Source organism: Rana temporaria, chromosome 12 (genome assembly GCF_905171775.1).
Source record: "Rana temporaria chromosome 12, aRanTem1.1, whole genome shotgun sequence".
Lineage (NCBI taxonomy): Eukaryota > Metazoa > Chordata > Amphibia > Anura > Ranidae > Rana > Rana temporaria.
In genome coordinates, this window is record NC_053500.1 from 64,259,775 (window position 1) to 64,519,052 (window position 259,278).

The window sequence follows — 259,278 nt, forward strand, 5'->3', positions numbered from 1 at the left end:
TAAAACCAGTAAAAAAAATAAACCAGTAAAAAAATAATAAAACTAATAATAATAATAAAAAAAATAAACCAGTAAAAAAATGATAAAACCAGTAAAAAATATAAAACCAGTAAAAAAAATATAAAACCAGTAAAAAAAAATATAAAACCAGTAAAAAAAATCAAACCAATAAAAAAAAAATCAAACCAGTAAAAAAATAAACCAGTAAAAAAAATTTAAAAACCAGCTAAAAAAATAATAAAACCAGTAAAAAATAAACCAGTAAAAAATAATAAAACCAGTAAAAAAAATATAAAACCAGTAAAAAAATGTAACCAATAAAAAAATATAAAACCAGTAAAAAAATCAAACCAGTAAAAAAAAATCAAACCAGTAACAAAAATAATAAAACCAAATAAAATTATAAAACCAGTAAAAAAAATAAACCAGTAGAAAAATTATAAAACCAGTAAAAAAATGATAAAACCAGTAAAAAAAAATAAACCAGTAAAAAATGATAAAACTAGTAAAAAAAATAAACCAGTAAAAAAAATTATAAAACCAGCAAAATAATAATAAAACCAGTAAAAAAATAATAAAACCAGTAAACAAATAATAAAACCAGTAAAACAAATATAAAACCAGTAAAAATAATATAAAACCAGTAAAAAATATATAAAACCAGTAAAAAAATCAAACCAGTAAAAAAAATCAAACCAGTAAAAAATAATCAAACCAGTAACAAAATGATAAAACCAGTAAAAAAATGTAAAAACCAGTAAAAAAATGTAAAAACCAGTAAAAAAATAATAAAACCAGTAAAAAAATAATAAAACCAGTAAAAAAAATTATAAAACCAGTAAAAATAATAATAATAAATTCTGACTCGCAAGACAAGCAGAATTTAAGCTAAATAGGCCTGCAGTATCTCATTTGGCCTGAGGTACGGGGGAGCAGAAGCAGAGCAGAGCCAAAAATAGGCCTGCAGCCTCATTTGGCCTGAGGTAGGGGGGTGCAGGAGCCAAGAAAATCCGAACATTGGCCTGCAGTACCTCATTTGGCCTGAGCTACTGGGGTGCAGGAAACAAGACAGTGTCCTCGGGCCTTTTCGGACGTTTTTGGCGATCTCTGGCGCCCCACCTCTGGCCGCATTCAGTATTGCATACCATTGAAGTCAATGTGGAACAAATTATTTCCATTTCCATTGACTTCAACGGGGAAACTTGCTTTGATATGCGAGTAATTTGGATTACGAGCATACTACTGGAATGGATTATGCTCGAAATCCGAGGTTCAACTTTATTTGCTAAACATTTTTTTAATCTAATAGGCAGTTTATGATGAAAAAACACTAGTCAACCCACGCTGTAAAACTTTTGTATGTAATGCCACCTATGCATTTTTTTATAAGCATTGCCGGTAACTGGATATCTGCAAAAAAAATAATAAATACATTGTATTATAAGCAACAACTATGGAAGAGCTCTGGGGCCATTCAAACAGAATAATAGAAAAATAATAATAACATTTTTTTTTTTAAAACTCAGAATTCTCGAAAAAAAAAGATTTATGATGGCCCCAGGGCTTTTCCATAAAAATCAGCCAGCCAGAATTATTTTATTAATCTAACTTAAAAAGGTAAAATATTGATTGTTATTAGGGTTGAGCGAACCCGAACTGTAAAGTTCGGGTTCGTACCGGACTTTTGGGTTTTTGGTACCCGAACAATTTGCTGTAAGTTCGGGTTCGGTGTTCGGCAATGTAATGGCGCGCTGCAGGGCAGCCAATCACCATTTGTTTTAATTGTGTGACCTAGAAGCTGTGATGGCATGGCTGTGATTGGCCAGTGCAGCATGTGACCCAGCCTCTATATAAGCTAGAGGCACATAGCACAGCACGTCACTCTGCTTTAGTTTGGGTAGGGAAAGGCTGCTGCTGCTTGTTGGCGAGAGAAATATTTAGGAGTCAGACTGTCCTGCTTCAGAAATCAAATTACACCAGCGCTGCATATGTTCCTGTGAGATACTCTGCATTAGATACTTTAGGGAAAGGTTCCTGGTTGTGCTTATAGGGACAGAAATATATAGGAGTCAGTCCTGCTTCAGAAATCATATTACACCCGCACTGCATATGTTACTGTGAGATACACCTTTAGATACTTTTCTTCTATTGTGCTATTCAAAAAACATCCATTTAGGGAAAAAAAATAAAAAATTTGCAGTGTTTCCTCCAGTGTTTGCAGTTTTTCCTCCATATCTGTACGTGTGAGATACACACTTTAGATACTGTTTTTCTATGGTGCTATTCAAAAAACACCTATTTAGGGCAAGATCCTACATTTGAGAAATATAAGGAAAACGTCAAATAAGGGACGTGGCCGTGGTGCTGCTGGTGGAGCTCCTGTTACAGGGAGAGGACGTGGTCGATCTGTGCCAGCTACACGCACAAGTGAAACACTTTTCTCAGGTGCGAGTAGGCGACAGAGCCTGCAGCGGTATTTGGTCGGGCCTAATCCAGCTCTACGAATGTTGAGGCCAGGAGCAGAACAGGCGGTAGTAGAATGGGTTGCTGACAGTGCCTCCAGTTCCTTCACATGGTCTCCCAACCAGTCTTGTGCTGAAAGATCAGAGTTGGCACCTGCAGCCGATGTCCACCATCAGTTTTTCACCTCACCCCTTGCAAATCAGCCAAGCAGTCTGAGCCCCAAAGCATGCAGCAGTCTCTTCTTCTTTTTGATGACTCTGTTAGCATGGTTTCCCAGGGCCATCCACCTAGCCCAGCCCCAGAAGTGGAAGAGATTGAGTGCACCGATGCCCAACCACTTATATTTTAAGATGAGTATATGGGGGGACCATCACAGCACGTCTCGGATGATGATGAAACACAGTTGCCAACTGCTGCTTTTGCAATTGTGCAGACCGACAAGGAGGGCAGTGGTGAAGACTGGGTGGAAGATGATGTGGTGGATGATGAGGTCCTCGACCCCACATGGAATCAACGTCATGCAGGTGACCTGTGTAGTTCGGAGGAAGAGGCGGTGGTCGCACAGAGCCACCAGCACAGCAGAAGAGGGAGCAGGGTGCAAAAGCGGAGCGTCCGTCTCCTAGACAGTACGCCTGCTCCTGCCCAACGCAGCAAGGGACCGAGCACACCAAAGCCAGGTCCAAGGAGTTCCCTAGCGTGGCAGTTCTTCACACAATGTGCTGATGACAAGACACGCGTGGTTTGCACGTTGTGCAATCAGAGCCTGAAGCAAGGCATAAACGTTCTCAACCTGAGCACAACCTGCATGACCAGGCATCTAAGTGCAAAGCACGAGCTGCAGTGGAGTAGACACCCTTAAAAACCAAGAAAGGTCTCTGGCTCCTCCTGCTTCCTCTTCTGCTTCAGTCTCGGCCTCTTCATCCACCTCTGTAGTGACAGTGCCACCTGCCACCCCGCAATCAGAGGACCGGCAAGCAACACTACCACCTGGGTCACCAAACATCTCCACAATGTCCCATGGAAGCGTTCAGCTCTCTATCTCCCAAACACTGGAGCGAAAGAGGAAGTACCCCTGTACCCACCCGCGATCCCTGGCCCTGAATGCCAGCATTTCAAAATTCCTGGCCTTTGAAATACTGTCATTCCGTCTGGTGGAGACGCAGAGTTTTAAAAACCTGATGGCATTGGCTGTCCCACAGTACGTCGTGCCCAGCCGCCACTACTTTTCCAGGCGAGCCATCCCTTCCCTGCACAACCAAGTGGGGGACAAAATCAGGTGTGCACTGCGCAACGCCATCTGTGGCAAGGTCCACCTAACTACAGATACGTGGACCAGTAAGCACGGTCAGGGACGTTATATCTCCCTAACAGCACACTGGGTAAATGCAGTGGCGGCTGGGCCTGAGGCGGATAGCAGTTTGGCGCATGTCCTTCCACCACCGAGGATTGCAGGGCGCTTCAGTTTGCCTCCTGTTGCTAACTCCTCCTACTCCGCTTCCTCATCATCAACCGCCTCCTCATCCAGTCAGCGTAACACTTTCACCACCAACTTCAGCCATGGGTAAACGACAGCAGGCAGTTTTAAAACTTTCCTGTTTGGGGGAAAAACCCCACACCGCGCAGGAGTTGTGGAGGGACATGGAACAACAGACCGATGAGTGGTTGGCGTCAGTGAGCCTCAAGCCGGGCCTGGTGGTGTGCGATAATGGGCAAAATCTCGTAGCAGCTCTGGGCCTAGCCGGTTTGACGCACATCCCTTGCCTGGCGCATGTGTTGAATTTGGTGGTGCAGAGGTTCCTTAAAACTTACCCAAATATGCCACAGCTGCTGCAGAAAGTGCGGGCCGTCTGTGCGCACTTTCGGCGTTCTCACCCTGCTGCTGAAGCGCTGCAGCGTAACTTCGGCCTTCCCGCTCACCGCCTCATATGTGACATGCAGTAAAAAATGATAAAACCAGTAAAAAAATGATAAAACCAGTAAAAAAATCAAACCAGTAAAAAAAATCAAACCAGTAAAAAAAATCAAACCAGTAAAAAATGATAAAACCAGTAAAAAAAATAAACCAGTAAAAAAATGATAAAAATATATAAAACCAGTAAAAAAAATCAAACCAGTAAAAAATGATAAAACCAGTAAAAAAATAATGAAACCAGTAAAAAAAAATCAAACTAGAAAAAATCAAACCAGTAAAAAATGATCAAACCAGTAAAAAATGATAAAACCAGTAAAAAAATGATAAAACCAGTAAAAAAAATAATAAAACCAGTAAAAAATGATAAAACCAGTAAAAAAAATAAACCAGTAAAAAAATGATAAAAATATATAAAACCAGTAAAAAAAATCAAACCAGTAAAAAATGATAAAACCAGTAAAAAAATAATGAAACCAGTAAAAAAAATCAAACTAGAAAAAATCAAACCAGTAAAAAATGATCAAACCAGTAAAAAATGATAAAACCAGTAAAAAAATGATAAAACCAGTAAAAAAAATAATAAAACCAGTAAAAAATGATAAAACCAGTAAAAAATTATAAAACCAGTAAAGAAATAATAAAACCAGTAAAAAAATGATAAAACTAGTAAAAAAAATCAAACCAGTAAAAAAATGATAAAATATATAAAACCAGTAAAAAAAATCAAACCAGTAAAAAAAATAAACCCGTAAAAAAATGATACAACCAGTAAAAAAAATCAAACCAGTAAAAAATTATAAAACCAGTAAAAAATGATAAAACCAGTAAAAAATAAACCAGTAAACAAATGATAAAACCAGTAAAAAATAAACCAGTAAAAAAATGATAAAACCAGTAAAAAAAATGATAAAACCAGTAAAAAATGATAAAACCAGTAAAAAAAATAAACCAGTAAAAAATGATAAAACCAGTAAAAAAATGATAAAACCAGTAAAAAAATGATAAAACCAGTCAAAAAAATCAAACCAGTAAAAAATGATAAAACCAGTAAAAAAAAAGATAAAACCAGTAAAAAAAAATGATAAAACCAGTAAAAAAATAATCAAACCAGTAAAAAAAATCAAACCAGTAAAAAATGATAAAACCAGTAAAAAAATGATAAAACCAGTAAAAAAAAATCAAACCAGTAAAAAAATGATAAAACCAGTAAAAAAATTATAAAACCAGTAAAAAAAAATGATAAAACCAGTAAAAAAATAATCAAACCAGTAAAAAATATCAAACCAGTAAAAAATGATAAAACCAGTAAAAAAATGATAAAACCAGTAAAAAAAATCAAACCAGTAAAAAATGATAAAACCAGTAAAAAATGATAAAACCAGTAAAAAATAAACCAGTAAACAAATGATAAAACCAGTAAAAAATAAACCAGTAAAAAAATGATAAAACCAGTAAAAAAAATGATAAAACCAGTAAAAAATGATAAAACCAGTAAAAAAAATAAACCAGTAAAAAAATTATAAAACCAGTCAAAAAAATCAAACCAGTAAAAAAATTATAAAACCAGTCAAAAAAATCAAACCAGTAAAAAAAAATCAAACCAGTAAAAAAATGATAAAACCAGTAAAAAAATCAAACCAGTAAAAAAATCAAACCAGTAAAAAAAAATCAAACCAGTAAAAAAATGATAAAACCAGTAAAAAAAAATAAACCAGTAAAAAAATGATAAAAATATATAAAACCAGTAAAAAAAATCAAACCAGTAAAAAATGATAAAACCAGTAAAAAAATAATGAAACTAATAATAATAATAAAAAAAATAAACCAGTAAAAAAATGATAAAACCAGTAAAAAATATAAACCAGTAAAAAAAAATCAAACCAGTAACAAAAATAATAAAACCAAATAAAATTATAAAACCAGTAAAAAAAATAAACCAGTAGAAAAATTATAAAACCAGTAAAAAAAATGATAAAACCAGTAAAAAAAATAAACCAGTAAAAAATGATAAAACTAGTAAAAAAAATAAACCAGTAAAAAAAATTATAAAACCAGCAAAATAATAATAAAACCAGTAAAAAATAATAAAACCAGTAAACAAATAATAAAACCAGTAAAACAAATATAAAACCAGTAAAAATAATATAAAACCAGTAAAAAATATATAAAACCAGTAAAAAAATCAAACCAGTAAAAAAAATCAAACCAGTAAAAAATAATCAAACCAGTAACAAAATGATAAAACCAGTAAAAAAATGTAAAAACCAGTAAAAAAATGTAAAAACCAGTAAAACAAATAATAAAACCAGTAAAAAAATAATAAAACCAGTAAAAAAATTATAAAACCAGTAAAAATAATAATAATAAATTCTGACTCGCAAGACAAGCAGAATTTAAGCTAAATAGGCCTGCAGTATCTCATTTGGCCTGAGGTACGGGGGAGCAGAAGCAGAGCAGAGCCAAAAATAGGCCTGCAGCCTCATTTGGCCTGAGGTAGGGGGGTGCAGGAGCCAAGAAAATCCGAACATTGGCCTGCAGTACCTCATTTGGCCTGAGGTACTGGGGCGCAGGAAACAAGACAGTGTCCTCGGGCCTTTTCGGACGTTTTTGGCGATCTCTGGCGCCCCACCTCTGGCCGCATTCAGTATTGCATACCATTGAAGTCAATGTGGAACAAATTATTTCCATTTCCATTGACTTCAACGGGGAAACTTGCTTTGATATGCGAGTAATTTGGATTACGAGCATACTACTGGAATGGATTATGCTCGAAATCCGAGGTTCAACTTTATTTGCTAAACATTTTTTTAATCTAATAGGCAGTTTATGATGAAAAAACACTAGTCAACCCACGCTGTAAAACTTTTGTATGTAATGCCACCTATGCATTTTTTTATAAGCATTGCCGGTAACTGGATATCTGCAAAAAAAATAATAAATACATTGTATTATAAGCAACAACTATGGAAGAGCTCTGGGGCCATTCAAACAGAATAATAGAAAAATAAACCAGTAAAAAATGATAAAACCAGTAAAAAAATTATAAAACCAGTAAAAAAATTATAAAACCAGTCAAAAAAATCAAACCAGTAAAAAATGATAAAACCAGTAAAAAAATGATAAAACCAGTAAAAAAATCAAACCAGTAAAAAAATCAAACCAGTAAAAAAAATCAAACCAGTAAAAAAATGATAAAACCAGTAAAAAAAAATAAACCAGTAAAAAAATGATAAAAATATATAAAACCAGTAAAAAAAATCAAACCAGTAAAAAATGATAAAACCAGTAAAAAAATAATTAAACCAGTAAAAAAAATCAAACTAGAAAAAATCAAACCAGTAAAAAATGATAAAACCAGTAAAAAATTATAAAACCAGTAAAAAAATAATAAAACCAGTAAAAAAAATCAAACCAGTAAAAAATGATAAAACCAGTAAAAAAATGATAAAACCAGTAAAAAAAATAATAAAACCAGTAAAGAAATAATAAAACCAGTAAAAAAATGATAAAACCAGTAAAAAAAATCAAACCAGTAAAAAAAATCAAACCAGTAAAAAATGATAAAACCAGTAAAAAAAATAATAAAACCAGTAAAAAAAATAATAAAACCAGTAAAAAAATAATGAAACCAGTAAAAAAAAATCAAACCAGTAAAAAATATATAAAACCAGTAAAAAAAATCAAACCAGTAAAAAAAATCAAACCAGTAAAAAAAAATCAAACCAGTAAAAAATGATAAAACCAGTCAAAAAAATCAAACCAGTAAAAAAAATAAACCAGTAAAAAAAATGATAAAACCAGTAAAAAAATTAAAAAATAGTAAAAAAAATAAACCAGTAAAAAAAAAACTGTAAAAAAATAAACCAGTAAAAAAATAATAAAACCAGTAAAACAATAATAAAACCAGTAAAAAAAATCAAATGCAGGGTTCATGAGTGCGTTATGCTCAGAATGCAGGGATCAGGAGTGCATTACACTCAAAATGCAGGGATCAGGAGTGCGTTGCGCTCAGAATGCAGGGATCAAGGAGTGTGTTGCTGGGATCAGGAATGCATTACACTTAGGATGCAGGGTTCATGAGTATGTTACTCTCAGAATGTAGGGATCAGGAGTGTGTTGCACTCAGAATGCTGGGATCAGGAATGCATTACACTTAGGATGCAGGGTTCATGAGTATGTTACGCTCAGAATGTAGGGATCAGGAGTGTGTTGCGCTCAGAAATAAACCAGTAAAAAATGATAAAACCAGTAAAAAAAATAAACCAGTAAAAAAATAATAAAACTAATAATAATAATAAAAAAAATAAACCAGTAAAAAAATGATAAAACCAGTAAAAAATATAAAACCAGTAAAAAAAATATAAAACCAGTAAAAAAAAATATAAAACCAGTAAAAAAAATCAAACCAATAAAAAAAAATCAAACCAGTAAAAAAATAAACCAGTAAAAAAAATGTAAAAACCAGCTAAAAAAATAATAAAACCAGTAAAAAATAAACCAGTAAAAAATAATAAAACCAGTAAAAAAAATATAAAACCAGTAAAAAAATGTAACCAATAAAAAAATATAAAACCAGTAAAAAAATCAAACCAGTAAAAAAAAATCAAACCAGTAACAAAAATAATAAAACCAAATAAAATTATAAAACCAGTAAAAAAAATAAACCAGTAGAAAAATTATAAAACCAGTAAAAAAATGATAAAACCAGTAAAAAAAATAAACCAGTAAAAAATGATAAAACTAGTAAAAAAAATAAACCAGTAAAAAAAATTATAAAACCAGCAAAATAATAATAAAACCAGTAAAAAAATAATAAAACCAGTAAACAAATAATAAAACCAGTAAAACAAATATAAAACCAGTAAAAATAATATAAAACCAGTAAAAAATATATAAAACCAGTAAAAAAATCAAACCAGTAAAAAAAATCAAACCAGTAAAAAATAATCAAACCAGTAACAAAATGATAAAACCAGTAAAAAAATGTAAAAACCAGTAAAAAAATGTAAAAACCAGTAACAAAAATAATAAAACCAGTAAAAAAATAATAAAACCAGTAAAAAAATAATAAAACCAGTAAAAAAATTATAAAACCAGTAAAAATAATAATAATAAATTCTGACTCGCAAGACAAGCAGAATTTAAGCTAAATAGGCCTGCAGTATCTCATTTGGCCTGAGGTACGGGGGAGCAGAAGCAGAGCAGAGCCAAAAATAGGCCTGCAGCCTCATTTGGCCTGAGGTAGGGGGGTGCAGGAGCCAAGAAAATCCGAACATTGGCCTGCAGTACCTCATTTGGCCTGAGGTACTGGGGCGCAGGAAACAAGACAGTGTCCTCGGGCCTTTTCGGACGTTTTTGGCGATCTCTGGCGCCCCACCTCTGGCCGCATTCAGTATTGCATACCATTGAAGTCAATGTGGAACAAATTATTTCCATTTCCATTGACTTCAACGGGGAAACTTGCTTTGATATGCGAGTAATTTGGATTACGAGCATACTACTGGAATGGATTATGCTCGAAAGCCGAGGTTCAACTTTATTTGCTAAACATTTTTTTAATCTAATAGGCAGTTTATGATGAAAAAACACTAGTCAACCCACGCTGTAAAACTTTTGTATGTAATGCCACCTATGCATTTTTTTATAAGCATTGCCGGTAACTGGATATCTGCAAAAAAAATATGGAACAACTATGGAAGAGCTCTGGGGCCATTCAAACAGAATAATAGAAAAATAATAATAACATTTTTTTTTTTAAAACTCAGAATTCTCGAAAAAAAAAGATTTATGATGGCCCCAGGGCTTTTCCATAAAAATCAGCCAGCCAGAATTATTTTATTAATCTAACTTAAAAAGGTAAAATATTGATTGTTATTAGGGTTGAGCGAACCCGAACTGTAAAGTTCGGGTTCGTACCGGATTTTTGGGTTTTTGGTACCCGAACAATTTGCTGTAAGTTCGGGTTCGGTGTTCGGCAATGTAATGGCGCGCTGCAGGGCAGCCAATCACCATTTGTTTTAATTGTGTGACCTAGAAGCTGTGATGGCATGGCTGTGATTGGCCAGTGCAGCATGTGACCCAGCCTCTATATAAGCTAGAGGCACATAGCACAGCACGTCACTCTGCTTTAGTTTGGGTAGGGAAAGGCTGCTGCTGCTTGTTGGCGAGAGAAATATTTAGGAGTCAGACTGTCCTGCTTCAGAAATCAAATTACACCAGCGCTGCATATGTTCCTGTGAGATACTCTGCATTAGATACTTTAGGGAAAGGTTCCTGGTTGTGCTTATAGGGACAGAAATATATAGGAGTCAGTCCTGCTTCAGAAATCATATTACACCCGCACTGCATATGTTACTGTGAGATACACCTTTAGATACTTTTCTTCTATTGTGCTATTCAAAAAACATCCATTTAGGGAAAAAAAATAAAAAATTTGCAGTGTTTCCTCCAGTGTTTGCAGTTTTTCCTCCATATCTGTACGTGTGAGATACACACTTTAGATACTGTTTTTCTATAGTGCTATTCAAAAAACACCTATTTAGGGCAAGATCCTACATTTGAGAAATATGAGGAAAACGTCAAATAAGGGACGTGGCCGTGGTGCTGCTGGTGGAGCTCCTGTTACAGGGAGAGGACGTGGTCGATCTGTGCCAGCTACACGCACAAGTGAAACACTTTTCTCAGGTGCGAGTAGGCGACAGAGCCTGCAGCGGTATTTGGTCGGGCCTAATCCAGCTCTACGAATGTTGAGGCCAGGAGCAGAACAGGCGGTAGTAGAATGGGTTGCTGACAGTGCCTCCAGTTCCTTCACATGGTCTCCCAACCAGTCTTGTGCTGAAAGATCAGAGTTGGCACCTGCAGCCGATGTCCACCATCAGTTTTTCACCTCACCCCCTTGCAAATCAGCCAAGCAGTCTGAGCCCCAAAGCATGCAGCAGTCTCTTCTTCTTTTTGATGACTCTGTTAGCATGGTTTCCCAGGGCCATCCACCTAGCCCAGCCCCAGAAGTGGAAGAGATTGAGTGCACCGATGCCCAACCACTTATATTTTAAGATGAGTATATGGGGGGACCATCACAGCACGTCTCGGATGATGATGAAACACAGTTGCCAACTGCTGCTTTTGCAATTGTGCAGACCGACAAGGAGGGCAGTGGTGAAGACTGGGTGGAAGATGATGTGGTGGATGATGAGGTCCTCGACCCCACATGGAATCAACGTCATGCAGGTGACCTGTGTAGTTCGGAGGAAGAGGCGGTGGTCGCACAGAGCCACCAGCACAGCAGAAGAGGGAGCAGGGTGCAAAAGCGGAGCGTCCGTCTCCTAGACAGTACGCCTGCTCCTGCCCAACGCAGCAAGGGACCGAGCACACCGAAGCCAGGTCCAAGGAGTTCCCTAGCGTGGCAGTTCTCCACACAATGTGCTGATGACAAGACACGCGTGGTTTGCACGTTGTGCAATCAGAGCCTGAAGCAAGGCATAAACGTTCTCAACCTGAGCACAACCTGCATGACCAGGCATCTAAGTGCAAAGCACGAGCTGCAGTGGAGTAGACACCCTTAAAAACCAAGAAAGGTCTCTGGCTCCTCCTGCTTCCTCTTCTGCTTCAGTCTCGGCCTCTTCATCCACCTCTGTAGTGACAGTGCCACCTGCCACCCCGCAATCAGAGGACCGGCAAGCAACACTACCACCTGGGTCACCAAACATCTCCACAATGTCCCATGGAAGCGTTCAGCTCTCTATCTCCCAAACACTGGAGCGAAAGAGGAAGTACCCCTGTACCCACCCGCGATCCCTGGCCCTGAATGCCAGCATTTCAAAATTCCTGGCCTTTGAAATACTGTCATTCCGTCTGGTGGAGACGCAGAGTTTTAAAAACCTGATGGCATTGGCTGTCCCACAGTACGTCGTGCCCAGCCGCCACTACTTTTCCAGGCGAGCCATCCCTTCCCTGCACAACCAAGTGGGGGACAAAATCAGGTGTGCACTGCGCAACGCCATCTGTGGCAAGGTCCACCTAACTACAGATACGTGGACCAGTAAGCACGGTCAGGGACATTAGATCTCCCGAACAGCACACTGGGTAAATGCAGTGGCGGCTGGGCCTGAGGCGGATAGCATTTTGGGGCATGTCCTTCCACCACCGAGGATTGCAGGGCGCTTCAGTTTGCCTCCTGTTGCTAACTCCTCCTACTCCGCTTCCTCATCATCAACCGCCTCCTCATCCAGTCAGCGTAACACTTTCACCACCAACTTCAGCACAGCCATGGGTAAACGACAGCAGGCAGTTTTAAAACTTTCCTGTTTGGGGGAAAAACCCCACACCGCGCAGGAGTTGTGGAGGGACATGGAACAACAGACCGATGAGTGGTTGGCGTCAGTGAGCCTCAAGCCGGGCCTGGTGGTGTGCGATAATGGGCAAAATCTCGTAGCAGCTCTGGGCCTAGCCGGTTTGACACCCATCCCTTGCCTGGCGCATGTGTTGAATTTGGTGGTGCAGAGGTTCCTTAAAACTTACCTAAATATGCCACAGCTGCTGCAGAAAGTGCGGGCCGTCTGTGCGCACTTTCGGTGTTCTCACCCTGCTGCTGAAGCGCTGCAGCGTAACTTCAGCCTTCCCGCTCACCGCCTCATATGTGACGTGCCCACTAGGTGGAACTCCACCTTGCACATGCTGGCCAGACTGTGCGAGCAGCAGCAGGCGATAGTGGAGTATCAGCTGCAGCACTCACGCGTGAGTCGCTCTGCGGAACAGAACCACTTCACCACCGATAACTGGGCCTCCATGCGAGACCTGTGTGCCTTGTTGCGCTGTTTCGAGTACTCCACCAACATGGCCAGTGCCGATGACGCCGTTCTCAATGTTACTTTCCCAGTTCTATGCCTCCTTGAAAAAACGCTTCGGGCGATGATGGAAGAGGATGAGGAGGAATATGGATCATTTCCAAGGCTTTCAGGGCAGTCATTCACAAGTGGCACCCAGACCAGCTCATGGCCATCACTGGGGCATGGCTGGGGGGATACAGAGGACACAGATGATACACCTCCCACAGAGGACAGCTTTTCGTTGCCTCTGGGCAGCCTGGCGCACATGAGCGATTACATGCTGCAGTGTCTACGCAACGACCGCCGTGTTTCCCACATTACAACAGGTGCTGGTTACTGGGTGGCCACGCTGCTGGATCCTCATTACAAGGACAATGTATCGTCCTTAATTCCCTCACTGGAGCGTGATCACAAGATGCGCGAGTACAAGCGCACGCTGGTAGACACGCTGCTGGTGGAATTCCCACCTGACAGCGGGGGCACAGTAGAAGCACAAGGCGAAGGCAGAGGAGGAGGACGAGGTCGCCAACGCAGCCGGGGCACCGCCAGCACCTCAGAAGGCAGGGTTAGCATGGCCAAAATGTGGAAAAGCTTTGTCAGCACGCCACAACAACCAGCACCACCAGCTGATATGGAACATTTTAGCAGGAGGCAGCATTTCACCAACATGGTGGAGCAGTATCTGTGCACACGCCTACACGTACTGAATGACGGGTCTGCCCCCTTAAACTTCTGGATCTCCAAATTGGGCACATGGCCTGAGCTTGCCCTTAACGCCTTGGAGGTGCTGGCCTGCCCTGCAGCCAGTGTATTGTCTGAACGTGTATTTAGCACGGCAGGGGGCGTTATCACAGACAAGCGCAGCCGCCTGTCCAGAGCCAATGTGGACAAGCTCATGTTCATTAAAATGAACCAGGCATGGATCCCAGAGGACTTGTCCGTACCTTGTGCAGAATAGACACCGGGCCGGCCTTACCCAGCCATTCTTTTATTTCTGATCTTTTTAGGGTTGCCACCTCATCCCTTTAAAACCGAAAACATATTAATTACACAGGTTCTCTGGCTGATTAAGGTGCTAATTAAACTTGGTGCTTTATCGACATTAAATTAGCCCCAGAACCTGTGTAATTACTATGTGTTCGGGTTTAAAGGGATGAGGTGGCAACCCTAGATCTTTCTCACTCTTTTGGGGTGTACCCTAATTTAAAAAATAAATCAATTAAAAACATAAACCTGCTGTGTTGGCTACCTCGTCCTCCTCCACCGCCACTTCCACCTACACCGCCACCTTTAACCTCCTACTCCATATGGACCTCGTCCTCCTAGGTCAAGATTATTATTATTATTTTTTTTATGTTATTTTAAGTTATTTCCCTATCCACATTTATTTGCAGAGTGCTTGCCATGCTCTTACCAACATTTTGCTGCCATTTTCAGCCCTCTAGCCCTTTCCATTAGTGTTTTAGGGACATTTTAGTACTGAAAAGTTTGGGTCCCCATGGACTTCAATGGGGTTCGGGGTCAAGGTCGGGTCAAGTTCGGGTCCCGAACCCAGACTTTTTTCCGAAGTGCGGCCGAACCAGTCGAACCCGAACATCCAGGTGTCCGATCAACTCTAATTGTTATGAGTCCTTGACTGCATATTATTGTTGTGGAATGCTTTATTTTACTAGTCCATTTGTATGCAGAGACACTGGCCATTTCTCTATAAAATTCTTTTGTGTGAGGAAGTCCCTCTCTGCTTCTGGTTAAGTACACTTTTGCATCACCGGGTTACCTAACTTGTGGGTTTCCTGCATCCTTGCTTGGTGTTGAGATTGCTCTGCATCAGTTCCAGGGTTTCCTCATCCACTCACTACATATTATAGATCATTTTATAGTGCTTTAGATTTACACCAAATAGTATGGTAACATCTCCTTACCGTTGTTCTGTTCCTAGAGACTATTTATTGGGAGGAGCTTGATTACACATTTTCACCTTATCTAAACCCCAAATCAAACATGCATTTGTTTTTTTACTCTTTGTAGCTACACTCACTTCTCCACTGTATCTTTGGAAGAAGCCATGGTTTCCATCCAGGCTGGACTACGTTGACTGCATTTGTTTATTTCTATTACATGCAATGCAATTAGTAGCTTACATAAGAAAGATTTTTTGTCTTCAACGCAACTCATAGGATGTGACAAGGACACTGTATTTCTTGCATGTTCAACAGGTATTTTCAGTATTGAAAAAAGAAAACAAATGCAGCCACCACATTTAAGGACTGCTAAGCTGTTGTTACATTTATTTATAATTTATATATTTGTAGCGCACCCCCTTAACCACTTCAGCCCCGGACCATTTGGCTGGCCAAAGACCAGAGCACTTTTTGCAATTCGGCACTGCGCGTGGTCGTGCGACGTGGCTCCCAAACAAAATTGAGGTCCTTTTTCCCCCCACAAATACAGCTTTCTTTTGGTGGTATTTGATCACCTCTGCGTTTTTTATTTTTTGCGCTATAAACAAAGAAAGGGGAAACAATTTTGAAAAAAAAGCAATATTTTTTGCTATAATAAATATCCCCAAAAAATATATAAAAAACGTTTTTTTTCCCTCAGTTTAGGCCGATACGTATTCTTCTACATATTTTTGGAAAAAAAATTGCAATAAGCGTTTATTGATTGGTTTGCGCAAAAGTTAGAGCGTCTACGAAATAGGGGATTGTTTTTTTTTTTACTAATAATGGCGGCGATCAGTGAAAAACAGGGGGAGGCACCAGAGATGCTGCTTGCTGAGTCATCCAGCCTCCCTGAGTCATTCAACCCTGACCCAGATTCAACCCAGGCCTGGCTCCCAGCCAAACCAAAATTTTCCTAGACTACAAACCTATTTACGTCTAGCACACTAGATTTTAAAATATAACATTTTTGGTTTAATTTTGTCTTAAAGGCTAAGTTTACCTTTTGGAATATGTTATACCCATATCTAGGGTGTAACATGTAACGTGTTCCAGCACATGTTCCCCCTTATCCCCATAAAACCGCCACTGTCACTGTGGACTCCACCAGCACAGCCATATCATTCATTCACAGAGATCTGTAAATAAATAAAATACAAGTCAGTTTTTCCATGGTCGTGGCTTGTAGTTCTCGGTGGACTGCGAGGATGATGATGAGTGTGCTCGTAGTCCATTCACAAGTCCTCTAGCTCTCCAACAGAATACCCATAGACGTACAAGCAGCAAGCTGGAGGAATCTGACATTGCACCCACGATCCACAGATTGCAAGTGCAGGGATTTGCAGGCTCCTGGGGAAAAAAATTATAAATGCACATTTTTTCCTGTAAAAAATCTGTGCATTTATTATTTTTTCCCTAAAGGTGATTTTAGCCTATGAATGGCATGCCATAGAAATTAGTGGGGATAGGGTCTCGATGTTGGAGCTCCAGGTAATAGATGATACTGATGCCCAGCGAGCAATTAATTTACATACAGAATTTTCCATATATTTTTTGTCAGAGTTTGACAAAATCTGGGCACCCGGTCGCAATTGCGACAAGAAATATCGACCTGGCGCCCGGGGAAGCTTAGGCCTGCAGAAGGGCGCAAAGCCGCTGCCTCAATTACCGGCCGGCGCGGCCCGACCCGATCGCGCAGCGGGGGAGGTGGTGGCACACGGAGACAAAGGATACCCCATCCTGTGTCTCTGTGCGCACCCACCTCCCCCTCCGCACGATCGCGGCGGGCCTGCGCCGGGCGGTAATTGAGGCTGTGGCTTTGCGGCCTTCTGCAGGCCTAAGCTTCCTTCTGTGATCTGGCGCCATCTTGGGGTGGCCATTGGCATGACAAGTAAACCAGCAATTCTAATGTGTTTTTCACTGTGTTTTCACTGCCATCTCCTTCCCTCTAATTAGAGCCCCCAAACATTATATATATTTTTTATTCTAACACCCTAGAGAATAAAATGGCAGTCGTAGCAATACTTTCTGTCACACCGTATTTGCGCACTAATGATTCAGCTATCTCATTCAGAAGGATTTTAAAGACCTCTGAATTCAGCCCATCTGGGCTTTGTGCCTTCAGTGTGCAATCATCCCAGTCACTTCCTCAAGAGAAATCAGGTTGTTTAGAAACTGAACATTATCTTGGTCAGGAAGGGGAAGGATACCCTCTGCAAGAAAGTGTACCTGCCCCTATGAACAGGAAATCAGCAGCACATAGCTGTTTGTACAATTGAGCAAAATGATTGAGCAAAAATCCACATCTGTTTTTTTCTGGACAGTTTATTTGCATCCCTGTTTGAGGCAATGTAATGTATCTGGTGTTGTCCCCTGGCTAGATTGGCCAATAAATGGCCTAATTTGTAGCCATTTTTTTGTAAAACGGTACTGTATGTCCTTATTACTCCTGGTGTGTCTGTAATTTTTCTTGACCCATAGATCACATACAGCAGTGGTCTCCATAATGTGGAGACTCCATACTCCATACTGTCTCCATACTTTCTTGTCTCTATCCGGCCCTTAAGACATTATTCCTGCCATTGATACCAATGATGGGGCATAATTCCGATCATAGATGCCAACAATGGGGCACTATTCCTTCTACTGACACCAACGATGGGGTATTATTCTTTCCACTGATAACAAAAATGGGGCACTATTTCTCCCAAGGACACCAACTATTTCTCCCCCTAATAACAATGATTGGGAATTGTTTACTCCCACTGGTCACAGTCTTGACCCCCTTAGGACAGTGAACTGCCCATTTCTTTGGAAAGTTTAGAAATGGGCCCCCCTGACCTACAGTATTCATCTTGTGTCTTGGCATAGGATTCTGTATATTGGCTTAGTAACGTTTTTTTAAAAGACGTTGAGTAGGCTAGGATCTTGTCCCTGAGAACAGCTTTTGATAGTACAGGATCATTTTTGTTTTGAGAATTATAATAATCATATTCTTGCCACCAACTATTCAACCGAGATTGAAAGTTTTCATCCTGATGTAAGTGAATCTTCAAATTGGGGGGGTTGGAGTGAAGATTATGACAATTTACACTACCACTAGAGCATGATCAAAAATGACTAATGCTGCGTACACGCCAAAAGCACATCGTAATTACATCGGAGTAAAATAGAACATGCTCTATATTTAAACTCCGATGGAATTCATTGGAATTTCCGATGGAATTTCTCTGATGGGGCATACACACGGTCGGAATTTCCAATGGAAAAAGTCAGCCAAACTTTTTCCATCGGAAATTCCGATCATGTGTATGGGGCTTAAGGACTCATTCACACCACACATGCATACAAACTGATGGAAAAACTGTGCAGATTTCACATGCAGAGACATGAGTTTTCATGCACATTTTAGTTAGCTTTAAACACGTAGCAGATTCCTACCCACTTTCTATCTTCTATCTTCGAAGAACATAAAACAAAGTTGAAATCCTTCTACCACAAGAGCAATGTACTGAGGCAGTCTTAGGGGCTTCTGTGTCATAATTTTTTTAAAGTTGCTTTTTGAGGGTGGAGATTGTGCTGGACTGACTCACTCAGTCACTGTATGTGAGTAGGTAAAGATGTGGGCAAGTAGGAAGAATTTGCTTCCAAAGATTATTGCCCGGTGTAGCACCCTCTAGTGTAGTGTGCTAGGTGTACATAGTTTGAAAGCTGTAGTATAGGTAAATGGGTTGGATCTGGGTCAGGAATGAGTGAGGGAGGCTGGATGACTCATCAGGCAGCACCTCTGGTACCTCCCCCTACTTGCTGGAACCTTGGAGAAGCTTCTAGAAGAATGGGTGGGAGGTTAGGAAGAGCTGCTTGGAGCATTGAGGAGGCCCCCAGCCAATCCCCAGCAAGTGGGCTGGCAGGGGGTGGGCACCTCTTAAATAAACTGGTTCATGCCCTGCAAGGGGCAGTCAGGTGGAAGATGGAAATGGAGTGCTGAAGAGGCTGTCAGTGGCCCTTGAGGATGCCCCCTAGTCTGGAGGGGGGGGGTAACCTCGGGCCTGGGGCTCAGGTGTCTTATATCACATGGAGGAGTCCTGTCCTGGATGCACGGGAGCAGGAGTGAGCACAGTGAGAGCAGGTCAGCACATCCAGGTGATCTACAGGTGAAGCTGACTCTGGTGGACGGGTGAATGTGCAATCTGGGAGGAGAAGTAGCCAGGTGGGCTAGTGAAAGAGGCAGCTGCAGCCAGATGGGCTCACAGTGCCTGAAGAGGTGGTGCTGGGGTCAGCGGCCCCAACTCACATGAGTTGGACAATGTATTTTGCTACACAACCCAAGGGGAACCTGCCTGTACAGAACTTTTGCCTCAAAATCTGTCTCCTTTTTGTTGGATTAACTATCAGTGTGCCAGCTATGATTTCTGCAAGCAAGTGTTCTGGAGGAAGCAGAGGAGTGTATATCGAAGAGTTGTCCCTAAAGTCATTCTATAGTCAAGTGGGCATCCCATAATATCCATATTCCTTTTACAAGTTTTATCCCCATAAAATACAAAAACAAGCACTAAACTGTTTCTTGACTCTGGGAGCCTGTATAGATTGGGTGTACCTGGCTGTGCAGGGTGGGGGATCCTAGTCCACCTATGTGGGGTGCACTACACCAGCTTGAGTGGAGGCGGTGGTGGGCCCTATCTGGGCCTGAACTGCTACCTCAGAGTACAGCCTTATGGTCAATTTCTCATATAATCTAGGAAAGTGGGTGTAGAGAAGTGCCCAGTATACAGTAAATGTGGCTTTAAAAAAAAACACTTTATTTAGGGTAGCTACAAATAAAAATCAAGCCAATGCGTTTCAGGGGGAAAGAGACTCCACCTTCTTCAAGGTTGTTCAAAAGGGTACACACAAACAAATACTGTATAGAGAAAAGTGTAAATATGCAAAAATGGAAGATTGCAGCTAAAAGTATCATTTACATAGCTGTATGCAAAAAATGTTATGAAACTCTCATAAAATAAAACCTGTGAGCACTGTATGGAAAGAATATGTACATACGTCTACATGTAATGATCAGATAGTATGAATAAGTATCTACTGTATCTAAATCTAGCTGGATACTGACCCATCTCTTCTCAGAAGGATCCATGTTGCATGAAATTACTTTGCATTGCATTTGTTCCTCTATATATAAGGTCACCACAAGATGGTGCTTCTCTAGTGACTACCCACTGCTTTTGCATCATATGGAATTCGGGAGTCTGTAGATGTGACTCTTCTGTAGACAGGAGCTGGCTAAATTGCCTGTGTTATCAGAGGACACTCTACAGCATCTGCCACAGGGAGGCTGTTCACTCTAGTGCTCAGCGTGTGATCTGCCACATCCTGAATGCAGAGTGAGTGAGAACATACAGGGGAGCAAATGATCTTGGGACATGTAGTCCAAAGAGCTCAACTCTACACTGGGGACTGATCGTTGTGGACTACAAGTTCCAGCCAGCTGGAGGGAGAGAACAGAATGCTGGGAGAGGTGATAAATAGCTTGTTTTGTGGAGGAGTCGGTCTCTTGGGACCACAGCCTTCAGCTGGGAGCAGTCAGGGAGAGAGAGCTGGTGCTGTGGCCTAGGGAGAGCCTCTGGTGGGTGAGTGTGGACGTATCCATCATTAGGAGTGTCTGGTCAGTCTGATGACAGCTGAGAGGTCACCCTTATCAGCGTACCACAGATCCAGCTGAGCTACGGCACTAAGGCCCCGTACACACGACCAAACATGTATGCTGAAAGTTTCAGCATACATGTTCGGTCGTGTGTAGGCGCGAGCGGGCCAAATTCCAGCAAACATTTGCCCGCCGGGCCTTTTCCCAGCAGACAAATATTCCTGGACGTGTTTTAAAACCGTCCGCTGGAATCCTGCCCGCTCGGACATGTACGGTCGTCAGTACAGACCTACCGTACATGTCCGAGCGCCCGCCGTCCCTCGAATGCGTCGAATGACTTCGACGCATGCGTGGAAGCCTTTAAATGGCAGGCCCGCCCACGTCGCCGCATCATCGCCGCGTCATCGTCGCGGCGACGACGCGGACATGCCCCGCGTAGTGTTTACGCGCGGACTTCTGTACGATGGTTAGTACAACCATCGTACAGAAGCCCTCTGGCAGGCATGTACGGTGAAAACGGTCCGACGGACCGCTTTCATCGTACATGTTTGCTCGTGTGTACCGGGCCTAAGGGGTGTGCAGCTGCGAACAGTTCATCAAGCAGAGCATCAGCAAGAGCCTGCTGCATGATCTTCATGCCATTCCTTTGAGCCTGGTTTTGCCCAGACTGGTGAGCAGGCAAAAGCCCACCCTCTTTACATCCAAAGACACTGCATACAGACACCTTTACTTTGCCTTTCTCACTAAAGTCCTATAAGGAGACATTTACAATCACTATTGCACTATTTGGATGTCATTAACCAAAGATTACATTGACATAAAACTGGTCATTCTCCTTCCCTTTTCTGACCTGCAGCCAAAGGCCTTAATCAGGTTAATGCTTGCTGCTCTTTATTCTACTAAGGACTATATCCATAATTTCAAGAGTTTAACAATAGCCTCATATTTGCTTAAACCACTTCCTGTTGATTCTGTTAACTATCACACTTTAAGCAAAGACTCATTTGATAACTTATTTCGCTAATGTTGAAATGCCTGAACCCAAGGTCTCAGAGGTGTCGGGAGACTTGTAAGGTCAGGGCAATCAAGTATCTTTAAGCGGCCCCTTACGGGGGTAGCGCTACACTTGGGTTAGGGCTATATCTTCCTTAACAACTTGCCACCCGTATAACTTATGCCTTGTACACACGCTCGGAATTTCCGATGAAAAAAGTCAGACTGAATATTTTCATCGGATATTCCGACCGTGTGTGTGCCCCATCAGAGTTTTTCCTTCGGAAATTCCGTCAGGAAAAAATTTCTATCACAAATTCCGTTCGTCTGTATGGAACTCCGATGGAGAAAAAAACATGCATGCTCAGAATCAAGTCGGCGCATGCTCGGAAGCATTGAACTTAATTTTTCTTGGCTCGTCATAGTGTTGTACGTCACCGTGATCTTGACGGTTGTAATTTGGAATGACAGTGTGTATGCAAGACAGCTTGAACGGAATCCGTCGGAGTTTATCCCGACGGAAACTCCGATCCTGTGTACAAGACATAACTTATACAGTGGCAAAGTGGCACTTCTCCGCCGGATCATGTACACTTCTGGGTCTGGGGCGTGCACACGCACTGCCCACGACCCATTTCCACTGTGATTATACAAAGCTGGAGCTGATCTGCGGGTACCGCAGACTCGATGTCTGTCGGCACCTGTCAATCATTCAGCACAGAGGCATAATGGCGATCTGCCTATGTAAACAAGGCAAATCACTGTTCTGTCAGTGGGGGGTCATGGATCCTTGTTCTTGCAAAGCACATACAAGGATCCATGTCTCTCCCTTGTAAAAGCACCTCCCCCACAGTACACAAACACACTAGCTAGGCACACAGTTAACCCTTTGATCGCCCCTGATGTTTAACCCCTTCCCAGACAGTGTCATTAGTACAGTGACAGTGCATATATTTAGCACCGATCACTGTATTCGTATCACTGGTCCCCATAATGTGTCAAAAGAGTTATGCCGCGTACACACGATCGGATTTCCGCTCAAGCTTGGTTTGCATACACACGGTTACACAAAAGTTCTTTGAACTTTCGTCTGTCAAGAATGCGGTGGCGTACAACACTATGACGAGCCGAGAAAATGAAGTTCAATGCAAAAGTCAGATGGAGCATACACACGGTCGGAATTTCCGTGCAAAAGCTCTTATCGGACTTTTGCTGTCAGAATTTCCGATCGTGTGTACCGGGCATTAGTGTCCGACTGTCTACCGCAATATCGCAGTCCCGCTATAAGTCACTGATCACCTCCATTGCTAGTAAACAAAAATAAATAAATGAAAATATCCCATAGTTTGTAGACGCGATAACTTTTGCGCAAACCATTCAATATACACTTATTGGGATTTTGTCACCAAACATATGTAGCAAAATACATATGGGCCTAAATTAATATTTTTGTTATTGGATGTTTTATAGCAGAAAGTAAAAAATATATCTACGATTTTTTTGTTAATAGTGCAAAAAATTAAAACTGCAGAGGTGATCAAATACTGTGGAACCTTGAATAACGAGCATAATCCATTCCAGGAGAATGCTTGTAATCTGGCCAGAGGTAGGGGATGCTGGAAAGCCTCGGAAACGGCTGGAAAGGCCTGAGGACACCTCGGCTGACCTCAGCAAACCTCGGAAAGGCCCGGAAACTAAATTTTTCTGTGCAATTCCAAACGGCGCCGATTGGCTGAGATCAGCGCCGTTTTGCTCCTCTCGGCACCATTTGGCTCTGCTCGGCTCCGGCCTGGTCATAAAGGGGGGGGGGGTAAATCTTCCAGGGCTGAAGAAGTTAAAGACATCTGTTACCCCAAGATTTCATATTCCTGATATATGCGTGTACCATGTACTTATATGAGAAACTATCCTGTTTGCTTTGTATTGCTTCCTTTGTGTGAAATCCCTGGTGTTCTTTCCAGTTCCTTTGCTTTCCTATTAAAAACTGACCACACTAAGCATGAGAACACACTTGGTATTTTTCTAGCTGTGCTGGGAACTCAGCCTGCTCTCCTCTAATGATCAGACTTGTCCTGACACACCCCCATTGCGTAGCCTTTAACTGGGAAGCTCAGTGTTCTGCTGCTTCTCCTCCCCAGCTCTTCTGCAGAAGAACAGAGGGAATGTGATCACTTTCAAAATAGTGTATATAGGAAAGTCGTCCCTAAAGTAATTCTAAAGTCAAGTGGGCATCCCATAATATTCCTGTTCCCTATCCGATTTTTATCCCCTTAATAAAAATACAAAAACAAGCACTGGACTTTTTCTTGACCCTGGGAGCCTATGAAGATTCGGTGTGCCTGGCTGTGCAGGGTGGGGGATCCCAGTTCACGAATGGCTCTTACATTGGGTGCTTTACCTGGCTTGAGAGCAGGTGATTGTAGCAAAAAGTACTGATTAAAACTTGTAAACAAAAAGTGCCAGAAAAGGCCTGGTCTTCACGTGGATAAATAATGGGGTAGAAATGGAGCCAGAATGGGGGCGCAGGCGCCGAATAGAGCCGAGCCGACCCGAGCTTCTTTCGGGAAGTCGTGACGCGATGTATGCGCCGTCGTTTAGCATGTCAATCAATTGGCATGTCAATAGGAACGCCCACTTCCGCGGGATTCCCTACCCGGAAGCCGCGGTGAATTCTAACGATAAACGTTATCTACGGCGAAAAAACAAAACAAAGGTCAGTGTAATTTTATTTGCAGAACTGGGCTGGATGTAGTGTTAGAATTTTTTTATAGGGTGAACCCCCGCTTTAAAGAGGAAGTAAACCCTTCACTATTAAAAAAAAAAAAAAAAAAACTCTGCAAGAGAAAGGCATAATGAGCTAGTATGCTGTGTCACTTACCTGCGATCGAAGCCCCCGAAGTCCTCCTCCGTCCCGTCCACTGCCGCCGCCATGTCCCCTCGCCGCTTCTTCCTGTTATCGCTGATCCGGCGCTGTGATTGGCCAGAGCGGCGATGACGGCGAGGGGACATGCGCGCGGGACCGGCATGTCCCCTCGCATGCACGGAAATATGGCATTAACCCCAATAATGCCATTAAGAAAAACGACACGCTCAGACAGCGGCGCGCATGCGCCGTAGACATCGGCGTTCGTCTCAATTGTAAATATCTCCTAAACCGTGCAGGTTTAGGAGATATTCCTTGCACCTATAGGTAAGCTTTAATCTAGGCTTACCACTAGGTGCAAGATGTGTGGTTGGGTTTACAACCACTTTAATGCAAGCTGTTTTTCCTTTTGGGATGAAGGTTTTAAGAAAATGCCCTGAAACTATTTACAAGATGGTATTATACCCCAAGTAAACTTCATACTATTTTCCCTTCGTCCCCCCCATCTTGCTTTAGGGAGTGCAATTCCTTGGGATCATTCTCCCACATCTTTTAGAATTGCGATAAGATTAACCACTTGCCGCCCGCCAATGACATATTGACGTCAGCAAAGTGGTTGTAGAATCCTGACTGGACGTCATATGACGTCCTCAGGATTCTGAGCCGCTGCGCGCCCCCGGGGGCGCGCATCGCGGCGATCGTTGTTGCAGGGTGTCAGTCTGACACCCCGCAACACCGATCAAGGTAAAGAGTCTCTCACGGAGACTCTTTACCACGTGATCAGCCGTGTCCAATCATGGCTGATCACGATGTAAATAAGAAAAGCCGGTAATCGGCTTTTCCTCACTCGCGTCTGTCAGACGCGAGTAGAGGAGAGACAATCGGCTGCTCATGTGACAGGGGGGGGGGAGTGCTGATTGATTATCAGCACAGCCCCCCCGAGGATGCCCACTGGACCACCAGGGATGCCCACTGGACCACCAGGGATGGCCATATAGACCATCAGGGATAAAAAAAAAAAGGATGCCACCCTAGACCACCAGGGATGAGGAGGACACAAAAAATGGATGCCAATCAGTGCCACAATGGATGCCAATTAGTGCCCACAATGGGCATCACTGATTGGCAGGCATTGTTTGGCACTGATTGGCATCCATTAGTACAACACATACAATAGTGCCCATCTATGCCCATCCGTGCCACCTATCAGTGCCCATCCATGCCGCCTATCAGTGCCCATCCATGCCGCCTATCAGTGCCCATCTGTGCCGCCTATCCGTGCCCGTCCGTGCCGCCTATCCATGCCCATCCGTGCCGCCTATCTGTACCACCTATTCGTGCCTATCCGTGCCGCCTATCCAAGCCCACCCATGCCGCCTATCAGTGCCCATCCGTGCCGCCCATCAGTGCCGCATATTAGTGCCCATCAATGCCACCACATCAGTGCCACCTCATCGGTGCCCATCAGTGCCGCCTTATCAGTGCCCGTCAGTGCAGTACCATCAGTGCCCATCAGTGAAGGAGAAAACGTACTTATTTACAATGTTTTATAACAGAAACAAAAAAAACTTTTTTTTTTTCTAAATTTTCGGTAATTTTTTTATTTTTTTTGCAGAAAATAAATATCCCAGAGGTGATCTAATACCACCAAAAGAAAGCTCTATTTGTGGGTACAAAATGATAAAAATTTAGTTTGGGTACAGTGTGGCATCACCGCGCAATTGTCATTTAAAGTGCAACAGCGCTGAAAGCTAAAAATTGGTCTGGGCGGGAAGGTGTATAAGTGCCCTGTATGGAAGTGATTAAATATATTTGGAAACAGTTATGCCGCGTACACACGATAATTGTTCGGGTTGTAAAAAACAAAGTTTTTTAAAAATGTAATTTAAAACGATCGTGTGTGGGCTTCGGAGCATTTTTCGGGTTCTGAAAAACAGGCCAACTTTTTTTTTCGAACATGCTCTATTTTTTCACGACGTTTTAAACGTTGTCGTTTTTCGGGTTGTAAAAAATTATCGTGTGTGGGCTTTAACGATGTGAAAAATCCGCGCATGCTCAGAAGCAAGTTATGAGACAGGAGTGCTCATTCTGGTAAAACTAGCATTCGTAATGGAGTAAGCACATTCATCACGCTGTAACAGACAGAAAAGCGCGAATCTGATTGGCTGAGAGGCAGTTCAGTGTTAGCAAAGCGGGTGCCATGCTGAGTGAACAGCAAACACCCAGCATGGCACCCGCTGTTCAACTTTTTGGGTGCCTATTAGAGCCTAATGCCGCATACACTAGATCATTTTTCGGCATGAAAAAAACATTTAAAATGATCGTGTATGGGCTTCACATCATTTTTTCGGGTTCTGAAAAACGACAATTTTTTTTTCCGAACATGCTGCATTTTTTAACAACATTTTAAACTATGTCGTTTTCGGGTTGTAAAAATGATCGTGTGTGGGCTAAAACAACGTTAAAAACCTGTGCATGCTCAGAAGCAAGTTATGAGATGGGAGCGCTCATTCTGGTAAAACTACCGTTCATAATGGAGTAAGCACATTCATCACGCTGTAACAGACAGAAAAGCGCAAATCGTCTTTTACTAACACGGAATCAGCTAAAGCAGCCGAAAGGGTGGCGTCATCCGCATGGAACTTCCCCTTTATAGTGCTGTCGAACGTGTTGTACGTCACCGCGCTTTGCTAGAGCATTTCTTAAAAACGATGGTGTGTGGGCAACGTCGTTTAATGATGAAGTTGGAAAAACTTCGTTTTTTCTACATGCCGAAAAACGTCGTTATTTTCATGCCGAAAAATGATTGTGTGTACACGGCATAAGGCTCTAATCAGGTGCTTCCAAAAAATACCCCACCGCTGTAATTCAGGTGCCCTGTGCCCGAAAAGGGGCCGGACACCTGACTAGGGGGTGTCAGCGATGACCATAGATAGATTAAAGGGTCACTAAAGGAAAAAATTTTTTTAGCTGAAATGACTGTTTACAGGGCATAGAGACATAATAGTTAACTGATTCCTTTTAAAAATGATTAAAAATAGATAAAAAAACAATCATATAATGTGCCTGCAGTGTAGTTTCGTTTTTGCTGTTGTTTGCTGGTTCTCTGATGTACAGAGAGCCACTAGAGGGCAGTCAGCCAATAGAGAGCAGTGATACTTTGTCTAAAACTCCTCAGCACCAATCCAGTTTCGTTTTACACACACCTTCTTGATTAGTGACCACCGTGAGAAATCTCCCAGTACTGTGGTTATCAGGAAACAGGCAACCAGGAAGTGTCCAAAACAGAGAGGATTTACAGCAACATCAAAGCAAAAACGAACAATGAGGACATGAAACCAGGACTGCAGCAAGGTAAAGGAAGCTATTTAGCTGAAAAAAATAATTCCTTTAGTGACCCTTTAATGCAATGCATGAATCGTTTTATGATGATAGAGCAGTGCAGTAGAGAGGGGGCAGCACCCATGTGCCCCTTATGGACGCACAGCCGCTGCCCAGGACAATGCTAGGAAAATGCAAAGTGAGACCTAATCCTTATTGCTTACCTCCACCATCACCATCTCTGATTCAAACCCCCTCACATGCTCTCTCTTCTGATGCAGAGATCTAAGCGTTTGGCCTCGTACACACGACAGAGTTTCTCGGCAGAATTCACTGAGAAACTCGGTCAAAACCCGGATTCTGCCGAGAAACTCTGTCGTCTGTACACTTTTGGCTCGATGGAGCCGCCGAGGAGCTCGTCGAGAAAATAGAGAACATGTTCTCTATTTTCTCGTTGTTCTATGGGAGAAGGCGGCCCGCCGAGCTCCTCGGCGGCTTCATCCCAGAACTCGACGAGGAACTCGACGTGCTTGGCACGTCGAGTTCCTCGGCCGTGTGTACGGGGCCTTTGAGAGCTAGCTCCTGTGATGGAAAAGGTGAGCAGTAATGACTAGGCCTCACTAAACAATGTCCTAGCAACGTCCCCTTCTGATTTTTCATGTGTGCGAAGCTTAAAGCCTTGTACACAAGAGCGGAATTTCAGACGGAAAAAGTCAGACGGAAGCTTTTCATGGGATATTCCGTCCGTGTGTATGCCCCATCTGACTTTTTCCGTCGGAAATTCAGACGGAATTGGATGTTCTCAATTTTTCCGATGGACTAAAAGCCACGCATGCTCAGAATCAAATTGACGCATGCTCGGAAGCATTGAACTTAATTTTTCTCAGCTCGGCGTAGTGTTGTACGTCACTGCGTTCTTGACGGTCAGAATTTGGTGTGACTGTATGCGCAAGACAGCTTGAACGGAATTCCGCCGGAACTCTGACAGAAAAACAGTCAGGGCCAGATTCTCAAAAGAGATACGACGGCGTATCTCCAGATACGCCGTCGTATCTCTGAGTCTGGCCGGTCGTATCTATGCGCCTGATTCATAGAATCAGTTACGCATAGATTTCTATTAGATCCGACCGTCGGATCGTAACTGCATATTTACGCTGGCCGCTAGGGGCGTGTACGCTGATTTACGCGTCAAAATATGTAAATCAGCTAGATATGCGAATTCACTAACGTACGCCCGGCCGACGCAGTACAGATACGCCGTTTACGTTAGGCTTTTCCGGGCGTAAAGTTACCCCTGCTATATGGTGGCGTAAGTGCGGCGTACCAATGTTAAGTATGGCTGTCGTTCCCACAACGGAATTTTAAAATTTTACGTCGTTTGCGTAACTCGTCCGTGAATGGGGCTGGATGTAATTTACGTTCACGTCAAAACCAATACGTCCTTGCGGCGTATTAGGAGCAATGCACACTGGGAGATTTCCACGGACGGCACTTCCGCCGTTCGTGAAAAACGTCAATCACGTCGGGTCACAGAACATTTACATAAAACACGCCACCCTGTTCCAAATTTGAGTTAGGCGGGCTTACGCCGGCCTATTTACGCTACGCCGCCGCAACTTACAGAGAAGTGCTTTAGCACTTGCCCGTCTAAGTTGCGGAGGCGTAACGTAAATAGGTTACGTTACGCCCGCACAAAGTTACGCCAAACTACGAGAATCTGGCCCTCAGAGTTTATTCCGATGGGAAAACAGGGCATTAGACTGGGATGCCATTAAAGTTCATGTAAAGGCAGGTGTCTCAATACTTTTGACAATATAGTGTTATCCCAATTTGGCTGCAAAAGCCAATACACTTTAAAGTTAAATACGGTCATCATAAAACATAAGATCATTCAAGTTATCAGTGTTAGGAATGACGTGTTCTTGTTTTCAGATGATAGAGCTGAACTTTCAGTTTTGCAATACAATTCTACTTCATCTTTTTCAGTTAGCGCAATCTTTATTGCAGGGAGTGTTTTTCTTTTCGCCATCTGCAGTGTCTACACCATTTATTTCATTACCCTCCTATTTTTAGAATTTTTTTCACATGGGCCTGGCTGCTGACTTGTGATGTGTGGTGGACTGCGCTGTCTGTGGGGGCTGGCTCATATTTAGCAGGTGATTGCCTCCTGCATGCCTGTTTGAAAAAGGAACTTGCTAAAATCTCACTTTACCACCCCACAGTCACATCCATTACATCATCCACCTCTATGGTATAAGGGGAGACTCTGCTGGGCACATGTGGCTATAAGGGGGACTCTGCTCGGCACATGTGGATATAGGGAGGGATTCTGCTGGGCACATGTGGGTATAAGGGGGGACTCTGCTGGGCACATGTGGGTATAAGGGGGGACTCTGCTGGGCACATGTGGGTATAAGGGGGGACTCTGCTGGGCACATGTGGGTATAAAGGAGGGACTCTGCTGGGCACATGTGGGTATAAGGGGGGACTCTGCTGGGCACATGTGAGTATAAGGGGGACTCTTCTGGGCACATGTGGGTATAAGGGGGGACTTTGCTGGGCACATGTAGGTATAAGGAGGGACTCTGCTGGGCACATGTGGATATAAGGAGGGACTCTGCTGGGCACATGTGGATATAAGGGGAGACTCTGCTGGGCACATGTGGGTATAAGGAGGGACTCTGCGGGACACTACTGAATGTAAGGAGGGCACACTTATGGGCACTCCTAGATCTAAAACATGTTTTTTGGTCTGCAAATACACAATGCTGCCCTTGTACTGAAATGTTTGGTGACCTCTGCTCTAGATCAAGATATGGCCAGAGCAAGGCTGCTATCATTACAAAACACGTGCAAAGAGTTGACAACTTGATGTTTACCCCTTCCCATCCCTTTAACTGGATTGGGGGTGGGCATTTTAATCATGTGACCGGTGTGATTGTCAGTCACATGATCGGAAAGCTCCCCATCGTAGGGATGCATCGGGAGCTTTCCGGTACCCACTTGTTATTTTACTGGGAATGAACAGGCAGCACGTTTCCAGCACAGTAAAATGTTTATCTAGGGCTGCATGGCCGCCCTGCATTAAAGCCCACCCACTGAGAGGCTGCATATATGCACCAGGTCGGCCGGTGTGGTTAACAATGTTTGTTATGCCCCGTACACACATGCAGGATTTCCGACGGGAAAAGTTCTCGTCGGAAATCCCGAGGGGAAAGCCGAGAACTTGCTCGGTCAGTCTTTCCTCCTACACACGGACGGTTTTCCCGTCAGGAAAACTGCAATTTTTTGGTCGGGAATCCCAGCCGTTTCCCTTAGGGAAACTGCCAAATATCGCCAGGCAAAAGTCCGCCAGTTTTCCCGACGGGAAAAAAGAGAGCTAGTTCTCTTTTTTTGTCCGGTGGTTTTTGGGCAGTTTTATCGTCGGAAAATCTGCGAGGAGCATACACACGGCCGGGATTCCCAGTCAAAGGCTCTCCTCGCAGTTTTCCCGTCGGGAAAACTGGCCGCGTGTACGAGGCTTAATTGTTTTAAATGTCTGAAATTGTTTCTTTGTATAGTTTGTAACTATTTATATATATACAGCAATAATGTTTCATTCCTGATTCTACTTTGTGGTGTTACTCAGGTTTACTGCTCCTTCTCACAGTGCAAGTCTATGGTCACACGCTCCTCCATACCCAGAAGTACAGGATGTTTTCTTCAATCCAGGCAGCAAAATAGGGAAGTGGGGAATGCAGAAAAGGTGAATACATTGTACTGGGGAGGGAATAAAAGACAAAACTATTTATTTTTTATCTATTTTTTTGGATTTGTATAGACGATCAGGTTCTTCCTTCAGGCAGTCCCAACCCCCGACAGTTAGAATCACTCCCTAGGACACACATTTAACCCCTTGATCACCCCCTAGTGTTAATTCCTTCTCGGCCAGTGACATTTATACACTAATCGTGGCAATTTATAGCTCTGGTCGCTGTATAAATTAAGTGTCAAAAGTGTCCGATCTGTCGGCCGGTGCATATACTCTGTGGGGTTTATTTACCAAAGGCAAATCCACTTTGTACTACAAGTGCACTGCAAGTGCACTTGAAAGTGCACTGAAAGTACACTTTCAAGTGCAGTCGCTGTAGATCTGAGGGGGACATGCAAGGAAAATAAAAAACAGAATTTTTGCTTGCACATCATTGAATGATAAAATCAGCAGAGCTTCGCCTTATTTCAGAGCTTCCCCTCAGATCTACAGTGATCTACAGCAACTGCACTTACAAGTGCACTTTCAAGTACACTTGCAGCGCACTTGTAGTGCAAAGTGGATTTGTCTTTTGTAAATAACCCCCTGTGCATTACTTACTCCTGAGCTCTTCACTCTGTGCATTACTTACTCCTGAGCTCCTCACTCTGTGCATTACTTACTCCTGAGCTCCTCACTCTGTGCATTACTTACTCCTGAGCTCTCCACTCTGTGCATTACTTACTCCTGAGCTCCTCACTCTGTGCATTACTTACTCCTGAGCTCCTCACTCTGTGCATTACTTACTCCTGAGCTCTTCACTCTGTGCATTACTTACTCCTGAGCTCCTCACTCTGTGCATTACTTACTCCTGAGCTCCTCACTCTGTGCATTACTTACTCCTGAGCTCCTCACTCTGTGCATTACTTACTCCTGAGCTCTCCACTCTGTGCATTACTTACTCCTGAGCTCCTCACTCTGTGCATTACTTACTCCTGAGCTCTCCACTCTGTGCATTACTTACTCCTGAGCTCTCCACTCTGTGCATTACTTACTCCTGAGCTCCTCACTCTGTGCATTACTTACTCCTGAGCTCCTCACTCTGTGCATTACTTACTCCTAAACTCCTCACTCTGTGCATTACTTACTCCTGAGCTCCTCACTCTGTGCATTACTTACTCCTGAGCTCCTCACTCTGTGCATTACTTACTCCTAAACTCCTCACTCTGTGCATTACTTACTCCTGAGCTCCTCACTCTGTGCATTACTTACTCCTGAGCTCCTCACTCTGTGCATTACTTACTCCTGAGCTCCTCACTCTGTGCATTACTTACTCCTGAGCTCCTCACTCTGTGCATTACTTACTCCTGAGCTCCTCACTCTGTGCATTACTTACTCCTGAGATCTTCACTCTGTGTGTTACTTACTCCTGAGATCTTCACTCTGTGTGTTACTTACTCCTGAGATCTTCACTCTGTGTGTTACTTACTCCTGAGACCTTCACTCTGTGTGTTACTTACTCATGAGACCTTCACTCTGTGTGTTACTTACTCCTGAGACCTTCACTCTGTGTGTTACTTACTCATGAGATCTTTACTCTGTGTGTTAATTACTCCTGAGACCTTCACTCTGTGTTACTTACTCATGAGATCTTCACTCTGTGTGTTACTTACGAAAGGCAAATCCACTTTGCACTTCAAGTGCAAACTACAAGTGCAAAGTGCACTTCAAATTGCACTTGGAAGTGCAGTCGCTGTAGATCCGAGGGAGACATGCAAGGAAAATAAAAAAACAGCATTTTAGCTTGCACATGATTGGATGATAAAATCAGCAGAGCCTCCCCCCATTTCAGATCTACCCCTCAGATTTACAGCAACTGCACTTCCAAGTGCACTTTGCACTTGTAGTTTGCATTCGTAGTGCAACATGGATTTGCCTTTTCGTAAATAACCCCCTGTGTTTCGCTTACTCCTGAGCTCTGCACCCTGCATTACTTATTCCTGAGCTTTTTGCTCTGTGCATTACTTAATCCTGACCTCCAAGCCCGAAGGGCCTGGTATGGACAGGGGGGCACCCACGCTGTTTTTTTTTTTAAATCATTTTTTATATATATTTTACCAGCATCCGGCAATTTTAAATAACATTTTTCCTTTAGAAATGTAATTTTGCTGCAGTAATTTTCTAAACATGGGAACAATTTGCTACTTTACAGGCATACTAAGTACACCCCCTAGGCACAATATTTAAAGGAATATTACATTTTTATTGTTTTACTTTAAGAAATCTTAAAAATCACTGAAAAACCATATTTTTGCATTGATACATGTCCACTTGGGCCGGACCCGGGTCCCCAAACACTTTTTATGACAATAACTTGCATACAAGCCTTTAAAACTAGCACTTTTGATTTTTCACATTCGTGTCCCATAGACTTTAACAGTGTTCGAATGTTGGCACAACCTTTTTGTCTGTTCACAAGTTCTGGTGCGAACCGAACCGGGGGGTGGGATGTTCGGCTCATCCCTAGTCAGAACAATGATCTGCCTTGTTTACATAGGTAGACCATCTTTCTGTCTCTCTGCTCAACGATTGGCGGGTTCTGGCAGACATCGAGTTCGGGTATCGGCGGATGAGCTCCTGCTGTGTATAACCACAGCGGGAGCGGGCCACCAGCGGCACGCATGCACGCCCCCTACCCAGAAGTGTCGGATCCAGGGCTTTTTTTCAGCGGGAACGCGGGGAAACGCAGTTCCGGCATCTCCTGGACTGACTGTATGTAGTGGCAAGGAGTGCTGGGGTGTGCTGCAGGGTATTGATGCTCACTGCTGGGGGATCTATTTTTGCAGGGGGGTCTATTGTTGTTGGGGAGGTCTATTGTTGCTGGTGGGAGACCTATTGTTGCTGGGGGGGTCAGTTGTTGCTGAAAGAGGTCTACTATTGGGAGAGGGGTCTATTGTTGATGGCAGTCAGAGAGTCTATTAATGCTGGTTGTGCAGAGATCTGTTGATGCTGCCTGGAGTCTATAGTTACTGGGGGGAAATTTAGTTGTGGGTGGTCCATTGCTGTTAGGTGGATATATTGTTGCTGGCTGCTGGGGTATCTCATTTACAGTTTTTCTTGATATCATAACCAAATATTATACAAATTACTTAGCACCACAAAATGATACTTGGGTCTATATTGTCTAAAAGGGGCAGTACTGGGAGGTGGGTAGGGGCGGGGAAAAGGGGTGACCTGGAAAGGGGGAGTTCCTGTACCTATTGTCTGAGAAAAAAAGCCCTGGTCGGATCCCATACTAGGTACGTGATCTGGGGCAGCAGAGCCACCTTGCCGCCGTATATACAAGTTATACAGTTGGCAAGTGGTTAGATTTTTGCCCGGAGTTCCGCTTTAAACCTCTGCGGTCTCATTCTTGAAGTTATATTTAGAACGTAATAATTTTTACATAATAAAATGGCCCGTGGCTTCTATAGGATTCCCATGGGTCGACCATCAGGGGTTAAGCCATTAAAGGGACCTTCCCCCACTATCTAAAAGCAGGCCCTGACACCTCCTACACTGGCTCACTTCCTCACAACAGATAAATTTGTGGTTTCCTCTGTGAAACTGTAAAAGATGAGAGACATCGGAGGAGAGCGGACCATGTGAGCTGCCAGTAATTTGGCTGTTGTTTTAGTATGTAATCTCTGAGGTACAAGTAGTTGGTGAGCACAGAACAAGTCAACCAGCTGAAGCACTGCAAATATTTCCATTGGCTAGAAATTCCGAGGTGTGATGAGTAATGTCATGAAGATAATGGAAAGTAGGGTGGAAAGTGAAGTCAGCAATGTACTAAGGAAGCATCTGTAAAGTGACAGGCCTGTAGGACAATTCTTAAGACACTATGGACCCTCCTGAGAAGAAAGGTGACATGCCACCTCCGGGTAATGAGGACTTTGAGGTATGTAGTCCATTTCATTTATTTATTTTTCTGTCCTCTTTGCTTACTTTTTAACTCTAAAATGATTCCAGTTCTACCTTTTCACCAACAGCGATGCTTTAGAATTGTACCATGTGTGTCCCTTTATAATCAACCAGTGGTCAGACTTAAAGTGTAGGTCCACCAAAAACGTATTTTTTCACTTTGCCACACATGGATCAAAATTTCCATCCATCTAGGGCAGGGGTCTCCAAACTTTTCAAACCAAGGGCCAGTTGATTGTCCTTCAGACTTTAGGAGGGCCGGTTTGCTGCCTGCAGGGCAGAACATTTCCTGAGCCCAGCATCAGTGAGAATAAATATGGCCTCAAGGTTGGTGGTCAGTAGGAGGAAGAGTAGTGCCCCTTATTAGTAAGAGGAATAGTATCCCATCATTGTATCAGTGGAAGAAATAGTGCCCCCTTGTTGGTGTCAGTGAGAGGAATAGTGCCCCAAGGGCCGGATAAAGGCCAGCAAAGTGCCACATCTGGCCCTCGAGCCGCAGTTTGGAGACCCCTGATCTAGGGCCACCTTAATGCCGCGTACACACGATCTGACATTCCGACAACATAACCGTGGATTTTATTCCGACGGATGTTGGCTCAAACTTGTCTTGCATACACACGGTCACACAAATGTTGTCGGAAATTCCGAACGTCAAGAACGCAGTGACGTACAACACTACGACGAGCCGAGAAAAATGAGGTTTAATGATTCCGAGTATGCGTCGAATTGATTCCGAGCATACGTAGGATTTTTGTGCGTCGGAATTGGCTACAGACGATCGGAATTGAGAACCAGCTCTCTAACATTTGTTGTCGAAAATTCCGACAGCAAATGTCCGATGGAGCATACACAAGGTCGGATTTTCCATCCATCGAGAACCAGCTCCCATCGAACATTTGTTGTCGGAAATTCCGACCATGTGTATGCAGCATTAGGCTCGGTTCACACTGCTGCGACTTGGTATCAAATTTGTGAGACTCCAAGTCACGTGACATGTGAAATCCCATTTTAGTCAATAAGAGCGGTCTTAAATACTTGACCTCTGGAAGATATACCCCCTTCCTGACCAGGTCATTTTTTACGATACGGCACTACTAAAATTCATGTCCTTTTTTTTTTTTTGAGCTTTTATTGGTGGTATTTGATCACCACTGCGTTTTCATAATTTTTTTTGCATTATAAACAAAAAAAAGAGTGACAATTTTGAAAAAAATAACTATATTTGCCATAAAACATATCCAAAATGTGTCAAAATTGTCCGAAGTGTCCGCAATAATGTCGCAGTCACGAAAAAAAATCACTGATCGCCGCCATTAGTAGTAAAAAAAAATAAATAAAACTATCCCCTATTTTGTAAACGCTATAAATTTTGCGCAAACCAATCGATAAACGCTTATTGCTATTTTTTTTTACCAAAAATAGGTAGAAGAATACATATCGGCCTAAACTGAGGGGAAAAAAAATAATTATATATGTTTTTGGGGGATATTTATTATAGCAAAAAGTAAAAAATATTATCGAAATCTGGAAGCCCTCTTTAACAAAGGGGACCCCCAGATCTCGGCCCCCGCTATGTGTATTGGTAACGGGGTACATTGTACCCCAACCATTTCACAAAGAAAGTGTAAAAATTGGAAAAAACACACAGACACAGCTGGACAAGTCCTTTATTTAAAATAAATTATTAAATAAATAAATTCCAGCGATATAATCCCGTCTCTCGATGTCCAACGATGATCCATTCTCCAGCGACCCTGCAGTCTCCACTCATTCTCCAGCGAGGAACGAAACCCCCATGACGCATAAGAGGGGGCGGGGTCACCCGTCCACGTGACTGGGTAACCCCTGGGTTTCGTTCCTTGCTGGATAATTAGTGGAGACTGCAGAGTTGCTGGAGAATGGATCATCGTTGGACATCGAGAGACGGGATTACATCACTGGAATTTTACCAATTCACATAGGGGGGTCAGGATCTGGAGTTCCCCTTTGTTAAAGGGGGCTTCCAGATTTCAATAAGCCCCCCGCCCGCAGACCACCACAACCACTGGGCAAGGGTTGTGGGGATGAGGCCCTTGTCCCCATCAACATCCTCCCCATCAACATCCTCCCCATGTTGAGGGCATGTGGCCTGGTATAGTTCAGGAGGGGGGGCGCTCTCTAGTCCCCCCCTCTTTTACTGCAGCCTGCCAGGTTGCGTGCTCGCATAAGGGTCTGGTATGGCTTTTTGGAGGACCCCCATGCCATTTTATTTTTATTTTGGTGCAGGGTTTCCTTTAATATCCATACCAGACCTGATGGGCCTGATATGGAATTTGGGGGGGACCACCACGCTTTTTTTGGTTAGTTTTGTTTTTTGGTTCGTTTTTTTTCAATGGCTTTTCTCTGTATTGCTGGGACCCGACAATTCATGAATAGCTGCTTTACAGGCATACTATACACCCCCCCCCCCCCCCCCCCTAGGTACGAAATTTAAAGGAATATTTCACTTTTATTGCTTCACTTTAAGCATTACTAAAATCAATGCTCCCCAAAAAAACTGCCATTTTTTTTTTACTTTTTTTGCATTGATACATGTCCCCTGGGGCAGGACTCAGGTCCCCAAACACTTTTTATGACAATAACTTGCATATTAACCTTTAAAATTAGCACTTTTGATTTTTCATGTTCGTGTCCCATAGACTTTAACGGTGTTCGTGTGTTCGAACACATTTTTTGCCTGTTCGCATGCTCTGATGCGAACCGGGGGGTGTTCGGCTCATCCCTAGTCTCGGTATGCTGACGCCTTAACCCTGAAAAACAACCCACAATATCAGGAGAACATCTTTCTAAACAAATGTCAAGTTTACTGTCCTTCAGATGTTAGAGCAGTGGTAGGCAACCTCGGCACTCCAGCTGTGGCAAAACTACAAATCCCATCATGCCTCTGTCTCTAGGAGTCATGCCTGTTATGGTCAGGGTTTTGCAATGTCTCATGGGACTTGTAGTTTCACCTCAGCTGGAGGGCTGAGGTTGGCTACCCCTGCGTTAGAGGGTCTGGACTGTGGCCAAGGGGGGTAGATAATACCCCAGACTTGCTGGTGAGTGGGAGTAAAAAAAATAAGCAGAAACCATGTGGTGAGGAGGAGAAGGAGTAGTGCCCCATCTTTGGTATTAGTTGGAGGAGTAGGGCCCCATTGTTAGTGTCAGTGGGAGAAATAGTGCTCCATTGTTGGTGTCAGTGGAAGGAATAGTGCTCCATTGTTGGTGTCAGTGGAAGGAATAGTGCCACATTGTTGGTGTTAGTGGAAGGAATAGTGCCACATTGTTGGTGTTAGTGGGAGAAATAGTGCCCCATTGTTGGTGTTAGTGGGAGAAATAGTGCCCCATTGTTGGTGTTAGTGGGAGAAATAGTGCCCCATTGTTGGTGTCAGAGGGAGAAATAGTGCCCCATTGTTGGTGTTAGTGGGAGGAATAGTGCCCCATCGTTGGTGTCAGTGGGAGGAATAGTGCTCCATTGTTGGTGTCAGTGGGAGGAATAGTGCCCCATCAATAATGTCATTCTTCTTCTGTGGGAGGAATAATACCCCAATTTTGGTGATAGGGGTACAAATAGTGGCAGTGGGAGCAATGGCTCCCTCTATAGATACAGTGCAGGAATGATGGAACCACCCAGGGACAGGAATTGTGTTATTTGCAGGGTAACCAGGTGAAAATAAAAGAAAATACACTTTGAAAAAAAAAAAGAAAACAAATACAGCCACCACAATGGGGACTAGTAAGCTGAAATATGGCAGAAGAACCTCTTTAAACCCAAAAGCAAACATATATTATACAGCACCTTAGCAATTCTTAGGCCTCATACACACTGGGCATTATACAGTCATTAAACCCCCCATCCTGTTATCCTATGTGTCTGTGCACACAGGCTGTGATCAGCGTTTTCTGGCTGGAAGAAAAGCTCAGAACTAGTGGGTTTGAGAGAAGTTTTTCAGCTATAAAAATACTCTGATAAAGGCTTAAAAATGCTGGAAAACGCGGCTAATTTGTGTTTATCAGCGTTTTGGAACCTTCAGCTTTTGTGGGAGTATAGTTTTGCTCCAAAACGCAACAGCTAAAAAAACGCTGAAAAAAAATGCTGCACAACTACTACAGCTTTCTACAGATAACACTATATATATAACATCCAATGTGCATGAGGCCTTAGAGGTGGTGGCTGCATTGGTTTTCTTTTTTAAGCTTTATTTCCCTTTTTTTCACCTGGTGTCTGTTGTTTTTTTAAAAGAATAAGCTGTCCTGCAGATATAGCAATTAGAGGGATGAGCCAATCCATTTACCACTGACATGGGTGCTTACAATGATCAGCTTTTACTTATTTATGTAAAACCTTTATCCCAAAAGAAAAAAAACAACAACAGTTTGCTGTAACTGCTTATAACATATTAGATGGAGTCTGGTTTTAGTTTGTTAGTACAGAGGAACCTCGGATTATGAGCATTATCCGTTCCAGGAGAATGCTTGTAATCCAAAGCACTCGCGTATCAAAGCGAATTTCCCCATAGAACTCAATGGAAACAAAGATAATTCATTCCACATTGACTTCTATGGCCAGAGGTGGGGAGTGCCGGAGAGCCTCAGAAATACTTGGGGACAGCTCGGCCGATCTCGGAAAGGTTCAGAAACACTCGGGAACTGAGTATTTCCAAACGGCTCCAAATCGTTCCGAGTGTCACCGGCGCCCCCTCACCTCTGGCCAAATGTGGTACTGCACACCCCATTAGCTTGATATCTGCTCATATTGCAAGACAACACTCGCAAACCAAGTCAGAATTATTTTAATAATACATTTTTTCTTTAATACCGCTTTAAAACTCCACCCAAAAGTTATTCCATTGTCATTGATGTTGGTGAGAAAAGCATAGGCTTACATCACTCGGTGTAATGTGACAATCCAGCTTTAGGAAGATCCCTGTATTGCACATACTGAAGCGACTTGTCCTGGGTGGAGGTTCCCCTTAAAGTCAGTATAGTGGTCACCATATTGTCACAGGCAGCAGTGAAGACACTTGACATGCAGCACTGGATTGCCCAACAAAGCTGTGTCAGTAAGTATAATGTATACACTGTACTTCAATACAGGGCACTTATACACCCTCCTGCCCAGACCAATTTTCAGCTTTCAACGCTCTCACATTTTGTAGGACAATTGCGCGGTCATGCGACGCTGTACCCAAACAACATTTTTATAGTTTTGTTCCCACATATAGAGCTTTCTTTTGGTGGTATTTGATCACCCCTGCGGTTTTTATTTTTTGAGCTACAAATAAAAAAAGAAAGAAAAAAAAAGTTTCTTTGTTTCTGTTACAGAACTTTGTAAATAAGTACAGTACATTTTCTCCTTCACTAATGAGGCTGCACTGATGAGGCAGTACTGATTGGCACTGATGAGGTGGCACTTATATACAGCACTGATAGGCAGCACGGATAAGCAGCACTAATGGGCACTGATGGACACTCATAGGTGGCACTGACGAGGCAGTACTGATTGGCACTGATGAGGTGGCACTTATATACAGCACTGATAGGCGGCACGGATAAGCAGCACTAATGGGCACTGATGGACACTCATAGGTGGCACTGACAGGCACTGATGAGGCAGTACTGATGAGGTGGCACTTATATACAGCACTCATAGGCGGCACAGATAAGCAGCACTAATGGGCACTAATAGGTGGCACTGGAGGGCATGTATAGGCAGCACTGATGGGCACTGATGAGCGGCACTGATAGATGGCACTGATAGGTAGCACTGATCAGAGGTGCTGGCAGGCATCACTGATGGGCACGGAGTGCCATCCCTAATGGGCAATGATTGCCATCCCTGGTAGGCTCCTGTCAGGAGATCCACCGATCAGCTCTCCTCTACTCGCTTCGGTTAGCACGAGTGGAGAAAAAGCCAATACATGGCTTCTCCTGTTTACACTGTGATAAGCCGTGATTGGACACAGCTAATCACATGGTAAAGAGCCTATGTCAGAGGCTCTTTACCTAGATCGGAGATGCGTGTGTCAAAGAGACACACCACACCAGCGATCGCCGCGCTGCACGCCCCTGTGGTCTCGCGATCGCGGCTTATCCTGCTGAACATCACATGATGCCCGGTCAGGATAACTAAACCAATTCCTGGCCGTCATTCTGCTATATCACGCACACACGCTGCCTGCGACACATCGGGAGCCAATCAGCAGGTCCCACTGATCAGGACCCACGATCTCTGCCTTCCCACAGTACAAGCACCCCCACACAGTTATAGTAATCACTCCTAGGGACACATGTAACCCTTTGATCGCCCCTGATGTTAACCCCTTCCCAGCCAGTGTCATTAGTACAGTGTCAGTGGATATTTTTTAGCACTGATCACTGTATTGGGGTCACTGGTCCCTGAAAAGTGTCACTTAGGGTCAGATTTGTCCGCCGCAATGTCGCAGTCCCGCTATAGGTTGCTGATCGCTACCATTACTAGTAAAAAATGTAATAAATCATAAAATTATAAAATTCCATAAAGCTATCCCATAGTTTGTGGACGATATAACTTTTGCGCAAATCAATCAATAAACGTTTATTGGGATTTTTTTTTACCAAAAATATGTTGCGGAATACAGATTTGCCTAAACTGATGAAGAAACTAGATTTATTTTTTATTTTTCTTATTGGATGTGTTTTATAGCAGAAAGTAAAAATATATATATTTTTTTCAAAAGTGTCGCTCTTTTTTTATTTATTGCGCAAAAAATAAAAACCGCAGAGGTGATCAAATACCACCAAAAAGCTCTATTTGTGGGGAAAAAAGGACTCCAATTTTATTTGGGTACAGCATTGCATGACCGCGCAATTGTCAGTTAAAATATGCAGTGCCTTATTGCTAAAAATGCCCTGGTCATGAAGGGGGTAAATCTTCCGAAGCTGAAGGGGGTAAAGAAAAAACGAATGTGATACTTTCTATTGGTCTCATCTTCCTCTTTCTTTTTTCATCTTCTATTACTTCCCCCATTTTCTATGTAGTATGGTATTGTGTCCACTTCTCATTTGCTACGGCTGTGATGCAAATTTCCCTTCAGCTCCTGTGTGTTAAACATAAATAGAGTTTGTATTAGGCCCCATACACACGAGAGGATTTATCCGCGAATACGGTCCAGCGGACCGTTTCCGCGGATAAATCCTCTCGAGGATTTGTGCGGATTTCCATGCGATGGAGTGTACACACCATCGCATTGAAATCCGAGCCGAAATCCTCTGGCGATGACGTGTCGCGCCGTCGCCGCGATTATGACGCTGTCATATAAGGAATTCCACGCATGCGTCGAATCATTACGACGCATGCGGGGATCCCTTCGGACGGATGGATCCGGTGAGTCTATACAGACCAGCGGATCCATCCATTGGGATGGATTCCAGCGGATAGATTTGTTTAGCATGTCAGCAAATATTTATCTGCTGGAAATCCATCCCAGGGGAGAAATATCCGCGGAAACAGATCCGCTGGAGTGTACACACCATAGGATCTATCCGCTGAAACCCATTCGCTGGGATTTTTCAGCGGGATGGATTCTATCGTGTGTATGGGGCCTTAGGCCGGCCATACACGGTGCAAATTTCTTTCCTGCATCCCCCGCTGGGGGAAGAATGTGATTATCGCTAGCAGCTATAACAGTCGCTAGCGCTAATTGCAAGTGAATCCGGCAAGCTGGTCGTGCCCAAGTTGATCAAACATTCAGGCTGCCCATTAACAGGTTCGAATCAGGAACCGGCCGAGATTCGAACCGTGTATGGCCAGCCTTAATGATCTATGCTGTAAAACTAAGAGGGACCCATAATTTAGATACAAGAAGATAACTGTCTTAATAAAAAAACTGCATAAGGGTGTAATTGAAGCGGTATTACCCTGAAAAATTCAACATTTATTAGATTGCAGCTTACCTATTCTGAGATGGCTGCATTCATTTTCTTCTTTAGGCTTTCTTTCTTCTATTTTTATCTGGTGATCCAGCCAGTAAGTCTGTTGTATTTCAAAAGAAGAAGCTCTCGAGCAGACGTATCAATTTACAGGGATAAGACCAATCATTTAACACAAGCAGGGTGCTTGCAATGATCAGCTTTTATTTATTTATGTAAAATCTTTATCCCAAAAGGGGGAAAAAAGTGTATTACTGTGTTTCCCTGAAAATTAAACCTACCCAGATAATAAGACCTAGCGTTATTTTCCAGGAGGGCTGCAATATAAGCCCTACCCCAAAAATAAGCCCTAGTTCAGTGCGGCGCCCCCCTCCCTGCATTGCTCAGAGCGGGGAAGACAACTTGGGTGGGCCATGGAAGTGCCAAGCATGCCTTAACTGATATCCTCTTCTCTTGGGTGTAAGCGGGGGATCTCGGCCCCCTCCCTCTGCACTAATCATAGCCGTGGAAGATGGCTCGGGCGGGCCATTGAAGCGGGTGTCAGCGGGGGATCTCGCCCCCTCCCTCTGCAGTGCTCGGAATGGTGGAAAATGGCTCGGGCGGGCCATTGAAGCGGGTGTCAGCGGGGGATCTCGCCCCCTCCCTCTGCAGTGCTCGGAATGGTGGAAAATGGCTCGGGCGGGCCATTGAAGCGGGTGTCAGCGGGGGATCTCGCCCCCTCCCTCTGCAGTGCTCGGAATGGTGGAAGACAGCTCAGGCAGGCTTTGGAAGAAGGTATTTGCACTGTTGCATTGCAGAAACACAAACCTTTTGCATTATGTGATCCTGTGATGGAGGGGATTCTGTCATTTTGTCACTGGGAAGATAGCACATTGCATGACAAGCCCTACCCCAAAAATAAGCCCTAGTATGTTTTTGGCTGACAAAATTAACATAAGACCCAGGCTTATTTTCGGGGAAACACGGTATCTGGAGCTTGACTTCAATTTGTTAATGTATCTAAATCTGCTAGTAAATCTAGGACTCCACTTCCCCCCAGACTGACACTGCTGCTGTCCAAAGGTGTTCCCTGTGCTCCTTCATCCAGAGTGTAGAGTGTAATACAGGAGGTGGCCAGATCACCAGGTGTAAACAGAAGGAGAAAACGAATAGTGTCACCACATCTAATGATTGGTAAGCTGTAATAGAGTACATTTTTGAATTTGGGTTTAATACCACTTTAAGGTCACCCAGGGGCTTCCACCAGTCCTCCTGTACAGGGTCCGGGCCAGCAGGGTGAATTGGATGTGGGCAGTGGGGGTGATTGGTACGGCAGGGGAGCAATTACTGGAACCAATCCTCTGTATGGTTCTCTCTGCAGCAGCTGAACGCTGGCTTCTTCTCCTCTCTCTCCCAGTGGCTTTCAGCTGCTGCAGAGAGAGCCATACAAAGCATTGGCTCCAGTAGTTTCCCCACCCCCCCACCGATCACCCTCCCTGTGCACCATACATTACTCCCTGCTGCCCAGGCCTCCCTTGAGTGCTCCCCTACCCCTGCAGTCCTGCCAACTTCCCTCTCCTTCCTGCCGGAAGCTGCAAGCATACAACAATATTGATTTTTACGTGCACATTTCAGGTGCACTTTTATACACTTTTATATTACTATATTTTTTCTTATTCCTATTTTTTTATTCGGATTTTATCATATATTTTTAGTTTTGTTCACCATTATTAATTATTTGCATATTGTTTGATTGCACTGGACTTTATCACATAATATTGTTTTCACTGGACTTTATCACGCATTTATTGTGTCACTTAATTTTATTTGGATGACTATAATTTGATGTTCTAGTCATTTTTTTGGATCTCATTATTTTCACAATTTTCCTTGCCTTACATCATGGCTGTTGATGGATGAGGGATTATTAAGGAAATTGGAGTGGAACACGTATTCATTGGTTACCCTGACCTTATACGTTGCTGTGCGTTTTTGGATATATTTTAATTAATTATTTGCTATTTTAATTGGTAAGCGCCATTGCACCCCCCATTATTCATATGTCTTTTGGTGCGTGAGCACTTTTTAGTAGTGGCTGCTGCTTTTATTTATTAATATTTTATCAGATTAGGTGTCCTTGGTTAGTTTGGTTTTGCGCATGAGTTCCCCCCATTATACAAGCATACAACATGATCCTTCAAAATTGAGAGTCAGGGAAGGATCTTGTAAATATGTAATTCTTACCAGCCCCTTCCTCTCCTGAATGAACACAATGAGTATTGGTGCTCACTGTGTTCATTCATAACTGAGGCATTGGCTGTATGGGGCCCCATGTCATGTTGTCTGTATGGGGCCCCATGTCAGGTTGTCTGTATGGGGCCCCATGTCAGGTTGTCTGTATGGGGCCACATGTCAGGTTGTCTATATGGGGCCCATGTCAGGTTGTCTGTATGGGGCCACATGTCAGGTTGTCTGTATGGGGCCCATGTCAGGTTGTTTGTATGGGGCCCATGTCAGGTTGTCTGTATGGGGGCCACATGTCAGGTTGTCTGTATGGGGGCCACATGTCAGGTTGTCTATATGGGGCCACATGTCAGGTTGTCTGTATGGGGCCACATGTCAGGTTGTCTGTATGGGGCCACATGTCAGGTTGTCTGTATGGGGCCCCATGTCAGGTTGTCTGTATGGGGCCCATGTCAGGTTGTCTGTATGGGGCCACATGTCAGGTTGTCTGTATGGGGCCACATGTCAGGTTGTCTGTATTGGGCCACATGTCAGGTTGTCTGTATTGGGTCCCATGTCAGATTGTCTGTATTGGGTCCCATGTCAGATTGTCTGTATGGGGCCAGATGTCAGGTTGTCTGTATGGGGCCCCATGTCAGGTTGTCTGTATGGGGCCCCATGTCAGGTTGTCTGTATTGGGTCCCATGTCAGGTTGTCTGTATTGGGTCCCATGTCAGGTTGTCTGTATTGGGTCCAATGTCAGATTGTCTGTATTGGGTCCCATGTCAGATTGTCTGTATGGGGCCAGATGTCAGATTGTCTGTATGGGGCCCCATGTCAGGTTGTCTGTATGGGGCCCCATGTCAGGTTGTCTGTATGGGGCCCCATGTCAGGTTGTCTGTATGGGGCCCCATGTCAGGTTGTCTGTATGGGGCCCATGTCAGGTTGTCTGTATGGGGCCACATGTCAGGTTGTCTGTATGGGGCCCCATGTCAGATTGTCTGTATGGGGCCACATGTCAGGTTGTTTGTATGGGGCCACATGTCAGGTTGTCTGTATGGGGCCACATGTCAGGTTGTCTGTTTGGGGCCACATGTCAGGTTGTCTGTATGGGGCCACATGTCAGGTTGTTTGTATGGATATTGTCAGATTCGGTATCGCCAATATGACTGCATTAGGGGTAACACGCTGTCAGTATGTTTTGTGGCAAACATATGGCCATTTCCTTGTGCAACGTGCATCAACCTCTAGCATAATCATTGGCAGTGTTCTAAACCAGTTTTCCCCTTAAAGGAACACTAAAGGCAAAAAAAAATTTTTTTTAAATAACAAACATGTTATACTTACCTCCACTGTGCAGCTCGTTTTGCACAGAGTGGCCCCGAATCCTGTCTTCTGTGGTCCCTCGGCGGCTGTCTCGGCTCCTCCTCGCAAAAGCTTTCTACCTTCATGCAAGCTCGCATGGTGGAAAGCTTTTACGGGCGCGCTCCCGTGATACAGCGGTGGGCATAGCCGCCGACTGTATCACTCGGCCCTGCCCCCTGGCACGCCGCGTCATCGGATGTGATTGACAGCAGCGCCAGCCAATGGCTGCGCTGCTATTAATCCGTCCAGCCTAGCCAATCAACGGCCAGGCTGGGAACCGAAGAGGATCACGAGGACGCGCATGGGACTTTCGAGGGGTGAGGTAAGTAAAACAGGGGTTCGGGGTGGGCCGGCACCGTCGGATGTTTTTTCACCTTAATGCATAGGATGCATTAAGGTGAAAAACCATGTACCTTTACAACCCCTTTAACCTCTTGCCGACCGCCCCACCTACATACTGAGGGGTGGCGGCTCCTCTGCGCAAAATCACATACAGGTACGTGATTCTGCACTTCTGGGTTTACGATGCGCACAAGCGCCACTGGCGACCCGCTGTGATTGGACATTATTTTATTATATTGGATGTTTTATAGTAGAAACTAAAATATAGTGTTTTTTTTCCCTCAAAATTGTTTATAGCACAAAAAAATTAAATCCGCAGAGGTGAAAAAATAAAAAAAATGAAATCTAAAAAACGAGGGGGGTGGGGTGATCTTTTGTTTTAAACAGATTTTTGCCTGGAACTCCGCTTTAACCCTTTGATTGCCCCACATGTTAACCCCTTCCCAGCCAGTGTCATTAGTACAGTGTCAGTGTATATTATTAGCACTGATTACTGTATTAGTGTCACTGGAGGTGGCAGTGGCAGTTAGCTAGTTCCCACAAAGTGTCAGTTAGTGACAGATTGCTCACCGTCCTGCTATAAGTCACTGATCACTGCCCTTACTAGTATAAAAAAATAAATAAAACATTTCCAGTATGTATATATACAGTGTATATATATGTATGTATGTATATATATATATATATATATATATATATACACACATACCATAGTTTGTAGACGCTATAACTCACGCAAACCAATATACACCTACTGGGATTTTTTTTTTTTTTTTTTACCAAAGACTTGTAGCAGAATACATTTTGGCCTAAATGTATTTAGACATGATTTTAAATAATTTTTTTATTGAATATGTTTTATAACAGAAAGTAGAAAATAGCACAAATAAATAATAAAAAAACACACAGTGGTGAACAAATACCACCAAAAGAAAGCTCTGTTCGTGGGGAAAAAAATTATATCAATTTGGTTTGCATACACTACAGCAGTAAAGTTAGTCTGTAAACTAAGGTCCGTGTTGTTAGGTTATTACATTGCATTTTGAAAGTTTATAAACTAGCATTAGACCGTGGCCATCTGAAGCCAGACTGTATTACTTCCTGGATTTCAGCTTTGCAGATCTCACACATGTTCAGTGCTGCACAAGCGGTGTAATAGGTTTCAGGTCAGGTTTGAACAGCAAAGGCAGTGTCAGACGAAGTTTCCGCCCCTTATGCAAACCTCCCCTGAAATAACCCATTAAAAGTTGACATGCGGGGATAGGGATTGCCGATCGCTGAAAGTAAATGACATTAAAAGTTAATGACGGGGGGGGGGGGAGTTGGAGGATGTTTGCCCGGCGATCGCAGAATATATAATATACATATATATATATAAATGATATTGCCCATTAGAAGTTGATAACCGGGGGGGGGGGGGTTTAGGTTGCCCGCCGATCGCTGAATATAAAGGACATAGCCCATTAGAAGTTGATAACCGCGGGCGAGATGACGTGGTGCACGTGAGGCACGCACGTCGAGGGAGGAGCCGCCCGCGCCGCGGACCCAGCACGATCGTGAGGGACGGACGGAGGCTTGGAGGATGCTCCGGTGGCAGCGGGCTGCGACGCAGGAATGGATGCTGCTGAGCCGCTAGCCCGACCGAGCGTCTGACACGCTCTCTCCCGCCGCCTCGAGGGAATCCCCCCCGAATCACCACCCCCCCCACCCACCCGAAGGAGGCAGCTGAAGTAGCTACGGCCAGAGTAAGGTACTGGGGTAGCAATCGTTGAAGCTGAGCGGTGAGTGCTCCTAGTTCATGCTCTTCTGTAGCTCCTGACGCCTCTCCCTGCCACCCTGGTCCCTGAAAACGGCTCTCAGGTAAACCCAGCTTTCTCCTTATACATGTGCAGCTGTCTGTAAAAAAGGTCTTAAAATCACTGTGCCCGTGGATGCGACCTGGGATCCAGAGGGCCAGGTAAGAGCTCAATTACATTTGCACTTAAAGCAGCCTCACTACCTCTCATGCCTGTATTGTCAGAAGGGACTGTATAACTTTTAAATAACACATACAATTGTATGTTTCTCCTCCCGTCTCCTCCTGCCTCTGCCCTGTGTTTGTTCTTTAATGGCGCTTATTGCTTACGGATGATAAGGGGATTCAGCTGCAACGGTTGGCGGTATCGATTTGATGGCAAAGTGGCTTTGCTAGGGGTAACATACTCGCAGACGCAAGACCTCGCGCCCCTTAGAATATGCAAGTATGGAGATACGTATATGAAGCATGAAGCATTTGCACCATTATAGAGATGATTTCTGCTGGCATTAAATCATAGTTTAACAGGGTCGATTATTGGCGGAAACACCTGACTTTACCAGAGACCATCAATACACCCTGATCCACGACATCTGCATTTGGCTGGCTCGGCTAATACAAATTGGGTATAATACATAATACATAATTGGAATGTCTAGGGCGCTTGGAGGACTGTACAGCTGAATGGAACAAGGGAGGAGAGTACACGAGGCGGAAGTGGCATCTGCTTGAGCATAACTTTCAGAGATTAGGCATGTATATGCCTTTACTAAATCACCACTAAAAATATTGGATACACCATAACCATCATAGGAGTTAGCCCAAAGTATCTTTCAGCACCTCCAATACGGTCGGGCATTAACTGGTCAAAGGGCCGAGGCTGGCGTTTAACAAGAATAAGACAGCTTGGTCGTCCGTAGTAAAGAGTCCTATTCAGTGGAAAAAAAAAAAAAAAAAAAAAGGGAGAGCTTGATTCTCTACCCAATTTATCTTGAGTGCACCCCAGAAGCCGAGGGCAACCCTTGTTACCCCAGTGGCTACATTTAGAAAGTCCCCAATAGAGCTGATAGCCTCTAAACGAATAATAAAGCGCCTAAAAAAAAAAAAAAAAAAAAAAAGGGGGGGGGGGGACTTCCCGTATCTTCAAACTGGGGAAACGTATCAGAGGGGCTAAAAAACACAATATGAACAGGTCAACAAGGGGCTCCGCCCCAAAAATCTCTAAGGATAACCCACCTACAAGCACTATAAGACACTATATGACCCCAGACGGTAGCTCTAAAAGCCCAGGCTTAACAAAAAAAAACGAAAAGGCTGGGATATCTAAAAAGGTAGCCGAGGGGGGGGTCACCCCAGCAGCTGACACGTCAACAGAAGGCGAACATGAAGTCAGCCAAATTGACGAATCTAGAACAGATACTCATCTACCCACAAAAGTAGAATTGGAGGGGATGTTAAAGAGGCTGGAAAAGGTGATAAGAGAAGAAATAGGTACGTTAAGATCAGACATAACCCACATTTTGGAGCGGGTAGAGAAAACTGAGACAATAATGGTACAACAAGAACTGGACTTAAAGCAATTAAAAGACCAATTCCACACAATGAAACAAGATCAGAGACTATTACATTACCGGTTAGAAGACCAAGAGAATCGTAATAGAAGGCAAAATTTAAGGATTCGATCTATCAAAGAGGAGAAAGGCGAAAATTTGAGAAAAATTCTTAATGATCTGTTTCTCCCCCTCTTGGACACCGGCTCAGAGGAACCCCTTAAAATAGAACGGGTGCACCGTATAGGAAGAATCAGGGAGGGGGAGGGCAAATGGCCTAGGGACATAATAGTAAGGTTCAGATATTTTGAAGATAAAGCTGAGATCTGGGCAAAATTGAGAAGGAAAGCTCCCCTCTGTTACGACGGGGTGGAGATACAGATCTTCTCTGACCTAGCATGGGAAACTCTGGTCAGAAGAAGGCACCTTAAACCTCTACTAGAACAGATGCGCTTGTCGAATATTAAATACCAATGGGGGTTCCCGGCGTGCTTGATTGGATACAAAGAAGGGGTATCAGTAAAAATGGTATTCCCAGAGGATCTACCAGGCTTCTGTGTTAAATTGGATATGCCCATCCTGGAATTGCCCGGATGGACAGAGTAGTCTTCTTGGGTGATATAGAGAGGTGGGATGGGTAGTGGACGAGGGAAGGGGGGTGGGGGGCTTAGGGGAGGGGGACGGGTCCGCAACCGCTCTCTTATAAGATCAATCCTCCAAGGGCCATCTTCTTGGGGGGAATGAGAGGGGGGGCGTTGGGAAGCTTCACCTCATGACACGAGAACCGACGGGTAGCGGGGTGTGAGGATCCCTGCGGTTCAGAGGCGATGTTTTGGCCTTGTCAGGGGAGGGGGATGGGGGGAGGGAGGGGGTGGGAGGGGAGGGTTGAAGAGAGAGAAGGACCTCTCCTCTCCCAAAATGGGGCGGGGATAGGGAACGTGGCTCCCAGTGGATCTTTCGGAAAGCGTAGTGAAATGACGTAGGGATTTGAAATGGCAGAAGTAAAATATTTATCGTATAACGTAAAGGGCTTGAACTCAATAACCAAAAGATTGAAGGTATTGGATGAGATTGAACAATACAGAGCCGATGTAGTCTTCATACAGGAATCCCATTTGACCCTAGATTCTAATGTAAAGTTGTACTCACCCAGATACCCTACCTGGTTCTATGGGGATGCTATTTCCAAACGCGCTAGGGGTGTAGCCATCGGTTTCGCGAGAGGGATCGGGTTCATCCTGGAGGCAAGGCTGACTGATCCGGAAGGCAGATTTTTATTTTTAAAAGGAAAACTGGGAAACACTCTCTATACTCTTGCAAATATTTACGCCCCGAATGTACATCCAACCCAGTATTTAAGCAGAATCCTAGGCAAATTGGAAAATTTTGCCGAGGGATATATAATTCTGATGGGAGACCTTAATTTTGTCATGAATCCGAGAGAAGATAGTACGTCCCGGGTGAAGGAGACAACGAACATGCAACTACAAAAAATAAAACACAAGATCCACGATAGTCATTTAGTGGACGCTTGGAGGGCACTTCACCCAAATATACATGATTACACGTTTTTCTCTCCTCCACACGGAACGTACACCAGAATAGATTACATACTGGTAGATCACAGACTAATGGACTTGATCACTGAGACGGACATTGGAATTATGACTATCTCAGATCATGCTCCAATTACCATGAAGATTAAAGTACCCTTACAAAAGAGTGAACGGCCGAGGTGGCTACTAAATGATAATCTGATTCGAGATGAAGAGGTGGCTAGTAGGGTGGAAGCTGATCTCAAACAATTTTTTACTATAAACGATACAGAGGGGATATCAAGCGCAACTCTTTGGGAGACACATAAAGCATACATTAGAGGGATATTAATCGCGGAGAATGCCAGGGAAAAAAAAGAGAGAAAAAGGAAGGCTGAGACCCTGACCAAAGATATAGCAATCTTAGAACGTAAACACAAAGAACAGGGACTAAAAGAGACCTATTACAACTTAATTCTAAAAAGAGACGCGCTCAAGGAGATCATGGATTTAGAGGCGAGGAAAAAACTTAATTGCATAGCTAGAGAGAGGTATGTATGGGGTAATAAACCCAGTAAGCATCTGGCCAAAATGGCCCAAAAAAAGAAAACCAGAAATTATATCGGAAAAATTAAAAGGAAAGATGGGAATCTAGTCTATACGACTAGAGAAATCGCAGATACCTTTAAAAATTATTATGAGGAATTATACACAATAAAGCAGTCAGGGTGGAAAGCAGGGGAAAAGGAGGCTAAAATGCGTGATTTCCTTGCAAAAGCGGGACTCCCTAAATTAGAGGAGGTTGATAGAATTAATATGGACTGTCCCATAACTGAAGAAGAAATCAAAAATGCTTTGAAAAATACGACAGTGGGAAAAAGCCCTGGCCCTGACGGGTTTTCTGTCTGGTACTATAAGAGATTTAGTAAGATTTTAATACCGAGGATATGTAAATACTTCAACGGCCTAGGATTAGAATACGAAACCAGCAGGGAAGCGTTAGCGGCATCGGTTGTACTAATTTTGAAAGAAGGGAAGGATTGCTCACTCTGCTCGGGATATAGACCAATATCTTTGCTAAATACAGACATCAAGCTCTTTGCTAAAGTGTTGGCTGAGCGTCTGAAAGGGGTTATGCACTATTTGGTGCACCCCGATCAGGTTGGATTTGTCCCCAACAGAGAGGGCAAAGACAATAGTATAAGAGCAATTCTCCTGCTTCAGAACATTAGGCTGAATGCGCCCCCAGGTCTATTCCTGTCGGTGGATGCCGAAAAAGCATTCGACAGGGTAGACTGGGGGCTTATGATGGAGACACTTACAACCATGGGTATAGGCAACAGGTTATCACGATGGATTAACACACTCTACCATCACCCTACCGCAAGAATCAAAATTAACGGCACGCTTTCGGAGTCCTTCGAGATGAAGAATGGGACAAGACAAGGTTGTCCTTTGTCTCCCCTGCTCTTCATCCTATCTTTAGAGCCTCTATTGTCCATGATTCGAAAGGACCCAGATATCAGCGGTGTCAGAGTCGAAGAGGAGGAACACAAATTGTCGGCCTTTGCCGACGACATTTTATTTTATTTAACCAACCCGAGTAAATCCATCCCCGAGCTGTCCAAGATATTGCAACAATATGGTAATATTTCAAACTTTAAAATTAACGTAACGAAATCTGAAATATTAAACATAAACTTAAAGAAAAGTGAGGTAGGCCGTGTTAAAGAAATCTGTGCCTTCACATGGAGTAAAGAAATAAAATACCTCGGTATCAAATTGGCTAACACGGTACAGAAGATATATAAAATAAATTATGTCCCTTTACTAAACGAGATCAAAAATGAATTAAAAAGAACGGTAAACAAATCTATATCGTGGTTTGGGCGCATCAATATGTTGAAGATGGTGGTGGTCCCTAAAATTTTATATAAATTCTTACTAATCCCTATTGCCTTGCCTCAGCAATTTTTGAGAATTCTTAATACCCTTTTAATGAATTATGTTTGGAAAAATAAAAAGCACAGAATATCACTTTCCATCCTAAAACAGGGAAAACTACTGGGCGGTCTGGCAGTGCCTGACATCAAAAGCTATCATAAAGCGGCGGTTCTATCTCGTGCGGTGGAATGGGCGCGGGACAGGAAAGGTAAAAGATGGGTGCAAATTGAAAGGGCACAAGCTAGGTCACAATTGAGTAATATTATATGGATTCCTGCACAATACAGAGCACTGAGTCACAAATCATTTGACATCACACGGGACACTTTAAGAATGTGGGATAGAACCCAGACACTAATGAACAGAGAATTCAATTCTCCACTAATGAATTTAAAAGATAATGCTTACTTTGCACCTGGGGAGAAAAAAATAGGTGGTAACTGGATCAAGAATAACACGGTACACTTAGGGGACATCACAAAAGATGGAGAGATAATGACATACGAAGAATTGAAAGTTAGAACAGAATATTGGAATCTCGATAGGTGGCACTACGCCCAGCTACATCATTTTGTGCGGCACCTCCCTCGTCCTCTACGGACGAGGGCGGAGCTGACACCACTCGAGAAGTTATGTCAATCAGAAAATTCCAAGGGCACAATCACTAAATTATATGGGATATTGGTTAAGTTAGGTGCACGGGAGGAAGCACCGTTTGTACATAAATGGGAAAGGGAGTTAGAAATCACGAGAGGGGCAAACACTTTTCAGAGGATCATGCAATTAACACATTCCTCCGCAATAGATACACGAACCGCCGAGGCAAATTATAAGTGCATTTCGGGTTGGTATATTACCCCTGACAAAGCTAACAATGTTAGATCTGACCAGCCCGCCGAGTGTTGGCGAGGATGTACGGAGAGAGGAACGATGGCACATATTTGGTGGACATGCCCGAAAATCCAAATTTATTGGGATACAATAATAAGTCAAATAAAAGAGATTACGGGTAGGGAAATAAAAAAAGACCCCTGGGTAGTACTCTTCCACGGGAGTCAAGAGGGTATAAAAAAATACAAGCAGTCTTTACTACCACACCTGTTAAATGCAGCGAAGAGAATCATACCAAAAAGGTGGCAGGAAAAGGAAAGTCCACTTTTGTGGAATTGGATAGATGCTGTGGAGGAAACCTATAGGTTGGAAGAGCTTAAGGAAAGTCTATCAGAGACAAACAACGACTTTAAGAAAAAATGGGAAAAATGGAAGGAGTACAAAAAAACAGGGAGCTATGTAGAGAGTTTAAGAGTACTCTAAGTCTTCCGATTCCGATTCTGAGATCATGGGATTTGACTGACCCCGAAACAAAGCCCGATCGTTTGCGACTGTTATTTTTGAATCTTACGCATTTTTGCAAAAATGTCATAGATATTTGAGCGATGGAAAAAGATAAGATCCCTGGGCGCCACGTGGGGGTGGGGGGGAGGAGGGGGGGGGGTTGTATTATATGGCAGTGAGGTGTAGATATCCCAGAGGGGCCGTAAAACAATACAAGAGCATGGATAAGATCCTAACCCCTTGCCGGATGTCGACACTTATACTTATTACATGTGAGCAAAAAAAAAAAAAAATTTTTCTTATGAAGCTTATTGGAAGCAACGGCTACTTTTGCCCTACTTTGGCTATGAAAAAATACCACGCATGATGCAAACCGCAAATAAGAGACGTAAGAAGCATCGATTCATGAGCTGGTCTCTAGAATTTGGTAAAAGCTGAGGTGGAAAAAAAAAAAAAAAAAAAAAGAAGTTGATAACCGGGTGGGGTTTGCAGGATGGTTGCCGCCGATCGCCGAATAAAAATAACATTGCCCATTAGAGGTTGGTAACCGGGGGGGGGGGGGGGGGTTGGAGGATGTTTGCCGCATATAAACTTAGAATTTGAAGGGTTTTTTTTTTTTGTCGCCGATCACTGAATATAAAGGACATTTCAATTTAGAAGTTGATGATAGCCGGGGGGGGGGTTTGCAGGATGGTTGCCGCTGATCGCCGAATAAAAATAACATTGCCCGTTAGAAGTTGATAACCGGGGGGGGGGGGGGGGTGTTGTTTGCCGCTAATCGCTGGATATAATGGACATTGCCCATTAGAAGTTGATAACCGGGCGGGGGAGGAGGGTGTTTGTTACCGATCACCGAATAGAAAACGACATTGCCAGTTTGAAGTTGATGTTTGCCATGATCGCCGAATAAAAATAAAATTACATTGCCCATTAGAGGTTGGTTGATAACCGGGGTGGGGGGGATTTAGTCGCCAACAATGCAAATTAGAAGTTGAAGGGGGGAGGTGGTTCCCGCCACCGATCGCCAAATAAAACACAATGACATTGCCCATTTAAATATTAGAAGCAGGGGGGGGGGTGCCGACTTTGCGAATTAGAAGTTGAAGGGGGGAGGTGGTTCCCGCCGCCCATCACCGAATAAAACACAATGACATTTTTTTCTACAATCGTTTCAGTGATTCTTATTTGAGTGAGGAGCGTCCTGCTCCATGGTAACAGGGAGGAATTGAGATGCCCCTATGCTCGGTGTCATGAGGTGATTGGCCAATAAGGAAACGGGAGGGTGTGGCTTAGCGTAATCCGTTCTTCTCAAAGTATCGGCACAGCAGGTGTGTAGCTCGGACTGCGGTCAGCTACCGCGCATGCGCGGTAAAGCACTGCGATGCTCTGGTCTGACTATCGCCTTCTGGGATTGATGACAAACATCTCCCAGGATGCATAGCAGACGGGGATGACGCGCTCAGGCCTGTGAGTTCAAAAAAAATATATATGCCAAATATGTTTAAGTGGACAAAGAAGCAGAGACTGAAGAGGACTTGAAAAAGAGGGTGGAACTCCACTTTAAAGTTGCACAGTGCCGAATAGAAAAAAAAATGGCCTGGTTTTGTTTGGGGTAAAACCTTTGTGGCTATAACCCTGAAAAAAAACATGCTCCTGTCACTTTAACCACCTCAATACTGGGCACTTACACCCCCTTCCTGCCCAGGCCATTTTTCAGCTTTCAGTGCTATCACACTTTGAATGACAATTGCGCGGTCATGCTACACTGTAACCATGTGAAAATGTTATAATTTTCTTCACACAAATAAAGCTTTCTTTTGGTGGCAATTAATCACTTCTGGGATTTTTATTAAAAAAAAGGCCGAAAATTTGGAAAACAAAAAAGGTTGTCTTAGTTTCTGTCAGTATTTTGTAAATAAGTGATTTTTCTCCTTCACTAATGGGCGCTGATGAGGCGGCACCGATGGGCACTAATAGGTTGCACTGATATGTGGCACTAATGATCACTAATAGGTGGCACTGATGAGGTTAAAGGTTAATATGGTTTAAAGGTTAATATGCAAGTTATTGTCTTAAAAAGTGTTTGGGGACCCGGGTCCTGCCCCAGGGGACATGGGTCAATGCAAATTTTTTTTTTTTAAATGGCCGTTTTTTCAGGAGCAGTGATTTAAATAATGCCCGAAGTGAAACAGTAAAAGTGAAATATTCCTTTCAATTTCTTACCTGGGGGGTGTCTATAGTATACCTGTAAAGTAGCGGATGTTTCCCGTGTTTATAACAGTCCCTGCACAAAATGTCATCTCTAAAGGAAAAAAAGTAATTTAAAACTACTCGCGGCTATAATGATTTGTCGGGTCCCGGCAATACAGATCAAAGTCATTGAAAAAAAACGGCATGAGTTCCCCCCAGTCCATTTATTAAGGGGAACACCAAACCAAAAAAAAAATGTGGGGGTTCCCCAAATTCCATATCAGGCCCTTCAGGTCTGGTATGGATATTAAGGGGAACCCTGCGCCAAATAAAAAAAAATGGCATAGGGGTCCCCCTCAAAATCCATACCAGACCCTCATCTGAGCACGCAACCTGGCAGGCTGCAGGAAAAGGGTTTCCCGTTGTGTCAGAGGGGGGCAGGGTCACCCGTACATGTCACTGGGTAACCCCGGTATTTCCCTGTTGCGTCAGAGGGGACGGGGTCACCCGCGCACTGACAGATGGCCCTGCCCTCAGCTATATATGAGCTGTCAGGCTGGAGAGCGTCATTCGTCGGGTGCCTCCCGTGGAGGCAGGATCGTGTCGGCGTCGTATCCTCGCTGTAGATCGAGAATGGATTTACATCGCTGGAGATCAAGGATGGATTTACATCACTGGAGATCGAGAATGGATTACATTGCTGGAATTATTATTTTTTTCTTTTTAATAAAGAACTTTTTTGTCAAATGGTAGGGGTACAATGTACCCCGTTACCAATTCACATAGGGGGGATGGGATTCTGATAAGCCCCCCCGCCCGCAGACCAGAACCACTGGGCAAGGGTTGTGGTGATGAGGCCCTTGTCCCCATCAACATGGGGACATACTCCCCATGTTGAGAGCATGTGGCCTGGTATGGTTCAGGGGGACGCTCTCTCGTCCCCCCTCTTTTCCTGTGGCCTGCCAGGTTGCGTGCTCGGATAAGGGTCTGGTATGGATTTTTGGGGGGAACCCAACACCATTTTTTTTTATTCTGGCGCGGGGTTCCCCTTAAAATCTGAAGGGTCTGGTATGGATTTTAAGGGGGACCCTTACACCATTTAAAAAAAGAAATTGGCACAGGGTTCCCCTTAATATTCATACCAGACCTGAAGGGACTGATATGGAATTTGGGGGGACCCCCACGCATTTTTTTTTTATTTTGGTTTGGTGTTCCCCTTAATATTCATACCAGACCCAAAGGACCTGGTAATGAGCTGGGGGGGAACCCATGCTGTTTTTTTGATGACTTTTATCTGTATTGCCGGGACCCGACAATTCATTATAGCCACGAGTACTTTTAAATGTCTTTTTTTCCTTCAAAATTGCCATTTTGTGCAGGGACAGTACTAAACAAGGGAAACTACTTTACAGGCATACTATAGACACCCCCCAGGTAGAGGAATATTTCACGTTTATTGTTTCACTTTAAGCATTTTTTTTTCCATTGATACATGTCCCCTGGGGCAGGACCCAGGTCCCCAAACATTTTTTTTTTTTTATGATAATAACTTACATATTAACCTTTAAAATTAGCACTTTTGATTTCTCCCATAGACTTTTAAAGGGTGTTCCGCGGATTTCGAATTTGCCGTGAACACCCCAAATTGTTCGCTATTCGGCCAACGGGCGAATAGTCAATGTTCAAGTCGAACTCATGGGCGACCCGAACATAAAGCTCATCCCTAATGAGGAGGCACGAGTATGCCGCACTTATGGGCACTGGTATGTGGCACTAATGAGCACTGATAGGTGGCACTGATGGGTGATACTTGTGGGCACTGATAGGTGGCACTGGTGGGCACAGATAGGCTGTACGGATAGATGGCACTTATGGGCACTGATGGGTGGCACTACTAGGCATTGATGCATGGCATTGATGGGCAGCAGTGATGCGCATTGATCGAGAGCAGTGACAGCCAGCACTGGCTGGCATTAGGGATGAGCTTCGTATTCGAGTCAAACTCATGTTCGACTCGAATCTCGTATGTTCATTAGATTTTCGAATTACGAACGTTTTGGGCCGTTCGCGCCAAATTCGAGTCGCATTTCACGACCCATAATTCACTGCGGCATCGCAGGGCATTGCTGGCTGATGATTGGCCAAGCATGCACTATGACCCGCATGCTTGGCCAATCACAGGGCCGTCAGTACAGAGAGCCATAATTGGCCAAATCCAGGGTGGCTTTGGCCAATTATGGCTCAGGGGGTTTAGTACACGCCCCAATGTGTCCCCAAATGCAGCCATGTCCCCCCACATATGCAGCCATGTCCCCCCACATATTGCAGCCATGTCCCCCTACATATTGCAGCCATGTCCCCCACATAATGCAGCCATGTCCCCCACATATTGCAGCCATGTCCCCCACATAATGCAGCCATGTTCCCCACATATTGCAGCCATGTCCCCCACATATTGCAGCCATGTCCCCCACATATTGCAGCCATGTTCCCCACATATTGCAGCCATGTCCCCCACATATTGCAGCCATGTCCTCCACATAATGCAGCAATGTCCCCCACATATTGCAGCCATGTCCCCCACATATTGCAGCCATGTCCCCCACATATTGCAGCCATGTCCCCCACATATGCAGCCATGTCCCCCCACATATTGCAGCCATGACCCCCACATATTGCAGCCATGTCCCCCACATATTGCAGCCATGTCCCCCACATAATACAGCCATGTCCCCCCACATATTGCAGCCATGTCCCCCCACATATTGCAGCCATGTCGCCCCACATATATCTAGCCATGTCCCCCATACCTAGATGATGCCGCCGCTGCCGCGTTAATCAGCGTGCGGGGAACATTACAGCTTTAGTTTGAATAGCTGTATCCCCGCCACGCCGTGTATAGACACTCCCCCTTGCTCGGGATTGGACAGATCATCCGTCCAATCCCGCGCAAGGGGGAGTGTCTATACGCGGCGCGGATACAGCTATTCAAACGAAAGCTGTAATGTTCCCCACACGCTGATTAACGCGGTACAAGTACAAGTACTCCCGCAAATACTCGGTATCGGTCCCAATACCGATACTGGTATCGGTATCGGGACAACCCTAGTGTGCACCTAAAGCTACGTGGTCTGTACTGCCTGTGTCCTCTGCAGTGTGCACCTAAAGCTACGTGGTGTGTACTGCCTGTGTCCTTTGCAGTGTGCACCTAAAGCTATGTGGTGTGTGTACTGCCTGTGTCCTCTGCAGTGTGCACCTATAGCTACGTGGTGTGTGTACTGCCCGTGTCCTGTGCAGTGTGCACCTAAAGCTACGTGGTGTGAACTGCCTGTGTCCTCTGTAGTGTGCACTTAAAGCTACGTGGTGTGTACTGCCTGTGTCCTCTGCAGTGTGCACCTAAAGCTACGTGGTGTGTACTGCCTGTGTCCTCTGCAGTGTGCACCTAAAGCTACGTGGTGTGTGTACTGTCTGTGCTATTTTTCTCAATTATTTTCATCCATATTGCAGGGATCAGACATTACATTAAAGCCGCAAGCAGTTTTAAATTACTTTTTTCTTATAGTAATCTCATTTTGTGCAGGGACAGTTCTAAAAACGTGCCACTTCACAGGCATACTATAGACACCCAGCGGGTACGATATTTAAGGGAATTTTTCATAATTTTTTTTCACTTTAAGCATCATTAAAATCACTGCTCCAGAAAAAACAACAGTTTTTAAAACTTTTTTTCCATTGATCGCAGTGCATTGCTGGCTGATGATTGGCCAAGCATGCACTATCACTCGCATGCTTTGCCAATCGCAGCTTGCAAAAAACGGAGAGCCATAATTGGCCAAAGCCAGGGTGGCCAATTATGGCTCAGGGGATTTAGTACACACCTCACACTATAAAAGGCCCCATCCAACAAGCCAAATGCAGTGACCAAACCTCACAATACAGCGTACATCCACAATGAGTCCCAAACATGAAATTATTACCAGAACCCAAGCGTGAGGGCCCCACTATCCCATACCATAGATCAAAAAGGGAGGGGGAGAGCCCAGGACCACCCCGAAGGAGAAGGGCATATAAGTAGACCTGTACATGTTAGACCGTCAGTCTCCTGGCCGCCACCCAAGCCCCCCAGATCTTATCAAACTTTTTGGGGCAGTTACGTCCTATGTATGTCAGCTTATACATGGGGAGGGTGTCGTTCACCAGCTTCCGCCAGGCAGACAAACCAGGCGGTTCAGCGGCCTTCCATTGAAGTAAGATCGCTTTTCGAACATAAAATGCTGTATAGAAGATAAAAAGCTTCTTATGTGTGGAGGTAGGGAGGTTATCCGTGATACCCAGCAGCAGGATCAAGGGATTCAGCCCAACAGCCACGCCACTAATCGAGTCTATCTCAGCCACAACCAGCCGCCAAAACTCCTGGATCTTTGGGCAGTGCCAGACCATGTGGATAAAATTCCCCACGTCCTGGCTGCATCTAGGGCATTTATGCCGCAAGCAGTTTTAAATTACTTTTTTCTTATAGTAATGTCATTTTGTGCAGGGACAGTTCTAAACACGTGCCACCTCACAGTCATACTATAGACACCCAGCAGGTACGATATTTAAAGGAATTTTTCATTTTTTTTTTCACTTTAAGCGTCATTAAAAATCGATGCTCCAGAAAAAACAACAGTTTTTAAAACTTTTTTTCCATTGATACATGTTCCCTGGGGCAAGACCCGGGTTCTCAAAGACGTTTTACGACAATAACTTGCATATTAGGCTTTAAAATGAGCACTTTTGAATTTGAAAATTCGAGTCCCATAGACGTCAATGGGGTTTTAAATGTTTGCACGAACGGTCGGTCCGTTCGAAGGTTCTGGTGCAAACCGAACGGGGGGTGTTCGGCTCATCCCTAGCTGGCATCACTAATGGCCACTGATGACTGGCAATTGTGGGCACTGATGGCTGGCAATTGTGGGCACTGGTTGGTGCTGCTTGCTGCTAGTGGTGGGCACTCACTGGTGGCACTTATTTGTAATCAGGGCACTGATGATCAGTGTCCTGATTGCATACCTAGATGCAGTCAGATAAAAGGGGGGCAGTGGAACTCGAGGGGCACATCATGCTTAAAAACACACCAAAATCGTGCATAAAATTGTGCGTAAAAACACCAGAAAAACACTCAAAGACGCTCAGGTGTGAATGCAGCTTTCGTCCTTATGGTGGCGCTTGTGTACAAATGTGGTTATATTATTTCCTGTTTTATTTTCTGTTTTCTTTTGTTTCTGACAGATGGAATCTTCACTTGGCCCTCACCGTATCACTCGCAAAGAGGTAAGACTATACAGAACAGCTTTGAGTCATATTACTGTATTGTTATATGGTGTCATTCTGTGCTGCCAATGGATTTCAAACTGGTGATATTTCCTGCCTATCTCCTAGGCTAGGTATGGAAAAAAGAGCACAATCCACACAAAACCTCCAAAGGAGAGTAATGATGGGTCAAAAGTCTCCGCTTCGGTACAGGTAAGAAGCCAAGATCAGATGATAACTTTGGAGAATGCACCTTTACAAAAAAAGTGGGCACATTAGCTGGAGGTATGAATGCATGCATCAAGATACCTACACATACCTGCAGGAGCCCACCAAACCTTCCTGACAACATGGCTAAATCTGTCATCGGGGGGGCTGTTTATTCATGGTTTTAACAGCTGCCCCCCAATGATGCGGTATCACGTGGCCACTCTTCACCTTGTAAAGCCTCGTACACACGCTCGGTTTACTCGGCAAGAACCAGCAAGAAAACTGCTGGCAGAGCTTTCTTGCGGAGCAAACCGAGCGTGTGTACGAGGCTTTCAGGTTTCTCATCAAGAAAACTGCCTAAAATCTTGACGAGAAAATTAGAGAACCTGCTCTCTATTTTCTCGTTGTGATTCTGGGCAGTGTTTTCCTACCGAGAAATCCGACAGTGTGTATACTTACCTGTCGCCGTGGAAACCCGAGCATACTCGAAATGATATTGACGAATGCGCGGTAGCTTCCTAGGCATAGGTAGGGTGCAGCAAGATGGCGGCGATGGCATCGAATTTGACGAGCTCATGCTCGTCGTACACCATGATGTCATTGCGTTCTTGCGTCTAGTGTCTGTACACTCAGGCGGCAAGAGATTCTTGCCAAGAATCTCGTCAGGAAAAACGTTTTTTTCCTGACGAGATTCTGGCCTGTGTGTACAGGGTTTAGGAAACAGTTGGCCCCCTGGTGACATTTAAAAATGAGGAGGCATGGGACCGGAGGTGCTGCATGGTTGATCCCTAGGGGACACAGCTGGTAAAGGGAGGTGGAAAAATATAGAGGGAGTTACGTTCTTCTTTACGTTCTAGATTTTAAAAACATTCCTAATATATTCAGCCTTCAGTTCAACGCACATTTTCCAGCTTAGTTCAGGGTTTCTCAACCAGGGAACTCTAGGTTTACTCCAAAAGTTAAAGGGGTTGTAAAGGTAATTATTTTTATCCTAAATAGCTTCCTTTACCTTAGTGTAGTCCTCCTTCACTTACCTCATCCTTCCATTTTGCTTTTAAATGTCCTTATTTCTTCTGAGAAATCCTCACTTCCTGTTCTTCTGCCTGTAACTACACACAGTAATGCAAGGCTTTCTCGCTGGTGTGGAGTGTCGTGCTCGCCCCCTCCCTTGGACTACAGGAGAGTCAGGCACTCTCTACATTGCAGATAGAGAAAGGAGCTGTGTGTTAGTGGGTGTCCTGACTCTCCTGTAGTCCAAAGAAGGGGGCGAGCACGACACTCCACACCAGCGAGAAAGCCTTGCATTACTGTGTGTAGTTACAGGCAGAAGAACAGGAAGTGAGGATTTCTCAGAAGAAATAAGGACATTTAAAAGCAAAATGGAAGGATGAGGTAAGTGAAGGAGGACTGCACTAAGGTAAAGGAAGCTATTTAGGATTATTTTTTTTACCTTTACAACCCCTTTAAGAGGGGTTCCTTGAGCAATGGGAAATGTATGCCTCTCTGATAACTTCTCCTTGTCACCATTGATCTTTTTAGCTGTCTGTAGGGGGGTAATTCTTCCTAATGACCACAAATGTATGGAGCATTCTTCCCACTGACCATCACACCATGTATCATGAGTTGTATATACAGTACTTTTAGGCAGGGGTTCCCTGAGACTGGAAAATGATTTTAAGGGTTCTGCATTGGGTTGAGAAATATTGGCTTACATGCTTTATCTTATGAAACATTATGCAAATATTATACATCTATGCTCCGATATAACCACTGTTTATACTCTTTTTGTTCAGCGTAATCTGCTTTATGGAGAAGCTCTCTATACCATAATACATCGAATGGGGGTTTCAGAGCCGCAACATATATCTGATTATGATCAGCTATACAACTATCTGCAGACGGTAAGACACAGCCATAGTCCATGGATAAGCAGTTTTGAATGGCAGACTTAGGGGGTTAGTTACGAAAAGCAACTCCACTTTGCATTACAAGTACACTTGGAAGTGCAGTCGCTGTAGATCCGAGGGGGACATGCAAGGAAAATAAAAAAACAGCATTATTGGATGATAAAATCAGCAGAGCTTCCCCTCATTTCCGATCTTCCCCTCAGATCTACAGCGACTGCAAAGTGCAGTTACCTTTCGTAAATCAAATCCTAAGTATACGTACAGTGCCTGGAAAAAGTATTCACACCCCTTAAAATTTTCCACACTTTGTCATGTTACAACCAAAAACATAAATGTTTTTTATTGGGATTTTATGTGATAGACCAACACAAATTGGCACATAATTGTGAAGTGAAAGGAAAATGATAAATGGTTTTCATTTTTTTTTTACAAAATAAATATGTTAAAAGTGTCACATGTATTTGTATTCAGCCCCCCTGAGTCAATACTTTGTAGAACCTCCTTTCTCTGCAATTACAGCTGCAAGTCTTTTTGGGGATGTCTCTACCAGCTTTGCACATCTAGAGAGCTCAAGCTCTGTCAGATTTAATGAAGAGCGTCTGTGATAGGGGTGCAACGGATCGTCACCGATCCGTGATCTGAACGGGTCACTCCGTTCGGATCGGCACACCCCGCGATCCGCGGAGCGCTCCGGAGCCTAGGCCTAGGAAAGTCCCCGGCTTCGGCCTAGCTCCGGAGCGGCGGGCATCTTGCTCCACCCAGTCTGCTTGCCAGAGCCCAGCGTGACACGCCTCCCCGGGGAGTGTGTGTGTGTGTGATTTTATATATATATATAATATATAATTTTTTTTTTTTTTTTGGACCAATGAAAAGGGACTTTTTTTTTTTTTTTTTTCTGATCCGAAAATGATCCGATCCGTGACTCCTGATCCGAGGATCGATCCGATCTGTGAGTTTTTTGATCCGTTGCACCCCTAGTCTGTGAACAGCAATTTTCAAGTCTTGCCACAGATTCTCAATTGGATTTAGGTCTGGACTTTGACTGGGCCATTCTAACACATGAATATGCTTTGATGTAAAACAGGGATCCTCAAACTACGTCCCTCAAGCTGTTGTGGAACTACACATCCCACGAGGCATTGTAAAACTCTGACATTCACAGACATGACTAGACATGATGGTAATTGTAGTTCCTGAACAACTGGAGGGCCGTAGTTTGAAGACCCATGATCTAAACCATTCCATAGTAGCTCTGGCTGTATGTTTAAGGTCATTGTCCTTCTGGAAGGTGAACCTCCTCCCTAGTCTCAAGTCTTTTGCAGACTCTAATGCCGCGTACACACGATTGGAAATTCTGACAAGAAAAGTTCAATGTGAGGTTTTGTGTCGGAAATTCCAACTGTGTATATTATGTATACACTGTATAGGCTCCATCTGACTTTTTCTGTCTGGTTCTCAAGTTTTCTGACAGGAAAAGTTCTTGTTGGAAATTCCGATCGTCTGTATGCAATTCCGATGCAAAAAAACACGCATGCTCAGAATCAATTTGACCAGTGGCGGTGCGTCCATATTGGGTGCAGGAGTGCCGCCCCCTCTCTCCTGCACCCATCAATCAACAATACATAGATTCATGCATTGCATGAATCTATGTATTGTCGCCGCTGCCACCCACTATTCAGGTGTCTGGCCCCCTGTTGAGCACTGGCCATCCGAATAACAGCGGTGGGTGTGTTTTGGAAGTTCCTGATTAGAGCAAGAGGCTCTAATAGGCTTCCTGATTAGAGCCTGTGGGCCAGCCAGCTTAGTCTTTGAATGGCAAAAAAAATTGGCACTGGAACAACAGAATGAAGCCAATTCTAGGATGGAATCCATTGTACAAGGTGATAGTAGTCCAGTGGAAAAGGTTATTAAACCACAAATTGTGCCTGTTAAAGATCAGACTAAAACCCCAAAAAACTTTAAGAAAGTTGGGAAAAGGCCCAAAAAGGTGAATAACCATTCACCTAATAGGACATCAGGTACCTCAAAAGGTTACCCACAGGCTAAATACTGGAGTAAACCCATATATGACCATTATGGGGTGAATTCTGATCGAAATAGTGGTTCACAAGAGTATTACCATCATTATAGAGATTCCCCAAGGAGGGAGAGGGACCTTGGAAGAAGCCATGGTGACTATTACCAATATGGTCCTCCTTTGGAACAAAGATCCTATCATGATTCCCGACACCCTGTAGAGAGATCGAGGGAGGATCTCGACTATGATAGTGATTTTGATACTAGAAATCGTTTTTATCCACTAAGAGACCGTGAGGGCCCAAGTAATAGTATGCCAGCTGATTACGAACAGGCGAGACAGGTTCAAGAATTGTATCGCCTTGGGCCATCAAGGGATTTTCCCACAGGACAATGGGAAAAGAATGCTGGGGAACATTGGGGTTTTCCCAAACCAAACAAAGGCACAAAAAGACCTGTGGAAGGAAAAGAGGGAGCAGAGGGGGGAGGAGAACACTCCCTAAAAAAAACGAGAACTTAAATAGTAATGGCATTTTTAATATCAGTTCTCATGTTTTGACTCAGCCAGAAATTTCTTTGTTAAACAAAGGATTACAATTTGCTCCCCCAAGGAAACTTAATAAATTCCAAACCTATATGGATGTTCACCAATACATTCGCAAAGTTAATATCAAGCGGTACTTTGCTGATTTACCCTTAAGAGAAGTGGTTGCCAGTCAAGCTACTGTATTACATTCAGGACTTGCTAATGCTTCTACTTGGAACCCCCCTGGTACTTTGGCTCCTTCATTGCAAGTCTTTAGGGATGTAGTGCTCAGAGACTTGAAGAAAATTAAAGTCTCGGGTCACAAGATGGACCGTGACCTAGAAACAGGTCTGGATACCTTATGTACCAATAAAGAACTGGTTATACGTCCAGCGGACAAAGGAGGTGGAATAGTGGTCATGGATCGGACAGCCTACATTGATGGAATAAAAATTATAGTCAATGATAGTGATACATATGTCCTTCTACCAGGCAATCCGATTATCCAATATAAAGACACACTGGACTTACTTATCCAGAAATGATCCAAACTGGGTATTCTTAATGAAAAAGAGCAATTGTTTTTGATCCCTAAGGCCAGGTACTCACGACCAAACATGTATGGTGAAAGCGGTCCGTCGGACCGTTTTCACCATACATGTCTGCCAGAGGGCTTCTGTACGATGGTTGTACACACCATCGTACAGAAGTCCGCGCGTAAACAATACGCGGGGCGTGTCCGCGGTGTCGCCGCGTCGATGACGCGGTGTCGCCGCGACAATGACGCAGCGACGTGGGCGGCCCGCCTTTAAAATGCTTCCACGCATGCGTCGAAGTCATTCGACGCATGCGAGGGACGGCGGGTGCCTGGACATGTACGGTAGGTCTGTACTGACGACCGTACATGTCCGAGCGGGCAGGATTCCAGCGGACTGTTTTAAAACAAGTCCAGGAATATTTGTCCGCTGGGAAAAGGCCCGGCGGGCAAATGTTTGCTGGAATTCGGCCCGCTCGCGCCCACACACGACCAAACATGTCTGCTGAATCTGGCCTGCGGACCAGTTTCAGCAGACATGTTTGGTCGTGAGTACGGGGCCTAAGGCTCCCAGGGTTCTGATTCTGTATAGCTTGCCTAAAATACATAAGAGTCTTACTTGCCCCCCTGGATGCCCAATTATCAGTGGCATAGATTCGATCACATCCAGGGTGGGCAAGTACATTGACTATTATCTCCAGCCTTTAGTTCAGAAAATGCCATCGCATCTTAAGGACTCCAAGCAGGTTATTAATCTGCTTTCCCAAATAAAGGCTGAACATGATATATGGATGGTAACAGCTGACGTCCAATCTTTGTATACCATCATCCCTCATCATTTGGGTTTGGAAGCTGTAAAATACTTCTTGGATCTCTCTTCAGATCTATTACCCTTACAGAAAGATTATATTATGGAACTATTGGAATATGCTGCGGGCCACAACTATTTCTGGTTCGACCATAATTACTACAAACAGATCCGTGGAGTTGCCATGGGTGCTAAATATGCACCCAGCCTGGCCAATCTGTTCATGGCCAAATGGGAGGAGGACGTCATCTACCTCGATTCCCATCCCCACATTAAATTGTGGGCAAGGTATATAGATGACGTCCTCCTCCTATGGACTGGCAACAAGTTACAACTGGATTCCTTTGTGGCCTCGCTCAATAACAACGAGAGAGGTATACGTCTGACCTTTGAAGCTAGTCAGACGTCTATTGATTATCTTGACCTCACCATCATGAGAGAGAATGACTCCTTTTTGACAAAAATTTTTTTTTTTAAAAAACAGATAGGAATGCTTTTATTCCAATAGGAAGTTGTCATCATGAAAATTGGCTAAACTCTGTGCCCAAAAGCCAATTCATCAGGATGAGGCGTAACTGTTCTACCCTGAAGGATTATGAGATTCAAGCTGGTATACTTAAGGGCAGATTATTGGAGAAGGGTTATGACCCTTTAACCTTAGATAACACATACAATGAAGTTGCTGCAATCGATAGGAACACACTGTTGACATCTGTTGCTAAGTCGAGTGGGGATAGACCTCTGGTACCATTTATCACTACCTATTCCAGCCAGCACTATGCCATTAAAAAATGGTTAAAAAAACATTGGCATTTGTTATCCAATGATAAGATCATTAATACCTTTTTACCAGTAAATCCTCATGTGATTTATAGAGGTGTACCCTCACTGCGGGACAAGATAGCCCCCAATGTTGTGGACCCTCCTACCAAAAAGGTTTATTTTTTCCAACGGGACATTAAGGGCTACCATCAGTGTAGAAACTGTACAGTTTGTAAGGTGAACAAGATTAAATCTAAGAAAACCCTATCCTTTGTTTCAACCAGCACTTTGAAAGAACACAAGATCGAACCTTTCATTACGTGCAGCACGACGGGTGTTGTGTACCTTCTAGAATGCCCATGTGGGTTGCAATACATTGGCAGGACCAAAAGACCGATGAATGTTAGATTGGGTGAACATATCACCAATATTAGGTCTGGATTCCTACAGCATTCAGTGTCCAGCCATTATGATCAATACCATAACCGCAACCCTGAAGGCACTCTTTTTATTGGGATCGACAAGTTCGACCCCCATTGGAGAGGTAATTCATTGGTGAGAGAACTATCCAGGCTAGAAATGGCCTGGATATATAAAATCCGTACATATGTCCCATTCGGATTAAATATAGAGACTGATGTTAATGCCTTTATAGATAATGGTTGATTCTGGTATTTATATTATTATCTCTTGTAAACCAGCTCTGAGTTTCGGTACATCTGGTCTTTTTTATACCTTATATCCTTCTTCATGGTTTCCTTTTAATTTAATTTTTTCTCCAAGATTCTATCAAGGATACAGATATTTATATAATCCAATTTTCTATTAAATGTACCTTGGTACAGGGACATTTAGATTCAAAATAATCTTTGATGAGAATAATAATATACCTTGAATGATAACTTTTTGGATCCTCCTAAATTAGAGGTTCCAATCTTTTGATTTTCCAGGGCTTAACTTATCGCTGTGGCCACAAGATGGCAGTATTCTAACTGCTCTCTATTTAGCAACAATGTTGTATATTCTGTGATGGATAATACATATAGGGTTTATTTTTATATTTTTTAGTATTTCCCTTTTACATTTTTGTGGTTTTTCTTTTTATTATAAAATAAATTTTTTACTTCATATCTCCATATTTCCTCTTGATTTTTTTGGGTTGGGTATTAAGTGAAATGTTCTAACTTTTACTTAACCTATCCCCTTTTTAATTAGCTTCTCAATTAGCTTTTTGAGCATTTAGTTGTTCAAACTATATAAAATATACGGTATTAATATACCTTATGGTTTTTTAATGTCTGCCTTTGAGTTTTCCTTTATTGCCGCGTAATAAGGGCAAGGATCCCAATTCAAATATGGCGGCTTGCGCCCGCGATCTCCGAAGCTCAGAGCTGGGCGGTCCCGGACGCTGTTATTGCTTTAAAAGAGTGGCGAGTCAGCACGCCGCTCGTACCCCTGGAAAAAGTCATTGGACGAAACGGCGTTGGGAAAAGCGGCGTGCTGACGTCACCACGATTTGCACTGTCTATCCGGAAGGACGAGCGGACAGTACAGCCGGCCGGCTAAATATATCACACGCACGATTTTAACTGCATAATTGTAAGTGCAACACTTTTTATTATTAAAAACCCTTTTTATGGTAATACACTATGTCAGCCTTCTCTCTTTTGGGTTATGCTATGGAGATTGAGTGGTCTGATTTATGAAATTGAAAACGTACCCTGGAGATCCTGGAAACCGTCTTGGTGGTTTTACTTGGCTACATGCTTGATTATTTCATTTATCTGGTAAGCAGCTAGGATATACTGGTGGAGGACACTTTCATCTGTCTTACAGATTCACGGGATACTGCCAGGATACTTTTCACCTATTTGGAGAATTTTCTGCCTTCCTTTGATTTTCTCTACGATTCATCCACTCATTGGTTTATTTCAGATTACACTAGTGGCTTGTGCATGCAGCACCTATTTATATTGACTGTCATGTTGATAATTTTTCACATTTGCAGCGCAGCTTTTTTCTAAATTATTTGCCTACAGTATATAATCATTTCCTAAAAACAGTAGGTGGTGAGTGTGTCTAAAAGTTGTGTTCAAGTTTATATCACTTCTCTGCACACCAAAGTCATCAATCGAATATCAAGACATCGACATTGTACGCAAATAAAAAGTCCTTCAAAATTTGTCAAGTCCATGAAAGCACCATTGAAAGCTCAGATGAACGATTCGGGTCCTTTCTCTTCCGAACATTCCAACGAAATTCTACAGGTGAAAAGCCTCATACACACGATCGGATTTTCCGCGGACAGCGTGTAGGACTATTATCCGAAGGGCGTTGGCCAGGAACTTGTATTGCATACAAACGGCACACAATTGTTTGCCAACAAATGCGAAACTACGTGGGTTTTCAGCTCTTTAGCGCCACCCTTTGGGCAACTTCTGCTAATGTTGTGTTATGGTGAGCATTTCTTCTGAGAATGCGTGTTTGTACTTTGGAGTTTTGTCCGATGGACTTGTGTACACACGATCGGATAATCCGACAACACACATTTGTTGGCAGACAATTTTAAAGCATGCTATCCAACATTTGTTGATGGAAAATCCGACAACAACTGTCTGATGGAGCGTACAAACAGTCAGATTTTCCGACAACAGCCTGTCATCACACAATTCCCGTCAGATAATCAGATCATGTGATCATATAAGGCTTAAGGCTCTACATTTTAGTAACATATCTAGTTTGAAATAGGCATGTTTTCGTTTGAAATTTTTGTTATTCGCTTGTACATCAGGAGGCATACCGGATAGTTTTCTCCCTCCCCACCCCCCCTTTTTTTTTGGTCCCTGAGAGGTTCTCAGTCTTTATCTTTCAATCTCGGCTACTGCATGATGATTTCTGAAATACTCTTTGTTTAGCTCATTCTTTAGGCTTTAACCATTGAGAGCCGCATGGTTTGCCATTACCCTAATAGACCGTAATAGTATCTGGACATGTGCAATTAGTTTCGTTCCAAATTAGTTTTCAAATACATTTTGACAAATTAGTAAATTCGGAAATCTGAAATAACGAAAACCTGTTTAACGAATGTTTCCAAACATTAGTAAATTAGAATTTTCGAAAATTTGTCAATTTGAATACTCTAAATTTTGTCAATTCGTAATTTCGAAAATCCGTAAATTCGGAAATCCAAAAGAAAGTCTGTGTATTAAAGTGCTAAGGTATATCAACATTAATCAAATTGATGCCTTTGTCCCATCAAAGTATTGTAGAGAAAAGGCAGGCTAAAATGGAATTTGGTGGCATCGTATGTACAACTAATAATAGAAAGTATGAAAATAAGAACAAAAATCCAAAAATTCAAAGTCGAGCTGCTCGATCTGAATGGTCCCTGCTATCTTCTGGGACCTGTGTGTCTCCCAGAAGACAGCGGGGGGGGACCGAGGAGGCATCTGATGCGGCGTAGGTCGACGCGGCGACCTATGCCCAGAAGTGGGAGCAAATAACTGTATTAGACATGTATCTGCTCCCCCCACCCCCTGAAAGGTGCCAAATGTGACACCGAAGGGGGGGAGGATTCCGAAAAGTGAAAGTTCAATTTTTGGGGGGAACTCCGCTTTAACTATTACTGACTATTAAATTATAGGTATTGGAATTTCCTTTCAAATTTGGCTGTTAGTAAATGTAACAAATATAAATTATCAACAGTTATGAATGATCCAAAATAATGAATGCTGTATCTAAATGAATGGAACATGATGAATTAATAATAATAGATAATAATAATAACAATAATAATAATAATAATAAAAACGTTTTATTATTATTTATTATTAATTAGTTCCGTTCCATTTGTTTAAATGCCACATTTGTTATTTCGGATAATTCGTAACTTTGGATAAATTCGTATTCGATACGTATACGTTGACTAACAGACAAATTTTAAAGGAAATTCCAATACCTGTAAATTATTAGTTAATTATTATTAGTTAGTTAGATAATAGTTTACATTTTCAGATTTTCATTCTTTAGAATTTTCGGTTTTTCTTCCTTATTTTGTGATTTTCTCATTTTTGAATTGATTCATTTTAGAATTTCCGGATTTATGAATTTTTTAATTTATGAATTTTTGAATTATTCGAATTTACAAATTTTCTAATTTACGAATTTTGATCATAATGAATGACCCGAAAAAGAAACAAAACATAAACAAGCAAATTTTTCGGCAGTGCACATGTCTAGTATGAAGGCACCCTCACTTGGATACCTTTTGTCTCTCTTTGTTGTTGCTGGTTATACCATGTAAGAGGCCTGTTAGTTTGTGGTATACAAGTTGTCATTCTCAAACTACTCTCAGCCACTGGACTTGGCGACTGTACTGTGAGTTTGCCTTTATTCAATCAAAATATCGTAAAAGCAAAATTTTCATTATTTGGAGATTCGGATGTATCCGAATTTACAAATCGCAAAAGTAACTACATTATAGCGAAATTAATTATCCAAATTCAAAAAAGAATTCAAATTTGAAATGGAAACATATTGCAATAAATACAGTAATGTATACAAGTGAAATAAGATGATGATTCCTATGTAGGCTGCTTTATAGAAAATAATAGAATGGAATAGAAAATAAAATAATATAATAAAATAAAATAGATTAAAACAGAATAGAATAGAATAAAAAATAAAGGAATAGAATAGAGGAAACACAATATAATAAAATACAAAAGAATAGAATAGAAAAAAAGGAAAGAATAGAATAAAAAAAAAAGTAATAGAATAGAGGAAAACAATATAATAAAATAAAATACAAAATAATAGAAAAAAAGGAAAGAATAGAATAAAAAATAAAGGAATAGAATTGAGAAAAACTGAATATAATAAAATATAAAAGAAAAGAATAGAATAAAATAATAGAATATAAAATCAAAGAATAGAATACAAATAGAGTAGAATAGAATAGAAAAAAATGAATGGAATAGAATAAAATAGAACGCATATAGCCATCTTCCAGTATTGTAATTTAAAATAAATTGAAAAATAACAAACATATACGAAACCAGTCCCAATGTTCGAAAACAAATCATTCTAAAATAACGAATATGACAAAACCAAATTATTAACAGAACAAACGATTTGGAAACAAAAATGTTCTGTCATGCACATCTCTAGTTTTCCATATACATTCCTACTACTGTCACCACAAGTGCCACCACACCATAATCTATCCAAGTAGGACTGACATCTCTTGGCTCTTATGTCTTCTTCTTCATCATGGTTTCAGCAAAACTGTCTTTCACGTGATGAAACTGACATCTCTTATCTGGATGTTCCTAAACTGTATGGTGGACATGTGACTATGGGACTCGTGTATACTTGGCATGTAAACATTGGAAAATAACAGTGTAGATTACTGACAATGATCGATGGCGATTCAGTATTAAGCCAGAATTTTACTGACTTTTTAACCACTTGAAGACCAGGCTTTAATATCACTTTTTGTTTACAAGTTTAAATCAGTATTTTTTGCTAGAAAATTACTTATAACCCCCAAACATGCTTTTTTTTTTTTACCTATAGAATAAAATGACGATCGTTGCAATTTTTTATATCACATGGTATTTGCTCAGCAGGTTTACAAATGCAATTTTTTGCGAAAAAATACACTTTAATTCATTTAAAATGAAAACACAACACAATATTCGCCCTAATTTTTTTGTAAAATATAAAAGACGATGTTACACTGAGTAAATAGGTACCTAATATTGCTTTAAAATTGCGCACTCTCGTGGAATGGGGGCAAACAACGGTACTTAAAATCTCCATGGGCGACACTTTAAACACCTTTACAGGTTACTTGTTACAGTGGAGGTCTAGCATTAGAATTGTTGCTCTCACTTTAAAGTTTGCGGCAATACCTCACATTTGTGGTGCCAATACCGTTTACATATGCGTGCGCGACTTACGTATGTGTTTGCTTCTGTACACGAGCACTGTGGGATGGAGGCGCTTTACTTTTTTTTTTTATTATTATTTATTTAACCTTTTGTTTTTTATTTTTAAACTGTCCCTTTAAGGTTTTTTAATTTTTAGCACTTTTACTGCTATTACATCCCCTGTAATATAAATAAGGATGACAGATCCTCTTTATGGAGAGATTTGGGGTAAAAAATAAATAAATAAATAATTTTGGTTGATTTTAGAACCAGATTTAAAGTGGTTGTAAACCTAAGACATGATATATGAACAACCCTCTATAGCAGCGGTCTCCAACCTTTTTGGCACTGGGGACTGGCTTTGTGGAAGAAAATTGTGCCAAGGCCCAGGGGTGGGGTCATGCGGGGGGTACGTGATTTTTCGCAGGCAAGGTGTTGGGGAAATGGCTGGTGTTGGCACTTCAATCACGACACCATGGTTAATATGGTGTCAGAATGATTGGAGTGCATTATTTCTATTATTACATTGTAATATAAAATGAAATGGTTCAACTCACCATAATGCAGAATCAGTGGGAGCCCTGGGCGTGTCACTTGCCACTGTCGCCTGCCACCAGATTTGGAATGTCACTTGCCACCGTCGCCTGCCACCAAATGCGGAATGTCACTTGCCACATAGCCTGCCACCAGATGAGGAATGTCACTTGCCATGAAGCCTGCCACCAGATGCGGAATGTCACTTGCCACGTAACCTGCCACCAGATGCGGAATGTCACTTGCCACGTAATCTGACACCAGATGCAGAATGTCACTTGCCACGTAACCTGCCACCAGATGCGGAATGTCACTTGCCACGTAACCTGCCACCAGATGCGGAATGTCACTTGCCATGTCTCTTGCCACCAGATGCGGAATGTCACTTGCCACATCGCCTACCACCAGATGCAGATTGTTACTTGCCACGTTGCCTGCCACCATATGCAGATGGTGACAGGGGAGGGATCTCCAGCTGATTGGCAGCCTTAGCTCTGTTCCTGTGTCTTGTGTGGAGGGAGATGTGTCCCTTCTCTCAAATCAGCTCTCCTCACTGAACTCTGTAGAGTGAATCTTCAGCTCTCTGCCCCTTTTTCCCTGGCAGATCAGACAAGCTTTATAAATCCTTCACTTTGAAAGGAAGTAATGAAAAGAAGACTGCAGATAAACAGATACAACTTATGTAGGATGATTTGTTTAATCTCTGTGTATCATATGAGGCCAGTCAATTGAAGTTGCACAGATATGAACGGTACCCATTGGAAATCATGGAGTACGACTTGTCATGCGACTTTGCAGTCCCAAGTCACAGGACAAGTCGCACGGGGCCTAAGTTAGACAGACCAATATAAAAGCTTACTTTATGTAAAAAAAGTATATCATTTATATTGCTGATAAAATAAGCTTATTACAATACTGATTTTAAAACAAAGGTGCAGTTGTTCTTTCAGAAGAAAAATAATGCATAGGTGGGACTTTAAAGGTGACAAAAAAAAACCCTCAGAATGAATATCACTACATATATAAAGATATTAAGTTTTTATTACAAATGCCATTCTGGGGATGATAACCCTTAAGAACATGAATTTGTTCCCACACACATATAGTTCAGACCAAAGGAGCCCCCCGGAGGTAGAGTTTCCTTGCTACGTGTATATCATGCATGACTAAAGTCATAGCAAAAATCCCAAGTTATGGTTCACATTATGTACAACACGTATCAAAACAGGAAAGGACAATTCAGCCGAACACATTTTGCCTGTGTCGGCTTCTTCAAGGGTTCAGGAGATGTGTGGTTTGAGATTTTATAAACACACACATACATACATATATATCTCTATAGAAAAATATATATCTATAAATAGATATAGATATATATATATATATATATATATATATATATATATATATATATATATATATATATATATATATATATATATGTATATATATATATATATATATATATTCATTTGAATAAATTGTTTTTTCAGAAATTAACAGAATAGTGAGAGAATAATGATAATATCAATTAGACATGTGCACTGCCGAAAAATGTGTTCGTTTTCGTTTCACTTGTTTTTTTTTTTGTTTGTTTGTTTGTTTTATTTTTGGATCGTTATGATCGCAATTTGTAAATTAAAAAATTCGTAAATTAAAAAATCCAAAAAATGAGAAAGAAAATTTGAAAGAAAGAATCCGAAAATTCTAAATAATAACTAACTAACTAACTAATAATAACGAACTATTAACTTATAGGTATTGGAATTTTTAGTGAACGCAACGCATACAAATTTATCTGAAGTTTACAAATTACCTGAAATAATGAATGCCGCTTCTAAACAAGTGGAACGGAACAAATTATTAATAAATAATAATACAAAGTTTTTATTATTAATTATTATTGTTATTTATTAATATTAATTTGTTACATTCTATTCGTTCAGATACGGCATTTGTTATTTCGGATAATTCGTAACTTCGGATAAATTTGTATTCGTTACGTTCACTAACAGCCAAATTTTAATAGTTAGTAATAGTTAAGTTATTATTAGTTAGTTATTTCAGATTTTTGAATATTCGTAAAAATGTGTTAAACGGGATATTGGGAACCCAGATGAATATCCTCCGTTGCAGACAACTCAGGTGCAGGCAATGCACTTAGCAAAGCAGGAACAAAGATTGTCTCTGGACAGCACTACAAGTCACAGCAAAATAAAAGAAAACCTGACTACTGACGCTATGACTAAGCACTAGTTTCAGTGCGAAACGTGTCAGCAGTCAGGTTTTATTTTTTTTGCTGTGACTTGTAGTGCTGTCCTTCTTTTAATAAAAGGCTACAATTTGTTCAGAGTGCGGCTGTCCAGAGACAATCTTTGTTCCTGCTTTAAACGGGATATTGCCGAATTAACAAATTTGTCGTAATTCGGTAAAAAAATGAATTTGCAACGAAAAAAATTGCACATGTATAATAATAATAATAAAAAAAGTCATCAGCAGCATTACAGAGCCCATTGCATATTTTGGTAGTTGTGGTAATACTTTGTTTCTTACAGGCCTTCAACATGGATCCAGAAGAGCATAAAGCCATCCTCAAAAGTGTTAAAGGCCTTGAGGTACCCGCAGCATAATATTGAAGGCTGTATTTGTAGCAGTACAAAGTACAGTTCATTTAGACATTACATTTGTATCTATAAAACACAATGGTGATAACACATAGGTATTTTCATTGTACAGGGTGATCCCGTCAGAAGAGTAATGTGATACACACAGTGGAAACAGTCTACCTTCTTATGCTGACCATACATGGCTCAGTTTTGTCCTTCAGCCAGCAGGCAAGGAAAAAATCTGAACCAATTCCTTCATCCACACTTTTAAGGTCGTTTGGGGCATAATCTCCACCTGACTATTGTATCCTCTGCTGTCAGATTACACAGATCAGTGCTGCAGCCGTTGGCTGCAGCTGCTGATCAAGCAACTTTTTTTAAACAGATCTGTTCAACAGAAGTCAACTGATAGATTGACTTCTGTTGACTGGCAGTGGCCACACATGGATCAAAATTTCGATCCATTTAGGGCCACCTTTAGAGTTTCAGTTTTTCAACCTGGTATAGCTTCACCAGTCCACTCCCTTTTGTCGGTAATCTGGTGATCTAAGATCTATTTGATTATTTTCCCTGCCAGAAATCAAGAAGGAATTATAAGAGGTATGCAGAAAAAACTTCAGGATGTAGACCCTTCCGCCCTACATTGCAGTACATTACACAGAACTGGAATCCCAATGACAGTCAGGAAAAAGATATGTTGTCAGTTAGACATTGTACTCGATTTACTCTCTGTACTTTTCTGCAACAGCAGGTTTTGTCCTTGTTCACATTGGAGCGACTTGTCATGTGATTTGACAAGTAAAATCACATGACAAGTCATAACCTATTGATCAGCTGGCGTGATGTCAACATGGCACATTCACAGATCATCAGAGTTAGGCCCCGTACACACGATAGAATCCATCCGCAGATAAATCCCAGCAAATGGGTTTCTGCGGATAGATCCTATGGTGTGTACACGCCAGCGGATCTGTTTTCGCGGAGAAATCTCCTCTGGGATGGATTCCAGCAGATCGGATATTTGCTGTGATGCACAACAAATCCATCTGCTGGAATCCATTCCAACGGATGGATCCGCTCGTCTGTACAGACTTACCGGATCCATTCGTCCAAAGGGATTCCCCGCACGCGTCGTAATGATTTGACGCATGCGTGGAATTCCTTATATGACAGCGTCGCGCCCGTCGCCGCGTCATAATCGCGGCGACGGCGCGACACGTCATCGCCAGAGGATTTCCGCGCGGATTTCAATGCGATGGTGTGTACACTCCATCGCATCGAAATCTGCGGAAATCTTTGAGAGGATTTATCCGTGGAAACGGTCCGCTGGACCGTATCCGCGGATAAATTCTCTCGTGTGTATGGGGCCTCAGTATCCGATGATCTGCTAAGCGCCGAAAGAGAATGCAATTGTCAGATTTTGCCTCGCTATTGCATGGCGGCATGTGGCTCAAAGGGCGGGTTTTATGTGTGTTTTAACCTGCCCTTAGACATAGCAAAAACCTGGTGTTTAACAAACTCAAGCCACCGCTCAACAGACAGAAAACACGCAATACAGCTAAAACCCGCCCTGCAACAGTAAGGCAGAATCTGACAATTTCCTTCTCTCTCGGCACTTAGCAGATCGTCAGATACCGACTCTGATGATCTGCGCATGTGCCGTATTGACGCCACGCCAGCTGATCAACATATCAGCTGGAGTGACGTTGCGTACTGCACATGCAGGAGCAGGGCAGCAGGGAAAAGTGGAAGGAGAATGTGGGCCAAACTTCTGATGTACCTCACCACGTCAGGGTCCCACGGAAGTGAGGGCAGGGTACCCACTCCCCCCCCCTGAAAAGTGCCATACGGCACTGGAGGGAGGAGGGATTAGATAAGTGTAAGTTCCACTTTGGGGTGGAACTCCGCTTTAGGTAAAGTTGACACTAAGCTAAGCTATATGAAGTTAGACTTTAATTGGTGATGATTGCATTATGATCTCTGAAATCTGTGCAGTCAGGTATACTGTGAGGCCTCGTACACACGACAGAGGAACTCGACGTGCTTGGCACGTCGAGTTCCTCGTCGAGTTTTGGGATGAAGCCGCCGAGGAGCTCGGCGGGCCGCCTTCTCCCATAGAACAACGAGAACAACGAGAAAATAGAGAACATGTTCTCTATTTTCTCGTCGAGTTCCTCGGCGGCTCCATCGAGCCAAAACTGTACAGACGACAGAGTTTCTCGGCAGAATCCGGGTTTTGACCGAGTTTCTCGGTGAATTCTGCCGAGAAACTCTGTCGTGTGTACGAGGCCTTAGAGAAAAGTCAGGTCAAGCATGTGTGGTGTAAATGAGATGATTCTGAGACTCCACACCTTTTGTTTTCAGCCACCAATTTTCTGTGTGAAAGTTACCGTCAAACAAGCAAAAGGAATTCTTGGGAAGGATGTTAGTGGTAAGAGAATATTTATATATCACTTTATACATTTGTCTGTAAATTGTGCACTGAGCAAATTAAAGTATATTGAACCCCGATCCCTAAAACCTCATATTAGCTCTACCACGTAAAAATTATTTCTACAGCATTTTTATTGTAGTTTTAAATCTGCAGCTTTCATTAAAATAAAACTTTGTGATCTTGCTATGAAGATATCTATTCAGTAACTTCCTGTTATGAGGTGACAACTAGGGATGAGGTCTCAGTTTGGGGCTATACAGGGTTCACCTCGAACTCTAGCAAACAGGGGAGCTAAATGGACTGTGTCATTCTGTATTGGCAGTATTACTGTCTTCACTAAATGATTGACGGCTTCCCACTCAGTGCTCATGGTTGCTATGATGCCGGTAGTCAGTGGTGTCCTAGCAACCTATGAAACATTCTGGTTCCATTAATTGCCGACTGAGGGATTCCTCAGCAGGCAGTTGAATGTAATAAATTGAGCCAGGGATGCTGGCTGATTTGTTTGACCAAATATGACCAGGCTGCACACATCCATGGTTGCTAGGATGCTAGCGGTCACTTGTGTCCTAACAATTAATGACCCTGTGCCCTCTCCGGTTCTTCTCCTTCTGTCCGCTGCCTCTGCCGGGTCTTCTCCGCTGTCTTCTCGCTCTTTTGCCCTGTCTTCTCTGCTGTCTTCTCCCTCTCTAATGCTGGGTGCGCGGTGTGCCACTACTTATATTGGCATGGGGCGGGGTTACCGATGACATCTGGAGCACCACTCCTTATGATGTCACATCCCAGGGCACCCAGCATTAGAGAGGGAGAGAGCATCGAGTCATGACCCCCTGCTGCTCTCTCCCGCTCTAATGCTGGGTGCGCGGTGTGCCACTACTTAGGCCCCGTACACACGTCCGAGGAACTCGACGGGTAAAACACATCGTTTTGCCCGTCGAGTTCCTTGTGAAGCCGCCGAGGATCTCGGCGAGTCGAAATTTCCCATTGAACAACGAGGAAATAGAGAACCATGTTCTCTATTTCCTCGCCGAGGTCCTCGTCGTCTTCCTCGGCCGAAAGTGTACACACGGCCGGGTTTCTCGGCAGAATTCAGCTCCGACCGAGGTTTCTGGCTGAATTCTGCCGAGAAACTCGGTCGTGTGTACGGGGCCTGATATTGGCATGGGGCGGGGTTACCGATGACATCTGGAGCACCACTCCTTATGATGTCACCGCCCAGGGCACCCAGCATTAGAGAGGGAGAGAGCATCGAGTCAACCTCGGAAGAAGAACAGAGAGAGAAGACAGCGGAGAAGACCGGGCAAAAGAGCGAGAAGACAGAGGACAGAGGGAGAAGAATCGGAGGGAGCTAGAAGACATCAGTGGGGAGGGGAAAAAAACTGACAGAGGCAGAAGAAATCAGCGGAGGAGACAGAATACCCAGAGAGGGGAGAAAAAGTCGGAAGAGATACCGGAGCTGCTTAATAAATTACTTTAAAAACCTGTGTACTGCGTTTTATTTTTGACACATTTTTTTAGGTGAATGGGTAGGGGTACAATGTACATAGGGTGGGGTGCCGTAATCTGGGGGCCCCCTTGTTAAAGGGGGCTTCCAGATTCCTATAAGCTCCCCGCCCGCAGACCCCGACAACCAATGGCCAGGGTTGTCGGGAAGAGGCCCTTGTCCTCATCAACATTGGGATAAAGTGCTTTGGGGTGGGGGGGTGCAGGGCCCCCTGCCTCAAAGCACCCACCCCCCATGTTGAGGGCATGTGGCCTGGTACAGTTCAGGAGGGGGGAGCTCGCTCGTCCAAACCCCCTTTCCTGACCTGCCTGGCTGTGTGCTCTGGTAAGGGTCTGGTATGGATTTTGGGGGGCCCCACACAGTTATTTCGGCATGGGGGTTCCCCTTAAAATCCATACCAGAACAAAGGGCCTGGTATGCTCTTGGAGGGGGAACCCATGCCCTTTTTTATTTGACTTGGAGTTCCCCTTCAAGATCATCAGAGCACAAGTCGCATGCCAAAGTCGGATCAGTTAAGACGGCGATCCGACTTCAGAGATATTCAATGGGCTGAAGTAGGATCAAAGACGGACCAAAGTAGCTAATATGAATGGTTGTCATTGGAAATCATGGGGAACGACTTGTCATGCGACTTTGCAATACGACTTGTACAAGTGTGAAAGGGGCCTTAGGCTTCAATATACTATATATTATTAATCCTTTGAATTGTTGAGGAATTTCTTTATTTTCTTTTGTTTACTCTTTGATTGATGTTATATTTTAGTGAATTTTATATCATGGATTCATTTTTAATGTTATATCGGTTCATTTTCTTGAAGGTTTTAGTGATCCCTACTGTCTTCTGGGAATTGAGAGTCGGCCAGACAATCACACCATAGATATCAGTTCAAATCCTGACAAGAAACAAAAGCAGAAAGCTGTGGTCCGGAACACCCTTCCAGAGGATCAGACACATAGGACGCAAGTCAAACTTCAGACCTTAAATCCTGTATGGGATGAAACTTTCATAATGTAGGTATATCTGTTGTATGGGGTCACTTTTTAAAAGTTTATGCCTAGTACACACGATCGTTTTTCCCGTCTGGAAAACTGCTGTGTTTTCCTTTGGCCAGGAAAACCGGACCTGTGTATGCTCCTTAGCAGTTTTCCCAACAGAAAAACTGTGGTTTAAAAAATGAGAACGTGTTCTCTTTTTTCTCGCCGCGAATCGCAGCGTTTTTCCCCCACAGTTTTCCTATGGGAGACCCTGTAAAGGAGCATACACACGGCCGGTTTTTCCGACCAAAGTTCTCCTGGCAGTTTTCCTGTCGGGAAAACCGGCCGTGTGTACAGGGGAAAAGGGACCGAGCCGGTTCCCAGTTTTCCACTCTGTTTTCCCGGCGGTCTTTTGACCGTCGGGAAAACCGATCGTGTGTACTAGGCATTAGTATTAGATGGATTTATGAATTAAAATACGATTTTTTTTATACAGCAACACTCTGCAAGGGAAAACTTGAGATGTAGAGAGCATGCAGAATCTTCCATTAAAGACAACCCTCATATAAGAAAGCAAATTTCAAAGTGATGGAGTATATTCGGATATATGAGTTTTGATCCATGATACTCCTCTTCCTCCTACAGTTGGGTTATTGCAACCCAATGTCCCAGTCAACTAACATATAACAATTGTTTGCCACACCAACTAATATTTTCAGAACTGAGAGCTGAAAAGAAAAATCACATGGCTGTAAATTACAATTGTAATTGAAAATATGATATACCCTATAGTACCAAAAGGATTGGGACGCCTGCCTTTACACGCACATGAACTTTAATGGCATCCCAGTCTAAAGCCCCGTACACACGATCCGAAAATCTTACGAAAAATTACGCTTTTGAAACGATCGTACGATAATCGGATCGTTAGTACAGAGCTTTCAAGAGCCGATCAGGACAGTTCATCAGATTTTATTCTATCAGACATGCATGGAAATTTTTTTCGTACAATGCCAGATCGTACGATTTTCGTTTTAATCAGTACAGCTGTCGTTCGAAAATGCAATACAAATGCATTACAACATATGACATCACTTCCGATTTTTTATTCTGCCGTACGAGAATTTTCGTGACTTTAGTAAGCTCATCAGATTCGACGTGAGATTAGCATTAAAAAAAAAACCAGACGATCATCTGTCCGATAATCGGATCGTGTGTACCGGGCATTGGTCCATAGCATGGGTGCTCAACCTGTGGCTCTCCAGCTGTTGCAGAACTACAAGTTCCATGAGGCATTGCAAGGCTGACAGTTACAAGCATGACTCCCAAAAGCAGAGGCATGATGGGACTTGTAGTTTTGCAACAGCTGGAGAGCCACAGGTTGAGCACCCATGGTCCATAGGGTTCAATATTGAGTTGGCCCACCCTTTACAACTATAACAGAGTCAAATTTTCAGGGATGTCTGTCCACAAGGTTTAGGAGTGTGTCTATGGAAATGTTTGACCCTTCTTCCAGAAGTCATCAGTGCCTGACCTCACAAATGTTCTTCTGGAAGAATGGTCAAACATTCTCATAGACACACTCCTAAACCTTGTGGACAGCCTTCCCAGAAGGGTTGAAGCTGTTATAGCTGCAAAGGGTGGGCCTACTCAATATTTAACCCTATAGACTAAGACTGGGATTAAAGTTCATGAGTGTGTAAAGGCAGGCGTCCCAATACTTTTGGTTATATAGTCTACGTTAAAGAAACATCATCAGCTTGCTAATGAAATCTTCTCATGCTTCAAGTTTCTATTCAAAGCCCCCCTTCTGACCAAGTTATACTTACCTTACCAGTGCTCCTCCACTGCTCCTTCCTCCACTGTGATCAATGTCAATGACCTTGGTCATGCAACAGTACTCAGGCCAAGCGTATGAGCAAAAATGGATTCGAATAGCCGCACTCCAAGAAAATTCCTTCATTGAAGACTCAATCCATACAAAACAGGATAACACTAACGCTTTTTACACCGCTCTCACTGGTGCTTAATCATAGCGATTAGAATCTAGTCTTGAGCATTGTCACAGGTCACATGCTCCCCAATGCATGCAAATGCTGTGTATTCTTGCTGGTGGTGGAAGAGTGAGGGAGCGCTAGTAAGGTAAGTATAAGGCCTCTTGCACACGGTACTGATGTTTGAGCTTTTTTTAGCATAATTTCAGGTGTTTGTTTTTCACAAATTTGCACGTATTTGCACGTAAATGCACGTTCACACATTCACATGCACAATACGGTGGAACCTCCGAGTGCGAGTAACGCGGTTTACGAGCGTTTCGCAATACAAACAATTTTTGTTTAAATCCCGAAGCCTCTGGGGTGTGCAGTACCGCATTTGGCCAGAGGTGTGGGGCGCCTGTGACGCTTGAAGACCCTCAGAGACATTCGGAAAGTGTCTTCCGAGTGTCTCTGGCGCCCCCGCACCTCTGGCCACATGCGGTACTGCATAAACAAGCAGTGGCTGTGGAATCTGGTTATCTGAGTTTCCATTATTTCCTATAGGGAAACTCGCTTTGATATACAAGTGCTTTGGATTACAAGCATTCTTCCGGAACTAATAATGCTCGTAATCAAAGGTATTACTGTACCTTCCTAGAAAAAAATAATTCATACTAGTTATGCTCAAATGCGTCTATTTGTGCACATATGCGCGTACTGGCACAAAATACTGACCAGGGCCGCAGATTTTCCGTTTTCTTTAAATGCTATACTGAGCTTTTTCGACCTGCAGTGTGCAAGAGGCTTAAGGGGACTATGGGAAAGTGTGCCAACCCTGTCACTATGCCTTACATGGCAAGGTGACAATATCTCTTTAAAGGGGAACTTTACTACCCCAGGGTTCATTTTAATGTTAACCCTAACTTACCTGGTTTGCTGGTGTGAGATGAAATACCATACCCACCCAGCAAATCCAGCATTGTCCTGATGACATCTGCCAAAAGCTGCCACATATTTAGGTCCTGCACTGGCCTCCTGAGGATGATTGACTGTACATGTGCAGTGGGATTATACACGGAAGGATGGCTGTTTCTTTCGGGTCCTAGCAGCTCGCCTCCTGACGATGGTGCCCTGCCCCTTTGCAGTGGGATTGTACACAGCCCCGAAGTCTTCTCGGATCCATGACATGGGCATCCCAGGAGGCTTCAGGCGGGGAGAGGGTCATCATGGTCTAGGCCAGAAATGTAGAAGCACTGGTTGTGAAAAAAAATCCCCACTATAAAGAAAAAATCTGCAATTTGTTGAAAGTGGGAGGAGGAGCCAGATGGGCGGAACAAAAAAAAAAGTGCATAAAGTTCTGCTATAAGTGCTGATTTGAAGGCTCACACTTCTGACAACTATGAAAAATGACATCCACTCTTGGAGGATTGTCTTTGATCTTTATAGATTCTCAGTATGAAAATTCTGCAGAACCAGACCTAGAAATATTTTAAATTTGATCTTCTGTTAAAAAATGGGGAATGCAACAATATGACTCCCTAAAATAGTGGGAAGTGAAGTCATAGACTCACAAGAATGGCTGAAACCAAATACTGTATTTTTCAATTTGAAAACTTGTCCTCTTCAATCCTTACGAGTGACAAGAGACATGATATTGTTATTAATCTGTAATTATACGGGCATAGTTACACATAATGTTATATTTTTCTTTGCTTTGTTTACTTCTTTCTATCTTATCTTATGTGGGTTTTTTTTATTATTGATTTGGTGTGTCCTGACAGGATGAATATTAGGAAAGTAAGATTTATATGTATGTAGAATAACTCAACTAAATCTGTTTCCCTATCAAAATGTGTTTTAGGGAAGTAGAAGACAATGAAAATGCAAAATTTACTATGGATATGTGGTAAGCAAAAGCGCATACATGCATTATATGCAAACGATTCTCCCCTTCCTAACCAATGGCACCACAAAGCTCCTAGTCTACTCCATGGTCATCTCTTGCCTCGACTACTGCAACTCCATCCTCATTGGATTATCTTTACATAGGCTTTCCCCCCTTCAGTCCATCATGAATGCTGCTGTCAGACCCATCCACCTTACCAACCACTCAGTGTCTGCTACCCCTCTCTGCCAATCCCTCGATTGACTTACGCTCACCCAACAAATTAAATTCAGAATACGAACAACAACTTACAAAGCCATCCACAACTCTGCCCCCAACTACAACTCTAACCTGGTCTTAAAACACCAACCTAATCGTCCTTATAAAGGGGTTGTAAAGGTAAAAGTTTTTTCACCTTAAAGCGGTTCTCCACCCTAAAGTGGAGTCCCGCTGATCGGAACCCTCCCCCCCTCCGGTGTCACATTTGACACCTTTCAGGGGGGAGGGGGGTGCAGATACCGGGCAAAAGACGGGCATTCCGTCACATCCCGTCGCCCCCCCGTTGTGTGCTTGGAACACTCGGCTCCCAGCACACAGCGGGAGCCAATCGGCGGGCGCGGCGCGACTCGCGCATGCGCCGTAGGGAACCGGGCAGTGAAGCCGCAGCGCTTCACTTCCTGGTTCCCTCAGCGTGGATGGCGGGGGGAGCAGCAGAGAGACGAGCGATCGCTCGTCCTCTGCTGCGATCGGCGCTGGACTCCAGGACAGGTAAGTGTCCTAATATTAAAAGTCAGCAGCTGCAGTATTTGTAGCTGCTGGCTTTTAATATTTTTTTCCCATGGCACATCCGCTTTAATGCATTCTATGCATTAAGGTGAAAAAACATCTGTGGATTAGCGCCCCCCCAAGCCCCCCCCCCCGTTTACTTACCTGACCCCTTGAAAGTACCACGCTGTGAACGCGCAGGCTTCTCGGCCGGCTTCTAGGCTCATTTGGTTGATTGAAAGCAGCGCAGCCATTGGCTCACGCTGCTGTCAATCACATCCAATGACGCGGCCCCCCGGGGAGCGGGGACGAGTGATACAGTGAGCGGCTATAGCCGCTGGCTGTATCACTGGAGCGCACCTGCAAGAACTAACCACCATGCAAGCTTGCATTAAGGTGGTTAGTTCTTGTGGGGAGGACCCGAGACAGCCGCTGAGGGACCCCAGAAGACCAGGTTCGGGGCCACTCTGTGCAAAACGAGCTGCACAGTGGAGGTAAGTATAACATGTTTGTTATTTAAAAAAAAAAAAAAAAATGATCTTTGGTGTCCCTTTAACTCCTCCCTAGACCTCCTGCTCTTTAGAGCCGGTTCACACTGGGGCGACTCGTCAGGCGACTCAGCCACCTGACAAGTCGCGTCCCATTCTATTCAATAGAACCGTTCTAATAGGAGCGACGCAAGTCGCTCCGACTTAGAAAAAGGTTCTTGTACGACTTCGGGGGCGACTTGCATTGACTTCTATACAGAAGTCATTTTGCAAGTCGCCTCTAAAGTCGTCTTCAGGACGCCTTGCCGAGTCGCCCCCGAAGTCGTGCCACCCCAGTGTGAACCGGCTCTTAGATGCCTTGTCGCCTCTTCACATGCTCACCTTCAGGACTTCTCCAGAGCCTCTCTCACATCCTCTGGAATTCCCTACCCCAATCCGTCTGGCTATCTCCTACTCTGTCCAGTTTTAGAAAATCACTGAAACCCTCCTCTCCAGAGAGTCCTATCCTGCCCCCCACCTCCAGAATTCTCCATCAGCTCACCCCCCACAATTATTACCCTTTGTATCTCTTGACTCTATCTTTTAGGCCTCATACACACGACGGACCGCGGACCGTTTTCATCGGACATGTCTGCTGGCTGATTTTGGTCTGATGGCTGTACACACCATCAGACCAAATTTCCCGCGGACAGCGAACGCGGTGACGTGGCCGCGACGATGACGCAGCGACGTGCGCGACCCTGGAAGGTCAATGCTTCCACGCATGCGTCGAATCACTTCGACGCATGCGAGGGCTTTCGGCCGAGCGTACATGTCCGGTGAGTCGTACAGACGACCGAACATGTCCGACGGACAGGCTTCCAGCGGACATGTTTCTTAGCATGCTAAGAAACATTTGTCCGCTGGAAACCTGTCCGATCCGCCGGAAAATTGACCGGTCGGCCGTACAGACGACCGAACATGTCCGCGGAAACTGGTCCGCGGACCAGTTTCAGCAGACACGTTCGGTCGTGTGTACGAGGCCTCAGATTGTAAGCTCTAACAAACAGGGTCCTCTGATTCCTCCTGTATTAAAGCGGTTCTCCACCCTAAAGTGGAGTCCCGCTGATCGGAACCCTCCCCCCCTCCGATGTCACATTTGACACCTTTCAGGGGGGAGGGGGGTGCAGATACCTGTCTAAAGACAGGTATTTTCACCCACTTCCGGCCACACGCTACGGAAAAAAGACGGGTATTTCTGACTTCCCGTCTGTCGCTCGTTGTGTGCTGGGAACACTCGGCTCCCAGCACACAGCGTGTGAGCCAATCGGCGGGCGCAGCGCGACTCGCGCATGCGCCGTAGGGAACCGGGCAGTGAAGCCGCAGCGCTTCACTTCCTGGTTCCCTCAGCGTGGATGGCGGGGGGAGCAGCAGAGAGAGACGAGCGATCGCTCGTGCTCTGCTGCGATCAGCGCTGGACTTCAGGACAGGTAAGTGTCCTAATATTAAAAGTCAGCAGCTGCAGTATTTGTAGCTGCTGGCTTTTAATATTTTTTCCCCATGGCACATCCGCTTTAAGTTGTATTGTAATTGTACTTTCTGTCCTTATGTTGTAAAGTGATACATGAACTGTTGGCTCTATATATATATTCTCATTTCATTATTTTGTACTTGTTTTGTGTATTAAAACAGCAGTAAGCTCAGTGTGCCCAATCCTGTTAAACACAGAGGGGTAGATTCAGGTAGGAGATACGACGGCGTATCTCCAGATACGCCGTCGTATCTCTGAGTGTGCGGCGTCGTATCTATGCGCCTGATTCATAGAATCAGTTCCGCATAGATTTGACTAAGATCCGACCGGCGTAAGTCTCTTAGTTGCAATTTTAGGCTGGCCGCTAGGTGGCCCTTCCGTATATTTACGCGTTGAATATGCTAATTAGCTAGATACGCCGATTCAGAAACGTACGTTTGCCCGGCGCATTTTTTTACGTCGTTTACGTCAGGCTTTTTCTGGCATATAGTTACCCCTGCTATATGAGGCGTATCCTATGTTAAGTATGGACGTCGTTCCCGCGTCGAATTTTGAAAATTTTACATCATTTGCGTAAGTCGTCCGTGAATGGGGATGTGCATAATTATGTTAACGTCGAAAGCATTGGCTTTTTTGCAGGTTAATTTGGAGCATGCGCACTGGGTAACTTTCACGGACGGCGCATGCGCCGTTAGTCAAAAACGTCATTTACGTGGGGTCATGTTTTATTTACATAAAACACGCCCACCTCTTCACAATTTGAATTAGGCGCGGTTACGCCGGCAGATTTACGCTACGCCGCTGTAACTTAGGGCGTAGGTTCTACAGAACCTGCCTCACTAAGTTACGGCGGCGTAGCATATCAGAGATACGCTACGCCCGCACAAATTTAAGCCATTCTACCTGATTCTACCCCAGAGTTGCACTGCAATCCACATATGTCACAGTGGCATTAGTGTCCTTACTTTTATTGTAGATGTTGTTATTATTTCTCATGATGCTGATGTAGCCAAACCTATTTGCATGCGCAAATTATGTAATCGCAATGATTACTGGGATAAAACATCTTACACGGTGCATTTCCCAAAAGTATTTACAGGAATCTACAAAGTCTTTTTTATTAAGATTTTAAATGTAAAAAAGTAGTGCTTACTACCATTTTAACCACTTGCTTGCTGGGCACATATACCCCCCTTCCTGCCCAGGCGAAATGTCAGCTTTCAGGACTGTCACGTTTGAATGACAATTGCGCAGTTGTGCGACGTGACTCCCAAACAAAATTGACGCAATTTTTTTTCCACAAATAGAGCTTTCTTTTGGTGGTATTTGATCATCTCTGCGGTTTTTATTTTTTGCGCTATAAACAAAAAAAGACTAACAATTTTGAAAAAAACACAATATTTTTAACTATAATAAAAATCCCAATTTTTTAAAAAATATATATATTTTTTTCCTCAGTTTAGGCCGATACGTATTATTCTATATTTTTGGTTAAAAAAAATCGCAATAAGCGTATAGTGATTGGTTTGCGCAAAAGTTATACCGCCTACAAAATAGGGGATAGAATTCTGAAAAAAAATTATATATATTTTTTTTACTAGTAATGGTGGTGATCAGCGATTTTTGTCAGGGCTGCGATATTACGGCGGACACATCGGACACTTTTGACAAATTTTTGGGACCATTCACATTTATACAGGGAACAGTGCTATAAATATACATTGATTACTGTATAAATGTGACTGACAGGGAAGGGGTTAACACTAGGGGGCGATCAAGGGGTTAAATGTGTGCCCTGCTAGGTGATTCTTACTGTGGGGGGAGGGGACTGACTGGGGGAGGTGATCGATGGTGTTTCCCTATGTACAAGGGACACACCATCAGTCTCCTCTCCCGGACAGGACGTGGATCTCTGTGTTTACACACAGAGATCCACGTCCCTGGCTCTGTAACTGCCGTTTGCGGGTACCTGGCGGACATCGCGGCCGGCAGGCACGTGCAGCCGGCCGGCCCCCCTCCCCCCTGAAAGGTGTCAAATGTGACAAATGTAACTCTTACCGACTGCCTAACGTACATGTAGTGCAGCAAGTCGGCTATATTGCGCAAAATCAGGTACCTATACATCATTTTGTGCAATAGCCATTAGGGGGAGTGTGCGCACCACCCAATCAGCCTGTCTGGAGGACCCGATGTCCGCCTGCACCCAGCATTCGTTCCCAAGAGAAGCAGAATGGTGCTCTCCCTATGTAAACAAGTAGGGTTGTCCCGATACCGATACTAGTATCGGTACCGATACCAAGCATTTGCCCGAGTACTTGTACTCGGGCAAATGCTCCCGATGCTTCACCCGATACTTGCACAGTCAGCGGTGATCAGTGGCAAAAGGTGGAGTTGCGCTAAACAAAAATGATGAATATGACTTGGTAGGTCATATATAAATGTGGTATAAATGAAGCAACTGTGAATAGTCCAAATAGTGACAAATAATTCTAGTGAATAAATGAGTGAACAAAAATGATGAATATGACTTGATAGGTCATATACAAATGTGGTATAAATGAAGCAACTGTGAATAGTCCAAAATAGTGACAAAAAATTCTAGCGAATAAATGAGGGTAAAGTCCAGAAATGATCAAATTCCATATGGTAACAAACTAATACACAGGTGAAGAAAGGATCTGGTTCCCAGCTCCCTGAAAATGCTGACCCTTACCGAATTCTAAGATCCTGATGGATCAAACCAAGCAAGTAGCCAAACACCTGGGCTGCACAGGGGATCGAAGACTTGATACGATCATCCCAATAGTCCACCAGCGGAACATCCAGAAAAACGGAAAAAACTAAAATAGTGTAATACTTTATGGCACATATGTACAGGACATCCCCCAGTGACTGGTAGACGAACAGTGTGACATGCAAAACCACCACCAAAGTACACACTGACCCTTACCAGAGCCCTGGATCCCTAGGGATCAGAATTGGCAGAGGGGATGTAAACAGCAGATGAATAGATCTTCCCACAAAGCGGTCCTTGGACTCACCAGGCAGTCAAATGGTCATAGAGAAGAAACTCACAATGGCATAATAACGTTTGGAGCATTTAATAAAAACAAACGTAGCACACTTACAAAGTCGAAGATAAAAAACAGAATGTAAAAGCCTGCCGGTAACAGAACGAGTTGTCCTTAATCACGGTGACGTCAGCACGTCTCCTCCCGACGTTTCGTCTAAGATAGACTTTATCACGGGGTATGAGGAGGCGTCCTGCGTCACCGCATAAATACATACAAGGGGCGGAAACAACAGTGGACTCACGTCTCAGGTGACCACCCGTCCGCCATCTTAACTCTGGGAAAGAGTAAGGGAAAAACTACATAGCATAAAAACAACATGGAATCACCCAGGGATTACTATATCAAAGGGCTGCATGATTCAAAAGTAAATTAAACATGAATCAAATGACCACCCATCCGCCATTATACCTATATAAAAAAATATAGGAAAGCTGTGAATCATCAAAACCTAGCGCGGAACCACTGGGAGATCCCAATATCAAACGACTGTGTAGTTTAATAATAAAACATTTATTTACCAAAGAACAGTCGCATAATAGCCGCCATAACTCCAGGAAGAGTAAAGGCCAGCTATGGTATGAAGCTTGTGGAGGTACAGCGCTGGAGCACTGAAAAATTAAGTCCACCACAGCGACTCTATATTATCATATTAATCAGAATAGAACAATATGACTTCAAAAATGAATAATAAGTATAAAAATGAATTGGATTAAAAAATTATAAACAAAATTGTGTATGCAAAAGGGGGGGCTAATATCGGGCACCTGAGACCTATGCCCATAGTGATCAAAGCTTATCACGAGGGGATAAATAATGCCCCAATGAAATACACAAATAAGTGCTATAAAAACACAAGAACTATTAATATCCCTCATAATACAAAAATGTTCAAAAACATATTAAACAATATAAAGAAATAAGCAATGCCCCAATATATGGCTACTGAAGCCCTACACAATGCCCCAATGTATGGCTACTGAAGCCCAAAATGATATATAAAAATTATATATAAAAACAGGGGGGGAAGAGGGGGGGCTAGAACTAAGGTGAATTCAAATGAAGAAGGCCTAAGAGTTGTCGATAAAGCAGTTCACGTCCACTTCTATATTCAAACCATATGGTTCGTAACATTTTAGTGTGTGTACCCACAACATCTCTGTTCTTGAAATGCTCCTCACCAGGTCACTGCCTCTCCAATGCGCCTGAAATTTGTCTATCCCTATAAAGATGGTACCTGTGGGATCTTTATTATGGGCCAACAAAAAATGTTTGGAGACTGAGTGGTTAGGAAAACCACTAATGATGTAAGTTAGATGTTCATTCAAGCGTATATAAGAAGAGCGCGCTTGGTCCTGCCCACATATTGAAGCCCACACGGGCATTGTAGTAAGTAGATGACTCCTGTACTAGAGCAAGTGATGAATGATTCAATAGGGAATCTCTTGGGTGAGTGTCTAGAACAAAAACTTGTTGTTCTTTTAGGAGTTGGGGTATTGACAGCACAAACCTGACACTTCCCACACTTGAAAAACCCTACAAGGCCAGACAAGAACATAGAAGGAATCCTCGGAGGATCCAGTACATTGGGTGCCAATTTATCTTTAAGGGATGTAGAACCCCTGAATACCACTCTAGGTTTATCAGGGAGAATGGCTGTCACGTACCTGGTGATGGGAGCCCGATGTGCAGGGAGCGGCCTCTCGTAAGCCTCCGACTCAGGAGCCCCTGATAGAGTGGACAGGGGATCAAGTGTACAGAGGGGCACAAGTGCCTGGTAGTAGGCTGAGTAGTTTGCTGGAAGCAGAAGCAGGATGAAGCACTGAGGTCCTGGCAGGAAGCTGGCAGCAGGCTGGAAGCAATGGAGGCACTTGTGGAGCAGGAAGCAACAGGTCAGGCAAGCCGGGTCAACACAGATGAGCAGATCAGAGCCAAAGCAAAGTCCAAAAGGGGTAGTCAAGGTTCAGGCCGGGTCGGTATAACAGGCGAGCAAAGACAGAGCCAGGGGTTAAGCAGGTGCGGAGGTCAGACGTAGCCGGGGTCAGAGGCAGGCTGCAAACTAGAGAGGTCAGAGGAAGCTGGGTCAGGTAATCAGGAACAGCAAATACACAGGTGCAGATTATCCAGGGAAACGCTGTAGACAGGACAGCAAGTTGGTGAGGGATCAGGTTGTTTATATAGGGAATCCTTGGCGCCAAACACTGTCAACGTGCGCACCCGTGCGTGCGCGCAATTGCGTTCCAATGCGCGCATGCGCGGGCAAGCGCGCACCAATGCGCGCATGCGCACCAATGCGCACGCGCCAGGAACGGATTCTCCTGACAACGGAAGGTCGTCCATGACATTGCCCCCCCTCTACGGGCAGCCTCCGGATGCCCAACTGGGCCAACTTGTTCCGGTGTGCCCGTTTAAAGGCCAGAATCAGTCTCTTGGCATGGATGTTAGTCTCTGGCTCCCAGGAATTTTCATCCGGGCCATAGTCCTTCCACTTCACCAAATATTGAATCTGGTTGCGCCTCTTCCTGCAGTCCAGGATGGACTCCACTTCATATTCCTCTTCGCCATCGACAAGTACGGGTTTTGGAGGACCGGCATTCCGGTTGGTGAAAGGGTCCGGGACTGTAGGTTTGAGTAAGGCCACGTGAAAAACTGGATGGATCCGGAAGGAGGCAGGTAATTTTAATTCATATGCAACTTCATTAATTTTCCTGAGGATCTGGTAAGGACCCACAAACTGGGGACCTAATTTTTTAGATGGGCAGGCCAGCTTCAGGTTCAAGGTAGACAGCCAGACTTGGTCCCCAGGTGATAGATCAAGCTCTCCTCTCCTCCCCCTGTCAAATACCTCTTTATTGTATTCCTGGGTTTTCTCCATTGTCTCCAGCAGCTTATTGTTGGTTGTGAAGAAATCCAGGGTTTCTTGGGCAGCCGGTACCGAACATTCCGGAATATTGTTGGAAAGGAACAATGGGTGAAAACCGTAATTGGCAAAAAATGGGGACTGTTTGGTAGCGGAATGAACAGAGTTATTGTAAGCAAATTCTGCAAGAGGCAACAGGGAGGACCAATCATTCTGAGAAAAACTTGAAAAGCAGCGCAGATACTGCTCGAGCGTCTGGTTGGTACGCTCAGTCTGACCGTTGGTCTGCGGATGATATGCAGATGAAAAGGAAAGGTCAATTTTTAGAGCTCCACATAGAGATTTCCAGAATCTTGACGTGAATTGTACCCCCCGGTCAGATACAATGTTGGCGGGTATGCCATGGAGCCTCACTATTTCCCTGACAAAGATCTTCGCTGTTTCAGGAGCAGAAGGTGTTCCAATCATTGGCAGGAAGTGGGCCATCTTAGAGAGCCTATCCACCACCACAAAGATGGTGGTATAACCTTCTGATGGAGGGAGCTCAACAATAAAGTCCATGGATATCATCCTCCATGGTTTCTCCGGGACAGGTAGTGGCTTTAGTAATCCCCATGCTCTGGCTCTGCTGCCCTTGTTTTGGATGCAGGTAGTGCAGGATTCCACATAGTTTCTGCAATCTCGGGACAACTGTGGCCACCAGAAGGTACGCTGGAGAAGTTCAGATGTTTTGTGGACCCCAAAATGGCCCGCTAATTCATGATCGTGGCAAGATCTGAGGACTGCTACCCATAGTTGCTGGGGCACAAAGATCCTGTCCTTGTTCCATAAAAAATCGTCTCTGAGCTGTAGGGTGGGAACTGGCGGTATAGAAATCTCTGAGGACGCCTGCTTGATTTGGGACAGAAGGTCCCCTTGAAGTACAAGGAAGTTGCCGGTGGTTAGAATAGTGTCAGGAGAAGAAGGAGCCTCCGGCCCATTAAACATCCGGGAGAGTGCGTCAGGTTTGGTATTCTTTGACCCGGGTCTATAGGTAATATGGAAGAGAAATCGAGAAAAAAAAAGTGCCCACCTGGCCTGGCGTGGCTTCAGCCTCTTTGCACTCTTCAGGTACTCCAAGTTCCTGTGATCGGTAAAGACCAGGATGGGGTGTGCTGCACCTTCCAGAAGGTAGCGCCACTCCTCGAGGGCGGCTTTAATCACCAAAAGTTCTCTGTCTCCGACATCATAATTTCTCTCCGCTTCTGATAACTTGCGGGAGAAAAATGCGACTGGATGCAGGAGGGCCTTGGGCCCCTGTCTCTGGGAGAGCACTGCTCCGACCGCCACTTCTGATGCGTCAACCTCCAGGATGTAGGGTAAGGTTGGATCAGGATGTTTTAAGATGGAGGCCGACGTGAACAGTCCCTTAAGAGTAGAAAAGGCAGCCTGGGCTTTGGGAGACCACTGGAACCGGGTGCCTTGCCTGGTTAAATTGGTAATGGGGGTGATGATGGAGGAGAACCCCTTAATAAACCTTCGATAAAAGTTTGCGAATCCCACGAAGCGTTGGATCGCTTTCTTGTCGGTGGGAGCGGGCCAATCCGTAATGGCGGTGACCTTCTGTGGATCCATTTCAATACCTTCTGCCGAAATGATTAGGCCCAGGAATTGAATGCTCTCTCGCTCAAACTCGCATTTCTCGGATTTGGCATATAGGTTATGTTGACGGAGCCGGGTAAGTACTTTTCGAACGTGTTCTTGATGGTCAGACAGAGAAGAGGAGAAGATCAGGATATCGTCCAGGTAGATTATGACAAACAGGTCAAGGTACTCTCTGAAAATGTCGTTTACGAAATGTTGGAAGGTTGCGGGGGCGTTGCACAGACCGAAGGGCATGACAAGGTATTTAAAATGCCCGAATCGGGTGCGGAACGCGGTCTTCCATTCGTCGCCATCTCTTATGCGGACTAGATTATAAGCCCCGCGGAGGTCGAGTTTGGTAAAAATAGTCGCAGCTCCAAGCCTCTAAAATAGTTCGGGAACCAGCGGAAGAGGGTACCTATTCTTAATTGTTATTTTATTTAAGTCCCGGTAGTCTACGCAGGGGCGTAGGGAATGGTCTTTTTTTTCTACGAAGAATATTCCCGCTCCGGCTGGAGATGTGGAAGGACGTATGAAGCCCCTTTCTAGATTTTCGTCTATATAAGATCTTAGAGCAACCAGTTCCAATTCGGTCAGAGGGAAGATCCTACCGAAAGGGATTTCTGCCCCAGGAAGGAGCTCAATAGGACAGTCGTACGACCTATGTGGTGGTAGGGTCTCAACGCCCTTTTTACTGAAGACGTCCAAAAAACTGTGGTAGGCTTCTGGGACTAGTAGACGGTTTTCGGCTTCATTTTCCAGACATAATAGGGGGGACGAGTTGACGACAGGTTCTTGAAGGCAATACTGGCGGCAATAGGAAGAAGGGAAATGGACCTTCCCAGAATTCCAATCAATCTGTGGGTTATGAGCCTTCAGCCAGGGCATGCCTAGAATGATAGGGAACATTGGGGACTCGATGATATCCAGGCAGAGTAACTCCCAGTGGTTATTGGAGATGAGAGCGTAGAGAGGCATGGTTTCCTGTGTGACAGGGCCGGATCTGATGGTAGACCCATCGGCTAGATGGACGGCAAGTTTCTGGCGTCGGGGTCGCAGCGGAATGCCATGTTGGGAGGCAAACGAAGCGTCCATGAAGCCGCTACAGGCACCGGAATCAATAATTGCGGGAACCTGGACGTTCCTTCCTGGGAGCTGCAAAGAGATGGAAACAGCCAGATGAGTGTCAATGTTACGTACTGTGGGAGAGAAAGCAGATGAGAGGGTTGAGCACTTACGAATCTTGACCGGGCAAGTCCTCACATAGTGGCCTGACTCTCCGCAATACAGGCACAGGTTGTTAATTCGCCGCCGCTGGTGCTCTTCCGGGGTCAGAGATGGGCGGAGCAGGCCTAGCTGCATTGGTTCCGAAGTATCGGAGGAGGCTGGCACATGGTTAGGAGGAGCGGAGTAAGGAAAACGGGGTACCCGTGGCATCATCCAAACTGGGCGTGCAGATGCGCTGGGATGCGTGTTGGTCATGCGTTCAGCTCGGCGTTCCCTTAATCTCCTGTTGATCTGTACGGACAACAGGATGAGAGCTTCAAGCGGGGCAGGGATGCCAACTCGGGCTAATTCGTCTTTTATGGGTTCTGATAGGCCCGTGCGGAACTGGTGACGCAGGGCGGAGTCATTCCAAGTGGTATCGGAGCTCCATTGCCTGAACTCTGCTACGTAATCTTCTACTGCCCTGCGCCCCTGTTGTAATGTACTCAATGCCGCTTCTGCGGTCGCCGCCAGCTGGGTGTCTTCATAAATGAGGTCCATTGCTTGGAAAAAGGTCATCAGTGACTCAAGGCAAACTTCCTTACGCTCCAAGAGGCGATGAGCCCAAGTCTGAGGTTCACCTGACAACAGTGAGATAACGAATTCTACTTTTGTGGACTCGAGTGAAAAGGTCCTGGGTTGTAGGGCGAAAAAGAGCTCGCAAGCATTGCGGAAGGCTCTGTACTTGGTTCGGTCCCCAGAAAATCTTTCTGGAGTGGGGACTCTGGGCTCAGGCGGTAGCATCACGACTGAGGGGCCCGAGGAGGTTCCAGATGCGGCCGGGGCTGCTGCGGACAAAGTCTGAATGCGCCCTTACAGGCGGGCATATCCTTCCTGCAGAGTTCTTACGGCAGTCGTGAGGCCATCCAGGTGACGGCATAAGTCCTCCATGGGAGACGCTCCCTGCGTGGGCTCGGACATGGCTGTCCTGTACTGTCACGTACCTGGTGATGGGAGCCCGATGTGCAGGGAGCGGCCTCTCGTAAGCCTCCGACTCAGGAGCCCCTGATAGAGTGGACAGGGGATCAAGTGTACAGAGGGGCACAAGTGCCTGGTAGTAGGCTGAGTAGTTTGCTGGAAGCAGAAGCAGGATGAAGCACTGAGGTCCTGGCAGGAAGCTGGCAGCAGGCTGGAAGCAACGGAGGCACTTGTGGAGCAGGAAGCAACAGGTCAGGCAAGCCGGGTCAACACAGATGAGCAGATCAGAGCCAAAGCAAAGTCCAAAAGGGGTAGTCAAGGTTCAGGCCGGGTCGGTATAACAGGCGAGCAAAGACAGAGCCAGGGGTTAAGCAGGTGCGGAGGTCAGACGTAGCCGGGGTCAGAGGCAGGCTGCAAACAAGAGAGGTCAGAGGAAGCCGGGTCAGGTAATCAGGAACAGCAAATACACAGGTGCAGATTATCCAGGGAAACGCTGTAGACAGGACAGCAAGTTGGTGAGGGATCAGGTTGTTTATATAGGGAATCCTTGGCGCCAAACACTGTCAACGTGCGCGCGCACCTGTGCGCGCGCATGTGCGCAAGTGCGTTCCAATGCGCGCTCCAACGCGTGCATGCCCGGGCAAGCGCGCACCAATGCGCGCATGCGCGGGCAAGTGCGCACCAATGCGCACGCGCCGGGAACGGATTCTCCTGACAACGGAAGGTCGTCCATGACAATGGCATTCAAAGTCTTGTCGCTTCTGAGGACATGCCAGTGTTTAGACACAATATGTCTGACACTGGCATGTTGACAAGAGTAGTCAGTTATAAAGGGGGCACTATAATTGGCCAGTCGGTCAACCCTTGGTTTTGACTGAAGCAAATCTACTCGTTTGGTGTTTTTGACTAACTCCAAAGTATCCACAAGGGAATTCTGACCATATCCTTTCTCAGTAAAACGCTCTGTAAGCGGTGATCAGTGCGTGGGGAAGTTACAAGCACCGATCACCGCTGTATAGATTTAAAAGTAATTTCTCCACTTCTTTCTCTCCCCCCCGCGCGGCTTTCAGCTGCTTTAAAATCAGCGGTGATCTGTGCTTGTAACTCCCCCACACACGATCACCGCTGACTGTCCCGTGTCCTCCTCCAGCCCCCCTCCATTTTGCTGCAGTCTCCCTCCCTCCATGCCCCCCTCCGTGCTGTTCTCTCTCTCAGTGTCCCCCTCCGTATTTCCGTCTCCCTTCGTGTCCCCCGCTGTGTTTCTCTCTCCCTCCGTGTCCCCCTCCGTGTTTCTCTCTCCCTCCGTGTTTCCCTCTCCCTCCGTGTCCCCCTCCGTGTTTCCGTCTCCCTCCGTGTCCCCCTTCGTGTTTCTCTCTCCCTCCGTGCTCCTCCTCCACCCCTTGGAACTGTCAGGATGGAGAGCGGCGGTAGGAGCCGGTAAATCTGGCTCCTTACTGCTCCGAATGATTACTGACTCTGTCCATTCACATAACTGAAACAACGTAAACTGTGATTTCAATGTTTCAGTTTATGAATGAAGAGAAGACGCTGTCTTCTCTCCATTCATTTTCAGGGCAGCTAAGGCTGCTGAGAAAGGGACTGGGGAATCTGTGTCCCTAGTCCCTTTCTCTGTCTCAAAGGGGAGATGTCAGAGGTCTGATAAGACCCCTGATATCTCACCAAAGCCCCCCAACAGGGCTGAAAAAAAAGAATAATAATAAAAAAGAAAATAAAAAAAAAAAACACACTGACACGGTCCACCCCCCCCCCCCCCCTAAAAAAAGAAAGCATTAAAAATGAAAAACAAATTGTAAAAAATTAAAAACATATTGTTAAAAATAAAACTGTCACATAAGATTAAAAAAAAGTATCGGTATTCGGTATCGGCGAGTACTTGAAAAAAAGCATCGGTACTTGTACTCGGTCTTAAAAAAGTGGTATCGGGACAACCCTATAAACAAGGCAGATTGCCGTTCTGACAGGGGAGAATATAGAGATCCTGTGTTTTTGCTAAGCAGGAACACAGATCTGTCTTCCCCCAGTCAGAGCAACCCCCACACAGTTAGCAAGCACTCCCTTTTAACCACTTGCTGTCTGCCTCACGTACTTATACGTTGGCAGAATGGCACAGGCAGGCAAAGCAATGTACAGGAGCTCCCTGACCCTGCACGTGGGACCCATTGACTCAATGTCCGCCGGTGTCCCACGATCGTGTCATGGAGTGACAGAATGGGGAGATACCTGTGTAAACAAGGCATTTCTCTGTTCTGCCTAGTGAAAGGAAACTGATCTACTGCTCCCTGTCATCGGGAGCGCTGATCAATGTTGTGTCCCAGCCCCCACACAGTTAGAATCCCTCCCTAGGACACACTTAACCCCTTTCTCGCCCCCTACTGGGTAACCCCTTCACTGCCAGTGTCATTTACACAGTAATCAGTGCATTTTTGTAGCACTGATCGCTGTATAAATGACTATGGTCCCAAAATAACATAAAAAGTGTCCGATGTGTCCGCCGCAATATCACAGTCACAATAAAAATCACTGATTGCCACCATTACTGGTAAAAAAAAATATTAATAAAAATTCCATAAAACTATCGACCATTTTGTAGACGCTATAACTTTTGCGCAAAAGTTACCAAAAATATGTAGAATACGTATCGGCCTAAACTGGGGAATTTTTTTATTTTTAGATTTTTTGGGGATATTTATTATAGCAAAAAGTAAAAAGTATTTTTGACCGCAGAGGTGATCAAATACCACCAAAAGAAAGCTCTATTTGTGGGAAAAAAAGGACGTACATTTTGTTTGGGTGCAACATCACACGACAATTGTCAGTTAAAGCGATGCAGTGCCGAATCACAAAAAATGGCCCGGTCACTGGGCAACCAAATCCTCCGAGGCTGAAGTGGTTAAACCGCCCCGATGTTAACTCCTTCCCTGCCAGAGTCATTAGTATAGTAACAGTGCATATTTTTAGCACTGATCAATGTAATAATGTCACTGGTCCCCAAAAAAGTGTCAGTTAGGTTTCCTGCCGCAGTCCCGCTAAAAATTGCTGTCAGCCACCATTACTAGTAAAAAAATAAAAAAATGACAAAAAAATATCCCATAGTTAGTAGACGTGATAACTTTTGCACAAACCAATTAATACACGCTTATTGGGATTTTTTCTTTACCAATATTATGTAGCAGAATACATATTGGCCTAAACTAATAAAGAAATTCGTTTTTTTTACATGTTTTGATTAGATGTGTGTTATAGCATAAAGTAAGAAATATATATATTTGTTTTTTCAAAATTGTAGCCCTTTTTTTGTGCAAAAAATAAAAACCGCAGAGGTGATCAGATACCACCAAAAGAAAGCTCTATTTGTGGGGGAAAAAAAGTACATACTTTTTTTATGTACATCGTTGCAAGACCGCGCAATTGCCAGTTAAAGTAACAAAGTACTGTATCACAAAAAAAGGCCTGGTCCTGAAGGGGATAAAACCTTCCGTGGTTAAAGCTGAACTCCAGGCACATAAAAAAAAATGAGAATTGAGGAAGAACTACCTGCAAAACTTTTGGGATAGAGTATAACGCTAGTCAGTTTTTTTTTTTGTTTTGTTTTTTTCTGTCTGCGTCCCACTGGGGAGATTTCCCTTCACTTTCTGTCCCACAGACAAAAGAGGAAGTGAGAAGAAATCCCTTGAGCCTAGGTTCACACTGCTGCGAATTAAAAATCGCGGTAAAATGCACGATTTTACCGCGATTTCGCGGCTGCGATTTTGGCCGCAATTTAATGTAAATCGCAGCCCGAAATCGCAAAAAGTAGTACAGGAACTACTTTTTGAAATCGCAGATGCGGCGTCGCACTGATTAGGACAGTGCCATTGCCGACAATTGCCGCCGATTTGAGATGCGATTTGACATGTCAAATCGCATCTCAAATCGTTCCAAATCGTACCCAGTGTGAACCAGGGCTAAAGGTAAGATAATCACTGGTTGTCACCAGGACTAGTGTCCCCATTCGAAGATTTCCCCTCTATTCCTGTTCTGGGGACAACCCAAAATTTGGTATTTTCTTTCACTTTCACTCTCGATGATAATGACAGACAGCAATGAAAACTGACAGGTGCCTTTAGTTATACTTTAATTCAGCCTTGTTATCATAAATGTCTACTAGGCATATAGATAAACAGTCTTTATCATACCAGCGATGCTGTCCCAGGAGTATTTAAGACTTAGGAAACATGTGGTGTAAGCTTAGCTGACTCCATGTGGACTGTCCAGTGAAAAAAAGATGAAAGAGTGGTCATAGGAAGTGAAGACAGTTTTCAATAACATGACAGGAAATGTACATTACCATAGAACTTGCCCATCAACAGTCCTTTGTTAAGAGTGACATCTAGTGGACAATATTTGAATTACAAGTCCAGAAGATATTACTGCATTTCCTTGTAGGCCAAAGGCATGACAACATGTATTCTTTATTATTGCAAGCAGTGCTTGACTTTTAATTAGCCTCTTGAAGTCTACTGTACAACCAATTTCAGAGAGAGAGAGAGGAGGGAAAAACAAGGTCCAATCACACATACTGCAGTGGAATAACCCTGAGGATGAAAGGAGAGAATAGAGCGACACATCGGCATTCCCTCACTTTGGAAAAAATTTCCCCTCACTTCCTGTTTTGGCTATGGGACAGGAAGTGAAAGGAAATCTCCCCAATGGGACACAGATGGCAAAAAATATATGACGGGTTATAACCTTTCCTTACTCTATCCAAAATAAAGAAACGTTTTTGCCTTTATTTACACTTCAATGTTTCAACCTCAGATGTGTGGAACATACAGAGTGGGAGCTGCTTGGCTGAAACTGATAAAATAGTAATCATTTGAATAAAATAAAGAACTAGCTTGATTTTAAACTATGCAGGAGATTGGGGTGGAGATCCTCTCAAAGAGAATAGAATGAGATTAGAAGTCTGTCTCTAATCCAGTAATCCAGAATTTAGACAAATCCTTTGGTAATATTTGGGGGGCATTATAAACGTTTTATGTTATAAAAATAAAATTTGTGATTGCAGTTAGTTAGTTGCACATAACTAACAAATAACTGTTATAACTGTTATACGTATGGTGTCATTAGCATACTACTGTCATAATATTGTTTCTATTATTCTCCTGAAGGGATTATGATGATGTCGAATCTGTTAAAACAAAACTTGGGGATCTCACAGATCTGCATGGACTAAAGAGGTAAGAATTATTCTAACTGTGATTTACACCCAGATGAAGCTATACTGTGCCAAAAAAAAAGCCATCACTAGATCAATTTCTAAAGGGTAAAAAGGGCTGATTATACAGGACTGCTTTATATGTGTGTAGCACCTTTTCCTAAATGTAAATATAGTTTTGCTAGGTGGTAACTAGCCTGGCTAATTAGTAGTCTTTGATCAACTGATTTCAGTTCTAAGTCTAAGTTCAATTTGTAGTCTCTCTCTTCTGTCAATAGGTGGCACTGTTGCTTTTGGCACTAGAATGATGGATTACAATGAATTCAGGTCATAAGTAAATAAGTTGTCTCAGCCAATTAGCAGGAGTTTCTTTTGGCTGCTTTAAATGTTGGGATAGGCTATTTATTCAGGAGGAGTCAGGTGATCAGGGTTCTTCCCATCCGGCCTGGGTGGGTGGGTGTCAAACAGCTCCTGGTTGCTAGGCCTGAAGCCTGAGGCCTATCCAGGAGTCCTACTGGCTGCTAGGTCTACGTGAGGCCTATCCAGTAATTCAAGTGTCCGCAGAGGAGGATCAGCAGAGGTTAAGCCCGAAGCTTGGAGCAGAACCACGTGTGTTAGAGGCTCAGCCTGAGGGGAGCCTGATCGTTGCTGGAGGTAAAGGAGAAGCATTTGCCGGAGGGACAACCACTCCTGTTACCAGAGGCAAGTTTGGAAGGGATGAAGTTTTGAAGGAGTACCAGAGCAGATGCTTCACTAGCCGGGGACAGTGAAGTAAGTGAGAAAGTTTCAGTGGAGGCTAATCCACGAATACAGCAGTTAGCTGTGAGTAAAGCTTGAAGGAGTATGGCGGGTATCTGTAAATAAAACTTGAAGATAAGTACAACACTTCGCTGTGGGTGAAGCTCGAGGGATCCAGCTGAGAGTCCAAGAAGTCTAATGAGAGATGGTGAGCTGAGCTTGAGTATTTACAGTGGGATACTGTGAGTTAAACTGGAAGATCTACAGTGGGATTGCTATGAGATAAGTTGTTGTTATAGAAGGCAGAAGTTGCTACAAGATACAGAATGCTGCATTCAGCTTAACCACTTAAGGACCGCCTCCTGCACATTTACGTTGGCAGAATGGCACAGCTGGGCACAGGCACGTACCTGTACGTCCCCTTTAAGTGCCCAGCCGTGGGTCACAGGCGCACGCCGGTCCGAAGCTCCGTGGCCGTGGGACCCGCGGACCCGATCGCCGCCGGTGTCCTGCGATCGGTCACAGGAGCTGAAGAACGGGGAGAGGTGTGTGTAAACACACCTTCCCCGTTCTTCACAGTGGCAGTGTCACTAATCGTCTGTTCCCTGATATAGGGAAAGGCGATCAGTGACGTCACACGTCCAGCCCCGCCCTCCTACAGTTAGAAACACATATGAGGTCACACATAACCCCTACAGCGCCCCCTAGTGGTTAACTCCTAAACTGCAATTGTCATTTTCACAGTAAACAATGCATTTTTATAGCATTTTTTGCTTTGAAAATGACAATGGTCCCAAAAATGTGTCAAAATCGCTGATCGCCACCATTAGTAGTAAAAAAAAAAAATATTAATAAAAATGCCATAAAACTATCCCCTATTTTGTAAACGCTATAAATTTTGCGCAAACCATTAGTTAAACGCTTATTGCGATTTTTTTTTTTACCAAAAATATGTAGACGAATAAGTATCGGCCTAAACTGAGAAAAAAAACGTTTTTTTTATATCTTTTTTGGGGGTATTTATTATAGCAAAAAGTTGATTTTTTTCAAAATTGTCGCTCTATTTTTGTTTATAGCGCAAAAAATAAAAACCGCGGAGGTGATCAAATACCACCAAAAGAAAGCTCTTTTTGTGGGAAAAAAAGGACGCCAATTTTGTTTGGGAGCCACATCGCACGACCGCGCAATTGTCAGTTAAAGCGACGCAGTGCCAAATCGCAAAAACTGGCCAGGTCCTTTACCTGCATAATGGCATGGGTCTTCAGTGGTTAAAGGCCCTCTTTCTGTATTGCTGTCTGCCTAGTTCTATTTTTGTCTGCAGAGTTTGCCTAATTGCTATTGCATTTGCCTAAGAGTGTCCTGTGCCCTAACCCTCTCTCCCACTGTTCCTGTTAAGAGATATAAAACTCTCTTTCTTCATTTTTACAAAAAGTGACTGGCATCCAATCTTTCCACCTGGCACCACACCCACTATGCCTAGTAACCTGCACCCTGAGGAGGAATGTCAGTTCTTCCTGGCTCTGGGGCCGCGTACACACGGTCGTTCCAAACCATTGAGAATGGTCCGACGGGCCATTTCCATCGGTTCACCGCTGAAGTGGTCTGATGTGCGTACACACCATCGTTCCAAAAACCGATCGGGTCAGAACGCGGTGACGTCAAACACACGACGTGCTGAATAAAACAAAGTTCAATGCTTCCAAGCATGCGTCGACTTGATTCTGAGCATGCGCGGGTTTTGAACCAATGCTTTCTGTACTAACCATCGGTTTGGACCGATCAGGCAGCGGTCCATCGGTTCGATTTTAAAGCATGTTTTAACATTTTGGACCAAAGGACAACAGACCGATGGGCTATACACATGGTCGGTTTGGACCGATGGAACTGAACCTCGGTCCATTCTCATCGGTTTTGTCCGACCGTGTGTACGCGGCCTGGGGGTCCTTGGAGGTCCGGGTGACAGCTACATGTGTGTTAGACCTCATACACACAAATGCATTATGGGCACACAACATAAAATTCTGTAATTTGTCTGAGTCTGGTTAGTCTAGGTGCTGTTCACAACTGCCCATAGATATGAATGACTGTGCATAGCTGCACTGGGATATACAGTGGTTGTCAGGAACTGGATCAACTGATGGTGGAACTGTGCTTCCCAGAGCGGAAGGTTGTACTTCCAGTGTCCACCAGTGGGTGTCTGCCAGCCTGATGCTGGCTGCTGGTAGGGTATTTAGTTCCTCCTCTACATTTCCTTCTCTCTCCAGTGTTTTGCTTTGCCTGCCAGCCAGATGCATTTAAAGCATTTAGCATATGGGCATATTTTCTGAACACACGCTTTCTGCATCCAGAAATACATCCATACACTATACTGACGTATACCCACAGACAGCCAAACATAGCTATTTATGCCTATGGCTGGTTGTACACACCACCTGGGCTTCCTGGGAATGGTAAAACAGTAGAGATTTAATGTGTACATACACATGAGGTCTTAGTGTAAGCTTGCCTTGTGCGTAAAAGTATTTACATATTAATAAATAGTAAAAGAGCTTCATATTAACAAGTCCTCAATGACTTTGTAACTGCATATACAGTACTGTATTTCATTCTCACAGATTACAACAGAGACCTCTGATTTTGGCTTACAAGTACCCACTGTACATTTTCATTGGAAGGCTGGCAGGCCACTAGAACTCTGTTCCCCAAAGAAATTGGGATATCAGTGCTTCTGAATCGTTTGTGAACTTGGAACATGAATTTCCCCACCATGCCTATAGCTACAGAGAGGAATGATAGCTTGTTATACTGCTTGTTCAGAATATATAAATAATTTTGTGTGCATAGTCTGGGCTCAGGTTCACTTTGAAGCTTTATGAGGATGTTTCTACTGGCTATTCTTTTAAATCAAATATTGACACCCATCTGTGATTTTCAGGATATTTAAAGATGCCCGAAAGGACAAGGGTCAAGATGACTTTCTAGGCAATGTGGTACTACGAGTTCGGGTAAGAACAGAATAATAGCTTAGGGCTAATTCTACTTACTAATATTACAAAAATGAGTAAGGACTCATTCACATATGTGAGCAGGGGAACAGCGGTATAAAAAAAAGGTGTTTTTACATCCCTGCCCCCGTACACATACTGGGGCAAAAATTGTACCCCTTGCCGGATAAGAAAGGCAGTACTGCCACAAAAACTCACCCATTCAAGTTAATAAGGCTGCAGTGCAACTGCTCTGCAACCACGTGCAATGCACATAGTTGCAGTGGTCCAGGCTTATTAGGACCTAAACAGGAAGTAAGGAAGTGACATATCGCCTCCCAGTCGCCTGTCAACCATGCTTTAAAAAGCAATCTACAGTGGATAACTTTGCAGGGTGGCTGCCTCTAATGCAAACAAGCTCTAAAGCAGGGATATTGCAATAGGGCACTTGCTGTTTGTATCTCTGTTGGACACAACTTGTACGATCTCTACACTAGTTCACCCACCCCAGAGGAATACATAGATCAAGTATGTGCTGTAGCCTTTTGTGTACACTTGATAGTGTAGCACTACCCCCACAGGAACTGCTGGTTAGTTTTGGTCTGCCGCTACCCCACTGTTCTCCGTGTTGTTTCAGAATTTAGGGTTAATCAAATTTCAAAAACACGGTTGCCAGTCACTGAGTCTTTTCCAAAGGCTTTTTATTCAAACCACAACATTGACGGAAAAACAAGTAGAATGGAGAGAGAGGGAAAGTTCAGGTACCTTTGGCCGCGTACACACTGTCAGTCCATCCGATGAGAATGGTCCGACGGACCGTTTTCAACGGTTCACCGCTGAAGCAGACCGATGGTCTGATGTGCGTACACACCATCAGTTCAAAACCCGGTCGGGTCAGAACGCGGTGACGTAAAACACACGACGTGCTGAAAAAAACGAAGTTCAATGCTTCCAAGCATGCGTCGACTTGATTCTGAGCATGCACGGGTTTTGAACCGATGCTTTTGTGTACTAACCATTGGTTTTGACCGAGGGTGAGTCGTCCATCGGTTCAATTTTAAAACAATAATTTTATCTATAATTTTTGTCAACAGACCGATGGGCCGTACACACGGTCGGTTTGGACCCATGAAACTGGACTTCAGGCCGTTTTCATCGGTTTGGACTGACCGTGTGTACATGGCATTTCTGTAGATCAATGAAACCTTGAGATCCTTGAGACAGGTACACTCACTGTCGTTGGATCTTTCTCACCTGGACAGGCCTCTGCCACAGACCTGGCAGCCGGAATGATGCACGAACAGTCAAAAGGTAAAAGTGCCACAGACCTTATAGTAACAATAGCTGCTGAACGATCCTCTGCCACAGGATCCAATAATCAGAATCTTCCTCAGTAAACTCAGTTGCACAATATGAAAAAGTCCCTTTAAGCTAGGGTGACCAGACATCCCCGGTTTCAGGGGACAGTCCCCGGATTAAGGACACTGTCCCTGGACCAAGTCTGTCCCCGGTTTTGTCCCCAAAATGGATTTGAACAGGGGCTGGGGCAATGTCAAAGACATTCAGTGCAGAATAAAAAAAAAAATTCTGAATTACACACCTTCACTCCACCGCTTCCTACTAGCTTGGGGGGGGGGGGGTATTTTTTTCCATTATCTATGCCCCTTTCTGATGATCATGTGCTGGTCGGAGAGGAGGGAATATTTCTTCAGTTTCGGATGCATGCCGATTCCACTCCACTTCTGTTCTTCTGCCTTAGCTCAAGTCCCGGCCAGCCGCCTGCCTGTTTATCTCCTTGCCTTCCCTGGCAGAGTAATCTTCCTCCGCACCCCATCCAGTAGTAGCCAGGGGCCCATAGAGTGAGACTTGACAGGCTGTGAGGCAGGCGGCGATGGGCAGAGAGTCGTTGATTGCCGCCATTGCGAAACCTCTGGCCAGCCGGCTCGAGGCAGAAGAGGAACTGTCACAATCCCCAGGTCAAGGTGACCATGAGGCGAGAGAGCGAGGAAAATGGTGTCCACCCCTTAAGTACCCTCTCCCAGCATGCCCAGCAGTAAAGAAACTCCCACTAGGTTGGTTCTAGGAAAGAGCACCCAATAAACTCTGACTGGCTGTAACTTCCTACACAGAACCAGAGGGGACACAGACACCTGTTGGTACCAGTGGGAAATACACCCAACTCAGTCAAAGCGGGAGCAAAGGCCAATTTAGCCATAAAACACAAATCTGAAATAACTACATTTCAGATATCCCACTAAATTTGAATAATAGCGCCTGGTCAACAGGAGCAGGGCACTACAATAGCAAAGTATCACTTTTTGTAAATATTATTATTATTTGATTGACTGAGTTATTCAATTAGGATACATTAAGGGTTAATAAGGGTTAAATAGGAACACATTATATTAAAACAGAAAATGTCTGGTAGCTGCTGTATTTACACAGCATATCCCTGCTGTCATTGTGACAGCTTGAAAATTCTTGCAAATTAGGGGGAAAGCGGTAGTTCAGCAGGACAGCACAACCCGTGTCCTATGATTATGTTTTTATGTTCACGTGTACCATGTCCAGTGTCCACAATTGGTTAATACAGATGTCTTTTTCTCTGCTTAGGATCTTAAATGTAAAGAGGACCGCTGGTACAATCTAGAACCTCGAACAGAGACGTATCCAGATAGAGGACGATGTCATCTACAATTTCTTTTAACACATAAGAAGGTGATGTAATATTTTTTGCTCTGGCATCCTTCCTGTCTTTAAACGTATGCAGCCTGTAGAATTTTTGACAATGCTGCTTTTGTTTTAAAAATACTGGTGTAGATTCAGGTAGGGGCGCGCAATGATACGGCGGCGCAGCGTATCATATTTACGCTACGCCGCCGTAACTTACAGGAGCAAGTGCAGTATTCACAAAGCACTTGCTTTGGCGTAGGCGTAGCGTAAACGGGGCCGGCGTAAGCGCGCGTAATTCAAATGTGGAAGGGGGGGGCGTGTTTTATGTACCGTATATGTATGATGACCTGACGTGATTGACGTTTTTTACGGACGGTGCATGCGCCGTCCGTGTACATATCCCAGTGCGCATTGCTTTCAAGTATGGCGCAACGACGTATTGGTTTCGACGTGAACGTAAATTACGTCCAGCCCTATTCTTGAACGACTTACACAAACGACGTAAAAAATTCTAATTTCGAAGCGGGAAAGACATCCATACTTAACAATGGCTGCGCCTCCTAATAGCAGGAACAACCTTACGCCGAAAAAGCCTAACGTAAACTACGTAAATACATTGCGATGGGTGTACGTACGTTTGTGAATCGGCGTATCTAGGTAATTAGCATATTCTACGGCGACAACAACGGAAGCGCCCCTAGCGGCCAGCGTAAGAATGCACCCTAAGATACGACGACGTAAGAGACTTATGCCAGTCGTATCTTAGGCAAATGTCGGCGTATCTAGCTTTCTGAATACAGAAAGTAGATACGCCAGCGTAGATTTGAATTTACGCAGCGTATCTATGGATACGCCGGCGTAAATTCTCTCTGAATCTACCCCAAGGTGTGTTTACCACTTGTTATCTTAGGCAAGTTTCTGTGTGAACTGTAGACCTACCCACAATTTGAAGATTCGAGCCTAGGTGCAGAGGCCACCCTACTGGTTGGAGATGGAGATGGCAACCAATGATTATGTAGTAGATTTTGTCATTCTAAATAAAGAAAATGGGAGCATGTCAATGGTCAGTTAGAAGAACTCAGCACTATTCTCTCCACCTTAAAGAGGAACTGCAGTCGGCTCACATAATTTGTAATAAAAACATCTTTGCCATTCTAAAGCTTCCCTCCAACCACTTTGCATATTATTTTATATATACTGTATCTCTGTACCTGCCAAATATGCTCGCTAAATTTCCCTGCCTTAAGTCTTAACGCTGCATTCATTTTAACTGTGGGCAGATGAAGCTGCTGCATGTTCACTTCCTGGATTTACACAGACACACAGAGGCACACCTCCAGCTCTTCAGCTCTCATTGTCTCTCTTATGACTCATTCCCCCTCCCTTCCTGGAAAACTCTCATGAGAGTGAGAGAGAGAGCTGTTCATGATGTCATAAGCCTAAGCTTTTTACCAGACAAGAAACAGGAAGTAGGCTGTATTTACGGGTAGAAAAAAAATGTTTTACTATCTAAAGTTAAAAAAACAGGGCAGAAGATTTAATAGATGGAAAGTTGAAAAAATTACTGAAGGTCCGATTTAAATGCCTGTGACATTATCCAGGGTTAAGCTATTTTGGGCAGGGAGGGGATCTTTGACAGTCTAACTTCAACAATCACCATAGCCTATAAGTAAAGGAGGTCTCTTTCCTCTAACTTCACATTTGTGATAAGGGGAGTTTTGATTGGAGGATTGTCTCTCTATGTATAGCCTTGCCTTCTCAGGGTACAATGATTAAGGCTCCAATCACACCAGATGCAGTGGGACTGCGCTGGGCGGTTATTCCAGCCTAGTTCCACTGTATAACAAGGCAACATGCCTTATTTCCTATGTGCCTGGCTCACACCATTACGTTGTGGTGGTGTACGGGTATGGTGCATTGAAAAATAGTAGTGCATGCAGTACTTTTTTTCGACACACACCACGCGGCAGCCATTTGAACTTTATGAAATGTCTATGTAACATTTTAATAAAGTTCATAAAAAAAAAGTAACAGTGTGGTAGAGAAAGGTGACTCCTCTGTTATAAAGCGTTGGCTGGTATGAATAAACCCTGGGAATCCTCTGTAATTTTTTAGCGTAATAATCATCATGTTATCCCTACCTTCAATCCCCGTGTTTATCACTCTAAATTCTTGGCATTCATAATGGTCTCTAATAAAGGTTCACACCCAAAGAAGCAATGCTCCAAGCAATTTTCAGACACAACCTCTTGGTTGCAGGGCTGTATCCTGGCCTAGGCTAACAAGGCCTAGGGCAGCACGTTGCAGGGGGGCAGCACGGAAAGAGTCCCCGCCGGCTTGCGCTATTAGTGTAGCACCAGTCTTATGGGGCGGACTGGGCAGAGAGGCAAGCATCCCGCAACTGAAGGGGGGGCGGAGCTTCTAATTTTGACTGTCCTATCATCCTGGACCACAAACCTTCCTCACTGTGCTACATATTTTCTGCTGTACCATTGGCATGGTTATATCTTTTTAGTCCTCTCCATAAAATTATCAGAATTTTGTGCCTAAAGTAGAACTATAGGAACACTTTTTTTTTTTTCATTTTGGATAGAGTAAGGGTAAGGGAAGGGCAGGTCTTTAACAGCAAGGGGTGTGGTCTTGACAGGAAGGGGTGGGTCATATTTAAATTAGGGGTGCACGAGTTAAGTCAGGCCTAGGGCAGCACAAAACCTAAATACATCACTGCTTGGTTGTGTCCGGTTCATAACTGAGATAAAATAACCATAATTTAATGCTGATAAAGCACAGTTTATGTGTGAAACAGATTAGCCATTGCGCCCCTGCTTGTACATGCTGTGCTCTTGATGACTTTCAAAATTTTATACGAATAAAAGTGTTTTGGATCTCAGCTTGGTGTGCAACCATCCGGACTTTTCTTTCTCTGATTGTCACATCTGCAACTGGGCAAGCACCCTCCATAGAGGAGATCATGCCGCTGGAGCCAGATCACCTGTGAGCAGCGGGAATCTTTGTGTCTTGGACCTACATTTAGGGTGACCACATTTCCAAACTACCATTCAGGGACACCCTCCCTTCCCAAAAATCAGCTTGTGCTGTAATGAATCACAACACAGTGATTGGACACAAGAGGCGGGATTTATGATTTCTCCATTTACAAGCAGGGGGTGGGATTGTGCTTCTCCAGACATTCGCGGCCAGGACAAGTACTGTCAGTGAGCAAAGCGGTGATGTGGCGCCCTTTTCTGGGGGTATCAGATTGGCCCGGGGGGTGGCTGTGCGAGTTTCATTCCGGGACACTATCTTGTCCTGGAATGAATGTGCCCGGGACAGATCTGCAAAATGCGGGACTGTCCTGAGCAATCCGGGACACGTGGCCACGCTACCTACATTGTATGTGGTGAGGTCAAGCATGCAACCACAGCCCAAAGTGCCTTAGAGGGGAGGCTGCAAGAGACCAGTTGCACGGATGGAGGGAGCCTACCAGAGCTAGGAGAAAGCTCTTTCTCTGTATATACAGTATCTGACAAAAGTGAGTACACCCCTCACATTTTTTTTATTTTTTTTTTATATCTTTTAATGAGACAACACTAAAGAAATTACAATTTGCTACAATGTAAAGTAGTGAGTGTAAAGCTTGTATAACAGTGTAAATTCACTGTCCCCCTCAAAATAACTCAATTTAATGTCTAAACTGCTGGCAACTCCTTTGGTTGACCATGGCGAGGCCTGTTCTGAGTGGAACCTGTCCTGTTAAACCGCTGTATGGTCTTGGCCACCATGCTGTAGCTCAGTTTCAGGGTCATGGCATTCTTATAGCCTACACCATCTTTATGTAAAGCAACAACTTTTTTTTTTAAGATCCTCAGAGAGTTCTTTGCCATGAGGTGCCATGTTGAACTTCCAGTGACCAGTATGAGAAAGTGAGAGCGATAACATCAAATTTAACACACCTGCTCCCCATTCACACCTGAGAGCTTGTAGCTTGTAGCAAGTCACGTGATACCGGGTAGGGAAAATTGCTAATTTGGCCCAATTTGGACATTTTCACTTAAGGGTGTACTCACTTTTGTTTGCTGCGGTTTAGACATTATTGACTGTGTGTTGAGTTATTTTGAGGGGACAGCAAATTTACACTGTTATACAAGCTGTACACTCACTACTTTACATCGCAGCAAAGTTTCATTTCTTCAGTGTTGTCACATGAAAAGATAGAATCAAATATTTACAAAAATGTGAGGGATGTACTTACTTTTGTGAGATGCTATATGCACCCCTAGACATAATGAGCATTTAATCCTTGCAGTGCAAGGGACCCCGCTGCCATAGTAGTTTGTGATATTCATAGTTCAGCTTGAAAGAACTACTAGCAGAAATACAGGAGCATTGTTTTGTTTTTTTCTGGTCTCTTGTTATCCTACTTTCTAAGTCACTAACTTGGAACAAGCATGCACAGTCAGAATACCAAATCTGTATACTAGTTCTAGGTCAGTGTCTCAGAAAGTATTAAGGCCATTACATCAGCATGACAGGCAGACAACTAGCAGTGTAGAAAGGAGAGGTCAACAAAGATATTCTGCATATTTGACTTCCATGGGGGATTTCCTGGCTCAGTGTGCTCTCCTCCAATGATCAGACTTGCAGATCAGCAAATCACTGGGAAGCTCAGTGTGCTGCGGCTTCTCCTCCCCCTGACTCTTATGCAGCTGAGAACAGAGGGAATGTGATCACTTGTAAAAAAAAAAAGTGAAAAAGGGGTGTTTATAATGTTTTTTTTATATCTATACACAATTTTTTTGCCATTTATTTTTATTTTATTTTTTCAACTTTTTTTTTCCTTTATACATTTATTTTTATTTTAAACTGAATTGTTGTACAAGGTAATCTTTTACAATCACTTTAACTTTTAGATTTTAAAAAGCTGACCTCCTTAAAATGCAAAATTCTTGGCTGTCTCAGTACTTTCTTAATAAATAGATGAAGTTCTGATGTGCCCACTTGTTCCCAGCCAGCACTTAGAACACTTAGGCCGGGTACACACGGACAAACATGTATGGTGAAAGCGGTCCGTCGGACCGTTTCCACCATACATGTCTGCCAGAGGGCTTCTGTACGATGGTTGTACACACCATCGTACAGAAGTCCGCGCGTAAACAATACGCGGGGCGTGTCCGCGGTGTCGCCGCGTCGATGACGCGGTGTCGCCGCGACAATGACGCGGCGACGTGGGCGGCCCGCCTTTAAAATGCTTCCACGCATGCGTCGAAGTCATTCGACGCATGCGAGGGACGGCGGGCGCCTGGACATGTACGGTAGGTCTGTACTGACGACCGTACATGTCCGAGCGGGCTGAATTCCAGCGGACTGTTTTAAAACAAGTCCAGGAATATTTGTCTGCTGGGAAAAGGCCCGGCGGGCAAATGTTTGCTGGAATTCGGCCCGCTCGCGCCCACACACGACCAAACATGTCTGCTGAAACTGGCCTGCGGGCCAGTTTCAGCAGACATGTTTGCTCGTGAGTATGGGGCCTAAAGGTCAGCAGCAGTGGTCTTCATACTTTCTTAGTATAGGTTTCATTTAAAAAAAATAAAAAAATGATCAGTATTTTCACCTTTTAAAGTTTATAAAAACATTTAAATATAATTATTTTTTGTTTTTATATTTTAAATAAGCATCAACGAAAAATGCATAGTCTCTTTGTTTGCTTATGCTTTTTGCCATCATTAAATTATTTGTCTGATGTTTGCATTTACAGAGAGCAACTATGCTGAGCAAAAACCCCAGCTACATCATTCACCGCCAGTTATTACAGCAGTTTGTACGTCATGAGATCACGCAACACCAGGTATACAACTTGTCATATGTTTAAAAAATACTTTAACCACTTCAGCCCCGGACCATTATGCAGATAAAGGACCTGGCCCCTTTTTGCGATTCGGCACTGCGTCGCTTTAACTGACAATTGCGCGGTCGTGTGACGTGGCTCCCAAACAAAATTGGCGTCCTTTTTTCCCACAAAAAGAGATTTCTTTTGGTGGTATTTCTTAACCTCTGCGGTTTTTATTTTTTGCGCTATAAACAAAAGTAGAGGAACAATTTTGAAAAAAATTCAATATTTTTTACTTTTTGCTATAATAAATATCCCCCCCAAAAAAAGCTATAAAAAAACTTTTTTTTCCCTCAGTTTAGGCCGATACATATTCTTCTACATCGCAATAAGAGTATATTGATTGGTTTGCGCAAAAGTTAGGGGGTAGATTTTTGGCATTTTTATATATTTATTTATTTTTTACTAGTAATGGCGGCGATCTGCAATTTTTATTGCGACTGTGACATTGCGGCGGACATATCGGACACTTTTGACACTATTTTGGGACCATTCACATTTAAAAAGCGATCAGAGCTATACAAATGCACTGATTACTCTATAAATGTGACTGGCAGAGAAGGGGTTAACACTAGGGGGGACCAAGGGGTTAAATGTGTATCCTAGGGAGTGATTTTAACTGTAGGGGGTGGGGACTCACACAGGGGAGGAGACCGATCGGTGTTCCTCTGTACTGGGAACACACCATCGGTCTCCACTCACCTGACAGTGTTTACACACATAGATCCACGTCCTTGGCTGTATTACCGGCAAACGCGCATCAGCTCCCAAGGGATGAGGCACACGCGCGCGCGCCCCCTAGACAGCAGAGAAGCCCAGGACATCATATGACACCCGCCCAGGATGGGAGATCACTCCTGCGGACGTCATACAGTAGGTGACCGAGATATTGTGTCAATCTCGCTCCCTTTCTCGGCAAGATTGACCACCTACGAGCCCCATCGCGGGAGCCAGCGCAGAGCTGGCTTGCCGCGATGGAGACAAAGCCGTCATAGAAGCGACGGGATATCCGACTCCGGCGTTTGGTATGCATCCTGAGAGGGAGAACTCCACACCAAATTTTAAATAAAAAACCGACATGAGTTCCCCCCCCCCCAGGAGCATACCAGGCCCTTAGGTCTGTTATGGGTTGTAAGGAGACCCCCCTTCGCTGAAAAACCGACGTGGGGGGTCCCCCCACAATCCATACCAGACCCGTATCCAAAGCACGCTACCCGGCCGGCCAGGAAAGGAGTGGGGACGAGCGAGCGCCCCCCCCCCCTCCTGAGCCGTACCAGGCCGCATGCCCTCAACATGGGGGGGTTGGTTGCTCTGGGGCAGGGGGGTGCACTGCGGGGCCCCCCCACCCCAGAGCACCCTGTCCCCATGTTGATAAGGACAGGGCCTCTTCCCGACAACCCTGGCCGTTGGTTGTCGGGGTCTGCAGGCGGGGGGCTTATCGGAATCTGGGAGCCCCCTCAAATAAGGGGGCCCCCAGATACCGGCCCCCCAACCTAAGTGAATGAATATGGGGTACATCGTACCCCTACCCATTCACCTGGAGGCAAAGTGTAAAAGTAAATAAACACATGACACAGGGTTTTTAAAATAATTTATTAGTCTGCTCCGGGGGCCCCCCCTGTCTTCTTTAGCTCTTTTAGCAGGGGGGGCTTCTTCTTCACCGCCGTCTGGTTCTCTTCCGCTCTCCGGGGGGGCTTCTTCTTCACCGCCGTCTGGTTCTCTTCCGCTCTCCGGGGGGGGGCTTCTTCTTCACCGCCGTCTGGTTCTCTTCTGCTCTCCGCGGGGGGGGGGGCTTTTTCTTCACCGCCGTCTGGTTCTCTTCCACTCTCCGGGGGGTCTTCTCCGCTCTTTATGACTATGGATGGGATGCAAAGTGGTTAATACGTTTATTAAGCTGGATATTCACATATGCACACACCCCCACACATGCATAAAAGGGGGTATTTATCAAGCACAAGCAAATTAGTGACACAATTAGTTGCACGTCATGTTGTCAAGGGGTATGAATACTTTTTCAAAGCACTGTATATCCCTCCCTTACTCTATTCAAAATGAAATAACAAGTTTTGCCTTTAGTTCTATTTTAAATGCACGAGTGACACTTCAGCGCTCCCCCCTCTGCTGCGCCCGGGAGCAGGGCACCCCGTGCACCCACCTAGGATCGGCCCTGGTCCAGACTATGGGCATTAAACAATTTGTATACTTTTTGCAAGCAATAAAAAAAAGTATGTTATGTTACTAGTTTTTAAAGAACCTCAAAGATCACAGCAAAAATTCTAAAGTTGCGTTTTCAGTCAGTTTCCAACAGCTTCGAAACATCTGCCGTTTGTTAACTTTAGATGTCTGACTGGATCTCAGTGGAACTTTTAGTCCCTGTGTTGTAAACTTTAAAAATGAATAACTCTGAATAACAATGCTTATAGATACAGAGATGAATGTTTGTTTGAAAGTGCTTTTTACGTCTTGTTCAGAATATGTAAACACTTTAGTGTGCTTTTTTACATATTTTATTACCTTCTTTGTATAGCATTAGTTGTCATCTATCCTCTTTCATACATCAGGCTGCTGGTTCCACATGGGATGGAGCAATAGGTCCTCACGGTACCACGATACTCTACCTACACGCTGCACAGAAAGACCTGTCGGAATTTCACCAGGGACTTGCGTAAGTTTTAACCCCATATATTCCCTTTGGCTACATAGTATCTGTAAAGCAAACATATCCTCAAGGAAACATGGAGGCTGCCATTGCTGGGCTCATCTTCTGAAAATGCCAGTTGCCTGGCTGCCCATTCAGGTCACTGACTAAAACAAGCAACAAGTCAAGATTCCTGATGTGCATACACTAAATACTAAAGCCAGTGAATCCTTTAATGTTTTTATTTTAAATATTTCATTTACATTCTCCGGCCACTTTATTTGGTACACATTACTAGTACTGGGTTGGACCCTATTTTGCCTTCAAAACTGCCTTAATTTTTCATGGCATAGATTCAACAAGGTATTTTGGTCCATATTGACATGATAACATCACCCAGTTGCTGCAGAATTGTCGGCTGCACATCCATGATGCGAATCTCCCATTCCACCACATCCCAGAGGTGCTCTATTGTATTGAGATCTGGTGACTGTGGAGGCCATTGGAGTACAGGGACCTCACTGTCCAGTGGTGAGATGATTGGAGCTTTGTGACATGGTGCATTATCCTGCCGGAAGGAGCCATCAGAAGATGGGGACACTGTGGTCATAAAGAGATGGACATGGTCAACAACAATACTCGGTAGGCCGTGGCATTTAAAGTGTGCCAAGAAAACATCCTCCACACCATTACACCACCACCAGCCTGAACCGCTGATACAAGGCAGGATGGATCCATGCTTTCATGTTGTTTACACCAAATTCTGGACCTCCATCCAGGGCCGATCCTAGGCAGGGTGGGGGTGCCGAAGTGGCAGAGTTCTCCCCTCCCTCCTTCTCTCCTTGTTTGTGTCCGTCCAAAACTAGTGTTCTGAGCATAGGTGTGTGTCCGTCCAGAACTGATGTGTCTCTGACCATCTCCTTTACCATGTCTGCAGTCTCTGTCCGTCTCCTGTACTATGTCTGCAGTCTCTGACCGTCTCCTGTACTATGTCTGCAGTCTCTGTCCGTCTCCTGTACTATGTCTGCAGTCTCTGACCGTCTCCTTTACAATGTCTGCAGTCTCTGACCGTCTCCTGTATTATGTCTGCAGTCTCTGACCATCTCCTGTATCATGTCTGCAGTCTCTGACCGTCTCCTGTACAATGTCTGCAGTCTCTGACTGTCTCCTGTACTATGTCTGCAGTCTCTGACCATCTCCTGTATCATGTCTGCAGTCTCTGACCGTCTCCTGTACAATGTCTGCAGTCTCTGACCGTCTCCTGTACCATGTCTGCAGTCTCTGACCGTCTCTTGTACAATGTCTGCAGCCTCTGACCGTCTCCTGTACTATGTCTGCAGTCTCTGACCGTCTCCTGTACAATGTCTGCAGTCTCTGACCGTCTCCTGTACAATGTCTGCAGTCTCTGACCGTCTCCTGTACTATGTCTGCAGTCTCTGACCGTCTCCTGTACTATGTCTGCAGTCTCTGACCATCTCCTGCATCATGTCTGTAGTATGTCTGGGGGCTCTTTCTAACATACTCTCTAACAGAAGCCCTTTCTGTGTCCATCAGAGAGGCTCTCCCTCCAGGTCCCAATAAAGTATTCTGCTTCTCTTCTTGTATTTTGTTTATTGTTAAGAGATCATGTAAGGATCCCAGGGTAATGAAGACTTTGTGGGGGAGCATCTCTGTGGTTGAGTCATTGCCTTAGAAACATTTGTAAAGGGGAAGAGTTAGTAAAATGGCCACGCCCATGTGGGGGCACCAGAAATATTTCTGCACCCAGGCGCCTGTGACCCTAGGATCGGCCCTGCCTTCATCTGAATGTGGCAGCTGAAATCGAGACTCAGACCAAGGAACATTTTTCCAATCTTCTATTGTCCAATTTATGTGAGCCTGTGCGAACTGTAGTCTCAGTTTCCTGTTCTTAGCTGACAGGAGTGGCACCCGGCGTGGTCTTCTGCTGCTGTAGCCCATCTTCTTCAAGGTTCAATGTGTTGCATATTCAGAGATGATATTCTGCATACCTAAGTTGAAATGAGTGGTTTACTTGAGTTACTGTTGACTTTCTATCATCTCAATCCAGTCTGCCCATTCTCCTCTGACCTCTGACATCAACAAGGCATTTTTGCCCACACAACTTCCGCTCACTGGATATTTTCTCTTTTTCTGATATTTTTCTGTAAACCCGAGAGATAGTTGTGTGTGAAAATCCCAGTAGATCAGCAGTTTTTGAAATACTCAGACCAGCCTGTTTGGCACCAACAACCATGCCACGTTCAAAGTCAATAAAATCCCCTTTCTTTCCCATTCTGATGCTCGGTTTGAACTTCAGCAAGTTGTCTTCACCACGTCCAGCTACCACTACAGAAGTATTGTTTTTGTGTATTAATAGCATTAGTATAGTATCATAGTATTAATAAAATGAAACTGCTCAGCTTTAATGCATTCTTAGGCCCCGTACACACGACCAGTTTCCTCGGCAGAATTCAGCTTCCGACCGAGTTTCTGGCTGAATTCTGCCGAGGAAACTGGCCGTGTGTACACTTTCGGCCGAGGAAGCCGACGAGGAGCTCGGCGAGGAAATAGAGAACATGTTCTCTATTTCCTCGTTGTTCTATGGGAGCTCTCGCCCCGCCGAGCTCCTCGGCGGCTTCAGGGCTGAACTGGCCGAGGAACTCGATGTGTTTGGCACGTCGAGTTCCTCGGCCGTGTGTACGAGGCCTTACACTATTTTAATAAACCAATGCATGGCTATATAGCATATTGCCAAAATCAGATTAATCCGAGGTATATAGAGAGGTATATAGAGAGGTATATAGAGGGGTATATAGAGAGGTATATAGAGGGGTATATGGAGAGGTATATAGAGAGGTATATAGGGAGGTATATAGGGAGGTATATAGAGAGGTGTATATAGAGAGGTATATAGGGAGGTATATAAGGAGGTATATAGAGAGGTATATAGAGAGGTATATAGAGGGGTATATAGAGAGGTATATAGAGAGGTATATGGAGAGGTGTATGGAGAGGTATATAGAGAGGTATATATAGAGGTATATAGAGAGGTGTATATAGAGAGGTATATAGGGAGGTATATAAGGAGGTATATAGAGAGGTATATAGAGAGGTATATAGGGAGGTATATAGGGAGGTATATAGGGAGGTATATAGAGATGTATATAGAGATGTATATAGAGAGGTATATAGAGAGGTATAGCAAGAAAAGTCTCAAATGCCCTTTACAAACAATGCTAAAATGACTTGGGTAGCCAAATTAGTCATAGAGTTAGTGTCATGGTAATGCATAATCCTTCCGCATCTAGGCTTCAATGATCTCTGATGATAGATGTTAAAGTGGATGTAAAGCCACTCTCATCCTTTCTAAACTACTGCCATAGTGCTGACCTATAAGGATATAGATGCCTCCTGCATGTATCCTTACCTGTCAAATGTCTCCCCTCTGTCTGTTATAAGAACTGAAAAACTGCCGATTCTGTGGGTGGGTCTGTTGTCTGGAGCTCGGTGGGTGGAGTCGTGATGTCAGTAGACTCCCCGCCCACCTCTACACTCCCCTTGTCAACATGCATTTTTTCCTGTGTATTCCTTACACTAAATTCTGCTATGATCACTAACATCCAGTCAAAATCCAGAAAAGTGACAACATGACTTCAGGAAAGGAGTGGGGGTGGGAATTAAAAAAGAATACCTGTCTAGCGCAAAAAGAATGCACTAGCCTGGGCTAGTGCATGAGATATGTAAATAACCTGTCACTCACAGCAAGGGGGTGGAACAAAGGTTTTTCTCTGTAAGTCCGTTTTATGTCACTGAACAATAAAAGAGGATCAGAGCTGGATTAACTCTGTGTGGCAAGATGATAGGAAATCTTATACTATACATTGTGACATCCAAAAAAAGTTTTTTTCGGGTTCACATCCACTTTAACTCTTTTCTAGTAACCCTTTCTGTCAGCCTTTGATATCTGTCCCCTTTCTTTGCTATCATCTCTCTTATATCACTGCTATAACTACTATTATTATTTACTGATCTTTCTCCTTCCAGACAGTGGCTTGCATATAGTAAACTGTACCAGAGTCTGGAGTTCAGCAGTAGCTGTTTGCTGCACCACATAACAAGTATTGAGTATCTGTGGGTCCAAGGACGACTGCAAGATGAACTGGTAATGGCTCTATCAATATAAAAATTATGCTTGGGATGGTAATTATGAGGTAATAGTTGATGTATATTTATTTGAGCTGAGACCTGGATAAATTGGCCCTTCAAGCTGTGTTGGTTTAGGGCAATTGAAGAAATCCTCTCAGGTTCTCACTGTTGACCCCCAATTGTTAAATTAAGGAGACGCTGTTACTTTGCCCATTTGAGACAACATGACAGGTTCTCCTAAAAGGATAACTCTCCCACAAACTGATACCTTGTCCATGCCATCATGCCACTCTGTTCCCCCCTTTGGAGTTGGAAGGTGAAGCTTTGTACATTCCATGTTGGGTGGCATTGGAGCTTTCACATTTGGTTCTGCTCAGTGGCGGCTGGTGCTCCATTTTTTTGGGGGGGCGCAAACAAAACCCCAACCAAACCCCCCCCCCCCCAATGTCACTCACAGACAATGTGACCTGCATTTAGACAGAGGGATAGATTGGATAGGACAGATAGATAATTAGATAGATAGATAGATAGATAGATAGATAGATAGATAGATAGATAGATAGATAGATAGATAGATAGATAGATAGATAGATAGATAATCAGACATATAATTAGATAGAGATAGATAGATAGATAGATAGATAGATAATCAGACAGATAATTAGATAGAGATAGATAGATAGATAGATAGATAGATAATCAGACAGATAATTAGATAGAGATAGATAGATAGAGAGATAGATAGATAGATAGATAGATAGATAGATAGATAGATAGATAATCAGACAGATAATTAGATAGAGATAGATAGATAGAGAGATAGATAGATAGATAGATAGATAATCAGACAGATAATCAGATAGATAGATAGATAGATAGATAGATAGATAGATAGATAGATAATCAGACAGATAATTAGACAGATAGATAGATAATCAGACAGATAATTAGATAGAGATAGATAGATAGATAATCAGACAGATAATTAGATAGATAGATAATCAGACAGATAATTAGATAGATAGATAGATAATCAGACAGATAATTAGATAGATAGATAGATAGATAGATAGATAGATAGATAGATAGATAGATAGATAGATAATCAGACAGATAATTAGATAGATAGATAATCAGACAGATAATTAGATAGATAGATATATAGATAGATAGATAGATAGATAGATAGATAATTAGATAGATAGATAGATAGATAGATAGTCAGACAGATAATTAGATAGATAGATAATTAGACAGATAGATAGATAATTAGATAGATAATCAGACAGATAATTAGATAGATAGATAGTCAGACAGATAATTAGATAGATAGATAATTAGACAGATAGATAGATAATTAGATAGATAGATAGATAATCAGACAGATAATTAGATAGATAGATAGATAATCAGGCAGATAATTAGATAGAGATAGATAGATAGATAGATAGATAGATAGATAGATAGATAGATAGATAAGACAGATAATTAGATAGATAGATAATCAGACAGATAATTAGATAGATAGATAGATAGATAAATAGATAGATAGATAGATAGATAGATAGATAGATAGATAGATAGATAATCAGACAGATAATTAGACAGATAGATAGATAATCAGACAGATAATTAGATAGATAGATAGATAATCAGACAGATAATTAGATAGATAGATAGATAGATAGATAGATAGATAGATAGATAGATAGATAGATAGATAGATAGATAATTAGATAGATAATCAGACAGATAGATAATCAGATAGATAGATAGATATATATAGATAGATAGATAGATAGAGAGAGAGAGAGAGAGAGAGAGAGAGAGAGAGAGACAGAGGGACAGAGATAGATAGATAATCAGGCAGATAATTAGATAGAGATAGATAGATAATCAGGCAGATAAATAGATAGATAGATAATCAGACAGATAATTAGATAGATAGATAGATAGATAATCAGACAGATAATTCGATAGATAGATAATTAGACAGATAATTCGATAGATAGATAATTAGACAGATAGATAGATAATTAGATAGATAGATAGATAGATAGATAGATAGATAGATAGATAGATAGATAGATAGATAGATAGATAAGACAGATAATTAGATAGATAGATAATCAGACAGATAATTAGATAGATAGATAGATAGATAGATAGATAGATAGATAGATAGATAGATAATCAGACAGATAATTAGACAGATAGATAGATAATCAGACAGATAATTAGATAGATAGATAGATAATCAGACAGATAATTAGATAGATAGATAGATAGATAGATAGATAGATAGATAATTAGATAGATAATCAGACAGATAGATAATCAGATAGATAGATAGATATATATAGATAGATAGATAGATAGAGAGAGAGAGAGAGAGAGAGAGAGAGACAGAGGGACAGAGATAGATAGATAATCAGGCAGATAATTAGATAGAGATAGATAGATAATCAGGCAGATAAATAGATAGATAGATAGATAATCAGACAGATAATTAGATAGATAGATAGATAGATAATCAGACAGATAATTCGATAGATAGATAATTAGACAGATAATTCGATAGATAGATAATTAGACAGATAGATAGATAATTAGATAGATAGATAGATAGATAGATAGATAGATAATTAGATAGATAGATAGATAGATAGATAGATAGATAGATAATTAGATAGATAGATAGATAGATAGATAGATAGAGAGAGACAGAGGGACAGAGAGAGACAGATATAAGAGACAGATATAAGAGACTTGTAAAGCATGGCTGTAGGTCGCAGAGCTCCCTCCCTCACTCACACACAGGAGATGTGTGTAATGAAGGCTCCAGCACAGATCGGGTGAAGCATGGCCCCCCCCCCCCCCCACTCTTCATCACAAGCTGACAATACATCCAGCAAGGAAGTGTGGAAGGAGTGGACACTGGACAGACACTGGGTTAAAAGAATAAATAAAGGGTTTTAATAAGAATATTTTACTTACCTCCATGTCCTGGAGCCAGAGAACTGAAAGTGACACAGCCGCCCGCCCGGGAAAAGCACTGCTCATTTCCTAGCAGTGCAGAAGGAACCAATGTGAGGGGCTGGAGAGACACAGGACCGATGTGATTGGCTGGAGTGGCGTCCTGCACATAGCCACAGAGCTTAAAAAAAAAACTTGCAAATGAAACGTCCTGCTGCAGCATTGGCAGGACGTTTCAATGATGCCTATGCCTTAATATCCCACTGTTCCCGGCGCCCAGAGCCCGCCCTGAACACTTTAAAGGACCTTTTTTTTCTTAAAGGGCCAAAAAAAAAAAATTTTTTTTTTCATTTTTTTTTTTAATTTTCTTTTGTTAATGGCTTTGGGGTGGGGGGGGGGCGGCGCCCAGGCGCCCCCTATGGACGGGCCGCCACTGGTTCTGCTTAAGCTTCATGGTTGGCTGTTCAGGGCCAAACACTGTATCCTAGGAGAAAGAGAAGGGCATCTGCCCCCCCCCCACACACACACACATAGGTGGAAGGACCAGATATTTACTCCACAGTGAAAAAAACAATGGGGCAGATCCACAGAGATCTGCACCCGCGCAGCGTATCAGAGATACGCTACGCCGCCGTAACTTACCCGGCTTTAGTTCGAATCCATAAAGATTTTTCAATGTAAGTTACGTTGGCGTAGTCTATCTCTGGCGGCGTAACGGCGCGTAATTCAAATCGGCTATTAGGGGGCGTGTTTCATTTAAATGAAGCGCGTCCCCGCGCCGAATGAACTGCGCATGCGCCGTCCCTAAATTTCCCGCCGTGCATTGCGCTAAATGACGTCGCAAGGATGTCATTTTTTTTAACATAGACGTGAATTACGTCCATCCCGATTCACGGACGACTTACGCAAACAAAAAAAATAAATCTAAATAAACGCGGGAACGACGGCCATACTCAACATGGCAGGTCTAACTATACGCCACAAAATACCAGCTTTAACTGTACGTCGGAAATAGCCGACTAAGACGACGTAAAGGAATGCGCCGGCCGCTAGTACGTTCGTGGATTGTCAGAAATAGCTCATTTGCATACTCGATGCGGAAAACGACGTGAACGCCACCCAGCGGACGCCGAAGAATTGCATCTTAGATCCGAAGGCGTACGAAGACGTAAGCCTGTCGGATCTAACCCAGATGCCGTCGTATCTTGTTTTGAGGGTTCAAAACAACGATACGACGCGGGTAATTTGAAAGTACGCCGGTGTATCAGTAGATACGCCGGCGTACTCGCTCTGTGGATCTGCCCCAATATGTGTTGTTTTTTTAGGACACCCTGTCACTTTCTCCTAAAGTGCCCACCCATAACAGGATCAACCAGGAAAATTGTATTTAGCCAATGAATTCTACTTCTAAAAAGGTTAGTTTAAGGAAAGTCTGTAAAGGCTGACCAGGGCCCACAGACGTACAGTGATTTCCTAATGAGGCCATAACCAGCTGAACTGACTCACCTGCATCCAGGACTGCTGTTAGAAATCATAGGGCCCCATACATCCTACCTGACAGGGCCACTCCTTCCCAAAAATATCAAATAATATTTTCACAAAAAATACACTAAAATCATTGTAGGGCCCCCTTACTTTTAGTATGGGCGTTGCGCTAAAATTAGTGTGGAATGGGAGGATTAGTTTACTCCTATTCATAATTTGTGGAAATTTGGGTTGTTGCCAATTTCAGAATCTGACCTGTAGGTCAGTCTGCGCTCCGGGGGTGCGTCATATGACGTCCATCAGGATAACAGCCACAGCGTCCCCCTAGGTGCACGCATCGCGGCGATCAGTGGTGTGATGTGTCAGTCTGACACACCACTACACCGATCTCGGTAAAGAGCTTCCGACGCGTCCAATCACAGCTGATCACAATGTACACAGGAAGAGCCGTTAATCTGCTTTTCCTCACTTGTGTCTGACAGAAGCGAGTAGAGGAGAGCCGATCAGCTGCTCTCCTGACGGGGGTCTGTGCTGATTGTTTATCAGCGCAGCCCCCCCCTTGGATGCCCGCCCAGGACCACCAGAATACCGCCGGTTCCATCAAGGATGGCCACCACACTGGACCACCAGGTATGCCCCCCTAGACCACCAGGGAAATGCCAATCTGTGCCCAGGTAGCTGCCAATCAATGCCCAGGCAGTTGCCAATCAGTGCACATGCACAATGCTTACCAGTGCAGGTGCCACCAGGGATGCCTATTAGTGCCATCCATCAGTGCCACACATCAATGACCATCAGTGCCATGTATCAGTGCCCAGCAGTGCCACCCATCAGTGCTCAGCAATGCTGCCTATCAGTGCCCAGCAGTGCCGCCTACCAGTGCCACCCATGAGAACCCATCATTGCAGCCTTTCAGTGCCCATCAGTGCTCACCAGTGCCACCCATGAGTGCCCATCAGTGCCGCCTACCAGTGCCCATGAGTGCCCCATATCAGTGCCCATCAGTGCCACCTCATTGGTGCCATCTCATCAGTACCGCCTTGTCAGTGCCTGTCAGTGCCGCCTTATCAGTGCCCATCAGTGAAGGAGAAAACTTACTTATTTACAAAAAATTATAACAGAAACAAAAGAATTTTTTTTTTTTCACAATTTCGGTCTTTTTTTATTTGTTTAGCAAACAATAAAAACCGCACAGGTGATAAAAATTCTGTTTGGGTACAGTGTAGCATGACTGTGCAATTGTCATTGCTCTTCAAAAAGTGACTTGTGCACTTGAGAAAAATAGCTTTTCCTGCCCCCTTGTTAAATGTTGATCTTAGTGCTGGTGATCTTATCTGTGCTTCTACTTGAAATGCACTCAACAGATTTCCTTACCCCACACGGGAGTGCTGCGCAGTCACAGTATATGCCACTGTGTAGCATTCTGCGTTTTCACAATCTGTTATCTCTTTCTGCAGTCCTCCGTAGTTAACATGTATAGAAGAAGATAATGCCCATAGTGTAATCCCGCTTTAAAAAAATATTTTTCAAGAGACTCACTTTAAAGCAAATTGTATTCCAGCATGTTCACAAAGATACTATTCAAGATGGTTTCATAGCACCTTGTCTTCATCCAAAAGTAGGGGAGTCTCCATCGCTATTCCTATGCGTTTACCAATACAGGTGTTGGAGCATGAAACTGACCCTAATGGCCGGTATCTCTTTCTTAAATGTAAGCTTTGGAATAGAGTTTATTACATTCGCCAATTTATATATCCCAAATTATGATCAAATAACGGCAATTACACAATATCTTCACCTTTTGACAGAATTTGCAGATGGCACGATTCTTGTGGGAGGAGACTTTAATATGGTATTAGAACCCCAGATGGATACCTCATCTAAGCGATCAAATATTTCTTATAGGCAGTTGAGAGCCTTTAAAATAGAGTTATTTGAACACCGATTGTTGGATCTCTGGCGTATCTTAAATCCTAAAAATCGGGACTATACTCACTATTCATCAGTTCACCAATCCTACAGTAAGTTAGATTACTTTTTCACGGGATCACAGTTATTGGAACGTAATCCAATTATGGATATTGGATCCTTCATTTGGTCTTTTTTTGACAATACAACCTCCCCAGACCCCTCGTTTCGATTGTTCATGACGTAGGCTAGACCCACTATGCCATTAGGCAATTTTGGTAGAGATCAAAAATGTTATTACTGACCATGAGAATGACAAGACCTCATTACCAATACAATGGGAAGCCTTGAAAGCCGTATTAAGAGGATTGTTTATTCAACATGGAGCCCGTTTAATACACAAAGTTCTGGCTTTGGAGATGTCACATAAAAGATTTCCAACACCGGAGTTATTGGCGGATATATCTTTGGTACGGTCATCTTTATTACAGTCTCTAGAGGTGTCCCACAGTAAAAGTCAACATAGATATGCCTTAGGAAAGTACCGATTTGGAGATAAGTCTGGGAGACCACTTGCATTACAGTCATTACATACCTGCCCCTCAGCGACTTTTATACCTAGTATTGCGTTACCTTCTCCTACTCTCCAAAAGGCCTTCTGTGTTTTTTTTACAGCTTTGTACAATCTTACTCCCCCATTATCCTCCATTTTAGATTGTATTGGCCGTCGTATACAGGAATATGTGCATGAAACTGCTTTTTCAAAACTAGTCTAAAAGAGTAGGAATTCTTTGGATTCCCCTTTTTTATTAGAGGAATTATTGGATGTGATCACTAATACACCGTCGGGTAAAAGTTCTGGACCCGATGGTTTTGCATCAAAGTTTTATAGGATCTATAAGGATGCTATTGCACCATTCATGCTTCGGCTGTTTAATGGCATATCTGCTATTAATGGGTTTACACCGCAGACACTAGAGGTGCATATCACACCACTTTCTAAACTGGACAAGGATTTAAATTTATGTTCTAGTTATCGTCCCATATCTTTAATAGGGGTAGATATTAAGATCTATGCTAAATTGATTGCCTTACGTCTTCAATCTCATATTCCAAATCTGGTACATACAGACCAAGTTGGGTTTGTACAGGGGAGAGAGGCACGTGACAACACACTTAAATCCCTTTTACTTATCGATTATACTCAGTCAGCAAAAATACCAACTTGCCTCTCTCTGTTGACGCAGAGAAGGCATTTGATCGTGTAGGGTGGCCTTTTTTGGAACAAACTTTGATTCAAATAGAATAAGGACCAATTCTGCTAAGGAAAATTATGGCACTGTATACTAAGCCAAGAGCAAAAATGCGGCTTAATCAATCGTTATCCTCTAATTTCCCAATTCAAAATGGTACACGTCAGAGGTGTCCGCTATCCCCCCTCCTGTTCGTTCTGGTAATGGAACATCTGGTAACAGCTCTTAAACAAAATTCTTGTATTACAGATATATCGCTAGACGGGCAGGAGGTGAAGTTGGCAGTATTTGCTGATGATCTTTTACTCTACGTTACCAACCCGCATGTTTCTATGCCATCTATTCTGTATGAATTTCAGCGTTTTGGAACCCTGAGTAATTTTAAAGTAAACTTGTCTAAATCTGAAATTCTTAATGTATCTCTGTCACCACATCAAGTTCAGGCTCTTGGGAATAATTTCCCATTTAAGATCTGTACTTCGACACTCAAGTATCTGGGTATAAAAATCCCACAAGATTTAATAGGCTATATATAGAAAATTATTACCCTCTTATGCAGCGTACAATACAGGATCTTAAAAAGTACGATCGAGCCCAGTATTCATGGTTTGGGAGGATAAATATTTTGAAAATGGATATAGTACCGCGCTTTCTTTAGTTTCTTTAGTGGTCCCCCGATCCTTTTTTGTTACTTTACAATCTGCTTTTACAAGGTTTATTTGGGGCTGCAATAGACCTAGACTGCAAAGAAGAATTCTATCCCTCCCTAAAGCAAAAGGGGGTGTAGGGGCCCCCGGACCTATATTATTACCTTGTTGCAGCGGTATTAACTAGACTAGTAAACTGGTTCCATCATTCCCATCTTAAACAATGGGTACATATGAGTGAGTGAGTGAGTAACTTGTATAGCGCAAGAAATTCGAACTTAATCGCCTCAAGGCGCTTTTTCTCCAGAGTCGTACCGGTCCTTCAGAAGAGGTGGGTCTTTAGTTTTTTCCTAAAGGCCTGATGGTTTTCCTCCAAGCGGATGGTAGTGGGTAGAGCATTCCAGAGCCGTGGTCCTTGGACCGAAAATCTACGTTCTCCCTTCGATTTGTAGCGGAATTTGGAGAAGGTTTTGGTTGGTTGACCGGAGAACGCGCTTGTTGACGTAGGGTTTTATTTTCTCGCTTAAGTATTGGGGAGCGTTCCCCTGTATACATTTGTGGGTGAGGCAGAGTGTCTTGAATGTCACCCGATCCTGTACGGGCAGCCAGTGGAGGGACCTCAAGACCGGGGAGACTGATTCCCACGGCTTTTTACCTGTTACATGTTTGGCTGCCGTGTTCTGGACGACTTGTAGACGTGAAATCTGGTATTTTGGTAGTCCTAAATAGAGGGAATTTGCGTAGTCGAGTCGTGAGTTGATGATCGTTTCCCACAACTACTGCCGTCTCCTTTTCCGGGATGAAGGGGATGAGTCTACGTAGCATGCAGAGCAGATGATGAGAACCGCTGACGACTGATCCTATTTGTGCATCCATCATCATGTCTGAGTCAAAGATGACTCCGAGACTTTTGGCTTTATTGCTTGGCGCGATAGTTTGTCCGAGGATGGTGGGTGGTGTCCCTGTGGTCCTAGAAATGGATTTACTATTTGCGTGAAGGGTGAGTAGTTCTGTTTTGGATCCGTTAAGTTTGAGGGAGCTTTCAGTCATCCAATTGTCGATCAGTGTAAGGCACTTTTCAAGTTCATGAAATTGGTCTTTTTTGTTGGTGATTCGAAGGTAAAGCTGCGTGTCGTCCGCATAGGTGTGGTAGCACAGGTCCTGTTTGCTGATGATTTTGAGGAGCGGGCGGATGTAGATGTTGAAGAGTACAGGTAAGAGGGGCGATCCTTGCGGGACTCCGCATGTAATGGTCCGTGTTTCTACAGTCAATCGCTCCTTTCGATCTCCAGGCACTCCCATGGTTAGATATCTCTGTCCAGGGTCCAGTCTCTTCTTTGTCTTTTCTTATAGCACATTTATTGCGTATTTGGGATAAATTACAAATTCAACTAGGACTTTCCCCTAAAGTGGGATTAATGACGCCCCTGTTTGGTAATCCAGGGTTCCCTCCGGCAGTGACAAGGAAACATTTTTTGGTATGGAATAAGGAGTCAAATCGTCGAATATCTCAGACTTTTTGTCAGGGAGATTTTCCATTGTTATCAAATTTGATCCCTATACAGCAGGAATTAATTAAACATTGGATGGAATATCGGCAACTCTCGTTTTTTCTTGCCTCTTTTCCTGATAGGGATGTATTCAATAGAGAACCAGATACCTTTGAGTCCCTTCTATTGCAGGAAAGTGTACCGGAACACATTTTGTCTGCAGTGTATAGGGTCCTTATTCATAGACTCCATCCATGTCTCCCGGAGTTTACAAATAAATGGAATATGGATCTGAAGGTCCAAATTAAATCAGAGGAATGGGAAAAAGCGTTTATCCTTACACATAGTCATTAGCAACTAAGGCACATGAGACGAATTTCAAACTCCTTTCTCGGTGGTATAGATGCCCATTGTTGCTTCATCGGATATATCCAAATGTCTCAGATCTATGTTGGCGTTGTCACTCTGCTAAGGGGTCGCTATTGCATATTTGGTGGGAATGTCCCTCTGTGCCAAATTTTTGGGATACGATACTTCAACTCCATACTCAAGCAACTGGGATAACTATTTCCAACACACCACAAATTACTTTGCTATCTATTTTACCCGGCTCGTATAAAAGTATTAAAAAAGGTCTTCTGAGACATTGGTTGACAGCTGCAAGAGCGGTTATACCACGCCATTGGTTATCAGCATATGCTCCATCATTGATTGAGTGGGTGTCAGAGATAGATAATATTGAGAGGATGGACATTCTCCTGTCGTAGGAATTGGACACATATGAAAAATGCTGTCAAATTTGGCGCCCTTGGAAGGTACTAAAGGAATCCCTTGAATTACGGAATCTATATGTGGGTTAGAGGGAGAACGTAAAAATGGGTCAGAGTTGGGATGAGTGAGGAGATCTTGGTTTGAGTAGCTATTTCTGGTAGTTTAAATTATTTATTTTAAGTTATTTATTTATATATTATTTTTTTTGTTTAGTTGGGCTTTCTTTCCCCTTTTTTTAATTTTTTTGTGTTTTGTGTTGTATGTATCTAACATTACTGTGGGAGTTGAAGATAGGGAATAGGAAAATATATATTTAATTTAATTAGATAAAGGAAGATAAGACAGAGATATTCAGATTTTTTATTTTTATCTATTTTTTCCTCTTTCTCCTCTCTGGTCTCCATTTAGTAGGGACTCCCGCAGTGTGTTGGTATATGTTTTTTCTATGTAATGTGTTTTATGTTTCTTATATTATTATAATTATTATAATGTGGTATGTTCTTTATCATTACCTATAGCAGGGATATGCAATTAGCGGACCTCCAGCTGTTGCAGAACTACAAGTCCCATGAGGCATAACAAGACTCTGACAGCCACAAGCATGACACCCAGAGACAGAGGCATGATGGGACTTGTAGTTTTGCAACAGCTGGAGGTCCGATAATTGCATATCCCTGACCTATAGGATGTGGACAATGCTTTTTGTTGTTGTTATGTAATTTAAATTCAAATAAAATCAGAGTTGAAATAAAAAATAAATAAATTTCTCACAGACACAAGGGAGATATACACACATTTGGTATAAAAGTTAAACAAAGTTTAATTGCAGGTGCCGAGACGATAAACCATCCATGGCCCTGACCAAAAGTGACGCAAAGACTTTCAGTAACTCCTTCCTATGCGTTTCATCATTAAAGACGTCATCTAGAGCGTCATCATCTCCCCTCCAACTGAGCCTCTAACACAAGGTTCCACCCCAGGCTTTGTGCTTAACTTTTGCTGCTCCTCCTTTGCAGAACCCTGAATTACTGGATAGGCCTTACGTAGACCTAGTAGACAGTATGACTCCTGGATAGGCCTCAGGCTTCAAGACTAGCAACCAGAAGTTACTTGACACACACCCACCCAGGCCACGGCCCTGGGCAGGAAAAAACCCTGATCACCTGACTCTTCTCGAATAAATAGCCTATCCCAGCATGCATCACGGCCAAAAACTCCTGCTGATTAGCTGTGACAACTTATTTACCCATCACCTGAGTTCACTGTAATCCATCATCCTAGTGCCAAAGGCAACAGTGCCACCTATTGACAGACGAGAGAGACTACCAATTAAACTCAGACTTAGGACAGAAATCAGTGGATCAAACTATCAATCAGCCAGGCTACTTACCACCTAGCAAAACTATATTTATTAGCAGCCCTGTTTCGGACCAGGGTTCTACATACATTTTTGGTTTTGGGTTTGAAACTGCTTTAAAGTGAATCACTTTGCACCAAGTTCACTGTATGGGCCATTTATGTTCTGGTATGCCCCTTTAAATTCCCTTTCTATCAATGACATGATTCAGTTTTGTTAATGAAACAGCCCCACCATAAGTAAAAAATCTTCTGTAAAGCATCTGTAACCTGTACAGAAATTATGTATTGCATCAAGTAGATATTCATAAGCATTTTACAACACAATAATGTTGTTAATTGATCATGTCCACTGTACTTGTGATTGAATTGCTCTAATGAGTTGTTTTTATCCTCCTAATTATCTCCAGAGGAAAGAGCTGGCGGAATCCTTTGACTCTCTATTGCAATATGGAATGTCTGTTATTCAGCGATATCGCATTGTGTTTCCATTGTCCGCCTCCCAATCGATAGAACGTCTCCAGGGTTTGCTAAGGTCAGTGATATCAAATGATTACTAATTTGTAATAAAAACTGCTTTACATTTTAAAATACATCATATACAAATACATAAAACAATATCAGGAGCACACCAGATGGTGGAAAGTCATAGGTATAATAACCTATATCTGCACAAAGAGATATACATTGCCCTTTATCATCTAATGAGGTCACTGAACCCATATGGTCGGAATAGCAAAGCTATAGCGTTATTGATTTGCAAAGAATACTGGGCCAGATTCACAGCTGAAATACGCCGGAGTATCTACTTATACGCTGGCGTATTTTCAAATTTGCAGCATCGTATCTTAAGTTTGAATCCTCAAACTAAGATACGACAGCTTCTGGCTTCGATCCGACAGGCGTACGGCTTCGGATCGTAGGTGTAATACTTCGGCGCTGGGTGGAGTTTGCGACGTTTTCCGCGTCGGGTATGCTAATTAGCTGTTTACGGCGATCCACGAAGTTACGCGCGGTCGTCGCATTCTCTTACGTCGTCGCTAGTCGGCTTTTCCCGGTGTAAACTTACAGCTGCTATTTCTTGGCTTAAATTTAGACTTGCCATGTTAAAGTATGGCCGTCGTTCCCGCGTCGAATTTTTTATTTTTTTTGCGTAAGTCGTCCGTGAATAGGAAAGGATGTAACGCACGTCGCCGTTCAAAAAATTACGTCGGTGCAACGTCATTTCGCGCAAAGCACGGCGGGAAATTTAAAAACGGAGCATGCGCAGTACGTTCGGTGCGGGAACGCGCCTAATTTAAATGATACACGCCCCATTTGAATTAGGCGGGCTTGCGCCGGACGGATTTACGCTACGCCGCCGCAAGTTTACAGGCAAGTGCTTTGTGAATCAAGCACTTGCCCGTAAAACTTGCGGCGGTGTAACGTAAATGCGATATGTTACGCCGCAGCAATTCTATGTGAATCTGGCCCACTTATTTCAGCATTAATGGCAAAGTGAATACTTGCAGTTGACTACAACAACTGTCCTACCCTTCAGTTCAGGACAAATATCGGACTAATCAAGGACTACTAAGGGTCATAAAATACACAGCTTGATTGCGGGCAAGGTTAAACCTTCCAATAAAGCTGTGACAGCCATCAGGAGGCTGATACCTGCTTGTACCTGTACAGAGAAGGAATGGCCGCACACTGCAGTAAGATAAATGCTTGTAGGGATTCTTTATTGTCACAGAGACAGACAGATATTACAGGAACAGGATTAACCCGTTTCACACGAACATACTGTGCTTGTAACAAACACAGTATGTTTGTGTGAAACGCGTTAATCCTGTTATATCTGTCTGGTGCAGTTACAATAAAGAATCCCTACATGCATTTATCTTACTGCGGTGTGTGGCCATTCCTTCTCTGTACATATGCTGTGGACAGTGGTGAGCCAGGGCGAGCACCTGTGGCAAATTGCTGGAACCTCGACTGCTTGAGCTGTATGTCTTTTGTTCTGACTTGCTTGTACCTGCATGTAGATACCCCACATCCTGAACAACACTCTTAGGGAAGCAACTAGCTATCTTGCACCTTCTTGGATATTTAGTAAGCATAGACCCCACAATAACACCTATCCTCATGCCTAGCTTTAGGAGACCAGGAGCCCCTACTAAAGCCACAGTATGCATACAAGATCTGTAGTGTAGATACTTTTTGATCAAGGATATTTTTTTATAAATATTACATACTGTATATATAATATCAAATATGAATATTGTTTGAGTTGGAAGAGGTCATTATTTCATGTTCAATTACGCAATTACAAAAATGGATTCATTTCACATTCAGGGTGCTGATACAGACGTGTAAGACCAAGGCTTTCAGAGAACTGTGCTCACCGACCCCCAATTTACAGGACAGGATAACTGAGGCTATCAAGGTAGCAATCAGCAGAGATTTCCCCTCTTTTCAGAGAATGGAATTGGTACATGACTGATTTTTTTTATTTTTATTCTCCAATTTAGACAGGGACCCATGAGTGGTTTGACCTGAAGAAACAACATCTACAGCCAATGATACAGGTAAGACTAGGGTCAGAATAGTGTTATCTTTTTGGCTGATACAGTATTGGTAACTGATTATTACACAAGGGTAAACTGTCCACTGGGAACTAGCTGAGCTAGTCAAGTTTCCAACATGATAGGCCTGTCCCTAGGAAAGTTTGCTTCCTATTCTACAGTTTATTAATAGGCATGCTTAAAGTGGTTGTAAACCCTTCCATATACCCAACAAAGTGACTGGCCTCAGGTGATACACACAGATTAAACAAATCCTCCGACATATGTTGTACTTGTTTATCTGCAGTTTTCTCTCCTCTACAGATGTTCAAAATGCAGAATGTATAGGGCCTGTCTGAGCCTTCAGAAAGCAGGAGGTAGGGAGCAGAATTTACCCTCTGCACAGCTCAGATAGAGCTAATTGTAGGGAAGGGACACAGTCCCCTTCACACAGGAATGGAGCTGAGACACTCAATCACAGGGGTGCTGGAGCTCCCTCCACTGTCACTTTTTTGCTTCTTGGTATCAGGAAAATGTGTCAGAAATTACTCATGCAGATAGCAGAGGAACGAGGCAGCAGATAGAAATGATACCCAGTGTTCTGGATAGAGACAAGTACACATTATAGAGCAGTGGTTCTCAACCTTCCTAGTGCTGTGACCCCTTGATAAAATTTCCCAAGTTGTGAGGGTCCCTAACAGTAGAATTTTTGTAGCGTGGGTTTTCTGCACCTAAGGCCAGACAAGTAATTTGCGCCCCTAACCCACGGACATTTAGGGATCCCTAAGTCCCTTACACTCGTACAGTATTAAAACCCCTTCTGGTACATTTTTGGATGTACCACTCTCTCTATGTTCTTCTTTCTTTCACTTTTATCTCTCTATCTTAATTTCTTGTCCCCCCATCACTCTCTCTAGTCATCTTTCCTGTTCTTTCTCTTATTCTTTCTCTCCCTTTTTTCTTTGTTCTTCTCCCTTCCATGTATTCTCTACTTTTATTCCTTCTCTTACTCCTTGGGGTGGGGGGAGTGCTGGCAGTGCTGGCGGGGAGTTCTGATCAGCCAGCTTAGATGCTCTTGATCAAGATCATCTGCTGATCTGAGAGCTGTGGTGGGGACTTTAAATGTCAACTCTAATCACAGGTAGTGTTACTCAAGGTGTCGCCAGCTCTGTGGTGTTTCGCAGCAGTGACACCTATGCCGAAATCAGGAGATAGGGTCTCCTCCAGCCCCTCCCACTTCACATTTCTCACCAGTCAGCTGACCTATAGTCTCTGCCCCACAGCCGTGCCGTGAACTGAATGGGCAGGCAAGGGCTTCAGGAGCAGCCCAACTGGGTGGCCACAGGCTTCAGGGACAGCCCTGCTGGATGGCTGTGAAAAGGCTGAGTGTGCTGCAGGCTTCAGGAACAGGCAGCCCAGGATTTGGTGGCCCCTAGCAAATTGTCATTTGACCCCCAAGGGGGTCCCGACCCCCAGGTTGAGAACCACTGTTATAGAGGGATATGATTTGTTCATATTTCCTGTCTGAGGTTTACAACCACTTTAATTGTTGCCAGCATGTGTGCCAAAGTGAACTTTGCAAATCTGCATGAAAAAGCTCCTGATATGTCAACATATACAGCAAAAGTATAATAATAATAATAATAATAATAATACAAACAAATAAAAAAACAGCCCTTTTGCTTCAGTCAAGGACATTACCTAGTCTAAAGCTGTCCATAGTTGAGTAGTCTAACCTCCTCCCCCCTTCCATTTGCTTGGAACAAGCAGTTCATGTTAGTCATGGTCATGTGCACTGCTCTATGCATACTACAAATACAATAGTCAGAGGTGTAAGTAGAGCCTTCAGGGCCCCCCTGACCTCTGGACCCAGGGCCCTTCCCACCAATCCTGGGGACCTTTACTCCTATCGATGGGCCCGTTATAGTCCCGCAGAGGGATTCTTTCACATGTTCTTCAGCAGGCCCCCTTGCCTGCTATCTTGGGTATGATTACCATATTTTCTTCAAGCCAAACCTGAACACTTTAGCAGTCCACAGCAAATATTTTTTTTTGTAAACACTATACACATATTTTGTGATTAAATAACATTTCTAATCATATGGATTTAATCACAAGAGTCTCCCCTTCACATCTGAATACGCAGAGTTCCCCTTACATCTGAATCCACAGAGTTCCCTTTACATCTCAACTGGCAGAGTTCCCCTTACATCTCAACTGGCAGCATTCTCCTTACATCTCAACTGGCAGAGTTCTCCTTACATCTCAACTGGCAGAGTTCTCCTTACATCTCAACTGGCAGAGTTCTCCTTACATCTCAACTGGCAGAGTTCTCCTTACATCTCAACTGGCAGAGTTCTCCTTACATCTCAACTGGCAGAGTTCTCCTTACATCTCAACGGGCAGAGTTCTCCTTACATTTCAACTGGCAGAGTTCTCCTTACATTTCAACTGGCAGAGTTCTCCTTACATTTCAACTGGCAGAGTTCCCCTTACATCTCAACTAGCAGTGTTCTCCTTTACATCTGAATCTGTAGAGTTCCCCTTTACATCTGGACCTGTAGAGTTCCCCATTACATCTGAATCTGCAGAGTTTCCCATAAACTGAACTTGCAGAATTCACTTACAGTTATATTGTATGGAAGAACTCTGCAGACTCTGATGTTAAGGAAAACTCTGGGGGCTCTGATTTAAGAAGAAACACTGAGAACTCTCATGTAAGAAGAGGACTCTGATGTAAGGGGGAACACTGCAGACGCGAATGTAAAGAATAACTGTGATATAAGGGGGTCTCTGTCGATGGGCCCGTTATTATAGTCCCGCAGCGGGATTCTTTCACATGTTCTGCAGCAGACCCCCTGCCTGCTGTCTTGGGTAGGGTTGCCACCTTTTCTTCAAGACAAACCTGAACACTTTAGCAGTCCACAGCAAAAAAAATGTTGTAGTAAACACTATACACATACCATATTTTGTGATTAAATAACATTTCTAATCATATGGATTTAATCACAAGAGTCCCCCTTTACACCAGAGTTCACAGAGTCTCCCCTTTACATCTGAATCTGCAGAGTCCCCCTTACATCTGAATCCGCAGAGTTCCCCTTACATCTCAAATGACAAAGTTCCCCTTACATCTCAACTTGAAGCGTTCTCCTTACATCTGAATCTGTACAGTTTCACTTTACATCTGGATCTGTAGAGTTCCCCTTTACATCTGGATCTGTAGAGTTCCCCTTTACATCTGAATCTGAAGAGTTTCCCTTTACATGTGAATCCACAGAGTTATTCTAGTTATTCTAGGCTTACTTATAGGTAAAAGTCAGGAGGGAGGGTTTACAACCACTTTAAAGAAAGGGTTCTTTACAGTAAGAGGGCTAAGGCTGTGAAACACCTTGCCACATAAGGCAGTAAAGGCAGTGGGCCAGATTCTCAGAAGAGTTACCCTTATCTCTGTTTCTGAGCCCGGGTATCTATGCGTCTGATTCTTAGAATAATTTTCGCATTGATACGCCGTAGATCCGACAGGTGTAAGTCACTTACACTGTCGAATCTTAAATGTAATTCGCCGCCGGCCGCTAGGTGGCGTTTACGTTCAGGTCTCATTTGTTTATGCAAATGAGCCTGATACGCCGATTCCCGAACGAATTTGCGTCGCGTAGCCGTCGCTTACGTCGTTTGCGTAAGCATAAGGTTACCCCTGCTATATGAGGGGTAACCTTACGCCAGTCCGCCGTATGCCATGTTAAGTATGGCGTCGGGTCCGCGTCATCTTTTCCCGTCGGGTACGTTGTTTTCCTAAGTCGTTCTTGAATATGACTTTACGTCAATGACGCACACGTCGGCGTCATTGACGTTTTCCGTCGAGAACTGGAGAATGGGCACTGGGCTTTTTTAAGCCTGGCGCATGCGCAGTTCGATCGGCACGGGGGCGCGCTTAATTTAAATACAAGCCGCCCCCTTTGAATTACGCGGGGATACGCCGGGCCTTTTACACTACACCGCCGCAAACTACGGAGCAAGTGCTTGAGGAATACGGCACTTGCTCCAGTAAGTTGCGGCGGCGGCGTAGTGTAAATGGCTTACGCTACGCCGCTGCACAATCTTAGAGAATCTGGCCGAAGATCAATAAAGGGAATAAAAGTAACCCTGTAGCATACCTAAATTATAGCCAGCAAAATGATATCTAGCTGCCCATGCCACTGAGCTCCACTCCTAAGGGTTGATTAAGGCCAGGTTCACATACAGTATGTGCGGCTGCGGTTTCTAGCCAGGGGTCCAGTGCATTCCTGTTTACCGGATCAGGTGCCATTCAGGTCCAAATTTATGCCTGGATTTGCACCTGAACCATACCCTAAAAACGCACAGGACCCTTTTGGAATTTGCACTCCGGCCACCCCAGACATGTGTGAAAACCGCATCCAATTCACACATATGTAAACCCAACCTTACTGGAGAGACCTGGTGCAGCTGTGCATTGTAGCCAATCAGCTTCTAGCTTCAGTTTGCTCAATTAAGCTTTGACCAGAAAAACTTGAAGCTGATTGGTTTATATGCAGAGCTGCACCAGATTTTGCACTCTCCAGTTTTAGTAAATCTAGAGTGTCTATCTCTGTGGTCCCCCGCAGCCTTCTTTAGTTCCTCCTGTTGACCTCCATGTTAATGCCTCCGTGTTAAAGGATAACATGTCAGGTTCTGTGGCAGATTATTTTGGTTTTCAGAAAAATGGATTACATGTTGACCACTTTAGTTCCCTTTCTTCCAGAATAACTATGTGTAACATGTGTAATTTCTTGCAGGGCTATGAGGAAAACTTGAAGTCTTTGCTAAGTCTGGTGACAGACGTCACCACTGACCTTCAGAATTGTCACAAATACTTCAACAAGTGTTTTATCAAGTAAGGAATTAAAAAAGTACACTTTTGTGTATATATTTGTAATTAGCTAAACACAGAGATACTTGTTACTTTACACAAGGTACATTAAAACTGAACTTTAGGTGTGATTCTAATTGAATACTTACATTGGTCAAGCTTAGACCTATGTAATTATCCACATCTAATACCTGAGCGACCACTGGACAACCTGGCAATCACTGTAGTAGTCGGTGCTTCTACAGTGATCACTGTGATTTCCAGGTCCTATGCTGAGCAGTTGCCCCACTAAATATTAACCACGGGGGGTTGCTTGCTCTGCACCACCGCCATTTAAAGAGTGTCTTGTATTTTTTTCAATGGATACAAAGCATTTTGTGATTAGACAAGGTGGAGATAGTGATGTCTCCACCCCCATTCAATCAGAAAATGTCTTGTAATCGTGGAAAAAAAAGTCATTCTGTGAACCGCAGCGACACAGGACCCAGAAGATTGGGTCGTGATTGGGTCTCTTTACCAGTCAGCGATCACTGTAGTAGCGCTGACTGATAAAGAGATTGTTAACTTCCACAGGAGTCCATTGGGTATGAGCTATGCATACTTATGTTGGTCCAAGCTGGAATGATGTAAATATGCAATTAAGATCATACCCAGCGTTCAACTTTAACCCCATCCTGCCGGCGTAACACATATATGCGGCCCCACTCACTGGGCTTTTTTTCCATGGGGCCTCATATTTGCATATCTTCCTTTGTGCTGGGAGCATTCTGTACAGTGCACTCCTAGCACAGTGACTGGGGTCTCACCAAGAGCCCTGGGCCACGTACTAAGGATTGGGACCTGGATCTCCTGAATCTGAGTCACCTGATCGCTGTGGTTGCCTCTGATTGGCTACCACAGTGATCAGTCACTATGAAGCCCGCCCCTGTGTTTTTCTCTCTCTGTGAAAGGAGAGGAAAGATATATTGTATCTTTCTCTTTGCTTACAGAGAGGAAAAAAATGAATAAATTATAAAAAATATAATAAAGAAAAAATACCTAGATCAAGGTTTTATCGAAATCAGTACCAGGGTGTTTGGATTAAGTAAGGGTTAGGCCTTGTACACACGATCGGACCGGTCCGATGAAGACGGTCCGCCGGACCGTTTTCATCGGACATGTCCGCTGCCTGATTTTGGTCTGATGTGTGTACACACCATCAGACCAAAATCCCCTCGGACAGCGAACGCGGTGACGTGGCCGCGACGATGACGCGCGACCCTGGAAGTTCAATGCTTCCACGCATGCGTCGAATCACTTCAACGCATGCGAGGGATTTCGGCCCAGCGGACATGTCCGATGAGTTGTACTAACCATCGGACATGTCTTGACATGCTAAGAAACATTTGTCCGCTGGAAACCTGTCCGCTCGGCCAGGAATCCGGTCCGATAGGCCGTACAGACGACCGAACATGTCCGCGGAAACTGGTCCGCGGACCAGTTTCAGCGGACATGTTCGGTCGTGTGTACGAGGCCTTAAAGGTCAGGGTCAGTAGATTGTGGTCAGTATTTTTTAAATTAGCATCAGTGTCAGTGTGTGCATGAATTACAGCGACCAGGTTTTTTTTTTAAGCACCTGATTAGAGCCAGAGGTTCTTATAGTCTTCAAAGTAGGGTGGGCTCGGGTCACAGAGCATGCGCTCCGGTCCCACCCAGATGTGTTACAGCAGCGAATGAATATTCGCTGATGAAACACTGATCCTCAATCCGGCCAATCAGAAGCGGGTGTGAGACTGGCCGAAAAGAGAAGACTCCCGATTGGCCACCGAGGAAGAGGGAGGAAACGGAAGCCACCACCGTGATGACCCATGGAGAACAGAAGGCCGCCGCCGCCAAGCAGGGGACACTGCCGGTAAAAGGATAAGTGCTACCGACCGACCAGAGGGGTTGGCATACTATTTGCCACCCCTAAAAAAAAATCCACCGGCCGCCACTGGTTGTGATGATATGTACAGTTTTACTAACACGTCAAAATTGCAAAATTGCGTTTAGGCATTAAGATTTGTTTTACCCTTAGGCGTGAAGCGGTTAAGATAACATACTTATCATACCTTTAAATGCTGAGCCTTTTCTGGTTCTGGTACACAATTTCTACATCTAATAGTTCTCTTGTCTCCTTAGCACTATGAAGATTGATGTTTTCAGCCTGACGTTCCAGGAACTGGAGGAACTGGTATATGTCTCTAATTCTTTAGAATGTTACCTGCATAACTCTGGCTCCTTCCAATCTGACCTACCAAATTATTTTATTACTATTATTTTTTAATTTCTTCAGGTTTCCCAAAATGTATTAAGTCAGCTCCCACCTGCCAACCACAGCTCTCGCCAGCAACTCTCTGACTCGTTGTATCAACTTTATCTCACTCTGCGTGAACTTCACAACCTCCATAACTTTCTACCAAATAGGTAATCTTCAGGCAGAAAAGACAGCTGGGGCAAGATTACACCTTTTGATGGCGATATCCTTGTGATCACAAAATCAGGCATAGCCCCATAACAGACTTGCAGTGCCTTACAGATGTTTTGGTATCCTCTCTCTGCGGAGATTATTTCTATCTTATCGAACTAATGAAATTATTCATTAATACTATCATTAAGGCTCTGTTTTATTTATTACAGATACTTGTATAACACCATCAATGTATGCAGCACTATATATATATACATATATACAGTATATACAGTATATAGAGTTTTCAAATGTGTCTTTTCATAAGTTGATGTGCATCGAGGGGCCCATCAATATAAATGGGAGATCAGTTAAAAGGAGCACATCTTAGTAACCATCATTATAAAACCTTATAATCATTATAACACCTTAATTTGCTATAATCGTGTTTCCACGAAAATAAGACCTACCCGAAAATAAGACCTAGCGCTATTTTCCAGGAGGGCTGCAATATAAGCCCTACCCTGAAAATAAGTCCTAGTTTGAAGTACTTGTGTGCTTTTCATGGGGAAACATGGTATTTTTGCTCTGTTACGGCAGTGTGCTGTGTGTGTCTCTGATCTCCTGGCTGTCGGCGGGGGGTCTCGGCCCTCCTCCCTGCAGTGTTCAGAGTGGAGAACACAGCTTGGGGCTGGCCATGAAAGTGCCGGGTGTTGGCGGGGGATCTTGGCCCCCCTCCCTGCAGTGTACAGAGTGGAGAATACAGCTTGGGGCTGGCCATGGAAGTGACAGGTGTTGGCAGGGGATCTCAGCTCCCTCCCTGCAGTGCTCCGAGCAGAGAACACAACTTGGGACTGCCCATGGAAGCGCCGGGTGTCACAGGGGATCTCGGCCCCCCTCCCTGCAGTGTTCAGAGTGGAAAACACAGCTTGGGGCTGGCCATGGAAGTGCCAGGTGTCAGCGGGGGTTTCTGGCCCCCCTCCCTGCAGTGTTCAGAGCGGAGAACACAGCTTGGGGCAGGCAATGGAAGCTCAGAGCGTCAATATACGGTAAGGGTGTTTCCACAGTTGTATTTCAGCAGCACCTTTGGCATTATATGATCCTTTTACTGGTCCTTGTATGATTCTTTTACTGGTATGTTCATACTGGGGATTCCTGCATGGCAAGCCCTACTCCGAAAATAAGCCCTAGTGTGTTTTTGGTGTCCAATATTAATATAAGACCCAGGCTTATTTTCGAGGAAACACTGTATTAATTCCTTTTATCCCTTACTCATTATGTTTTGCTGTTGAGTTTTTTTTTTTTTTTGTATGTACATTTTTTTAATTTCTTTTTAATTTGTGTCTGTAGCACTTGAAACCCAATAGTAAGAACAAATCACAGATCAACATTTTTTGTTAATCCCTAAATAATTTAACCATTAATTTGTGGTTAATATTTTAGTTAACCCTTGTTTTATTAACAATTTATTATTTTTATTTTAAGTTAATGTTCGTTTTTGTAAGGCCGAATCAAAGCGCTCAAGGGTTGTGGGACCCCTTTAGCATCCTCGCCCTGGTCCGACCTTTTTGATATAGTGAAGCCAGTGTAGTTAAAGAGCGTGATGTGACTGATATCTGTTGGCTGGCCACCATAGTCAACAGCTATTAGGGGAACTCTCTAGGCCTCTGGGCAACAATGTGGATTCATATTAGGGGTAATACTGTAATGCAGTATTTACATATTTACTCTTTGCACAATTATATGTCTATTTATATAGACAGCACATCCAAGGTGCAGAATAACTTTATTATTAATATGGGAAATGGGGCTTTGTCGGGTCTGAAATATAGGTCTTTGGTCACCAAGGTAAATAGGACTATAAAACAGTGTGCAATATATGCTGGGTACTGTAAAGGGGGTAGCGAAGGAGCCAGTAAGTTTGGGGCCCCAATAAAATAAAATGGGATCCTGTGATTTATAGTTACATCCTTGCAAACAAAAACAATATTTCTTGCTTGAAGTCACATAATGTAATCTGAGAAATCACACTGGACCTTCTCTTCATCTTCTAGGAATGCAACTCTACCACTGTCTGAATCCCACCGATGGTTTGCAGATGCATTGCCTTTCTGGTTGAAGAAGGCTTATTCCACTGCACTTGAGAGAGTCCAAAGAGCTGTACAGATAGACCTGGTAAGAACACTTATTACCAGAGCTTTTTTTCTCAAAAAATAGGTGCAGGAACTCAACCACGACCCCGTTCAGATTTCACAAACAGTAGAAGGGTCTTAATGGGGCATTAAATACCAGGATTGCATTACATACAGAGTGCAGAGTTCAGGGGGGTTACACACAGAGTGCATAGCTGTCACTTGTAAACACAGAAACCAGACTTCTGTGTTTACAAGTGATTCTGGTGAGCAGGCACCAAAGGGTCTGAGCCAAAGGTGGTGGAACTGAGTTTCCCCAAGTTCCCCCTGAAAAAAAGCCCTGCTTATTACAAAAAAAAAGTAATTTTAAAGAAGTTTGATCTAAGTAAAAATGTGTTATTGCTTTAAAATAAGAAGAATTAAAATCACGGGTGCAATAATATCCTGCTATGCAAGGCTCTGTGACTTTACGGGCTCTAGAAGTAAACCTTACTTTGCTTTAGGGTGATTCCAGCAGTTACATACAGCATATAGCAAAGCTGAGCCAACCACTACCAACTGGTTCTCATTTACTCCTCTGCCTGGACTGTGTAAGAAACCAAATGACTACATTTACATTAAAAATAAAACAAGAAATTATAAAAAAAAAATAAGGATTTTGGTTATTTTTATAAATTTGTTATCATATCATGTATGATCATATTCATTAACCATGTATGATGTGTTTAAAAAAGTAATAAAATGGACACAGCTGAGTTCAGGTGCACAATGCCAGCTCCATAAATACATGATGAGTTTGGTTTGAGGGACCTCATGTGGCTTTCAGAGACCTGACCTCAACCCTATGAAACACCTTTGGGATGAATTCAATCACTGGTTGTGAGCCAGGCCTTATCGCTCAACATCTGTACCTGACCTCACAAATACTCTTTTAGCTGAATAGGCAAACATTTCTACAGACACAGTCCAAAATCTTGTGGAAAGCCTTCTCGGAAGAGTAGAGTCTCTTACAACTGCAAAGAGGGTGCCAACTTCATACTAATGCCCATGGCTTTGAAATAAGATGTCCAAAAACCTCATCAAGGTGTGAGGGTCAGGTGACCATATGGTGTATGGTCACAAATTGTATACAGTGGTTTGGCAAGATTTACAGTACCTGAGTTTGTACATGCTTCTGTATTGCAATGAATGTTTGGTAACCTCTAGAGATGAGCTTGGGTGTCTTCAGGACTCATCTCTAACCCAAACTTTGAACTCCCACATTTTTGTACTTCAATGAGCTGCCGTTTGGGTCAATCCCAGGCCTGCAACTTACGTGGGAATGACCCGGTGTGCAGCTCATTTGAATACAAAAAAAGCGGTAGTTAAGAATAGAGGTAGGTTTGGAGGACCGCCAAGTTCATCTCTAATGCACACGATCGGATTTTCCTTCGGAAGAACCTTGGATGGTTTTTCCAACGGAATTCCGCTCAAGTTCGGCTTGCATACAAACAGTCACACAAAAGTTATCTGAATTTTCAACTGTCGGGATCGCAGTGACGTACAACGCTACGACAAGCCGAGAAAATGAAGTTCAATACTTCCAAGCATGCATCGAATTGTTTCCGAGCATGCGTCAGAATTTTGCATGTCGGAATCGCTACAGATGATCGGAATTTCCTATTGGAATTTTTCCCCTCAGAAAAATTGAGAACCTGCTCTCAATCTTTTGTGGGCGGAAATTTCGACAGCAAAAGTCCGATGGAACATACACACGGTCGGAATTTCCAACCAAAAGCTTACATCAGACTTTTGCTGTCGAAAAACCCGACCATGTGTACAGGGCATAAACCTGCATGCTCCCTGTAGTATAGGTTTGCCACTTCATCCCTTTAAAACCCAACACATATTCTGAGGTACTGAGGCTAATTTAATGCAGATAAGACACAAAGTGAGTTTAATGACCACCTTAATCACCCTCAGAACCTGTGTAATTAATATTATTATTATTATTATTATTATTTAGGTACTTATATAGCGCTGTCAATTTAAGCAGCGCTTTACATATACATTGTACATTCACATCAGTCCCTACCCTCAAGAAGCTTACAATCTAAGGTCCCTAACTCACATTCATATACTAGAGCCAATTTTAGACAGAAGCCAATTAACCTACCAGCATGTCTTTGGGGTGTGGGAGGAAACCGGAGTATCCAGAGGAAACCCACGCAGGCACAGGGAGAGCATGCAAACTCCAGGCAGGTAGTGTCGTGGTTGGAATTCGAAAGAGCGACCCTTTTTACTGCTAGACAAGAGTGCTAATCACTACACCACTGTAATATGTGTTCTCATTCTGCTAAAGCCATCTGCTAAAGCCATCATTCAACAGTCTGCTGTACCTAGGGACAGGTGATGGTACAACCGGGAGTATACCTGTAGTGCTAATGATTTGTTGTAATGTTGTCTTTTTAGCTGGTTCCACTTTCAGAGCTACAGAAGCACAGCTCTTCCACGGTTGACCTGTCAACATGCTTCACACAGATTGGACGCACATGGCAACAGCTGGCCTGGCCTGATCCTGAGGAAGCATTTATGATAATGGTGAAATTCACTGAGGTAAGGAGTGACAGCATTGTAAGTCTGCAATATATAGAAATCTAGTCATTACACACCAAGGAATAATAGAGGAAGGGTGGTATTTCCAGGTATTACCAACATTTTCAGGGTTTTCTAAAAACCGTTTCCTTTATTCTCATGCCTCTTCTACCATATTTGGAAAAGTTTGGAAACAGTAAACAGTGGTGGGATTTTAGAAAGAGTATCATTTCATTCATTTAGCTTTCGGCTGGGAAATCTCCCAACAGACTACTGAATGTGGTCAGAGATAAAGTCCTGTGTAGGAAGAGGTCACAGATATGCACCGCTCTATGCATTGCAGGGCTTCTGTACACCAGTTCAGAGCTGATCTCAATTACTGCTAGTTTCCTAATCTGAGAACTGGTGGTCATTTTTTCTGAATATGTGGATGGTATAGTGACAGGTTGTAAAGTGGTAGTTGTTAGAACTACCTGAATTTGACACACGTGTCAATAATAATGCTAATGCTGGTGCAAATGCTTGCCTGAATTAGGCATAGGTGGATGCAAAGGAAGTTGGCACCAGGAAAGTGTTTTTAGTGTTTTCGGTTTTTCGTTCTTATTTTTGGATTTTCGGGTGTTTTTTTTTTAATCGAAGCAGTACTTACCGTTTTAGAGATAGATCTTCTGCGCCGCTTCCGGGTATGGTCTTCGGGACTGGGTGTTCCTATTTGATTGACAGGCTTCCGTCAGGCTTCCGACGGTCGCATACATCGCGTCACGAGTAGCCAAAAGAAGCCAAACGTCGGTGCGGCTCTATACGGCGCCTGCACACCGACGTTCGGCTACTTTCGGAAAATCGTGACGCGATGTATGCGACCGTCGGAAGCCTGTCGGAAGCCTGTCAATTAAATAGGAACGCCCAGTCCCGCAGACCATACCCGGAAGCGGCGGAGAAGATCTATCTCTAAAACGGTAAGTACTGCTTCGATTTAAAAAAAACACTGATTCCCCTTCACAAAATGAGCCTCAATCTAATGTTAAAAATTGAGTTTTTGGGTGAACCTCCACTTTAACGAATTTGTCAAAATTTGTTAAATGACTTTGGAACAAAACTAATTGCACGTCTAATTGTAAACAAAAAGTGGCAGAAAAGGACTGGTCTTTACGTGGTATGGCAATGTTTACATTGAGCCAGCTTGGACCAATGTAATTATGTGGGTGCCATCCTACCCATGGAAGTTGGAAATCACTGTAGTAGATGTCCACAATTTCCTGGGCCTAGTGGCTGTCCTGCTGCTTACCGAACACAGAAGGTCCCTTGCTTGGCATGGGCTTTATTCAGGGAACACTTTGCATTTTCTCATTTAATGTGTGTTCTCTGACTAGATGAGCTGATGATCATGATGTCACTACTCCACTTCTTCACCTCATCCACTCAAAGAATGCTTTGTAGTCATTGAGAAAATGCAAAGCGTTCCCTGAATGGCGACCTCCTGTGTTTACAATGCAGCAGAGCAGCCACTCAGCATGGCACACAGCAGCTAGTGGAGATCACTGTAGAAGTGGTGCACCACTGGCGGCTGGTGTTTTTTTTTTTTTTTTGGGGGGGGGGGGGGGGGGGCGGCTGGAGGGCTTAGATTTAAGGTGAGGCCCCGTACACACGAGAGGATCCATCCGCTGGAATTGATCCGCGGACCGGCTCCAGCGGATAGATCCCCTGGTGTGTACAATCCAGCGGATCTGTTTCCGCGGATTTTTATCCCCTGGGATGGATTTCAAGCGGATAAAAATTTGAAGACATGCTTTAAAATCTATCCGCTTGAATCCATCCCAACGGATTGATCCGCTGGTCTGTACAGACTCACCGGATCAATCCGTCCGAATGGATCCCCCGCATGCGTCGTAATGATTCGACGCATGGGTGGAATTCCTTATATGACAGCGTCGCGCACGTCGCCGCGTCATCATCGCGATGGGATTTCAGCGGGGATTTCGATCCTATGGTGAGTACACTCCATCGGATCCAAATCCGCGGAAATCCTCTCGTGTGTACTAGGCCTGAGTCTTTCATAATGTGCTAGTACGCAATGCATACTAGCAAATTATGACATTGCCTTGCAGGGGAATTTATTTCCTTTTTATATGCAATTTACTACCGCATTAACTCTTTAACCCCTGGCCATATGCTCTACTACTAAACACTTTACTACCCTTAAAATAGTTAATCCTAAAAACCAAACTATCCCATGAATTATTGGATCAATATTTACATTTTTGGGTTTATTTTATGGGTGGCACCAGTTTATTCTATGGGTGGCACCAGTTTGTTGCAGTGCCGAAATAGTGCCAACTTTAAATATATCTAAAGCCTAAACTTCTTTTTTTTTTTTGGATAGATCAGAGAAGGATTAAAACCACTAATTCATTTTTTTTTCTTTGACGCCTCTGTCTAATTGGGGGGATTTCCATTCTTCTCTTGTTCTGAATTAGGACATAAGAGGATATCATTCCAGTGTGAAGGAAATCCCCTCTCAGACTGTTGTTCCGAGAACAAGTGTGCCTTTTGGAAGATGTCCCTTCTATTCTTGTTCTGGTTGGCATTCTTTATATACACCCACGTTCATTCCTCCTGATTACATTGGTGATCAGGACAATTGGAGAGGGTGATAACAGTGTTACATGATGACATAATGGTGTAAATCTTAGATATAGCCTTAACCCTCCACCTCTAGATGGCAGTGTTGTATGATGTAAAAATTGGAGTGGACATGTCCGGTGAGTCGTACAGACGACCGAACATGTCCGACGGACAGGCTTCCAGCGGACATGTTTCTTAGCATGCCAAGAAACATTTGTCCGCTGGAAACCTGTCCGATCCGCCGGAAAATTGTCCGGTCGGCCATACAGACGACCGAACATGTCCGCGGAAACTGGTCCGCGGACCAGTTTCAGCAGACATGTTCGGTCGTGTGTACGAGGCCTTAGATGTATCCTTTATCCTCCACTCCTAGATGGCGGTGTTGTATGATTGAAAAATTGTGTAAATCTTAGATGTATCCCTTTTTTAACTAAAATAACAAACATGTCATTCTTACCTACTCTGTGCAATTGTTTTGCACAGAGCATCCCTGATCCTCCTTTTTGGGGTCCCCCGCTGGTGCTCCAAGTACCTCCTCTTGCGCGAGTCCCCAGAGAAACGCAGGGGGCACCCGCACGTGTTCGCTCCCGAGCTGCCAGGTCTGGGTCAATAGCGCTGGAGGATCAGGGATGCTCTGGGCAAAAGCATTGCACAGAGCAGGTAAGAATGACATTTTTGACTCAGCCCCACTCCCTAGTAACAGTATTTGATTGAGAGCAGCGGGAGCCAATGGTGGCGGCTGCTATCAATCTGCCCAATAAGGAGGGAGACAGCAACAAGAGCTGCTACTCTCATGCACATTGCTGGATCGGACCCCCCTCAGGTAACAATAAGGAGGAGGGGTGGTGCTGGGAGGCTCCTACAGCACAGAAGGTTTTTTACCTTAATGCATAGAATGCATTAGGGTGAAAAATTGAGGCTTTAGGCCCATCGGGACAGTTAGAATGACTCTCTAGGACACACTTAAAGTGGTTGTAAACCCTCCTGAAAAAAAAAAAACACCCTGCAAGAAAAAGGCATAATGAGCTAGTTTGTATAGCATACTAGCTCATTATGAATTACTTACCCGAGAACGAAGCCCCCGCAGCCGTACTTGCCGGCGACATCTATCCCGGAGGTTACTTCCAGGTAACGCGGCTCCGGCGCTGTGATTGGTCGGAGCCACGGTGATATCACTCCTGCGCATGCCGGGAACGACACTGTACAATTGAAGCAACGGCACGTACAGTTGGCTTAAGTGCGCATGTGCCGCATGACGTCGACACATGCAAATACAGGGATATCTCCTAAACCGTACAGGTTTAGGAGATATCCAGTGCAGCTACAGGTAAGCCTTATTATAGGCTTGCATGTAGTTTAAAGTGGTTGTAAAGGGTTTACAACCACTTTATCCCCTTGATCGCCCCCTAGTGTTTAAAACCTGCCCTACCAGTGTCATTTACACAGTAATTAGTAAATTTTTATAGCATAGATCGCTGTATAAATGACAATGGTTCCAAAATAGTGTCAGAAGTGTCTGATGTGTACACCATAATGTCGCAGTCATGATTATAATCGCAGATCGCCGCCATTACTAATAAAAAAATACCATAAATCTATCCTCTATTTTGTAGACGCTATGGGCCAGATCCACAGTGAGAGTATGCCGGCGTATCTACTGAAACGCCGGCGTACTTTCAAATTTCCCACGTCGTATCTTTAGTTTGAATCCTCAAACCAAGATACGACGGCATCTGGGTTTGATCCGACAGGCGTATGGCTTTGTACGCCTTCGGATCGTAGATGCAATACTTCGGCGTCCGCTTGGTGGAGTTTGCGTCGTTTTCCGCGTCGGGTATGCAAATTAGCTTTTTCCGACGATCCACGAACGTACGCGCAGCCGTCGCATTCTCTTACGTCGTCTCTAGTCGGCTTTTTCCGACTTATAGTTAAAGCTGGTATTTTGCGGCGTATAGTTAGACTTGCCATGTTAAGTATGGCCGTCGTTCCCGCATCGAAATTTGAATTTTTTTTATTTTTTTTGCGTAAGTCGTCCGTGAATCAGGATGGACGTAAGTCACGTCTAAGTTTAAAAAATGACGTTGTTGTGACGTCATTTCGCGCAATGCACGGCGGGAAATTTAGAAACGGAGCATGCGCAGTTCATTCGGCGCAGGGACGCGCTTCATTTAAATTAATCACGCCCCCTAATCGCCGATTTGAATTCCGCCGCCAGAGATACACTACCCCTCCCGTAACTTACGGCGCAAATTCTTCCAGGATTCGAACCAGCCAAAAGTAAGTTACAGCGGTGTAGCGTATCTCTGATACGCTGCGCCGATCGAATTCTATGTGGATCTGGCCCTATAACTTTTGCGCAAACCAATCAATATATGCTTATTGCGATTTTATTTATTTTTTAACAAAAATACATATAAGTCTAAACTTAGAAAGAATTTTTTTTTATATATATATTTTGGGCATATTTATTATAGCAAAAAGTAAAAAATATTGCTTTTTTTTTCAAATTTGTCACTTTTTTTGTTTATAGCGCAAAAAATAAATTCCACAGAGGTGATCAAATACCACCAAAAGAAAGCTCTATTTGTGGGAAAAAAAGAACGTCAATTTTGTTTGGGTGCCACGACACACGACTGCGCAATTGTCAGTTAAAGCGATGCATTGCCGTATCGCAAAAAGTGCTCTGGTCAGGAAGGGGGTAAATTCTTCCAGAGCTGAAGTGGTTAATTTTCCCAAAAACTGTGCCAAAAAATTACAACTTCAAAAAAACTCACCATGCCTAAATGCTTTGGACTGTCTACTTCCCAAAAGAAAAAAAAAGGTTATTTGGGGGTATATCTGCTGCCCTGCATTTTAGACCTCAATAAATGAGAGGCAGGCAGTACATCAAATATATATATATATCATAGTGCGACAGCTCTAAAAACTGAAAAGGTGGTGAAAGTGTCCTGTATTAAGGTGGTTAAAGAGAGTTGGGCTAAGTGCTTCTCTGCCATTCAGAAAAGCCTTTTTATAAGTGAATATAGGGCTTCCTCTGATTGGCTGAGGTGAAAATCATGACATCTGCTCACCTCTCCACCTTGGCCAATCACAGGAAGCCTTGTTTTCACTGATAAAAATACAAGGTTTCTCCTGAGTGGTGGAAAAGCACGCTGACCCTGTTTAACTCTGAATGGAAGTCAATCATACTGTTTCCAGAACACAGCGCTGCTTCCTTTATATAGTTAATACTACAACAGTACATTACTGCGCACACATCACTCTGGAACAGAAATAGTTTGCTTGTACCAACTTGGCCCAAATTAACGATTTAAAGTGATAAACAAACTGGAAGTGTGTGGCTGATAACCACACAGGGTAAAGTTGTCTCTTTGCCTCTGCTGCCCGTGGGCACAGGCCTACAATGCCCAATGTTAATTCAGGCCTGTGTTCTATGGATGCACATTTTATAGGACATTAGATGCAATATGGTAACATCCATGGTCCATAACAAATTGTACTTCATCTTCAACATATCTCAGCTTTCTTTTTTTTTTTCTTTTTTGGCTTGTTGTGTTATAGATCGTGTCTATATATTTTATGTCAATTAGTTTTCACAGAATGTAAAATAATTCCTAAAAAAAGAATGTCCCTAAAAAAATGGACTCATGTTGTTGAAACGTATTTTTCTAGGATATGTGCCGTATCGCTATTACATACTGCGCAATGATAAAGCGGAGAGCTGAGGAGTTGTCAGACAAAGGAGATGCTGGACAGGCTGCAAACAAGGTTTGACACTGATTTGTTTTTGTTTTTTTACCTAATTAGAGTGCACGACTAAAGCTGAGCATAGGCAGTATTGAACAATTGGACATGCTTGCACAATTGTACTTGTGGGCAGTACCCAGGGTGCCTTGCATGTGGCCACTGCAAGCAGCTGGGCTACCACCAAATACACAGGTTCCAGGGACCTTGAGGTTCTCAGACCACTCTGTACATGGATGGTGGCCTGAGGCCTATTGTTGCCATCCTCCTGACTGTGTATAATTAACTCCCTCACTTCCAGGAGTACTCACATGTAAAATCCAAGCACCTTCTTCCAGGACCCAGCAGTAAGTTCTACACCAACACTCACTTCTCCTTTCCCAATCCAGGCAGCCGCTGTAATAATAGACTTCATGCACTTAAATATTCACACGTAGTTGTAAATAACTTCTTATACTTGCTTGATTTAGAGGTAAAGTATAACAGTCCAGATCATGGTGGTGGTAAAGTTTGAATAATGGTTTGAATTGAGGAGTATTGTAGCAATCAGGAGGCAAGGGGTATTTTGTAGCTTACCTGGATGTTGTACAGCCCTTCTTTTATTCTCTATCTTTAATCTACACTGATGAAACTCCACACTACCCATAGGGGACCCAACTGGGGGAGCAAAAAGCACCTCCAGAAGAACTTTCATTTCTTTAGCTTTTCCCCAAAGCAGAAGACCCAGGAACCCAGAACCACCCACCTTAAATAGGGACTACCATAATTCTCCAAATATAGAAGGAGCAGACCTTAAAAGGGACCTGACCCAACTCCACCTGCCTACAGACTGTCTCCTGATGTCTTCTCTAAAACATTTTTATCAAAACAAAGAAGGAAAAAAAATTGATTTTTAGGTGCAAAAAATGTCATATATCAAGTAGATTATAATAAAATATTTTTATTTTGAACAACAAAATAAAAACAATAATAAAAATGGAAAATTGGAGAGTGGTAGTACAAAAATACAATTAGTAGGACAGTCGAATGGAATATGTTCCCGACATGTTTCGCACCCTAATTCGGGCTTCTTCAAAGGGAAAACTGTCCAAATAAGTGTTACAATCCTTCTAAAAAATAAGAAACAACAACAAATATATATGTCACAATACAATAAACAATTAAGAAGTGCAAAAAATACATCAATTTAATTTTAAATTTTATGCATGTATTGCACCCACGCCCAAAGGTGCAGCCCCTTACTTCTCCCCACTATAGCCAATCCAAACAGTCGCACCCCGAAACAGCGATGACAGGCCCAGACCATCAAGCTGCACCAAATGATCACAGGGGGTATAAATGACCAACTATATGGCAATATCTATAAATTAGGGAAGTGGAATATAAATAAATACACAAACCCAACATGGGAGAGCAAAAGCATAAGCTAGAGGGCACTTTAGAAAAATGTTATAGACTTACATAGGCTAGGTCTACTGATAGCCTAAATCCTGGGACTATGCTGATCACTGAGTTAAGAGAGAGATAGTAGCTCCAATAAACTGAAAACAAACCAAAAAAAAATAATAGTAAGTGGATAGGTCATAACAAAAGAATAGACCAGTACACAAGAAATAAATAAGCCAAGAGTAAACTATCATATACAGGTGAACATGTCAGCTGGAAGGTTTCCAAGGAGTGAATCAAGCTTCCAAAGAAAGCGCTTCCATAAGCGCATAAGCAAAGAAAAGGAAGGACAAAGAGAACAATAATGAAAAAAACGGGATGAAATGGAGTTGTGGCAGCACACATTGTCCCAGGGGCTCAGCAGCATCTGTACGCCAGAGCCAGTGGCTTTTTATACCCCCCATCCGGCTCAGGAGCGGACGCAATTATGCACCGCGTCTGCGCAAACAGCGCTACTGATGTCACTCCGGCGTACAGACGCTGCTGAGCCCCTGGGACAATATGTGCTGCCACAACTCTTAAGGTAACTGCGGAATCATTGATTCCATTTCATCCCGTTTTTTTCATTATTGTTCTCTTTGTCCTTCCTTTTCTTTGCTTATTGCTTATGCTTTCTTTGGAAGCTTGATTCGCTCCTTGGAAACCTTACAGCTGACATGTTCACCTGTATATGATAGCTTGCTCTTTGTTTCTTGTGGACTGGTCTATTCTTTTGTTATGACCTATCCACTTACTATTATTATTTATTTTTTTGGTTTGTTTTCAGTTTATTGGAGCTACTATCTCTCTCTGAACTCATTGATCAGCATAGTCCCAGGATTTAGGCTATCAGTAGACCTAGCCTATGTAAGTTTATATAATTTTTCCAAAGTGCCCTCTAGCTTATGCTTTTGCTCTCCCATGTTGGGTTTGTGTATTTATTTATATTCCACTTCCCTAATTTATAGATATTGCCATAGAGTTGGTCATTTATACCCCCTGTGATCATTTGGTGCAGCTTGATGGTCTGGGCCTGTCATCGCCGTTTAGGGGTGCGACTGTTTGAATTGGCTATAGTGGGGAGAAGTAAGGGGCTGCACATTTGGGGGTGGGTGCAATACATGCATAACATTTTTAATTACATTTATGTATTTTTTGCACTTCTTAATTGTTTATTGTATTGTGACATATATATTTGTTGTTGTTTCTTCTTTTTTAGAAGGATTGTACCACTTATTTGGACAGTTTTCCCATAGGGGCGAAACATGTCGGGAACATATTCCATTCGACTGTCCTACTAATTGTATTTTTGTACTACCACTCTCCAATTTTCCATTTTTTTATTATAATCTACTTGATATATGATATTTTTTGGACCTAAAAATCCAAATTTGTCCTTCTTTGTTTCTATACCATTGGGGATTTGGTGCTATATACCTTATTTGAGTTATCCACACCTACAAAAACGAATTACATTTTTATCAAAGTTGGAGTGCTCTAGTTGCATGTTTATGGCAAACAAGTGGGGAAGCAGAATCAGTACAGACAGTCTCTGCTCCAAGGAACATAACTGCAATTGAAAAAGGCATTCTAACATGCTTGATTGCTTTATGTACTGCACCATAGACAATGGGTCATCCTAGATCTGATCAAAGAAGAGACCAGATTGAAAGGCACATCTCATGCCTATAGGCCTTTTCCTGGTCTTTGGTCATTGACAACCCCCAAGCTTTTAGAATGGATAGTGAAAAACGGTCTCCATATTGGTGAGGTATTAACTGACAGCCTTGTGAAATCCAGTAGTGCCTGACTGGTTCATTTTGAGTTTGTATATATGGATGGTCAATATCTAATGGTGACTTTTGATGCTAGTGTCTTTAAACAAAACAATTAGGACAGGGGGTGGCTCTATAGACACTGCCCAAACCTGTATAGGTGTGAGGAGGGTTTATTTAAGGAGTGTCAGTGGAGCATCTCAGGGTTATGAGTAAGCACAATGTAATGCCACGTACACAATATCGGAAATTCCGACAGGAAAAGTTCGATGTGAGCTTTTGGTCGGAAATTCCGACCATGTGTAGGCTCCGTCTGACTTTTTCTGTCGGAATTTTTCCGACAGCAAAAATTTGAGAGCTGGTTCTCAATTTTTCCGACAAGAAAAGTTCTTGTCGGAAATTTCGTTCATGTGTATGGAATTCCACCAATGCTCGGAATCAATTCGACGCATGCTCGGAATCAACGAACTTCATTTTTTTCGGCTCGTTGTAGTCTTGTACGTCACCTCATTCTTGACAGTCGGAATTTTGTGTGGAAAGTCGGAAAAAAATCCACGGTTTTCTTTTCGGAATTTTCGATCGTGTGTATGCAGCATTAGGTTTTAAATCTGAAGGTTTGCTAGATCATTAATATTGCAACTAAGTAGGATATTGGTGGATGGACACTAAAACCCTTTTTTGTTTTAGTGAGGATTTGGGAAATGCTACTTTTCATATTTTCTCATTTCTGTGTGATGTGTGACTCTTGCTTTGTCTTCTCAGTTGTGCCTGGTAGTGAACAACATTGAACAACTGCGGTTGATAGTGCAGTCATTACCACAGAAACTGGACTGGAAGACTCTGGAACAAAGGACATGTGACATCATAAGCTCAGAACAGTTTCAACACACACTTCATGACCAGCTGAACAGTGCTGTGGCTTGCCTGGACCGTGAGATCCGTAAAGTGGTTCAGGCGCTTGCCCAAAAAGTAAGTCTTACACTGTATTGAAAAAATCACTGCATTGACACATGTCCGCCAGGGCAGTACCAGCACCCCCATACCCCTTTTATGGCCAAATACTTGCATATAAGCCTTCAAAATGGGCACTGATTTTTTCCTGTTCGGCCCTCATAGACTTTAATGGGGTTTGCCGTTCAGGTTACAACTTTTCCCCTGTTTGGGAGTTCTGCTGTGAATCGAACAGGAGGGTGTTCAGCCCGTCCCTAATTGACAAATGCCAGCTAAAACTTTTTTATAGTTTTGTAAAGACTTCTGTCAAGGGGGATTTTCAGCCCCCTGACTGGTTTTGGTTTTGCTCCTCTCCCGCATCACCATCTTTGAAAATCTTGCATGTGTGAGGGCGTCTTGAAGGTCTATGCCTAGTCTTTGGGACCCGGCAGAGACCAGTGGATGTGAGTGGGGTTTTTGGTGCATGGCCATCTGTAGCATCCAGGTAGCAAACTCATGCGTAGATGTACTGCGGGTCTCCACCGGGTCCTGAAGACCTGTGGCCATCTGTGCACATGCAGAATCGCATAATGCACATGAGGCAGTCAGTAAGAGTGTAATGTGGACAACCAAGAAGGCAGAAGGGGGGCCTACATCATTCTTGCCTAGGAAAGAAAGAAGGAAGTGCAGCTGTACAACACTAAACAGGTAAGAAACCTTTAAAAAATTGAAAATATTCCCCAACTGGGGGAGAGGGAGGAGGACGAGTCCGGCAGGGAAAAAAAATCTATTTTCACGGGTAAAAGTCCACTTTAGGTTTTAGTTGTAGTTTTGTTTACTCTCTTGGGGCACTTTACTTCAATTGCTTTCTCTATAATGGCAACAAAAAAAGTATGGCAGCTGTCACTGATAGACAATAATAAAAGCCTGAAATGGCATTGTCATCCTTTGAATTTTTGGGGTTTTGTTGCAAAGCTCCCAATTGTTCCTCGTTGAGAACCATATCTCTATGTCCATCTTTCCTCCTCAGTTGTCTTCTTTGTGTTTTAATATATAGACCTCTATACAATTCTACTTTTAGAGCCCAATCACTAAATACCTTACAGAGGTTCTATTCTTTCCCCCACACTCCCTAAAAATGTCATTTTGTTCCCTATCTCTCACCTTATCCTCTGATGTCTCCCTACCACAGCTAGATTCTGGGATTGCCAAACATCTTCAGTCCATAGCAAAAGCCAGCGATTCCCGGGACCCCAATGATGTAAGTATACAACAGGTCTCTTTTCTTTTATTGCAAAGATGAGGGGAAATCTGACTCTTGTGTAATTAGCCAGGAAAATAGTAAGATGCCATAACCCATAGCAAACAATCAGAGTCCATCCTTCCTGATGTGACTGCAGGAAACTCTTGTGGGGCTCTTTGTATTGAAAAAGTCTGCCTGTTAGGCCTAGTTTACACTTGCAGCTGGAAGTGAGTTGAGTTGTGTTTTTACCATCCCCTCTGCCACAAGCTGCACCGTCAGTTGTATAGAGGTATACATATGCTGCATCTGCAATGTTTTGCATTGTGGCACAGAAAAAATAGGGCCGTGCCGCAACAAGCTCAGAAAGTGATCCACCATGGATTGTAGAGATTTGCGGTTCATTTCGTTCCGAATTGAAATTCGGATGTATCCGAGTTTCCTAATTACCAAGTACCAAGTACTAAGTACCAAGTTTAAATGAATCCGAAATAACGAAAAAATAAATTGATAAATTCGAATTCTATTCGTTTTCAAATCATTTTCAAATCATTTTAGAATTCAAATAGTTTTCGAATTTGAATTTTTTTTCGAATTTGAATCGTTTTCAAATTCAAATCGTTTTTAAATTTGAATAGTTTTCAAATTTGAATAGTTTATTCGAATTTCCAAAGAGAATAAAATAGAATAGAAAATAAAGGAATACAATAGAAAAAAAACTGAATTAAAAATAATATAACAGAAAATATAAGAATAGACTAGAATTTAATAGAAACAAATAGAATACAATAACATAGAAAGAATATAACGATCTTCTGAAATTCGAATTTCAAATAGAATACATTTGAATTTGAATACATAGGAAAATAATAAAATAGAAAAAACTAGAATAGAAAAAAAGAATAGAATAGAAAAAAAAAAAAAAAAAGAATAGAAAGAATATAACCATTTTTAGAAGAGAATAATAAAAAAATAGAATAGAATGGAATATACAAATAGAAAAAGAATACAATAAAAAAAACAGTAGAATAGAAAGAATAAGCATTTCCCAAAATTAAAATAGAATCTATTTGAATTTGAATAGAATAGAATAGAAAAGGATAGATTAGAATAGGAAGATGGTTATATTCATTCTATACTATTCTGTTGTTTTTTTTTCTATACTATTGTGTTATTTTTCTATTCTATTCTTTTCTTTCATTTTCTATTCTATTCAAATTTGAATTGATTCTATTTGAATTTAAGAAAATGGTTATATTATTTCTATTTTATTGCTTTCTTTAATTTGATTCTTTTCTATTCTATTCCATCCTGTTCTTTTATTTTCTATCCTATTTTGTTTTGCTCTATTATATTTTATTATTGTTTCTGTTATAGTCTTTTCTATTCTATTCTATTTTTTTGTCTTTAAAAATTGGAAAACGTTTCTTAAACTCGAAAACTTTTCGATTTTGAAAACTATTTGAATTCGACAACTATTAAAAAATTGATTCAAAAACTTTTCGAATTAATTTGAATTAGAAAATTTGAATCGGTTCGAATACAAAAAAAAACAAAATAAATTCTGAAAACGAATGCCAAAAACAAATTAAACGGATTAAACAAACTAAACAAATTTATGTAAATAATGAATCAAAAATAAACAATTTTTTTTCATTCTGCACATGTCTAATGGATTTCTCTTCAGATGGCAAGTGTAAATCAGCCCTTAGATCTAGACTTTGCCCAACTGCCTGCTATTTGAAATAAAAGATAGCTTTTCTCATGTATGCCTGATTGCTTGCCTTTCCTTATTTTAATGCCTTTCTTTTTCCACCCTGTAGTGCATCATCCCAATGATGAAATTTGTGGAGTCTGAGTTACAGTACATGAACCAAAACCTTGTCCAGGAAAATTTTAACTGGTAATGTGTATATTGTGTTTTCTGTCACTTATTATTTTCAATCTGATCAACCCTGTGCTAGCTCTCCACCACCAGAACTTGCTAATGATGTCACCATAAGCCAGTGATCTGACGATATGGTTCCGGCTATCGAGATGGTTCCTGTAAGGACTGCGCAGGCGCAATCCTTGCAGACGGAAATCACCCAACCTCCAGGGCAGGGCCGGCCTTTGGGGTGTGCAAGCTGTGCCACCGCACAGGGCGCCATGGGCAACAGGGGCGCCGTGTGGCCATCACAGCTTGCAGAATGTGAGTCACATCAGAGCCGTTCCTAGACGGAGTGCAGTGCACCCAGGCACCACAGAGGTGCGGGCGCTCAAGCGTCACAGTGCTCCCCTCCCTCCTGCTCCCCCTTGTTGGTGTCTCTCTCCGCAGCTCACAACCGCCGTGCTGTTTCCCAAGTTCGTCCAGCAGTGTGAGGTGTGAGCAGGGCACCAAGCCGTGCGGGAGGGGCTGCCTGTAACACTCCCCGTCTAATGCTGTCCCTCTGGAATCTACAATGTCTCCGGAGGCAGCCTGAGTTGGTGGGCGTAGCTAGGGGAGTGGCTGCCTCCTCCAGCCCTCCCACAGACTCCTTCACTCTGGCTGATCCCACAGCTGAAGGAGAAAGAAACGAGGACACAGCAGCATATCCAGGCATGCTGTAAGTTAGTTACTGCACTGCTTCACATGTCCCTACATAGAGTCCTGACCTGGCACCATACCACCCCAGACTGCCCTATGCCACTGCAACTTGCCCTATGCCACCCCAGCCTGCCCTATACCACCGCAACCTGCCCTATGCCATCCCAACCTGCTCTATACCACCCCAACCTGCCCTATGCCACCGCAACTTGCCCTATGCCACCGCAACTTGCCCTATGCCACTGCAACCTGCCCTATGCCACATCAGTCTGCCCTATATCACCCCAACCTGCCCTATGTCACCACAACCTGCCCTATACCACCCCAGCCTTCCCTATACCACCACAAACTGCCCTATACCACCTCAGCCTTCCCTATACCACCCCAGCCTGCCCTATACCACGGCAACCTGCCTTATATCACCCCAGCCTGCCCTATGCCACCGCAACCTGCCCTATACCACCGCAACCTGCCCTATACCACCACAAACTGCCCTATACCACCCCAGCCTGCCCTATACCACCGTAACCTGCCCTATGCCACTGCAACCTGCCCTATACCACCCCAGCCTGCTCTATGCCACCGCAACCTGCTCTATACCAGCCTGCCCTATACCACCGCAACCTGTCCAATACCACCCAAGCCTGCCCTATGCCACCGCAGCCTGCTCTATACCACCCCAACCTGCCCTATACCACCGCAACTTGAGTTATGCCACCTCAGCCTGCCCTATGCCACTGCAACCTGCCCTATGCCACATCAGTCTGCCCTCTATCACCCCAACCTGCCCTATGCCCCCTCAGCCTGCCCTACACCACCCCAGTCTGCCCTATGCCACATCAGTCTGCCCTATATCACCCCAACCTGCCCTATGCCACCTCAGCCTGCCCTACACCACCCCAGCCTGCCATATACCACCCCAACCTGCCCTATACCACTGCAAACTACCCTATACCACCCAAACCTGTTCTATACCACCCCATCCTGCCCAATGCCACCCCAGCCTGCCCTATACCACTGCAATCTGCCTTATATTACCTCAGCCAGCCCAATACCACCCTATACTTTAATTTATAGGGACCATTTGGTGGGGGCACAGTATTAGCTCGCACAGGGCGCCTGAACACCTAAGACCGGCCCTGCTCCAGGGCGACGTGGAATTTGAGGTAAGTGGCCAGTCAGCCTCACGTCCTCGCTTCGGTCGGACAGCTCACTACGCTCGCTCTGCCTCCTGGCTCTTTTTTAACATCCTCCAATCCACAGGGATGTTAAGGAATGAGCCTGGATGCCGGCCGAGGTTTGGAGATTTCCGTCGGCAAGGATTGCGCCTGCGCAGTCCTTACAGGAACCATCTCGATAGAGGAACCATACCGACAAGTCACCGGCACTAGTAAGAATAAAGTAGAGTCAGAGGAAACACAGATCATAGCATTGGATGCCTACACTGGGACCAGTATACACTGGTGTATGAGCATTGGATGCCTACACTGGGACCAGTATACACTGGTGTATGAGCATTGGATGCCTACACTGGGACCAGTATACACCAGTGTATGACCATTGTATGCCTACACTGGGACCAGTATACACCAGTGTATGACCATTGGATGCCTACACTGGGACCAGTATACACCAGTGTATGACCATTGGATGCCTACACTGGGACCAGTATACATCGGTGTGTGAGCATTGGATGCTTACACTGGGACCAGTATACAACGGTGTATGACCATTGGATGCCTACACTGGGACCAGTATACATCGGTGTATCACCATTGGATGCCTACACAGGGACCAGTATACACCGATGTATGGGCATTGGATACCTACACTAGGAAGAGTATACTTTCTGGAATTTTTTATTTGAATAAACTAAATTTAGATTGTAATACAAGGGTGTTGTGCTACAGTCTTTACCATTCTCCAGTCATTGTCCAAAGGTGCCTTGGAATCCTTTTGGTTTAGGCCCCTTTCACACTGGGGCGGGAGGTGCGTCGGCAGTAAAGCGCCGCTATTTTTAGCGGCGATTTACCGCCAAATTCGCAGGGCTATTCGGCCGCTAGCGGGGGGTTTACTCCCCCGTTAGAGGCTGAGAAGGGGTTAAAAACCACCGCAAAGCGCCTCTGCAGAGGCGCTTTGCCAGCGGTATAGCCACGGTGCCCCATTGAAATCAATAGGCAGGAGCGGTGGAGGAGTGATATACACACCGCTCCTACACCGCTCCAAAGATGTGGCTAGCAGGACTTTTTTTTAACGTCCTGCTAGCGCACCGCTCCAGTGTGAAAGCCCTCGGGGCTTTCACAATGGAGACACAGCAGGTTTCAGGTCGGTTTGCAGGCGCTATTTTTAGCGCAATAGCGCCTTCAAAACAGTGTGAAAGGGGTCTAAGGAAGAGCTACCAACCTGCCAACCTGCTAGCTGAACATCTCCACTACTCTCACACCAGTATGTGGGAACATGAAAGGCTTTGGTGATCCAACACCATCCATCTCCTCTTTTTTTTTTTTGCCATCTCTAACCCAAATGAGGAGGTTTGCCCTCTATTTTTATTGTGATGAATATAGTCCTCAAGCTGGCCAAACACACGTAGAATTGATCATTTCAAGAATGTTGATTTGTTTTTCCAATCATTAAAGGGGTCGAATTGACCACAACCACAGTGATGAGCAAATTCAAAGGAGCAGGATAGAAATTTTTTCTCCTTCCATCTTTTTTCTAACAGTGTATGTGGTTTACATTTGGTAAATTGGTGTCAATGGATGTACAAATTAACACCATAGTTGTCAACATTTGAAATGTATTAGGACACCTTCAAGTGATAAAAAAGAAATGTTGTGCACTACATGGGCAACCTGCTGGTAACCTTGAAGGCATTCGCCTCACCATAATTATTGAGCTTGTTTGTAATCCTTCATCTGACTATACTTGCAAGTCAACATTTTCCACCGCCTCTATGAGTATGTTGTTCTGAACCCCCAGCAGCTTTTAGGGCCAGCAATGATAACCCCCAGTAATAACTGCTAGCAAATATCAGGGCACAATGACCCCTAGCCACTACAAGGAACCCCCAGTTAGCACAACAATCCCTAGCCAGAACAATGAACCCAAGCCAGCATAGTATGCCCCAGCCATTGGTGACAACCATCATTGTGTCAATGGTGTGTTATAAATAAAGTAAGTTATCAGCTTCAGAGAAGCCAGAGAGCAAAGGAAAAGACTCAGTTAAATGGTGGAAAATACATAGACCTACCAGCAGTAAAGCACTCTGTCCCATGCACACACTACTTGCTCTTTAGGCCAAGTCTCCTTTACACCAGAACTTGAAGAAACTACTCTTCTCTTCTCTGGGCATATCAATCCATCATCCTTGAGCACCAGCAGCCTGCTACCACTGTACACTAATGCCCCATACACATGCTCGGGATTTCCGACGGGAAAAAGTCCGTCAGGAATCCCGACAGGAAAAAAGAGAGCTAGTTCTCTTTTTTTTGCTGACGGATTTGGCAGTTTTCCTGTCGGAAAAACTGCAATGGAGCATACACACGGCGGGGATTCCCGGTCAAAAGCTCTCATCGCAGTTTTCCCTTCAGAAAACCCGGTCGTGTGTACGAGGCATGAGGGTTCAAGCACACTGCAGCTCAACGAGGATCTTACAGGCTTTTGAGCTTTTATTTTCTTCTGCCTAGAAACTCCCCTCCATGTTAGCCAATGTATCCATGTATACTAGGACTTTTTCAGGCTTTTTTCAGGCATGTGCTTCTAGAGGCAGAAAACCCCCCGGCCTAACTCGTGTTTTTGAGAGGAGCTAGTGCCCCAAAGAGCTCAAAAACGCACAAAAACTTGTGTTCCAGATCTTTGTTTTGTTAAACAGTGGTTAGAAAATATTATCTAGGAGGGTTTGTGAAAAAAAAAACCTTATGCTCGAAAGAGCTCAATAAAAAAGCTAGAAAGAGCTCAAAAAAGAACAAGCGTCTTCAAGCTTTTATAGGCAGAAATAAAAGCTCAAAAGCAGCTTTTTTTGAAAAAAAATTGCCCGTAAGCTGGCCATAATAGATAAAAAAACAGTACAGATAGACAGATTTCTCACTGAGACTATTGTGTTCTGATAGCTGGTGCCAGCAGCTGCTCGAATACATGGGCATTGTCAAACAGCGACTGCAACTGATTGTACTGAGAGGGTCACTTACTGCTCAAATTTTGGCCAGATTATCAGAATCCAACTGTAATTTGATCAGTGTATGGCCAGCCTAAGTGCCAGGTGGGTGCCTCAGGGAGCCCCATAATTCCTCAGAGGATCACAGATACTGAAGGCCATAACTCCTGTTCACTATTGCTTGTTAGGTTGTATAGTCAAATGTAGACTCTGATGAGAATCAAACAAAAAATTTACAAGTGGGGGAACAAACCAGGTCATCTTCTGGCAAACACCCTTGGGGTGGTTAGGGATTGATCCTACATCCTGCATATTAATTACAGCAGAGGGGGGCTGTTACACACATCATCTGATGTTGCTAGAATTTTATCAGGAGCTCTTCAATTCTGCATTTTGCAACTCATCATAACTTACAAGATATAGGGGACCGGATGAACACATTTTTAGTCAAGTCTAGCCTGCCGAGGGTGTCGGAAAGGGATTGGCTCACCTTGGAAGACCCAATAACTTCAGAGGATTTCCTATATGGTTTAAAAGAAACCAAACCCCATAAAGCTCTGGACCTGGACTGCTTTTTATGCCTATTATACAAAATTCACTCCCATCTTGGCCTCACCATTTACATTGGGTTCCAACTCCATCCTAATGGGAGGGTCTGTCCCCTTAGATACACTCAGAGACGCAATCACTGTAATACCCAAGGAGGGAAAGGACCCACCCCACACAATATAATAGTTATCGCCCAATGTAAAATGTAGACCTTAAACTATTTACTAAAATTCTCGCAAATAAACAACTGCCCCAATCCCTTGGCTAATACATCAAGACCAGGTTGGCTTTGTTCCCAAGCGGGAGCCTAAAGATAATACCATATAAAAATTGTGTACTTAAGCGCTTATGTGAACCAAAAACATTGAAAGATAAATAAATGATTAAAGCTGCAACTATTTCAAAAGTGTACTGATATCACAATATAGTGCTGAATTAATCAAGTAATAATGCGCTAAAATCAACCTTCCAATATTACATAAACTTATACAAATTCCAATGGCATAAAAACAATAGGAGTACAATTAAATTACAGCCATTAAAGTCCAATATGTGAACAACTATTCACCACCACCAATTCGTGGGTGTACTGCTCACCTAACAGTTAATTGGTTGATTGCCAAGAGAAAGGAAAAAACACACTCATCTATCTTGAATGAGAAAGAAATCCCTGGGGTAGTTCTCCAGATTGAAAACTCACATCAGAGACTGACACTCTTCGTATATGCATAATTGTATCATGACTTCTCCAAATGCAGTGATTTTTAAAGAAAAATTAAGACATCATCATTGCGCAGGTTTGCTATGGAATAGTATTACAAGAGCTTTGGATAGCTACACTCACATTTAACTTAATAGTGTAATGCTTATAGAGTGGTCAGTGCAAACACCAGGATCCCTCTCCCTCCACATCCAGCACATTCAAGGACCGTGGCTATATGTAATATTAGAAGGTTGATTTTAGCGCATTATTACTTTATTAATTAAGGATAAAACCCCAGAGCCTTCAATGTCATCCATTGGGCACACTAAGAAACTGCAAACCATTTTGTTACCCACCAACGCTGAAAAGGCGTTTGAACGAATAGACTGGTCATACTTGAATGCGGTCATGGGTGCTCTTGGTCTGGGAGTGAGCTTTCTTAGATGGATTGAGGCCATTTATCAACATCTGACAGCATTGGTCAGAGTAAATGGTACATTATCTGAACCCTTTGAGCTATGAAATGGGACAAGGCAGGGGTGCCTGTTGTCCCTCCTCATTTTCGTCCTTTCACTAGAACTCCTCCTCTGCAGAATTTTGACCAATTCCAATATTGCAGGTGTATCTACCAAATTTTGTGAACACAAGGTAGCTGGCCACGCAGACGATCTGCTGTTCTTTCTAACCCAGCTGTTGATATCACCTCCCAACCTCCTAGCGGAACTGCATCTCTGTAGTCAGATTTACAACTTCAAAATTAATTGGCAAAAATCTGAAGCATTAACCTACCAAACACACTTGAAATACCATGGAATATATCTTACGCCTGTGGTGGGGGATCTGTTCTAGGCCAATTTTCCTCCCTTCTTCCTGCCACCAAAGAAAGATTTTGCCAGGAGGTCTACAACAATACTACCATGGTTGGGCAAAATTAATGTCCTACTCCACCTTTTCTATTTGTTCCAGATACTCCCTAAAAAAAAATCCAGGGTTTGTTCCTGAATCAGTTTTATAGTGAATTTGGGAACTTCTTTCAGGCAGGAAAAGCATACTACCTCCAACAATTCTTGACCAGACCTAAAACCGCAGGTGGCATAGATCTACCAATGAGACTGAAAACATTATAAAGCAACACATACGTCTCAGGTCCTTAATTGGAGCCATCCCGCCTCTGGCAAACTTTGAATCCAGAAAGGTAAAGTTTCACACTGCATTACTGCACAGATCTGAAAGAAATGCACAACGTACACCATGATTCAAGGAAAGATACACATTACACTTGTATTGTGGCAAAATGTGTTTATCACAGAGTTCAGCTTTAGGCTGCACTAGCAATAGCTCACCTACTCTGGCTCTGTACACCTACAACCAAGGTGATAGAAAAGTGAGGAGTTTGCCTACTATTCTAGTCATTGCTTCTAGGAGTACTGATACAATGTGGGCAGTCTGTCTCCGGTAGCCTTTCTGGATACATTATCTGATGTTGTTAGTGTAATTTTATACCTATCATTTGAAATAAAATGCTACAATGTAGCGGTAAGCCACAGTGATGCAGATAGAAGAATGGGTGGGACTTTAAATGAAGCTCATGACGACAAAGGCATGTAGATGGTGGGATTATAAATATTTATTGATATTGCGTACAGAACATGGATGGAAGCATTAATTACATGTACAAAAACGCACCTATCAGAGGAAACCATTCCTTGAATATGCAAAAACTGGTAAATAACATGCTTAACAAACAATGATCATGGTAAAACAGAGGGAGATCCACCATATTAATATAGGATAGTATAGTTAAAATAATAACATCTGCACATACAACAGTCTAAAATTCCTATAGGGTAGAGATAGTATGAACACATATCTCAGATGGGTGTGTATCACATACACAATGTCATGGTAGCTCGACGCGTTTTGCTTAAGCCGCTCACCAGGAGCATATTATGTGCGTGTCTGCAATAGGAGAATAAATAAAGTCAATAAGGTATCTCGAGGTGGGGGGGAAAGATGATACCCCCCAAAAGCCCAAAGGGGGTAGTTGACTTACAGCTAAGCATGTACCGGAAGGCATGGCATGGAGGACCATGAGCCACCCAGAGACATCGGGGTCGGAAGCCGAGGGGGGATATACACGGACAGCAACGACAGCACCACTGCAGGCAGGTTTCGGGCATTATTTCAAATGATAGGGATGGAGGTGCATGACTCTACCCAGCCATGACCTCATTTAAAGTCCCAATTTTCCCCCTCCCCCCCTTGTTTTAGTGATTTTATACCTAGCCTGTTTGTTTGGTAGGCAGGGGTGTACACAATAAAGTTGGCCTAGGGGGCATAGAGTATCAATCTGCTCATGGTTCAGTATTAGTGCAGAATACAATGCATAGGAAGGACTATAAAATTGATACTAAACTATGCAAAGCAGTCTTCTGGAAAATGGTTAAGTATTACATTTATGGTGTTAGAGAAAATATCTGACCATTCATGACAAGAAATATTAATACACTTTTGCTTCTCTGTTATTTCTCTTGCAGCCTCCTGGCTTTACTTTGGTCTCATATTCTCACAGTCATCTCCAACCTATGTGCACAAATCACAGCCTCTCCACGGTATTATCAAAGACTTCATGCTGCATCCAAGGTGACCATCTAAGATTGTTAAGACATCTGACAAATGTATTTACTTCATTAGTGTATCACCATTATCCCCCTTCCCGCCCAGCCCCAGCATCCCATTGACAGGGTCCTTGCATTGGAGTTTGGGAAGAATCAGTCAATCAATACACCACTGTGATTGGCTGTCACAGCTGTTTTCGACAGCTCTGCCATTTTGCTGAGAGCGTGCAGTGTGCAGCTCTCCGCACAGAAAGCTCTGCTGCCCATGGAGGTATATGTAGAGTGTGTGCATTGAAGCCCCTTTCTTTGCTGCAACACATATGCATTATGTGAGTGACAAAAGATTACCAAGGCAGAGCATACTAAAGCTGGCTGTAAATGGTGTAAATTTCAGCCAGTTCCTGAGGAACAGGACGAAATTTGCTATGTGGGAGACCCTGTCTGCCACCTAATGTCCGACTTCCCTCAACTAAAACATTTTTGGGAATTTGGCAGAAAATTGTAGGCTGAAAATGAAAGCGACAGCAACCAATCAGATGTAGCCCCTATTCAGTTATTTTTGATAGCTGGCAGCAGCAGCTGTCAAACTACAAGTAGACTTAGTGGGAGATTCGTCCATCTGCACTGTGTAGCTTGCATGGAGGAATCTGTTTTTTCCATTCAACCCACAGGCTGAACCAATAATACATGGCAAGCCTAAAGCCTATTTTGCTTTTTAAATTGGCACAAGGGAAAGTACTTACATTCAATGCAAAATGTCCCTTGTGCTGCTTGTTGGTCGCTGTAGTCTTCCAGTGCTGTAAGGCTTAATACAGCTGCTGAACCTGTCACAAACACTCATTGAGAGCCCCGACTATGCCCACCCTTTCCAACCCCTACTCATTTCATTGAAACTGTACCATAGCGTCCATCAATTAAAAGCTCACTATGAATAGAGGAGGGGGTGCAGCAGAATGAAAGGTCCACCTCCTCTTTTCAAAGACTGCTTTTCATTCACTGAAGCAATAGTGCAGCTTCTATGAATGTAGGAGGGGGGGGAGAAAGAGCGGGTATAGATGGCACTCTTGACGGGTGCCTATGACAGGTCTAGCCCACCGTATGAACCCCTTGCAGCACCAGAAGATTACAGCTGTGCTGTATGGGGCAGAGGACCAGCCAGCAGCACAAGGGGCACTTCACAAAGAATGAAATTGAGGGGAAATCATGCACACAGATGCTTTCAGGCATCCAATGTAAATTGCAGACATATTTCCGCACCCGGAAGAGACAGCTGTAGAGTACAGACATGCATAGTAATGAATGGCTGTAAGTTAGCTGAACACAGGTATGCAGGGCCATCTTTAATATTGATTGGACCCATGGCAAACATTTTATTTGGCCCTCTTGAATTCACTTATCAACTATTTGCAGGCAGTGGCCCAGATTCTCGTCCTGCGGCGTAATTTTGTGCGGGCGTAACGTATCCGATTTACGTTACGCCTCCGCAACTTACACGGGCAAGTGCTGTATTCTCAAAGCACTTGCTCCGTAAGTTGCGGCGGCGTAGCGTAAATCGGCCGGCGTAAGCCCGCCTAATTCAAATTTGGATCAGGCGGGGCGTCTTTTATGTAAAACTACTGTGACCCGACGTGATTGACGTTTTTGCGGAATTTCCCAGTGTGCATTGCTCCAAAGTACGCCGCAAGGACGTCATTGGTTTCAACGTGAACGTAAATGACGTCCAGCCCCATTCACCGACGACTTACGCAAACGAAGTAACTTTTTCAAATTTCGACGCGGGAACAACGGCCATACTTAACATTGGCTGCGCCTCATATAGCAGGGGCAACTATACGCCGGGAAAAGCCTAACGTAAAGGTCGTAACTTTACTGCGTCGGCCGCGCGTACGTTCGGGAATTCGCGTATCTAGCTAATTTGCATACTCAACGTGGAATTCGACGGAAGCGCCACCTAGCGGTCAAAAAAAATGCAGTTAAGATCCGACGGCATAAGAGACTTACGCCTGTCGGATCTAATGGATATCTATGCGTAACTAATTCTTAGAATCAGACGCATAGATACGACGGGTCGGATTAGGACTTACGACGGCGTACATGGTGCTGCGCCGTCGTAAGTCCTTTCAGAATCTGGGCCCGTGTGTGCTCAAAAGGCAGTTGCTTTGGGCCCCACAACAATGACTGGGCCCAGGGCAGCTTCCCCTTTTGCCCTGTGTTAAAGACGGCCCTGCAGGTATGCACCATACTCGTGTAAACTTGTCTATGTGCAAAAGCCATAATCAAAATCAGTGTGCCCTATGGAGGATTTCCTTGCTATTCCTTTTCTGGTGACAATTCTAAATTGGGTCCCAATGACACTGGTCAGCAGGACAAAAGAGAGTGTGAATTTTCATAGCCAGGGTTAGTTCTTCCCTATTTAAAAAAAAAATGCTTTGTCTATAGATACATTTTAATAATTCAAGATTTATGATACAAGTAGCATTCTTTTTTTTTTTTGCATTCAATGAAGCCTTATGATGGCCACACACACTTTTTTGTTATTTATTTTTTTATCTAATTATTGTACGATTCAAAACAATTGAACATTCATAACCTCCTTTCTGATCTATTAGGACTCAATTTTGATCAGAATGAAATCAAACTGTTTAAGGCGAGGTTGTAATATTCTCGATCGTATTGTATCAATTGGCAGCATTGAGATACTTTGTTAAGTGAATACGATAAAATTTCAATCCATCAGATTATAAAATTACATAATTGAAACAGAGATGCAATGAATTATGTATGATCATTTATGAAAGTATCATATATATTGATCGAAATACACTTCCCCTTAGGTGGCATATTGATTGAATGGGTTGTCAACTATAGATTGTCTATTCCAATAGGAAAAGATCAATCAGAAAATAAATCGATTAAATTGTATGTAAGCCCTAACAATGAACTTCTTTGATTTGATCCCTTTTGGTCTGTGTAATATTTGGATACATTTTTTTTATGATATCTGTTTGATAAGTGCAAAAAAACTATTCCTCTTGTCAGAAATTCTGAGGCCCCATACACACGAGAGGATTTATCCGCAGATACGGTCCAGCGGACCGTATCCGCGGATAAATCCTCTCAAAGATTTCAGAGGATTTCTATGCGATGGCGTGTACACACCATCGCATTGAAATCCGCGCTGAAATCCTCTGCCGATGACGTGTCGCGCCGTCGCCGCTATTATGACGCGGCGACGGGCGCGACGCTGTCATATAAGGAATTCCACGCATGCGTCAAGTCATTACGACGCGTGCGGGGAATCCCTTTAGACGGATGGATCCGGTAAGTCTGTACAGACGAGCGGATCCATCCGTTGGAATGGATTCCAGCAGATGGATTTGTTGAGCATGTCAGCAAATATCCATCTGCTGGAAATCCATCCCAGGGGAGATTTATCTGCGGATAAATATCCCACGGAGTGTACACACCATAGAATCTATCCGCTGAAACCCGTTTGCACGGATTTATCTGCGGATAGATTCTATGGTGTGTATGGGGCCTGAGCTGTGCTGTGTCCTCTTCACACTTCTGTGTTATCTTAAAGAGCCCTCTCTGTTCTTGTTTTGGACTACAGACTTTATATTTTAGAAATCTGAGATTGGAAATGGTTATGTAGTTTATAAAAGACAGTGGGAAGGGCTGACACCACTCATTCCGCAATCTATATTCTATACAAACTGGGCTCTGCTTATGGTTTTAATCCTAAAACAAGTAGCCATTTCTCTATTCTATATTTCACGTGTTATAAGGTAGAAACATTACTGAAGTAAACACGGTAACAGACAGCACTTTTCTTTTGGACTGACAATTTCTTTTCCATACGGCTATTTTATTTGCTTAGCAGTAGGATGGAGGAAATTCCACAATACAATTGTCAGTGCTAAAAATGGAAACAGTACCTGGACACATAATGTTCCCTGAGGGTGATAATAATAAATAGATCTTGTGAAAACAATAGCAAAATTTTCCAAAGCACATTCCCACAGTGACCATACCACCTGTGTTTTGTCACTTATAAATGTCACATGGTGGCCTGCAACTAGCTTTTTAACAACAACTTTAACTTGCAGCTTGATGGTAATTTTACAGTAAATTTTGGATAAGCAGTTGTACTTTAAAGGGGTTGTAAAGGAAAACTTTTTTTCCCCTAAATAGCTTCCTTTACCTTAGTGCAGTCCTCCTTCACTTACCTCATCCTTCAATTTTTCTTTTAAATGTCCTTATTTCTTCTGAGAATTCCTCACTTCCTGTTCTTCTGTCTGTAACTCCACATAGTAATGCAAGGCTTTCTCCCTGGTGTGGAGAAAGTCTCTTCATGGGGGAGGGGGCGAGCAGGAGTGTCAGGACACCCACTAACACACAGCTCCTTTCTCTATCTGCAAAGTAGAGAGTGTCCTGACCCTCCTGCTCGCCCCCTCCCCCCTCAAGAGGCTTTCTCCACACCAGGTAGAAAGCCTTGCATTACTGTGTGGAGTTACAGACAGAAGAACAGGAAGTGAGGATTTCTCAGAAGAAATAAGGACATTTAAAAGCAAAATGGAAGGATGAGGTAAGTGAAGGAGGACTGCACTAAGGTAAAGGAAGCTATTTAGGGGGGAAAAAATCCTTTACAACCCCTTTAAAGCTGAACTTTCACCATTTACTGCACTTTGGGCCATTCCCTCTCTCCTCTCTATTGCACAATGGATAAGAATGTTCATGTTTTGTAATCCGTGTATACTTTAATTTTCCCCTCCTCAGGCCCACAACTTTATGTCTTGCCTAGGCAAGAGTGACATACCTTCAGCCACTTTCAGCCTCCTAAAATATTCACATCACATATCCCACAAGGCTGCAGCTTGGTAAAGTTGGCCATACACTAGTAGATTTTCTAAATGAACATTTGTATGAAAATAATTATCAGTATATTCAATAGCCTCGTACACACGGTCGGACTTCAAACAAACTTTTCTGTGGATTTTTATCCGAAGGGAGTTGGCCGGGCACATCCATAGCATACACACGGCAGGACTTTTCTGCAAACTTTCCCAAAACTTTCCCAACATCACGTGGTTTTTCTGCTCTTTACCGCCACCCTTTGGTCAACTTCTGCTATTTTTGGTTGATTTTAACATTGGTTCTGAGCATGCTTATTTGTACTTTGGACAAAAGTCAGATGGATTTCTGTACACACGATAGGACTTTGCACTGTAGGACTTTTGTTGACGAAAAGTTTGTCCATTTGCAGAGCAGACTTTTGTTCCTATTTAAACCGAAAAAGTTTGTCCGATGGAGCGTACACACGGTAGGATTTTTTTTAAAAATTGCTAATTTTGAAGTTTGTTGTCAAAAAGTCCTACCGTGTGTATGGGGCTAATGACTTCATGATTGTCATTTGATAAAAATGCTTGTTTGGACCTCTTTGAAGAGGGATATCTCTGTATCCTGTTCTTCAGCCAGCGGTCCGATTTCTGATAATGGTGGTCTCTTCGGCAGATTCGCCACAAGATCACCGTTATCGGCGGCGGGAGAGGGGGCCCCCCTCCCTCCGCTCTCCCGTGTCCTCCGCTGCTTTCTGGAGCCGTCGGCAGTGGCGGCGATCAGGTCCTTCTCCTGGCTGTGTATGGAGACAAATGAGGGTAAGATGGCCCCCACCCATCTCCACACCATAGCAGGGCGGGAGCGACGTCAAAACATTTTAGTGTAAATATGAGATCTGATGTCTTTTTGACCCCAGATCTCATATTTACGAGGACCTGTCATGCTTTTTCTGTCACAAGGGATGTTTACATTCCTTGTACTAGGAATATAAGTGACACTTTTTTTTTTTTTAAAGGACAGTATAAAATATTTTAATAAAATATAAATATAAATGTGCCCTGTCCCGCCGAGCTTGCGTACAGAAGCAAATGCATACGTGAGCAGCACCCGCATATGAAAACGGTATTCAAACCACACATGTGAGGTATCGTCGTGATCGGTAGAGCTCCCTCTGTAACTCAAAACATGCAACCTGTAGAATTTTTTAAACGTCACCTATGGAGATTTTTAAGGATAAAAGTTTGTCGCCATAGAAAAGTTCTTGTCGGAAATTCCGATCGTGTGTATGCAATTCCGACGCACAAAAATCAGCGCATGCTTGGAATCAAGCAGAAGAGCCGCACTGCCTTTTGAACTTCATTTTTCTCGACTCATCGTACGTGTTGTACGTCACCGCGTTCTTGACGTTCGGAATTTGCGACGACATTTGTGTAACCGTGTGTATGCAACACATGTTTGGGCCAACATTCCGTTGGAAAAAAAACGCGGTTTTGTTGTCGGAATTTCCAATCGTGTATACATGGCATGAGACCGCTGAACAAATACGGTGTGACATAAAGTATTGCAACGACCGCCATTTTATTCTCTAGGGTGTTTCGGGGTTCTAAGTAATTTTCTATCAAAAAAAATTTTTTAACTTGTAAACAACAAATCTCAGAAAGAGACTCGGTGCAAGTGCGAAATCATCTCATTTCCCACATTTACACGACAGTGGGAGGAATCCCAAAACTAGTTTGGCCCACATCTAGTCTAAATGAATACCCAAGTTTCAGAGGGTCCCTTTTCAGCTGAGCAGTTTGCACAAGCAGCACATCCCTCCCTGCTTTATGTTGTAAGCCCATTCTATCTCTAATAATAGTGTCATGTACTATACTCATTGCATTTTTTTGTTCTCACTTTGAGTATGTACTTTACAAATAAAGCTTTACCTTTTGTTAAATTAGTGCTCATAACAACTGGTGCTGAAGCCCACCATACCAACCATGGTTCCTTTGTCCATGCTCATTTTACCCCAACATTTCATATTCCTGATTTGAGTTGAGTTGAGAGGTATCTTAATATAGCACGGTCTTATCCCGATTTGCCCCTGTACAGTTTATTAGCAAGACTTCATGTGGAATATACAGTTCAGTTTTGAGCACCAGTTCTCAAAAAGGATATTGGGGAACTGGAAAAAGTACAGAGAAGGACAACCAAACTGATAAAAGGCATGGAGGAGCTCAGATATGAGGAAAGATTAGAGGAACTGAATGTATTCTCTTTTAAAGCGGAGGTCCAGCCTCCCCACAAAAAAATCAAAGTCAGAAGCTACTAATGCTGCAGCTTCTGACTTTTTTTTTATCAAAGAGTTTATTAAAAAACAAACATAAAAACAAACAAAAAAGAAAAAAGACATTACAACGAATGTAAAAACAACATCTTCTGTCAAAGATTCCATTTACAGACAGTACATTAGACATGCTCAGCACAAACAATGCCCACTTCTCATCGCAGCTTCTGAATTTTATTATATGGATACTTATCTGTCCAGGGAGCCCATAATGTCGGCACCCCATCCGATCTTTGGATCGGCTGTCGGGTGCAGCCGCCACCATTCCTGTTAAGGGAACCCGGCAGTGAAGCCTTTCAGCTTCACAGCATGTTCCCTACTACGCATGTGCCAAGCGCACTGTGCTTTCTAATTGATCCAGCGGCAGAGGCAGGAGGAGGGGGCAGAACTTCCAAGAGATCGGCCCCAGGGGGAGATGGATAAGCGAAAGTTAAATTTTTGAGTAGAACTCCGCTTTAAGAAGAGGAGATTAAGGGGGATATGATTAACATGTATAAATACATAAGTGGTCCATGTAGTGAACTTGGTGGTGAGTAATTCACTTTAGGGTCATCACTGAGGACAAGGGGACACTCTTTATGTCTGGAGTAAAAGAGATTTAATTTTCAAATACGGAAAGGTTTCTTCACAGTAAGAGCTGTAAAAATGTGGAATAAATTCCCTCCAGAGCTGGTTCTTTCTATACTGTACATGTAGCGGGGTCATCCTGTCTGAATCTAATGACAGGCCATCCTGCTAAGAACTTTGCACACACTTGTAAATACGTTGGACACTGTTGTGAAGTTATGCATTACGGGACTACAAGAAGCAGGAGATATGGACTCCATTGATTCTTAGGAAGAGCGAACTACATTTCCTGCAATGCTTTGCCCTGTTGGAACATGTGACACCTCCGCACAGACTTGTGGGGGAGGTTACTTAAGGAGAGGGAGTGGAGCTTTTTCTCTCTCTCGGGGCCAGTCTCTCTCCTCTGTGGAGCTGCTGACAGAGATGGCTGTGCTGTTAGGCCTGAAGCCTGGCTCTGGATTGACCGGGAGACCAGCCATCCGGAAGGACCACAGACTCCAGTATCCCGCTTGAATACCCGGCGATCGAGGAACCAGCCCAGCTGACCACCGGAGCAGAAGAACACCCTCGTCCAGGATCCCTCTTGTTGTGGAGAAGTGTTTTACAGACGCGGTTTCTTTTCCTTTCTGAGGAGAGTTCAGGCGGAACGGCCTGTTGGGTGAGGGAGCACGTGCTCAACTTCTAACTCCCTGTTTAGTACAGACACTTAGTGTCACCCCACAGGCCACAGGCACGTGTTGGGTCTTTAGCCAGAACTTAAGAAGTTAATTGTTCCAGTTTTCATAGAAGTGTGTGATTCTAACAATCGATCGGTCCACTGCCTTCCGTCTTTACACTTAGTTTCATCGTCACTCCCTGTGGATTACAAATTCTAAAGTGCACCGACCGGCCGCATCATAGACATTCGCTGTACTGTAGGAATCCCTGCTAGAGGGAGCTCGCGAGCACAGACTGTTTACCTTAGTTTAGATGAATGGTACCATTCCTAGTTTAAGCTCTATCCTCGTTATATCAGTTGCTGATCCCAACAAGGGGCCCTTGTGGGAATCATTGCCCGGTATTTGATTGTGATTTACCTCATGCTTGTTTATTAAGTCAGCCTGAAGTAAATTTATATCTTTTGATTCAAATATATTTTTACTGTGTGGAGTGTGATTCTCACCTTGAGGGGTTGGTCGTGAAGCAGGTAATACCACTATACTGTTTATCTACATACCTATGTATATATTGCTTGCTATTGTGACCTCAGCCAAACAGGGGTCACAATACCTTACTCATTAGCCTTCTGATGTGTCAAGGAGGGGTTCGAGCTAGTAAAAAAAAGGGGTAAGTCAAACCAACAGAGAGTAGATCCCAAATCATTCAGCGGCTCCTCCGAGGGTAGCGCTACATACATAAAACTAAAAGGTTATGGCTTTACATACACAAGCAATCGGTTATAACAGCAGACTTGCTTCAAAACAGCTTACTATCAGTTATATTGTGTGATCCATGAACTATGAAAATGTACTGTGAAGAGTTTCTACTCTGTATATTCATGAAGGTTGATGTACTGTGGTTTGTATTGTTCAGAATTTAGAATCCTGTTTCCATGCGGGAGGTTGTGGACTGTCCCTGGAGATTCTCCACACTGCTACTTTCATTGTAAGTACAGCAAAGTCACTTTTCTACCTAGCTGATGAATTAGGGGTATTAGTATAAGAAATACACCAACTCAACTACTCTAGTAACATCCCAATAGATACTGTATAGGTAAAGCTAGCCATACATCAATGGATCTTTGAAGAAACATTTATACGAATATTCATAATAACATTCGTACAAAAATTCTCAGTGCATTCGATGACTTGATAAAAGTTGTTCAAATGTACTTCAAAATTTCATTAGATTTCTGGGAATTCATGTAATTTTCTAAATAAAAAACACATTCACTGTTTAGAAATGAGTTTTTTCGAGAAAAATGTTCCATTTTGCTCCTTGGATTTTTCTCATCGCTATTATTTTTATTATCAGGGCTTTTTTTTCTCAGAGACTAGGTTCAGATACTCCTCCCTTTTTTGTCTCCACCCCTACCCACCTCCAAGCATTGTCCCTTGGTTCCAAACCCTACCGGCCTCCCAGTAGCTTCCCTTTTAGAGACCCAAGTATCGTTTTTGTGGTGTTAAAGCGGAGCTCCTCCTAAAAATGGAACTTCCGCTTTTTGGAATCCTTCTCCCCCTCCGGTGTCACATTTGGCACCTTTCAGGGGGAGGAGGGAGCAGATACCTGTGTAATCCATGTGTTCGCTCCCACTTCTGCCTCCCCCTCCCCCATACACAGGTCCCAGAAGACCGCATGGACCAGTGGGATCGCGCAGTGCGAGTCACACATGCGCAGTAGGGAACCAGGAAGTGAAGCCGCAAAGCTTCACTTCCTAATTCCCTTACCAAAGATGGCAGCGCCTCCACCCAAGAACTGAGGGACAGATCGGCATTGGGTGCCGACATTGCCAGTGTCCAGGACAGGTAAGTATCCATTTTTTAAAAGCAGCAGCTGCCGTATTTGTAGCTGCTGACTTTTATTTTATTTTTCGGCAGAACTATAATAATTTGGTATTGATAACAAGAAAAGCAGTAAAATAGTTCCCCCGCAGCCAGCAACAATAGATCCCCCCCAAGCAACAAAAGATCCCTACAACACTATAACTTCACCCAGCAATAGATCCCCCTCAGCAACAATAGACCTCCCCAACAACAATAAATCTCCCAGCATCAACGATAGACCCCCCTTGCAACAATTGATTCACCACAGGAACAATAGATTCACCAGCAGCCGGCATCAGTAGAACCTCCAGCACACCCTACCACCCCTTGCCATTAGGGAGGTGCCGGAACTGTGTTAATCCACGTTCCCACAAAAAAAAGCCCTGTTTTATTATACAGGATTTACATAGCGCCAACAGTTTACACAGTGCTTTACAACATGAGTACAGACAGTACAATTACAATACAGTTTAATACATTAGGAATCAGAGGGCCCTGCTTGTTAGATGAATGAAAACGAATATTGGCCGACCTCGCTAACAACTAGAAAATCGAATGAATGTTTTAAAAAAAATGTAAATCTCAAATGAAACTCTATGATTGTATGGCCAGCTTAAGACCCCTCTCAAACTAAAAGCGCCGGCCGTTAGCGATAAAGCACCGCTAGTTTTAGCGGCGCTTTAGGATTGTTTTTCGGCTGCTAGCGGGAGCTTTTAACTCCCAAAAAAGGCACTTTTCAGGCACTTTGAAAGAGCTGCCTATTCATTCCAATGGGCAAGGCGTTTTAGGAGCGCTAAATACAGCGCTCCCAACTTGCTCCAAAGATGCTGCTTGCAGGACTTTTCCGAATGTCCCGCAAGCGCACCGCCCCAATGTGAAACGACACACTCCAATGAATGGGGGGCAGTTTTCTGCCCCAGTGTGAAAGGGGTTTTACACATGATTTTATTTGGAGGATCATCATCCAACCTGCCCCCTGCCTCAATTCTTGCCCCCTAGATAAGAGTGACATGTTAGCCTCCTCCTGTAGCCTCCTGGGATACTGACATCACATATCTTAAGAGGCATTGACCTCTCCACAGCAGAGAAATAAGCATATGGTACCATGATATCAAGGGGCAAACTGCAAGACCAGGAAGTAATAGTCTGCTCCCAATAATGAAGAAAACAAAAATGGCCGAATGTAGACGGCGGGGGGAAATAGACAACGCAGGATTCTCTGGGCATGTGAGTAGGTTTATCCTGGATAAACAAGCCACAAAGGTAAGTGGCATAAGGAGAATCATTTTCACAGGAATGGGTTAAGGTCCACTTTAACTACAAGGACAGCTCTTATGATTGTGGCTAAACTGATCATTTGGCTAAAATTTCAATAGCATCTAAGCAACATATAATTTGTATCATTTGTATATCTTTTCACAGACCTTGGAACAGGACATTGATCTTTGTTCCTGCAGTACTCGAAAACTAATTGAAAGGTATTACCAGCAGAAGATCCACCAGCAGGTAATACACCAACAAGATCATCTAAGTATACACTGTATCTTGTATTATAAGAGTTACACAAGTAATATACAGTGACAGGGACATTTTGTGAATACAATGGGCCTGTGTGTAGGATCAAAAGTCAGGCCCCATTACTCAAGACTCTACACAACACATGCAATGGGAGCATACCAACTGAGCGCTTAGCAGCATCCAGTGTGCAGACAACCCTGGAAGCCAAGCCATCTGTGGCAAAGCTTCATCGAAGAAGCTGATTGCATGTAGTCACTTGTGTGGGGAGTTATATGTGATCAGTGCCAGCATGGACCATTGATTGGTATCCAATGAACACCTGTAAGAACCCTATGAGCTTCTAAGACCACAGACCCTTAGGCTGGGTTTACATCTAAGCCACATGTGGCTCACAGCAGGGGTCCGGTGCGTCCCTGTTCACTGTTTCAGGTCCGATTTCAGCCTGAATTTTTGCCTGAAGTCAGACCTGAATTGGACCAAAAGATGCACAGGACCCCCTGCAAATTTGCAGCGGAGCCGCAGCAGGGATATGTGAACCAGCTCCATAGAGAGCCATCACAATCTCCTGCTATTGTGAATTGGATGCGGGGGAACCCCAATTTGCACTAGTGTGACCCCAGCCATGAAATGCACACTAATTAATTACCTAGTTTTAGGTTGGGTTCACACCAGGGCTCAAGTCCTCCGGGAACACGTGGGAACGGAGTTCCTGCACTTTTTTCACAGCAGGAACGCAGTTCCCTTTGCAGGACTAGAGCAGCCGAGCCGATCCTTCACTAAGCGGCGATGCCCAGCTCGAGTCACTGTAAGGGGCAGGCGAACCTTAGTAATCCTTTATGTTACTGGCCGCTTCCTGTATATGGATTCATTAGGTAGTGTGTGGGTATTCCGTCACTTCCTCTATGCAGTAATGTCTCCTGGGAGCTTTTGTCATTGTTCCCAGGAGACATTGCGGAGGTCTGCCGCGAGTTATCGCGGGATTTAGAAAGAACTTGCTTACTAAGGTACAGTGGATCGGAAAAAAAAAAACATGCAGTTTAGTAATTATGCATATGAGCGTATCATTTTTATTTTTTTTGGTGGGGGAGTGGATCTTGGGTGGGAGTTCCAACACTTTTTTCCCCAGGACTTGACCCCTGGTTCACACTGTCTGCGGACACGGCTCACAGCAGGGGTCCCGGACCTGAATCTGAGCCGCAGACGCACGGGACTCTTGTGCAATGCGCTCTGGGCTGTCCCAGAGATGTGTGAACCGGCTCCATTGGGCTCCACTGGTCAAAGTCTCCTGTCATGTAAATTGGATGCGGGGAAACCCACATCCAATTTGCATCAGTGTGAAACCAGCCTAAAAAATACCATTTGACTCCTAAAATAAAACTATCATCTCACATCTGTGAGCACCTTATGGGTTCATGCACACTGCAACTGAAAAAAAAGCTGCTATGACAGGCAGAGAAATAAAAGCTCTTTCACACATTTTTATTGCGGGTTTTTGAGCTTTTTTGAATTCTTGCGAGCATATGCGTTTTTTTTTTTTTTTTCAAAGCCCTTCCCTCAGTTTATTTTTTCACTTTTTTAGCTTTTCGCACTTTTTTGGGTGCTTAGGTGTCTTTTATGCTCAAAAGCTCCTGGGGTTTTCTTCTGCCTGTAAACTCCTGAAAAAGCCATGGTGTGCATGGACACATTGGCTAACATGGAGGCAGGTTTCCAGGCAGAAAAAAATGAGAGCTCAAAAAAGCTCAAAAGCCTGTAGAAGCTGCTTCTTTGAGTTTCTTTGAGATGCAGTATGCATGAGCCCTAAAGGCTTGTGTACACACACTACAGCTTCTAAACTTGAGTTTAGGAGCTATTGACATTTTTTTTACCAAAGCTCCTAAACTCCACTCTATAAAAGCCTACAGTTTGTGGCCATGCACACATAAAGAGTTTAGAAGCTACTGCAGTTAGGGTAGGTTCAACCTCCCTCAGCCTTCCACTCCTAAACGCGGAAGAATCTCGTTCAGGATAGGAATGTTTTGACTGGTGGGAGCGCAAAGCGTGGCAAAATCATGGCATATCGCACCGCGTTTTAGCGTTTTCCCACGGCCAGAAGTCAACCTACTCTGTGTTATCATGTGCCCTAAAAGTTCAACAGGTTAGATATAATCTGTTATGTGGTGACCTGAGGTTTCTGCACAAGAAAAACGCTGCTCATCCCCAGAGCACATAACAAACAATTGTATATGTGCCCCATTCACACCACAATGCTGGGACAGAAAAACTGCAGACATGCTTAATTTTTCCACAGCACACTGGATGGCACTGCTTGTCACTACAGCACAAGGCACCAAACCGTCCTGCTCTGGGAGGGCACGAATGAAGTGTCCTTGTGAGGAACTTCAACTACAGTTGAAAAAGTAAGAAAAAACCTTGCTGGAACGTAAGTAGCCCACATGCTATAAGGCTACGTTTCACCATGTGGGCTAGTGTGAATGAGCCCTTAGGAAATATCAGTTACAAGCTCTGTGTACATAGGGCCAGATTCACATTCATTGCACCGTATCCTCAAAACGACATACGCCTGAAATCCAGTTTTTTCCGTCCTACCTACGCTAGACACACCGCTGTTTTGATAGGCAAAGATGCAAATGAGGGAGATAAGGCGATCCACAAAATTAAGTGTGTGCGGCGTAGATTACGCCCTGTGCGCTTCTGCTAGTTTCATGGTGTAAAATTACACTTTATAAAAGGTGCCCTAATTTTACACCAGCCATGTAAAGGTCAGCTAAAGCAACACCATTAAGGAAGAGCTGAGCACACACACTTGCAGGACAACAATCTGTATGCCAACATGCCAGGGGCATCCATGCGCATAGCTATACTAGTGACTTTAGTAACCGAGGGTACCCCCTCTTCTGAGGGAACAGCAGTTAGGAGACGCCTCGCAGAATGCATCTTTGCACAGTAAACACACACATTAATCATGGCACAATGAGAATGCATGAATGCACACCCACTGTGGTCCCTAGCACAGACACATCACATGCACATCTAATTGGATTAGATCCAAGTACCCCCAATGGTACTTGGGAGCAGTAACGCCACGCCACGGCTCCAATTATGTCACTGTGCATTCATACACCATTCACATGGACCTGGGATCACTTCTCCCTGGTCCTGGGGATCCCTACTCCACCAAAACTGAGGGTGACACCCTTATTTAATCAGGAATGCCACCCCCACATTCACACATCATTCACACACATTAAACAAATCATAAGTACAGTATACTAAAAAAATAATAAAAATAAAAAATCAAAAGTACCCCCAAAAATTAATGGCGGCGGCGTAAGCTACGCCTGGGCCGCCCACGGGCACGGCCACGGCCCACCAGGGGAGACTCCTGGGGGGGGTGAGCAGGGGAAGGAGGAGCCTCCTGGGGGGGGTGAGCAGGGGAAGGAGGAGCCTCCCCTGGTGACTGTCCTCTTGCTGGCCTGCCCTCCAAGGCCACTGCTATCCTGGTCAGACTGAGAGTGAGGGCAGCCGTATTGGCCTGGACAGTCCGGGTATTGTCCTGGACAGCCTGGAACAGGGCACTCACCTCCTGGGCCACGCCTGTTGTGGCGGTCTGCAGGTCACAAAAGCATGTGATGACCGCCAAGGAGTTTGTGGCCATATCAGTGATTGACTCCTTAATTGAACCCAGGCTGTCCTCTATCTGGGTCAGAGTCTGTTTGATCTGACCCAGATGGCGGGTCTGCTGGGCATTGTCCCTCTGCAGACTGGCCGGCAGACGCTCGGCCACCCCCCTGGTCTCATGGGTCACCATCCTGCCTGCAGCTGAGTCTTGTGGCCTGGAAGGAGGGGAGAGAGAGACCCTTGTGGGTTGAGGCCTGTTGGGGGAGGAGTGGGAGGGGCTACCCCTGATGGTGGCCTGACTGCTGCCAGCCTCAGGGGTAGCCTCAGGGGTAAACAAATCCGAGGCCAAAAGCACTTCCCTGGCAATGTCCATATCTTCATCCTCATCCTCCAACCCCTCATCCTCCTCCCCCTCAACCTCCTCATGAGGGGAGGTGTGGCCACTCCCCTCCCCTGGGGACTCGTGCCATTCTTGGGACTCTTCTGCAGCCTGTTGTCCTGGGGATATTGCAGCAGCCTGGCCTGATGGCCCAGCAACCTCCTGGCCTGATGGCCCAGCAACCTCCTGGCCATCTGTGGAGGACACAAAACATTCACAGGTTGGAGGATCCACACACTTGGCACATCTTCCCTTCCCCCACCCACACATGCTAATCACCAGTTTGAAAAACCCAAAAATTACCTGTCCTCACAGGAGAATCAGATTGATAGCCAGGCAGGCCCACCACCTGCTGTGGGTGGAAACACCGGGCCACTGCCCATTCCTCCTCACTCAGCCTGATGGGGCAGGGTGCGCCTCCTCCAGTGCCCGTGGCATGGGCATTGATCTTGGCCATCTTGTCACGGACCAGGCTCTTAAGATCGTTTATCTTCTTTTGAATCCCACCGGGGGTCCTCGTCTCCCCCCCCCCGCCGCATTGATCTGATCTGTGATTTTTTGTATGAGCTCCTTTTTCCTGGCCGGGGGGGTGTTCCGGCTCTCAGGGCCATGCAAGTAACGCCCATATCGGGTGATGGCCCGAGCAAGTATCTGCTTCTCTGTGGTAGAAAAATTTAACTTCCTGCGCTTCGGTGCCATAAAACCCACCACTCAGCACCAACAAAAAACAAACACAACAAACAAACACAAATACTCACAGGACAAACACACACAAAAAGCAAACACAACAAACAAACACAAATACTCACACAACAAACACACACAAAAATCAAACCACACAAGCAGACAGCTAATACAAATTCAAAAACAAACTCTGAAAAAACAAACAGAAAAAAAAATCAGAAAAAAAACAATCAGCAAAAAACAAACATGGAAAAAACAAACAGAAAATACACAAAAAAAAAACACAGCTACTACACTCTACTACTTCTCCAAAACTTTTATCTACCACTAAACTTACCAACACACACCAACAGACGACTAGGAAAGGGGAACACAGGGATGTACTTTTGCAAAGGAAGTGTGTTTGTCTGGGGCTATTTATACACAGGGCGATTCTCAAACTAAATACGCTTGGCCTTTTACCTATCTCACTGATTGCGCGGAGCCGAGTTCTGAGCATGCCCAGTGAGGTGCAGATTCGTGCGCGCATGCGCAGTACGGCCGGCCCTTCATTTGCATGGGGTCACGGCTCATTACAATGGAGCACGCCCACTTCCTTCCCACTTGCAATAACCCTGCCTTACGCCTCGGGATTTAAGTTACGCTTGCGCAGTTTTGGGCGCAAATGCGCTGTGGATACGGCACTTACGACACAAAATTAAGGCGCCGTAACTTAAATGACATACGTTTTGAGTAACTTAATTTGCGCCGCTGTTTGTGAATCTGGCCCATAGTGTGCACAGAGCTTGTAACTGAAATTTACTAAGCCATTCCTATCACTACTACAAATATATACAAAATTTGTCAGAAGGAGGTTCCCAGCACTTTCTAGCTCATTGTTTCTCTCATGTTTGTTCCATAACTATTTCTGCAGTTCACATTCCTATTATAGCTCTTTTTGTGAGCTCTTTCTTCCCATCCAGAAAGCAGTAATTTCAGCAAAGTTGCATCTGCCTATATTTTCCTTGTTACCCACTTAAACAGGAGACTGAGCCCATCAGCGTCACCCACCTCTAGCATGCTGCTGGCTTCTAGCAACTGGAGTGAGTGAAAAACTTATATAGCGCTGCACATGCGAACTGAATCGCCTCTGGGTGCTTGTTGACCATCACTCCTTTGACCTCAAAAGAGATGGGTTTTGATCTTTCTCCTAAAGGCCAAGTGGTTCTCCTCCAACCGAATGGAGGTTGGTAAAGTGTTCCAAAGTCGAGGGCCCTGGACAGCAAATCTTCTTTCTCCTTTGGACTTGTATCTGGTTTTGGGTATTTGGAGTAGAGGTGAGCTCAGGCATAATTGTATCTCTTGCTGAACTCTGAAATTGCACAATTTTTACTCCAATAGTCTGATGGACAGGGTTATTCCCACTCTGCAGCTCATCTCTTTGTTTTCATGGCCTGTGGGGCAGGAATGGCCCCCACTCAAAGCTTACTGGTGAAAAAACAGAGTGCAAGTTCAGTTAGAGATGAGTTAGAAGGACATCACAGCTCTGGTAATGGAAGAGTCATTACATAAAGTATGCATAGGATATAATACAACATGAGCAGAGGATATGCTTTGAACTTGATTCCTGATGGAGCCATATACAGGATAACTATGTTCAGTCCCCCCCATCCCCAGTTCATAACATTCATAACGTGAAACATGGTGGTGGCAGCATCATGTTGTGGGGATGCTTTTCTTCAGCAGGGACAGGGAAGCTGGTCAGAGTTGATGGAAAGATGTATAGAGCCAAATACAGGGCAATCTTAGAAGAAAACCTGTTAGAGTCTGCAGAGGTTCACCTTCCAGCAGGACAATGACCTTAAACATACAGCCAGAGCTACAATGGAATGGTTTATATCAAAGCACATTCATGTGTCAGAATGGCCCAGTCACAGTCCAGGCCTAAATACAATTGAGAATCTGTGGCAAGACTTGAAATTTGCTGTTCACAGATGCTCTCCATCAGGGCTGCCATCAGGGGGGTACAGGAAATACATCTGTAAGGGGGCCCGATGGTCCCCAGGGGCTCGGCTGGCCCCCTTCCCGTTTATTTTTTATTTTTTTGCATTACACCTGTAAGGGGCCCGATGGTCCCCAGGGCCCCTTACAGGCCCAGCTGGTCCACCTACCGTTTTACATTTTTTTTTTTATGTATTTATTTGTTTGCATTACACCTGTAAGGGGCCCAATGGTCCCCAGGGCCCCTTACAGTACAGACTTGGCCAGCCCCACTCCCGTTTTTTTTTGCATTACACCTGTAAGGGGACTGATGGTATCCAGGGACCCGGCTGGCCCCCCTCCCATTTTTTTTTTAATAATTTTCTTTTTTGCATTACACCTGTAAGGGGGCCAATGGTCCCCTGGGCCCCTTACAGGCCAGGCCAGCCCCCCTCCCACCTATGAGGGGCCCGATGGTCCCCCCCGCTTATTATCTCGCGTCAGCAGAGAAGAGATTACACTTGTTTGTTTTTTTTGTAAGCCCCCCCCTCCGGTTCTCTGCTCCAGGGGGGTCCTGCCTAAAGCTGTGTAAGGGACCCAAAAAATTTGTGATGGCTACCCTGCTCTCCATCCAATCTGACAGAGCTTGAGCCATTTTACGAAGACAATGGGGCAAAAATGTCACTCTCTACTTAAAAGACTTGCAGCTGTAATGCCGCGTACACCCGATCATTTTTCGGCATGAAAAAAAACGTCATTTAAAATCATCGTGTGTGGGCTACACATAATTTTTCGGCTTCTGAAAAACAACAAAAAAAAAATTGGAACATGCTGCATTTTTTAACGTCATTTTAAAAAATGTCGTGTGTATGCGGCATAATTGCAGAGAAAGGTGGCTCTACAAAGTATTGACTGAGGGGGCTGAATACAAATACACGTCACACTTTTCACATATTTATTTGTAAAACATTTTGAAAACCATTTATCATTTTTCTTCCACCTCACAATTATGTGCCACTTTGTGTTGGTCTATCACATAAAATCCCAATAAAATACATTCACGTTTTTGGTTTTTACATGACAAAATGTGGAAAAGTTCAAGGGGTATGAATACTTTTTCAAGGCAGTTTTCTTGTGCCGTTATAATGGTCAAGAAGCGTGTCTCCTTTCTGGTTTATGTATATTTAGGACCACTGATACCAGGGTGCCGTGGTGAGGCTCTGTGGCTCACGCGTGTATTTGCAAATGTGTGCAGACTAAACCCCTGTTTTAACGCAAACTGTTAGATAGGTTGATTCGGTTGTCAGCGGTCTGGCCGGTGAGTAAAGCTTGGATTGTTCCTCGGATTTATCCTTGGTCTTGTTTATATCTTATGTATATTTATGACTGAATATAAAAATCATGCTCTCAGTTCTAGTTTATACAATAAACCTTTCTGATAAGCTTCTATTGATCACAATTTTTGGGCCATATTTTACTGCAAATTTCTCAGGTGATTTACTTAAATATAGCATTAGAATTAATTAGTTAGCTGGTAATACTCGTTGACTTTTTAAACCTGCAGCATGGAACTGCCTCAGAGAAGTATGGTGCCGTAACAGTAAAGGCAAGCTACCAGCAATCGGAGCAAAAACTACGAGTGGAGATTCTAAATGCAGTGAACCTACTTCCTCTGGATTCAGATGGTAAGAGACTGTTTATTTGGGGGTAGATTACTTATCAAAGACCTACTTTAGAAATCCAACTCTTGAGCGACATTTCTAATGCCGCGTACAGACGGTCGTTTTTTTTTTATAAAAAAAAACGTCATTTTTTGTGAAGTAAAAAAACGACGTTTTTGAAACTTCATTTTTAAAAACGACGTTGCCTACACACCATCGTTTTTTCAAAATGCTCTAGCAAAGCGCGGTTACGTTCAGCACTCTTTTCCATTGAAGCTCGCTTCATAACTTGCTTCTGAGCATGCGCGGGTTTAAAAACGTTGTTTTAAACGTCGTTTTAGCTACACACGGTGACATAAAGACATAAAACGACGTTTTCCCCCCACACACGGTCATTTAAAATGACGTTTTTAAAAACAACGTTTTTTTTCATCAAAAAAACGACCGTGTGTACGCGGCATCAGTGGTAAAGAAGCATGATTTAGAAATGATTTGATAGCCTTTATAAGAAAAATGTGACTGGACATTTGAAGATCTCGAAACAAACTTCTAGAATCTGGTTTTGAGGCTTTCTACAGTTGCAGCCTATTACCTACTAAAAAAAAAAAAACATGTATATTTGTATGAAGTATCCTTTTATGCAACTATCTCTCAGAGATGTCATTCATATAAATACATTATTTATTTACATCATGAAAAGTTGATCAAGCCATAAAAATACTGGTCATCATTTACGGGCCATCATTTGAATCATCATTTTAAGGCATATGATGTATGATTGCAACAAAACTGTGTTATATAATGTTAAAGCAGTATTTACCGGTTAAGACCCAGACCAATATGCAGGTTAAGGACCCTGCCCCTTTTTGCGATTCGGCACTGCGTCGATTTAACTGACAATTGCGCGGTCGTGCAACGTTTTTTCCAAACAAAATTGGCGTCCTTTTTTTCCCACAAATAGAGCTTTCTTTTGGTGGTATTTGATCACCTCTGCGGTTTTTATTTTTTGTGCTATAAACAAAAATAGAGCGACAATTTTGAAAAAAATTCAATATTTTTTACTTTTTGCTATAATAAATATCCCCAAAAAAGATATAAAAAAATGTTTTTTTCCTCAGTTTAGGCCGATTCATATTTTTGGTAAAAAAATCGCAATAAGCGTTTATCGATTGGTTTGCGCAAAAATTTATAGCGTTTACAAAATAGGGGATAGTATTATGGCGCTTTGACAGTTCTTATATAAGCAAGGGGCAGGGCCACCCAGCTACGTCACCTGGTGGCACCACCCCTTCTGATGTCATGTGATGTCAGAATGGGTCAGTGGCACCTGGTGATGTAACCGGTTTTCCCCGCCCCTTGCCTATGTAAGAACTGTCAAAGTGCAGACGGTGGGAGGCCTCCCAGGAGGCAGAGCTTTTTTAATTTTTCTATTTTTCCGGTCCGGTGGGTGTCGTTTACATCGAGGGACAAAAAGTTTCCTGTGGTTTTTACTTTTTTACACTTTTTTGGTGAATGGGTAGGGTACCCCGATATCCATTCACATTGGGGGGGGGGGGGGTACGGGATAAAGAAATTCTGTTTTGTTTTTTTTATTGGATGTTTTATAGCAGAAAGTAAAAAATATTCTATTTTTCTTCAAATGTTTTTTTTTGTTTATAGCACAAAAAATAGAAAACCACAGAGGTGATCAAATAGCACCAAAGGCTGTTTGTGGGGAAAAAAAGGACATACATTTTATCTGGGGACAGTGTTGCATGACCTCACAATTGTCAGTTAAAGTAACGCCGTGCCGTATTACAAAAAATGGTCTGATCATGAAGGGGGTAAATCTTCTGGAGGTCAAGTGGTTAAAGGTTTAATTGTAAAACAAAGATTTTATATAAATCATAAAGAATGATAAACATTTGTTTAAAAACATCAAATAAACTGCTGCTCTTTCTTAAACTCTATGGCCTCGTACACACGACAGAGAAACTCGACGTGCCAAGCCCGTCGAGTTCCTCGACGAGTTCCTTGTTGAACTTGTCGAGAAGCTCGGCAGGCTTGCTTTGCGTACACACGTAACATACCAAAATCTTGTCGTTCTCCGGCGCGATGACGCTCACGACGTATGACGCGACTATAAAGGGGAGGTTTGATTTTGTTGGCGCCACCCTTGGGGCTCCTTTTGCTGATTCCGTGTTTACGCGTGTTAGTAAAAGTTTGGTGAGTGACGATTCGTGCTTTTCAGTCTTTGTGCTTTCAGATTGATCTCTGCCGTTCAGTTTGTACTTGTGTGGGTCGTATCTAGGCAATCGAGACGTGCGGTCAGGTCGTATTGTTTTACATTGCGGTCCTGTCCCCGCGTTTTTCATTGTCAGGGTCGTTCTTCATAGGTCTTGCTGTTCTTCACTGCGGTCTGTTTAGTGCAATTCTGATTTGTCGTTCGTAACTAGCCTTGTAGCCATGTTGCAGGCACCTAGTCGTCGCCGACTTCGTGCTAAGCATCTTCTGTCTATAGGTCTGTTTGTTTATGACCTAGACAATGAGGAGTTCATGAACAGGAGGAGGACACGTTCATGGACCAAGAATTGGTTGCTCCGTAGGAACCAATTCTCTCACATGCCTTTGCTGCGGGAGCTTCAGGAAAATAATCCTGTTGATTACAGGAATTTCCTGAGGATGTCTGATCCCGTCTTTCAGCACCTGTTGGCTTTGGTGTCCCCCTATATTACCAGGCAGGACACCGTTATGCGGGAAGCCATCAGTGCTGAGCAGAGGCTAGTTGCCACCCTCCGTTATCTGGCAACTGGGAGAAGCCTTCAGGACTTAAAGTTCTCCACGGGCATCTCCCCCCAGGCTCTGGGCCTCATCATTCCTGACACCTGCTCTGCCATCATCCAGGTTCTGCAGGAGGAATATATGAGGGTAAGTTTTCTCCTTTAATATCACATTTTATGTCTATAATGTATGCTAATGTCTTGTAGTTATCTCCTCCTTCCCTAATTACCATGTCTGGAATATGCTGTGAATGTCCCCTTTGCCCCCATGCATGATGTAAACTTTGATGCCCCTTTTTTGGCCTACATGCATATTTTCCATCACTTACCTCCCCAGCATGCTATCCTGGGCCCCAACCTACCTAGTCTAGTCACTTCCCAATGTATTGTGTTATATCCATTGTAATGTCCCCCCCCTCCCCTCCAAAATGTGTTGTAAAGTCTATGTTCACCAATATTTTTTTATTTTTTATTTAAATTTTAGGACTCCCAAACTCATCTAGCCCTCCCCTCCAAAATGTGTTGTAAAGTCTATGTTCCCCAATATTTTTTTTTTTTTTATTTAAATTTTAGGACTCCCAAACTCATCTAGCCCTCCCCTCCAAAATGTGTTGTAAAGTCTATGTTCACCAATATTTATTTTTTTTTTATTTAAATTTTAGGACTCCCAAACTCATCTAGCCCTCCCCTCCAAAATGTGTTGTAAAGTCTATGTTCACCAATATTTATTTTTTTTTTATTTAAATTTTAGGACTCCCAAACTCATCTAGCCCTCCCCTCCAAAATGTGTTGTAAAGTCTATGTTCCCCAATATTTTTTTTTTTTTTATTTAAATTTTAGGACTCCCAAACTCATCTAGCCCTCCCCTCCAAAATGTGTTGTAAAGTCTATGTTCACCAATAATCAAAATTAATTTTTTTTAGTACTCCCAAACTCATCTAGCCCTCCCCCAAACTTGGGCATTGGCCCATCAGAGGGGGTGTTTAATGTGTTAATTGGCTAAATATATTTAGATATAATATGCTAGTTCCCAGAAATGTTATAATGCTTATAATGTCTTTGTATAATCTGCTTGCAAGGTTATGTGGCTAATTTTTTCTTTTTTTCTTCCCCAGCTTCCGTCCACACCACAGGAGTGGCAGTCTGTGGCTTTGGACTTCCAGACCCGATGGAACTTCCCCAACTGCGGGGGAGCCATCGACGGGAAGCACGTCCGCATCGTGCCTCCACCCCGTTCAGGATCCCAGTTCTTTAATTATAAGGGGTTCAACAGTATTGTGCTGATGGCGGTGGTGTCAGCACAGTATGAATTCCTTTTTGTGGATGTCGGGATGAATGGACGGATATCGGATGGGGGAGCCTTCAGGCAGACGGAGTTCGCGCTTCGCCTTCAGGATGATGATCTGTCATTGCCACCGGATGACCAGAATGTAGAAGGCCTGCCATTTGTTTTCCTGGCTGATGAAGCGTTTGCCCTGGGACCCCATCTTATGAGGCCATACCCTCAGCGCACCCTCACCCCAGAGAGGAGTGTCTTTAATTTCCGGCTGGGCCGAGCACGTAGAGTGGTTGAGAACGCTTTTGGCATCATGGCCAGCCGGTTCCGCCTTTTCCTCACCTCTCTCCACATGGCGGAATATAAGTGGAATACTATTATTTTTGCCTGCTGCATTCTCCACAATTTTTTGCGGAGACAATCTCCAAATTATATGGCCCTGGTTGGGCCCGAGGCACAACATTTGACCCCTGCAGAAACTTTGGTGGGCCTTGAAGCTGGCCACACAGGACTGCCCCCCCAGAGTGCCCGTGAAGTCCGGGACAAATACATGGACTATTTCATGGGTAGGGGGGCAATACCAGCTCAAGCAAATTTGCCATAATTGTAGCTTTCAAAAAAATAAATCATAATCTTTTTTCTAAACTTGTTATGTCTTGCTTGTGTTGTTTGGAGTTCTTTACTAAGTGTAACTAAGTGTATTTTCATTATCAACTAGCAAACATTTCCCAGGTGACCCCCAAACCAAACACATAGAAAATTTTACGTATTTTATGAAAAACACCACACACTTTTTTGAGGTTCAAAAGCTCTTTATTTTCTTAATTTATTTATTTTTATTTTTTCATAAATACCCTACAAAAATTTTTGGTATATTTTCTCATACAATATACAATCATTTTTGTATTTTTTTTGGTCATTTTTCTCATACAATATACAATCATTTTTGTATTTTTTTTGGTCATTTTTCTCATACAATATACAATCATTTTTGTATTTTTGTGGGTGATTTTTCTCATACAATATACAATCATTTTTGTATTTTTGTGGGTGATTTTTCTCATACAATATACAATCATTTTTGTATTTTTGTGGGTGATTTTTCTCATACAATATACAATCATTTTTGTATTTTTGTGGGTGATTTTTCTCATACAATATACAATCATTTTTGTATTTTTGTGGGTGATTTTTCTCATACAATATACAATCATTTTTGTATTTTTGTGGGTGATTTTTCTCATACAATATACAATCATTTTTGTATTTTTGTGGGTGATTTTTCTCATACAATATACAATCATTTTTGTAATTTTGTGGGTGATTTTTCTCATACAATATACAATCATTTTTGTAATTTTTTTGGTTTTTTTTTCTTAATAAACATTAAAATCTGGTTATATTATTTTTTTTTTTTTTTTTTTATTAAATAAAGTATAAAATCTGGTTTTATTATTTTTTTGTTTTTTTTTTTATTAAATAAAGTATAAAATCTGGTTTTATTATTTTTTTGGTTTTTTTTTTATTAAATAAAGTATAAAATCTGGTTTTATTATTTTTTTTTTTTTTTTTTATTAAATAAAGTCTAAAATCTGGTTTTATTATTTTTTTGTTTTTTTTTTTATTAAATAAAGTATAAAATCTGGTTTTATTATTTTTTTTTTTTTTTTTTTTATTAAATAAAGTATAAAATCTGGTTTTATTATTTTTTTTTTTTTTTTTTTATTAAATAAAGTATAAAATCTGGTTTTATTATTTTTTTTTTTTTTTTTTATTAAATAAAGTCTAAAATCTGGTTTTATTATTTTTTTGGTTTTTTTTTTATTAAATAAAGTATAAAATCTGGTTTTATTATTTTTTTTTTTTTTTTTTTATTAAATAAACTTCAAAATCTGCTATTTAAATTTTTTTTTGGTATTTTTTTCAGATTCAGACTCTCCCCAAAACATCCAATAAATTTTTTAATTTAGTTTCCACCCTCCTTGCTCTTTCATTATTTTTTCTGTTGGCCAAATGTATCTCCTCCACCTCTTCTCTGCAGGCCCATATTTCCGAGATCAGCATCTGTTTTGTATGCCTGTCCAAGCCACCACCTGATCCTGAAATGTGGGACAAAACAATTTATTTAAATTAGGCAGGCCTACATCTACATTACCTGAAGCTGGGTTAGTTATATGTTACTTTACCTGATGTGGTGGCAGGCTGCGCATCATCACCATCCCTCGGGGGTGTGGCTTGCTGGACTTCTTGCTCCCGTGTTGAAGCTTCATGACGCCCTACGAGAATGAAGAAAATGGAAACAGGATTTTTAGAGCTTATAGGCCTGAAAGAGGAATATGATTCACTTTATAAAATTTCTGGGACTATTGATGTTTAGAAAAACCCCTCAGGGCAAAACACAGGATTGAAGGCATTCACAAAGATCCTGACAAATCTTGTAGCTTTGGTCTACTTTTAAACATGTAAGCCAACAAAGTATACACTGGATCACCTCAGCTCTGTGTGAAGCCCAAAATGGGTTATTAAAGGGGACAACAATTATGCAAATGAGTCCACATGTGTCACCGACTGCTGAGCAGACTCTCCTTTTACTGTATATTTAATTATTAAAAAAAGATTTGTGGTTTTAATAGCACATCTACATAATTTTCACGATTGATCTCACCACAATTTTAAAAAAATGTCATAATTTGTAGGATTTAAAACACAATATTTAGTCGTTCCGAATGGACGTCCAGTTTGACGACAAATTATTGTGCCTAAAAAAATATTACAGTACAACCTGAAATAAAAAACACATGGCGCGGAACAAATCTTACAAAATATATAACAAACTTACTTCTTCTAATCACTCTCCTGATCCTCTTCATTTGTTCCGGCTCACGTTTCTTAAGGTCACACCACCTTTTCCGGATCTGCTCCTTGGACCTTTTCACTCCAAATTTGCGATGGAGACTCCTCCTCACCTTCTCCATTATTGCGGCCTTGACCTTGTTCGGGTACTTATATGGCCCATGCCTCCCATCGTAGTCCTCTGCTTTGAGGATGAGGACCATCTCCACCATTTCCTCAAAGGTCATGTTGGAGGCCTTACAACTGATTCGCCGTGCTGCCATATTCTCCAACATGTGCTTCCAACAAAAAACAGATGGAAAAGGGGCGGGGAAAATACGATACCATGAACGTCAGGGGCGGGGAGACGTGCGTAAAGTCCCACATGCGCGTGTATAAAGGGCTACCACGTGAGTAAAAGGGGCGTTCACAGTTTGTGGAAGACGGCGGAGATAACGATCGGGTCAAAGACCGGTATGTAACTACATTTTACATGTTTTTCTTGATTGAATGATTTTGTGGCCTACATCTTAGGTTCAGAAATTACAACATAGCCAGTTTGAAATTTGAAGGTAATGGTCCGCTATAGTGCCGTCGTACGTAAACAACGCTTTGATTATGCATTTTGATCCAACTACTGTTGTGTGGGCAATCTCGGTTCTCATCAGGATGTCTTCTAAAAACAAGTCGGTTTAAACATGATGCAAATGGTCGCTTTTATGTCTTGACCAAACTATATCGGAGTGCTTTTATCTAACTAACGTTTCATACACAAATGAGGATGAGATCTGGCTTATTAGTTCGACACAACTGGTCATCTGTTTCCTAGGAACTGACCCAACATGATCTGCTGCCAATTCCACCTTGTCGTTTTTGCGACGGAAGATAAGGGGCGGGGGGGAAACATCAATTTTTTTTAAGCATGGGCGGATGTCGTGTGCGGAGTGTATATAAGGCTCGAACACATGTAGCGTCCATACGACCGGGTTGCGTAAGAAAGACGTTTGAACGACAAGCGTGTAGGTATGCTTCGAACTTGGGACAGCAGTGGCATATTCAGGAAAGACAGACATTTAAAGGAGCACTAAGCCAAAATTGTTTGGGGCAGAAATAACTAACTTTACATTATATCAGTCTTGATTTCATGTCCTCATTGTCCCTTTTTGCTTTTAAGCAGCTGTAATCATTTGCATAAATCATCACTTCCTGGTTCTGCTCCCTCTCAAATTTATCAGGGGAGCTTGTCACTGTGGTCTAAGCTGTGTGTCTAAAAATCAACCAAAACAATGCTAATAATTTTTGAAATTAAAATATGCCCTGCTTTTATTTTTTTTGGGTTCTGTGTGTCTCTTTACTTCACAGAAACAATAACTAAATTTAAAACCAAAAGTGAAACTAGAGGCACATTATATGTATGCACTTGTATGTCTCTAGACACTGTAAACAGTAATTTCCTCCAAAAATATAGTTATCCATTAGTGACCCTTTAAGGGCTAGCTTGTGAGAAAGAGTAATTGACTTTCTAGATTGTGTAGTGACATTATTTTTTTATCCTTGGTTTTGGACAGGAAAAGATGAATCTCTTTAACCGACCCGACTTCTTGGAGATCTTCATTGATAGGTGGCAAGAACTTCCTGTTCTGTGGGCCACCAAAGACCCCATCTCTCGAAATAGAGAATTGCGCAAAACTGCACTGGAGAGCCTGCTCCCACTTGTGCGGAGACAGGTGGGGTTTGATGTGACAACTGACCAGTTGGAGGTCAAAATTGGGACCTTGAGAGGCACCTACAGGAAGGCACGCAACAAGGTCTTGGCTTCGATGAGGTCTGGAGCTGGAGCAGGGCGGGTATTTAAACCCAAGTTGTGGTACTACAGCAAACTGAGCTTCCTGGATGAACACCTGGAGGTTAGGGAGTCACTTTCTAGCCTTCGCCCCAGAAGCCACAGAAGCTCCAGCCTTCCCTCCAGCCAACCTGCTGCTCCCTCTGCAGAAGAACCCTCTCAGCAGCCTTCCATCCTGGATGAAGATCCAGATTTGCCCAGCTGGAGCCAGGTATATAGTACTTTCAATGTGCAAATATGTGGTGTTCAAATGTTGTTAAAGAGATGTAAATTAAGATATTAAAGGTAAATAAAAATTAGATCTAAAAGTGTTATTCCTAAAATTTGTCAGTATTGGCCATGAATTTTTGTGGTGTGATTGACCATAAAACATGGGTCAGAATGATTGGCTTAGCTAAGTCGTGACCAAAAAAAATGCAACAGTCAGGAGCTTAAATAAATAAACCAAAAATGTTAAAAAATAGTAAAACTTTACTTTTTTTCCATACACAGGACGAGACCAGGCAGCAGGAGGATCAGGAAAATGCCAGGCAGGAGGAGGACAGGGTGAGTGGCTTGGAGGAGGCTGCAGGCCCAAGTATCTTGGACGTGTTGGCAGGCCCAAGTATCAGTAACGTGGTGGCAGGCCCAAGTGGAGCGGATGAGGTGGCAGGCCCAAGTGGGTTGCACGAGGTTGCTGGGCCAAGCACGAGATGCCAGGTGTCTCCTCTTCGTCTGCGTCCGAGAAGGCAGGTGAGGGATACAAGGGTGCGTGACGCCTCACTAGCCCTCATTCGGGATGCCCATGCAACCCTGCAACAGCCTCCCACTGCTCAGGAGGGATTTGTCACAGTTGTTTTGGCCAAAATGTCAGAAATGACATTAGACCAACGCCTCCTCTTTGAGGGCCTCCTCATCACCCTGGCAAATCAGGGGGTGAGGGGTCTTCTCACAGAGGACACTGTGATTTGCCGCCATCCCCATCCTCACACACCACATAACTCCCAAGCTCCCCCACCTTCTTCTTCTTCTCATGCTCCTTCTCAAGCTCCCCCACCTTCTTCTTCTTCTTCTTTTTCTCATGCTCCTTCTCAAGCTCCCCCACCTTCTTCTTCTTCTCATGCTCCTTCTCAAGCTCCCCCACCTTCTTCTTCTTCTTCTCCTGCTCCTTCTCAAGCTCCCCCACCTTCTTCTTCCTCTTCTTCTCCTGCTCCTTCTGAACATTCTTCTTCCTCTTCTTCTCCTGCTCCATCTGAACATTCTTCTTCCTCTTCTTCTCCTGCTCCATCTGAACATTCTTCTTCCTCTTCTTCTCCTGCTCCATCTGAACATTCTTCTTCCTCTTCTTCTCCTGCTCCATCTGAACATTCTGCTTCCTCTTCTTCTTCTTCTACTACTCCTCCTCCTTCTACTGCTCCTCCTCCTTCTACTGCTCCTCCTCCTTCTACTGCTCCTCCTCCTTCTACTCCTCCTCCTTCTACTCCTCCTCCTTCTACTGCTCCTCCTCCTTCTACTCCTCCTCCTTCTACTGCTCCTCCTCCTTCTACTCCTCCTTCTACTGCTCCTCCTCCTTCTACTCCTCCTCCTTCTACTGCTCCTCCTCCTTCTACTGCTCCTCCTCCTCCTCCACCTCCTCCTCCACCACCGTCGGCTACTCATCCTCCACCACCTTCGTCTACTCCTCCTCCTGGCATGAGTACTACCCCTGTGGCACCACCTCCAGCCAGGCATAAGAGGAAGGCTGCTGAGAAGGCTGCAGAGAAGGTGAAAGAGCAGGCTGCAGGGAAGCCACCAAGGAAGGCCTTGAAGAAATCAAGAAAGTGACTCCCTTACTTCCATGTGGTGTACCAGAGTTCAGGCTGCTGTAGTACCACAACCTGGTGACATCTGCCTGCCCTGCTCCAGTTTCTGACCTCGGGGAGTCCAAGACCTTGATGCGTGACTTCCTGAATGAACCTCTCAAGTCCCCATTTTGGCCTCCAACTGATCACCAGTCACATCAGGCCACACCTGGCTGTGCACAAATGGCAGCAAGCTCTCCAGTGCTGACTTTTGCATATCAAATTTTTTTTTATTACCAAAATAAATGGTACATTTTTTTTTTACAGTTCATACTTGTCCTTGTATTTTTTTACATTTCAATTTTGCAAGTGAGAAGGCAGGTTCTTATTTTGTAAAAATTGGATATAAGGTGTAATTTGAAAGGGACACATGAGATAAGACAAAGCAATAAGGTTTCTATGGGGGGAACTTGACATTACAAAAAATAAAAGGATTAGCATTTTTTAAAAATTAAAAAATAAGGTGATTAAAAGCAGGATTTAAAACACACGACCAAAATAAGGTGACAATAAAAAAAAAAAAAAATATTGAGTCCAGTAAGAAAAAGGTTCCACCTAATTTTAAGGAACTCTGTGTGAATATCGTAAAAAAAAAATTAGTATATTGCTGTTTTGTGCCCTTAGGAAAAATTGTGTAAAGCGCTGCAAATAAACGATTAAATAATGTTGGAAGCGACACGAATGTGCTATCTCCAATCCAAACGCTAGTTTTACCTATGTTGGTCTCCAGTGTCTAAGTTTTTGACAAGTTTCTTAGCATACACACGACCGAGTTTCTCGTTTAAAAAACAGCCCGATGAAGAACTCGTCGAGCCAAAATCCACTGCCATCGAGAAAATAGAGAACCTGCTCTCTATTTGCTCGACGAGTTCCTCGGCGGCTCCATCGGGCCAAAAATGTACACACGACCGAGTTTCTCGACAGAATCCGGCTCTTCACCGAGATTCTCGACGAATTCTGCCGAGAAACTCTGTCGTGTGTACGAGGCCTATCTCTATGTTTAATGTCTATTTAACCGCTTATGGACCACAGCCTTTTCACTTAGGCCGGGGGGCCCTGCTGCGCTGGATCACGTACTGTACATGCACATGATCCAGCAATCTGTGCTGTCATTTGGTACAGTACAAATTGGTCAGCAGGTCCTGGTCAATAATTTATGACGGGACTAGCTTATTGGCTTGGCAAATCAAACTACAGAGCCCTGTGTTTACTAACAACACAGGGCTCTGTACAGAGAGCAGCAATGTGGCTGTGTTTTCTCCCTGCAAAGCATTGTTAGGCACACAGTTAACCTTTTGATTGCCCCTAGATGTTAACCCCTTCCCAACCAGTGTCATTAGTACAGTGACAGTCAGGGGAGGCCTGTCCATTAAGGGCGCATGGGGAAAGGGTTGCCGTTTTTTTTAAGCACCTGATTAGAGCCAGAGGCTCTAATAGGCTTCAAAATAGAGTGGGAAGAGCACTAATAACCGAGCCCATCCAAGTGTGTTACAATCAGTGTTACAATAGGGAATGAATATTCCCTACTGTAACACTGATCCTCCTCTTGACCAAGCAGGAAGTGGGTCTTGAGACCCATCACCCGATTGGCTGGCTCAAAGGACAGGCGTTCCTAGGAGGAGGGAAGGAGACGCACAGCAGAAGGAAGGAGAGGACACTGGAGCCGATGCCCGCTGCCATCTAGATAGGGTAACTGCCGGACCGATTGGCAGACAGCGAGCGGAGGTTGTTGCCCTCCCCCTCCCAAAAAAAAAGACCATCCGCCACTGGTAACAGTGTACAGTATTAGCACTGATCACTGTATTTCTGTCACTATTGCTGTCAGTTAGTGTCCTTCCCAGCCAGCATCAGTTAGTGTCAGATTGCAATCGCACTCTCACACTGATCACCGCCATTACCAGTATCGAGTCATAGCTGCGTAAATTCCAGTATATATACCATAGTTTATAGACGCTTTGACTTTTGCACAAACCAAATAATATACACTTATTGGGGCAGATCCACATACATCTGCGTGGGCGCAGCGTATGTGAGATACGCTACGCCGCTGTAACTTACTTACTGCTATTCTTTGAAACCTGAAAGAATTTGCGCCGTAAGTTAAGGCGGCGTAGGGTATCTCTTGCGGCATAAGGGCGCGGAATTCAAATGCGGCGAGTAGGGGGCGTGTTTCATTTAAATGAAGCGCGTCCCCGCGCCGAACGAACTGCGCATGCCCTGTCCGTCAAAACTCCCAGGGTGCATTGCTCCAAATGACTTAGCAAGGACATCATTGTTTTCGACGTTAACGTAAATGGCGTCCAGCCCCATTCACAGACGACTTACGCAAACAACGTAAAATTTTCAAAATTATACGCGGGAACGACGGCCATACTTAACATTGAGTATGCCACCAGATAGCAGCTTTAACTATACGCCGGAGAAAGCCGAACGGAAACGACGTAAAAGAATGCGACGGCCGCTCGAACGTTCGTGGATCGTCGGAAATAGCTCATTTGCATACTCGACGTGGATTAAGATGGGAACGCCACCTAGCGGACGTCGAAAAATTGCATCTAAGATCCGAAGGCGTACGAAGATGTACGCCTGTCGGATCTAACCCAGATGCCGTCATATCTTGTTTAGAGGATTCAAAACAAAGATACGACGCGGGAATTTTGAAATTACGTCAGCGTATCAATAAATACGCCGGCGTACTTTCTTTGTGGATCTACCCCTACGGGTTTTTCTTTTTACCAAAGAAATGTAGCAGAATACACTTTGGCCTAAACTTATGAAGAAATTTGATTTTTCCATTGTTTTAAAACAGAAAGTAGAAAATATATATTTTTTTCATTTAAATAATAAAAAACCCAGTGGTGGTCAAATACCACCAAAAGAAAGCTCTATTTGTGTGAAAAAATGATATCAATATTATTTGTGTACAGTGCTGCATGACCAGGGGTCAAGTCCTGGGGAAAAAAGTGTGGGAACTCCCACCCAAGATCCACTCCCCCACAAAAAAATTGAAAAATTATACGCTTTAAGCAAGTTCTTTCTAAATCCTGCGATAACTCGCAGCAGACCTCCGCAATGTCTCCTGGGAACAATGACAAAAGCTCCCAGGAGACATTGCGGCATCGAGGAAGTGACAGAATACCCGCACACTACCCGATGAATCCATATACAGGAAGCGGCCAGTAACATAAAGGATTATTAAGGTTCGCGCTGGGCATCGCCGCTTTGGATTGGCTCGGGCAGCTCGGCTGCTCTCGGATGCTCTAGTCCTGCAAAGGGAACTGAGTTCCTGCTGTGAAAAAAGTGCAGGAACTCCGTTCCCACGCGTTCCCGCAGGACTTGAGCCCTGTGCATGACCAATTGCGTGACCAATTCCCAGTTAAAGTAGTGCAGTGTTGAATAGCAAAAATTCCCTGGTCATGAAGGGGGTAAAATCTTCCGGAGCTTAAGTGAATAAAGAGTTTGTTTGGGCCAAGCTGGCCTAAATAAAATATTTACTACACTAACAGGTGCATTTGCTGGGCTATGTACAGTATACAAAGCTGTATACAGAGCTGTGCCAGGCAGTGGAATGGGGACTTCCTGTACCACTGCTTTAACAAAATAGAGGGTTGGAGGAGTTGGGCTTAGTGCTGCTCAGCCATTCACTGTGTCAGTCAGGCTCATAGGGCCAGTAGCTATGGCAGTGGAAAGTTTCACACAGAAACCAGCAAGATAAATGCACAAGCAGATCCCGCTGGTGTGTGATGTGGGCTCACCCAAGGTTCGGGGTCTAAGCTCCTAACCAGTATTCACCAGATACTGATGACAGTGATGGTTTTGCAGTGTGCTAGCGCCAGATTGCAGTCCTTAGGATTGCCCCACCAGGAAGTGATCAAGTGGGCTCTGGTAACCGATTTAGCAGGTAGGGATCAAGCAGAAGCATAGTCAGTAAACAAGCCAAAGGTCACTAACAAGTTGTTACAGGTTGGGACCAAGCAGAACCGTAGTCAAGGAACAAGTCAAAGGTCTGTAACGAGTGGTAGTGAAGATACGGACATTAGCAGGAGCACAAGGAGCAAGATATTGTCTGGAAAGAGCACAATAATCTGGCAAACAGGAAGTGCAAAGACATAGCTAGGAAGTTCATGGGAGGAGCAAGGAGTTAAAGATTCACTGGAAACAAGAAGACAAAAATTACCCAATCACCCCATCCACACACTTGATTCGGATGGGGGAATCCCTTCTGCTCAGTTATTGTATTCTGACAACAGGATGACTCCCCCTCCGTCAGAATACACTGATCAGTGTTGCCGGCTATAGTCATTAATATGTTATTAGCATTGTAGTGATCTGTTTACTGTTGTTTACAGCAGGTGTGAAATACTGTATTCCAAGAAACTACATTTTTTGTGTTTTATTCACTATCTACTGCATTTGTTGTTATTTTACAAATAAACATTTAATACGTGAAAAGCTTCTTAGAGCACTATCAGTTATATTAAGAATTTACTTCTTTCAGCAAAGCTAAAATCATTTTGGCTAATGATAATACAAGACAACTAAAGCTCCATCTATTGTTTGGACAGAGGACTATTTGTTGTTGTTGTTCAGTCATTTGGTCATGTCCGACTCTTCGTGACCTCATGGACCATAGCACGCCAGGCTTTTCTATCCTCCACTGCCTCACAGAGCTTGCTTAACTTCATGTTCATTGTTTCCCAGCATCCGGGTCTTTTCTAATGAGTTCTCACTTAGGTAGCCAAAGTATTTGAGTTTCAGCTTCAGGATCTGTTCTTCCAGTGAATATTCCGGATTGATTTCCTTCAAGATTGACTGGTTTGATCTTCTTGCCATCCGAGGGACTTTCAAGAGTCCCTTGGATGGCACTCCAACACCATAGTTCAAAAGCATTAATTCTGGGTGGCTACCTGCAGGGACACTAGGGAGCGGTTTGACACTATCTGGGCACCCTGGCTACAACACACATCCGGTGAGGGGCATACTAGCTCATTATGATCAACTTACCTGAGAACGAAGCCCCCGAAGTTCTCCTTTGTGTCCTCTGCCGCCAAGTCTCCGGCGATCTTCTTCCTGTAATCGCCGCTACGGCGCTGTGATTGGCCTGAGCGGCGATGACGTCATTCCCGCGCTTGCGCGTGGGAGCCGTCAAACACGGCATTGCCGTGTGTAGGACAGCTATTGTTAGTGCGCCTGCGCGCCGTTGTCTTTCCCATTCAGTATTTACCTAACTAGAAAAAAAAATGTTTGAAAGTTTTTTTTGTCATGATGAGAATTAAAATTAGAAATAAATATTGTAGAAAGCCATAATACATTACCCTTTACTAGCAATATCTGAAAATAAAATGCACTCATCTCATTGGTGGACCTTTGTGTTTGCGCAGGGAGCAGTGACCCCTTTGTACAGCTGACGCTGGAACCTAAGCACATTTTTCCAGCGGTGGAGCCACGCTGCACACAGATCATGAAGAATGAGCTGAACCCTCTTTATGATGAGACATTTGACTTGTGAGTGATTCTAACATATTAAACAAACATAAGGAACCCTGAAAAATAAATATCAATGTAGTTATTTAAATATGAACATTAGATATAGACAATACAGTGGTCATGTATATGAACAGACATCATTATTTTTTTTCAGCCTGGTGACCCCAGAGCAATGTGAGGTTACTGGAGCCTGTGTCCTACTTACGGTGTTTGACTATGACACCCTTCTTTCTAATGAACTGGAGGGTGAAGCTTTTCTAGATCTTGCAGATGTGCCAGGATTAAAAGATGACACAGTGACCAACATCCCACAGAAGCGGCTGCCCCTCAGTCACCCAAAACACAATGGTTTGTACTCCATTTCATGACATCACTGGTTTATTATTTTGGTTATGATGCTTTAAAACCCTATACAGTATGCCTGCCCCTGAATCACATATTTAGACCAGTCTTGTTATTTTTATATTTGTTATTAACTGTGCATGTACATACCTGGGACCTTCTGATTATTGCAATTCCTGAGAATGAGGGTGAAGTTGGGGGTGGGATTAATCCATACTTGTAATGTAGAGTGTCACACTGAAGGGTGTGGCCAAACTATAATTAAAACTCACAAAGACACAAGCTAAGCTATATATGTTAATAGTCTATAGGCAAGATTCATCCACTCCTACCCCAATAACACCAAGAACTACTGTTTTTACCTAAATGGATATGAGATTCTTCCTCCAGTATCTCCTGCCACCCTCCTTCTACTAAATATCCCTAGTGACCATACCTGTGCACCTACCAATTGTGGGGAAACTGGCTCCCCAGGTAGTGGTGGCACAGATTCAGTTCAGGGCACTCTTCATCTTTCCTCTCTGGATGAAGGTATTGGGTGCAGATCCTCAGGATGCTCCAGGCCAGAACCAACTGGGAACTATGTAGAAACATGAGAGGCTCATCTTGCAGGATCTGCTCAATATTCCCATCTGGGAGATCCAAGATATCAGTAAACCTATCCATCTCCAGCTGACCACTTTGTTAGCAAAGCTGCTTGGTCAGATAATCAGTGATTGCATTGAATGTTTGAAAACATGCTGTGAAGACCACAATGAGTGAAATAGCTGCGGTCTTGCAGTTCAGAGTATGTACTTATTCATTGTAATGTGTAACCAATCAGACATTCTGGAACTGCAGCCAATCAGTGAAAGTCTGACACTGTAACATGACAGAATCAGAACTTCCCAATTGGCTGCAGTATCAAGATGCCTGACTGGTTACACGTTGAAAGTACATTACAGCGGCGGCTGGTGGTTTTTGTTCGGGGGGCAGCAACACTTATCCCATAGTCGGTGGGAATCAGCGGGCACACAGCATTGGGGATCAGCGGGCACATGCGGCAGGCATCTGGCAGCATCTCCTGTGTCCTCTTATCTTCTGAGATCACGGTGGCTTCTGCCATGCGTCTCCTCCCCTTTTCCTAGGCATCCAATAGGATCGCCTGACCTTTCAGCCAATCAGGAAACTGGTATCAGACACACGCTTCCTGATTGGCGGAGAGGCAAAGCGAATATCCATTTGCTTTTCTAACATACCTGGGTGGGCTCCAAGCGCAATGCTCTGCGCTCTGAGTCCACCCTATATTGAAGCCTATTAGAGCCTACAGTATGGCTCTAATCAGGTGCTTCCAAAAAACACCCCTGCCACTGTAATTCAGGTGCCCGGCATCCTGAAAGGGTCTGGCTGCGGCAGCCGTAAATAGATTCATGCAATGCATGAATATCTAATAACTATATAGGGGGTGTTGCGGATAGAGGGAGCGGCGCCCGTGTGCCCTTAATGGACAGGTCGCCCCTAGTGCAATGTCTGAAATATGGGGCCACGGGCTTTTCACTGCATTTATCCTGGTAATGACTTGGCACTGCCGGTAAGCTCACTGGTATGTACATAGTTTTGACTAATGATCTCCATAAATAGGTTTAAACCTTTCCCATCCACCCTTTAATTGGGTCTCAAAGCTGTGAGTGGGATGGATTTTCGGATCACTTAACCATTGTGATTGGCGTTCACAGCGGTCACATAATTGGGAGTCTGTCCTGGTGGCTCCCAATCATAACTAGAGACTGGAAGCTGTCATCTAAGAAAACCTCAGCTGCCATGGACACAAATGTGCAATGTGTGCAATTGAGCCAACCCTCCTTGCTGCTGCACATATGTGTTACATGGTCAGCAAGAGGTTAAAGAGAAAGTGCTGTTTTCTGCCTTAAACTGCAGTGCTCTGTATTGGCAGAGCTGAGTAAAAGCCACACCCCTTAGCACATGAAAGGGGAGGGGCTATATCCAGTCTGTTACACCTAGTCTACCTATTAGACTGCATAGTCATATTTAGACCCTCTGCACAACCAATGAAATCTAGAGCAGTGGTCTCCAAACTGTGGCCTGGGAGCCAGATGTGGCCATTTGCTCATTTCTATCTGGCTCTTGGGGCACTATTTTCATCCACTGATACCAACAATGGGACTTGATTCCCCCCACTGACACCAATGAACAGGCAGAATTCCTTCCAATTACACCAACAATGGGGCACAATGATAGGGTACAATTCCTCCCACCTACAACAGCGATGAGACGCTATTCCTCCCACTGACCCCAAAGATGGTGCATTGTTTATTCCCACTGACGTCAGGACCCTTTCAACTTCCAATGGCCACAGTCTGGTCCCACTTACGCCTGAAAGACAGTAAACTGGGCCTTTGTTTACAAAGTTTGGAGCCCTTGATCTAGAGTAAGACTAAAACAATAGAGGTTGCTAGCACAAAGTGACTGCATATCTATTTCTGTGACTTTAATTGGGCTTTAATAAACCTTTAAATGGTCTCTTGCTTGAACAAAACAAACGTTTTTGTTATGAACAGGCTGGAGACATCAGTGCCGGACAACAAGCCAAACAAAACTAAACATATCCATTAATGGCATTCAGATAACCCTGCAGGACACAGGCCAACGTCACAATGACAGGACTGCTAGTCCTTCCTGTTTTGCAAACTTTGATAATTAGCAGTGTGCCTCTTATTTCAGGGGATCGAATCCTGCAGCTCTTGGAATGTCGTCGTTCTGAAAAGGAAGCTGTCCTGTTTGTCAAACTTCGCAGGCAGAGAGCTCGTCAGTCAAGGGAAAGTGAACGATGACCTTGGCCCAGGGGAGGCCATACAGAACAACCTGTCATTTACTGGCCTAGAGGCCCTTTCTGCACTCAGTGTACATTTGCAAACCTTCTACATAGACTAATAGGGAACTCCAGGCAAGCTGCTAAAGATACAGCTGAAATGTGTATGTCTTCACCTTTTTTTCAGCCAAGTTATCAGTAATTCTGTACAGTCAGTCTTGCAATTCCACATATTTTCCATGCTGCACAGCTAGAACAAAAAATATTCCTGTATTGCAGCCGATTCCTGATGTAAGTTATGCTTTCTGGATCTCTTCTTTGCCGAATGGACAAAATTGAAGGTACCATCCAATGACAGACTTCTGGCAGGTGAACAGCCGGACTGGTGTGTCTGGGGCCCACCCGAGGAAGTAAGGAGGGTCCACCATGTGGCACATTGTTAGTAGAGATTACTGTGACTGGGCATGGTTAAAGTGGTATTAATTAACAGCTGCAGCTTATTCTATATACAAACATAGGACCAGACCAGTTTTCATTCAGTTCACTTCACTGCTATGATATATACAGTATGTTTCACAAAATTACAGAGACTGTTACCATATTACATATGACTGTCATAAATTGCTTGTGTTAATGAAAACCTCTCTCAGAGACTGTTCACATGGAGCAAAATACTGTCAGAGACCACTTTAAACTCTCAAAAACTACTCACATGGACCAAAATCCTGTCAGAGACCGCAGAAATGAAAAAAAAAAAACACTCTCAAAGACCACTTGTGTAAACCAAAACCTTGCATGGAAAAAATCCAGTCAGAGACCACTCGCACGGAACAGAATCCAGTCAGAGACCACTCACAGGGAACAGAATTCTGTGAGAGATTGCTTTTATAAACCAAAACCACTCAGAAAAAAACTGCTCACATGGAACAAAATCCTGTTAGGGACTGCTCGTAATAAACCAAAACCACCTTCAGAGACAAGATTCCGCTTGTATAAACCAAAACCACACTGAGACCACTTGTGTAAACCAAAACCTCTCTCAGAAATTGCTTGCATGGAAAACAGTCAGTCAGAGACCGGCAGCTCACATGGAACAATATCCAGTCAGACTGCTCACATCGAACAAAATCCTGTCAGAGACTGCACTCATGTTCACCATTGTTGTCTACTGCCAGAAAATGTTCAGTAGACAGAAAAATCTACACTTAGGTAAAGTCAACAGTAATCAATCATAGGCGTGCACACAGGGTGTGCCAGGTGTGCCCAGGCACACCCTAATCATCCTGTGCAGCACAGATTTCCCCTACTGCCCTAGCCCTTTCCCCCAGAGCACTTCCGAATTTCCGCCTCTCCTCTCCTGCCTGCTGCTGCTGTGGGGATATTTCAGAGTGAGTGAGGGAAGGGGCCGATAAATATTTAATTTACTGGCCCCTTCCCATTCTGAATTAACACCGTGAGTGATCGGTAGTGTGTGTTTGAGCTTTGGGGTGCACACCCTAATGCATTTGTTTTCGCACACCTATGACAGTAATATATATATATATATATATATATATATATATATATATATATATATAGGCCCAAGCTTCTCCCAGCACCAGCGTATAGATAGGTTAAATTGCTGTACATATCAGACCTCCCAACTGAATTTGAAAAAGAGGGAGACCCTTTTCACACTGAGGCAGTCTGAGGCGCCTGTAAAGCACCTGAAAACTGCCTCCCATTCCACCGAATGTGAAAGCCTGAGTCATTTCACACCCGGCAGTGCGCTTGCGGGACAATCAAAAAAGTCCTGTAAGCAGTATCTTTGGGGCGGTTTGGGGATGCTGTATATAGCCCCTGCCCATTGCAATGAATAGGTAGCGCTTCCGAAGCGTCTGAAAAGTGCTTCCGAATCGCCGCAACAGGGACGTTTTTAACCCCTTCTTCAGGCACTAGGGGGGGGTTACAAGCACCTGCTAGTGGCTGAAAATCGCAGCTTAAACAGCTCTAAAGCGCCCCGTAAATAAGCAGCGCTTTAGCGCTAACGCACGAGCGGCCCCAGTGTGAAAGGGGTCAGACAGCTAGGAGCAGAGTTATGTGGCACGCTTGTATTTAGCTGCTTCCTTGGAGTTCCGCTTTAACTATTCCCTTCCTCCTATGCTGCACCACACTGGCTATGACTGTCTGATTCGACTATAAAAATGTCTGAACAGTAAAAACATTTTACATGTTCAACACATGCCTAATGTAAGAAATGTCAAAGGCAAAGATGTATACTTTATACAGCCTGCAGTTTATACAAAAATTCTAATATATTTCATCTTTAGGCTCCATGTACACGGGACGTTTTTACAACTGCTCCTAAATGATTAAACTTGACAGATAGTAACCCACGTTTAAAACGTCCATTTTGACGCATTTACATGCAGCGTTTTGCCACGTTTGCGTTTAGAAGCGTTTCTTTAAATGGTCAAAAATGAAAAACTCCTATAAACTAAACACTGCTTAATACGGGTTACCGCGTTTAGTCACATTTGGCATCTTAAACGTGCAAATCTTCTGCGTCTGAACCCATTTTTTTGCTTTCAAAGAAACGCTGTTAAACGCAACTACCTAAAAACGGCAATAAATGAGACTGTGTACATGGTCACATAGGATAACATTGAATGAGTTCAGGAGCAGTTGAAAAAAGCATCCAACTGCCTCTGAATGTACGTTTAGCAGCATCCCGTGTACATGGGGCCTTATTGTGTCTGTACAAGAATGACTTGTATTAATAAAATATATATTAAAAATGAAAGAGAAACTTTTACAGCGGTACTATGTAAAGATAAGCAGAGCAAAGTAAAAGAGTAATTTGTTAAAGCGGATGTGCCACGGGAAAAATATATTAAAAGCCAGCAGCTACAAATACTGCAGCTGCTGACTTTTAATATAAGGACACTTACCTGTCCTGGAATCCAGCGGTGATCGCAGCAGATGACGAGCCGATCGCTCGTCACCCTGCTGCTCCCCCCTCCATCCTCGGTGAGGGAACCAGGAAGTGAAGCGCTCCGGCTTCACTGCCCGGTTCCCTACGGCGCATGCGCGAGTCGCGCTGCGCCCGCCGATTGGCTCCCGCTGTGTGCTGGGAGCCGAGTGTTCCCAGCATACAACGGGGGGACGGACGGGAAGGAAGGAAAAAACCCGTCCTTTGCCCGTATCGTAGGGCCGGAAGTGGGTGCAGACACCTGTCTGTAGACAGGTATCTGCACCCCCCTCCCCCCTGAAAGGTGTCAAATGTGACACCGGAGGGGGGGAGGGTTCCGATCAGCGGGACTCCACTTTAGAGTGGAGATCCGCTTTAAAGAGTAACTTCACTTTTGTTGAGAAAGAAACATTTCCCTCTCTATGATCTTTGTACATTGCAGGGATTTTACCAAACGTGGAGATTCCTACCTTTTGTTATTCTGAAGAAACAGCTGTCAGTTTGTCTGTGTCCATGTGCAAAGTGAATGTGAATGCGAGTGATTATATAATATATCAGTCAGCTGCTGTACCTGCAGGGTTCTGATGAGGAGAGTGGTAGGGTCTGCATACCTTTAGATGTGATTAAACCATTTGGGGGAATCGTATAACTGAAATGTTTGTTGCAGAGGATTCCCAAAATCTGATTTGTATCTTTCTGCAGACTTCTGGGAAAATCAGCAAGCCAATCACAAAGGCAGAAAATGAAATTTTTGGGGGCATTTCGTACACATCTGTTTACAGAACCCCTCCAGGTAGCCATATTCTATTGCATTTTACAGAAAATTGCAATGCTGCAGATTGAAAAGGAAAGATAATTTTGAATACCGGTAACATTTAACTACAATATGATTTGTGTAGCAATTTTATATGCTATATTATTATTTTTATTTGTAAAACTTTTTGCACATAAAGTGGAGCTACCCTTAAATTCCAACCCTCACTAGTATCACACGCTCACCGTTTCTTCAGTCCCATGCTACTCCAGGAGTGAAGCTAAATACCCAACACTTTCAGGTATGGGTAAGCGTATGACGCTCTCCAATATGACAGTGCTGGTGCCTCATGCTTGGCCCACACTGTTACATGTGGGCAGGAAAGAAGTCAATAGCCCTGTGTAAGTTCCAACAAATCTGTTGGCATGTGGGTTAGTGCCCCCTTATGACCGGAGGTCATCTTACCGAGACCCCACAATGGTAGGGAGTGTCATTCCTACCGTACTCTTTCCGCTGGCTGACCACCATGTCCCAGCACTGATTTGGAGACATTTGAAAGTAGTGGTTAATGTTTCATGCTCTGAATGGTCTAGGGTTGCCAGTGGTGTCTCCCAATGTTCAGTGTTGGGACCCTTACTTTTTAATACATTTATAAATTATATAGGATCTGGAATTAAAAGTACCATTTCAGTGTTTGCAGATGACACTAAGCTATGGAGTGTAATAATGTCCTTACAGGATGTCTCCAACTTACAAGCCGCACTGTTTAATTGGACAACTGTGTGGCAAATGAGGTTTAACGTTGATAACTGTAAAGTTATGCACTCGGGAATAGACTATGCATGCATAATACATACTAGGGGGAGTACAGCTGGGGAAGCAATGGTGGAGAAGGATCGGGGTGTTCTGGTAGAACATAAGCTTAAAGGGGTTTTAAAGGTTTGTTTTTTATTTTCTAAATAGGTTTCCTTCGATTTCCCTTCTAAATGTTTTTTTTCTTTGTCTGAATTTCTCACTTCCTGTTCCTCCTCAGTAAGCTTGCCCCCATCATCCGAGCTGTTCTGGCTGGGGGTTAGTCCTACGCTGTATCCTGGCCTTGGCCAACAAGGCCCAGGCCTAGGGCAGCACTTTGCAGGGGGGCGGCACGGAAAGAGTCCTTGAGGCTTGTGCTACACTGTTAGTGTAACACAAGCTACTTCTAATTTGGACTGTCCTATCAGCCTGGACCACAAACCTTCCTCACTGTGCTATAAGTTTTCTGCTGTACAATTGGCATGGTTATATCTTCTTAGTCCCCTCCATAAAATTCTCAGAAATTTGTGCTTAAAGTAGGCAACACTTTTTTTTATAATTTTGGATAGAGTAAGGGAGGGTCATAGCCCCTGTCGGTTTATTTTTTACCATCCCTGTCCCATTGCAGAGATTTCACTTCCTGCCCCATAGCCAAACAGGAAGTGAGAGGAAATCTATGCAAATTAAGGGAAACCATTGCCCCCCCCCCCAGGCCCTAAGAACTAGTGTCCCCCACTCAAAAAGGGGGTGTGGCCTTGACAGGAAGGGGTGGGTCATATTTAAATTAGGGGTGCACGAATTTAGTCAGGCCTAGGGCAGCACAAAACCTAAATACACTACTGAGTTAGTTAGCGTGCTCGGCCCCTCCCTTGGGACTACATCCCTGCGGGGAGACGCTGTGAACACAGGAAGTGTTAATATGCGATTTGGGCTGGGTTACAGTGGCTATAGATTGATAATTACTTAATATAATGGACTAAATGAAAAGTAGCATCAGAGTGGGAGAGTTTACTTCCTCTTTAAATCCCTCAGCTTACTAAGGGCTCTTTCACACGGAGCGGATCCGTATTGATCCGCTCCGTTAGCCCGTTTGGCTCAGCGGGGATTCCTCCGTTAATCTCCGCTGAGCTGTCGGCTGACAGGGCGGTCCCCGCACACAGTGCAGAGACCGCCCTGTCTCTCCTCCGCTCTCCCCTATGGGGAATCGGATGAATACGGACCGTCTGTCCGTATTCATCCGATCCGATCCATCAGATGGAAGAAAAGTAGGGTTTTCTTCCGTCTGAAAAAACGGATCCTGACGGAGGCGGGTGATTACGGACGTTAGCGGATGCTCCATCCGCTAACGGCCGTGATCCCATAGGGAACCATTGTAAGTCCGTAAACGGACTTATGAAAAGCGGACCGTTCGTCCGCTGGTGTGAAAGGGCCCTAACTCCTCCGCTTGTATTTATGGCCTTAGGACAAAGTAGTGGAGAGAACCAAACCAAAATACTTAACACTTTACCACTGCTTACAAGTCTTTTGCCTATCATGCATCCCTGGAGATTGACCAGCACACTAGTAAACTATCACCTGCTTCCATTACAGAAGAGAAGGGTGCAATTATCACAGATCTGCTTACCAGATATCTAGACCCCACAGTAAATGTGTCTAAATGCACTTATTGGAAAACACCAGCCATGTGAATGTCTCTTTTTCATATATAGGAGGCAATGTAATCAGGCCACACAATATTGCACCTGAGAAGAAATATCTCCATCATGTAGTAAAATGTTTACTCTTTAATTTAATTAATCAGGCTGCAGATGGACATTCATGGGCACTGACCCTTAGATTGCATCTTCAAAGTTGTTTATTTTAAAAATTATTTTTTTCCAGAAAATTCCCTCTTAAAATTGGGGTGAGCGTTATAAGCCGGCGCGCGTTATACGTCGATAAATACGGTACAAGATCCAGCCTCACACAGATTAGCAGCAAACTTACAACCTGGCTTACATGCACTTGTAATACACAGGTAACACAACAGTATTTCTAGAAGTTGTGAATTTTTCGCTTAGTACACAATAACATAAACAAATTCATTTTGTATTTAATATTCCAAAAACACTGAACACTGCATGAACATACTGTTTGTACAGAAATAATAATTAAAAAAAAAACAAGAAAGAAAATCATATACAGAGAAATTGGCAAATTGCTATTAAAAATGAGGGAATAAACAGAATTGAATGTTAGAACTTGAGCAATATTGTGTTATCCTGTTGGTGGGAGCACACTGGGGAAAGCCAGGAACCGCCTCTTTCAGAACAAGCATCAGACTAATTAAATTGCTTTGTTTCATGACACCTAACTTTATAGGGGTACAGATGTGGGACAGACTCTTCCCCCTTGGCCAGACACCTTTGGGAGAAAAATAAGGTGTGCCTAAAAATAAGTGCAGCAGAAGATGCAACGAATGGTATATTTAATTAAAATCAGCCAAATGGCTACTCACACTAATATAAAGATCAATAGGCATATAACAGTATAATACTGTGGTCACTGAGCGGGTCAACGGTGGATAGTGGTGTGTAGATGTTAACAGGAGAGGAGAGGAATAACAGGCCAGATATCCGCCTTGTCATCTCGAAACCAGCATGGAACACACTCGGAGTTGCATCAGAGGTGACATCAGAACATGGAAATAACATTTCAAAGCATCCGCTTTGGCTATTTGGCTATTGATCTCTGGGGGTGGTGCTCTGTCAGGTGTGGGGAAAGTTCTTGTCTCTGAAGTGGTCAGAGAGTATATGGACCAGCTGATGACTGGATCAACACTTGGATTTCTGACACCAGTGCATCATCCTGATCATAGCGAGTCCAAACACAACATGACTAAAGGTCCAAATATCCTTTTAGTAGGTTCTTAGATGGTTTGATGAGGCCAGGACATGCTATTTTACATCTGCATGTAGCTTATAGTGTATTCTGTCAGAAGGAATAACTGTCATCTCCATGAGTACTATTCGGGATCTTATGAGAGATGAAAATTATTTCCTCTGATCTTGGGCAAATGAGTGACTGACAACCCAAGACAGTTTAGTGCCCTAGCAGTCACAAAGTTTGAGTCTTCTTCTGTCTTGTCAGGAAACCTGAGGGGGTTGCCCTCATTGAAATCTGCCACCACATTTGTCCATAATACTAGAACTCCTCGGATGAATGATGAACACAGCCTACTTTTCTATATCTAATAAGACAAGAATGGATGAGTATTTGCTTCTGGGGAGGGGTAAATAAGGCAACCATTTTACTTTGCTCTGCATGGGCAAAGGATAAAGTCATTTTAAGAGCATGCACAGGAGAAGAGATAGGTAATAAATAATAAATACAGTGTACAGTAAAACCTTGGATTGCGAGCATATTTCGTTCCGGAAGTATGCTTGTAATCCAAGGCACTTGTATATCAAAGTGAATTTCCCCATAAAAAAATATGGAAACTCAAATGATTCATTTCATATCCATTTATTCATAAATCCTTCAGTTTATAGTGTGTATAAAAAGATTATTGCAATGTGATGTGTAACCATAAAATGTCCATCCACAAATGGAAACCTCCACAAAGGGATTAGAAGCAAAATCCAGCAGGAGCTACAGAGTATAAAAGAGAAGAGAGGTGCCTCTAAGTGTAGCAATATGGTTACATTTAATGAAGGTGCGACATTTAGCAACTCACATGGTTAAGGATTAAGCTATCTGCAATCGTGACCGAGAAGTCTACCCTGCAGTAGAGCAATCTGAAAGCGAGGCTTGAACTGCGCAGCATGGAAGCATGGAAGGGATGACGTCAATGGAGGTGAGGACGGTCTATGTGGACATGTTTACCTCAGATGCCGGCATACTTACTTGTGCCTGTTTTAATCATCAACCATGTGAGTTTCTAAATGTTGTACCTTCAATATATGTAACTGTATTGCTACACTTAGAGGCGCCTCTCTTCTCTTTTATACTCAGTTGTGACATGACGCTACTTGTATATCAAGACATCGCTTGTATATAAAGTCAAAATGTATTTAAAAATATTGCTTGTCTTGCAAAACGCTCTTAAACCAAGATACTCTCAAACCAAGGTTTTACTGTATTATTTTGCTGCTCAGCCTTAGAATATCATATTTACAAAAAAATAGAATGTACTTTTATGTACAGTAATCCATTAGTACTGCAGATAGCTCAGAATTCTGCAGACATCTGCCTATAGAACCGTTTGTTGTGGTCACTTTGGTGAGTTGGCATCGCTTCCCCAATAGACATAATTGAGTTCCAGCTGACATAAAATATAGGATATACTTGTTGGATGAAGGAAGTATTGAACTGGTGAAGAAGTGGCATATCATCTGATACCTCATGGAAGGACAGACTACCCTCATCCCAGTCCAAAAAGATGCCAAGTTTCTCCTGTAGTCCTGTGGCTACTAAAATTCTCTGACCATCATGCCATGCATAACAACGGCTGCTGCTCCATTCTAGACACCAAGACTTTGAATTTCTACCAGCCAAGCAGTAGCTCTGGTGACCTTTTCGAGAGATATTATGATAGGTGACACCTAAGCTTACTCGATTTCCAGACAGATGGACCTCCCAATAATGTCTCCCATGGCCCATTGACTCCCTGCCAAGAACTTGGGTGTAATGGTCAAAGCGTCCGGGATGGTCTGAGTAAGCCTGGGGTTGCAGTTTGCACAGAACTCTGTGATTTCCTTGCGTAAGACACAAGTTGTGGTGGGCAGTTTCAGGGTCTAAGGTGACTTCTCGGAGATCTAAACATGACAAAGGATAACCGTCAGTTAAATTGACAAACATGGGTAAGCAAGGGTAATTCTTACACGTCAGATATAATGAATAATTAAAATTGTCTTACACTGAAGGAACTCGGCTCGTATCCGTGGGATCAGGGGCTGCAAGGGACATCCCCACAGTTTAGGTGGTGATACGGGGTAGCTGGATTGTGTACACCACACTGTAAGACAAAATATGAGCTTTACTAAAGCAAGCAAAGTATTCTTCAGCCAAAACTAAGATAAAAATTAACAGCCCATTAAAAGATACAAATAACAAGGCACTGGAGAGATTTCCATACACCAACTATAAATTAAATAATTAATCTAATGCATTCTCATGCCACATACAAAGTTTTATTTGCTCTATCAGTGGGAAAATATTACATAGTTAGTTCAACCTGGGAGGTATGGAATGCCTGGTATGACCAACATCAACGCCCATAAATTGTTTGCATTTAAGTCCATCTGCATCTATCTCTATGATACCTACAATGACTATGATCCCACCCACATTTAGTTGTATTATGTTATATGTTATAAGTCGATTTCACACGCTTACATCAATCTTGCATGCCTTTGCAGTAGTAACATACATGAGAATAACTCATTCCTCACTACTTGTATGCAACTCCTCTATATCTAATTGCCAACCGCCGTTTTGTTTGTACCCTCGTTTTCCTGATATTCTATAAACTTAATGGAAAACCAATATAATTAGGCTGGGTTGTGTTGTCTCCCCTCTCCTTGGCACAGATTTTTCCCAGATGGGGGGGGGGGCAACACACACCCTATGCTTGGTACTCCGTGTAGTTTATAATGTTCACTTATATCTGATAATTTGCTTTGGTAATCAGATGATTCTCATGACCGTGTTTTACTGCAGGACAAATTTGGTTTAACTGTACCTTTTTTGTTCATGTATAAAACTTCAATAAAAACTATTGGAAAAAAATGTTTTTAAAGATAAAATAACAAAACCAACTTTTCCTGCAATATTCAGATTCCAGCTCAGCATCCAATCAAAACATTATCCCCACAGTATGTTTTCTGCCGCTAGATGTCTCCGAGTCATCATTATTCAACCCACTTCCATCCTTGAGGCTGCTTTCACACCTGGGCGTTTCCTAAACGCGTGACAAAACATATATAAATTTTAATTTTGCCACTTGTTTCGGAAATTTACTGCAAACCTGCTACAATCATGGGTTGGGCTTGTGGTGCCATTAATTGTTAATGGCACCACAAGCACAGGTAGCAGACGCACGTTTGAAGAAAAACAAAATGCGCCAAAACGTGCACTGAAAAAACGCCCAACTCTCCATGACTGAAAAGGTTCTGGAACTACTTTGGGGCATTCAAGGCTACCATAGGCGTGACGCATGAAAAAAAAACATGAGCAGGAATGCGTATTCCCGCTATGCTCAAGTGTGAATGCAGCCTAACTCCCCCCAGCTTCTGATTGGACAGTGAAATGAGAAACAGCACAGTGATGTCATCCTGATTTATCTTCCAATAAACATGCTTCTTGGCTTGAACTGATTGCCTTCTTGTACTTCTTTCTTACATTACACTCCAGCCCTGCTGTACAGAGACTGCAAGAGGCTGATACCAGGTCAAATTCATGTACTTGCACTGCTTGTATAAAAAAAATGCATTCATGATTACAAAGCTAAATTAATTTCTATATTTTATGTCCAACTTTGATGCTTGCACCCCTCAATCATTTTAAGTAAATAAAAATAGCTCTCCATTATCTTCTGTATTATTCTTTTTGTTAAAAGGAAGCTATAAATGTTTTAAGTTTTATTCTAATTATAATTGAGTTAATGTGCTTTTTAAATGTATATTTTATATGTATTTTAACATAAAGTGCTGTGTTTATTTTGTTAAATGCTTTTCAAATAAAAATTCAATTGTATAATTTAAAAAAATAGCAGAGCACCTTGGCTTTTCTAAAGCACAGAAGAGTGATGGGAGGATTTATAACTCTTACTCATTACCAGGGCTTTTTTTCTCAGAGATTGGGTGCAGGAACTCCTCCCTTCTTAGTCACCCCTTGTCTCTGCCCCCTACCCACCTCCAAGCACCGTCCCTTGGTTCTACCCCCAACCCACCTACCAGTACCCCACTTTTAGGGAATACAGAACCAAGTATAATTTTGTAGTGGAACAGATCCACCCCAGCAATAATAGACAACCAACAGCCAGCATCAATAGACCATCCAGCAGCCAGCAACTAGACATGTGCAATTCGTCAAATTCGACAAAATTAGTTAATTCGGAAATATTTGAATTAACAAAAAACCTTTTAACAAATTTTTCCATAATTCTAAAATCTGAAAATTTGAAAAAAAAAATCATTAAAAAATCAGAACATTTGAAAATCCGAAAATAAGAACGAAAATCCGAAAATTCAAAAGAACGAAAACCAAAAAAATCTAAAATAAAAACGAACTAACTACTAATAACTATTACCAACTATTAAATTATAGGTATTGGAATTTCCAATCAAATTTGGCTGTTAGTGAACGTAATGAATTTGAATTTATCCAGATTTATGAATCATCCGAAATAACGAATGCAGCATCTAAACGAATGGAACGTAACAAAATAATAATAATGAATAATAATAATAATAAAAACGGTTTATTACTATTATTTATTATTATTAATTCATTACGTTCCATTTGTTTAGATGCAGAATTTGTTATTTCGGATTATTCGTAACTTTTGGATAAATTCGTATTTGTTACGTTCACAGACAGTTTTGAAAGTGCTGGAGATGCTAAAACTTGGGCTATTGAGTTCTGTAGGCAACAGGCTTTTCTAAGCTGAAGGTAGAGCCTGTAAAATGTGAAAATAAGCCTAAATCTCCAGCTGCTGGTTGGCAACAAGAGTATGTAATATTTCTATATAATATTTCACATTTATGTGACAAAAATTGTGATATGGCCATAATCAAGAAAGGAGGTGAAAGAAAACAGTGAATGTCAAAAAAGCCTACACTTACACATAAAGGTAAAATAAGTTGACATTGGTGTGCTGTAGACATATGCACTGCCGAAAAATGTGTTTGTTTTCATAAATTTGAATATTCGTAAATTCGAAACTCGTACATTCGAAAATTTGAGAATTCGGAAATTATGAATTATCAGAAACAAATGGAACAAAACTAAATAATAATAAATAATAATAAAAACATATTATTATTATTATTATTGTTATTAATTCATTACGTTTCATTTATTTAGAAGCAGCATTCGTTATTATGGATAATTCGTAAGTTCAGATAAATTCATATTCATTACATTCACTAACAGACAAATTTTAAAGGAAATTCCAATACCTATAAGTTATTAGTTAGTAATAGTTAAGTTATTATTAGTTAGCTGTTATTTCAGATTTTCAGGTTTTTGAATCTTCGGATTTGTGTTCTTATTTTGGGATTTCCGTTCTTTTCCGGGTTTAGAATTTTCGAATTTCCGAAATTTAGAGTTTTCAAATTACGATTTTTTGAATTTCCAAAATTTAGAATTCTTGAATTTTCGGATTTCCAATTTGCGAATTTCCAAAATTAAAAATGTTTGCATTTTCTGATTTTCGAATTTCTGACATTTCTAATTTTAAGATTTTCGATTTTTGAATTTCCGAAATTTCTCATTTCCAATTTTCTAAATTCCAAATTTGCGAATTATCAAATTTTCCGAGATTTAGAATTTTCGAGTTTCAGAATTTCAAAAATTTTGAATTATTTCCTAATTTTTGGATTTCTGAAAAATGTGGCAATTAAAAAATTAGCATATTTCTGAATTAATGAATTTGTACTCTTTATATTCTTTATACTCTATACTTAGTATAGAAGCTGCTTTCCATGATCCTGTACTTTTATACTGCCTACCCCTGGTCCATAGTCACAAGTGCCATGCCTTACCTTGTTGTACCAACCTCCCCATGTGGTCTGCACACATCTCCTGTAAACACTCTTTAAAATTAGTAACAGCTGCATAAAGTCCATTCCACTGTGTATCCTGTTCAAGCGGCTCCTCCTAAAATGCAAAATCAGAGACTTAAAATGTGTTAGGTACTATGGCATTTCTCATTCCCCTTTACTGGAACAAGCATTATGCCACCTCAATCACTAGACACACCCCACCCTACTTCCTCAGTTGCTGGAAAATTAATCTGGCTGAAAAATTACACAGATAAAGGTCACATGTGTCACTCAAACAGGACATCCTTGAACAAATGGTCTTAGATATGATGTTTGCAAAACAATTTGAAAACATATGTAGATTATTTACAATGTTTCTGCAATTCAAGCCATTGAATTAAATCCTAACAAATGAAGACTCATGGAGCTATATACGTAATTGCCATCTACCCTTTAAATACTGAATTGGGATTTTTAAGGTAATTTCAAAGAAGACATTTTATATTATTTAAAATAAATATTTATTTTCATATTGAATAAAACTGCATTGATATAATAAAAAAGAAAACTTGTATAATTGTACAATATCATGTAAAGTGATGTATACAACTTTGGTATACTATGTTACATTGTCAACAGTTTTTTTTATTATAATCAATGCAATTTTATTTAATATGAAAATAAATATTTATTTTAAATAATATAAAATTTCTTCTTTTGAAATTGCCTTAAAAATCCCAATTCAGAGGTTAAAACACAGAATTAAATCCTATCCTCATCTAAAACTAGCCAGCTATAACTAAGTAAGAAATTACTTGATTCCCCCATCTACACTAAACATCAAAGATAGAGGAATCTCCCTTGCCCGTTATTGTATTCAAACAGCAGGTACCAATGGCTGTCTGAATACCAGAACAGTGACGGTATTTGATTGGATACAATCACAGCTTGGCTGACAGTTTTCCACCCAGCTCCTTCGATTTTGTAATCAAACATAAATTAATTGAGTGGTGCCAGCAGGGTCATCCACAGCTCCAATTTCGGCCGATCCAACAGGAAATTAGGTTAGGGGCCTATTTAAACCTATGTATTTAAAAGCCCAATTCCAAGATGGAAAAAAACCTTTGTAGTAGGGCTTCTTGCACGGCAAGGGCTAAATGCTTGTTCATTTTGTGGGGTAGAGGAAGTGGTTGTATTATTTATCATATTACTTGATTCTTCTCCCTGATGCTCTGGGCTGTTGGAACGCCCTCGGCATCATCGTGTACAATGCAGAACTTTTAGACCTGCATTGTATGAGATGGTAAGTATGCAACCGTTGGACAGAACACCCTAGAGAGGAGATTGTGGGGGACCGCTCGTACAGATAAGAGGGACTTCCTGGAGTGGGGGATAAGTTAAGTATAATACTATATTCCACTCCTAGAGTTAACTAGAAATTAACCCTTGCAGGGGGGTTAGGGGGGGCTTTTTTTTTGTGCCTAGAGATGGGCTTTAGGCTGGGTTCCCACTAGTGCAAATTGGATGTGGGTTTCACAGTCTCTCAATTTAACTGGTTCACACAGCTCCAGGGCGGCCACAGAGCGAATTGCACAGAAGTCCTGTGTGTCTTCTGGTCCATTTCAGGTCTGAATTCAGCCAAACATTTGGGCCTGATTCGTCCCTGAAACGGTGAACAGGGACGACCAGACCCCGGCTGTGAGCAGCTCCGCACAGCAGCGTGAACCCAGTCTTAATGCACATTAACACAAGTGCGGAGGTTTGTTGTTTTTAATAGTTAATAGTTCATACGTTATGGCATACTTACCTGTATGGCTTCTCTCCATTGCTGGGACTTCCATCTTCATCTGGTCTTCTTGTGGGTTTGAAGACTGGCTGGGCCGGGATGATGTAACTTCCATGCACGGGCAAGGAAATTACTTAGTCTCGGCAAAGAAATGTACTGAGACTGCACACTAAGCTGCAACATGCATGGCTCAAAAATAAGTATTTTCTGTCATAAAAAGCATACCCTTCAGCATCATTCACAAAAAGAGTTTACTTCCACAATAACGCCATGGGCAGTACAGCGGTGTAGTGGTTAGCACTTCCACCTAGCAGCACCAGGGTTGTTAATTTGAATCCCAACAAAAATCCCTGGAGTTTGCATGCTCTCTTTGCTTCAAAGACATGCTGGAAAGATAATTGGATGGGTCCTGTCTGAGTGGGCCCTTGTATGTATGAATGTAAGTTAGAAACCTTAGATTGTAAGCTCCTTGAGTGCAGGGACTGATGTGAATGTACAATATATACAGTATGTTTGTAAAGCAAACAACACTAGACCAATCTTAAAAATGCGCCCCCAACAAAGATCAGAACACCGCACCACAGATCAACTTAAAGATAATAAGCAATATTGCCCAGCAGCCACTATAAAAAGAGGCAAAGATTAAAACAATATTACCTATAAATACATATATGATAAAGGTAAAACGTGGCGCTACTTTTTACCTTCATCATATATGTATTTATAGGTAATACTGTTTTAATATATATGTAAAGGGCTGCATAAATTGATGGCGCTGTATAAGTACCTGTAATAATAATCACAAATAATTAGGTGGCACTAGTTGCACCAGTAGGGAATGAGGACAAGAATGGTAGTCCAAGGTAGAAAGTCTTCATAGGGCTGGTTGTAGCCAACTCAGTAGATTGCTTAAAAAAGAGCTGGTGGGGTACAGGGATGGACTGGCCATCAGGACTACCGGGAGTTTCCCAGTGGGCTGATTGCACAGTGGCCCTTTTAAAAAAAAAACATATTTTTTTAAAACATTTTAAACGGAGACCCCCTCTGTCTCTCAGACCCCCCTCTGTCTCTCAGACCCCCCTCTGTCCCTCAGTCCCCCCTCTGTCTATCAGCCCCCCCCCCTCTTTTAGCCCCCTCCTCTGTCTCTCAGCCCCCTCTCTATCTCTCAGACCCCTTCTGTCTCTCAGACCCCCCCTCTGTCTCTCAGACCCCCCCTCTGTCTCTCAGACCCCCCTCTGTCTCTCAGACCCCTCCTCTGTCTCTCAGCCCCTTCTCTGTCTCTCAGACCCCTCCCCTGTCTCTCAGCCCCCACTGTCTCTGAGCCCCCTAGTCTATCTCTAAGTTCTCCTCCTCTATCTCTCAGCTCCCCCCTCTGTCTCTCAGCTCCCGCCCTCTGTGTCTCAGCCCCCCTCTGTCTCTCAGCTCCCCTGTCTCTCAGTCCCCTGTCTCTCAGCCCCTTCTCTGTCTCTCACCTCCCCCTTCTGTCTCTCAGTTCCCCCTCTGTCTCTCAGTCAACCCCTCAGTCTCTCAGTCCCCCCCTTTTTTAGCCCCTCCTCTGTCTCTCAGCTCCCCTCTATCGCTCAGACCACCCTTTGTCTCTCAGACCCCACTCTGTCTCTCAGACCCCTCCTCTGTTTCTCAGACCCCTCCTCTGCCTCTCAGCTCTCCTCCTATGTTTCTCAGCTCCCCCTGTCTCTCAGCCCCCTATCTCTCAGACCCCCCTCTGTCTCTCAGCTCCCCCTGTCTCTCAGCTCTCCCCCTGTCTCTCAGCTCCCCCCTCTGTCTCTCAGCCCCCTGTTTCTCAGCCCCCCTCTTTCTGTCTCTCAGACCCCTCCTCTGTCTCTCAGCCCCCACTGTCTATCTCTCAGCTCTCCTCTATCTCTCAGCTCCCCCCTCTGTCTCTCAGCTCCCCCCTCTGTCTCTCAGCTCCCCCCTCTGTCTCTCAGACCCCTTCTCTGTCTCTCAGACCCCTTCTCTGTCTCTCAGCCCCCCTCTGTCTCTCAGCCCCCTCCAATGTCTTTCAGCCCCCTCCTCTGTCTCTCAGCCCCCTCCTCCTCTATCTCTCAGCTCCCCCCTCTGTCTCTCAGCTCCCCCCTCTGTCTCTCAGACCCCACTCTGTCTCTCAAACCCCTCCTCTGTTTCTCAGACCCCTCCTCTGTTTCTCAGACCCCTCCTCTGTCTCTCAGACCCCTCCTCTGTCTCTCAGCTCTCATCCACTGTCTCTCAGCTCCCCCTGTCTCTCAGCCCCCTATCTCTCAGACCCCCCTCTGTCTCTCAGCCCCCTCCTCTGTCTCTCAGTTTCCCATGTCTCTCAGCCCCCTATCTCTCAGCCCCATCCTCTGTCTCTCAGCCCCCTCCTCTGTCTCTCAGCCCCCTCCTCTGTCTCTCAGCCCCCTCCTCTATCTCTCAGCTCTCCTCCTCTATCTCTCAGCTCCCCCCTCTGTCTCTCAGCTCCCCCATCTGTCACTCAGCCCCCCTCTGTCTCTCAGACTCCACTCTGTCTCTCAGACCCCTCCTCTGTTTCTTAGACCCCTCCTCTGTCTCTCAGACCCCCTCCTCTGTCTCCCAGCTATCCTCCTCTGTCTCTCAGCTCCCCATGTCTCTCAGCCTCCTATCTCTCAGCTCCCCACTCTGTCTCTCAGCCCCCACCTCAGTCTCTCAGCTCCCCCCTCAGTCTCTCAGCTCCCCCCTCAGTCTCTCAGCTCCCCCCTCTGTCTCTCAGCCCCCCTGTTTCTCAGCCCCCCCTCTCTCTGTCTCTCAAACCCCTCCCCTGTCTCTCAGACCCCTCCTCTGTCTCTCAGTCCCCACTGTATCTCAGCCCCTTCCTCTATCTCTCAGCTCTCCTCCTCTATCTCTCAGCTCCCCCCTCTATCTCTCAGCTCCCCCCTCTGTCTCTCAGCCCCCCTCTGTCTCTCAGCTCCCCCTGTCTCCCAGCTCCCCCTGTCTCTCAGCCCCCCTCTGTCTCTCACAGCCCCCCCTCTGTCTCTCAGACCCCTCCTGTGTCTCTCAGCCCCCTACTGTCTCTCAGCTCCCTCCTCTGTCTCTCAACCCCCTCCTCTGTCTCTCAACCCCCACCGTCTCTCAGCCCCCTCCTCTGTCTCTCAGCTTTCCTCCTCTATCTCTCAGCTCCCCCCCCTCTGTCTCTCAGCTCCCCCTGTCTCTCAGCTCCCCCTGTCTCTCAGCTCCCCCTGTCTCTCAGTTCCCCCTGTCTCTCAGCCCTCCTCTGTGTCTCAGCTCCCCCCTCTGTGTCTCAGCTCCCCCCTCTGTCTCTCAGCTCCCTCCCTCTGTCTCTTAGATCCCCCCTCTGTCTCTCAGCTTCCCCCTGTCTCTCAGCTTCCCCCTCTGTCTCTCAGATCCCCCTCTGTCTCTCAGATCCCCCTCTGTCTCTCAGCACCCCCCGCCTTTTGTCTCTCAGCACCCCCCCCTCTGTCTCTCAGCTCCCTCCTCTGTCTCTCAGCTCCCCCCTCTGTCTTTCTGCCCCCTCCTCTGCCTTATTCACTCCCTGACTCTTAGGCTGCTTTCACACTGGGGCGGGCATTGACGGTAAAACACTGCTAGTTTTAGCAGCACTTTACTGTCGTTTTAGCTGTGCTATTCGGCTTCTAGCTGGTACATTTAACCCCCGCTAGCAGCCGAATTAAAGGTTACATGCGCCCGTGTAGCGCTGCTGCCGAAGTGCTTTGCAGGCGCTTCAGCAGCGGTGGCCATTAATTTCAATTTGCAGGAGCTCCTCCACTGCCCCAAAGATGCTGCTTTGAGGACTTTTTTTAACGCCCTGGCAGCGCCCCAGTTTGAAAGCACTCAGGCTTTCACACTGGGACTGCAGCTGAGGCATTTTTCAGGCGATTTACACTCACCCCCTCTCACCCCCTTTCCCTCAACCCTCCCTCTCTCTCTCATTCCCCTCTCTCTCACCCTCTCATGTTATACAATAATGGATGTAGGGGCCTTTTGGTGGAATTATTGAATTAAAGTGGGCTGATCTAGATGAAGTCCAGGGCCAAATTTTTGTCCCAGTCCAGCCCTGGTGGGGTACCTAGTATATTTGACACCTGAGACAAAACAGTGAGATTTTTCATTATCAGAATATTCTATTTATAATTATACCACCCCCTAAAATGTAATATTGAAGTGCTGTATATAGAGCACTACTGAAAAATATGGGGGTAATAGCAGGGTGGCATGATGGTGACAAGCTTGAAGGATTAAATAATATTAATAAGCCTTTAAATAGGAGTAACTTCATAATATCTGGGTAAACAAATGACAGTCCTGACTACATGGGCTATAAATAGACCATCATATATGATACTCAAACAGTCAATTGATACAATACATGGACAAGAAATGGGCAACCAACTTAACACATTGGCAACAAACAGGCAACCTGACAATATGCAGGCATCAAACGGGCCGTCTGTATAATATGCAGGCATTAAACAGGCAGTCTGTATAATATGCAGGCATTAAACGAGCAGTCTGTACAATATACAGTCATCAAACGGGCAGCTGTGTCAAATTAGGCAACAAATGGACAGACATGGCAATATGCAGGCAATAAGCACATCAGCATTAAGATGAAAGTGCACTAAGATACAGTATAATCAGTGATATCTGGGAAGTACATGTAGAGCAGCAAAGAGACATTTTCTGAAAATGATGCAAGATCATGAATAGTAATCACCTGTAGTTGATCCTGCAGCTGATCTGGAACAACTTGGGCAGACTGTGGCACTGATATGTAGAGTCCTTCCAGTTCACGGCTTTCGGTGTTCTTCAGTATCTGGCACTCAGCCTGATCCATCATCTTCAGCAACCGCAGGCCTGAGGCCTGAAGGACCCTTACTATGTCAGCCAGTCCCTGACCCACTATCTTTCTGGCACCCGAAATCTGTAAGAAAATGGCAGTTATGAGTATGTGACTAAGGAAAGCATGTATATAAAATACATGTATAGGTAACATAAACATATATGGCCAGGGGCATAACTACAGAGCATGGAGCCCCATTTGATGCGATCTCCCTACTGTCCTTGATATTAATATAAAGTATGTTTAAATTGAGGACAGGTATCTTGAGAGCTATCGGCATAGTTGCTACCCTACTGAGCTGTGGACTGTAGGTGCTCCAAACATATATATGACGTAACATGTAACATGGTGCCAGCCGCACCCCCACCTCCAAACAACCCCCCCTGGCAGGAAGTGGAGTACCTCTTTTTTGCTCCCCTTTTTATCCAGCCTGCATGACCATTGTGACTGTTCACAGCTCTTTATTATTACACTTGGAACATCTGCATACAGAGTGGCAATTCAGAAGACTGCGGAGCACTTGCAATAGTATTGACCCACTGCATTGGGGACTCTTGAGTTGGCAGGATTACCAAGTAGTCACAACACTAATAATAGACTTTAAAATAATACAACAGCACATAGTCAGACAAAAAGATTTTACAGCTTAAAGGGGAGTTCCAGACGTTTTTTATGTTTATTAAAAGTCAGCAGCTACAAAAAGTGTAGCTGCTGGCTTTTAATAAACATACACTTACCTGTTCCACGGTCCAGCGCCGCGCCGCCCGGAGCTTCGCTCCTCACCCCCCCATTCTCCGCCAGCACCTCCATTGTAACTGTGGGCACCCGGCCGTGACAGCTTTCGGCTTCACGGCAGGGCACTCACTGCGCATGCACGAACGGCGCATCGCTCCCTGAGTGGACAGGCGATCGCCTGGGACCTGTCATGTGTCCCAGGTGATCGCCTACAGGAGGGGCCGCCGTAGGCGATATGACGTATCGCCTAAGCGGTCCCTAGGCGGAAGGAGGAATTTGGACAGGAAGTCCAACTCCTACTGAAGCCCCCATTCCCCCCCAAAAAAATGACATGCCAAATGTGGCATGTAAAAATAGCATTAAGCATTAGCATTAAAAATAGCGCTATTAAAACGCTCATAAAACGCTCTCCATGCATCTCAATGGACCCTTTCACAATGAGTCCTGCAAGCAGCATCTTTGGAGCAGCTTTTGGGCGCTGAAAAAAACGCTCCAAAAACGCCCCTCTCCATTGAAATGAATTGAAAGCGCTGTAAAAACGCCTTACCCTTTCACACTGAGGTGTTGCACTGGTGGGGCATTGAGAAAAGTCCTGCAAGCAGCATCTTTGGAGCAGCTTTTGGGCGATAAAAAAAAACACTCCAAAAACGCCCCTCTCCATTTAAATGATTTGAAAGCGCTGTAAAAACGCCTTACCCTTTCACACTGAGGCACTGCAAAAACGCCCTAAAACGTTAGGGTCTTAGCGGTGCTTTACCAGCACATTGGGATTGCAGATGAGGCTTTGCTCGAATAACGCTCGAAAAAACACTCGAATAACGCTTGAATAACGCTTGAAAAAACGCCCCAGTGTGAAAGGGGCCTTCGGTGAAAAACCTTCTGTCACTCAAAAGACCCCCCGAGCCCCCCGTTAAACTTACCTGGGCCCTGTGTTTCCCACAACGGGTATGAGCACACCAGCTCTGGCCGGTGTCTCGTGTCCTGATTGATAGCAGCGGAGCCATAGGCTCCCGCTGCTGTCAATCAAATCCAATGATGCAGGCGCCAAGGGCGGAGCCGACTCCTGCTGTCTGTGTCAACAGACGCAGCAGCAGAATACAGGAGCGCATCCGCACGGTGCCCCAAAGGAGAGAGCTTTTCCGAGGGGGCACTCTAGAAGAGGAGGATCCAGGAGCGCCGCTGAGGGACCCCATAAGAGGAGGATTGGGGCCTTTCTGTGCAAAACCAACTACACAGCGGAGTTAAGTATAACATGTTTGTTTTTAAAAAAATTAAAACCCTGAACCTTTACAATCCCTTTAATGCATTCTATGCATTAAGATAAAAAGCATTCTGTGTGCAGTAGCCCCCCTAACACTTACCTGAGGTCCCTCTCTGTCCAGCGATGTCCGCGAAAATCTCTGCCATCCAAATAACTCCTTCCTGATTGGCTGAGACACAGCAGAGGCGCCACTGGCTCCCGCTGCTGTCAATCAAAGTCAGCTAGCCAATCAGAGAAGAGAGGGGGTGGGGTCGGGTCAGGGCTCCATGTCTGAATGGACACAGGCAGCTGTGACTCAGCTTGGGTGCCCCTATAACAAGCTGCTTGCTGTGGGGGCACAGAACAGGAGGGGGGAGCTAGGATCACAGAAGTTGAACCCGAGAAAAGGAGGATTCTGGCTGCTCTGTGCAAAAAAAAACAAGGCTTTACAATCACTTTAAGTTCTAGGAGCGTCAAGCACTTAATTTATTTCAATGGCCAGAAAAAATGTATATTCTGGCCAATGAAATGCATAAACACCCAAGTGCTTGAAGTCTCTTCTTACATTTATGTCTATGAACCCATAGGAGATTTAATAGTAGCATGTCTCGTATAAATCCAGCCTACTCTTATGCCCTGTACCAACGGTCTGACTTTCCGATGGAAAAAGTCCAATGGGAGCTTTTCATCGGATATTCCGACCGTGTGTATACCCCATCAGACTTTTTCCGTCGGAAAATCCGACGGACTTAGATAGAGAACATGGGCCAGATTCAGGTACAATTGCGCCCGTGTAACGTAAGCCATTTACGTTACACCGCCGCAAGTTTTCAGTGTTAGTGCCCGATCCACAAAGCACTTACCTGGAAACTTGCGGCGGTGTATCGTAAACACGTCCGGCGCAAGGCGGTCCAAATCGAATGGGGCGGGTACCATTTAAATTAGGAGCGCTCCCGCGCCGGACGTATTGCGCATGCTCCGTTCGCGAATTTCCCGACGTGCTTTGCGCGAAATTACGACGCGACGACGTATTGAGAATTGCGACGTGTGTAACGTACTTACGCCGGGAAAACAAAAAAATTCAAAAGCGACGCGGGAAAGACGGGCATACTTTAACATGGTGGAGTAATTTTACACCATGTTAATAGCAGCTCTATCTTTGCGACGGGAATCTAAGACTTGCGCCGACGTAACGACGGGAAAAACCTTTGTGGATCGCTGTAACTGCTAATTTGCATACCCGACGCTGGTTTACGACGCAAACTCCCCCCAGCGGCGGCCGCGGTATTGCATCTTAAGATCCGACAGTGTAAAACAATTAAACCTGTCAGATCTTAGGGCTATCTATGCGTAACTGATTCTATGAATCAGTCGCATAGATACTCTGAGAGATACGACAGAGTATCTGAGATACTCCGTCGTATCTCTTTTGTGAATCTGGCCCATGATCTTTAGTTTTCTGCCGGAAAAAAATTGTATCGGAAAATCTGTTTGTCTGTATGGAGTTCCGATGGGGAAAAAAACATGCATGCTCGGAAACAATTCGACGCATTCTCGGAAGCTTCATTTTTCTCGGCTTGTCGTAGTGTTGTACGTCACCGCGTTCTTGACGGTCGGAATTTGGTGTGACCGTGTGAATGCAAGCCAAGCTTGAGCGGAATTCCGTCGGAAAGACCATCCGATTTTTTTCCAACGGAAAATACGTTCGTGTGTACGCGGAATAAAAGAGGCCAAGGAGTGGAATATCTCTGATGGTTGGAGCTTTCTTGGAGCGAATTAGATTTCTATAATCTGAGATCATACCCTTCTGGTAAGAGGCATGTGTATATGTGGGGATGGCACCCTTCTGAGCACTAGTGTACACAGTGTTGTCTGTTTTGAGTGTAGATCAATTATTTGGACATTTACTTTCACATTGGACTGATTACTTTGGGACTGAATTTTATGATTTTTCTATGTTGGTTTATTATTCCTTTTATTTTATTTTTTTTTACTTTTTTTGTAATGATATAATTCGTAGTTTTCACTACTTGCTTTTTTGAATTATAGTGTGACATGTCAGGAAATACAATATGGAGACTTGTAACGTTACTAAAAGGTTCCTATTAAAAGATTTTTACTGGATTTATAAAAACATCTTGTAGATTCTGAGGCCTCCATAGAGCAACACCGATATGCCCTAATCCCCCGGGTCCTACTGCTGTTTATATTGGCATGCATTCATTATTTACTGCTTTGTCAACACATGCTGTTTTGTCACAATACTTCCTAACAGCGTGTTTTTCTTTAGCTATTTTTAAAGTGCTAGATTTAAACTACAATAAACAAGGAAAAGAAAAAAGAATGGCCCACTGAGGACACAGTCTTCCTCTGTTATACAAAATATAGTGGAGTATAAAGGATTACAATCTGGAAGGAATTTCGTTTTTTTTACGTTTTTTTTTTTTTTAGACCACGAGCATTCATGTAATGCCATGGGTAAAAAGTAAATATAAAAGAGGAAAATCTTTTCTACACAACATATACTGTTTTTTGCTTAAAGCATTCTAAATGAGACACAGTCTCAGAATGAACAAGTTGCATGTAATCTCTAGATCATTTTAAATTTGCCCTTTGTGTGATGTATTTCCATTGATTCTAGGGTCTTTCTTCAGCTACCACTTCTGACTTTGTTACAGTGTATTATTGCAAGAGGCATAGCCCATGATATAGTTTCAGTGCATGTGATTCTATGCATTTGTTGTAATCTAACTGCAGATACTTTAAAAATCTATTAAAATCAGCGGGGCTGGGTTTCAGCACAGCCAGCATAGACCTTGGCCTATTTGCAACAGGGCTACGAGGAATGACAAACACTCAGGCCCCGTACACACGACAGAGGAACTTGACGTGCTTGGCACGTCGAGTTCCTCGTCTCGTTTTGGGATGAAGCCGCCGAGGAGCTCGGCGGGCCGCCTTCTCCTATAGAACAACGCGGCCAACGAGAAAATAGAGAACATGTTCTCTATTTTCTCGTCGAGCTCCTCGGCGGCTCCATCGAGCCAAAACTGTACAGACGACAGAGATTCTCGGCAGAATCCGGGTTTTGACCGAGTTTCTCGGCGAATTCTGCCGAGAATCTCTGTCGTGTGTACGAGGCCTTACACGCAATTTATAGAGAAATTTTAGTACCCTTTTTTTTGCCTCTGCTTTTCCCCCCTGGTGCCAACATATTCTGGCACATGTGCAGATGTGCTAAAGGGCCCTGTCTGGTCTTAAGATCTTGGCAGAGCTCTTTGACTCAGTGCACATGCAGAGGGATTTACCGCACATGTGCAGACTGAAAGTTGGGGACAACCATGACAGCCCTGTCTTTGCACATGCATAGGAGACCACACGTGTGTGCAGATGTGATGCAAGGCTCTGCCATGATCCAAAGCAATGTGGCACATAAACTTCATTCTTGCCTAGACGAGGAATATATAGCAGCTACAAACTATGGGATAGATTGATGGACTTTTAATTTTCTTGTATACTAGTAATAGCAGCGATATTTAGCGGGACTGCAACATTGCAGTGGACAAAACTGATACTAAGTGACACTTTTTGGGTCCAGTGACACCAATACAGTGATCAGTGCTATAAAAAATGCACTGTCACTGCACTGGCAGAGAAGGGGTTAACATCAGGGGCAATTAAAGGGTTAACTGTGTTCCCTGAGAGTGCTTTCTTGCTGTGTGGGGGATGGTTTAACTGAAGAAAAACAGAGATCCATGTTCTTAACAGAAACACAAGGGGCCAGATTCAGGTAGATCTGCGCATCTTTGTGCCGGCATAGCGCATCTCATAGGCGCTACGCCGACGTATCTCTGAGAGGCAAGAGCAGTATTCACAAAGCACTCGCTCCCTACGTTGCGCCAGCCTAACGTAAATTGGCCGGCGTAAGCCCGCCTAATTCAAAGTAGGAAGGTAGTGGGCGTGGTACATTTAAATTAACCGTGACCCCATGCAAATGAAGGGCCGAACGAACAACGCATGCGGCGCCCCGTGGACACTTCCCAGTGTGCATGCTCAGAATCACGTTGGATCGAACGCCTAAGATACGTGGAATCACTGAACGTAACCTACGCCCAGCCCTATTCACGTAGTACTACGTAAACAACGTAAAATATGACGGCTGTTCCGTCGTCCATACCTTTGCATGGGATGCGCCTCCTATAGGTGGAATAACTTTACGCCGGACGTACACCTTGCGTAAACGGTGTATACTACTGCGACGGGCGCAAGTACGTTCGTGAATCGGCGTATCTCGGTCATTTGCATATTCGACGCGTAAATCAATGGAAGCGCCCCTTGCGGCCAGCGTAAATATGCGCCCAGGCTCCGACGGCGTAGGAGACTTACATCGGTCAGATGAAGCCACATTTCAAGTGTATCTTGTGTTAAGAGTCAGGCGCATAGATACGACGGCGCATCTGTGCACTTACGCTGCGTATCTCAAGATACGTCAGCGTAAGTGTTTCCTGATTCCCGGCCAAGATCTTTGTCTTTCTTACTAGCAGAATGGCGATCTGCCTTATTTAAATAGCCAGACCGCCATTCTGTCTCTCTCGGACATTGGGTCTGTCAGACCTGCTGATTGGCTCCCTCTGTGTCCATTAGAGTGGGAGCGGGTCTCCAGCGGCTGCACTCCAGAGCCGAAGACAGGAATCACGTACAGATACGTGATTTTGCGCTTAAGAGCTGCCCTTTCGCAGTATATGTACGTGGGGTGGTCCTTAAGCAGCTAATAGGAGTACATACTATGAGAAAATTGGAAGAAGAATTCTGTACAAGGAACAATCATTCAATTTCCTTATCAAATTTCAACATCCAATTCAGACTTTCCAAATGGAAATTTCCGAATGGACAAATTGCAAAATTTTTATGTGAACCAAACTAACGATTTTCAATTCATGTTTACTGTTTTTGTAAAAAAAAAACTGGCTGTGTGTATGCTCCACTGCAGTGTTTCCCATAGGTGCAAAAAAAACGCCAAGAATCGCGGCGGGAAAAAAGAGAACAAGTTGGCAGTTTTCCCGTCTGCAAAACCGATCGTGTGTACGAGGCATGAGTATTAGCCAAGTCCTTAACCTGAAAAATATATTTATGTGTTGCTGTACTTTCTGAGTTTCTAGCATGGAACATGTGCTGCTTGTATTTGCAAAGTCAGAGTAAAGTGTTAGGGGCAGATCCACGTACCTCCGCGCATCGTTCCGCCGGGCGCAGCATATCTAAGATACACTACGCTGCCGTAACTTATTTTTTTTTCTAGAATCTCAAAGAATTTGCGCCGTAAGTTACAGCGGCGTAGTGTATCTTTGGCGGCGTAAGGGCGCGGGATTCAAATGGATGTAATGGGGGTGTGTTTTATGTAAATACGTTGTGACCCGACGTAAACCTACGCCAATGTTCTAAGACGGTGACGTCATTCTACGCAAATCCCTATTCGCAAACGACTTACGCAAACAACTTAAGAAATTCAAAATGGGAGGTGGGAACGACGGCCATACTTAACATTGAGTACGCCTCATAATAGCAGGGGTAACTATACGCCGGAAAAAGCCGAATGCAAACGAAAAAAATGCGCCGGCCGGACGTACGTTCGTGGATCGCCGTAACAAGCTAATTTGCATACTCAACGCGGAATTCGACGGAAACGCCACCTAGAGGCCGCCGAAAAATTGCACCTAAGATCCGACGGCGTACTAAGACGTACGCCTGTCGGATCGATCCGAGATGCCGTTGTATCTTGTTTTGTAGATACAAAACAAAGATACGACGCGCAAAATTTGAAATTACGCGGCGTATCAAGAGATACGCCGGCGTAATTCTTTCGTGGATCTGGCCCTTAGTGTGAAGTGGTGACATTCCTAGATGCAAATAACTGATTACAATTTTTTAATTGTCATTTGGAGCAAATTTCTTGGCTTTGGCTGACAAGTCACACAATATGTCGTTCTTACCTGGGTACTGCTGCTTTCCTGGACCTCACCACTACTGGGTATAGCAAAACCGATGCTTGCCTCACTTCCAATATTTTCTTCGGACACATCTTGCAGTAAATTCATTTTCAGTGGTATGCCCACACTCCTGGCTGGAATGTTCCCAACTGCCATCCTCTCAGTGGCTCCCTGGAGCTTGGAGAAATCATCCACCATCTGTGAAAGTATACTGTTCTTGCAGAGTCTTGGTGAGGATTCTTGTTGGAAGCAGGAACGACACTGGGGACAAGAAGCTGGCATTCCCTGCAGAGACCAGCACTGGGTAATACATGTCAAGCAGAAAGTGTGCCCACAAGGAATAGTCACAGGTTCTCGGAAAAGGTCCAAGCAACTGGGCAATACAAATATTCAGAGCAGAGGAACGGAACGTTCGCCATCTCTGGATACTTGGTTTTACAAACACTGAGTCCACCAGGAAGATGTGAAACAATAGCAGGATATGTCCTTTGCTGTACATCTCCCTCCTACACAGCTAGCATCTGTGGAGAGATAGTCGGGAACCTTGTGATGCACATAATTATTTCCCAGGGCATGGAATTGAGCTAAACTCCAAAACCTTTTGTTTACCACTCTGCCTACTTCTAGGCAATCTATAGGCTTTTATGTATTGCTACCCAATTGAGGGTCACTGGATGTTGGGTTCCTAATTCTGCACAGTCAGTCAACATGCATTTTCCCACTTGCATCAAGACAAAGAAACCAGTCCTTGCCTTATTTTGTTGTTTTTGAGGGGAAGAACAACTTAGATAGGGATGAGGGGTTATGAGATGCCCAAAACTGAATTCAATGACTTTGAGCAATCTCTATCCTGGGAATCAAGGATGGAGAAAGATCTGTGGGTCCTAGGAGATGACAGACTGAGCAATAGCATGCAATGTCAAGCTGCAGCTTCCTAAGCCGGCAGAATTTTAGCAATGCATAAAAAAAGGGGACATACTCCACAGATAAAACAATAATCCTGCCACTTTATAAAACTCTGGTTAGAACACATCTGGAGTATTCTGCCCAGTTTCTGATCACCAGTCCTCAGAAGGGATGTGCTGGAGCTGGAGAGAGTCCAAAGAAGGGCAACAAGACTAATAAGGGGACTGAAGGACCTCAATTACGAGGAAAGACTGCAGAAGACACTAAATTTATTCTCGCTAGAGAAAAGACGCCTGAGAGGGGACATGATAGTGATTTACAAATATCCCCATGGTGATCCCAGCATAGGAAAAAAACTATTCAAGTCACAAGGAGTGTAAAAGGACATGGGGCCACACATTGAGATTGGAAGAAAAGCGGTTTAACCTTAAACTGCAAAGGGGGTTTGTGACTATCAGGGCAATAGGAATGTGGAACTCTCTTCCACAATTGGTGGTGGCTGCGGCAGGGGTCAAGTCCTGGGAAAAAAAGTGTGGGAACACCCACCCAAGATCCACTCCCCCACCAAAAAAAAAAAAAAATGATTACGCTCATATGCATACTTACTAAACCGAATGTTTTTGGTTTTTTTTTCGATCACTGTACCTTAGTAATCCTTTATGTTACTGGCCGCTTCCTGTATATGGATTCATCAGGTAGTATGAGGGTATTCCGTCACTTCCTCAATGCCGCAATGTCTCCTGGGAGCTTCTGTCGTTCCCAGGAGACATTGTGGAGGTCTGCCGCAAGTTATCGCGGGATTTAGAAAGAACTTTAAGTAAGTTCTTTCTAAATCCCGCGATAACTCACGCAGACCTCCGCAATGTCTCCTGGGAACAATGACAAAAGCTCCCAGGAGACATTGCGGCATCGAGGAAGTGACAGAATACCCGCACACCACCCGATGAATCCATATACAGGAAGCGGCCAGTAACATAAAGGATTACTAAGGTTCGCCTTCCCCTGACAGTGACTCGGGCTGGGCATCACCGCGTAGTGAAGGATTGGCTCGGGCGGCTCGGCTGCTCTAGTCCTGCAAAGGGAACTGAGTTCCTGCTGTGAAAAAAGTGCAGGGACTCCGTTCCCACGCGTTCCCGCAGGACTTGAGCCCTGGGCTATGGGGAGTATTTATAGTTTTAAGAGACTCTTAGATGTGCATCTTAACCACTTGCCGACCTCCTCATGTAGATATACGTCAGCAGAATGGCACGGACAGGCACATCAACGTACCTGTACATGCTCTGCTTGACGTGGGTGGGGGTTCCCCCCCGCTAAATGCGGCGGTCGGTAAGCCTCGGGGAGCAATCCGGGACGACGGCGCGGCTATTTGTTTTTAGCCGCTCCGTCGCGATCGCTCCCCGGAGCTGAAGAACGGGGAGAGCCGTGTGTAACACGGCTTCCCCGTGCTTCACTGTGGCGGCGCATCGATCGAGTGATCCCTTTATAGGGGAGACTCGATCGATGATGTCAGTTCTACAGCCACACCCCCCTACAGTAGTAAACACACATTAAGTGAACACTAAATGTTACAGCGCCCCTTGTGTTTAACTCCCAAACTGCAACTGCCATTTTCACAATAAAGAATGCAATTTAAATGCATTTTTTGCTGTGAAAATTACAATGGTCCCAAAAATGTGTCAAAATTGTCCGAAGAGTCCGCCATAATGTCGCAGTCACGAAAAAAAAACGCTGATCGCCGCCATTAGTAGTAAAAAAAATAAAATGCAATAAAACTATCCCCTATTTTGTAAACGCTATAAATTTTGCGCAAACCAACCGATAAACGATTATTGCGATTTTTTTTACCAAAAATAGGTAGAAGAATACGTATCGGCCTAAACTGAGGAAAACATTTTTTTTATATATGTTTTTGGGGGATATTTATTATAGCAAAAAGTAAAAAATATTGCATTTTTTTCAAAATTGTCGCTCTATTTTTGTTTATAGCGCAAAAAAATAAAAACCGCAGAGGTGATCAAATACCACCAAAAGAAAGCTCTATTTGTGGGGAAAAAAGGACGCCAATTTTGTTTGGGAGCCACATCGCACGACCGCGCAATTGTCTGTTGAAGCGACGCAGTCCCGAACTGTAAAAACCCCTTGGGTCTTTAGGCAGCATATTGGTCCGGGGCTTAAGAAGTTAAGGAACATGACATACAGGTCAGATATGGAAATGTAGACACTGACACACGTGCACCTACACAGGTTGAACTGGATTGACTATTGTCTTTATTCAACCTTGTCTACTATGAAACTAATAGGACAAACCTCTCCATACACTGTTTGCAGGAAAAAATGGATCTTAGACTGTACTTCCTCCAGAATAGTATCAGTCCTTACAGGATTATACAATATCCCAATTGCTGATGGGAGCTCAATATCCATTTTTTTTCTTGCAAATGGCAAAGTCCAATCATTTGCAGCAGCTCTATGTCCCCTTGTAGAAAATCCCAGCCGACCTGGCTTTCTCGAAAATGTCCCAGAGCAAGGAATTTAGGTTAGCGATTACACTATCCCATGAAAGCTTGCTAAATATTGTATCTGGCAGCCCTCTCTCTTGTTGGCCCTGGAGGGTGATAGATAGAGATACTTAAACTGTCCCCTTGGCTCCTGCTGTACAGGTCTTTCTATGCTAGACAGGGTGTCTCCTGGATGAGGCTGAAGGAGTAAGAAATGGCATGCCAATAGACAAGAGGGCTCCTCTGAACGAAAATTCTGTTCACAGGCTAATACGTGTTCCCTTTCAAATTCACAGATATTGGGCACCTGCTAATACAAATGCGCATGCACAATCATACACATGCACGTATACATGCATGCAACTGTGCACTTGCGACAGATGTTGGCACCAAACGGGCTATTTAAACTGGGCCAGTGCTCAGGATCAGTGCTGCTTTGTCTTCAGCCTCCTGTGTATCCTGTGTACCTGTAATTCTGTATCCTGATTCCAGTTGCTGATCCGGCTTGTCTTGACCACTCTCTGAACTCCGCCTGCACTGGACCTCAAGTTGTCCCCTGACCTCCACTTCTGTCTGCTCTATTGGCTCCTTCTTCACTGATCGGTTCCCGACCCAGCTTGTTTTCTGACCACGCTCCTTGCCTGTGCCCTGTACCCCAATCCATCCTGTGAATAACCAGGCCTGCCTGACCCTGCTACTTTGCCTGCTGTCACCAGTACCTCCCTACCACCCTGCTGTTCCAGCTGACCTACTATCTGCTACCAGCTGCCCGCTGTCACCAGTGTCCAGCCTGCCTACCAGCTGCCTACCAACTCGCCTGCTTACTGGAGCCTTCTGTCTACTTATGCTACGTTTCCACTGAGCGGATCGGTTCGGGTCGTTTAGAATGGAACGGTTTGAATGGTCCGGTCTATTCTGGTGAGCGTTTCCACTGCAAATCGGACCGCCAGGGCCATACAGGGTTTTAGAAAAAATGCCTCTCATGATGTCACACTAGTGCGACGAGAAACGTGATGCAGCGTCACTCAGCGTCAGCCAAACAACAACAACAACAATGGAGGGTCATTCAGCAGCTCGTCTTTTCTCTGCTAGCCTTTTGGTTCTTTATAGGCAAAATTCATACCGCACTGTATGAGAGGAAGGTGCGAGCGGCAATGAGAAACACAGCCGAAAAGAGAAGAAAACTTTTAGCTTGGATGTGTAGCCGGGAGGAGAAGTATACATTTGTGCTGCTAAGACAAAGACGGCAGCGCTATAGGGTAAGCACAACTGACTGACTTACCTGAAACACACACACACCACATACACTGACACACTGAAACACACACTGACCTACACACACACTGACACACACTGACCTATACACACACACACTGACACACACTGGCCTATACACACACACACTGGACACACACTGACCTATACACACACTGACACACAGACACACACACTGACCTATACACACACTGACACACACACACACACACACTGACCTATACACACACTGGACACACACACACACACACACACACACACACTGACCTATACACACACTGACACACACACTGACCTATACACACACTGACACACACACACACACTGACCTATACACACACTGACACACACTGACCTATACACACACACACTGACACACACTGACCTATACACACACTGACACACACACACACACACTGACCTATACACACACTGACACACACACACACACACAGACACACACACTGACCTATACACACACTGACACACACACACTGACCTAACACACTGACCTATACACACACTGACACACAGACACACACACTGACCTATACACACACTGACACACACACACACACACACACACACTGACACACACACACTGACACACACTGACCTATACACACACTGACACACACACACTGACACACACTGACCTATACACACACACACTGACACACACTGACACACACACACACACACTGACCTATACACACACTGACACACACACACTGACACACACTGACCTATACACACACTGACACACACACACTGACACACACTGACCTATACACACACACACTGACACACACTGACACACACACACACAACACACACACACACACACTGACCTATACACACACTGACACACACACTGACCTATACACACACTGACACACACACACACACTGACCTATACACACACTGACACACACTGACACACACACACACTGACACACACTGACCTATACACACACTGACACACACACACACACATACCTATACACACACTGACACACACACACACACACTGACCTATACACACACTGACACACACACACTGACACACACTGACCTATACACACACTGACACACACACACTGACACACACTGACCTATACACACACACACTGACACACACTGACACACACACACACACACTGACCTATACACACACTGACACACACACACTGACACACACTGACCTATACACACACTGACACACACACACTGACACACACTGACCTATACAACACACACACTGACACACACTGACACACACTGACACACACACACACACACACACACACACACACTGACCTATACACACACTGACACACACACTGACCTATACACACACTGACACACACACACACACTGACCTATACACACACTGACACACACAGACCTATACACACACACACTGACACACACTGACCTATACACACACACACACTGAGACACACACACACACACACACACACACACACACACTGACCTATACACACTGACACACTGCATTTTTTACAGATGCTTCTCCTTTTGGCAAAGCAGCGCCGCCGACCAGTGATTTGGGCATTCCTCGTGCCAATGAGTGGTGGAATGTGACCGTCCCAGGATTCACCCACAGACATGGGTGCAGAATTTAAGGATGTCAGAGGAAACCTTCTCATTCCTTTGTGCCAAGCTACGTCCAGTGATGGAAAAGAAAAGCACCAACTTCAGAGCCTGTTTGCCTGTAAGGAAAAGAATTGCCATTGCACTGTGGAAGCTGGCTACCAACAGTGAATATAGGAGTATAGGTCATCTTTTTGGTGTCAGCAAATCATCAGTGTGCCGGTGTGTGCAGGACTTCTGTAAGGCTGTGTGCACATTGCTAGCTCCTGAAATTGTTCATTTTCCTAACAGGGAAAAGCCTCAAAGACATGGCTGAGTACTTTGAGAACAGGTGGGGCCTTCACAGTGGTGTTGGTGCTATTGATGGCTCACACATACCAATAATAGCACCACAAGAATACCACACTGACTACTTCAAAACCGAAAAGGCTGGCATTCCATCGTCCTCCAGGGAGTAGTGGATGGCAAGGGACTATTCTGGAATGTGAATGTAGGAAAGCCTGGGAGTTTGCATGATGCTCGGTTCTCCGATTGTCAACATTTTGGGATTGGGTTGGCCAGGGAGGCCTGTATCCTGTTAGCACTAAGAACATTTGTGGGGTGAATGTTGGCTATTATGTGCTTGGGGACTCTGCCTATCCTTTACAAAATTGGCTCCTGAAAACCATTTTCTGACAATGGGCGCCTAACAACAGAGCAGCAAATCTACAACAAGAAAACATCCAGGGCACGTGTTGGTAGTGGAAAATTGCGTTTGGAAGACTAAAGGGTAGATGGAGGGTGTCTTATTGAAGAGGAAAGACAGTGACATTCAACTTACAAAATCCATGTCCTAACGTGCTGTACTCTTCACAATCTTTGTGAAAGCCATGGAGAAGACTTTGACCAGGATTGGAATACATCTCCAGAAGAGCCAGTACCAGTAATAGCAGCACAGGATATGGAAGAAGAGTGCAGCGAAATACGTCAGGCTCTGATGAGGCACCTTACCGTTAACGTTGTTACCGTGAATAATTAAAATCTTTAATTACTTTTTGCTAAATGCTAAATAAAAATCAGACATACTCAGAGAAGTCGTTCTTTGTTTTTATTCCACAAAAAAAATCATCTTCATACATATTTTGTAAAAGCAAAATTTTGATAATGTAGAAACATTGTTTTACAATAAAGAGCTTGTAAAGGTTTGTTTTTTATTAACTAGTGCAGGGATACGCAATTAGCGGAAATCCAGCTGTTTTGCAGAACTACAAGTCCCATCATGCTTTGCCTCTGGGTGTCATGCTTGTAGACTGTCAGAGTCTTGCTATGCCACATGGGAATCGTAGTTCTGAAACAGTTGGATATCCACTAATTGCATATCCCTAAGCTATTGCATTGTAGTTTTTTTCTTCAATTTCACTACCAATAAATGTTTTTTTTTTTTTTCTTGGTCTGAATTTCTCACTTCCTGTTCCTCCTTAGTAAGCTGTTCAATAAGCTGTGCTTGACTGACTAAACACAGCTCAGATGATGGTTGTCAGGTTTACTGAGAAGGAACAGGAAGTGAGAAATTCAGACCAAGAAAAAAAAATGTAGAAACATTGTTTACAATAAAGAGCTTGTAAAGGTTTGTTTTTTTATTAAGCTAGTGCAGGGATACGCAATTAGCGGAAATCCAGCTGTTTTGCAGAACTACAAGTCCCATCATGCTTTTGCCTCTGGGTGTCATGCTTGTGACTGTCAGAGTCTTGCTATGCCACATGGGAATCGTAGTTCTGAAACAGTTGGATATCCACTAATTGCATATCCCTAAGCTATTGCATTGTAGTTTTTTTTCTTCAATTTCACTACCAATAAATGTTTTTTTTTTTTTTTCTTGGTCTGAATTTCTCACTTCCTGTTCCTCCTTAGTAAGCTGTTCAATAAGCTGTGCTGACTGACTAAACACAGCTCAGATGATGTTGTCAGGTTACTGAGAAGGAACAGGAAGTGAGAAATTCAGACCAAGAAAAAAAACATCTAAAAAGGAAATTAAGGAAAAGGTAAACCAAAAATGCCAAGTATATTCGCAATTACATCTACAATGCAAAAATGAGAAGAAATTAAGCGATCGGGGGTGCCCTTTGTTGAAATCCAGGCTCCACCGTCCAAGGGGGGGGTGATAACGCAAAGGAGGCAGAAGGGAATCAGAGCAGCAGCACAAAGAAAGCCATGTGCAGCAAGGAGCAAATGTGTCCAATCTTGTGTGATCGCTGATGGCTCAAAGGAGCCTATTAAAAAAAAAAATCTAACCTTTAAAACCCACTTTATTTTTTAAACGTAAACATGGGTACAGGTCCTGTGCTGCATGGAAGGCACTAATGTCTGGGTGGTGACCTGGGTTTGACGATTGGCTCCAATCACTTGAACAAGCTGACCAAGGACACCGAGGAAGGCCTGGTTGAAGGTAGCCAACTGCTCCATCTGCTGCCGGGCAATTTCTGCCTCCTGGCGCATAGCTTCCTGTGCATCCTGACGTAGTGCTTGAAACCGCCTCTCAGAAAGGTTATCCATTCTTTCCAGCTGCCTTTCTTCTGCTGCCCGCATATCCTCCATAACTGTGCGCAGATCCAACTGGAACCTTCTCCTTTCACCTGTAATATACAAAAGACCTAAAGTATTGCTTTTGGTAACATCTGCCAAACCAATACTGTAAGCTCCTTTCTCATCTGCCCCACTAGACTGTACCACACTGATTCACTGCCACACCTCTGTTCCCCCCGCTCATCTGCTACACCAATACACAGCACTGCTCATCTGCCCACTGCTGAACCCCCTTCTCATCTCTTCTACCACTGTACCTCCTGCTAAGTCCCCCCCTTCTCATCTCTTCCACCACTGTACCTCATACACATCTCCCCCACAGCTGATCTCCCCCTCCTCATCTATTCAACCACTGTACCTCCTGCACATCTCCCCCACAGCTGGTCCCCCCCTTCTCATCTCTTCCACCACTGTACCTCATGCACATCTCCCCCACAGCTGATCTCCCCCTCCTCATCTATTCAACCACTGTACCATCCTGCACATCTCCCCCCTGCTGGTCCCCCCCTTCTCATCTCTTCCACCACTGTACCTCATGCACATCTCCCCCACAGCTGATCTCCCCCTCCTCATCTATTCAACCACTGTACCTCCTGCACATCTCCCCCACAGCTGGTCCCCCCCTTCTCATCTCTTCCACCACTGTACCTCATGCACATCTCCCCCACAGCTGATCTCCCCCCTTCTTATCTATTCCAACACTGTACCTCCTGCACATCTCCTCCCCCACAGCTGATCTCCCCCTTCTTATCTATTCCAACATCAGTACCTCCTGCACATCTGCCCCACTGCTGTTTTAGTTTAAGAAAATGCAGTTAAAGAATTACTTTATTATCATCATGTCTTACATTGTGCCTTGGTGCATTGGAGTACTCTGTAGTTGGCTACTCTGTGGTTGCTACTCTGTGGTTGGCTACTCTGTGGTTGGCTTGAGGAAATACTGCTGCTGTTGCTGCTGAAAGACATTGAAGGTCCATCTTCTGATAAGTTTGATGCATCAGTGGAGAGTCCATCAACTGTTTCTGAAATAAACATATGGTTAGATTTTATATTTTAAATGGTAAGCAGAGCGATATCCTATGCAAAGTTTTAAAAAAAAAAAAAACTTACCAAAGGGGTCTACCATAGATTCGAGAATTACAGTTGCAGAGTCCAGACCTCCCTCCCTGCCTTGGTTTTGCTGGCCGATGACCGTAAATGGCGTCCATGGCGTCGTAACCACCTCCAAGCAGTTGGACAGTTTCCACTACGGCTGTTGGCGTCCTTAATTTTTTTTATATTGTGCTTTAAGCTTTTTAAGCTTTGCCCTACACTGGCCCGACGTCCGTTTCAAATCCCTCGGCTGCCATCCGCTGAGAAATTCTTTATAGACCTTTTCATTTCTCACTGATCCATCAAGCTCACTCTGAATAACGCCATCGCCGATGATTGCTAAGAACGTAGATAGTTCCTCAGATAACCAGACCCTGCTGTTGTTTGCTGCATCCTTCTCCTTTATAAGGACTAATAAGGCGACGTGGTGATTGTTTTGGCGCTTTGCTTTGACGTCAGCATTGATGTTTTTCTGACCACCATCAGTGGAAAGTACTGTGTGACGCCAGTAGCTCCGCCCTAACCGTACCGTTTCCATTTTCTATGGACCCACATGAGAAGCAGGACCCTGAATGGGGTGCGGTACGGTACGGTTTTAATGGCACGCTTTCATAATGGAAACACCCAAAATAGCGTACCGTACCGAACCGTACCGAAGGCGTCCGCTCAGTGGAAACGTAGCATTAGGCTGCCCATCGTGGACACCTGTCCTGCTACTAGCCAGATTTACAGGTACTCAAGCAGCTCTGTACTCCTGCACACCCTGTCTACACTATCAGGGGCCTCAAGTCAGAGCTGTAAGAGAGGCTTTCTTCATCTTTTCAGGCTCTGCTACCAGGTATGCGATAGAAGGGTATTAAAGATCCCTCTCTTCAGCTTCTTCTCCTTCCTTCCTCAGCTCCTGCCTGGAGGCAGGCCTCACAATCCTCAGCTCAGCACTGCATCCTTCAACTAGAAAAATCAACCCTAACTGGCCAGGTTCTTCAATACTTAAAGGAGTTGTAAATGAAAAAAAATGTCACCTTAATGCAATCTATGCATTAACCACTTAAGCCCGGACCAAAATGCAGCTAAAAGCCCAGGCCAGGTTTTGCGATTCGGCACTGCGTCGCTTTAACAGACAATTGCGCGGTCGTGCGACGTGGCTCCCAAACAAAATTGACGTCCTTTTTTCCCCACAAATAGAGCCTTCTTTCGGTGGTATTTGATCACCTCTGCGTTTTTTTATTTTTTGCGCTATAAACAAAAATAGAGCGACAGTTTTGAAAAAAATTCAATATTTTTTACTTTTTTCTATAATAAATATCCCCCAAAAATATATATAAAAAAGTTTTTTTCCCTCAGTTTAGGCCGATACGCATTCTTCTACATATTTTTGGTAAAAAAATCGCAATAAGCATTTATCGGTTGGGTTGCGCAAAATTTATAGCGTTTACAAAATAGGGGATAGTTTTAATGCATTTTTATTAATTATTTTTGTTTTACTACTAATGGCGGCGATTAGCGATTTTTTTCGTGACTGCGACATTATGGCGGACTCTTCGGACAATTTTGACACATTTTTGGGACCATTGTCATTTTCACAGCAAAAAATGCATTTAAATTGCATTCTTTATTGTGAAAATGACAGTTGCAGTTTGGGAGTTAACCACAGGGGGTGCTGAAGGAGTTATGTTTCACCTAGTGTGTGTTTACAACTGTAGGGGAGTGTGGCTGTAGGTCTGACGTCATCGATCGTGTCTCCCTATAAAAGGGATGACACGATCGATGCAGCTGCCACAGTGAAGCACGGGGAAGCCGTGTTTACATACGGCTCTCCCCGTTCTTCAGCTCCGGGGGCGAAACAAATAGCCGCCCGCTCATCCCGGATCGCTCCCACGGAAGAACCGACCGCCGCATGTACCGGGGGGGGGGGGGGTCCTGATCGGACCCCCGACCTGCGGAAAGGCAGGGACGTACATGTACGCCCATCTGCCTGTACGTGCCATTCTGTGGACGTATATGTACATGCGGCGGTCGTTAAGTGGTTAAGGTGAAAAAAACATCTGATGTTGCCGCCCCCCCCCGAGCCCCCGTTTTACTTACCTGACCCCGTTGAAAGTCTTGCGCGGTCCCGAGATCCTTTTCACCGCTCAGCCTGGCCGCTGATTGGCTAGAGCGGATGGATTGAGAGCAGCGCAGCCATTGGCTGGCGCTGCAGTCAATCACATGCAGTGACGTGGAGCGCCGAGGGGCGGGGCCGAGTGATACAGTGAGCAGCTATGGCCGATCGCTGTATCACGGGAGCGCGCCCGAAAATGACTCACCACCATGCAAGCTCTCGCATGACTGTGGTCAGTAATTGCGGGGAGGGCCAGAGACAGCCGCAGAGGGACTCCAGAAGACGTGGATTGGGGCCACTCTGTGCAAAACGAACTGCACAGTGGAGGTAAGTATCAGGCCCCGTACACACGGCCGAGGAACTCGACGTGCCAAACACGTCGAGTTCCTCGTCGAGTTCTGGGATGAAGCCGCCGAGGAGCTCGGCGGGCCGCCTTCTCCCATAGAACAACGAGAAAATAGAGAACATGTTCTCTATTTTCTCGACGAGCTCCTCGGCGGCTCCATCGAGCCAAAAGTGTACAGACGACAGAGTTTCTCGGCAGAATCCGGGTTTTGACCGAGTTTCTCTGTGAATTCTGGCGAGAAACTCTGTCGTGTGTACGGGGCCTAACATGTTTGTTATTTTAAAGGAAAACAAATATTTTCTTAAAAACCGCTTTAAGGGAGTAACAGGTCATCGCCCGGCGCGGTGATGTGTTCCAGCCTGGAACATGTAAGTGCGCTGCGGCGAACAGCGTTCCTTTCAAAATTCAGTGCGATGCACTACAGCTGCTGACATGCCTATAAAGGCATTGACCTTACACTCAATCCCTGGTCTATTATTGTCAGCCATAGCTCTGCCACGCTACACATACCGCTGCCTTGCTCCCCATGCTGCAACACCGCTCCACGTAACAACTACTACTTTGGTGCTGATGCACCTACTGCAACATTGCTGGGGACAACCTTTGAGGCCTTGCTGAACACTCTACATCACGCAATCCCTATCTGCTGCATTGAAGCCTACAAACGGATAAGTAGCCATTCTATCACTTGTAGTCCTATAAGAAGATCTACTGCTAGTGTTCCATCTAATACAATTGTGTTACTAAATATGCCGTGTGGATATCAACATACTATTTGGCAGATACTGCTGTGCTAAGGACTGTTTGCTAAGGAGTACCTACCTGAGCTATATTGCCTCTTACATGCAACTACTATTACGCCTGCAATATTTACTTCTTGTATGTAACTATAATTACCTGAGCTATATTGCCTCTCATATGCAACTACTATTACGTGTGCAATATTCACCTCATGTATGCAACTATAATAACATGAGCTATATTGCCTCTTATACGCAACTACTATTACCTTAGCTATATTGGCTCTCATACGCCAGTACTAGTTCTCACTACAACTCCTATTTAATACGAGCTTGACATAAGTACAAATCCTTATAGGCCTTGATCTAATAATTTGAACATGTTCGCTCTAACTTTTCTATGCTAAGGGTTGATGCTATTTCATAGCATCTCCCTTAGTGGCCTAATACATTCCTATATGCTCAAAGTGATATGATGTAGAGAACCCCCAAACTCCTGTTTGTGTGGAGTGACGCCTGGGGTCCCTTACTGATAATCACTTGCATATAGAGGTGTATTGAAATATTGACCTAGAACTATATTATATAATTTTAAACGCTAAGCTCTGGTCGCATGTTGTAATGCGTCCATCCTTAGTAGCTCAACGCCTTTCTTTATGTGACAGGGAAATGATGTACAGATCCCCCAAACTCCTGTTTGCCAGGAGTGACGCCTGGGGCCCAATACTGAGTTGTCACATAAAGAAGCGCATTGAAATCCTTGCTAACCGCAGTTGTGGTTCACTTCGTAAACCAGTGCTGTTACAAAGGGCCATCTCCCCACCTTCTGCGATGCATACTAGCCCATTATGCTTTTACTTTGCATGGGAAAAGAGGAAGTAAAACCCATTAGGGTTTACTTCCTCTTTAATGCAGTAGAGAAAAGTCAGGTCACCAACTTGGCTCTGCTATCAGGCAAGGCTGTGTAAATTGCAGAACTGTGGACAGATATACAAATTATTTTTCAGATAATACAGCTCCTGAATATATACTATATTTTAGCTGTGTTTTCTTGAGATCAGGATCTTTATTCCTACAAATGTACAGAACATTCTAGGATAGAGTGTCCATAATAATTTACATCAAAAGGCAGAAGTTGTCCTTGAAGTCATGAGAGTAGTTGTCTATGTATTGTTCAAAACAAGATTTTTTTTACACAATTCTGACCTCACTCACCTCCTTTCTTCCTTAGGAATCTATTCTCACACTACTGCGGAAGTTGAAACGTCTATTTACGCAAAGCTTCCCTAAGGAAGCATTCGTTCAATCAATCAGTTATGCAGAAAACACGTTCAAATCCATTGAAATAGCCAAAAGGGGCTGGCTGGTATTATATCTGCTAAATATAAAAACAAGATATACTTTACATAACCCTCAGAATAAGTAATGATAATATTGTCACTTTTTATATTACCTGGTTGAAATATACAACAGTGTATAAAAAGTAAACCCCAATCAATGATCAATATATTACATTTAGGGCCTCATTTACATGGGCATACACATCTGTACACTCGTGCAAAGGTTTTTGTTTAATGTTAACCATGCATGCAATCAATGACAGGCGGACAGGGACCTGCATGCATCTCCAAGCCCAACCCCGAGTGTACATCTGTGCGGCACTGATGCACAGATTAGAAGGCAGTCTGCCTGCGTTCTGATCCTTCATGCCTGTTAATAAATTTTATCACACCCATAGGTGCACCCCAAATGTATTAAAACATGGACAGTGTCAGTAGGACAGTGGACAGTGTCAGTAGGGCAGTGGATGGTGTCAGTAGGGCAGTGGACAGTGTCAGTAGAGCAGTGGATGGTGTCAGTAGGACAGTGGACGGTGTCAGTAGGGCAGTGGATGGTGTCAGTAGGGCAGTGGGCCGTGTCAGTAGAGCAGTGGACCGTGTCAGTAGAGCAGTGGACAGTGTCAGTAGAGCAGTGGACAGTGTCAGTAAGGCAGTGGACAGTGTCAGTAGAGCAGTGGACGGTGTCAGTAAGGCAGTGGACAGTGTCAGTTGAGCAGTGGACGGTGTCAGTAGGGCAGTGGGTGGTGTCAGTAGAGCAGTGGACTGTGTTAGTAGGCCGGTGGATGGTGTCAGTAGAGCAGTGGACGGTGTTAGTAGGGCAGTGGACGGTGTCAGTAGAGCAGTGGACGGTCTCAGTAGGGCAGTGGACGTCGTCAGTAGAGCAGTGGACGACATCAGTAGAGCAGTGGACGACGTCAGTAGAGCAGTGGACGATGTCAGTAGAGCAGTGGATGGTGTCAGTAGAGCAGTGGACAGTGTCAGAAAAATAGTGGATGGTGTCACTAGAGCAGTGGAGGGTGTCAGTAGGACAGAAGACAGTGCCGTTAGAGCAGTGGATGGTGTCAGTAGAGCAGTGGATGGTGTCAGTAGAGTAGTGGATGGTGTCAGTAGGACAGTGGATGGTGTCAATAGAACAGTGGATGGTGTCAGTAGGACAGTGGATGATGTCAGTAGAGCAGTGGATGGTGTCAGTAGGACAATGGATGGTGTCCGGTCAGGATTAGTATAGTGCTAGGGTAAGGATTGGGGTTAGCATAGTGCTAGGGTTATGGTTTGGGTTAGCATAGTATTAGGGTTAGGATTAGCATAGTGCAAGGGTTAGGCTTGGGGTTAGCATAGTACTAGAGTTAGGGTTGTTGTTAGCATAGTGTTAGGATTAGGGTTAGCATAGTGCTAGGGTTAGGGTTAGCTTGGTCAGAAACCATAAATCAGACCGATACAGAAGTACAGTTAAATCACACTTGTTTAATAATAATAATAAAAAGATAAACAGAGGAAGCTTAGTCAAAACATAGCCAGAGTTTAGGAACCGGATCAGGTACTCAGACAAGCCAAAGGTCAGAGAGCCACAGATAAACGTAAAAGAACAGCATGCAGGATCAAGAGCCAGAAGGGATGTCAGCCAAGCAAAGTCTTCAACAGGAACGCAGGAGAAAGTCTCTGTTATGTTGACCATGGCAAACGCATAGATCATCTGAACTGGAAGGCTTAAGTAGGCAGGACTGACGAGCAGGATCATCAACAGGCGGCCAGCTCAGAGAAGGAAGGGCCGAGCCCAGCCCTGACAGTACCCCCTCCTCAACGACCCCTTCCCCCTCGGAGGACCACCAGGCTTGAGGAGAAAACGTCTATGGAAATCACGGAGGAAGACAGGGTCATGTATGTCCGAAGATGAGACTCAAGAGCGTTCCTCTGGACCGTACCCTTTCCAATGCACCAGGTACTGTATGCGCCCACAAAACCTACGGGAGTCAACAATGGATTGTACGTCATAGTCCTCGTGGTTCTCAACCTGTATAGGGTAAGGACGTGGCACAGAAGCGGTTGCAGACCAATGGTTTCAATAAGGAGACATGAAACACATTTGAGATACGCATACTAGGAGGAAGGTTCAACACGTAAGCCACTGGGTTAATCCTGCGAAGGATACGGAAAGACCCAATAAGCCGAGGTGCGAACTTCAAAGAACGAACACAAAGTCGGAGGTTGCAAGATGACAGCCAGACTCTGTCCCCAACCTTGTAGGAAGGCGCAGGCAGGTGTCTGTGGTCAGCATGGAGTCTGTACCTATCGCTAGCATGTCGCAAAGCCTCCTGGACTTGTGCCCAAGTGGAATGAAGACCACAGAGATGCTCCTCTAATGTAGGAATACTCTGCGGAACAAACAAATCATGGAAGGTTGGAAACCATAGTTCGCCATAAATGGGGACAATCGGGAAGCAGAATTCAAGTCACTATTGTGAGCAAACTCCTCCCACGGTAAGAGGTCTGACCAGCTGTTATGATGGTCAGAAATATAGCAACGTAGGAATTGCTCCAAGGACTGATTGGCTTGTTCTGTGGCTCCATTAGACTGCGGGTGATACGCAGAGCAGAAAGCAAGCTGAATTCCCAACTGTGCACAAACGGCTCGCCAGAACCGGGATACAAACTGACTAACCTTGTCTGAGACAAACACCTTGGGTAGCCCATCTAAGCGAAAGATCTCCCAAGCAAAAATGGAAGCCAGTTCCTTAGAAGTGGGCAGCTTCTTAAGTGGAATACAATGAGACATTTTCGAGAACCGGTCAACCACCATAAGGATAACTGTGTTGCCCTGGGAGTTGGGTAACTCCACAATGAAATCCATATATAGGTGGGTCCAGGGCCTCTCTCCATTGGGTATGGGTTGTAGGAGGCCCACTGGAAGGTGTTGTGGAGTCTTACTCTGAGCACACACAGAATTGACAGCTACAATGGCGGTTACATCAGCACGTAGACTAGGCCACCAGAATTGTTGGGAAATGGCCCAAAAGAGTTTATTCTTCCCAGGGTGGCCAGCAGCCTTGGGAGAATTGTAAGTCTGGAGCAAGACAGTACGGAGACTCTCAGGGACAAAGCATCGGTCACAAGGTTTCTCAGGAGGAGCATCAACCTGAGCAGCAAGAATTTTGTCACCCAAAGGAGAAGTAAGACTGGTGCGAACCATAGCCAGAATACGATCAGGAGGAACAGGAACCGACTCCATCTTGGAAGTGGAAGAAAATTGTTGTGACAAAGCGTCAGCCCTAACACTCTTAATACCGGGTAAGAATGAGACAATGTAATTAAAACTTGACAAGAAAAGAGCCCATCACGCCATTCTGGGAGAGTGGCGTTTAGTAAGAATGAGAACCGACACAGTGGTACCTTCAAAGAGATGTCTCCATTCTTTCAGGGCTACAATGATCGCTAACAGCTCTATGTCACCAATCTCGTAATTGCACTCCGCAGGTGACAATTTCTTGGAAAAGTAGCCAAAAGGATGCATAGTGCTCTCAGAGTTAGGACATTGAGACAGGAGAGCGCCAACTCCAGTCTCAGAAGCATCAACCTCAAGGATAAAAGGTAACGTAGGATCAGGATGTGCCAACACAGGAGCAGAAACAAAGGCAGCCTTGAGACTCTCAAAAGCCTTAATGGACTCTGGAGACCAACTCTGTGGGTTATCGTCCTTTCTGGTCATATCTGTCAGGGGCTTGACCAGAGATGAGAAGTTAAGAATAAACTTCCGATAATAGTTGGCAAAGCCAAGAAAACGCTGTAGAGGACATAAGCCCATGGGTCGAGGCCACTGTAGGACTGCTGAAAGTTTCTCTGGGTCCATCAAAAAAACAGCAGTGGAAATGACATAACCCAGGAATTTAACCTGTTCACGATGGAATTCAAGCTTCTCCAAATTACAATATAGTTCTCTCTTAGTTTCTGAAGCACATGGCAGACATCTGTGTGGTGTCTCTCCAGGAACTTGGAAAATATGAGGATATCGTTGAGATAAACAACCACACATAACTGCATCAAATCTCGGAGGACGTTGTTAATAAATTCCTGGAGAACTGCCGGAGCGTTACAAAGGCTAAAAGGCATTACGAGGTACTCATAATGGCCTGTTCTGGTATTAAACGCAGTTTTCCACTCGTCACCCTCCTTAATCCTTTACAAGATTGTATGCCCCTCTCAAATCAAGCTTTGTGAAAACCGTTGGTCCCTTGAGGTGGTCAAACAACTCCGTAATCAACGGAATCGGGTAGGCATTCTTAATTGTGAAACGATTGAGACCCCTATAATCAATACAAGGTCTCAGTTCACCACCCTTCTTTTTCACAAAGAAGAAACCAACACTAGCAGGGGAGATGAGGATTTGCAGATGAAACCTTGAGAAAGTGCGTCTGCAACATAATCCCATGGCCTTATCCTCCAAGACCGACAAAGGGTAAACCCGGCCACAAGGGGGTATGCCA

The 259,278-nt window shown here is 43.7% G+C and overlaps 2 protein-coding genes across 2 annotated transcripts; one reads left to right on the forward strand and one right to left on the reverse strand.

Annotated features, from left to right (window-relative positions):
- Positions 1–35,210: 35,210 nt before the first annotated feature.
- UNC13D (unc-13 homolog D) lies at positions 35,211–213,289 on the forward strand. The gene is made up of 33 exons (XM_040331480.1): positions 35,211–35,625; positions 63,107–63,148; positions 63,257–63,340; positions 65,131–65,238; positions 78,914–78,973; positions 81,329–81,395; positions 83,721–83,913; positions 87,715–87,759; positions 105,411–105,479; positions 109,131–109,200; positions 111,793–111,897; positions 117,608–117,697; positions 120,301–120,404; positions 124,422–124,539; positions 136,820–136,944; positions 138,747–138,837; positions 138,923–138,979; positions 143,752–143,849; positions 145,986–146,037; positions 146,140–146,270; positions 148,308–148,428; positions 150,837–150,980; positions 157,254–157,349; positions 161,288–161,494; positions 162,648–162,716; positions 164,519–164,598; positions 173,204–173,309; positions 182,592–182,663; positions 184,964–185,047; positions 193,264–193,384; positions 209,272–209,395; positions 209,532–209,725; positions 212,441–213,289. The coding sequence occupies exons 1-33, from the start codon at positions 35,569–35,571 to the stop codon at positions 212,548–212,550; spliced, it is 3,294 nt and encodes a 1,097-aa protein (XP_040187414.1). The 5' UTR covers positions 35,211–35,568; the 3' UTR covers positions 212,551–213,289.
- Positions 213,290–221,072: 7,783 nt separating this feature from the next.
- Positions 221,073–240,685, reverse strand: LOC120918403 (tripartite motif-containing protein 16-like). The gene is made up of 5 exons (XM_040329948.1): positions 240,327–240,685; positions 232,242–232,448; positions 225,772–225,886; positions 221,922–222,020; positions 221,073–221,820 (listed from the first exon to the last, which is right to left on the reverse strand). The coding sequence occupies exons 1-5, from the start codon at positions 240,603–240,605 to the stop codon at positions 221,234–221,236; spliced, it is 1,287 nt and encodes a 428-aa protein (XP_040185882.1). The 5' UTR covers positions 240,606–240,685; the 3' UTR covers positions 221,073–221,233.
- Between the last annotated feature and the right edge of the window lie 18,593 nt (positions 240,686–259,278).

Bases quoted from the DNA above. Each gene is read 5' to 3' on its own strand.
- UNC13D (XM_040331480.1), top strand. From the start codon at position 35,569: ATGGACCCTCCTGAGAAGAAAGGTGACATGCCACCTCCGGGTAATGAG. The intron at 138,980-143,751 runs GTAAGACTAGGG...AATTTCTTGCAG, and splicing joins ATCTACAGCCAATGATACAG to GGCTATGAGGAAAACTTGAA. The intron at 161,495-162,647 runs GTAAGTCTTACA...TCCCTACCACAG, and splicing joins TTCAGGCGCTTGCCCAAAAA to CTAGATTCTGGGATTGCCAA.
- LOC120918403 (XM_040329948.1), bottom strand. From the start codon at position 240,605: ATGCCAGCTTCTTGTCCCCAGTGTCGTTCCTGCTTCCAACAAGAATCC. The intron at 222,021-225,771 runs GTAAGGCATGGC...TTTGTCTTACAG, and splicing joins GGGGAGGTTGGTACAACAAG to TGTGGTGTACACAATCCAGC. The intron at 221,821-221,921 runs GTAAGACAATTT...TGTCATGTTTAG, and splicing joins ACGAGCCGAGTTCCTTCAGT to ATCTCCGAGAAGTCACCTTA.